Source organism: Calonectris borealis, chromosome Z (assembly GCF_964195595.1).
Source record: "Calonectris borealis chromosome Z, bCalBor7.hap1.2, whole genome shotgun sequence".
NCBI lineage: Eukaryota > Metazoa > Chordata > Aves > Procellariiformes > Procellariidae > Calonectris > Calonectris borealis.
The window spans coordinates 72230197-72506106 of NC_134352.1; the positions used below are offsets into that span (position 1 = coordinate 72230197).

General features: G+C 38.8%; 3 protein-coding genes across 7 annotated transcripts; 2 read left to right on the forward strand and 1 right to left on the reverse strand.

Annotated features, from left to right (window-relative positions):
- The first annotated feature begins 2792 nt into the window (after positions 1–2792).
- On the forward strand, positions 2793–71456 carry FYB1 (FYN binding protein 1). Of its 3 annotated transcripts, none has more exons than XM_075138093.1 (19): positions 2793–2874; positions 26336–27485; positions 43889–44069; positions 45852–45901; positions 46996–47015; positions 47807–47853; positions 49305–49422; positions 52819–52975; positions 55182–55326; positions 58199–58227; positions 59367–59436; positions 59993–60133; positions 60812–60843; positions 61931–62039; positions 63404–63509; positions 63835–63997; positions 67435–67468; positions 68607–68638; positions 68754–71456. In XM_075138093.1, exons 1-19 carry the CDS (start codon positions 2872–2874, stop codon positions 68774–68776), a joined length of 2610 nt encoding a protein of 869 aa, XP_074994194.1. In that variant the 5' UTR covers positions 2793–2871; the 3' UTR covers positions 68777–71456. The 3 variants fall into 3 exon arrangements, with proteins under 3 accessions (XP_074994194.1, XP_074994195.1, XP_074994196.1); XM_075138094.1 differs by having other exon boundaries at positions 61931–62000; XM_075138095.1 differs by lacking the exon at positions 59993–60133 and having other exon boundaries at positions 61931–62000.
- A 9593-nt stretch (positions 71457–81049) lies between these two features.
- Positions 81050–171027, forward strand: RICTOR (RPTOR independent companion of MTOR complex 2). 3 transcript variants are annotated; one of them, XM_075136798.1, is made up of 38 exons: positions 81053–81223; positions 81386–81433; positions 99092–99189; positions 107945–108009; positions 113648–113779; positions 114813–114876; positions 119637–119763; positions 120725–120894; positions 121145–121212; positions 122174–122241; positions 124699–124781; positions 125461–125548; positions 126521–126611; positions 126745–126811; positions 126920–127000; positions 128198–128298; positions 130707–130869; positions 131281–131382; positions 133861–133907; positions 136187–136322; positions 136892–137091; positions 138195–138321; positions 145166–145330; positions 145780–145856; positions 145974–146052; positions 146931–147040; positions 150013–150100; positions 150881–150973; positions 151871–151977; positions 152632–152861; positions 153664–154693; positions 158289–158466; positions 160783–160867; positions 162244–162477; positions 163940–164092; positions 164870–164993; positions 165882–166020; positions 166189–171027. In XM_075136798.1, the coding sequence occupies exons 1-38, from the start codon at positions 81175–81177 to the stop codon at positions 166261–166263; spliced, it is 5142 nt and encodes a 1713-aa protein (XP_074992899.1). In that variant the 5' UTR covers positions 81053–81174; the 3' UTR covers positions 166264–171027. The 3 variants fall into 3 exon arrangements, with proteins under 3 accessions (XP_074992901.1, XP_074992899.1, XP_074992900.1); XM_075136799.1 differs by lacking the exons at positions 81053–81223; positions 99092–99189 and having other exon boundaries at positions 81414–81433; XM_075136800.1 differs by lacking the exons at positions 160783–160867; positions 162244–162477; positions 163940–164092; ... (1 more) ...; positions 165882–166020; positions 166189–171027 and adding an exon at positions 158007–158193 and having other exon boundaries at positions 81050–81223; positions 158289–158369.
- Positions 171028–171208: 181 nt separating this feature from the next.
- Positions 171209–206119, reverse strand: LOC142075448 (oncostatin-M-specific receptor subunit beta-like). The gene is made up of 18 exons (XM_075136801.1): positions 206044–206119; positions 198861–198957; positions 194258–194421; positions 191706–191865; positions 189904–190185; positions 189125–189254; positions 187658–187815; positions 185323–185459; positions 183918–184077; positions 183319–183395; positions 182689–182905; positions 181886–182068; positions 180580–180681; positions 179927–180106; positions 178053–178217; positions 175863–175941; positions 175509–175581; positions 171209–174506 (listed from the first exon to the last, which is right to left on the reverse strand). The coding sequence occupies exons 2-18, from the start codon at positions 198931–198933 to the stop codon at positions 174057–174059; spliced, it is 2790 nt and encodes a 929-aa protein (XP_074992902.1). The 5' UTR covers positions 198934–198957; positions 206044–206119; the 3' UTR covers positions 171209–174056.
- Between the last annotated feature and the right edge of the window lie 69791 nt (positions 206120–275910).

Below are 275910 nucleotides of genomic sequence, written 5' to 3' on the forward strand. Positions count from 1 at the left end.
AAAGAAAGTGAATCACACCCTGTGCTACAAAGGCAGACCAAAAAAGAACTTTCACTCGTTCCTGCCACCATGAATAGTTCCCTTCACACCACAAAAGTGGAAATAGCCTTCCACTAATTAATAGGCTTCCACTAACTAATGTTCCCAAGTGCAAACACAGGATCTTCTCAATGGATGGAGCACACATGCACCTAGCATGCCTGCAGTCTTCCTGGAACATTTCAGAAAGCCTCACACCTAACACTTATGTATTTTGCTGCACTGTGCACCTGGAATAAAGCTGCTCTTGGTGGAAGAACTGATGTTACTGCCTCACTGTGGGAACAGCAGGAATCTTCAACAAGAGCAGAGCTATCAGATATCAGGAAATCCCTAGCAGACAGAGCAATTCCTCAAGAGCTGCACATGTAAACATTCTTGGTTAAAAACAATAAAAAGAGTATAGGCCCAGGGAAACCTACCATAGTCTGAGATTTAGCCCTCAGTGTGACCAGATTTGCTGACCAAGCATCTTTCCAGTACAGATAGTATTCTCCATCTGACAAACAGATTTTTTTCCTAATGTCAAAATCCTCCCTGTCCTGCCATTAAGTTTCTTTCATGAATTGCTTGGTAGCCTTACTGATCTCCTTCCTCCTCTGTCCTCTTTGGAAGATCATTATTGAATATGAATGAATATAAATGAATATAAAATTTTGCCTAATTTCCACTTTAAAAGTACTCAAACCTATTTATACCCCTTTGATTTCAATCCTTTATTTTTTAGTAAAAATAATCATTCTTCCTTGATACTTACAGACCTTGTCATTTCATCTCCACTTTCTTAAGTTAGACAAGGAAAGCTCTTTTAGTGTCCTTTCAGAAGCCAGGAAGTCCTTCTACTCATACTAGAAGACTTCACCTGTACCTGTGCCAGTTTAAATTCATGGTCACTCAACATAGTTGACTAGAACTGCACACAATACTCTAAATGACTTCTCATCAGTGCTCTGCACAAATTCTTTTCCTGCATCTCCCCAAAATCATATGCCAACTGTGCACTCGAATCACGTGCACTTTTCACAGATGCATGTCATGTTAGTGACTCATACTTACTGTCTCCCTGGCTCAAAGCAAAAATTCTTGTTCTTAGCCCTAAATATATGACTTTATTATTAAACTTTGGTTGACTTCTACCACTCCAATACACAAAGTCTTCTCATTCTTCCTGTGTAATGACCTGAATCTCCCCAGTATTAGTAGAACCATTCAGTTTAGTACATCATCAGATAACAGCGGTATAGGCCCAGCTCTTGAACTAGATTCCTGACCCAAGTAATGAGCAGGATCAGTCCCATGACGTATGCCTGCAGAACACTGCTAGTAATCCCAGTTAAACTCAGGAATTCCCCTTCCACTTCTAAACTGATGCTGCTTTAACCAGCTCGTTATCTACCTCGCAGTCTTTCTGACAGGTCACCTCCTCTCCCAATTCTCATCACTTAGAATTCAACAAAGGACATTATATGAAATACTCTGCTTAAATCTAGATAGCTCAAGTTAATTGTATTACCTTTGCCTAAAATGCCAGTTAAACTTTGTAAAACGGATTTTAAGTTATTCAGATGTAATCCATCTTTAATGCAACCTACCTTAAATGTAGCTACATATACCTAATATTTTCTCTTTCAATTTTTTTTTCAGATCTGTTCTTAGAGTTGCATAATGTTGTGCTCAAACAAATAAGCCTGTAGCTGCTCTAGTAATTTTCTGCTTTTTAGAAAATAGGTAATATGTTTGCTAATTGCCACTATAGGTATCTCTAGTAGTATTTGCTATTATCTATATTATAGACAACACTGATATATTGCATTGAAGGTTTAATTGAAAATTGTAAATTACAGCAATGCAGCAATCCTTTCAGTACTCTAGTACTATGATTATGAGAAAATCCTGATTTCACCACAAAATGCAGTTTAAATCTTGTTTGTGACACAGATACGGTATTTTCTGTTACTTTACTATCATTTTCATTTGTCCCCCACTACTTCATTCAGAGAAGGTTGCTTATTGAAAACTCAACTGATTTTTTATTTAGTAGTTGGACATCACCCAAAATATACCAGTGACTCCCCCTCCCCTGCATTTAGCATGTATTCACTCCTCTTCTTCCTTCCTTCACGTATTTTCATTAAGTCCTCTGTTTTAGTTTTTTTTTGCTAGATCCAGCTCAGTGAGGTTTATGGCCATATGCCCTTTCTTCCTTCAATTTTTGTGCATAGGAAGTCTGCAGCAGTGCAGCACTTTAATATCCTGTCGGACCAGGACAATCCTATTTTTCTGATAATATCAGCTATGAAAAGCTGAACACTCAAAGGTTAATTGACAGAAATATAGTTCAGAAGAAAATTACTTCAGATTTTAAACATCTATGAAAATCTGAGCCAGAAGGAGATGTGTATGGGGTTGGTAGTGAAGCCTGAATACAAGAAAATTCAGGAACCCAGAGTACGAAAGACAGAAAGAAAATATATTTGCCTTTTTAATTCAGTCAAAGATTGGTGGAAACATAACTATATAGTTTTCTCATCAGCATAGACCTGTTTTTTCATTATAATCTTGGAGGTCATAAAATGAATGAATGCTCATTCACTGTCATTCGTCCTTCACAGTGGTGCAGTGTATCCCAAACAAATGCTGTTAAAAATTCTGTTAGGTCTCTGATAATATGCAAAACAAGGATTTTGCTGATATCTTTTCCTGTGAAGGCTGGATAGACCACATACACTTTCAAAAAAGGAAGTGCAGTGTGAAAGACAAAGAACATTTTTGACTCACTCTAGTACAGTACATATTCTTTAGCAGACTTGTGGAGACAGAGAGCCCGAAACTATGGTAAGTACAGAGCTCTATTCATTTACTTTTTATTACATGGATGGATAAGATTTAGTACTAAAACTGCAGTGAATGTGACTGTAAAACTTTAAATGTATTTCTAGTAGTTTTCAATTCAGTTCCTTGCAGCTGACTTCCTGCTTTTGAGGGGATGAAGAAACTTTTTAGTTTTTTAGCTCCTTCATCATGTGAACTGGCCTTACTGATTCTGGCATTCAAAATTAAGGAAGAGAAAACAGCTTCTTTCAAAGCTAAGTTGACAAATTAGTTTGTGTATCTAGAGGAATTCCACAGTCAAGTGTCAATATGACACCAAGCAAGAAATGGGAATGGGTCAAGCCTTCTAATTAGATTTCCAGAAAGCAATTGCATTATATTATTTCGACTCAGAAGTACTTTGTAACTAAAAAAAAAAAGGAAAAATCTCCACTCAAGATTTATGCATTTATGTGTAAGTCTTCAATATAGTTGGGTTTGGTTTTTTTACTAATCTGTAGAATTTGTTTCCTTAAAAAGACAGTTTCTTTAAAATTCCAAACTCTATATAGTCTGTTTTTATAAGCATTTTATTAATAAACCAAATCAATAATTTCAAGAGAAGTGGTTCTACAGATAAATGTTGAAAAGTGGAAAACTGAATGGCTTTTCAGCCATCTTTGCTTTGGGAAATAGTTTAGAACTCCTGGAGTATCTTCTATACTTTTATCATGGTACATATGCCCAAATAAAACAATCTTTCCCTTGAGGTGGTATTATTAAAGAGGTATTCTTTATTTGAAGCTGTCAATCTTGTTTCAAGAGAAAAAAGGTATCTCATGAAACTTAGAGAGGAACCCAAGCTATAGAATTCAGTATCTTCATGGGGAAAAAGGTCTAACTTTGCCCATTGCAAGTAGCACTTGAAAAACGGCAATGTGAATAGGATTGAATGCAGAACACAGTTCACATTTAACAATACTTCACAAAGTTTGGAGGGTTTTGGTTGAGTTTGCCTCTATTTCACACAATGATCGAATTCTTCCTGAATCTGAAGCAATGGCCTCAAAGTGTTTACATAAATAATATTTTTTATGTTTAAAATATAAAACAGATACTTCTTATTCTATTTATTTCTGTTGTAAGGAACCCCACTGTGTAGAATCAAGTACTAAAGGGAAAAATACTATGTTTGTTTACACCAATAATTCAATTCAAGTCACTTGACTTACTCTGGGTTTACATATGGATAAATGGGATCTGAATACTGCCAATGGTTCTGCCAAACTAGCATCTCGTTGTGCTGTTGTCTGCTGATTTCTGGTTGCTGCAGAGATTCTTTAACTTGAGCTAGTCATTCAGGAGCCCAGATATACATGGAGCCTTTGTATTTGCAAAACCCTATGTTAAAATTTGCGAGGCAAACACACACACTCTTCTGGCATGATTCAAATGTCTAGCTGCTGTCACAAAATGGTTTGTTTAGAAACAGTAAGTAAGTATGCAAATATGTTGAACACAGAACTTCTGGTGTTGCCAAATGCATTTGGAAAATAAGCAACAATTTAACAGTTACACTTTTTTGTTTAAATCTTTTCAAAACTCCAGGTTGTTTTCTCTGAATCCAAATATGAATGACAATTCAAAGTAATGCAAACCATGAATTCATATGCTTACTGTATATCCTTGACAATGTTATATAGCACTATGGGAAAAGGAGTGCTTTCATCTTTGCATCACAGGCAACCCAGAAGCCTCACCAAGGAAGCAAATCACATTCTTTGGTCTTTTCTTTGATGCTGCATGGGTGGCAACTAATATTATAGCAACATGAGAAGATGGGAAAAAAAATTAGGAGGAGAGCAAAACAAGTAACTGAAGAAGGTGGAGGAATGTAGGAAAGTCTGTTTTCTAGCAGTTTTACAGTAGACAGAGGTCAGAGTGGGAAGACAAACTTATCCCTACAAAAAGAGCCAATGAACCTTTTGAACATGAGATTGGGCATAATCTGGCTGAGGCTGGCTCTGGTTTTAGTGCATACAGGAAGAGATGGAAGGAGCAGAGCAAGGTCTGCGGAATCCCGAGATCCAAATGAGGACCAAAACATAGAATTCACTATTTCATTTCTGACCATCATAACAGAGCCAAGTGTAAACCAAAACACTTAGACATAATATCAGATGAAAAAATAATAGAACTACAGTAATAGCTGCTGGCAGGTGTAGCTTCATGTGAGATTGAAGCTGATGAACACAAAGGAAAAAGGTTGCATTTTCCTTTGACTTCAAGCCAAGACAAGCTGTGTTGATTTCTGACCTAGAGAAATAACCCTTAACATGCCTGTCTTCTTGCAGTGATACTGATAATTCTCAGATATACTATGAGAAGCAAAAGAACTTCTGAGACATGAGAATTCAGATAAATCTTCTGATGCAGATATGGCCAACCAAGGAATTTGGTTGATCTATTTGGATCTATTTGGTTTAAAAAGAAAAAAAAAAAAGGAAAAAAAAAAAAAAGAAAATAAAAGAATTTAAAGAAAACCCCAGAAAAGCAGAGAGGACTGCTGGGATCTATTTAGTCAAAACATCCAGATGGAGCTAGAACAGCAGTTAAAAAGTGAGGTGCGGCACATTTTCTAGGTATCTCAGTTTGGAAGGCATTCACATTGCCTCATCAGTTGCCTCATACTAACTTTGCATTTAAATTGTTGCAGACTCTGTCATTCACCTTACATGACTATAGACAAAAAAGTCTCCACACAGGCAATCCCTGGAGAACAGCTATAGTACCATAATTTGCCCTGAAATAACTCAGTCAGGGCTCAGTGCTGTAGTTCTGTAGCATTCATCTTGGAAAGAGTTTTGTCTTCTTCCGGGATAGTCAAAATACATTAATCCTTTGGGACCAGATTTTTGTCTCACAAAAAATATGACCATGTAGTGAAGTGGTCTACTTTAATGGATAGTCAGAAAAAGCTTCTTCCTATTCACAAGTGGTTACATTGTACATTATATAGCAATTCTGGGAGCTGACACTGAAACCCATACTCCTCACGGCTAGAAAGGGACTCACACCCATCTCCATCTGTTCTTTAATGAAGGAAGTGCCTCCTTGGGTTATTCTTTTGAAAGAGAGGGCCTAAGTATGCACAGCCAAAAGTGGAATAAGGCACTTATCCTTAGACAGGATTCAGGCATATAAAGTGACAGGGAGGACTGAGAAATATATTAAGGGTTATCTCAGTGTTAGGGATGTTTGTTTCTTTATATGCTTGCTAAGATTGTCTACTGTGATATCTTTGTGTACAATTTAACTATTAGCATTTTGAATGTTTCCCTTGTCAACCAAGTCTGTTAATCTAATCCTGAAAGGTGCCTCCTTCAGCACCTATGCCCATCATTTAGGCACCTAGGTCCACTATTTAGGAAGAAACGTATGCCACGTAACTGCATGCTTTAAGGGAATGTCCACACTGCACAATGCAAAGCTATTCAGAAGTACCCAAGGAGTTATACCACATCAAAATCTCCATAAAATGGAAATATAACATTGACCAGGACTTGGACCAACATCTTCATGAAACATGAGGAATGGAGAAATTCTTCTAAAGAGGAGAGGTCTCCACATCTAGTAGAGCGTGGAAGAGCATATCAGCCTTCAGTCTGTTGAACTTGCTTTTTCTTATAAACTTTCCCATCGCTAACACACTTGCCGAAGTTAGGTGGCCCAGCTGAGATGCTGGTTTCTAAGAATCTCTCTTTGTCTTTCCCCTTGTATTGTAGGGAAAGCCTAGACTAAAAAAAAATCCATTATAAGATAGACAGCCAAGGGTCTGGATACCTCCATGAGGAGCAGCATAAAGCTTTGTGTGTTTAGGAATGCAGTGTCTAGTGCAGCCCATGTTCTGTAATGATTCTAATTAGATTTTAAAATTGTAGCGTTCCATCAGTATGCCATTTCCCATTTAAGAGGGCTTCTGCCTCATTCCATCAGGTTCACAAACGAAGTAATCTTCTCCGTCTCATCAGATTTAGCAGGCCCATTTGGAGAGGACTGCCGCATCATCTTCATACCAAGGGTTCAATGGTTCAGTGACCAAAGCAGACATGTTGGAAAGAGGTGCCTCTGGTCATGTCATAAAAAACCCTGAGCAGCATTTGGAGCAGTGCATTGAAACTAGGTCTACCCACTTCTAAATGAGTGCTGTAATTACTAGGCTAGAGAGATGCTTTACCCTTCTCTGAACTGAAGAATCCTCACATCTTTCAAGCAAAGAAAATCACCATCAAAACAGAGATGGAAAGTTCTACCATCAAACATTAATCACCTTTGGTCTGGTGTTTAGGCAACTATCAGGACAGCTGTGGGTTTCACACACCTTGGGCTGTGTTTTCTGAAAACTACATACAAGTAAATGAAAGTAAAGAGCAGCTCACCATTTTTAAAAAGAAAGGACTCCATTTCTCCAAGCATAGGGACGCCTCTAATTCTCCTCGACCATGGGCAAAACAGGGACATGAGGGATATAAGGCCATCACAGTACATTTTAAGATTATTAGTTTCACCAGACAAAAAAAAAAAAAAAAAGAAGACCTTGTCTTTCAGTGCAATATTTTACAACCAACTTTTATGTGTCAATGGAGTCCTACTGATTCTGCACAGGAACACATGATAGTTGATTATATGACAGGCTGAAAGTCTAACCACACTCGGACCAATCTCACATGTAACCCTGTGTGAACGACCTCTACCTTCCCGCAAAGATCACTGAGGTCACTGGACTTCAGATAGCCACAGAACACCAGCAGATCCAGGTGTCTTGCATAACTGGGAACACAGCAGATTTTGAAATTTATTTGTGCAAAACACAACTCGCAGGGCTAAGAATATAAAATGTTCAGGATACTATTGTCTTTGTGAGCCAGGCACAATTTTCTGTCTGTCAAGCCCAAGTGGAGCATAAGAAGTAGAGAAACACTGAGGGAGATAAAATTTTTTCCTGATCTTTACGCTACTTTCAAAAATGTTATAAATGAACACCTGTCCCAACGAAATCCAAAAATGCTTTTTTGGTCACGGTATAAGACACCAGGGAAAACATTGTAATGGTAAAGCTAGTCAAGCAGTGGAACAGTAGTAATTGTCTACAGTACCCAATGACAGCAATGCTCTGTGCATACATAATGCCCAATGATGCCTCTAGATTGGCACAGAGGGCCAAACTGCTCTCAGAACACTCCACACTAGCATCCCAGTTATCCTGCAGTGTCTTGCTGCCAACTTGAGAGCCCCATGATATTATTAAGGGAAACTATTGGCAAGCCAGGACTTGCGACATCCAGCCATATCTGTGCTCAGCCCGTTCACACTGAAATCAGGCAACATCCTGGCCTATTTAAGAGGAGTGGAATGAACTCCAACCTTCCCCACCCCTGTACTTTGCAACTTGGACAAAACACAGACTTGCAGAGACCCCTAAAATTCAGAACAACAATACCTTTGCTGAACTTTCACACGACCTTCATCCTTAAGAGTTTTTCCCATTCCTGAGGGGGACAAAAAGAAGGCTAAGATAGGAAAATGTGTTAGGTATGTAAATTAGACAAAGATAAATCACATTCATAAACAAATGTAAATGTGAAGCTGTTACAGAACATACCATGTTTATTTATTTCATTCTAAGATACAAAATTACCCCAATATTTCTTTCTGCCACCCAAACTGTAACATGAAAAATGTTGGATTTTATGTGTCAGCTTCTCCTATTCTAACAAAGACTAAGTTACACAAGTTAATGCAGGGCTCCCAGCTCCCTTTCTCTAGTGCTACCAAGCTATCTGCTTTTTTAAAAGTACCAACAGTGTTTGAAGGAATTGGAAAAAAACCCAAAACACTCTGCTTTCAAGAAAAAGCTTCTACATTTGATTCCTTTCCTTGAAAGTGTGTTTGGTCACCATTTACTAAAGGTACTGCCTTTCTCTACAGTCACACTCAAAGGTGGGAATTAGCAGCATTTGCCCTAATATCCTTTTTCGTTTGATAGCAGTCTTTCATTTGTATATTTATCATATGAGACCTTTTTGTAGTCATTTATTCCAGACCTGTCTCATGTAAGTATATTTTTAATGTCTCCTGATAGTTTAAGACAGGTAACACAAGGATATCTAAAGGTGCATTTTTTTATTTTTTGTTGTAAGTTGTAAGTAAAGTAAGTTGAATCAACAGGCTGGGATTAAGAACCTGATGGGATTTGCAGGCTCATTTCAATTAAAAAGTCGTCTTTTTTAGGTATTTTTTCTTACAAAGAGAACATTCATACTGTTCTGTATTCTAATTAAGAGAATCCAACAAACGAAAAAGGATAAAAGTAGTTCTCCATCAGAGTTCAGGACTCTTAACAGGAAAAATCTGAACTGAACAAAAATAGCAGCTGCCTTCAGCAGCGTCCCTCAATGAAAAAGTTGGAGTACATAGAAAATTAAGAATAGAAAAATTACACAGAAATGTACAGAAAGAAAGCCTCACCATGTTCTTGCACTGAAGTTGTGAACAATGGCCCCCAACTTGTAATGTCATCACTGAAAGGTGTGGAAAATTCATGAGAACAACTTATTACACATGCTTAAAAATGGGGCACATAAGGAATTTGCCAAATTCAATCCATAAATATTGGCAAAATATTTTTTAACCGTTTTGGGGGGGTTATGTTTTCACAGAATTAAATGGGGATCAGAGGATCTTGTGCAACTTGGATTTGCAGCTATGCATGGGTGTTCCTTTCACTTCTGCTGACACATCCCTAACAGCTTTTTTTCCCATTAGTCACTTGTGTAACAAAGTTTTGGAGAAGTGTCACAACCTCTACGATACCATGACCCTTCTCTAAACCTCTGAAGGCATCTGCATTTTGATTCTGAAGATGAGTCATAGGGAGATTCGTTGTCTTATTCTCCTTGGAGAAGAAAAACTTTTGGAAATCACGTCTCCAGGCTCTCACTTACTTCTCCTGTACAAAGCCCCTCAAAACAACAATTTTGCCATGACAATTGATCTACTCCATCTCTTAGTAATTCTTAAACTATTTTCCAGATCCTTTTGACAATCCCTTTTACGTCTTCAAGTGTTTATCCCCCAACGGTCCGGTCTCTACGACTAGTCCCACTTTATCCTTTTTTGGACCTCAGTCTCTAATTCATTATTCCACCACTAGGTTTCCATTGATCTGAATGATTTCCTTACACGACATGAGTTTTCAATCAGATCTCTTTTCCTCAGTCTCTGAGAGTAGTTGCTAGGGCTCAAATTTATGCACTAGCCCACAAGAATGAATAGTCAATATATAGACCTCCCTTAGGCGACCACCGGTGCCTTTCTGCTTCCTGCTGCTCTTCTCCCCACCACAGTCAGTAGCTGTTCTATCCTCCACAATAAGAGCATCCTATGCAATTGATGATCTACCCAATGGCCCATCTTTCAATGGATGCCCAGCAGACCGGCCTTACCTTTCAATCTAGCCAGTGCTCAGCAACAAATTTGGCAGTGTGATCCTGCACAACAACAAAATGAAAAATTTTCCCTATACGCTTTAGTCCTTGGAGCAGAAAGGCTAGTACGTGCTGCCTCCTTATTTGTCATGGCCTGTAGCCTCTGTGAGGAGACAGCGAAACTGAAAGAGACCCTGCTGAATTTCACCTTCTCATTTGCACATACCCTGTAAACAGCAGATTCAAGTGCCTGCAAATAATAGACTTGGTAAGCAACTAAATTTGCATGATTAAACTTAAGAAAGCAGTCATAACTTCTCTGCCTCTGAGGCAAGGCAGCAGGCAGGCATTGAGCAAACATAACAGCAAAAACCCAATTCATTGTGCTTGCAGTATGTGATCAGGGAACTAGGACACATGACAGCAAGAAGCTGAGAGAACTGGGCCTATTCAGCCTGGAGATAAGAAGGCAGCAGAGACTTTATTGCTGTCTTCAAATATCTAATGGGAGGGTGTCATGCTCATCTCAGAGACGCACAGTGATAGAATGAGAGGCAATGGAAACAAGAAGTATTGGAAACAAGATGCAACAAAGGAAAATCCCAATTAGTTTCCTTTTTTTTTTTTCTTTTTTTTTTCAACAGTGAGGGAAATCAAATACTGGGACAGCCTAGAGTTGCTGCAGATTCTCCATCCTTCCATATAGTCAAAATGCAACTGAAGAATGCCCTGAGCAATCTGGGGGCGTTGGCCCTCCTCTGAGCAAACAGTTGGACAAGATGACTTCCAGAGGTCCCTCCCTACCTAAATTACGCTGTGAGGCTATGATTTGTGACGGGAGTGGCTCCTCCATTAGACATCATTATTGCGCAAGCTCCAGGGAATGACACTACAGAAAAAATACACACACACTAATTGCACAGAGAAAGTGCCGCATGAATTAGGGTTCCCTTCTGCTCAATAGATGAAAGGTGAGATTAACCTGGCTGCAGGGCAGGTGTATGATGGAAGAGGGGACACATGGCCCACTTAACTCTCATTTCTCAGGTAGCACATTCCAAGTATAGGATAAAAAGGGGAAAAGTGAGGTTAACAGAAGAGAGGGGAGTCTCGGAAAAAGACAGGAGAGTAGGGCAGGAAGAAAGAAGTATTCTTTTTGAAAGAAGAAACTCTGAGTGTACCAGCAAGGCTTCAGAATACGGGGTTTGTGTACACTCTTTTCCTAAATTGACTTTACCAAGAGGACTCTCAGCAGATGGAAAACTGATGCTGGTTTTCTGCTGTGATTGTCAGAGGCACAGATGAATGCATTCTTATTTAACCTAACTTTCCATTTCTTTTGTTTATGGGTTTACATCACAGGTTAACCAGTCACTTTAAAGCCAGCAAGCTTTGTGACCAACCTGCTGTTACCTGCTAAAGATCAGGGATCAGAATTTATTGCTAGTCAGAATAAACTTTTTTAAAAGCCCAAAGGATCAGGCCATAGAAAGGATGTTAGGCATTACACAAATCCTAGGCAGAAGGGCTTAGGAAAATTTTTGTTGAAACATTCTTTTTTAAAATGTTTGGATTAAACTGGGTTTTCATTTTTAAACTTCATTGTCTTTGATTAAAACTAGGAAAATAGGAACATTTCTGAAGTTATTTTGTGTTTTGAAATGTTTATGCTGTGGGAGTATGCTTTTTGTTGTTATTATTTAGGTCACATCATTGTCTTTGTTACTGATGTCAGGAATTGTACTAAACTAAGAAATCATATAAAAGGTTGCTTTTATTTTTAATTAAACTTTACCATTCTGGATTGAACATTTTCCCAGATGCCTGATTTCATGTCTGACAATCCTTGAAAATGTGTTGCTCACACGAGAAAAATCACACTAGAGAATGTGAGATTGCTTACATGAAAGCAATTCTGAGGTTTGACCAGTTCTGTGACTGGTCAGGTGGTCCAGGAAGAAAAGTATAAAAAAGAACAAAAGGCTTATATGGGAGACCTTGCAGTACAGTACTGGCTGGGAGATGGGAACAAGAAGGATTCTGCCCATGTGTAGCACAGAAATTATGGTATGTTTGTATTTTGCTTGTTGCTGTCAAACCAACCAAGCTGTCCTGAAGCTATGTTTGAAGGGTGTGTTCCTACCTTCCTTCTCCTCCACTGCAACAGTTGTTTAAGGACTCCTTACCCAAGCACTGCTCTCATACAGTTACTCTAATCCTGTGTTTCTTTTTATTGCTGGTGCAAATGCTGTGTTGGTTACCTCAACCAGTGAAACAATCTGGATTGAAAAGCACCTCTCCCCCCATGCCCCAGTACCTTTCCTTTTCTCTCATTTTCTTTCCTTTTCTTGAATATTTTTAATCTATATTTTTTCAGTGACATCTGATATAGAACAGTCTTCAACTTCCCTAGCAGCAACCCTGAGGGGAGGCACCTTTATAAACTGCAGTGAAAAATAGTAGAGGTCATTACACAGGCTTCTAGCCTTTTGGGGAAACAGTAACTGTTAGGTGTCCCATGCCTCACATCAACACTGAGAATGTATTACTTCCTCAAGGTACAACTAGTCGAGGTGACTGAATATCATGACAGCATAGGCTCATTTTTTCTATTGTGAATTTTCCACTGATGTGGTTAAACTGTTGACTACAGGAGGAGTTGCAGAAACGGTGCATAGGATGTGTGGCAAACGGATGAATGATGATTTATAAACAAGTAGAATGGGTCTGCAGCAAGAAAGAATGCATGCCAGGCCTACACAGGTGATTCCTAATCTCTGTTTGCACAGTGGCAGTAGCTGAACATGAAATGTGTTCTTGTCTTCCTTTCCCCACTCTTCTACCATACATCTTCCCTTCCACAACCTGGGATCCCAATCTGTTCCCTACCTCCTTACAACACAGTTTTAGTTCTACAAAAAAGAACCTTAACTGCATCCTGTCACAGAGTTCTGTTTCACTCTGCTTTGGTCTTGATTCTGCACTCTCAAACACCACTCAGAGTCTCTGCACTGACTGAACTCACGGAACAGACTGGGAAACAGGGAGCTGGTGGTGGTCCAGCTGCAGAGTCCAGCAAGTTATGGCTAATCCGCTGGTGGGTAGTAGCTGCCTGTGTGAAGGCTCTCTTCAGCCATGTGATAAGCACACTAATTACTTGTGTGGAGGCACTTTATCCTGCAGTTCAGGTGAGAAGCAGGTAGCGTTTCAACAGAACCACCTGCAAGCAAAACTGAGAGTCACTGCTATCACAGAATCATAGAAAGCCCAGGTTAGAAGGGACCTCGAAAGATCATCTAGTCCAACTCTTAGTGCTACAGCTCATTTTGAAGTAGTTCACAAACTGCTAATAGTACACATCACTTTTCATCAACTGCTCTGTATGGGTTTGCACTGCTTATAAACTCTGAGAGCAGAGAATCTATAGAGAGGTCATTAAATGCTACTGAAGGACAAAATCTGTGAAAGTACTTAGCAGCTTTTCCTTTCTGGCCTTTGCAAATCAGCTGGTTCTACTAGAATCAGCAGTATTTTTCAATGCAAAGGACAAGAAACTGAAAAAACTTCATAAGATAGACAAAAATATCTGATGCTAGATTAACTGTACTTGAAATTGTGAAGCCTTGCTAAAATTAGTTCCTCTTGTGTGCATTTCTCATCTGTTGATTTGCTTGCCGTTAAAAGATTAAGGATGTAATAGAGATGTTTTGTAAATACTCCCCAGTGCAAGGTACTACATTAGTTACAAAAAAGAGACATTACAGAATGATATCAGAGATCAGCGTTATATAACGTCTCGCCCACCTGAACATGGCGTTTGGTGAGCTCTACAGTGTAGCTCCTTGTTGGATACTTCTTGTGTTATTCCTGGCACAAGAGCAGAAGAAAAGGAGCTCCAGCATGGAAAGAAGAGCGTTTTCCTTTCTTATCCGGCTCTTCAGTGAGTCAAGAGGACTTGCATGAGAAAGTAATCATCTATTTTCTGAAACCTGTTAATGATACACAGACAAAAATACACACTCTTTAGCTGTGTGACTGCCTGGGAAAACTGATTTGACAAAATAAGCCAAGAAGGTTTCATTACAACATAGATAAAAATTCTACCATATAAATCAGGTTAAACTGTAAAGCACTGATTTTTTTTTTTTTTTTAACTTGGCCTTTCCCACTTCATGTTTTAAAATATAAACATACTTGTAATACAGCATATATGGTAACTAACAAGTTAAAATTCAAGACCATGAGAAGAGACTCTAAAATTATTAGCTGCAGTTATACTAAATAATACTAATTATCACAGAAGCACCGTGAAAGGGCGCAGAGGCAGAATGGTGAAAGATTCATGGCAAATGAGAACTTAACTTGAGCCTTTATTTTCTCTGTTTCAGATGTTTTCAAATTTGGCCTTACTTGTTACAGGTACTTTCTTGAGAGCACATAAAGTACAGAAAGATGTCAACTGCATTTCATTAAAACTCATTTTTATCTTAACTTTATCACTAATTGCTTGACTTATCAAAATTGACCATGGAAATCTGTTTTTGAGGTTTTTATTTTTTTTAAGCAAACATCTTTTTAAAGCAAAATCAGCCTGACCAGCTCTGGTATGATTTGGGCAATAGCTACCAAATATAGTCTGATCTTCCACCTTTTAAAAGGAAAAAACTGAAGACCTGTTGGTAAAAAACCATTAAGAGAGGCTAAGTTGCTCTCATCTGAAACCTTTTCTTCAGAGGTTTGAGGAGAGTTTGAAGGGTAAAGACACTTCCCAGAGAAAGCTCATGATAACTGAGCTAGGTGATGCCTGAAGAGACACAGACATTAGCTGTGAGTCTTCTGTGCCCCCATAAGCTAGTGCAGAAAGGCAAACAGTGAGACCAGGACCTTGCCTGGAGCTGGGATGCTTTTTAGGAAACATGGGTTTCTGTTTTGCTTCTCTGCACCAAAAGCAGATGAGACTTTAAGAACTGATGGGGCTTTAACATACAAGAGGGCAGGAAAGGAGGTTGTTAAGTTTTGAGTGGGAAAGCATGGGATGTCCAGAGAGATCCCTCTCTCCCTCCCACAGGGTTTGCACAACTCGTGGTGAGGTATTTGCATGTTCTTGCACATTTTTTTTGCCTCCCATGCGGAGGCAGGGAAGGATATGTTGAGGAGAAAGGGAAGTCAGGGGTGTTTTGCTAAAGCTGTCTGTTCCTCTTGCTTTTCCACTTCCTCCTCCTTCTGGCATCAGCAGCTGGGGGAGATGCCAAGGGCAAAGCTGGGCCAGTGGATAATCCCCTGCCCAACCATTTACATGAGGGTATACGGGGAGGAAGCTGAAGCAACTTCTTCCTTGAGAAAGTCGTTTCCTCCCTCTCTTCCCACCCAATCTCCCCTTCCCCCAGTGCAGGCTCCCTCTCTTCTCCTCTCCCTGGGTGCCAGGATGCAGCTGATAGCAGCTGCTAAGATGGCCACCCCACGCTCTCAGGCTTGCGCTGGCTCCAGCCAGCCCTGGGTCCCTCCATGACAGGCTGAGCCCCAGCAGGGAGGCACAGAGCTAGTCAGGGCCCCATGAGCTGATGGTGGAGGAAGGCAGGGCACAGGCATGGCCACTGCTGAGGGGCACAGGAGAGGGGGGCTGAGGGAGCAAACATCATGAGGGCAGGCAAAAGGCTGCCCACCCTCCCCATGCAGAGCTGCCAGAGCTCCTTTCCCCATGCAAACTGCTTGTGCCCAGCTCCTGTTAGCCCTGCCATGCTCCTCCATACTCCCTCTCTCCCCAGTCTCTACTGATTTCCCTTCAGCTTCTACCAGCTTCCCAGCCAGACAGACCGCTTGCTTGCCAGCTTGCTTGCCAGCCTGCCTTACCAAGATGGCCACCAGGTCCTCTCCACAGCGTCCTTGCCTCAGGCCACGAGTTGGTTGCTGCAACCAACACAGCTACATGCACATCACCTGCAATTTAGCTTATTAAAATCATCTAATCAAGCTACTACTGGTGATCAGCTGAGGCCCTCAATGAGACACGACCTGTGGGATGTGAGGGGCAATAGTGCTGTGGCAAGCTCTGTGAGTCCTCCCAGCCTGTGCTTCACAGGGCTGTGTCTGTATGCATCAGGGCTCTTAATCACCATGGTGAACTGTGCACTTTCAAGAGGGTTTTCTGGTGCCTGTGGAGGGTTTAACGAAGGCCTGATGTTCCCGTTTGGTCTGTCCGGAGTGCTTTCTGCTGCCGTGCTGCTTTCCATTCCCCCTGAACTCCTGCTGCTGAACCCACGCAGACAGAACCCAGAAGCACTGACATCAGCAAAAACTACAGAGCTTGCAGGGAAAAAAAGCCTAGTTCAAAAGCCACTTAATCTGAGTCCCCTGCATGAGTGAGCTTTGCAGCAAAAGGGACAGGGAAGAGCCTGAGATATGGTGGGGTGGGTACTGAGGGGCACCCAAGGGGCGGAGCATAGAGAGGGGAGTGCAGGGCAATGAAGATGAGTAATTTGGTGGAATATGACAGTTAATACCTGAATACAAGCTTTGAATTCAAAGAAGAATTGCTTAAGATTTGAGCCAACAGAGCGCTTCTAAGGTCAAGTCACAAAAAAGAAAGACTTTTGGCTTTTTGCATGTAAGATTGTTTTGTACGGCAGGTACTTTGCATCAGCTTTAGATGTCCATGGGAAGGACTGTGCTCTGGAAGGAGTCATTTAATACAGTGCGTACACCCAAGCAGAAAACCAGGAGCTTAACATGCACCTGACTGTGATGCTCTGGATTACACTGGGCTTTCTTTCGTGACAGAAACACGTCCCTCACAAAGCATATTTGGGGTAAGGAGATTCTGCCAGTATCATTTTACTTCTTTCTTGAATTTGCCAATTCTACCTTTCTACCTATAAATAGTGGAAACAGATTTCTGCACTCCTTGTTCAGACAAATATAAATATGGTAATAACAGTCAACAGTTATAAGATTATAGGGATTGAATATGACAATTTAGAAGAGCCTCAGCATTGACTGGAGGAGCTTTCAGCTGTCCACAAACAGTAGCTGGAAAGCCCAGTTGTTCCGATAAGCATGACAGTGCATGTAGACACGAGAGAATGCTGCTAATTCACTCATGACCACATCAAACTTCTGTCAGAAATACTAAAACCTCCTTCAAATGGCAACTCGATGGACATGCAACAGCACATTTTTCAGGAAGTCTAGCCCTGTCTGCAGACACAAAGATAACTGACTGACTGACGCTACAAGAAACGTTCGTTCTCATAGCGTGCTGTAGCAATTGCAGGCAGAAGCTCCTGCCAGTGTTCAGGAATATCAAGTTTTTACTGAAAATCAGGTACTTTCCAAAGTGATGCTGTAACAGGATCGCCACCGCGGCGAGGTGGCACTTTTACTCAGAACTGCTGACTCTGGGGAGTGGCACAGCATTGCTAAGCAGGACTGCTAACTCTTGCCTTGCCCTCGGATGAGGTTCACATGCTTGAAATGTTATCCCCCAGGGAGCAGCATGAAACCAGGTAGACTGTGACTCCCTCGGTACAAGTATGTACAAAGAGGTTATCTGTGGAGAAATGTGTCATTTCTGCTGCTGCATTTCCTAGTCTGCCGCTAGGAGGCAAAAGCCCCTTGAGAGTGAGGAGGAGGCAGGAAGAGAAGTGAAAAACTGTGCTAACATTGACTTTCTCTTGCTAGGCGCTCCACATATTTGCATGTGTTGTGTATTATCTGTCCAAAGGTGCTCTCCCATGCACTTTTTTTTCCTATACATACATGGTTTAAGGATTACCTGCCCCAGCCAATCATTTCTGTCTTTTTCTTCTCCCACCCTCGCTCGCCCCTAATTCTGTTATGCTGACTCATCTGTTTTGGGATCATGTAATTGACTAAGCTCAGTGAAATGAAGCAGGTTAAAAACAACATGGAAAGAAAAAAAGGTAGTTTTATTTTGCATCATGTCACTTCAGTTTACACCACCTCCAACAATGGTACTGACATCTGTGGAGGTAAAAGATACTGACTATGATTTTCTTTGTGAGTGTAGGACTGGAAAGACAGAGGCGTTCAGATAGGAGTGCCTGACCTTTCAAACCATTTCAGAGCTCAGGACATCAGTAGATAAAAGATACCTTAAAAAGATGGACTAGCACTTACTGCAGAGAAACTCAGTGAGTTTCTTTTTTTCTCCCCTTTTTTCTTTCCTCTGTTTTTGACAAATTTGATTCCTAAGCAGCCACTTTTCCCAAAGGTACAGGGAAACAGAAAGTTGAATAAATGCTTTATAAAAAAAACTACTTAAGGCTGCAGTCATAAAAGTTGCAGATGAGAACAGTAACACACCATTGGTATGCTGGGATTTAGATGCTGGTTTTGATCTACACAGAGTCTGGAATAGCATGCTTATACATGAGAAGGCATTATCATTATTGATATTCTTGTCTTGTTTGAATATAATCTTGTGATTTTATTGCTGCTGCTGCTGTTGTTTTTGTGACAAATATAAAAGGCAAAATATCTATAAGCTGCTTTCAGGCTTGCGGGTCCTGTTCCTTAAAATATTAATTCCTTCAGATTCTTTCTTCACCTAAAAATAGCTAATTCCCCCAAATGACTCACAAATATCCTTCACGGAAATAAGTGGAAAAAACAGAGAGGATCTGGGAAGCTGTTGCACCTGCAAGTGTAAAATGAAGCATACATAGTAGACATACGGTAGACATTGCAGATGGGCAGCTTTCACAGCAATTTCACAGCATAAACGGTTATTTTCATTGTGTTCGTTGCAATTTATATTCTCAGCAGCATTCGATCAGTTAGGGATATATTTATTTCTGTGTATTGGATGAAAGAGAAGACAACAGGAGCTGTCTAGCATTCAGAGTTGCAAAGATCTTTGATCATTTCATGATTCGTCTAGCACTGATACTATGCGCAAACCTTTGCAGCAGTGTTTACCCATGAAAAATCACTATATTGCTACAGTTAGCACCTTAAAAGAGTCGTGAAGACCGCCATATAGAATAGCAACAGTCACAAAGTCTAATCTGCCTTAATAATAAATGCTTCATCATTGGTGATGAATGTTTATTTTCACAAATAAATATGATTTTATACATAAAATACAGTGTTTAGCAGAATGAATAGCATAAAGAACTGCATTTCTCCCACTAAGAAAAAAACATTGCATTATGTAACAAAAAAACAGTTATCATTGGCAAGTGGCAAATATAAAGCATGTGGCAATGTTTTTAACTCAAATAAGCTCCATCCAGCACTCTAATAAGCTTCTGAGCTAGCTAAGATAGAATTTTTTGTAGAATTATGTAGAAATATCAAACACTTCCAATGCTTTATTTTGACACTCAAAAATGTTTCAAAAAATACTAAGGAAGTTGTGCAGAAGAAGAAGTGATAGACAATGAGGAAGAGTCAAACAACCTTTTATGAAGCTTAAAGACACACAATTTTTCTTCTGCAATCTCATCCCTGGGCAGAACTCCAGAAGCTTCACTGAGCTTCACTGAGCTGAAGGGTTCTGCCTTCGTGGTTTGGGTTTACCTTCAGCACAAACACAGGTTTAGAATTTCTTGTGAAGCTTATTTTCTCACAATCGGTTTTCTTATCTATATCATTCTTCAAAGTCTTTGATTTGTGTAATGAACTCACAGGCAGAAGGGCAGAAGAAATGTTTGATCATAGTTTCTAAAAAAAAAATCTCCACATAACAAAAGCTTTAAAAAACTGGCCAGTGGAATCTCTTGAGATCCTACCGGCAAAGGTGGGAGCAAGCAAACACGTTAGCTGACACCTGATGAGTGGGAATGATGGTAGCATTGGACTAGACTTGATGACCCAAGAGTCTTTGTGCTTATAATTACCACACACATTTCATTAGCCATTATTCTGTAAAGACTCAAGCTTGTATGCACTAAGATAGCTTTACAGAACTCCGCAATATGGGGTAACTGCAGTACTTTTAGATCACTGGTGAACACTGCTGATGGCAGCAGCCAAACAATCTGAACAAATTTTAGTTCCTTTTTCCCCCACCACTTCTTGCCTAATATCCTGAGGAGAGCAGTTTTCTCTACTGATCATGATAATGAAACCCACAAGCAGCGTTCTTATGCAAACCCCCGCTGAGAAGCAGAACTCCTTTTAGACCAGACTGTTAAGGTAATACACCCGTGGATTGTCTCATTGGGGGAGCCAGTTTTTCTGCCTGTATCAAAATATTGGAGAGCTTTGGGGAATCCAGGTAAATCGTTGTACGTGATTGTCTTAGAAATAAACGTGCAAAATTTCAGGGGAAATAGAATCAGTACAAGGTATTACATATAACCTCATATAGCTGGAAATTTTAATTGAGATTCTACTTACAATTAGTTGTGGGGCTGAAAAGATGCCAAGCCAATGAAATGGACTTTTCTCTCTCAAAGTTTTCTGTTTGGTTCCCTGAAATTGTACTAAAAGCAGTCCTGATTTAAGTGACCTTTGCATTTTGAATAATAACAGAAATGGTATAACTTAAAGGCAATTATTTTCTAGTAATTCCTTTTGCATTATTGTGGCTGGTTGGTTTGTGGGTGGGGTATTTTTTAATATACCATACTCTGGATTGAGATATCACTATATGTATTTTGTTAGTAATGGGTCATGGAAAATTTGTTTCTTCCCAGCAGTGAGTCAGAATGGTACTCAATGTCTAAAAACTGCACATAATTTCCTTTAAAATCATACAGTATCTTGAAATTCTGGAAAGAAGGATAGGAACTTTTCAGTGGCACGAACTCAAGTTTTTCTTCCTTGAGACTTGGAGATGTTACATTAGCTTTAGTGGAATAACCAGAGTCAAATCAAAGATGTTCATAAGGCAGTCACTGTATACACGATATATAAATAGGGTTCTGAGTGAAGAGGGATCTGTCCGCTTCATTTCTGGGCACACTCACTAGAAAATTTACATTATTCTGAAAGTTGTTGATTAGCATATGAGAAAAATAATTTTAAAAGCCCAAATTATTAAGTATCATGAAACTCTGTGCTTAGGTAAAGTCATGTTAAAAAAAATCATAATCATTTTTCAGAAAGGGATATTAGTTATTTTTTTTTTAATTGGATAGAAGTTATTGGTGGAAAATTGAAGTTGCCAGGCTTCTGTTGTTGAAGATTGAGTTGCCAACTGTTGATAGTTTTTCTGATTTTGACGTAGACATGTACCAAAAGGAAGCAAGAAAATAAAAGTCTTTTTGTGAGACTTTGTGTTGAACATATCAGGACATAGGATGAAGAGATGACCGTGCATGGATAGATGCTTTGGCCTTGAGCATAGGCTGTGACAGCAATAGTTTGGGACGTCATCTGGCTGTTCTGGTCAAGCCCTATGCCTTCACTAGGCCTGGTCTCAAACTGACCTGGAGCGGATGAACTATATTGTCCTCTAATGTTCCTGCAATACGATCTAGTTGGTCTTACGATTAGGTGAAAGATGAGAAAAAGTGACAAGAGAGGAACCACAAAGGTGTAGAGGAATGCACAATGGAAAAGATACAGAATACAGTGTGATCAGGCTGGAACACTGTCTTGCTAAATTTTGACAGCCACATGTCCTCATGAGTGTGCTGGTTTTATCTTGCTGGTTTTAGGGGGATGTTTGAAACTATGCTCTCGGGATAACATAGAGGCTGTCAGCCTCTCACTGGGTAATCCCTTAGATTTCTGTCTATGCTCTCATCCTCCAGGTCTGCCTTTCAAAAAAAACCCAGACAGCAGAATAGCCTGCTTCTTCGTTATTTAGTATCTGATGAGGGCTCATTTCTCTTGTATACCAATTATTGTATTAGCAAGTCTTTTGTTAATACAAACATCTGTTTGGGCAGATGTTGTCTTTCTGCCTTCTTTTCATATTTCTGCTACCTACATTCATAGGTACAGAATATTGAGACATCTTAACTCCACTTTCCAAGTGCTGCACTCACTATTAGAGGGAGTCTTCTTTAACTAGTAATTATAACTAGACGCAAGGGGAAGAAAAGCAACTTGGAAATGATTTCTCTCTTCTGGAAACAACGAAGTTGCATAATGATAATTCTGAAGTCTCTCTCTGTCTGGAAAAGGAAATCGTCAAACAATAATTTATCATGAATTCAGAATGGCACTAGCATCTTGTGCAAGCAGCTAAACTCCCTCAAATCCATTAACTTCAGTTAAAGTTAAATCAGGCCTTTATAAATAATTTTCAGATCTGTATTTTTCTGTAACTTTCATATGTCATTTTCCTTGCCTTTTCTATCCAGTTCCTTATTCCTTATATCCTATCCATGGGTTAGAACTCAATTCCCTTAGTGGTTATCAGCTTCTCTGGTTATTTCACTGTCACAGAATTCATGAGTATACACACTCTTCTTCTTAAAGGGATAGCTTTATAATTTTTATTTCATTATTTTCTAGCAAACTCATCGGGATCTGATTCTGTTAAAAGATTATGAGCTTTTAAAAGGCCTCTTTAGACACTACCACTTGGGAATAGAAAGGAAAAAGTTACAGGTGAGAAGCGAAAAGATGGATTTTTTCCTTTATAAATCAGATCTGCATATATTTTGAAGAATTGCACAATTCCTTGACTGTTGTACAGGCAACAGTTACATATATTTCATTTGCTTAATTAAGGATTGTATGCACACACATCTGCTATTCCTTTCATTGATCCAGTGTTGCTGTTTGAAGAAAGAGCAACCACGAGGGGAAGTTGAAGTGAAATGATCTTTTGGCTTCACCAAGACTGGAAAGTAAATGATGAGAGCATATTTTGGTTTTTGATCAGGCTGTAGTTGAGAATGGAATATTCACAGTAAATTCAGGAAGAATGCAGTTGGAACTTTTATATTTCTTATGTTCTCATTACAATGTACTTCTGTACGGAAATGTGCAGTTATATGGTAAATAATGGAGAATTGCACTTGTTTACACTGAGGTGTAATTGAGATCTAGTTGTGGAAGAATTCTGTACAAGTGTATCTTGGTATCTGTGTGAGTCTCTGTTGAAGGCAGTGGGAGGCTGGGAAAGCACTGCATATACAAATCTCCTTGATAAATCTCTGGCAGGGGAACTAAAACCTGGATATTGTTCTAGATTTGAGCAAACACATTTGAATAATGCAACCACGTCGTATCAAAGCAAATGTTACTGTGCACCTCATGTGCTGCTTCCAGTTCAGATCAGAAGCTGAAAAGCCAAAATATTTTGCACTGAGTTTCTCAATAGAGCACAAAGAGAAAGTTCTTCTTGCATGAGACTCCTCTGTCCCACAGGCACTTTGCACTTCAGAGCGGAAGGGTAGGGTGAACTTAATCTCACTTCAGAATCTTTTGAAGTTCCCATTTCATGATTTATAACCTATTGTATATGCTAATGGAATAGGTAACTGCTGTTGCTTCTGGGAAGGGAAACACAGAAACTGTGGGGGTTACTCTGTAAGCCGGGCCACAAAGAAAAGATTCTCTCTTTTTCCCAGTTCCCCATCTGTCTACCTGGTCAGTCAGGTTGTGCATTAGAATCCACAATATGGCTTCTAGTATAACGTAGCTTATGAAAGCAGGAACTGGTGACGTACATTAAAGACAAGCAGAAAGATTTCACGGAGTTTCTTACTCTCTTCTGATTCTTAGTGTTACTTTTACCACTTACTATTCACTGTAAGTAAATGAGAGAGGCTACACTGCTGATTGTAAACCTTTCCATATGCCCAGGAGCTTCTTACTCTTGAAGAGCTTGTAAATCTGCATGACTAGGACAAGGTTTGTTCGCAGTACTGGGAAGAAATTTATTAAAAGAAATCCATTGACAGTCCTAATGTGGCAGTAGTGAATGGTTCAGTGCATTTGAAAGCATGTATGTATGTAATTGATCTTGCTATTGCAAAGATGTAGAAAACTTCTCAGAAACCATATATCATAACATGAAGTTTCTTCAAAGCCACATTTCCAGCTTCCAAAAGGTCTACATGCTGAATGTCTCTTGGCAGAACGTTCACATGACTGTAGTTTGACACAGTATGTTTTCTTAAATTTCAAATGGAAGAGGAGAAGAATCAATTTATTGCTATAACTTTCAAAAGAAATAAGCTGCTGAGTTGGCCAAGCAGCTGGTCAGATTGTAATTCATAAGTTCTGAAGACTTCAGACACTGAGGTAAAATTATAGTATCTCTGATGGTTTAGATTTTGTTACAGAAGTTAAAAAAACCCATTCATTAGTACAAAGTCAAAGGAGATCAGAGACAAAAGGCTTTGTTATTCTCTCTGGCATTGCAATTAGCTTAACTTTCTGTTTAAGTGGGCAAAATCAGTGCTTTGTGAGGTATTGTGGGAGAAATCTTGAATGATTAGTGATGTACGTATCTCTGCAGTGTAATTGTGTGTGTGTGAGTGCATATGCGTCAACCAGCAGTAGATGGCTTAAACCTGATAATCTCCATAGTAAACGTGTACTTCCTCCCTTCCCTATATGTGCAAAAGAGATAACAATATGGTGCTTTGGGGATAAGTTGCATATATGTCTATCTTGTTTTGACTGCATTTATTGTAAGTAACTTTGCAGTATAATACAAACAGTTTGGAAAGACTGAATTTCTTGGTGGTACTTAAAGACTGGGAAAGTTGCAGAAGTCACAGGTAAAACTATTCCAACATAACAGGTAATTCATCTAATGTGATACAATCAAACGGAAGGCAAAAGGAGCAAAACCCCAATTTAGAAGCTCTTGTTAATGAAATAAAAAAAATTACTGAACACCCGCTGAACTGTACTGAGTGAAGAAACAGTTCATTCTTCAACCTCTTTCCAAAATTTTTTCAGACCCCTATTTATTGTGCTTTGTAGTGATACTCCTTTGTTTCCAAACAAATTATTCAGAGCCCTTCCTAGTTATAACATCCCTGCTTTATACCATTAGTCTTACATTTTAACTTCCACGCACAAAACAGATCCCACTTAAACAAGCTGTGAATCAGATACACCAACCTATCTGGCGTAGCTGCACCCCTGCTGCCACTGTTGGCTGGGAAAGGACTCCCTGCTGCAGAGGGCTGCTGGAAACCAAAGGTGGCCCCAGCCCAGCACAGTGGGACCCGCTTACTCCCCTTTGCCCCCATCCTTCACTGTGCTGTCTTTTAATTGTACTGAATGCAAATGTATTAAGCTTTTGCTCTCAGTTCATATTAAAGACTGGTCCTGAAAACTATTGAATAGGGCTACCAGTTAAAACATTTTTGAACAAAGTTGGCTTTTATCCACTTGGAATTGTTCAAATTTTTTTTTCCCCCAAGAAGTTAAGTATCTTTGACAGTATCTGGGTGTATTGATTGTCATTTCTTCTTAGTTTACTCCACATATTCTCATTTTCCATCCACACATGCACAGGTTTTTTTCAGATACAAAATGGAGAAGAGAAACAAGGACAAAGTGAGGGCAAGGGGAGCAGTAGGGAAGAAAATTGCTGAGAAGGGAAAGAAAAACTGACACACACACCCCAAACCAGAAGAATTTCTGTTTTTACAAAGGAACTTGCAATTCTCCAAAGAGTTGGCAGGAATAACACTAGTCTGGTACATAATTCAGGTTCTAGTACAGTCTATGCTTCTCACTGCAGGACACTCACATTTTTAGGGATACACTAATTTTAAAGTAGTATGTATTTTCTTATATGTATTAGGTGTTCAGTTCCCCATTCCAGAAATAAACAGAAATTATAATATGCCCAAAAGGAGCTGAATGACTACTCTCTAAAGCCAGTACTGGCACTGAAAATTTTAAAAGATTGTGTAACAACAGCAAGGATATAACAAGATGCTCAGCTTCTCTAACCCTACAGGAAGATGTGCTACAATATCTCCGCAGCCAATCAGCAGTACTACAACCCTCAGACCAGGAAACTCTTTAAAGTACAGTATGTGTGAACATTGCAACGGGGACTTTCTCATTGCTGCTCTTTCTTTTTCTCTTCTTTATGCTTATAGGATGGCAAGGCAGATGTGAAATCACTCATGGCGAAATTTAATGTGGGTAACAGCCCCACAGAGGATGTTTCTGGTAACAGTCGACCCTTCAAAGTCCCAGGACAACCTATCCATACGGGATTACAGACAAGGAAAGCAGCACTTGAGAAATTTGCAAGTCAAGGAAACGCAACTTCTCCTTCAGGACCCAGTACCTTTCACAAAACTGTTCATCCTAAGCCTCCTCTGGGGGTCAAGCCTTCAATTGATGATAAAATAGAGAAGGATCCAAAGCCCCCATATTTGAAGCCAGTGGCACAAAGGTTTGGGGTTCAGCTTCAGGCAACTAGCAGAGAAAATGATGGAAAAGCTGGATGTACTAAACCCCCCACCAAAACCACTGACTTGGCAAAAGAAGAGCCAAAGCCTCTGTATCCAAAACCTGCAGGGAACAAGTTCCTTAACTCTGCTCCTCATGAGAAAGAAAAAGATCCTCTGGGAACAAAACCAAATTCAAATTTTGCACCACAGGAGAGTGAGGCAAAACCAGCATTTTCAAAAGTAACTGGAGTTAAGGAAAAGTTCATGTCTGCAACACAAGAAAATGAGCCCAAGCCTCCTTTCTCTAAACCACCTCTTGCACAGAAACCTTCTCTAAACCATGAGGTCTCCCGCAACGAAGACACTTCTAATAAAAATGTTTTTCTGCAAAAAGGACTATCAGGCCCTAGACCAAATATACACTCATTTAAAGCAGCAAAGGAAATGGATGAAAATAGTAACTGTGCTGCAGAATCTGCAGGCAGTCATTTTTCTAACATGGCTCTGAAGCCTACTGGCCGCTCGTCCAGCTCATCTCAAGGCACCCCCAAAAACGTGGAGGAAAAGACTGAAGAAAAGGGAATGAGTGCTGCCAAGAACATCTTTCTCAACAAAATCATCCAGGAAGAATCAGGTTCTTCTTCTCCTAAGTTCCATAAGACAAACACAGCGCTTCCTGCAGGAAGGCCGTCAGGTGGATCACAAGAAAAAGAGGATGGGGACAGGAGCTCAGGAACCCCCAAGCGGAAAGCCTTGCCCCCACTGTTCAAGCTGGGCCAGCCCCCGCAGAAACCCAGCAGACCCCCCAGCGTGGACCTGGAAAGGTTCCGGAAGAGCAGCCCAAAAGACAGTGAGTCTTCTCTGTTCTTGCTTTCTTGGGTATTGTGTTTTTTATGCATTTAATACTCCATTCATTTCAGGAGGAATTTTTTTCCCCCTCTTCTGTTCAGAACTAACACGAGACTTGTGCATCAGACAACCTCTTAAAGCTTTAACCTATGCTTGTGTCTCTTCCATACAGGACAGAAATTCAAATTATATTCTCCCTTCCGCAGCGATAACGTGTAGGATGAATGCTTTCTGTATTGGGTTTATTTGTTTTTCAAAAGTACTTAGATGTAGCTATAACTTGTGTCAGGGAGTTTAAGTATTTTTCTCAACAGACATTTAAGTCCTGATTTCCTATAAATGAGATGTTGATGATGTGTGTCCTGTTCTCGACAGTAACTTCCTGGGCTCAGCTTGATGGCCATCAAAACAATATACTACAACCTGTAGTAACCACACTTTTTTTTTTTTGTTTTTTGCCTTTCACAATAACTAGTCACAGCATGACCCTAGAAATTGCTGTATTTTAAAGTTTGTTTAGAAAGTTGAACACTATGCAAAGTTACAGAATCAATTGTTCCCACATGGAGCTCTGCTGATTTTATACCCAGATCTGAATCCAGACTTCAAAAGCACCTCCTGGACTTAGTGTTTTCTGTTAGGTGTGCATGACTGCAGTAGTGTGGTCGTTAGTAGCACCTGAGGCTCTGCCTCAATATTTTTGTGAAGAACCAAGCCTCTGATGGGCATAATCCAGGCATGAATATTAAGGCTTGTCACTAGGTTTCTGTAAAATTTGAGATGGTCTTGTGCATGATGACAGCTTCTGTAAATACATTTGAAATATCTGGGAGGACACAAATCCCTGTGAAAAAAAGAAATTGCTGTGAGTCCACTCTCGCAAAGAGTTCTGCTTCAACAGGTTCCTTTCACCACATAAGACAAGTTGCAACAATGATACAAGGTGTGGAGGCACTCACAATATGCCCTTGAAAATCTCATGCAAAAATGTTTCCTAAAGTTAGACCCACATATCCACTGTCACCTCCTTGAAAGAGAGATCAGTTTTGCAGGGTTCTGAATGTCCTTAATTCTCCCTTAAATCACCTGTATTTCAAACTTTTGGGTTAAGGTTTTCCTTCAAAGCTGTTAGACACTCTTTGACAATTCTAAAAAGTTAAAATCAACCACTCCAGTTGGAATGGGTGATGCCAATTGACACATTTGTATTACAAGTTTTATAGAAGTTGAAGGAGGCTTTCTCTTTTTTCTTATAGCACCAGGTGCTAGGAACTATGATTGCATAAGAAATTCTGATTACATTTTAAAATCAAAGTTTTAAGTTGTATGGGTCCAGAGGAAAGATGTTCTTGATCTCAGTGCATGAGAAAAACAAGGATAGAAATAAAAATTCATTATTGTGTTAAATTTTTATGTTTGGTTTTTTTTTCTTTTTTTTTTTTCCCCCTTTAATGTACTGCTGTCTGCATTAAGTTCGGGAAGCAAAGAATATATTCAATCCTCACATATATTTTTTTTAGCTCAAATTATTTTAACCAGTTATGTCCTGCAACTAATTAGCAGGTGTTAGCATACTAATAGCATAATAATTAGCATTAGTATTAGGTGATACACACAGCTAAGTAATTTCTGATAATGAAGGGCATTTCACCTGCGTTAATCTGCCTTAACTATCTCTCTTAGATTTAATTAATCAGATCAAACTCTTAAATTTTCAGTGTAGTCAGTGGGAAAGGAAGATGCCAAACGGTGTGATTCAGAGCATTAAAGTTAGATGCCAAATGTAGCTGACAATAGATGCTCTGAATAACTCCACACTATGCATGTGCAGTACATCAGGTACATGCATGTAATTTAATTGATACAAAATTTGTCCTTGTGCCTTCTGTATTTAGAATACAGTATGGCTTGTGCTTCAGCAGTTTTGAATGTACATAAGACTGGTCTTCCAGAGGCATTCAAAGGGTTATGACCTGATGAAAAAGCTCAAAGCTGACTTTCTCTGAAGACAAAAAGCCACACTAAAAACACAGAGTATGCATGCAACTATATAATCTGTTATTACTAAGAATCTGATAAGATGATGATGATGATGATGATGATTATTATTATTATTATTAATCAAGAAAGGCATAGACCTGTTGGAGGGGTTCAGAGGAGGGCCACAAAAATGATCAGGGGGATGGAACACCTCTCCCATGAGGACAGGCTGAGAGAGTTGGGGTTATTCAGCCTGGAGAAGAGAAGGCTTCGGTGAGACCTTATTGCAGCCTTTCAGTACTTAAAGGGGGCTTATAAAAAGTTGGGGACAGACATTTTAGCAGTGCCTGTGGCGACAGGAGAAGGGGGAATGGTTTTAAACTAAAAGAGGGTAGATTTGGACTAGATATAAGGAAGAAATTTTTTACAATGAGGGTGGGGAGACACTGGAACAGGTTGCCCAGAGAGGTGGTAGATGCCCCATCCCTGGAAACATTCAAGGTCAGGTTGGACGGGGCTCTGAGCAACCTGATCTAGTTGAAGATGTCCCTGTTCATGGCGGGGGGGGGTGACCTTTAAGGGTCCCTTCCAATCCAAACTATTCTATGATTCTATTCTGTGATTCTATGATTAATTCCACTCGAATATTAGGAGCATATCAGTAACATAAAATGTATTTTCTTGTCAGCTGCTACATTCTGATTTTTGTGTGTTACCCTACAGTTATGGAAGTGTTCTCACAAATCCATGATCAATGCCAGATCCTCAATTTGTGTATCTCTTTAAAAGAAATATGCCATTATACAACAGTCTGAGCAGCTGCCTCTTCTCCAAAGAGCGCTATTCAGCATGACTGGCTTTACTCGAATGCCTAGAGCCTAGTCTCAAAATGGAAAGGCAGGATTTTCAGCAAATGACACCAGCAAATGTTTTGATTAAACAAAAACAATAAGAGCTTTGCTAGCTAGAACTTTAAGAAGTCCTGGCGAAGGCTGGAAACACCCAAAACTGCAACTAATTTTTTAAAAATATGTTCTTTAGTTTATCTTTAAGTAATAAATGGAAGAATGATTTTATTTGTTTGTTTTTTGTTTATTCAAATTTTTTTTCTCGTTCCCATGCAGTTATAGACACAAAGCATTTTTTCATCCTCTTTTTAAAAGTGAGGGTTAGAAATATTTATCCCATGCATTTAAAATGAATACTGTGAACAGGGCTGTCAGGATAATACCAGAACTTTTGCTAGAAGGAGGATCTCCAGTTGTCACTAACCAGCACTGGTGCAACCACCAGCCTGGATGAGTTGCACTGGGAACATGAGCTAAGGATGGAGCTGCCCAGCGTGGTAGCATAGGTTGTTCTCCAAACATATTGCAAAATACACACCCAACTAAGTAGAACTGAAAAGTCAGACGTGGTCTTCTCTACTTCACAGTCTTTGGGTCAGGGCAAGACTGAAAGATTTAGAAACCATGTCAGTATGAAGCTGTTCATAGTGGCCCTGAATTTCAGCCTTCCCCTGTAGACCTGTCATGTAGACCTTGATGTTCTGTTTGGCTTTAATTAATGTAGCTCTTTTCTTTGTGGGCAGAACTCTCCTTAGAACAATCCTGGTGGAGAGACCAGGTGTTCTAGAGTCCTAAACAAACTTGTTTGCAGCTCAACAAAGTTATTCATCACTGCTGGGTTTCTTGGAACATTAAACTCGAATGACAAAACCTACCTGCTTTGGAAAGGCAGTTAAACTGAATCGTTTTCTTTTTTTTTTTTTTAACTGTCATTTCAAGAATCAAAGTCATGTCAGGAAGATACCACCCCCACAGCACAAATTCTTCCTGCGCTTTACTTTGTCCTGATAAACAGCAGCTTGCCATAGTTGTTTAATTTGCTGCTGTGATTCAGGTGCTGAGTAAAAAGAAGAACAAGCAAATGGAAATAGTTTTCCCATCCAACAAAACTTTCTGAGATCTAACCTTTGGGGGTTTTGATCTGTACTAGGGCAAAAGTTAGGCTTTGTGTTGTCCTTTGAGAAGGGAAAAGCTCCACACAGGTGGTTGCTATACTTGGGTTAGAAGCATGTGCCTGGGGTGCAGAAAACCTTGTATTGCCTGATTTAAACCAGAAGTTTGAACTCGGCTTTCTCAGAAGTATCAATTCACCCCTTTTGCTTTGGTTGTTATCTTTCCCATGAAAGCTGCTTTACTATTTTTTCATAATCAAGTATTCACTGGGCATGAAATAACTTTAAACGTTAGAGGCTGAAGGACTTGCCTTAGATGAAGCAGTCTTAGTCACCTGTGGAAGTATTTAAACTGTCCACTATGCCTGCATGAATACTAAGGGATGCTGGTTTAGCGTTGGCCTTGCTTTGGGTTAGAAATTTTCACCGAGTCCTGAAAAACTTCTCTTGTTAAAACTTCTGTGGATACAAGTGTCTTGCTGAGGAAAGTTTGACTACTGATATATTACTATTTTCCAGTGAAGGCAGGCTTTCAGAAATTCCTGTCTGGGCCTGTGAATACATGGCACTCTGGTAAATTCCTGTGTTACGTCCCATTACAGCAATTTTCCCTAAGAGTAGATCATATCTACGTCAGCTCAGAATCAATGAGATGCATGTGCTTTCTAGATTCACAAAGTAATACTAATAATACTGTTTCATAATAAACACCCAAAGTGCAAACTTCTCGTTAGAAAAAAGAAGAGAAGCAAAGTCTTTTTGCTGTCAGCTTTCCATGTGAGGCCACAACCGTACCGTTGCTTTCGGAGCAGAACTGCACCTGGGCTGACCTCAGTGGGATCATGCGTGTACAGATGGCCACCCACATAAAGTCAGTTGAAGGCTCAGAGTCCCTAGCACTCTAAACACCTCTGAATGCCTCATGAACAATCAACACTGGGGCTTCAGCTAGGGAGAATGTTTTGAGCTGTACTGGGAGAAACAAAAGCAAACTGTACTGAATCTAGGAGAAAAGAAGACATGTAGGAAAATTCTTACAATTTATTGTTTGGGTTATGGTTGTGTCTGCAGTCCTTGTTGAGGTTCTGTTCTGCGACAGATTGTGTACCCACACAGTGACACGACTATTTGAGTTGTGTAAGACATCCAGAGAAAAAGGAAGAATTAAAATTTGAGGTGTATTGTCAAAGTTATCACAACGCTCCCTTGGCAAAGTAATTAACAATCGAGCACCACTCCTGAGGACAGTAAATATCTTAACTGTCTTTGCAAAGCCCCTTAGAACCAGTCAGTTGTTGCTCTTACTTGGTGGCAAGATGAAACAGCAGCTTCCAAAGTTATAAAGAACAGGGGATTTTTTTATCACAGGATGTCACAGCTGTTTACTGCAGAATCTGGACTTAAAAGGTCAATGTAGCTTTTCTTTTTTTATCTCAGTGCTAGATTGGATAAAGTTATGCAACAACTCAGTATTAAGGTATAAGGGGATAAAAAGAATTGTAACTTGAGCCAAATCATCTGTTTCTAAGACAGATGAAACTAAAAGTAGGTGATGATATCAAACAACACTGTTCAGGGTGGGGTGGGGGTAGCTGTGTGCAATGATGTGATGCCTTTGTTTGCACAGGTGAACTATAGCATGCCATAAAACCTGTACAGCTCAAGAAAGTGTCACAATGATTATTTCAAAATAGTATGATAATTATGCGCAACATAATGCCTGGACTTTACTATACATAGTTAAAATGCTGAATTTTAAGCAATATCAAAAATGTACCGAAGTGAGACTACTTGTGGAAATTTGAAGAACTTCAAGTCTTTTTACCTAGTCTTTTATTAGTTTTTATTGTGTTGATGTCTATTATTATTGGTCCCCCATATATTTACCTCAAAACTATGGAAGTTAAGTTGAAATTATGATCACACAGATCTGCCAAGAACTTAATTTTGCTGGATCTGCTCAAAAGCAACTACAAAATCTGGACAAGCAGTTGTATGTAGTTTTTAGTGGAAACAGATGTAAAAGCTCTTCAGATTTCCTCTAAGGACATTCCTCTCTCTCCTTCTCTGAAAGTGAGAGAACCCAAACAATTCTTCTTTCAGCACCATTATACTGAAATATTTTACACCTCTGAGAAACAGGAGAATCAATTTTTGAAGTTCCTAGAACTGAAGAACGAAGCTTAGCTGAAATACAGTCAAAGTTGTGCATTTATCATGAAAATCAGACCACACATGTGTATGAAATCCCACACATGTACATAGTTTGGTACAAGTGCAATGACATGACCTGTGTGGGTCTGACCCCAAAGGAGTTGTCTCGCTCATGGGATTGGTATAAGGTCAGTTTAAAAAAAGAGGTTTGAATTGCTTTCTAATTTCAATATTACTTCTTTGGCTATCTTTCAATAGTTCAACTATTAGCATTTCCCTGCAGAAGATTGTTTTGGGTACAACTTGCTGCATCCAAAGAAGCAAAAGTACACAAAAACCATTGCAAATTAGTATTTAAACTCCTTGCCCTTGATTGTTTCTTTAGCTACAACAGTCTGCAATATCTTTCAAATAACTTAATGTATATTTTTAGTTAAAAATGAATAAAATGTATCCATAATAAACCACCAGAGGACAGTTCTCAGTTGTGAATTGTCATAGCTTTCGCAGTTGGCATATTCATAAATCTAAGTATCTCCATTTTTGTTTGTTACGTCTTATGTGACACACTTGTTCCCTTCCAGATTATCTGATTCTAGTAAAATTACCAGTAAGAAATGGGGTGTTTATATCAAAGTATGGAGAAACAGAAATATATTTTTCTCTTGTATACACTTGTTATAGGCCACATATGAATTCTACAGTCATTCCTACAGTTCACTATGCTAAATCCCATTGAGTCAGCTGACTTCAGAATCTAAGATGCAGAATTTAGGACTCTGAAGATAAACCATGCAAATGCATCTGTTAATTCTGTTGAGTAAGCCTAAATGATCACTTACTATCAATTCCAAATATACGACCACATGCAGTTTGAATTGTTTTGAGGCCACTTCTGTTTTGAATTAAAGTATATGCCTAACATATTCTCTCAATAGGTCTGGACTTCTGCAAAGGCCTGAATGAAACACATGACATGTTATGCTATGTATTAGAAACCAGTGTCCACCATCCAGCAGGGTCGGTGCTGGATGGGTTTAACACAATGTCTTCGGGATTACACCACATATAAAAGGAGTCTTTGTGAAGGAGTGTTGAGAACACTAGTTAGAAAGGAGAATTTATAAGAAGGGAAAAAAAGGACAGTTATGATTTATCATGGAGGGTGACAGAAAGGAAACTGATAGGGAGAAAAACAGTAAAACTGATGGAAGTAAGTAATTCTCTCTGCTTAATTATGTTTCCTTGTTTTAGTTTTTGAAATCTTCTTATTTCCTATGCCTGTTTTGATTCACGTGAAGAAACACTTTGATGAACATTCATTATTTGGTTGCATTACATGGGTCACATTAGACAAGTAGCTCTGCTGTACCAAAGCTGCAAATATTCTGAAACCTATCCTATCCCAGAAAATAACGTGAATGCAAATTATATTAATAATTTTAATTTAGAGCTCGATAAGAATAATATGAACTGGATGAAAGTTTCCCATTCTTTAAGTTGACACATATTTTGCTGAAAATCCACTTTGCAGCTAATGGTAGCAATGAAGTGTATCCGGCATATCACATTACTTCATAGACAGCTTTATGGTAAAGCTGGGAAAAAAACCCTTTTTCCCCAGATATGCAAAAATATTGTGGTGATGAAGTTCTGGACATATTACTGGTACAATTATTGGAGAATGCATCTTGAACCCTAAAGGTCTCGTGTTTAGCTAGCTCAAAAAAAAATGCTTTGTAGTCTGTTTACTCATAATTACAAGAATGTCTGGCATATACTTCTAATATATTTGAAGTTCGACACGTACTGAAATTTCTCTTTGAGCTGGGAAGTCTTAATTTCTCTCTACTGTTTAAATAATATTTCCTTAGTGGCTCACAGATGGAAAACATTATGCAGCATGCATAATGTTTGAATTTGAGACAATATATACAATACTGGAGCAAGTATTCCCATCTTTTTATTTCCTAGACCTATTTTGGTTCACGAGAAGAAACACTTCTGATGAATCCTCATCATTTGGTTGCATTACATGGGTAAAAGCACACAAGTTAATAAGTTGACTAATTAAGTTAGTCATCCAAATAGTTCATTATAGGAAACAGCCAGTGATTCCTGAAAGTTTTGCTCTTAATTATTAAATACTAAAGTAAATATTCAATACTAATAGAGACAAACAAAATATTACGCATTTCATAGTAAAGATGTTAGGAAGCTTTTGAAACAGTATACTAACAGTTAATTTTGTCCTAAAAGATTCATTTAATTGATGAACACTTCTGAGGTCATCGATTTCCACTTGAAACTGAACCCTCCTAAAATGTGTGCATTTGGAACAATGATGTTCCTTGTTTACAGATCCTAAAGAGAAAATGTGCAAAACCCCACAATTTGAATGCAAGACACTGTTGCATGGGAATTTTTTGTGCAACTGATGTTTTATATATCAGTGTTTATACTCGGACGATTAATTTTTAACTAAAATTGCATGCTATGTATGATGTAATTATTTTTCAGATTGAGCAATAGGTTTATGAAATTATCAACCTGGTCATCAATTTGTTGGTTTGGGAAATAAACAGTCACATTTTAAGTAAATTTCTTCAGGTACATTTTATTTTGCTTGCCTTTGTCTCATTTTACACATTTTCTTTTGCCTTCTCTTTCAAATATAAATGATTTACCAAAGATTTATTTTAAACTATTGCTATCTTACATGTCCTCCGTCCTTGAACACTTCCAATTGCTGTTCTTTTTTCTTGCATATGAAATCATACCATGCAATATAAAATTAACTGGCTCTGGTTTATAAATATTTCTTATTAAAAAAAGAAGTAATCATTATGGCTTTCTATCAGACAATGAAAAGTGTCACCTATACTTAATTGGGAATTAATTTTGTGTTCCGCTTTAGATAAGGATAGGCTTCTGCGTATGATTACACATCTGTAGTTTGAACTCACTTTCCTTATGCCAGTCAGCACTGCCCAGACAAAGCGTTCTGAATCTCTAACCTCATATTTAGTCACCATAAGGCTCAGTCCTGCAAGCTTTTACATATCGAAGTACTTTGGATGAAACCTGTGGGTTTTCTTTTCGGAGTAAGATTACATGCGTGCTGTAAACCTTAAATGTAAATTTAGATGCTCACTTTCGGGTGTTGTTTATCCTTCATCTGTTTTTCTCTACATTCTCACATAGAATGGGAAAAACCCTCTACCAGGTATGTCATCTGGGACTTAATATGTCACCTCTATGTCATTTTGAAAATATAAGGCATTGAATAGATGTTAAGCGTTATGTGAAATACCCTTAAGGTAGTCTGTGCATCTGCTGCGGAAACAAGATTTCCCAATTGAGATCAATGAGAAGTTCCGCTTAGAAAATTCTCCATCTGCTCTGCTCAAGTTTTTCATGATGTATGAGCAACGATTAGCAAAGTAGTCTTAAAAAGGATGGAGACCTGTACTAGGTCTCCATTCTCCCCTTTTCCCTTCCTCCAAAATTACCCCTTTTCTTGGAGGTGATTTTCTTTGTACAAAGCTGAAAAAGGAGCTTTACCATCTAACTGCATGTAGAATCAGGAGACATGAGGAGAATAAAAGAAAAGAAAACGAAGAAAAGATTGTACCTGGGCATTTCTTAAAGTAGGGTCTGGACTCAAGGAGGGCAATAATCAAAAACTTTCTGTGGTCTTTGTTTTCAAGGTGTGAGCAGTGTCTCCAATAATCTTTGTGTCTCTGTTGTAACAGTATGTCTAACAGCATAATTAAAAGCGCTTGAGCTTCAATAATGTTGTACGTTTACCTGCTTACTTTGAGCAGCTCCAAAGCAGCATAATTGTGAAACATGAAACGATGGCTTGTATCTAAATGAACATGCGTGTTAGGGAAGCGGAGCAGAGAACAGCTCTCTGCACATTATGAATAAAGTAGGAAGTGGGTGATCAGCTGCTGCAGATGTTGTTTGCAGATTCTTACCAAACCCTCTGTAAAACCGAGAAAGCTTCCCAGATCTTGCATGTAGAAATGGTGAAGTGTTTTGCAGTAAAACTGAGAACTGACGTTGCATTTGCAAAGTAGCTTAAAAGCATTTTGTTTTATAAAAGGATGCTTCTTTCAAAATGCAAAACTTTTGACCATGTAACTGCTTGAAAAATCCTGAAACCCTTTTTTATAAGAACTAAGGAAATTCATTAAGAAATTTAAAATTCCAGGCATTTTTTCCTGCAGAATGTTTAGAGTCTCCCTGCAGTAGCTGATCATTGTCAGGTTTTCTGACAATTTCAGGTTAATAAAAGCAGAAGGGGTCAACACCTCACCAGTCGCTCACTGTATCAGGGGTCAAAGGGAATAAGGTCTTGCCAAAGGCCATACTCTAGGCCAAACAAAGAGGGGGATGGTCTGCTTTTTAGGATATGAAGTGAAGAAACAGTTTTTCCCCTGTATGTGCAAGAGACTGCCTTGTTATGGAAGGGATTTTCTTACATATGTCTATTGCTATGTATTTATGGTGAAGTAGGTGCGATCAGAGTGAACTTGAAATGGAAGGTAGTGTGATATGCATTGCTGTTCAGTTCCAGTTTTGTTTAGTATGCAATCTTAGACTAGGAATTTCTGGGTCGAGGCAATGGATGGCTTAGATGCTACAGCCTGGTACTTTAAACATAATTAAGAGTTAAGTCTTTGCAGTTAAATCTGGACTGCGTAGATACTGGAGGCCAGGCTAATGCCTTTGCAAGAGAGTGTGTTGCTGATAAGATGATGCAATACAGCTGTTCTGAGCTAACTGGAATTTTTTAGGCACTATTGACTTTGAGAGCAGGTATATATTATTGCTGCAGTCCAGACAAGGTGTGAGAAAAATATGAACAGCTGAAGCCAGACCAACCTTTGCCAGGATGGGATAGTTTCCTACTTCAAGGGAGATTATAAAAATTATTAATTGTCATTGTTGTCAGCTAAAAACTTTGTGCCAAATAATTACGTTCTATTGCAATACAGGTTGAATTGATCGTCAGGGTCTGTATCTTCAGCCAATGGATGTTGAACTGCAGGTGTGAGTGCTAAAAGTTTTTTTTTAATTTGACTGCTGCTGTTCTGCTCAGGTTGATAATTACATACTGTTCTCCATCTATGTGCCAATCTCTCATCCAAGCAGTGAGATACCCTAGTATTTTAGGAGGGGATAAATAGGGATATGCCATTTCAGCTTTGTCAGTATAGTGCCTATATCATCCTTGCACATGAGTTCAGTATATTTTATGATTTTGAAAAGGACTGGGGAGAACTGGCCCTGGCCAAAGTATTGGTTCCCATAAGGTTCCTATCCCACCAAGTATGCTTGTTGCATGTGTTACTCCAATAAGGACTCCAGGCACTGCTGGGATTTCCCTTCAGTTTGCCACTTATTTCTGGTATTAGCATCTCAGCCCACGGCAGCACCAGCGCGTTAGCAGATAGAATCAACATAAAGAGACAGAGTAATACAGCATCTCAGGACAGCACTGAAGATTTTAACAAGGTGAGAATGGATATCTTTTTCTCATCCTGTCCTGAAACATGCTTTTGACTACATAGAGTACATGGGTTCCAAAAAGCTGGACTTATTTTGGGTTTTTTACAGTTTCTCTTTGAGTTCACACAGGAGAGGCAGAGAAATTATAGAATACTGTTATATGCAGGTTGATTTCTCCTGGGGTTGTTGAACACAGAATATCTGGACATGAAGGGAAGATGGGATCTTTCTCTAGATGTTATGTTAGCTACCAAAGATGTATTAGTATTTCCCTTTCACAAGCCAGGAATGGCAAGGGTCAAAATCACAAGTTTTACATCAAGACAACTTCAGTGTCCTGAACTTCCTGATAAATAAACATTTTTCAAGAACAGAGGTGACCTTTTGGTCACCGCACGTATGGAAGTTGTTTGAGAAGGTTCCCCAAGAACACAAGAGAAGTATTTGCAGTGTTCTGTGCACAGTTCTGCTGTAAGTGCTGAAGCTTTGGACATGATTAAAGAAGTTTAATGCCACAAACAGCAGTGTAATGGACTATTTGGTACTTTCTATTGCAAGTTTCTCTTAGTCGCTATACAGCTGCACAGGTTTTGAGGAACTCATTCCTTTTCATTTGTTCTTTCATTTCTTTGTGAAGAGCTTCTGTTTCTGCATCTGTTTCTTCAGTCTGGCACAGCATGTGAAAAAGCTGAGAGTCCCAAGAAGAGAGAAGAGGCTATTTGGAAACTGAGGTGTTAGTGGTCAAACTACCACACAGTGGTGGTCCTTAACACCGTTTCCTGTGATGAGAGTGCTTTGGGTGCATGTGAAGCCAGGATGTAGTTTCACTTTGATTTCTTGTTCTGAGTGTCCGGAGCTGACTTCAGTTCCACTACCAGCACAGAGCCTTTCCATGTCCTCAGAGTACCAAGTGTTTCAGAGATACAAAAAGATGGAACTGGAGTCGAAATTAAATGCTCCATTCAAATAGGAAACAAAACAATACTGAAACATTATGATAGCTTTTGCTTTGCAGGCCTGATTATAACAGCTTTTTTCATACAGAAAGTCACCTTCCTATCTAACTCATCCCATTATTTTCAGTATTAGAATTAAAGCAGTCTACACCGACATCAGTCTCAGTCAGTGTAAGTGTAGGTAATTACAACTTTAAAGGCAGGGAAGAGTCAGTTCTAATAGTTAGAAAATAAAAAAGCAGTGTTTCCATCAATGTGATGATCATTTAGTTATTGTTAGATTCCAGCAATGTACGTAAATTAAAACAGGTTGTTCAGGCCTTATACTTAAAAATAAGCAATTAATCTAAAATGCATCTGGTGTTCTTTCCTGGCTCAGTTTCCTACTGCCTGGATTTGGCTCTCAAAAGACATCAGATGAAAGAAGTATTATGCCCGCAGAGGCTTGGGCAGAATTTTTACCTTAGTCCTACAAACTAATCACAATGAAGTAAAGCTGTATGATAACATAATGCATGTATGCATGTTGTGCATACACACAACACCGTATTAGGGCAACATAAATATAACCACGGAAAAACTGATCTAGGATTCCCTGTTAAAACACAAAAAATTGATAATATAATTAATAGCAATTAACATGGCTCTTAGGGAAAAAAAAACTTTCTGGCTTATTTATTTGGTCAGAATCTGCTTAAAAGAATTCAAGAGCAGATGCATGCTTAGATTGTCAGTGCTATTCAACTTTATCAGCAATTTTAGAACAATAAGAGATTAGAGCTGACAAAGTCTGTGGATAATAAAGACTGTGAAGAGCTCAATGTGAACACAGTCCTCAGAGACTCAGATACAACAAAAGCATAATCATGTGTAATCTTGGCTCATTTAAACAAAGTTTGTTTTTACTCAAATGAAAATATACATGTAGAATGAAGAAATGTAAACCATACCTGTGAAAAGAGGTAGTGTAATGCCTCGGAAAAAAATTTAGATGTCATAAACAACTCTACAGTTGAGTAAGGACAATGATGTGACAGAAAAGTCTAATGCATAATGGTCATCAGCCTGTAACCCTAAATTCTTGGAGTTTTACTCTTAAGGAATCTTCACATAGTTACAAAGTTTTTGAATAAAAGCTTTTTGCTAACAGGCCTTAGTTTGATATTCAGGTGTCTGCACTTCCAAAACAGGAGGAAACAATCGGACAAAATACTGAAACCCCCTGGATGCAATCAGTAGAGATATGGCCAGATGAAGAACAATTTGCAATTTTCATCACTGCATGTGGCAGACAAGTGCATGCTGAGTAGAATTCCAGTGCCAGATTTTTTACAGTGCTGGAAAAGTTGGAGAGATTACAGAAATAGCTACAAATTAATTGCTAGATGGAAAAAAAAAATGCCTTGATATGAGATTAAAAACTTGGGTCTTTAAAGTTATCAAAAAGAAATCTGAGATATTGGTTAAGTTCAGTTGTATCAATACCTCATGGGTAGAAAAGAGTAGTTATAAAAAGGCTTTTGATCTATTAAGCAGGGGTAGAAATAAAAGTAATAAAACCTGAAGCCTGACGAACTTAGAAAACAGTAAGATGCAGATTTTAACAGTGAGTGAACTTAACCAAACAAACTTTGTAGTGGTATCTTCTTTCTCTTGTCTTCAAACAAGTGGGACATCTTTCTGGAAGACAAGTTTTAGCCAGAATGATATTTTAGTAGATCTCTAGCTGTTGGGCTTAATATAGGGGCAAGTATTTTAAATGTGATGTCTTGTAAAATATAGGACAACAGACAGAGGATGTCATCACTGAATTGCAAGGGGCGTAAAGAAGTTGTTTGGTCCATCCCTATGTGTAGAGTAAGAACAATTGTACTAGAACTCATTGTGCCATAAGTTTATCCTACTTCTTCAACATGGACCTCAAGCCATGGAAATTCCACCTTCACTATTAGAAAGTGCCTCCTAACAAATGTTGCTGGCCTTTAAACACATTACTTCTTGCCTTCTCCACCACGGAAATGAAGAAAAAAAAAAAAATCCCTAAATCCCTTTCTTCTTTGCCAGAGACTTAGGTATTCATTTTGCTCTCCCACAGTCTTATCATACTTCCCTAAACAACCACCATTTGTTCAATATCTCCAGGAATTCACGTTTTCTAAACCTCTAATCATTCTCACTCTTCTCCTTTGGACTCTCTCCAGCTGGCACACATTAACCCTGCTATAGCCTTCCTCAGTACTAAGTGAAAGGATTATTTCACTTGACTTTTGGGCTATACTTTTGAATAAAATGATAAAAAGATATGTGAATAAAAAGATATGTGATACTGTACAACTTTAATCTTAGCATATCTTAAATTGTAAGGGTCTGCTTTTGCAAGACGAATGTTCCTTAACAAAAACACCAAAGAATTCACCTGTGTAATCAGCAGTGGTGGGACTTTTAATGCTGTTTAAGTAATGGAAGAACTTAACACGTTTCAATTGCACTGTTGTTGACACATATGTTGACGAGTTGCTCCAAGCAGCCATGAAGCTCAATTTATCCAGAAATTTTTGAGTTCTTTGTTAGTAAGCAGAAAAACTGTCAAGGCTTGGTAATTCCACTTTGATTTCCACATGACACATGACAGTTTCTTCTAATAGTTATCAATTCCCCTTCTCCTGTCTATCCCAAGGGCAGAATCTCAGATTCCCAAGCAGCTAAAGAAAGCTCTTTCAGTAGTTTTTGTAACTTTCAGTCTTGATATTAAGCATTACTAAATATTTGTTGTTGTTCTGTGTTTCAGCCACTTTTTTCCAATGTGATGAAAGTTTCTTTTTCTTGACAAGATTTTAAACTCCACTATACAGTGTGAACTTGAAGAAAACTCCAGAAAACAAGCGGGTTCTTTTCAATCGGAATGGTTTAACTGAACTGTGAATTTTCTTTTTTCTTCTGCTCTCCTCTTCCTTAGATTTTGTTGGACTTCCCTCCACACAGCTGGGGACAATTCTTTCTGGGTAGCTTTTAATCCACTCATGATACTTCAAACAAAATTCTAGGTTTAACATCATGGCATCCAAACAGTGATTTCATTTGGTTGTGTTGAGTAACTTCTCTCAACGTGAACTCTCAAAGCAATGGTTACTACGGTTTGGTCATGGCTTGTACACGGAGCATGAATTCAGTGCGGCACACATGCACACCAGCCCACTCATGTAATTATGGCTTCTGTGCCTGGTGCACTGCATCATCTTGTTTTTAAGGCTGCACCTGTTTGTTGAGGGTGTAGCTTCTGTACAGCTTCTCAAACTGCCACTTTTCTAGTACAGGCTTGCTAGAAGATTAAGTCTAGCCTTTTACAATTTATGTTACAAATGTATTTGAAGATGTACAGAGACCTGTACACCTCTTAATCAATGCCAAAATATCTTTTTATCTCTCATCCCTTCCCTTGAAACTCTGTCTCTGAGCAAGGAAAACTCCAGCAAGCGCATCAGTGCTCATGTGAAATTCTGCAGCTGGTCTTTTCAAGCAAATCGTAGAATTAAATGATATTTAGTTTTAAAGCACAAGAGCTTATATACTGGATGAACTGATGTTTCTGTGTCTTGTTCATGTCTTGGCAAAGGCATTTTCAAGGCCTTCTGTAGGCAGTACATTCTTCTAGGCAGAGCCTCTCTACTCTGGTAAGATAAGGCACCAAATATATCTACAAAGCAGGTTCAACAAAATGTATTTGTTCCGGCGTGTGTGGAGTACTGATATTTTATCCTAAACCTTCATGTAAACAGTGAAGTGCCTTCCTCAGCTGTTTGCTTGATAAATTCAGTCTGTTCTGCTTTTTTTCAGGCCCTAAAAATGAAGGTTTGAAACAGATAGCACCTTCGTCAGCAGCACTCTCCCCACCTGTACCTCCACCACACTCTGCTATGCAATTACCTCCTCCTCCACCAGCCTCTCACCCATCCCTGCAGTCCCCAGCAGCTCCCAGCCTGCCCCCCAGAAACATCAAGCCCAGCTCTGAAACAACGTAAGTAACATGAACCCCACGGTCTTTGTCTTCTGACCTTTTTCTGCCTATTACTTTGCTCATGCAGCAGCAGATTAAGGCTGCAGGTGGCCCAAGTTTCTGGGGGAGTGAGGTCCCACACCACTTCCTTTGTCCGATGCTGTCTGTGGCCTGTTTGGAATTAGTGTTTATTAGCTTGAACTCTCCATCTATTCAGTTGTTTCCCTAAATTGTCTTATCTATAACAACACTTTTTTCTGCCATGTTGGTAAGGGTAGGTGGGGAGGGAACAGACACCCTGCTGGTTTTTTTAATCCAGAAGGATTCAAAGACTTCATACAGTGGTAGAAAATCAGTTGTATCAATAACTGAAGCTTTCCCCTGCATTTTTCTGGGGGAAGATGGCCGGGAAGGGAAGGTCTATCAGTCGATACCCCAGGAAGCAGCTTTGCAGGCCAAAGGTACCGACCTCAGTGCTGGTTGTGAAACTGCACCAGGAGCCACATTGTGACCTGTTATAACACTAGAAGCCTCTGTGGGATATGGGGCTCCTTCCTTCTTTGAAGAGCTGCGTTCAAAAGGGGAACCTCCCAGCGACGAGGAGTTAAAAGCACTTTGGTCTAGTGTCAAAACTGACCGGAAACAAGCTAAGCCTGAATAATGAGCTGCTCTCTGCCCAGCAGTTACTGCAAAGAACAGCAAACGGCAGACAGGGAGAATATATTAGGCATCAGGGAGGCGCGTGTCAGCACGCATACTGTATTTTGGTACGGGCGGTGTGACAACATCAGTCTAGCGCTGCTGCTGCGGTGCTGGGGGCTGGGGGAAACATGCCCTCGCCCCGCCGGGGCGGCCGCCGGGAGCTGAGCTGCCCTCACCGCCCCATCTAGTGGCCGCAGCGCCGAGCGCCGGCAGCCGCTCCGCGGCCCCGGCGGGAGCCCTCCTGTATACCCTGCTTGCCAAGTGCCTCTTTGCCTTCAGGGGCCTGCGAAATTTACCTCCAGATTTATCTCCTTCTGCTCTCCCGGTCCTGCGTGCCCTCTGGACTCCCCCATCTGCTGAAAATGTGTGGCTGGGTGCTGACACGTTTTCTTTCACCCTGTCTTAGTGCTTTCTCCACCAAGCCAATTTTAAAAGATCACTTTCTGCTTTCAAGTCCATCCTTGATTACACCTCTTTGATGATGACTGTCAGCCCTAGTTTTCTTTCAACTATTATAAGGTATTATAAAGTTAAAAATCCCTGATGTTATTATTAGTTACATTCTTTATATTCTCTATTTCTTGCTTCTCTCAGTTTGACAGCACTTTAAAATCTAACAACATCAGAGACTTTTTACCTGGCCTAAACTTATACCACTGTTTCTCTTGTTCCTTGTTTAGACTTTAAGCTCTACAAGTCAAGGAGCAAGTCTTAGAGGTATATTTAACATTGTGTGAAAGTCTGGCGTTCTGCTTGTGCATTACGGAAGAAGCCTGCACCTGCGAAGATGGTTAAAAAGCCCAACAGATTCTTTCCATTCAGTCAGCCCATCTGCCTATTATATTTTTCATACCACACTCATCTCCATGGTATCTGAGCGCCTTTGGCTCACTTTCTCCTTTTATACTCAGGAGCAAGGTGTCCCCATGTGAAAAACCGAGTCACAGTCAGGAAGAACAATTTAGGCAATCTTGTGGGTACTTAAGTAGCACATAGGGCTCACCAGACTGTCCAGTCATTGTATAAAATAGCTGAAAAAAGCACCAGAACAATGGTGAATGAAAATGCAATCATAACACGTCCATTTTTTCATATTTACAGAAGTCCAGACAATGAAGAAAATTACGATGATGTTGAATTTGTTTCACAGGGTAAGATGCATACATTTTAATTAATGGCAGCTATATGAAGCTCTAAGCACATTGTATTTATAAGATAAGCAAAAGCATATTGTATTCATGAGTGACTTGTGTAACAAACGATGCTGGTTCTGCAGTTTATGGGTGAAGACGGTTGTCTCATAACACTAACTGTTCTATAATTAATATGACAGACTCTCAGGAACTGCTTTAACTCTCTCCCCTCTCCTTCCCTTTTTTTGGTTAGAAATATGCTGGGACCGTAAATTACAAATCTGAACCAAAATGAATGCTGCTTTTTCAGAGTTGAAGTTGTGTGCTCTGATGAAGCAGGCATTGTTTTATACTTGATAAAAAAACCAGTTGACTGTGCTTTTAATGTCGCTTTGTGGTCTGCCTTCAACAAGAGGCAGTGAGTTGCTATGTTGTACCAGGAGCGGCCAGAGAAGCAGATTGTGACACAAAGAATTCAATCTGCCTTCTGATCTCTCCTCTAGAGGACTTGGTCTGTGCCAGGCACAGCATGCATCGTTTAGTGTGCTAGCCATCCACGCCGCACAGCAATGCGGGCTGTGGAGCTGAAACTGAGCCCAAGCTCTTTTCTGACCTACCTACCTGCAGAGTAAGGAGGAAGCAGGAGATTCACAGAGTTTCTTCTCCTGCAGCCCAGGGCAGAGGCAGGCTTAGCAAAAGAGACTTTGGCCTCCTTATTCAGTTGTTGGGCTGGTGCAAGCAAGTTCTTTGAGGTCTGTTTGGATTTATTAGGTTTTTAACAATTACTTTCTTGTATAAATAGGCATTTTTGTAAACAAATAGCATAGGTAAGTTCACCAATGTCACAAAAGAATCTTTAAAACAAATTTTTCACTTTTAAAAATACATGGTGAAATATGCTATTTTGTAGTTATTTCTAGTTTACAGCGTACTACAAAAGCAACCTGGAAAAACTCTTTTGCATTCATACCCTCATTAAAAGCCAGGAGCCTGCACATATTTCTAGTTAATATCACTGGTATTATTAGCAGTTTGTAAATAGTTAACACTAGAATGAATTGTTTTCTGGACAGCAAAAAATAAATACCCTGGTTTTATCTTTTGTCATATAGGTCACGGAAATACAGAGGGGGTAAGTGTTATCCTCCATGATAAACCTATCCTTTTTAGCACAAACTTACCAATTTAGTAAAATCCCTTAAATGCATTAGAAAATTAATTGCAGAATGAATCCAGTATATTGACAATAAATTATAGAAGCACTTACTTATTGTGAAGGACAGAAATAAAACTGGGTAAGCAGAGCAAACTGGAACTAATTATCAAAGCTGGCTAGGCACCAAAAATTGATTTAAAAAAAAGCAAAACCATCCCTTCTATTTCCACTGACATTTCATTTCACTTCACTGAAATTTTCCAGAAACAAGGGCCCTGTTCTATTCTAGTAATAAACCACTGTTTCAGTTAAGCACAAGTTTGTATTGTGTCTTTAAGTACCTGGTTCTATTAGGACTAAAACAATCTCTAGCACCCTAATCTGAGTCCCATTTAGATCCCTAGCCTTCCAGTTTAACTACTGCTAACCCTGGCACTTTCATCATGGCAGTGCAATCATCAGCACAGATAAAGTCTTTCCAGGACTACCATTGCAATTAAAACATCCACTTTGGATTAAGCAATGTGCCAGTGTGGTTGTAACAATCCAGGACTTTATAGTTGTGGTATCGTAAAAACATAGTCAGAAAAAAAGAATAGTGGATTTGAATAATGTAGTAACTTGGTTTGGGCAGATTAAATTAATTTGTATTTACATTTTGCTGTAAATGTTTTTATATAGTTTGTATGAAGCCTACATAGCAGGTCCATTTTCTTCATGTCTTTCTAAATGTATCTAGGCCATTGAAAACCAAATTCTTCTTATAGGGTGAAGAAAGTGATGGAGAGATGTATGAAGACATAAATGACATCAGGTAGTAATTTTAAACTCTATAACCTACTGTATCTTTACTACTAAAAGCTTGCTAACAAAGATACTTCATCTGGCACAGAAGCGTGATTCCACTGCAGTCCCTGCCCAGCATTACTGTATTCCTTCATTTTACCTAGAGAAAGTCAAGTTGTTCACAGGTTCTTTCCTACTTAGATCTGCTATGCCCTGGGCTGGAAAAACTCCTGCAATAAAACCATGTGCTTACTGTGATCTAGATAACAAAAGTCTGATGTCTGATCTAAGGAACATGTCTGAATCACTGTTTGGAGTTACAACCTAGGAGGAAAAATAAGCTCAGCCCCTAGGTACTATGGTCCCAGACAGACCTTTTGTTGTGGTTGTTTTTCCTGCTTTCTAGATAAATGTACCTGGAACTCCTATGAGAGGCTGAATTTACAGTTGTCATGGCCTGAGTCCTCTAGCATAGCTACAGAGCCAGAATATGAGCTCTGGTCATTCTTCTGCCATTTAGCCCTTTACTTTGAGGAGTCTCTTGCCCTGCCAATGTCTAAATGTATGGGATTCACTGTAAGACAACAGCCAAAGAAAAGTTTTAAATCCCCCTGGAATAAGTAACAGTCTAAGGTTCCTATAGAATAATACCTTGTTTCAGATGTAGAATGACTTTCAGCAAAAATTTATTGTTGAATTCCCTTTGAAAATAGATAATTTTAAAACTATATAACCGAAACAAGTGATCCTCAATAGTCTTTTTTTAAATATAATTTTAGCATATTAGCAAAAGTACCAACAAAGGAAGAGGAGAGACCCTCACTCAATCAGTTCCACAGGGTTTGTAAAAGCATAGCTCTTCCAGCCAAACCTTTGGCAGCAAATGGAAGAGCTGTAGCTCTGTAATTAGTGGCCTGATTACATCCCAGGGCCCAGACCTCAGTACCATCCAGTACATAAGGCACAGCGGGCAACGTACCCTGGCGTGATAGGCACATTTATGATGCAGTGTCATTTGTGTAGACTGCTGGAATAGGTTGCAGTTAGGTTTAAAACTGCAGCCCAGTGGTAGCTCAGGCTTCAGTTCACGCTGCATCAACTACTGATGGCCTGGGTAAATATTTAAGAGCCGCAGCCAGTGCCACAACGCCTAGACTCCTACCAGTTTCCAAGCTTGCTTGCCAAAATTAGCTCAGAGATATTTGGACATGCACGTGTAGAGCCAGTCTCTTACCTCTGGATAACCTTTTCTGGCATACTGTCCTCTTGAGGACAGCCACTTTAAATTACGTACATAATATAAGACAAAGGGCTGCTTGCTCTATCTGTTGCAGCCACACTAGGGTTTAGAATCTGTAGCTTTGATTTCACTGGGAGAAGTCTTCTTCCATCACATGTAGTTCTTTGTTAATCTTGGGTAAGAAAGCTTTAGTGAGATTTGCTTCACTGCTACATTCAGTCCTGGCAATGCACTTTCAGATCATCAAGGGGAAAAGAGAAGAAGCGGGACAAGGAAGAAAAGAGAAGAATGGACCAAGAGAAAAAAGAACAAAAGGAGAAAGAAAAGAAAGAGCAGGAAATAAGGAAGAAGTTCAAAGTAAGCTTTTTGTTTTGTAATCTGGCCAAAGACATATAAGAAGCGTTATTTAGCATTGTTGAGTTCAAAACACATTTTTCAGCTAGCTACAAAACTATTTGTTATGGTACGTAGTTCAAGCACCTGGATAAATTCTGAATAAAGGTTTAAGCTACCCTTTTATGTTTGGCATATGCTTGACTTCAGGCTCCGTACTGAGGGCAAAGACATTTTTTCAGTGCTTATATAGTGTTTGTTAAATTCCCTTCTCACGTTCTTTCTATGTAAAAAAGCCTTAAAAACATTTCCTTTCACTTTTCTGTTTAAAAAGCATTTACATCACTAGAATAGCATTAAATGTCCTTAATAAAATTGGGAATTGGATCCCATATACTTAGTGGGTTTTGCCTTACTGGAGTCAGATACAACAGTATCCAGCCTTTAAGAGATTTCAACAGAATGTTGCAACACGTTGCCCTTACCTTGGTCTAAAGAGACCTAAAGGGACTTCCAACCTAAATGGGGAGGAAGGGAATAGGGCACATGTAGGGGAGCTACAGTCACTGTCAAAGCCTAGGGGCTAAATGATGAGACAGTTCTTTCTGGTTTATATCATTTTTAGATAGCCGATCATCAGCGTGCTACCACAGTTTACAAATCTGCCAGTTATTTTCTGTTAACTAATGCTTGTTCACAATGCTCCACTATGCTTCTTTCAGTGTCATTGTACATAGTGGGCAGCTTTGTTTTTCTTCCTATTATGCTCTGTACACAGCAAAGCCATGGTGATTCTCTCACATTATGGCATTGGTCTGCTGTGGAGAGACTGACATGAGTTGAGGAGCAAATATAGAATCACAGAATCATAGAATCATACAGGTTGGAAAAGACCTCTAAGATCATCGTGTCCAACCGTCAACCCCACACCACCATACCCACTACACCATGTCCCTAAGCACCTCATCTACACGTCTTTTAAATACCTCCAGGGATGGTGACTCCACCACTTCCCTGGGCAGCCTGTTCCAAGGCCTGACCACTCTTTCCGTAAAGAAATTTCTCCTAATGTCCAATCTAAACTTCCCTTGGTGCAACTTGAGGCCATTTCCTCTCGTCCTATTGCTAGTTACTTGGGAGAAGAGACCAACACCCACCTCGCTACAACCTCCTTTCAGGTAGCTGTAGAGCGCGATGAGGTCTCCCCTCAGCCTCCTCTTCTCCAGGCTAAACAGTCCCAGTTCCCTCAGCCGCTCCTCATAAGACTTGTGCTCCAGGCCCTTCACCAGCTTCGTTGCCCTCCTCTGGACACGCTCCAGCACCTCCATATCTTTCTTGTAGTGAGAGGCCCAAAACTGAACACAGGATTCGAGGTGCGGCCTCACCAGTGCCGAGTACGGGGGCACAATCACCTCCCTGCTCCTGCTGGCCACACTATTTCTGATACAGGCCAGGATGCCATCGGCCTTCTTGGCCACCTGGGCACACTGCCGGCTCATGTTCAGCCGGCTGTCAACCAGCACGCCCAGGTCCTTTTCCTCTGGGCAGCTTTCCAGCCACTCTTCCCCAAGCCTGTAGCGTTGCCTGGGGTTGTTGTGGCCAAAGTGCAGGACCCCGGCACTTGGCCTTGTTGAACCTCATACAGTTGGCCTCAGCCCATCGATCCAGCCTGTCCAGGTCCCTCTGCAGAGCCTTCCCACCCTCCAGCAGATCAACACTCCCGGCCAACCTGGTGTCATCTGCAAACTGACTGAGGGAGCACTCGATCCCCTCATCCAGACCATTGATAAAGATATTGAACAGGACCGGCCCCAGTACTGAGCCCTGGGGAACACCGCTCGTGACCGGCCACCAACTGGATTTAACCCCGTTGACCACAACTCTCTGGGCTCGGCCCTCCAGCCAGTTTTTTACCCAGAGAAGAGTGTACCTGTCTAAGCCGTGAGCCGCCAAGGAAAATACTAATAGTTAATATTAAAGGAAAATACTAATAGTTAATAATAGTGGGTTAGCTGGCATTTGTCAGGCCACAAGTCTACTTTTTAGACCACTTCTGTGAAGTGTAGGCATCTACTGAATGCTTTCATGTTGCAGACTGCTCTCTTGCAGGTGTTAAAGTATGTTGTTATTCTTAAATGCAAACAAATATATTTTAGTGCATATTTTCTTTTCCATTTCTTCGCGACCTATACAGGGTAGATATTCCTGAACTAGTCTATAATTGTCAACAGCCACACGCTCGGCAAGATCACATATATCTTAAAGCCACAGATACTAAAATCCGAAGTGGTTTCTCCATAACATATACTAAAGATCTCACAAAGAGAATTCTAAATTCCAGTAAACCATGTGATCATCTCTTGTGAGTACTTGTAGGATCATTCATAGAGTAGAATTGTAAACAGAACATTATGTGGTAGACTTATTTGTGTTAATGAACATTTACTCATATGAGTAGTTCTGCTGCCCACTCCAGTGGAGCTGCTCACTGTAATTAAATACGTCTGTTTTGTGAACCTGTGAAAGGCTCCATAGGTGAGCCTGTTGGTTTTAGTCTGTATCAGAAATAGTGTGGCCAGCAGGAGTAGGGAGGTGATCGTGCCCCTGTACTCGGCACTGGTGAGGCCGCACCTTGAATACTGTGTTCAGTTTTGGGCCCCTCACTACAAGAAGGACATGGAGGTGCTGGAGCGTGTCCAGAGGAGGGCAACGAAGCTGGTGAAGGGCCTGGAGCACAAGCCTTATGAGGAGCGGCTGAGGGAACTGGGGTTGTTTAGCCTGGAGAAGAGGAGGCTGAGGGGAGACCTCATCGCGCTCTACAACTACCTGAAAGGAGGTTGTAGCGAGGTGGGTGTTGGTCTCTTCTGCCAAGTAACTAGCGATAGGACAAGAGGAAATGGCCTCAAGTTGCGCCAAGGGAGGTTTAGATTGAACATTAGAAAAAATTTCTTTACGGAAAGAGTGGTCAGGCCTTGGAACAGGCTGCCCAGGGAAGTGGTGGAGTCACCATCCCTGGAGGTATTTAAAAGACGTGTAGATGAGGCCCTTAGGGACATGGTGTAGTGGGTATGGTGGTGTGGGGTTGACGGTTGGACACGATGATCTTAGAGGTCTTTTCCAACCTGTATGATTCTATGATTCTATGATTCTATGATTCTAGTCTTCGTATTTCTGTGATTTTGCCAGTCACTTCTTCAGCTGCTCCACTGCTATGCTGTTGCCCTCTCTTTTCATTCCTGATTATTAATTTAAACTGGCTAGTTGGGTACAGGAGTGATGCCTTTCTGTTTATTTGCCTAGACTATTTTAAATATCAATGAACGAATAATCATCATTACATTTATTTTCTCTTTTGTCTGAATGTTTGTGAAAGAACTCCATTTTTCCACATCTGTGATTTTTGTTGCTTCTTCTCTGCAGTTAACGGGACCCATCCAAGTCCTTCATCAGGCACGAGCTTGTGTTGACCACAAGGGAGGGAAGAATGAACTGACTGTCAAACAGGGGGATGAGATTGAAATCATTCGCCTCACAGACAACCCAGAAGGAAAGTGGCTGGGCAGGATAAAAGGATGTTGTAAGTTCTGTTTCTTCACTGTGCTCCTGAACGTTTTCACTGTATGACAGCAAACGTGAGCATTATACCAAGAAGTAGCCTTACCAAGGCAGAGTCACTGGTCACCAAAATAAATAATTACCACAACTCACCCTCCTGTCCTTAGCTGGCATGTGAGGCTTAGTTCATAGTAGGAAGTTATTGTACAACATAATGTAACATCTACAGGTACTAGAATAAGTTAGGAATGATATGTTGGGATCTTCATGGACATATTGAGGGGTAATTCCATGTCAGCCTTCAAATAGCATCAGAACTTGACTTCGTGCAAGTAACAAGGATCGCATTTTTTCATGTCTTTGAATTAAAAATAACATGGGTGTTCCTAAAATAGAAGCAGAGAATATAAGGTCCTATTTTAAGTGTTTCTCTTGTTCCTATTCCTACGGAAAGTGTCTAACTGATTTCTAGATTTTATTTTGTCTGAAATCCAAGATGTATAAATATTCATCAGTGGACCTGTAAGTATGATAAGGGGTCGATGATCTGGTTCCTGGGCTATAGCAAAGACATTGAAAGACTGATCCATAAAATCAATGAAAATTATTAAAAGCACTTGCTTAATTTTTAAGGAGACTGAAATGACAGTAAGTTCAGTAAGACAATTCACACGTAGAACTGGACAATACCAGCTGAGCACTTTGTAGTACTGGATGTAAAAAGCCATTAGGGAACAGGAGTGTGTCTCCTACAAAGAGATGCTGAGAGAGCTGGGACTGTTCAGCCTGGTGAAGGAAGGCTCAGGGGGGATCTTATAATTGTTCATAAATATTTGATGGGAGAGTGTAAAGAAGATGGAGCCAGACTCCTTCCAGTGGTGCCCAGTGACAGTGTAAGAGGCAACGGGCACAGACTGAAACACATGAAATTCTGTCTGAACATCAGGAAACACTTTTTTACTGTGAGGGTGATCAAGCAAGGGAACAGGTTGTCCAATGAGGTGGTGGAGTCTTCATCCACGGAGATCTTCAAAACCTGATGGGACACAGTCCTGGGCAACCTGTTCTAGAGGATCCTGCTTGGGCAGGGGGATTGGCCAAGATAATCTCAAGAAGTTAAAATATCAGCTTTTCTGTGGTACTTTGAAGTTTTGTAAGTAAGTCTTTTGCATGGATCATTTTGTACATAGGAAAAAAAATCTTGGTGAGGGCTGGGAGAAGGGTATTTTCTTGAGTATGTGCGGTCAATTAGTTAATTTACCTTTAATTAATTTACTTAAATTGATAAAGTAATAAACTGATTCATAAACCGATTCTTGCTTCAGCAAAACTGCAAGCTGTACAAGGTTTCTCACTGACAAGTGTTAATGGTACAATTTGTTCAACCAATGCTTCAGCCTTCAATGTTCACAGGCCAGTAATGGTCTGTGAAGAAGACCAAACAACAGAGGAAAATCAGTTCTGATCATTTAAATAAAAGAAAAAAATCAATATGTTACAGATTTGAGGGGAAGCACACTAAAAACTCACAAGCAGTGGAGTGGGGGATTTTCTATTTTCAAGAAATGCATGAGCATTTTTCACCTTCGAGAAAATCCATTCATTCTTTCTTCTGTACAGGGAGTATGCCTGTCTAAAATTCCCCACAGCAGAGACAGAGTTCCCATTCTCAGGCCAACTGCTCTGCTACAAGTTTCTCCTGAGCCATTGCACCCAGGGGTATAACCAGATCTTTTTAGCAAAGATCCAGGGACAAGAGGATAGAAATGCAGCTGCAGCGTGTTTACCAACCTGAGGCAAAATTAATGCAAACAAAGTGTCTCTTCCTCCTAATGACCTGTCAGAATCTTTATGTCATAGACTGTCCTAAAATATGCCACGAGACTGCAGTAGTCCCAAGGTTAGCTGAGAAAGGGAGCTTGCCTCATGATTCCTGGAGTCTGCGTGGAAAATTCTTCTGCTGTAGCTGAGAAGCAAATAAAGGTGAAGTTAACTTGACACCAGCTGAGGAGGTTTTGGGGGGAGATCTGAGACAGATCTGAGATTTGTATTTGCGTAGACAGATGGAGACTCAAGCTGAAGCTGCTTGGAATGAGACGTTTCTTTGAAAGTTTTCAAAGACCTTACAAAACAATTCAATCACTGATTCTGAAACTTCTGTTAAACTCACCCCTTTACCATAAGCTTTAAAACTATCTCTGCCTAATTACATGGTTTCATTCATTTAGATGGCTACATTAAAACAACCATGGTGGAGATTGATTATGATTCTTTAAGAAGAAAGCAACAACCATCGACAAGAACTACTGTGAAACATCCAGAGAGTGACCAAGAAGTGTATGATGATGTTGGAGAGCAGGACAGCGTTAGCAGGTATGCATAAGGAACACATGAAAAGGTATCAATGATTCAACCCAGTCAGCTTAGAGAGGAGAAGTTTTAAAACAACAAAGCAGACTCTTGTCACAAAAGAACAGCCATTTATATCAGGAACATGTATCTGAGCTATTTAAACTGAAGTAGTCAGAAGAACAAGAATGGATTCTGGAATCCAACATCTATAAGCACTCATACTCAGGAGGAATCCATACTATTGGAAGAGGACCTACAGCATTGCAGTCCAAAAGAGAACAAAATGAAAAACATGCAGGATTACAAATCACCTGCAGGAAGTGTAATTCTCTTCCCTCCCTCTCTTTTATTATTCTGTCTTTTGAAGTGATATACTGCCTTTTCTAACGTGCAAGAATAAAAGACTCTAAAGGCAAGGAAACACTCACTGCACTGGGAAACTCCTGATCACCTTCATTGCTTTCAAACTATGAGTCTTACTACCTCTTCCCTTTTGAAGAGAAGGGACTTCTGGGAGCATGACTAGGATGGCCCTTCAGAAGAGAGTGTGGCTAATGAGTTTAGTCCTGAAAATAAGGCCTAGAAAATACCATGAGATGGGTATGAGCTATATTTTTTTGACTTCATCAGAAGCTTCTCTTCTATGGCAGAGTCTCGCATGTATTTGCAATGCAGTGCTACATTGCAGACTCCCTACTTCAATGTGCCATATTTTTTGCATCAAACAGATCTGCAGCTAGAGAAGTGCCACCTCCAGCAGCATATCAAACTTGCTGGCAGGGAAATAGCCTAGTGATCTTGTGACAAAAGCCAAAGCTATCACATGACCCAACATAACAGTGGTACCTTTGTTACCCGACCTCACATAAAAGTCTGCTTCTGTCATGTGATGCAACAAACCAGTGCTCATTCTCCATTACATGTCCTGATGTACAGAAACACATACCCCAGGATTCAGATAAGAGATCTGCATGTGGGTGTAGAGGATTTCAATGTGTAGGACAACCATCTTGAAACACTCAGCCATTACACCTGCTTTTACTGCTTCCCAGCACCTTAACTTAGAGGCCTGACTGGAATAAAGGGAACGCAGCTGCCTGGCTGCTGGGTGCAGTTGATCCTCAGCTGCTAGAACATCCCCATGAGCTCCAGAAACAGTGCTTGGAAAGATCTGCCTTCAGGGTGGCATTCTTTAAGCAGCCAATATAGTTTTGCATCTGATATTTTTTCAGTTTTCCTCCCTGCACATTGGTCTCATAGCATCGTAACCTAGCCAGAAGAGTTGCTTTAGTTGTTCTAGGTTTTAATCTGAGCGTTAGGTACTTCACTGCAGAAGTATCTTTGGCTAACCTTTTCACTATGGCAAGCATTACAATTAACCACCTCAATGCAAGGGATTTAGAAAATTGACTGAATTCAAAAGGAAATAAGAATACTTACACTGTTGCTTATTAAAATAACAGTGTAAGAAACTTGGAAGGATGAATGAATGGCTCAGATTCGTTAAATCCTTTAAGCTGTATTTTGACATTTTTATCTTCTCTAGTGATTAATAGCATTCTGTTCAGTTCATGAGCATGAATTGTTGGAAGGTCTGACATACATCAACATGTTTTGAAACCACTGTAAGAATGCAATACTAAAAAAAACCTCTTGACAAATAGTATTCTCTCATTATCGGTAGTATTGTTAATATTCCAAAATTAATAAGTGACTAGGGCTGTTGTATTTCAGGATTTCTTGGCACAAGAGTTTAACAAATATCTTGCTTTGATGTATAAGTTTAAGTAAGGCTCTGACCTGGAAATAATCTCAGCTATTGTGAACCTATCAGGTTTGTTTCAATGACTGTTAGAACACTGGGCTAATATGGAATCCTTGAAATGTTAGAAACATGCAGTTAGAGGTTTAAAGCATCACCTAATGAAAGCTAGTTGAGCAATAAATTCATTTGTTTAACATTTCATCTAAAGAAAATCCCCTCATAAGGGATGAATCTAAAGGGTGTGGATGCACTCTTTAGTGTTCAGTCAGATTATATTTTTATTCCCATCAAGTTTGACTACATGACCTCCTGAGATCCCTTCCAACATGAATTATCCTATGATCCAAAATCATATTTTGTACTTTAGTTTAAAGATATCAACAGGAATATGAAATATATTCTAAATATAGTAAATTGTTATATTTGTATACATTAATTTGCATTACTTTGAAAATTACACTTTATTGGAAATGGCTAACAGTTGCTAACAATTACTAACAATTAGGACTAAATGTTCTGCTGTATGAAAATGTGCACCTTCATTGGCTTGAAATATCTGCATTGATTTATACAAATAGAGAATTTGCTTCACAGCTTTACTTATAAAATACTGTCCTTTTTTTTTTACATTAACTAAAGATGTAAACTCTCTCTCTTATAACTCTTTGAATTACTGTGAATGATATTTTAAAATACTCTTTTCTGATTTGTAATGAATTATTTCCAAGGAAAAAAAAAACAGAGTATTTTTTCCTGCTTTACCTGAATCTACTAAAAGTTAATCTCTCCTCAACTAAGAGCTAGTTCATTTATTAGAATTAGATGACACATTTTCTTTAGCATTAATAAGAATGCAACTACTATTTGACTGTAAGAAATCAGTGTGAGTGTGGTGGAAACAGGGAGAAAAAAAGAATTGGCACATTTAGTTGTTGCCCATATAGAACACACAAGCATGTGCCTGAGCTTCCAGTGCAGAATTTGTAGTGCTTAGCTGGCAATGGAGATGAATGCCAAAGACAAAAAAGTTTAGAACTAATAACTACAAAAGTGATGGGTCATCATGGTGTTTTCTTTTTCAAAAGGATGACTGTTTTTCTCTAAAATGTCTCTCATTTGCTTTTCCAGTCAGAGTGGTGGTCAAAGTGGAGCTGGAAGTAAGTTCTACATATACTTTTGGGGGAGAGTTGTTTCTGAGTACTGCTTACCTTCAAATCCAGACCTCTGCAGCTTCCAAATAATGCAGTAATTTTCCATAAGCATGTTAAATGTTAGCTAACAGGCAACAAACAAGGAGGTATAGTGGCCAAATTAACTTTCTTTCCACCTATGGGAACTTGGGCAAGAACGAAGTTTTATCTTCAGAATCTGTGAATCAGAAGCATGCCAGAAGATGACAAAACTTTCATTTTTGTTGTGTGAAGGTAAATTATCCCACAAAACAGCACAGATATAATTGACAAAATATTAACATGACCAAGAGGTTTTGTGCAGGAGAAGCCCAGTTCTGAAATAGCCAGTAATAGCCAGTCAGTTTCAAGGGATACTCTGGAGTCCTAACCAGTATGACTGCAGCAGTTCCACACTGTCAAGAACACACATTCAAACCCAGTTTCCCCTTTGGTAGCACACATATTTATATAGCATTCTCTGTTGATCACAAGAGCACAGCTCATCTTCTCAGCTTAGAGTTTAGCTACGAGTCATGGCAGAAGCATCCCCTGGCAGTGTTGAATGAAGCAGCTGCCAGCTAAGTACAGATTTCAGTGATTACTCTGACCGGTGGCTACAACTGGACATGGAAACTGAGCTAACCCTGCGCTGAAGGAGGTGGGGCTCAAAGGTCAGAACTGAGACCAAAATGGGGAGCTTACACTGCACTTGCCTCTGGGTTCTGTGGATGAACACAAGATGTCACCTACTGAGAGTTGGTCTGACATCTTAAATCATCACTCGAGTCACACACAAAAATTTAAAAGTCATCAGTCATCATATTGACTGGGCCAAAATCAGCCATTTAGAATTTCATTGAATACACTGTAAATGCATTTGATTTCACTGTTCATGCTTGTGATTGGCAGTGCCTCATTTAAATGTTGTGGATGGCATTCCCAACTGGGATAAGTCTAAATCACTGTTTTAATAAATAGGCTATGCTGGTTTACAGAAAGATTCCATTTGCAAAGATATTGCACAAACTGCACACACATCTGACATACTTAAGAGGCCAGTAATGAATACCCTATTCAGCAGCATTAAATATAAATGCATTAATTCACTGTTTGATCTGTTAAAGAGATGTTCCCACCTCCTCCTTCTGATCAAGAAATTTATGATGGGATTGATGATGAAGATGCTGTAACTAGGTAAGTTTTTATATCGTTTAAATAATTTGCTTCTTTAACAGAGTGTTTTCATTTCAGTTTTTAGTATTTTTGAATTAGGCATAATAATTAGCAAGTATCAGGATGATCAGCAAGTAGGTATACATCAGGATGGATTCGTGAAGCTAAAACAAAGTGTTCTTTGGTTTTTTGGAGAAGTTTTGTTCTGTGATTAATTTTGGCATGTCAGCAAACGCAGCTGCAATCATGAAAATCCCCAAATCCACAACTAGCCAGAATAGCTCTGAAATGAAAATAACAAGTTAAAATGTTAGCTCACTGAGTAACAACATGAAAACAGTAAGCCACTAGATGAACACCTATACCTACAAATCTATCTCAATATCTACAAACGACCTAACATACATATTTCTAGTTTAAAATTTTAGTGTTTAGCATTTAGGTAAGTGTCCTCACCTTGCGCTATATACATTGTTGGCATTAATGAGAATTATGTGCATCAATGGAGAATTTAAACTGGACCTTTTAAAAAGAATGTTACATTTTACATTGTGATAATTGCATGCATACTCCAAAGGTCTGTATCACAGGATGAAGATAAGAATGGTATCTGGTCCTGGGGAATCTTGAAGAGGCTAAAGGTCAAAGATGACAAAAAGAAAAGTGTACGAGAAAAAACAACCAAAGTGAATGGGGCAGAAGATAATGGAGATTTGTTGTAAGAGTCTGCCAGGATATCACAGTGCACATTAACTAATTCTAATAAAGCATTGATCACATGCTACTAACATGTTCTCACAGCAGCCTAATGAATCATGCATCAAATTGCAGCTCAGGATGATACTTTTCTGCAAAAACACTGACCTCCTTTCTTTTCACCTGCGCAATATAATTACTGTCTTAACAAGCTGTATTTGTTGCATAAGTCTGGTAATTGAAACATATCAAAAAATTTTTTTGGTGAAGAGCACCAAAATAATCCATCATCTTAGTGCCACTCTGGTGATGTAAGTTTGCTGTATCCTCAGTTAAAATGTACTCTCTCATCAGTACAATGTAGCTGAGATAAACTGGTAAATCTAGGCCCATTAATCCAAATTTTAGGAATAATATGCCAAACAGAAACATGTAAAGATTGTCTTCTACCCATCTTGCCCGGAGGTTAGATCAGCAACTGGTGTTTTTACCACCATCTTCTCTCATTCAGTTCTGAACCAGTTTACTTTGATTCAGCGGTAAAAATACATTTAGTCCATGAGTACTGCTGGTGTCAGCGGAGCTTCAAAATGTCTGGAGATTACTTGGAGCCCTTGTGTTGCAAGTTTTTAAAATGTTTTAAATGATGCAAAAGCTATTAATGTGATATAAATACTTAATGAGCATCTTCTTTTTCCAGCATGTCTCCTTCAACAAAGCAGTTTGGAAAAGGTAATTAATAGGCTATTGTTCAGTCTCCATATTGATTCTTGATCTTTTTTTTCTGTATACATTGCTCTGTATCATGCTAGTCACAAAAATACATCCAAGGAAGGAAACAGGATTTCCCATTGCTTACCCAGTTCCAGCAAACAAATTTCAAATATTGTGACTGATTTGGCTATAGACAAGGAGATACAAATACATTGCAAGCTCTCTAGAAAACAATTTAATGTATTTTTTAAGAAGTTATTATTTTTCTATGTGAGATTTCCACTAGTTCAGTTTCTAGTTCATTTTATTTGACATTAAGTATGAACAGATACACTTGGAAAGAAACACTTAATGCAAGACTTCAAAAGTGAAAAAAGCTGCTTGTTGTTATTTTTATCACTTGCAGTGTCTTCGTAAGAGAACATATACTCATAAATATCAGCTCAGCCATTGAATAAAAAGCGTGTTCTTACAATTTTTGAGGCTGTTCCTGAACTGAGTTCTAAACCTTTTATCTCCTACTGTGATTTTTCTAGCCGTTGTTTTGATGAGTTGAACAATTGCTTCCTCTCTACAAACTTGCTGAATGTGATTCAAAGTATATTCTTGGGGTAAGAATTCTTTTCACTGCTTTGGCATTGCGAGATGGCCTAAAAACTAACACACATGCGATTCATATCCACTTCTAAGCAACGTTGCATTGACCAGAGTGCTATAGAAGTGCCTGAGTGCACATTAACATCAAACCCCAAAAATACACTTTGATGCAACACAGTGGGAAATGGACTAATTAAAAGGAAGATTAAAGGCTATTGCATTAGCCAACATGTGCTAAAACTTGTTTCAGCTTAAGAAGATTAAAATATCAGTGAATACCTATTATTATTAATAAAGAGTCTTATTCTGAAAAGGTTGGCTGGTGTTTGTTTTGCACAGTACATTGTGCAAAACAGAGAACCCACAGTTACTATAGACAATAAATGGCTACAGTACTTGCCACAATTTCTTGTCAACTTAGCTACACTAGCATAGATTGTAACACAATGTATTCACTACTCAAGGATCGCATAATAATTTTCCATTCTTTTAAACACTATTGTTTCAGATTGTGGAGACAATGATGTTTATGATGACGTAGATTCTTCAGACTTCCCTCCTCCACCGCCTGAACTCAAGCAAGTGAAAATGGGAATTACTCCCCTGATTAGAAATCTGTAATACACTATGAAACATTTTCAAAGTATTTACTAGAGGCAGATTGCTACTAATGTATTCTTTATTTGGTGTTGTCAGGTTTTGTAGTTATCCTCACTCTACTGTTGACAATGGCAGTTGAATGCTCCCTGCCTCCATTTCAGATTGAAATAATAATTAGACTATAGAATAAATAAGCATGCTTTGAATGTCAACAAATTCAGTCCCTGATGGACAAGAGGTAGAAATGAATGCATGGGCTAAAGGTACTTCATTGCAGATTCTCTGCATGCAGTCCTCTTCCTCATTTGGGGACTGTTAGGATAAGTACTTGATCCCAGCTGCTGTAGTATTTTAAGAGAAAAGGAGATAGTGCCCTGTGTTGTAAGTATGAAACACATCTGAAGGTGTAAAGTTCAACTTGGAAAACTTCTATCCCTGGACCTGGAAGTTATGGCCATCTCTGGAGCACAGATGTGTTATGAGCACAGATGCGTCTGTGAAGATGACTGCAACGTGTCACATTCTGTCGTCACCAACTCCACTCAGGTGGAGCTACAGAGTGCATTTCAATAATCTAGTCTGGAGGTATTAAAACAGAGAGAGTTTTTTGAACTGTATATCCAAAGGAAAAGATGTGGCCCTCCTAACCTAATCTAGGTTAGTTCACACACACACACATACATTCATCGTCAGTGAAACTGTCATCCACTCCTACAGAGATCAGGAAGGATGAAAAAGTAGAGTCAGACTTTAAATTCTCAGGTACACCATCAGGAAGGGCAGTTAGGGCATAAAACTCTTCAGTGCTCACTGGCACAAGTCAACAGCATCAGGGATGTGGAAAAAACAACAGAACTTGAAGTGAGTCATGTAATGCAGATTCCCTGGTCTAGCAAGGTCTTCTACATGAACATGGGACTAGCACAACTGCTGTATGAAAGGCTAAGATGTTCCAGCTGTCTCCACAGTGGGACATTTGTTATTCAGCCTATTGCCCGAAGATACATAGACTTCACAAAAATTGCTCCTTGCCTAGAGATTCTAAAGCGATGGGTACCATTTACCTAAATTATTTTTGGTAGCTGTAAAGTTCTCATTGCTGTAGCAGGTAGATACTTAGAATAATTTTCCACATACACTAATGTGATAGATATATTAACATCAGAACTCATTAAAAGAGAAAAGTAGGAAAGACAACCCCAACTTTTTATTTCTTTTGAAATCAAATCTGTATTGTACTATCCATATAGTTTTGTAGCGAAAAAAAAAACACACTAAAGACACATGAAGGCAAATGCATTTTCATTAAAATTACCAGAAAGGTTGTCAATACTTCAAATGTGTTGCCAATTTTGTTTTTAGCTGTAATCTCTTGTTTTAGTTCATCAAAATCAGCAAGCCTTGGAAAACGTAAATCAGATGAAAAAGATGCACAAAAGCTTAAAAAGATGGAAAGAGAAGAGAAAGAGTTCAGAAAAAAGTTCAAAGTAAGTTTCATTCAAAGTAAGTTTTGTTCACATAAAATATAAAGATTAAAATATCTGTATGGTATCCTCTAATTTGTATCCTCTAATTTGTAAATAATCCATCATTTTGCCTTTGAAAGTTAAAGTATTACTACTTGTAAAAATATGATCTGAGCATTTTTAAGTCCAAATGGCAAGCATGGGCACATACTACATAGCATAAACAATTACTTGCCTAATTTTCAAAATTTAGTAATAAATGGGAATATATTGGTCTAAAAAATGCATGATCATAAGCTTTACATTGATGGTTTTTAACCAGCATCTCTTTATTTTATTTTTGCAGTTTGAAGGTGAAATTAAAGTTCTTTACTCTACCACCACAGTCCAGGATTTGCCCCAGAGAAGATGGGGACCTAAAGACTTACAAGTTAAACCAGGGGAGTCTCTTGAAATTATAGAAAGTACAGATGATACCAAGGTCCTATGCAGGAATGAAGAAGGAAAATGTAAGTTTTATTAAAAAGCTGTAGTACAAATCAAATCGTCAGAGAATGATTGAGTCAGGACATGTAAAAAACCCTCTTTCCTGTCATATTAAAGCAGAGTCTAATATTTGTCTTTTTCCTTGCCTGGTGGTTGACAAGAGGTAGATTGTTGTTATTTTATTGTTGTGTTTTAAGAGTAATTTGCCTTAAAAAAATTAAACTCTAATAGACAAGAGATACCAAATGTAAGGAAAAGGACAACTTAGTTATATAAATCTTGCTTTGCATCAGCTAAGATTAGCAGATGGTTTTGTTGCTTCTGTCTCCCTCTATTTGCCAAAAAGAGTATAGCTATGATACCCCACAGGATCTAGTAAAAGTAAAATCCTTGCTGCACCTCTGGGAAGCACTTGCCCATTGATTGCAGCCAAAGGAAAATCAGTATCAATATTCTTACTTTGGATTGCCAGAGATGGAGTTTAATCTTTTCAACAGGCTGGGGGGGAAAACTGCTTAGGAGTCCCCCCCACCCCCCCCAGCCCCAGCCCCCAGCTGATCCAAGGCATATGTCTTCATGGGCATGCCTGCTTGTTTTGGGAGCTGCACGAGGCCTTTCAGTGTTTCTTTGAAACCCTTGGCCAGGGTGTCCAACTGGCAGAAGTTTCTGCATTTTTTGAGAAGTCTCGACCATCTACTGTTGGTTTCTATTTCTTAATGTGCTTCTGTTACAATGCTTTTCAAATCTCCTACTGAAAATTCACTTTGTGTAGGAACAGACTACATTCAAAGCAGCAGCATCCTTCCACTCCACATCCATCCTTTACTTTTTACCTCTGACCTATGTAGAAGACAGTCCAATGCCATAAACCTCCGAAGGGGATTCAGTCACTCTCCTTCTATTTTTTTCCCCTCTGTACTCAACAGTTACAGTCTGGAGTATAGCTTTCTTCCTGGCAGGCCTGCAGGGTGAGGAAGAATTTCTTGCATAACAACACATATGTTTCCAAAATATGGATTGCACTAGTGTAGCCACTTCCCAAAGAGCAGCTTTCAATGCTGCATTTTTTTGAATCAAACTAATAACAAAGTAGAAAGTAGTTCATGCTGGCTGTTTTCCTCACAGAGTCTTCAAAGCCTTTCAAATAGCGACAGGAGCTACTGCTTTGCTATGCATAAAAGAGCAGAACAAATAAAAATATCCTCCCTGAAAACCTCTGCATAGATTCTGTCAATTTTCACATTAATTAGTGAAGTTTGAATCCTACTTTGGTTAAGTGCATGACAGTTTTGATTTTTGCTCTAGTTGCTCTAGTTCCTCATATCTTGAAGCTAAGATTTTACCTTTTGAAGGCCAGATAGACTGAAAGTCAACACTTAAAGATGTTTTTGCTACCTTCTTGCACATGAATTCTTCCAGTTGGTCATTAACTTATGAAGCACTTGCATAGCTTCATGCCTCTAGAGGCAGTTAAGCAAAATTACAAATTATATTGTAATGTCCTCCTACCTTTTTAAGCAAGGGCTGATGATCTTAGGAACGTATATTCTGCTATCACTTACTTTAATTGTTATGAAATGATTTGAAATTTCAGAAGTGAAACAAGGAACTGATTCTCATTTACCTTCTCAAATTCCTTCTTACTGTTGCCTTGGTCTGACCCACCTACCTTTTGAAATACACAAAAACCTTCAATTCACTTTCATAGATTTTACTTAAACATTAGGCTATAAATGGACTTAATGCCTGAAAATGTAAGTTGTGTCCTCTCCAAGTTTCCTTTACACCGTCAGAGAGCAGCTGGCCTGATGTGTCATAGCTTTCAGTGGTGCTAAGTAGTCAAGACGGAGTGTGCTGACCTGCTGCCTTGTTCCCTACTATGGAAGCCACATAAATACAAATAAATTAGTTAGAAACTGAAATTTTGAACGTGTAATTTTGGATTAGTAAGTTTGAAAGAGTGTGAGATCAGCAGGGGCTGTATCTCCCGCATATTTAGGGGCTAGGGACCGTCAGAAGAACCTAGATTATGCTTTGCAGCAGTAGAAGGACTGGCACATGCAGGTCTGGCTTGCAAGCAAACTGTGTTTTTACACCATGACTGTAAGCGAAGAAATTTTGCTTTTATGTATTTCACATGAGAAAATTAAAAGAAGAAACAGAGAAGATTAGATTAGCCAAATGATTTTAAATGATGCCCAGTGAGACTTCAGGAGTCCTGGAAATTACTGGACTCTGCTTAAAGAGAATTTTAAAAAGACGACATCTTTAAAAACACTAGCAGAAAACTGATACTTTCTGTACTATATAATGGTTCCTCTAAACACACGGAGCAGTAGCAGCTCCAAGAATTCAAGGAACTTTACAAGGCAAGCTAATAAATTTATTCTAAAGCCTATGAATTTGGTATGAATTACTAAAAAACTGTCATCTTAGTGTGACCATTTAAGCCTCCTAATGAATAAAAGAGGAAAACTTATACAGTAATTTCAAATATAACACAAGATAACATTTCTCCTTTAGAACTGTCCTAATTTTGTACCAACATACTAATGTTTACCTACAAATATGTAATTATTGTCATGGCTTTCTCTTTGTTTGTATATGTTATACCAATTGGTAAGTATTTCAGTAGATATCTTTTACCAAAGACAGCAAGTAATTTTTTCAAGAGATTAAATACATTGAAGAAGAATACGTGTAGTTTTATCTGATTTCTACTGATTAGTAATGCAACAGAGTAATGGAATAATTCACTAGTGAATAGCTTTTCTAAGGTATTTCCATTATTTATATAAACAGTTCTTATCAATATGATACAGTTAAAAATCTTTAAACAATTACATTTAATGATAATGAATTGATGTATACATCTTGAAAGACATTTTTATCCCTGTAGGAAACTATACATATTTCTGTTATTTATTATAAATATTATTAAGTGGTTATTATTATACCACATTTTTGTGCTATAGTTTGTGAACTGTACTATATTTTTTGTTAATAACTATCGTTTCACACCCCTCTTATGCAACCAGGAAACTAAAATATAAGATGAAAACCTAATCTTGCATAACCTGTATTACTGTTTTCTCCTTTCAGCAGTAGTTTTGTACACAATGCAAACTATTGCAACGGAACAAGACAAATTACATTTTATGAATATGTAAAGTACCTGGCACAGTAGACATCTAACTGTTCTTGGAGCTACTCTAGTATTCTGATTCCCTATCTAAGGCACTACGTTATAATAAACAAGTAGATAAGAATAATTAAAACTAAAATTGGACATAGCAAAATTTTCCTCAAGTACATATCCATTGTATATTGTTATCCATCTATTATGTCTTTCCATCTGAAATATCTAAGAGAAAAACTGCATCTCACTAGTACTAGCAACAGAAGAAATAACATGAATATTTAAATTTAACTTAAATACGTATATATTTCAATTTTACAGATGGCTATGTTCTGAGAAGCAATTTAGTTGAGAAGTAAGTACAAAGTGATCTTTTTGAAAAATTTGTTATAACACTCAATTTTGTTCTAAACTGTTTATTAAACAAAAGTGAAATGTAATTATTTTAGTATGTCATTCTAGTCCTGCAAATGAAGTTATTTTTATGGAGTTTAGATTTCTCAAAAATTAGTCACATACATCCATGCTGGAAATTTTCCAGGGTCCCATTTCTCATTGCTTAACCATAAACTCTGGTTTAAACCATGAAAAATTACATAAATTAAACATTATTAGTACTAGAATCTATTACTGAACTGCACATTAATGTGATGAAGTGTATTGACACCATTTTCAAATGCTTAACTAAAATGGACCAATTTTGCTTTAAGTTTATTTTTATTTCAGTCTTACTGGGATTGAGCAGATTTGGCTCAGTGTTGCTCCAAATAATTGTGTGGAATTCAGCATTTAGGTTCTAATCCAAAACTGTCGTCAGACAAAGCCTTTCCATTTCCTTCAATGGGCTTTATGTTAGACTCTTAAATATTGAATCAGATGTCTCTTTTAGAACTGAGGCCTGCAAACACTTATACACACATTTAACTTGTATCTATAAATAGCCTTACTGGCTTCCACGGGCCTGTTCATGTATCTAAGTGACATATTTTGAAAATTCCTATGGAGCATGTATCATTTGTAGGCATTACCTAAATTCATTATCTAAAAAGCTGCTCTGCAAAACCATTATGGCCTTGCCAAGTACAGAAACAAATAAGAATTTCAAGGGCATACTGATTTTTTTTACTCATCTTTTCTGGTTTTCATTTTAAAAAATCAGTAAGTATTTTATTTTTTATGGAAATCTCTCTATGAGTTTGTTAGAATAGCTGCTTAAAAACTTAATTAAAAAAACTAACCTTTTAATAAAGCAAGTCTTTCACGTTAGAAGGAAATGTATCCAGCTCTACCCCTCACTGAAAATTCTTTGACCTGATGATCTTGCTCAACACTGTTCTGTTACCACAAAGGTTGCACTTTCCTAATTAGCAAATTAATTACTTGATAGCATGTCTGCACCATACTGCTACACTATTTTGTATCTGCATGCAAATAGTAATATGTATCTGATGTCTGAATTTTTAATACCTTATTTTTCTTTTTTTAATTTACAGTGATGGAGAAATTTACGATGATATTGGTGATGGTATGTTGAACATTTCAAACAATACAATAACTATACTCAATTACACCAAATAACTTTATCCTTGAGTCGAAGTACTACACAATACTAATATTTTTGCATTTTATTTCCATTTCAGATTGCATCTACGATAATGATTGATGCAGAATTCTATGCAAGTAAGAGCGTCATTGAAGATCAAAATCTATTTCGAACTTCCTAATTGTGAAAGCAAGAGAAGTCATTAAAGCTGATTACAAGTTAATCTTCTAAATGTACAATTAACCTTTTTTAGCATTTCAGGGTTTTGTCATCCCTTGCTTTGTATGACATTCGTATTGCCATTTATCTGAGCAATTAAAATTCAGGGAATATGAGCTAAAGTTAAGGTTATAATTTTCCACTTCCTTTCCACATTTGTGACAGTCCATGTAAAAACAGTTCTTCAATTAACTATACCCAATGAGGCCAGTTCAGGTCTATGAAGGATACAAAGGACAACAAACCCTGGGAACAGGTTTTACTCTGGGTCTGGTCTGTTAAACGCCAGAGACTGCCACTCTGGGGAGGACAGTATCCTGAAAAGAAATGCTTCCTCTGGTGATAACATCCTGTTGTGAAAACAGGAAATCAAAAGTGGGCATCACGAAAGACAACACGTTGCTGACCTGCCAGTCCAGCTGCAATAGTGTTAGCTACACTGACATGTACAGCCGTGTACCATTATTGCTGAACTCCCTTTTTCTACATTGTACTAATGATAGAATACTGTTTTCTGAAATTTATTTGACCATTTCGTAAGTACTTTTTGACTAACATTATTAGTAAAATAGTAATAATGTTATATGTGTTACATACAGCACTCTGAGATATAAACCATAGGCGAGTCTACTTTATAGTACAGTGTGGCTCAAAATATATTCAGAACATTTAGGTTAAGACAATTTCTGTTTAGTTTGGAGATACATTGTTGTCACTATAGTAACTTAGGCATTAAAATGGACCTATAAACTTATGATAAACTGGTTGGAAATAACTTCTAGATTAAATATGTATGTATATGTATCACACCATTTTGATAATATCTTTTTCTTCTAAATACTATATTTTACACTAGACTTGGCTAAATGAGAGTATAGAAATTAAACATTTCCATGCTTATCCATTGTAGAAACAGCATTTATTTCTAAAGATCATTGATGATGCTGTTATGTGAATGAGAAAGTAGCAAATCCAAAGTAAAATGAACGGATGAATCATAATAACGAATACCATTTTGCACATATATCAGAACTCACTGGAAATCAAAAGATGTTTCCAGTGAACTCCCAATAAAGAGGGTGAGCATGTGCAGAAAATGGAACATGTATTTGTAAAGTGTGATGCTTTTGCTGTAGCGCAAGATAATCAAAAACCTGTAACAACCAACGTGGCTGGATCAGTGCAAGCAACTCTCCTTGATCATCAAGTCTCCTGTAATCCTCAAGGGAAGTAAGGTACACTGTGCAAACCAGTGCATTGTAGCAAGCTAGCATATAAACTATTTAGCTTATAAACATAAAGAAATTTTGGCTCTGTTGAAGTCAGTGAGTTTTGGTCTTAACCTTCAGTGGAGCTGAGATTTCAACTTACACAAGTGCCTTTTATTGATGGTTCAAAATACAGTAAATCTCTAAGGAGGTAAAATGCTATGGGGATATCAAACATAAAATTAACTGTAGAGATAATAGCCTATAAGCTAATTTATACTGTATTTAAAAATCACTGATAATACACTGAAAAGCTATACGCAGACTTGAGTTTCCTGTTCTATATTTGCTATTCAACCAGCATCCAGGCATACAAATACAAATTTTATGTGTAAACATCAGCACCAGCACCCAAATTTAAAACATGACCTTGTAGATTAAGTACAATGAATGTGTCTGGCTATTTGGCTCTGTCATAGCTGGTGGTTTATTTATTTTTCAGGGGCATTCAAGAGGGTATTTGCATGAAATTAGTGATATGCCAAAGAATTGAGAGGGAACACAGATATTTAGAAATATACAACCACTTGTCAATTAACAATAGGATAAATAGTTTCATGCATTACACAGTTAATTATCTCAAAAAGAGTTTATGTTAAATTCTAGCACATATGCCCAGTCTTGTTTTAGTTTTAGCTGGTAGTAGAACTTCTTGGGTTGCAGTAAGACCAACAAAGGAACTTTCCTTTTGAACATAGTTTATCTTGTGTTAAAGGATTTCAATAGAATACAAACATCCTTTGTCCCTCTGAAAAACAAGTGAATTTTGTTCTTTTGATATTTTTCGGTCGTATATTTTGAATACCTTTTCCATGTTCTTAGCCTTGATGTGTTGTAGGTACCGTGTTTCCTTACTGATTATACTGACTGAATTGGTCTTATGATATATTAAATCACCAAAAGAAATAATCATAAGATAATTTAAGCTAAAAATCTGTGCATTGTTTGCACAGATCAAATATAATGTGATTCTTACAGGGTGTTGAAATGTATTTATAAGGTACTACACACTGAAAAATTACTGGTATTGTATATTTTTTCTTTTCATTATTTTACCTATGTCATTGACTGGATGCATTTTTTTCTTTCTTCTGAATAAAAGTGTGCTTTCTGACTAGAAATGTGAGTACACCATCTTCTGCCAAAGTAGAACAATAGTAGCTGAAAAATAACTTCTGAAAAATATCGCTGAGCAGCTGACAGATTGAAAATCAACTTTATTATTGCTGCAAAGGCAGCACAACTACAATGTGGCATTTGTTTGTCAGTAATTACTATCCAGAAAGTGAAACGTAGGCAGAAAATCTTCTAGACAGGAAAATCTATACTTAGGCAGTTTAATAAAGACTGCATTTTAAGGGTTTCTCACCTGTAATTTATTCTATTATATTTTAAAAGTCATAAAGAAAGAAAAGGAAAGCTGCTCTCTCTCTTGATATTTTTCTTCTCCAAACTTAGTCTATAATCCTGGAGTATTTGGCTGTGCCTACTAAAACATTCAGCAGGGAAAACATCAAAATATTGACATAAAAATTAGACTTCAGCGTGAACACCCCCGTTAAGGTAAATAGAGCTGGTTTCCATCTGTGTTGTACCTCTATGCTGCCCCAGTAAACAGGCTAAGCAAAACAAAAACCGGGAGGGCAAAAAAGACTTCTCTAATTCAGGAGATTTAGAACATTTCCCTGCTGTTACCTCAGGCTCTGGACTGCAGGAATGCAGCTGATCTCTTGTGCATTCCTGTGTAAGAGGTTTATATTCTCGATCCACATAATTGCAGATCCCTTGGCTGCTCCTCCCACGGTGGTAACAAAACCCTCCTCTGTGAGCGATCTTGTTGCATAATCCACCTCAACTGTGAAGATCAGTGCTTTAGGAATGGGAAGGAAATTCAGTGGAGGAACCTAGATTCACTGAGTGAATTAGATTACCCCTTACCACTACGTTACTTCATGACAGATACAGGTGTAAGCATGTGTGTGTGTACGCACGTGCGCGTCTGTGTGTGTGTATATTTTATATCAAATAAGGCAACTTCTGAGGAAACTAATGGGCCCATAAAAGGATACCCTTATGGCTTCTGCACAGCAGTCCCAGACATCCTACATGGAAAGGCTTTTGCATGTAGCTTCACGATGGAGTGAAGCACTCAAATGCTAGGAGGTGCAAGAAATTAGTTTGTATTTGCACAGCCTCAGTTCTGCCTCCTTGCGTGGATGCATCTTTAACTGTGTGTGCAGTCTATAATTACATGATGGCCCAGTATTTTTTTCCACAGGATCCCCGCCTCATTTAGTGCATGGGCTGGATGAGAGTTAACAGAAAAGGCAGTTGTTCAGCCCTGCTCATTCAGTTTCTGGCCACTCCTTTATTTAGTGCAAATCTTCCCAAGCCTATGCTGCACACAAAATTATTAGTTTCTCATGGCATTCATCAGAATGATATCTCAGATTCCCATGAATAGTAATGGATTTATCTTCTGACACAGGAAAATATTTTATCCCGATCTTTAATGTATGAAAGGAAGGCACGAACAGAGGACAATTTCTGGCATGTATCCACCAATCTTGGATATAAAACCAAACTGCTAATGCTAAATTAATTATATTTTTGGTACTTTCCTACACTCACTATTTTCTCTTCCTCTTCTTTGCCTCTACTTGTGGTTAAACACAAAGAGAAGAGAGAAACCACTTTGTGTTTAAAAAGTATTAGCATCCAAAATGTATATTTTAAATACACCATTTTTTCAGTAATAAAAAGGGGGCAGATAGGGAATACTGATTAAAATTTAATTTAAATAATAGTTTAGATTATGTTCTGAAACTTAATAAAAACTGGGGACAAATTCTAGAATTGCATGGTCTACATTATTATCTCCACTTACATCCTTTGCTGTCTCCCAACTCCCATGTCGACAGAAAGTTTGCTGGCATGGTTTTGAGTCAGGTCTAACGGCTTTTGCCAGAATTAAACCCTTACATGTATATGTTCTGTGGATATGCCAGGCTGAGACACCCAAACCAGTTCTGAAAGAATTAACTTGCTTATCAGAAGCTATTCACCCAGATAGTAGCCTTGCCCTCCAAATCCTTCACCTCGACTACTTAGCCTGGCTAAGAAACAAGGTAGTAGTGCAGCTGAAGGGTCATCCTAAGCAGTTTCCAGCATCCTAGCCAGCTGGAAGATATCTCTGTGCCACTCAGGTTAGCCATGGTACTGCAGAATGCCACCACAACATGTCCTAGCCTTGTGCAGAGCAGCAGTGTGGTAGCCCCAGGTCCCCTTGTTTGCCTGGGTGGAGCAAAATTACAATGATCTCACAAAGCCTTTCTTCTCTGTTTCATTCTAGCTAGCCGGCTCCTGAACATATGTAGAATTTATTAAATTATCTCTATTTGGCTCTTTCTAAAGCCCTTTGAGAGAGAGGATTAAATTGTTACTAAATGTATAGTTTCTTGCTCGAGGCTTTTTATATTGTGGGCCTTGTTGAAAAGAATATGGGAAACTGTATGTTTATTTTCTTTTTTAACACACAGACACATAAATACTGCTTAAACTTAAAATGGTCACTGTTAGGCAGAAAGGAAGTATGCAAAATGTCAACACGAACATGAATGAAATGTGAATTAGATGGATACCAAGGGTTTTAAGAAACATTATACGATTTGCATTACTTCAGTAATATCGCCAAATCCTATAGCTCAAGCATCATGAGACAGACAAAAAAAAAAAGAAAAATAAGCACTGGCTTTTTTTCCTGCCTTTTAATTCTTTTTTTGGCCTGATTCCTGATTTTCAAGTTCTTAGCAGGAAAAGCTGCCTGCTCCTTCATTTGTGTGTGGGTGCGCTTCAGGTGGAAAATGTACACAAATCACAGACACAGAATCCGGGGCTCCTGTCCCCTTTTTTTGCTGACAGAAGGGACACCCTGTCAAACTCCCTTCCCTTCATCTCAGCTTCTTTCATGTTCTCCTGCCCTGGATGATGCCATCACACACCTTCCAGCTCACACAGGTAAGCCCACTTTCTTCTTCTGTATTGATCGAAAGACATCCTTATTTTTTTGTTGTCATTGCTTCCTTTCACCACCTGAGACGTTCTCTGTACTCTTCTACTTGCTTTCTCGATTACTTCCTGTTCCCTATAATTATTCCTCTTTTCCTTGATCCTCTGACCATGGCATTCTGTCCTTCGCTTTTCCGCTTCCTTGTTCCTTTCTTTTTTCATTCTTTTAAACTGTTCCCCTACTTCTGTGTTCCTGCCCCCAGCACTTTCATTTTTATCCCATTTTTTATCCCATCCCATGAGTTTAAATGCTCATTTTTTGTGCAAGATTCCTAACTCTGTGGGTGACACCAGCAGAGGTTTTATGACTCACCAACCACTGAGAAGACTTAGAATTCTTGTATTTTGCTTTCTACACTGTTTACCCCATAGCATTTAAAATCAGGCCAAACATACCTTCCTTCCACCCTCAGTATTTGGGGGAGTTTTTTCCAGTACTTGAGTTGGGATGCTATATATAAGTAAATCTCACTATTGCCAGTTTAAATTAAAAAAAAAAAAAAAAAATCTTTTCTATCCCATCCCTTTTTCTGCTCCTATATTCATAGCAAGCTACTTGCTACCGGCCATGTAAGAGACTGAAGCCTGTTCTAATGATATCCACTGACTGCTGAGCATCCCAGATATCCAAATATTTCAGTATGGATACCATGATGTATAACAGCATTGCTATTAAAAATGTTATCCCGCCTTTGTCAGTGCTCAAAGAAAACGTTAATGGGCTTCTTAAGTTTTAAAAAAAAAGACCATGAAGACTTACAAAAAAATAGCTTCTGCCACCATATGGATTTTGAATTGGATGATGATAAATTACACACAGCTTCAGCCCTATTACTGGAGTTTATTTGGACTGAAACACTTAACAGCTGTAGCTTTTTAAAGTTTTTTTCCTCAGGTCTGATTAATATGCCAACCATACCCAAACTCAACACCTGTTGCTTTTCACAGCTTCAATAGGATTATGCATTGCAGAATGCTGTGAAAAATCTTACGTGAATGGGTGCCTAAATGTGAGGTTACACTAATTAACAATCTAGTTAGCAACCTGCCCAGTTAATCAGGAAGACTTGTTGCATCACTTGACATTCTGTTATTTTGCAGCTGGTTGTTGTTGCTTTAGTATGCTACTTATTGCTACTCTTGCATAATTTTCTGCTATGCGCTGTATGTTCATTTTTTAATTTCTTCCATTACTCGATAGTGAAGAAATACTAACGTTTTACCCAGTTGCAATCAATTCAGATTTTTATTAATAGTTTTTATTTCTAGCTGGATTTCAGGGTACTACATTCATGGATTAACTTTGATTATGCTGTTTTCCAAAATCAGAGCAATTCCAGAAAAAAAATATTTACTGAGCTGAAAATTTTGTTAGGAATTGTTTTTTCTTTAGCCAAATCATGTTGCTTTTGCAAACTATATTATTGATGCTTAAAATATTATCCATAAAACTCCTTTTCATAACAATATATGTAGAAATACACCTATTGGATTATATTTGAAAAAACTAGCATAGGAATATATCAGCAATATACCACATCAGCCAGGAGAGCAATCACACCCCAAAACGCAGATCCAGTGGAAACAGCCTCCCTGGGGAGCAAACTGCAAATTGCCCCTTGCTTTTTCTCCAAGCTGCTTGGTGAACATATGACCAAAAGGAACAAATCAAAAAACTAACACATGGCTCAAAAGTTCAACAAAAAATATTCATCATCCACCCAAATCTAGTGGTTACACCCTAGGGTCCTCCGCTTGACTTATTCTCTGCACTGTCCCCGCCTGAGCAGTCCAGCACCCCACCCCTTGCCTATAACGCAGCCTAAGCACTGTAGCTGCATCCATACTAGTCACTTAGAACAGTACCAGGGAATGAACATCCCTGGGCACCAGACCTTGATGGTCTTTGCTGTCACATTGTCCGAACCGGACAGTTTTGGCTCAGGACCAGCGCAAGGCTCGCCAGAGATGGCCCAGCACGTATTTACAGGATCTCCATGTCACCAGTGCCCTCCCCAAGTGACCCCAGGAGCCAGCTGGATTCCCACATTGGTATTTTCACAGAGGTCTTGTGTTTCAAGACCTCTGTCCTTCCCAATATCCCAAATTCTGCTAGGTTTTCAACCCAGCTCTGGCCACATTCACATTTTCTCAGATCCTCTGGCAGGGTCCAGGGCAAAGGGACACTGTTCCCAGGAGGCAGCTGATTTTATATGCAGGAGGAAGGACCTTTACTATTTCTGCTCGTTGCTGTATTATAGAGACACAGAACACAAATCTCAAGAACTGCTCATTAAAGGACTTTGATTTATGCAGATTAAGCTGCAGCTAGTAGGGTCACCTTTTTCCCCTTGTTTCCTTTCCCGCACCCTCTGAAGACTCAGCCTTTTTAATCTTGCAGCACAACCCTCTCCCTAGCAGATCCTAGCGCCTTCCGTTGCACAAAGGCACACAAGCCCTGAGCTGCAGCTGCATCCTCCTACAGATTGTTCTGTATCACTGGACGGAGACGCAGCGTGCAGGCTCTTACCGCTTCACACCCACTGTGCAGCGCTCGGAGGTCTGAGAATATCAGTGCGTGGCTGCCCGCAGGCCAGGCATTGTGCAGGTCTGCTCTAGGACCTGTGTGTTACTTCAGAGTGACCACTGGTAGTGCAGAGCTGCCAGTAACTTAATCTGATACTATGCATTTGTCCAGCTGCTAAAAATGTGCTGATGAGGTGGATTTGATTGTCTTAAACTGTAGAACTTCTAAACCAAACACCCACCAGCACCTGATCTTGACCTGATCTGAGCTGCTGCTGAGCCAGACATTTTCACAGTCTGAGATTTTTTTACATAAGAAAAAACAGGTCAGGTGATTCTTGCAGTATCAAATGGACAAACCAATATCTGGTCATCTTTGGTGCAGACCTGTTCGTTTATCATATTTGGCCACTGGTCAACTTCTGAGAGACTTCATTCAATCAGTGATGGTTTCTTTATACCCTCCTTTTTTATACCTCTGTTGCCAGTATTTCCTGGCTGCAGAAAATGGAGCTCGTGTCTTATCCTTTCCTAAGCAGTTTGATGGGCTTCATGTGAAGAAAAAGATTAAACAGGGTGATTACAAAAATTCTTGCCAGCAATATAGAGATAGCAAAAGAAGCAATGATTTTTTTTTAACCTCTTGATCTCATTTACTAGATTTTCTCCTCTTCCTGATTGTCCCACCATCATTCAGGATTTATCATCTATTTAAAGCCAATTTTATGATATTGCAAATTAAGGGACAGTGTTACAAATACTTTTGGATAAGATAAAATGCTCAACAACTACAAATCACTGCAGCTGAGTTGAATTCAATAGGTTAACTTCTTATCTGCATAGTTTGATTCAAGTTTAAGTTTTTCCTCCTTCTCCATGTATATAAAGGGCAGGCTGCAGCTGGTGTAAATTGCACATCCTTACACATTTCCACAGAGTTTAAACAATTTAAGCCATTTAAAGCTCTGCCCCTAGCTTGTCCCTATTGTACCCATATTTCTTCATTTGAGCCTAAACAAGTAGAAAGCTCTTCTCTAGATTTTAAATCTTGAAGATTTCTAATTCACATAGTAGTATCCTCTATAGCATGTCGCAAAACCCTATTCCGCATAAAAAAAAGGCTGTGATTGGCAAAATCCCACATGTGAGGGGGCGAAAGGGACAATCTTCTGATTGGAAAAGGATGGAACAAAGCAGTGTCTCCATGAGTCCTTTGCACGTACACACAAAAACGTAGCTGTAGCTTTAGAATCCCCTATCCACCACTGAACATGTAGAAACATTTTAACATGGTTTGAAGATTAACCTGCCTCTGCAAATCTCCAAATGACACTGGAGGTTTGTTGTTATGTTCTCGTATGTCGTGCTTTGCAGGTGGGAAAGGAAGTGTGCAAGCAGCTCACAGGAAACCCTGCTTTGACACTGTGTCCCCAGCTTTAGGAGATTTACTTATCTACATAGAGAAGCTGTATTCACATAAAATTACAAACTAAGAAGTAAAATTGAACTAATCTGATTCCCCATGTGGTCATTAAAACATCTTTTCTTTAATTTGATTTATAGTGATTTGATTTATAGTGATTTAGACACTGAAAGACAAAAATAATAAATCGAAGTGGCTACCTTACACTGGATCAACTGTAATTTGTGACACAGTCAAGCCATCAGGCCAGTGAAGAAGTTCATTTCGTCTTTGCTATTAATTCCCCCCCTCCAAATGGACAAAATAGCTTTTTTTTTCCCCCTCCATGTTTCTCCCCTTCTGCATACTCAGGATCAACAGTGGCCAATGAAAAAGTATAGAAAATTTGATAGGTAAGGAACCTTTATTATTTTTTAATTAAACTTTTGTGATTCTTTCCCTACATTAATGGGAGAACAGAACATGGGAAAAGCTCCAGAAATAGATCCCAAAATATCCTCTACTCTCACAGGGTGAGGACTCTTCATACCAGCGATGACCATGACATTTTAAGGGCCAGACTCGCTTTGCAGCATGGTTGTTTTTTTTTTTTTTTTTTTTGTGCAGAGCTCCCGTGTATCTAAGTGGTAGTTAAGGCTAATGCATACTTGCTATTTTCCATTTCACCATAACAAAAACTTAAAAATCTAATGTTCTTCTTTTTTTCCCCAGTTGTGGCAAATATTAATTATACCTCAGACTACCTTCAATGTAGCTTTGTGGGTTACCACTTACAACTGACATTATGGCATTATTTTGTGTGTCATTGTCAGAGACAACTTCAATTTTCTCTGCATAATTCAAATATAACTAGGTGGAAAAAAAAAAAAAAAAAAAAGAGAAAACTAGAGCCTAGCTAGTTAAGTGAAATATTTTGATTATTAAAGGGTGTCCGCCGGAACAGAGCTGCAAAAGAGTAGTCTGGAGGTTAAACATTACTCATTTCTTACCCTCCCTTGTTGGAAGATGTTCTGGTTCTTTTAAAATATATCATGTGCCTCTAACTTTGTATCTATAAGAGAAGAAATAAGTTCTGCATACCACTAACATTTAGCAGGAGGGTCCAAAGCATTTTACATGCAGATTACAAGTTCAAATCCAATACAGAAGTTTAACAGTGGGCCAAGACTTAGTGGTTCTTCAAAGCTTATGTGAAATTAATTAGTCCCAGCAGAATTTATAGTAAACAGAATACAACATTACCACCACAAGCAGCAGTTCATTTGGCATTTTCAGGAAGTCAAGGGTTCCCTGGACATGAAATTTTAAAGGGCAGCCCTGCGGCATATTGATGAACCTATTTAAGAAAGTTTGATATGCTTTCGTCCTGTATATAGATGGATGATATTTTATTGTTCAGACTTTTTAATTTTGAGAACCTGCGCTTCTTCAAGAACATTAGCTTCATATTTAATAAGGAAATATCAAAATAGGAAAGTTGTTCAAAATGGTATTTTAAATTAAATATACTTGACATAATCCTGTTAAAACAAGATTCTTATATGTGTGTCATGAACTGATATGCCAGAAAGTTTTTCTAGTCTGGCTTTACAAATAATTAATTTTAATCTCCTAAATCATTATTAATGTTTTAGAAGTGCACCAATCAGCGTAAAAACTAATTTACAATTTTTGAGATGAAACTTAATGTTCATGAATACTTAATAAAACCAGATTTTTACGAGTAATGCAGGATCTGAATTGAAAGCCCTCAAGAGAGAGGAGAGAAAACTCCAGGTGGAAAATGATTGACTACAAAACAGGAGAACAATTACCTGAGCTTGTGAAACTATGTTTATATGGCTGGTGACTTCCACACTTCAATTTGATTATTTGCTGGCTTTGTTCCTGAGAACCTAGAAAGTCTGGGTGCAAGAACTTGCCTTGGCTAAGGCTGTCCAAAGTGTCAGGACACGATGTAAGGTGTTATGTACTTATTTAAACTTTTGCCTAAAAAGGACAAGAGCAAGTATATATAAGTATACAGTTTCTTGTAGTGGGACTTCTTTTCAAGTGTTTTTTTATATATATATACACTTACTTTAAGTGTGTAAGGTAAGTTTAACAAATATCAAGGTAAGAAATAGATCAACGCTTGAGACTGCAGAGAGACCCATTGTGAGTAAATCAAGAAAGCAATGAAAAGATATTTTTTCCTGTTTTTAATTACCTCACATATTAAAAAGCAGAGTGCCGAAAACATCCGGTGTACAAAACCAATGGTCATGCCGTATCCACGTGAATTACCACCTCATCACAAGGCAAGTGCAACTTAAGAAAGCAAAACTAAGCGGGAAAACCTCATAAAAACAAAACCAAAAGAAAAAAAGTAATTTCACTTGACAGACCAAAACCTTCAGATGTGGTGACAGAGCAGTTATGTAGGAAGCCACTTCCCAGCGGGGCAAGCTCTTCAGGAAAAGGAGGCATTTCGCCATGTTTTCTGGGGCTGCGGCAAAGCCTCCTCAGACGCCCCTTCGTTCCCGCCACCCTCCTTTCCCCTCAGCTTTGGCCTCTCGGGGCTGAGCTGTCCGAGAAGCCCCGCAGCGAACCCCGGCGGCGGACGCGGCCCTTGGGACTGCGCGGCTCTAGGGCAACCGGTGCTTCCCCCTCAGCCACGCTTCCAGCGGCTCGGCACGGCGGGGTGGGCGCCCGGGTGTCAAGCCCTAGGGAGGCTGAGAAACGGCAGCCCTCACCCGCCCCCTACTTAAGCCCCCGCCTCGGAGCCGCTTCCACCGCTTCCACACTGCAAAGAAACCGCGGCCAGGCAACGGCCTCCTCCTCCTCCCGCCCCGCCCCGCTCCGCCCCGCCCCGCTTCAGCCGCCCCCGCGCTCCTCCCGCCGGCAGCGCGGCGACGGGGCGGAGGGAGGGAAGGGGAGGGGAGGGGGTGCTGGCCGCGGCGGCGGCGGCTCCGCGGGCTTCTCCTCGCGAGAGCGGGCGAGGTTTCCGGTGTTGTGACTGCGGGGCCGTAAACATGGCGGTGAGTCTCCGCGCCCGCTCGTTGAGGCACCTCCGCATCCGAGGTAAGGGGCCTCGGGCAGGCCGCGGCGCCAGCTGTTCCCCCGCCGGCTCTCCCTCCACACCGGTGCCTGGCCGCCTCCTCCGTTCCCTTCCTCCCTTTCTCCTCCTCCGGCTCTTTCCTCCCCCCCAGCCTAACGCGCTTCTCTTCCCCCATCTCCTCGCAGGTCGGAACGACAGTGGCGAGGAGAACGTCCCTCTCGATCTCAGCCGAGGTACGGGCCGGGGGCCGGCGGGGCGGGGTCGCTGCCTGCCTCTCGCTGCGCGCCCGCGACGGCGGCGAGCGGGAAGCCGGCGGCGGCGAGCGGCCTGGTGCTCCGGGGCGGCCGCGGGGGCTCGGTGGGCGGTGGCGGGGGGAGGCGAAAAGGGAGCGGGGTGCCGGTGCCCGCCGCCGGTGGGCTGCCCGGCGTCCTGTAGTGAGCGGAGCTGCCCGTAGGTGGAAGCCTCTCCTCAGCCCCCGCCGACTGCGGGGCAGCACGGGCACCTGGGGCACCGCGGTTCCGTGCCAGGGCCACAGGCGAGGGGAGCCCCTGCCTGTGGGCAGAGGCTCCTCGGCCGCTTCTGGGGTTGTTTTCGGAGGAGGTCGTTGCTTGTAGACGGGCTGTTTACAGCGTCCGTCCCGCGGTGGGGCTGCCCGCGCCGCGCCCGTCGGCCTCGCCGCCGGGGCTCCCTCCGGCCGCCGCTCTGTTCGGCGGGTCGGGCCGTGCGCCTCTGCGGAACATCTCGGCACTGGCGGCTGGTCCTGCCTCCATCCCTTGTCGTATATCCCTGCCTGTCCTAGGCAGGCTGGCCACGGTGGTTGCCATGAGCTTCTTGCTGTAAGACCAGAAAGCACTCATCTCCAGTTTACTTGTTAAATTGCTCCAAATATCCTCCACTGCTCTCAGATTGATGGGGGGGATAAGAGGAAGGAAGCAACAATAACTAATTTTGTCTCAGACAAATAGGAACTTGTTCCCTACCCAAATGTGTAGTTCATCTTGCCTTGCTGAGGGCTAAGGTAAGGGTTAGGCTCTCCCAAAGAGCTGAATAAAATGCAGAAAACAAAATGGCCCACGAGAAGCAATGACCTTCCCTGGGGCAGATCTGGGAGAGAGAATGAAGTTGGTGCTTGTAGTATAACTGTTCTACTTCAGGAGATTGAGGACTGCTACTATCCTGAATAGATCCTTTTTATGAGGAAGTAGGCAGGGAAATGAAAGAATCAATGAGATGAAAGTGGACTGTGAAATGTAAAGAAAGCACAAATATTAGCATCATCAATAAAGTTTTCAGCTTCGTAAGAGGCTGTATCAAGAATTCCACTTCTAATTCTTTCCCCCCCCCCAGTATGATCTGTGTTTAGAATTTTTTTATTAAGCAGTTTTACCATGGGCTGAACATTATCTCTGTGTGTACATATCATATTTACAAGTGTATTTTAGTTCCTGGGAAAAGCGCTGAGTTTTTTCCAGTTTAAAGAAACAGGCTCTTATGTCTCCTCCCATCCTATCTCCAAATGGACCTGATTGCTTTAGTGAGACACTGTCTTTAAAATTAAAAGTGAAACTTTTCGTCAACAAAATGTGGGACAAAGGCCTTAACAGTTCAAACACGTGACACAATTATTACTGCAAGCAGTGTTATGTGTTTATGATATTTACAGAATCAGGATTTTCATGAATGGGTTTAGTAACTTTTTTACGTTGTGTAGCATATTGAAGTGTTTTGGTGTGAAAGAACAATACACAAAATTTAAATGCTGGAGTGGTAATTTTTAGATGTGGTCTGTTTGAAATCTTTTACTCAGAATTCAACAGGCGACTATCATTATGATTTTTGCCACGAGGTGTTTTCAGCCACCTACTGATTGCATGAGACCTGTAGTAGTAGCAGTATTACCACTTCGTATGTATCATATTCTAAAAGAGGCTTTTGGGTAAGATGCAAAATAAATTTGTAATACAATGAAAAAAAGATGTTTTGCACTGTGACTGTATATAGCCCCTGTTGTTATGGTGGTTGCAGTTGAATAAGAAGCTGCTTTAAATTTAGTTGTGAACCCCTTATCAAAAAGTGGGGGTTTTGTTTTTATCGTCAGAGAAACTACAGCTGACTGATGAGTAATCGTGTAGCTATCCATGGTAGGTATTAACTTCGTTTTAAAGAGAAAACAAAAGTAAAAAGCTAAAAAGGCTCAGCAAGACATTAACTAAGCTAGATGGTAACTTGATTTCCACAGTGAACACAATGAATATTTGTTTTTCCAGCTGTTACAATAGTTGTATAAGCAATTAGTTTAAATATTTTAAATTGTTACTCTAATTCTGTACTAATAATACATTGTTTTGATTCACTGTGTTGAGTGGATTGCATAGTTTTCCACAGGGCTCACATTTTCAGTAACTTAAAAGAATATTCTAATGTTTTTTGTTTCCCCAGACAACTGAACTTTGCGTTGATTAATGTGCAATACCTGATTTGGGCAAAATAGCGAATAAGCATAAACAGTGCCTCAGCCATATGCTTCTAGTTACAGTGGCCTCTTTATTACAAACATGTGAAATTATATTGGTATTGCCTTGTTTTAAACAGGTTTCTATTAGTGATGGCTTGATGAACATGACTTAGCATACAAAGCAAACCTTCACTAGTCCATACCTGTGGACTGTATACTAACTGTGCTCATTCCATGCAAGAGGCCGGTGCTGTTATTAAGTATTTCAGAACTAATAATAGATGTGGGGAGGGTGCAAGCCTTGTTTGTGCTGCTTTGGGTCCTACTTCTTCCTTTTTGTGTAGTAAGGCTCAGGGAGTGCTTTGCTGCTTGTAGAGCTGATCTGCCTTTCTCTGTGTGCTTTTTGTTTGCTCTTTTCTCTGCTGTGGTAGTTTGAGTGTTGCTCATGTTTTCCCAGAACACACCATGTTGTTCTGTTACGTATTTTTATCATTGCTGGTATACTAGGGTTTTACTCTTTAGAGCCTCTTGGTGCTCTGGCTTTTTAAAAATGATACATAATAGTGTTCACGAAAGGCATTTTATATGATGGTGCATTGTGTGCGTTTGTGTATGTGTCTGTGAACTCTGTATGTATAAGATTAGCATGTACAAGACTCATGTAGAGTCTCTGGTTTGCTGTTTCTGTTTTTTTTTCGGTTGGTTGTGGTGTTTTTTGGTTTTTGTTTTTTTTTTTTTTAACTTCTGGGCTGCCCAGCCCTGGCTGTACCCCATCTTTTAAGAGGATTCTGATACATATTCCTTTGGGACAGTAATTTTCTTAGAAAATCAGTTTGCTGAAAGGATGATTGACTTTGGAAAAATTGTCCCCAGAACAGATATTGTTGGGCATAATGTTGTACAGTAAGAAGAAACTGTGCAGATACAGCTTAGATTCATTGCTTTTGTCTACTTAAGGTTATATGTCATGACTTCTGTTGACTGCAAAATTGCAATTAATAATTGGGATTCAGAGTACTCAGATTTGGCCTTGTGTTATATTACCTGCTCAGAATAGAACAGAAAAGGGAAAGGAGGACAGATTCGCCACCAGTGCAACTCCCATTGCAGTCATCTGGAAGGAATTAGCAATGGGATGAGGCAGATGCATTTAATTAGACTACTGAAATCAAGCTTGTAACTTCTGAAGTCCAGAAAGTACAATTGGAGTTATCAACCAGGTTAGTGCATTTGGTAGGAATTCTTGCATTGAGTCTGGTTATGGTTGTGTATGTAACCATGATACAAGTATTATATGCTTTTAGCAAAATTCATCTTTGTTTCTGTTTTACAGGTATTCCAAACTGAGTTACAGAAGCTTATATACCTCCCAAAGCTCTGGGCACTGTAAAAGGCTTGTGTAATCCACGCTTCGTTTGCTGCTAAGTTCTTTGCTCACCTCTCTAACTGAATCGCCTTACCCTGTTGGGTGACCAACACCTCTTCCTTTGTTGCAGTTTCAGCTGTTGCCTTTGGGTTGTGAAGGCCTAAGTAGTTTAGAACTTGCATAGTTGAGCACCATGTGTCACAGTACCTTATCTGTAGTCAGGCTCCTTTAAATGTCCCTCCTTCAAGGGATGCCCATTTTCTTGGATTCCTGTAGCTCTGAGCCTGCAGCAGCTATTAGGAACTTCAGAGCTTGTTCGCTTGCTGAAGCTTTGGAGAGATACAAGGGTACCAACTGCTGATGGTCAAGTGCTGTTCATGTCTGTATGTCTTCATTTCCTCCTTTTTGAGGGTGACAGTCTTCACTGATACTGTACTCTTTAATTAACTGAAATGTACTGATCTCCAACATCGGTACTTTCATTTATTATTAATAAACGTGCATTACGAGATACTACTTTGATTTAGCAGCTTTTCTTGTACAGCTAATTCTCTCTATTTTGTAAATGTTGAGTCTTTTAGCTACAACGCGAGACAGATGTGAATAAAGTAGCTCAGAAAACTGGCTTTTTTTTTCTCCTTGAGAGTGAGTTCCACAAAGTTGGTTAGTGCTATCTGAAAAACACCTTTTTCCTTTTTTGCCTCCATTCTCCATCATTTCCTTCTATCATGTAGGTAAAAATAAAAGATACAGAAGTTCCATTTAACTTCACACGATCTGAACTGTATTACTTTTCTTACTGTGCTTGCATCACTTTAAACCATGTTGGTTTTGATTCCATGTGCCCACATGGCAAATCGTAATGCATTGCATGCAGGGCAAACATCTCAGGATGCTATTTGCAGTTTACAGCCCACAAAAATGTCGGGCATTTTTAAGGGTTATTTGCAGGATAGTCAAAGAAGGCTGGATGAATTTTGTTTCCAAATTCAGCTTGAGATTTGATGACTATGCTGTTTCCAGCTTCGTCAGTATGGAAGAAGCAGGGAGGGATGCTGCGCACCTGTCTGATACTGAGAGCTCAAGCAGTGTCGGACGGAAAAAAAAAACCTTTTGGAGTGCTTGTAGCAAGGCGGTAGGGAGCCAATGTGGAGACGGTAGCTGGTCTATACTTTTTTAGTGGCTCAAAGGCAGTTCTTCCACACTAATGGCAAGACTGTTACGGAAGGCCTTTAAGTTCTTCTTTGCGTACTCTTGCAATACATGGTCTGGCTTGAAAATATGGAGAAGTGGGGCTCCACCGCACCATAGAAACAGTATTTTGAAAATACCCAAATAAACAAAATGTGTGGGCACCTTTCACCCTTGCTTTGCAGTATGCCATCATTGTGATGGGTAACTATAGCAGGATGCTTGTGTTGGAGCAGATCACACAGAACAATACCTGGTTTTTTGCTCCCTTGTTTGTGAGTCTGTAACAGAAGCCGTAATAGGAGCAAGAAGGTAATTGGTTACATTTTTTTCATTTTTTCTGAGATATAAAGGGGCAACTTGAAAAACAGCTGGAGAGCGATCTTCCTTGTCTTGCTGTCTGAGAAACTTTCTACTGTGTTATTCTTGTATATTGGGGGATTTTTATATAGGGAGACCAAAAGGGAAGTGATCAGTGATGATGGCCTGCTAACTTTTTGGGCAACATGTAACCTTTTGGTAGGTTTTAAAAGTTACAGAGTTAGAGGTGCTGAGTGTATGCACTCCAGAATTAGGGCATGCGCTTAGCTTTCCTGGCTGCACTTGTGCTTTAGTTGACCGTTGTTTTGGAATTGTATAGTGCACTGGCCTAGTTAGATTAATAACACTTGTGTACCTTTGACTTGACTTCCTAAGGTATTACTGCTTTTACAATCTTAAGACTTCTCAGAACTACTAAAATGTTGTGTGCTTACAATATTTTCACTTTTCATTTCTTGAAAACAAGAGCAACATTTTTAATGAAGGAAAAATCTTAGCAAAAGGCAACTTTAAGACCTTATGACTTGCTTACTGAGCGTTAAGGTATCTGTAGGAGCTGGGCACTACCATGTCTTTCAAGATCTGAGTTCATATCTGTCTTTCAAGTTTTTGTGTACAGCATCTCTAAATTTGTTTTTTGGGTGGGTTCTTTGTTTTTGCTACTGTGGTTCAGACCGGTCAACAAATGTCAGCACTTTTCTTCTGAAGGGCAGAGAATAAAATGACTGTTCTAATATTTTGTGGTTTCTACTCATATTTCACAAAAGAGATTCTTCTGCGATTTGGATCGGTATAAATAGCTTCTTAGGTGTTTAAGCAACGCTGTGTTTCCACAATATTATAGTATTCTGCTTCCCCCCTTCCCCTGTCATTTGAATCTTAGAAACTGTACCAACATCTCTTCTTGATATGAATGTTTTAGTCTTTGTCATAAATGTTCTTCAGGTTTTTCTCCTTCCCTTTACTCCCCTCCACCCCACCCTCCTTTGAGATTAATGTAATGCTTAGTTTCAGGATTTTTTTTTTTGTCAGAGCCTATGCAGTGTAGATGCTGTGTAAAGAAACACACCCCTCGTCATAATTACGGTAAATAAGGAAGCTATGTCAATGATAGCCTTCCCAGAAAGAAATATATCACTTATTTGCCCAATCTCATGATCTTCATGCATATTTTACCAATTGCCTAGCAATCTTGGAAGTTCTCCCCTAATAACATAGAAGAGGTGCTCAACATCAGGTAGAGTTTTTCTCCTTAAAGTGGGAAGAAGTGAAATAGTCAGCTATAGCAAAAAACTGCTGTTTTCCAAGTGTTTATATCCATACAAACCCGAACACTGGAGAAAAGAACTATGTTCAAGAGGGTTACAGGGTGGCTTTAGAACTGATGTTGACTAGTTTGGGGCAATGTACTGAAAAATCAAATAGGCTCTTTATCTTTCATACTAACTGAGACTCCTGCCTGAGACTTTTTTTTTAAAAATAATAAATGACACAAGTCATCCACCTGAAAACCAACTAGCTTCTTACAACTAAGACATAAGCATGTGACTTGAGGCTTTGATAACTACACGAAAGATTAGATAAATAAGAGGTTTGCTTTTCATTAGAAGTGTTTTTTAACTGTGTGCAGGTAGGCAGGTGCTTATACCATAGTGCAGTTGAATTTGCACATTGAGCAGCACTCCTGTGATGAGTTCTGATACAGAAGGGAATGTACCATAACACTGCTACGCAACTGCTAGCTGATATTTGACAAATTGTTTTAACTGGAGCACCCGTAAGCTTCACTCTTACAATAAAATGTATTTTGCTTTATTCTAATATAAAAATCTGTAGTATATTATGTATATCACGGAAATATTTTTTTTTCATTTGCCAACCATCTGTTGTGGTGATGGAAAATTTGGGTAGAATGCATCAGGAAAAAAGTAGGAGTTAGCAAAACCTCAGAGCGTGATTAGTGAAGAGTGTAGTCACCAAATCCTTACATCTGGTAAAGAGGAGGAACGCTGGTAAAGATGCGTAAGTGAAAAAGTGGAGTAAAAAAACGAACAGAAAACCCGATAAAAAAAGCCCAATCCCAAAGAACAAAAAAACCCACTTACAGTTGTATTTTCTTAGTTATGACTGATATGTTAGCACATATCTGAAAGCTCTGTAGGACTCATATTCTTACGCCTCTGTGATATTCATCAGTGTAGCAAGCTACATCTCAACAGTGGCCTGAATAGGTTTGGGTAACTAAATGTTATGAGGAAGTCTCTTCTCCCAAATTCTGCCTGAACAGCAATATCCTTGGAATCAACATTGGTCATTAATAAATTAGTCTGAGTGATAGTGAACTTTACGAAAGTTTTCCTAAAAGGAGAGATTCTGTTTCTAACTTTACTGGTTTTGTTCTTCACTATCTAGACTTCTCTAAGCTCATTTTAGTCCAAGTGCTACTTACTGTTACAGTTTTGGCTACATCTGACCATTTATTCAGGTAGCTGCTCCTGGAACATTTCAGAAAGCTATTTTTTAAATTGTTTATTTATTTATTTATTTTGTAGAAATTAAATATGCTTAATTGTCTGAGAGGTAAAATGAAAAGCACAAAGATTTTTAATTCCCTTTCAGTTGGGGAAATGGGTGGTTAACAAAATTTCATGCTGTTTGTCAGTGGTTCTTTGAGTAACCTTCTCAGTCTAATGCCAAAAGGATGGCAAAACGGTAAAGATGAGCTAGGATAGTTACTCGCCCATATTTGAAATGGCTACTGTCAGTTAGCACTTGTTTGGTTAAAATGAAAGAGGTACATCTCTGTACCCCATTTGCATAAATTTTATTAATTGTGAAATGAACTACAGCTGTTGATTTAAGACTACAGAATGATTAGTAGGAGATACTTGTGCATAGAGATAAGGTTTTTAAAGCAAAACAATATGGCCTTGATTTATAGAAAAATATATAGTAATTATAAAAGTAACAAGGAATAATTTCATTAATCTCTTCATGTAAAGATGTAAAGGGATTTTGTTTGTTTTTTTCAGCTGCATAAAAGATTAGTTTCCTGCCTGAAGTGTACACAGACTATAAATAATATATATATTTTTAAAAATAATTACTTCACAAAAATAGAGGACTATCAAGAACAGCTGTTGCCTGAAAATTACTGTTTTAAAAAAAAAACTGATTAAATCTGTAAGTAATCTTTTTCCTTTGTTACCTTCTGAGCATGAGTGAAGTCAGAATTCAGCTTTAGCAACCTCATATCTAGAGAATTCAGAACGTGTTCATCTCCTTTATGCAAACCATATGTAATTCTCATAGACTTGCTGTTTTGGGTTGGTTTTTTTTTTTTCATGAAATACAAAAAAAGAAACCAAAAAAATTTTGCTGTTTCCATAAATGTGGTGTTTGCAGCTCAGGTTTTTAGGTCAACCTGTTACTTCAATGGGATAGATTTAGAATTGTACTTAGATCTCGTTGTGAAATTTATAAATACAACTCTTCCTGTCTCTTCTCCGAAAATGACCTTTTCAGGAGAAAAAGTAAAAGTCTTGAACAGTCACAGCTATGGACGGATGAGACCTGTCTTGTCCCTGGTACGAGGGACTGGAGTTCCCAAGCATCATCAGTGCACTATTTTGAAATCTTCTGGCTGTAGCATTTTAAGGGGGGTAGTTATCACATCACACATTTGCCACAGTTTAAAGGTTTCCTGCTGCAGTTAGTGCTGTTTGTGAATTACTTGTAGTTTCTGGTTGTGTACCTTTATTAATGTTTGAATTTGAGGATGTTATTACTTTGCTCTTGCCATGTCTTGCCAAATTGCCCTTCATGTCTTCATCAGCAAACAGGCTGATCCTACATCTGCTAATGTTGCCAGGCTTTTTCTTCTTACATGACACCCTATGTAACATGTTCTGGGGACAGTGGCTACCTCCTGACAGCTTAGAGTTTATCAGTAAGGGCCATTTAACTGGACAACATTTACCTCTTTGGGTTCTTGAACAAATCAAAATGATGCAGAGAAGAATCAGAATGTTAATTGGGAAAATATTCTTAGATATGATCATATTTCTCCCTTTCACAAATTTTCTTCTAGTGTCAGTGATATTATTAACTTGCTTGTCAGTTTGATAATATTCAGAAAAATACATGATTGGAATTCTTTTGACTAGTTTTGAAAGGAGCTTACCAAATGCTAGTTTCATGATGTGAAGCAGTTACAGTGTATCTTTCATTAAAGCAACTAAAAATTGTGACTGTCCTGAATTTTCTGTTTCTCGAATTGGTGGTAGAAAAGAAGAAAATGGGTTGGGGGAATTGATGATAATTTTCTAAGCCATTACAATAAACTCATATTCACCATTCAAACTCATAGTTGATGTTCTGGAAAGTATTGGTTAGATTTGTATACCAACATAATCAATTTTGTGAATCCGGGAACGGCTTATTCTCCAGCCTTTTATTGGCTTTTGAGCGTAAGAACAACTGTACTGGGTCACTCCAGCCTTGTGTCCTGTCTCTGACACTAGCTGATAATTGATGCAGAGGAGAGAGTAGAACAATAGGGCAAACAAACGCGTAGTCGCACTGCTATGGAGTATTCCCCAGCTTCCAGGATTTTGTGCCTCCGTTTGTGTTCTTTTTGTCTTCTTTTTTCTTTCCCTTTTTCTTTTAAACTTCTAAACTTTTGAAAGTTTTAGAGCAGGTTCTTCTGGAGTTTAACTGTGTATTCTGGAATAATTTACATTTCTATTTTACTATTAAGTGGTAATGAGAGAAATTTTGCTAGGGGACTATAATGTCAGCTTGGTTTTAGTCATCATAGTGTGCAGTAGTTGTGTATCTAATATTGTAGAAAGATGGCATTATGGGTTTTTTTTTTTGGCGGGGGGGGGGGGGGGGGGGCGTGTAATAAGTATGTAATACACAAAGACTGTACATACCAAGAATGATTCTTGGCATTAACATTACGTCTTCTTGAGAGTTGAGAGCCTAACTGTAAATTTAAATGGAGGACTAAATCAAACGTTTGTTCTCTATGAATAGACAAGTTAAAGAACAACAGGCTTTTAAACCTACCTTGGTACCTTATGTAGTCCTAACTTTAATATTATTTTCATAATTGGTCTTTGAGGAACTCATGCAGGACACTAGTTTGTGTATTGCTATAAAGCATTTAAATAATAGTTTGTTTATCAAAAGCTATATGTAATTAATTTTCAAATCAGCATTGTAGCTGTCCTTCAGCTTTTTCTTTCTGTGTTCAAAGTTTAAAGGTGTTTAAGTTTGTCTCTAGCAATCCAAAATAATTTGTGTGGCCAATCTTCAGCTTTGTTCTGTGATTCTGTTTACGTAGTAATACTATAGCTTTAGATGCTAAAAAGCTGTTAACATTTCAACTATAAAACCTGCTTTTCAGAAGTTTTAGCAGTAAAGCAACACTGTTTACAAATTTGGCATACAGGATCACACAGTGGGAATAATTAACATAATTCTAAGGGTGAGGATGTAAGGATGGCTTTTCTACACATATAATCTTAGTGTCTTGGTTAGAAATAATATTATAAGACAGTAATTTGGAAAGTGGTCCATTTTTGAACTGCTAGCACTGCTTCAAGCTGACTGCAACTCCAGAATGTGTATTTCCTGCCACCTTTATCCATACTTAGGAATATTAAAAAAATTATCCTTTAATTTACAATATTTTATGCACATCTGCAAAAGAGAAATCTATACAGTCACAGTAGGCATTTCAACTTTACTTTTCTGTTTACTTACAGAAGGACGTATGTGGAAGTCTAGATGTACAGACCTAAATATGAAGGATTAGACTCCTAAGTGTAATTTTGATGCAAAACGCGCTTCTTATCTGAGGTTCTAGTGATTCTTGGATCCTACCTTGGATATGCTATCTTTTGCACTGCTTTCTAGTTAATAGACGTTTTTGTAAATGTGAAGCTTAATTTCTACCTGATTGATGTAGAAAGAACAGTTCTTTTACTTTCTTTGCTGACTGCCATGAAAGAGAGGAGGTGTGCTTGTTTCCATATTACTGAGCCACTTCCATCTATTCATAACCTTCTTAAACAGCAAGAGTGAAAATAATTTGAGTTCTTAGCTTTTATTTTCCTTCTGTTTTCATGAACATGAGTTACTGGAACTTCTCTGGTTTTGTATTCAAAATCAAGTGCTTTATATATGGTTCACCTATGGAAGCTATAGGAATCAAACTAAATAAATCTCTAGGTATTTCTGCAGAAATCACTGGTTTTGGTCACCTGTACTTTTCAAGGGGATGCTCTCAATTGTTAAGATTTGTTATACATTGTGGTTTGTTTAAATCTAAAATTTATAAGAATTATTTGGCAAAACTTACACATCACACTATACGAGTGCAAAGTTTTTTGCACTTTAGTGGTTCAAGTGTGACAATAGAATTTTAACAGTGATCACAGAGGATGTCTATCTGGCTTAGTATTCAGTACATTTTTCAACATAATAGTAACTACCTAAACTTGATACTACAAACAAACAGTTATTTCTATGTTTTTATCTTAAAAATTGAGACATACCTTCAGTCTAAACATACTTTACTGTGTTTTTGAAAATTATAGGCTGAATGTAAACTGTTCATGCGCTAATTTTTTTTAATCTGGCAAAGTGGAGTTGATGTGTCGATATAAATAATTCAGGAGTGTTCTCTGTTTCATGCAGTTTGGTTTTTTTATGTAGCTTTCTCTTCTTCCATTGTTCTCAGAACCTGGTTGTTTTTCTTCTGTGCAGTTTCCACATTTTGAATTAGATGTAAATTAAGAATACTTGTATTATGAAAGCTTTCATAATTGTCCTGATTTTTTTTTTCCCGAGCAAGTTCATAATGGCAGGATATGCCTTCTCATTGGTGTTTCATTTCATTATTAAAAGTGTTGATAAAAAGTGTTTTAGCAGGCTGATTACCTGTCATCTAGGCTTACATAGACACCTTTAAGTAACTATGTTTCATTGCTTTTAATAACTGGTAACTCATGTCTATTTCCGTGGAAATGGAGAACAGTGCATTAATGTTTCTAGTTGGTGTGTGTTTCACTCAACTTTCTTAGTTTTGGCAGCATGTAGTTTAACAAGCCACTAAGACCAGCTTTGCAATATACAGTTGCATAGCACTTAGACTTCAAAAATCTCTAATAAATGTAGAGGTGTATAGTAAGTTCACCAGGATCATCCATTTATATTGTGATTCTTTCCTTCAGTAAGAGGAAGATCTCTCTTGTGTTCTTAGTCAACGATGAAATACTTAACTGTAGTGAAGTACAACTTCCTTCTTCAAGAGAAGTCTTTAGGCATATTTAGTCTCTTATTTCACTTTTTGGCACTATGATTCTAGTAGGTGTGATAGCAGCTGCTAGTGCAGTCTCTCACTTGAGTTTGCTTTATACATTGGTTACTGTATACAGCTACTGTCCTAGCATCTACCAAATGATGCATATAAAATATACGCTCCTCAGTTTAACTCATTATGCCTGACTTCAGAGTTACTGAATTACTTGTGTGCTAAAGCCTACCGTTCTTTTTGTTTGCTTTTTATTCACGTGTGCATAACAGAATAGTGAACTGGCATGCTGCTAGCTTACTGAATGTGGTCAAACAATGCTGCTAAATCTGCAGGGGAAAGGAGTCGTCACTTGAGCTAATATAGTTATTGCTTTTTCATCCCTGCATTAGATGGAGCGCTAGCTGTTTTATGTAGCTGTACCTCTGCGGTGTTTTTTTCCTCTGGAGAACGGGATCTGTCAGAATGCATCATGATTCTCACTGGGGAAAAACAATGTCACAGTCCTGAAGGGGTGAAAAAATGCGTCAAGCCCTAAAAGGTCATGAGAGTTTAAAAACAAACAACAACACAATTTTGAAGATTTTTAATATACATGCATCTATGAATACTTTAAGGCATAGAGAATCATGGAATTCTTGAGGCTAGGGTTTTAAAAACACCAGTTTCACTCTGTGCTGAAGACTATCATTGTGTACTGCGTGTTATTCAGTGCAAACAGTTCCGGGTGCGAAACTGTGTTTGGTGTAACAGAAGTACACAGAACAAAGATATCCGCTACTTCAAAGCGCTTGCTGTCCAAAAAAAGAAGACACATACACAGAAAACGAGACAGGAATGATCAGCAAGCTAAGCTGCTGTTGCAGAATACAAGTGTGCTGGCTTGAAAATTTTTTATATATCAACAAATTTTTAGATGAGATTTGAGGCAGAGTGGCTTTGTGTACATTAATCGGGACATTTTGCCAAGTATAACAGCGCAGGTTTAAAAAAAAAAAAAGGTAGTCTGACTTTTTTCTAATGAGCCCCTTCTGGAAGGGGTACATCCTGCTTCCACTACTCTACCTGTGAATAGCCCAGTGGCATAGCCACTTCTGCGTGGATTTTTGTAAGACTTTAGTATTTGGTTTGACTTGGTAACCCAGCAGACAGCTAACATAGCCAAAAGAATGAAAAATATTCTGCTGAGTTAATTAGCAGAATTATTTTAATGTGAAGTTGATGGGTGCCAGAGTAGTGTAAAGGATAGGGTGTATCATGTAGTGGGACAGGGTAGAGGGAAGGGGCTGTGCATCTTGCAGCTTTCTTCTGCCAAAAGATCAGCTCAGTCATTTTGCACAACTCCACCCTCAGAAGCATCATGGGAAAGAATGTGAAGATATTTGGTTGTCGCTATGGGCCAGCTTGAGATGAGTCAGCATCTCAGTAATAAATGAGGTAAGTCAGGAAAGAATAGATTTTTGAGGAGTCTTAAAATTATAACAAGTAGCTTCTCTTCTTTGTCTTTTTTCAGATAGAAAAGCAAGAACTTCTGAAGACCTAAAGAATAAGGGTTAATCAGAGCTAAGAAATCTCTGCAGCAGTGGGATCCTTAAAAACCAAACCAAAACAAAAAACCAAACCAAAACAACAAAACAAAACAAAACAAAAAAAAAAAACCACCACAAACAACAAACAAAAGTCCTTGTCAATACCAACATGAGCTGTTAAGTCTGACAGTGAAGTGTTAAGGCCATGATATTTCTTCTTTTGGGAAATTGGTCTCTGATTTTGTGCCATGTTTTTTCCATTTCTGCATTAATCCATGTTCTTCAGTGCTGTTGCATGAGATTTTGTGACAGGAAGTGTCACGCAGTGCTGGATCTGATCTTTTGTTACGGGAAAGCCACATCGCTCAGTTGGTATAATCCAGCATGTATTTAGTCTATTTTCAAGCCCATTTTAATGTAAGGGACAGACTAGCAAGAGCCTGTATCTCCATTTGTGAAGTCATGTTATTTTGTTTAAATTCTTTTACATCTGCTACATGTGAAGTTCTGTTAGGCCTGCCTGCCTTCCCTGTTAGCTTTATTTTTAATAAAAATGAGTCACATTTGAGTAACTAAGTAAATTTTCTACTCCTTTCTAATATATGATGCATTTCCAGAAGAAGAAAAACAGGATAGCCAGACTTTCCTTGAAGTTAATATGTCTCAATTCTTTTGTTAACTTTTTTGGAAGAGATTTTTTGCAAGAAGGTTCTTCTGAAGTTTAAAACAAGACTTGAACTGACAAGGCTTGACTGAAAAGGCTTCTGTAATCTTCATTCTTTCTTAGGTAGTATGCTATTAGAGGGTATTTATTTCTTTACTATCTTGTTTTTTCTACAGCAGTAGTGTTGATATAATCAAAGTGTGAGCCAGCTAACTTGCTGTATTCATGTTATCAATTCAATAGTGGAAATGCCTGTCATGTTCTCAGTTTTCTCACAGTGTTGTAGATCTTACACTGGAGTCCCCACTTTGCGTCAAATTACTTATCTGCTAGTGAAGCTTCTGGGAAATACCTGGCTGCTCGGCTAAGCAGTACAAGATGGTTTTCCTCAAACTTTTGTGTTTCTCTAGAAATGAGAGTTTTTCTCAGCAGAAGGAGGACAATGCGAGGAAGAGTTGCTGTAACTGCAGTTTTTCATACACATGTAGAGTAAAATGGTTTTAGTGCACGTTTTAATTAGGCAGCCTTGTTATAAAGGTCTGCCATTGCTACAGAATTGTTAACATGGGAGGTGGTTGCATCATTTTGTCCTGGTTTCTTCACATCCAAAGTGGCTGCCTTTCTGCACAGCCACCTCACTCACTTCTGGGTTAGTGCCCACTCTGTCAGGTAGCTGAACAGAAATGTTCGTTGCCCATGAGGTTTCCTGGGCTAGTCTCGTGGTCTTTCTGTCCGTATAGGGAGCTTAGTTTGGTACATTACCCAAGGCAGGCCAAAGTGTGGAAATCAGCCAAACTGTATTTTCAGAGAAACCAAATTATGAGGAAGTTATTTTCCTCTCCTATTATGTTCCCTTGAAATGAGGGGCTATGATGTAAACTATTGGTAGTGCCATAACTATCCCAACCTCCTTGTCTTCAGTGTTTCTCTTGTTCTCTTGTTTCTATGGCATGTGCTATTGCAAACCTCTCAAACTGAGTTAAGCCCCTGAAAATTAAACGATGTAGGGAATCCTAAACTTGGGATGGATCTAGTAAGATTTTTTCATTGTCTCTCACTTCTGTGATAATGATTTGGGTTTTTTTTTTGGCTGGGTTGGGGGGCAGGTTCAAAGAAATGCATGCACATGTTCCAATTTAAATTCAAAGTTATTGAATGTTTGGTTTCGCTATGCATACTATTCTGCAATGCAGGGTAGCTCTGTCTGTGCTTGTGGCTGTGTATCTGACAGTTGTCTTTTCTACAACCTAAGTCACAGCACTAAGCAAAGGATATTTTGCATCAAGCTGGTGATGATTGAGATTGCCCACATTTAGGAGCCTGTCTTGTCTTCCGAAAATCTCACTGATCCTTTGTCTGAAAAAAAATCACAATTATGTGGTGTGGCAGTAGCATGTCTGTACATGTGCTAAAGTTTCATTATAAGCAGTGTAGTCAATACAATTGATTCACCTTACCCTTGAGTAGGCATCTTGCAGCTAGTCAGGTTAATTGTTTTCGACTTCATTGGCTGATAGATGAGATCTCTATTGACTACGGTGGGTTTACAGGTTTACACACCTTAATTCAGGTGCCTACCTGTAGGTGTCTTAATCTTTAACTGCTGACTTATTCCTGATGATAGTGCAAGTACAGGGTCTTGTCTTTCCAAATACGTTCTGGATATATCCTGATGAGGTTGCTACTTATGTCTGGTTTTTCAAATTTGTTGCTTTTTTAAGTTTTTAAACTACAGAAGTTGATTAAAAAACTCTGCTTGGTTTGTAGAGGAGTGGTGAAGAAGGTGTTTTCTTTACATCTCTGACATTTTTGATTTCCTTTGTATAATGAAAAATATACAAATATCCTTTCAGGAGTAACAGGGAAGAAAAAGACTTTATGTATATGCCACAAATTCAGCTGTAGCTGTTCATATTGCAGTAGGAAGCAAGTTAGTGTGGGGCACACACACAAAACTTTTTTCTTTGCTGCTTTCCAGATGTCTGGTGTTTGGCTTTTTCTAAAGACTTAATTTTATGTAATGCAATTTTTTCTTTTTCGGTGATGTAATACTTTCTAACAGTTCACATCTCCAGCATAACCTTGGTATTTCATTTATTTCACACTAGAGTGCTGTGGATAGTGTTATTGTAGTGCCTATCACACAGTGTCTAATCGAAGACTGCATGAGAATTGTGCAGTCAGGCATCTCCCTTTGAAAACTGTCCTGCTGCAGTACCGCGGTTTCTGCCACAGTAGCTCTGCGTGCAGCTCTCTGCCCAGCCCCACTCTGTGCTGCTTGTCCCACTCTGCCTCAACTCCCAACCTTATTCCCAAAGGCAGGGCAATATGGTCTTTTCTCCCCGTGTTTGGTAGTCCTTTTCCGTTTCCCATCAGAATGCAGAGTCATCATTTGGTGTCTGAATCCTGGTTTGTGGATTTTGTTGGGTTGGTGGACTCTTAGGAAGAGATGAGAAGACATTCCTAGTCCCCCTGTTTACCTTGTAGTTCACTTCCCATGTCACTGGAGAGTCCTAGCCCTCTAGTAAGTTTAGGGTAATTATGGACAGACGTTAATATGGAGAGCAGAAAAGAGTCCCAGCTTCCCAAAATCCCACCAACCCTTTGTCTGGAGGGAAAAAAGATAGCATGTTACTGCAACACCACATGACATCTTTTTACTTATGTCTTTAAGTTTATTTGCTGTCTTTAAATTACAAGGGGATTAAGGATAAAACTTCAGTTACGAGATGTTAGGATTGGAATTTCAGACACTAAATTTCTTTGTCAATTGTAAATCTAAGATATTGATTAAAATCTGCTTTAAAGTAGGAGTCTCTCTCCTCCATGGGCTTTAGCATTTATTCTAGAGAACTTGTGTATGCCTGGTTTTAGTTCTAAGCATAAATCAAATTGATGCTTCTTGAGGCGAAAATCATCTGCATCCTTAATTTAGACTAGGAGAGTACCTGGTATATTTAGGAAACTGCATGTTGAATGCATGTTTAGATTTCTGACTTTTTTTTCAACTGTGTCTGCTAATAACCTGTTCTCTTTTGCAGAACCCTGTGACAATATGAGAGAGATTCTCCAAAATGTGGCCAAATTACAAGGCGTTTCAAATATGAGAAAACTAGGTCACTTGAATAATTTTACTAAGGTAAGAGCTCAAATGGTGTCGTAGAACAAGTGATCTCTATCAATCATTGGCTGGGAGATTAAGGAAACAGCTTAATATACTTGACATCTACATACTATGGGAGAGAAAAGGAGCAAATAAGGACAAGGAAATATGTGAATGCAAGGTTATACTGAAATTTGTCTGTATGTCCTACTGGCTGAATTTTTGTAGTATTTTAGTGCTTAGAAGCCTGAAGTATCTCCCAATTAATGGATTAAGTTGCACAAATAGAGTTAAAGATTGGTTCCTGCTGCGCAGAATTGAATCAAAAATGTGAAATGCAAGACTCTCTGGATGTAAACTGACAAAGTATGGTGAGGTGGAGGACTGTATCAATGAGCATGATATGCAGTGGTTTGGATGCTAATAGAATAGCAACCGTCAACTTTCACTGCAGTTTTCGTAGTGAAAAAGATTTAAAGGGGCGTTTTCTAGAAATGGTCTGTATTGCTGGTTTTTGAGGTGCTTTTTCCAAATACATGGCTCCAAATCATGGGAATGTGACAGGTACTTGCCTGAAAGTATGACGGATATGTTGGAAGCTGTCATTGTGAGCTGACAGGAGGCAAGAATTAAAAACTTACTGCAGGATGAGAGTGTAGGCTGAAGAAAGAGGCCATGAAATGCCTTCAGAAGGAGAGCAAGTACCATTTTTTGGATAGATGAGGAACCTGTGGTGAGGAGCAGAGAGGACTGATGAGAGGTGGGCAGGGGGCTAGGAAACGGGGGGTTTGTTTTAGCATACTGAATGGTTGTGGTTGGACCAGCGTTCTGTTTGTCAAGGCAAGGGAAAAGTGCATCGCAGTCAGTGAGCTAGGAGACATTGGAGCTTCAGTGTGAGTGTTACCCGAATGGATGAATTGATACTCAGAAGGAGCTGGTAAGTTGCACACCTTTCTGATAGAGTGCCACAGGTAGGACAATGTGCCTGAAGATCAAACCCAAGTTTCTGTGACAGAGGATGGATCCTGCAATCAGCTGTAGCCAAGAAACAAGGTGTAGTGGAGAATTTTATGGGTAAAGTAAGGTTTAAAATGTTGTTGTTGTAGATGAGCTGATAAAAAAAAATCATTAAGTAAGATAACCAGGAGGCTACTTGACAGTTTTGAAACAGTCTCAAGTGAAAGAACGAGTGCTCAAGGGCAGGTTTGGGGGACCAATTGATATGAGAAAGACAAACATAGATGATAATCTTCAAAGTAGGTACGCTTCTTGTCTGTTAAAAGCACTCCTTTTAAGATTGAACAACACTTCAATGGTAGAGTATGGGATTCAGTTAGCAGGAGGATGAGTACTGAGAACAAAATTGCAATAGCAAATAAATTTATCTTCAAGTGCATTAATTACAAATCTGTAAATGCTCCATTTTCTGAGTTAGTTCAGAGTACATGTAGGTGCATAGCGTTCACTGAGGAACTGAACTTACTTACACTGAAATCTTTTCTTTGGGTCATTGCCTTATTGTGTCTGTTATTCTGTCAGACATCCACCATTGACAAAATGCTGCTGTTTTCACTGAGATTCCAAACTGGGTTGCAAGAAAGCCCTTTATTCTACTAGAAAAGGCTGATGCGTAGCTGTGTTCTCTTTTTCTGCTAATCTGGAAACTTTTAAATGTGAGTGCTTCCAAATTCTCTGGTTGCCTTAAAATTAAAGAGCTGGATTAGATTTGCAGATGCATGATTCCTAGTGAAAAGTCAATATTTTAAACTATGGATTTTAAAACAGTGTTTATTTTCCTCTTGAAAATGAGATGTTAAGCACCTATAAATGTGGTAAATTAGTAAATATGCATACTGTAATTAAAGGATGAACAAAAAATTTTTTTTGAAACATAGTTTTGAAAAAATGAATAATTTCATAAGAGAATATTTGAAGAATTTGTTCTTTATACTTACTTGGTGTTAAATTGGAAAATACTTACAAAATCACAAGGCAGGTTTTCATAAATTAGACCTAAGACTGGCAAGAAATAATGCATTTGTGAAAAGCAACTTGCTAAAATTAAACGTGACTTTTGAAGACACTGTAGTTCATAACCTGGTTTTCATCGTGAATCAGAGTGACCTTGTATAAGGGAATCATCCTACTCTATTTAATATTTAGCACTTGTTCTTATATTCATCTCACTGGAATATCTGCTTTATAAATTTATAACTTGTACATTTGATTTTGAAAACTCTTCCTATTTTTGTTTGAACTGTAAATGCAGTTATGAAAGTAGAATAAAAGTCGCAAATTGTATTGTATTGTCTGCCTTGTGGTTGAAACAGTTCTGTGTTTTTCATTCCAGTGGTTAAGAGTGAAAGCCTGGAGCTTGGGGGAGATGGTTTTATTTCCTTTTTGCACTCTGGTCTTCTTCCATGAATTGATGTAGTCCCAGTTCCCACTTTGTGAGACAGGAGTGTGGGGAAGATAGATGTGCCAAGAGCTGAGGATGTTTGTATCCTGTCTTGGAATTATATTGAAGATGAACTTGATCTGCCTGTAAATTCTTGCATTTTATGGTCCATTTTTGAAAGTACTAGTTACCTAGGATATTTGTCCTACGGACAGGGAAAGGACCTTTGAAATATTTTATAGCATATTTCTGATAAAATAATATGGAAAATCTATAAAATTTAACTCTCCTGCTGTGAATATTATTATACTAAAAAGAAAATGTCAGCACTAGTCTAAGCAGTTGCTCCCCAACTGCCCCAGATTTTTCCTTCAAAGACTGGGCGAATCTTGCATTTGAAAGAAATACTGTTCTACTTTTTTGGCCAGAGGAAACAAAATGTTTGTATGCATGTGGAAACAAGTAATGTAAGTTAACGTGGACTTTCTTGACAGAGATCATGGTAGACATTAAGTTTTGTATTAATTTCAAAATATCTGAGGTATGTTAGGTTCAGGTTTCTTTCCTTGAAAGGGGAGTAGGTTTTTAAGGTGAAGTTTGTTCCCCCCACCCCCCTTTATTTAATGAGGAAAAAAGTAATTGCCCTTTAAAAATTACTGAACTAGTACTGAACTAGACTCCAGAATTTTATGCAGAAGTTAAATACTTTAAATAAAATTTCTTAAAATAATGGTGGTCAGCAGTCAGCAGGATTTGTTACTTTATCTGCAAGAATGATACCGTAAGGCAGATACTTTGTATGAAACTTGCATGCCTAAGAGATGGAACTCCCTTTTCATGTCTCTTTCCCTTCAAGAGGGGTGTTAATTAGTGACGTTCAAGTCCCCACAGCACCCATACTTACTGTGCAAAGTATGCTGTATACGTGATATTTTACAAAAACTTGCATTTCATTCATCGAGTTTTAGCTAGTACTATTTCTTAGTAAAAACCTTAATTTTAATACTCTTGGCTCTTTGGCTGCAGAACATGGGTTGTTCTTGCCCAAACTTACAGGCACTGTAAGTTTTCTGCTCCAAGAAATTAGCATTCCCAGCCTGGTGATACTCAGGCTATGGAAAGGTATGTTTGGTTCTGAATTGAATCAGTGGCAGACTTAGAAATTTTTCTCCTCATCTGCTGCTCATCACCTAATAAGTGAAGCTGCAGTTTTGTGGGCAAAAACGTTTATGAAGTACTGCCTAATCTGTATTAGACAAAAATAATCTTGTTCCTTTCAAACCACCTTCATCAGCATTGAAGCTAACCTGAATTTTGACCTGAAAACTGTTTGAGGATTTGACATCATTTGTCAGTGACACTTCCAGTCGTCACAACAGTTCGCAAGCTTAGTATGTGCCTTTGGCTTCAGTAAACTGAGTAGGATTACCCATCTTTCATTTACATGGCTAGCTACGTAAGGCAAGCACCTTAGAGTTTCCCAGCTTCTGCTGATTAATACCAAAACATCATGGTTATTTCTTTGGGGTTTTCCCCACCCCCATGAGAAGTAGTAAGTGATAAATTACTGAAAACCAGAAGGAACTGTACAATTGCATTTACTTAGTGGAAAATACCTTTTGGATTTGAATTATTAATTCAGAATCCTTTATTATAGAAGGTTTATCCCACTGTTAGCTTCTGAGAGATCCTTTATACCTTTTTAAATTTAAAAGTGTGTTTAAATAATGGACAGAAAAAAAGATCCACAGATGTTGTTATCGGGATTTCTATTTTTCATCTAAAAAGAAAGGTGCTTCTTTAAGGACAAAATGAAACTTAATTCATTTCAGCTTAAATTTAGCAATTGAATAGCATCAGTGATATGGAAAATTATATTTTCAATCTGCTCAGAACTAATTCTGTCATTATTTAATGAGTCTCTATTCTTCTGCTGTATATATCTGTTAGCTTTTGACCATGCTGCTAAATTTCACTAGGATGTGGATTGAGTTTGGGGCTATAGAGACTTTTGTCTCTGTCTGATTCATAGTCTGTCATTTTAAGAGTCTCAGCTGTCTTTGCAAAACCCAAGTATCTTAGAATCTGAATGCTGTATTAACTGACTGTAACATTCATCCAAGTAGCTAAACCATGATGGGCAAAACTTGAAATCTCATGATGAAGTATGTAGCAGATAGGAACAGAACATCTACTTAGAGGCATTCAGCTGTGGCACAAACGTGGAGACCTAATGGGTCTAAATCCAGAGTCTGCAGTTTCAGTAGGGGCTTCTTTTAAGACTAGGATCTACTGAGTAGTCTCCTCATAAATATTACCAGTGATGGTTCAAACGGTATTTTCAAAATTACAGTATAATAATTACATTTTTGATGCATAGAATAATATTATACTTTTAACTAGTAATTGCTGACTATTCTGTTAAATATAAATTTGAATGGTCTCAGTATGCACTCAACTTGTGTATGCTGTTGACCTCCTGTGGTTTTGTTGTTTTGAGCTACTGTTTCCAAGACATGTTGATGTGTTACTCATATTGCTGTGACTCATCCAAGTAGCATGAAAAACTCATAGCTGACAGTAAACGTGACAAAAACCTTCACTGTAAGTTAGTCACTGTCTGGCCTACCATTTTGTCCTAATATTAACTCATACCCTCAAAGAGTCTGTGCTATTCCCATTCATTGACTATTATATCAAAAATTTTGAATTTTAGAGTTGACTTATTGGAGTTTTAACAAGCAAAGTATACTCTGTGTGTTTGTGTGTGTATATATAAATGTATAAAATTTATTGTGTATATATAAATACATACATTTGATATGTAAGAGAGAGAGATGTATATCAAAAATATAAAGGGCATTTGCATAATTCCAGGCATTTACATGATATAAGAATCCATTGCCATTTTAGTGAAACGTAGCAACGTGTAGCCAAAAGCAGATTTTAGTATTCTGGTACTGCTTGCCTACAAACTTACACTACAATGACATGCATATTAATTGTTAAATGTTACAGTCAATCATATGACAGTTACTTGGCTTTGTCAGGAGTTCAGCCATCTACAAAAATCACTGCATTTGGGCCAGAATCATTGACCTGTTTAATGTTTGAAGGTGAAATGAGAAGAAGGTGGCAAAGTTTTCCCTTTAATATATTTAGGACCAGACATTTATAACTGAGCATTGAGACCAGCTGAACAGTATCTTCTTTATAGCAGCTTCCATGACTTCTTTTTCCCCTTTTAAACATATATCAATCCAACCTTACTTTTGCCAGTTTTTTTTTTTCCTAGACTAAATAAACCCGGTGGCTCAGCCTTCATGGGTGTATTTTCTAGCTTCCTTGTACATTTTTCTGCTACGCTTTTTCCAGTTTGTTTGCTCTTAAAATGTGGCACCCAAAATTTTGTTCTTCATGCAGTTTTGAGAGCATCGTGTGAAGTGGAAAAAAAGGTCTCCTAATCTCAAACATAATGAAGTCCTATTAGTATTTCCAATGGTAAAATTTCCTTCTTTCCTCCCCCCTTATTTAATTTATAGTTGTAACTTACAGATCTTGCTTTCCTTTTGAAATTTGTTTTTGTATTTAACATTCTGAATGTTTTCTGATCATCTTGTATTTCTCTGCTGGACTCCTTTCAGTTTTATGCGTCTATTAATGTGTGGTACCCTGAAGGATATAATTCACTGTTCCTTCTATTTAATTGAATTTTCATATTGAGTTTGGGCACTCCTTTCAAATCACTGAAACATTTTGAATTCTGATCTTGCTGTCCTTCTTTTAAATTCTTTTCTAGCTGGAAATTCTGTAAGCGTAGTATCATGTGTAAATTGCAAAGAAAACCAATACATGAGTAATGGTGGCCCACTGGAATGAGAGTAAACTAAGAACTAAAGTAGCTAATCTTGTACTTACTTTTTTTAGGCAGTTTTTTCTGTTCATTCTCTGAGAGATATTTCACATGTACGCATAGGCACCATCAACACTTTGATAATAATTATCATCACATTCAGACATTTGTATCCACACAGCGGTTAAACTTGATGAAAGTTATAACTGTCGTCAGGTTACAAGACTATGTTTGAGTTTCAAGATAAGGTCAAGTTTCTTTCTACATGAGTGAGGGTGTGTGCAGCGGGAGCACATAAATAAGGGAAAACAGTTGGTATTGAGGAGCTAATAACCACACTATATGTATTTGGTAAGAGTGGTTACTGACAACTAGACTAGAGCTGGTCCAGTGAACTGGACCAGCTTTCCTTTTAGCAATTGCAGCAAGTTAGGTGGGTTCCTGAAACATGTCATCTGCTTTAGTTTCATCTCCGGACCGCTCAAGATGCAAACCAATGGTAAGCGCGATGATAGGAGACTCGCTTCAGAAATGCACTAGTGCACACAATAGCAAATTTCTCAAAAATGTTTTTTCCTACATCAGAATTATAATTCTGTGGGCTTTTTAATGTAGGAAAAAAGACTGTTGAAGATAATCTGGTGTGTTAAATTATGTTTTCTCATTTGTGTCTGGGGTGGAATGATGGGTAGAGGCTTAGATGTATAAATGATGAGCCTAAACAACTATTGATGTACTTGTCTGAAACTGAACAATGAACTGTTTTTACTCACTATCTTCTCACACTGTTTTGCTTACACTCTGCCAGCCATTTTTTACAGTTCATAAGATGTCAATAGAAATGCTAAAGCAGCAGCGGTGGCCTTAGGCAGTCCAATAACATGGCATAAAAATAGATTGATGCTAGGAAGTGACATACTGTCATAACCAGTTAATGCACCAATTGTCTAGTTTTATTATGACTTTATTATGAAAGGTGGGGGAAAAGAGGTTATATAATAACTTTCCTTATGTTTTATAATGATCTTTGGTTGCAGCCACTGTTGAGAAAAATGCAAAATCCAAAATATTTCAATTAACTTAGATTATTTGAACCCAAATGTGGAGCTGATCCAGGGCAATTTAATAATCTATCTCATTAGCAACTTTGGATTTCAGCATTGTCACCATGCATTTTTCTCACAACGTGAAAAATAATTTCTTAAAGTGTAATGCGATCCTTGGAAGAATTTGTACTTGTTGAGCATAAACCTAAGTATTGTTTGAATTTAAACCATTACGCTAATAAAATGGGTTTACTTTAAAAGCAGTGCAATATACTGGTTTTTCAGGTGGAGGTGAGCAGTAGAACGGGAGCATGGAACATGTTAAATATTTCAACTTACAGTAGCCTTAATTTAACTGCTTGTTTAGTTTATTATAAATTTCTTATTGTTAGCAGTAAATACATACGAAGAACGTGGCACAGGGTTTTATGTATTTCAATACTTTCAGAGCAGGGATGTTCACTAGTTAGCACAAACACATTCTGAATTCCTCACTGAGGAGAAACTGTTAATACCATGCTGGCTCAGAACTGAACATGTCTGTTTCGAAAAGAGAGGACAAAGTGCAAAGCTATTGCAATCAGTATTAGTCACTTGAGTTTTTGGAAGTGCTTGGGAAACTACTTTGAGATTTGGATGTGATAATAAAGTATTTTACAATTTTAGCTAGGGGTAGGAAATGAGATTACTAGGAATTTCTTTACCACTCTTGCAAAGGAGAACAGCATCAGTTCTTCTTACAGAAGAGACTGTTTTCGTTTCCTCAAGAGGCTAAAACATTGGCACATGCTAGATTGCTCCTTTTGAGATTGGTTTTGGACGTAAAAACTACAGTTGTGAATCTTCAGTCTTGTGTTCAAAATGGACAGGTATGGTTGAAATATTCAGAATTTGCGACAGTTTATAGGTGTCTTTTTGTGTGCATAAATTCAACCTTTGCACTGATTTTTCAGAAGTACAAGTTCTATGGAATTGATGGCAGGCCAGGCCAAATGGCGGTTGCAGGACACATACCATTGGCAATGCCTTCTGATTTTTTTTCTACACCTGTGCTGTTCTGGCAAAACATGACAGTAGACCATCAGTGTCAATCTTTCCTTCTAAGTGCTTACCTGAGCCCTCTTTTTGAATGCAGATGTGCTTGACTTCAGTCTTTTTCATCTCTGCACAGGCTACCAATTGCCAAACTAGAGGCTCTTCCGAAAAGAGCTTAAAGGCAGCAAGAGGAGCAATCTGAAGTTGAAAAATTGATCAGTAGGCAGCTTACACAATTGTGCAAGCTTTTCTCTAGTACGAGAGACTACAGATTTCTGTGTGTCTGGTGTATATAGAATACTGGCAGGAGACATTCTCAGGGAAGTTGGAAGCTGGTACGCTTCCCCCTGCCATGAATGAAATTCCTCAGGTTTCTTTGAAAGCATTGCCAGAAATCTACAGTTTCACATTGTCATTTTTAAGGAGTTATAGATAATAGATGTTTTCTTTTATTTTCAGCTTCTCTGTAATACTGGCCATGCTGAAGAAAACCTAGGTTTTACGTATGACAGCATCATAATATGGTAAGTAGTAAGAAGCGCTAGAGCAATACTAGGGTACTTTAATTGTTGTAGGTGCAATTAAATAAACTTTATTTGTACTTTTGAACTACTATTTTTTATTTTCTAATGTGTTTGAAATTTCATATGCAAACATATACCTTACAAATATTTTAATGAGTCAAATCAAGAATATATTATTTGCTTTCGGATAAAGAGAGGGGAAAAAACTTCCAAGTTAAAAGTGTGGATTTCTTTATTATATTCCTCATAGAAGTAAAAATATCTCTAAATATCTCAGTACTTGCAGAAAGCACTTTTAGTAAAAACGTGCACCTACAGAATTTAGAGCATACTCTTGATGTAGAATCAGGATTTAAAGATAAACATTTTATGTTAATTTGGTGTGTATATATGGCTTCGAGGCATTGCTTTCCCTGCTACTAAAACACCCTCTGTATGTACTTTCAAGTGGAATTTTCCTGTATTTTGTTGTCATTTCTGACAGTCAAAAGTAACTACATGCTTATTTCCAGAACTTCTGTGTTTTTACACAGACATTGGTAAATTTGTCCTGAGGCTCACCATTGGTGGCAGAAACAACTAAGATCTAGTATTTAATATGATTTTGTGTTCTTTCAATTTCGTTATCTGACTTAGGAAAGCAAGCTTAGAAAAGCTAGTCATTCTTCAAGTAAAATGTTGGGAAAACTTGTGTAATTTCTTGTGGAAATATTGTATGTTGTTTTCTTAAATAGAGCTGATTTTCCTTGCTAGAATTAAAAAATTTAAAAATGTTAGTATATTTTTGTGAATGCATATTTTGCTGTAAGCTTTAATAGGTTATCATCTTCTGATCTTATTTATGTAATCTATTATAGTGCTGTATGGTAGGACTAAACATCATTTAAGAGTATAACTTCAAAATTCAGAGTTCTTTACCAAATATTTTTAAATGCAAGTCTTAAAAGGTTATGCAAATGCTAGTGTTTCTTTTTATAGGAAGAAGTTTGCAGAAAGATCTTCTAATCCAGACACATGAAGAAAAATAGCCCCTACTTAGAAAAATGCCAAAAATGGCTTCTCAAAAAAAAAGACATGTAGCAAGACAATTATTTTGGTTAACGTTGTTACTTCGGTCAGTCCAATGGTTTCTCTGTGTGAGAAGCAAATTTTTTATGCATATATGTAGGTTATTCTGCTAAACTGATAATTTCAAACTCAAGGATACCACTCAAATACTCCCATGTTAACAACCTTAATTGTGCTGATTGGTATTATAGGATGTATTTATAGGATGGATTGTTTTCATGAAATACAGACTTTTTAGGCAAATTTTAAAATTTTGCTCTACAGAGTTATAGCCACTGTGCAGTAGTATTCTGTTTGCAGATTATTTTGCTATACAACCATTATGAGTAACTTGCAAATACTGAACTTTAAGTTCATTTTGGAAATGACCTCTAGGCAGGCTAAATACCTATGTTCCTTTGGCAATAACATGCAAGTTCTGTAATTTGCTGTGCTGATGTTCCCAACGGTACCTTAGATTTCCATAGGGAAACCTTTCTGTTCTACAGAACAAACTTGTTTTTCTTCGAAAACATGAAAAGTTATTTGGATGCAAGAAATACTTTGTGAGTTTTCTGCATTTTTGAAGTATGAATGGCTAACCTTAAAGCATTAAACTATAAGGGAATCAATGATTTCAAGAAACAATTACAGATTTCCTATAAAGTTCTAAGTTTTGGGGTCAGTAACCTTGATAGAATATTTACCCAAACCAAAGACAGTTGCACTCTGCAATAACTGCAGTTATTCTCACGTTAGAGATCTGGTTTTTTACAACTCATTCTCTTTTTGGAATTTTCTTAGTCCAGGTACCTGATTATAGTTTCTTCCTGCCAGCAGATGGAGGTAATAATAACAGATTTTGTTATCATTGCCAGGGTAGATAGGTCTTCCCGGTTCCCTGAGTACCATATCATTGACAGATGAGAGGAAGCCTTTAGCCATGAAGAAAATGCAGTGTTGGTAGGCCTCAGAAACTTTTGAGGTCTTTTAGTAATGTGCTGAGAGGCTTTGGCCATAAAAGCAAAATTCAGAATATTCACAATTACCTGGCTGGATCAAACAGATTTTGTCAAAACCATCGTTGTCTTTCTGTAGTGAATGGATGAGATGCTTTAGAAAAAGGTGCGAGAATGATCCTGTGAATATCCTTTTTTATTCCATCCTTTGTTAGTTCTTCCAGGCTTTTTAGCACTCTTAATGTTTATCAGCCTTAATGCTGTCTTAGGAAGTTATTTTCATTTCTGCAGTGACACTTAAAATACTGGGGCAAGTAGTATCGCGCTTACTTTCTCTCTTACACAAGGATGATGTCTTTTTGGCACTTCCAGCCACAGACACACGTGGAGTGTATGTATGAAAATGATTTTCTTGATCTGATGGCTATTTTAGAATCACGTAGTATGGGTTTATAACTCTGTTTTTGTCTTGATGTGCGTTAAGCCACATCTAACAGTCTTGAATTTTCTTCACCATCTTGTTAACTATGCATACAGATAATTTTTAAGTTCCCTTGAATTTTCGTATAACCCCATCCTACTCTCATTAATATAAACTACGTTGCCCTCTGTATTTCCGCCATCGCCATTTCCTCCAAATCAAGAATTGTATACAAAATACTGCCTACAAAAAGAGATTGCAAACCTGGATAAAAATCAGGACAAAAAAATTGTAAGGATAAAAATCTTCCATTCACCTCTGCTTTTTGAATTCATCTTTTCAGATTTTGATTTGTGAAACTGCTTTTCATCACTCTATAATCTCTTTATATCCCTTAATACAATTTCCAGCAGCAGCTTATGCCTTTTTATACACTATTGTAATAACTCCTTTCAAGTCTTTCAAAAGATTAGTAGAATATAGTTTGTATAAACTCTACTGGGTGCTTCACATGGCTAACCAGTTTTATTTTAAGATGATGTTATTTTAAGATCATAAACAGTCCTCTGGATGTCCTTGGAATCCTTTTTGTATGGATCTATTTATCACCTTTTCTCCATCTTGGCTATTGCTGTTTATAATGTGGTGCTAGCAAATATATGCAGGTAGTTCATGTTCATGTTCTTTCCAGACACTTAGATGTGAAGCTTTGTGGGCCACTGACAATACTTACTAATAGATTCCCTCCATCATTTTCACTTCTTAATCTAACTCATATTTTGTATGATTTTTTTTTTTATCATACATTTATCCTCATCCATTCCTGCATGAGGATAGGAATCTTCATGCAGATCTTTGAAGCAATGACTTAGTATGAAGAAAATGCTTGTTTCTGTCATACCTCTGTCAGGCTCTTACTTGCTTCATTCCTTCTCCTTTTCCTTTTGGGTTATCCAGTGGGTCCGATTTTAATTTTTCAAGTTTTCTCCTTGTGGTACAGCTGAGAAATAGGAACACATAGACATGTACAGACACATGCACATAGGTTTTCCTATGTAATTTTTTTTCTGCCTGCTGTAGCATATCTTCCTTGTCTTTATAAGGTCAGGTTTCTCTCAGGTTTTTGCAGTTCAGTTATTGACTGGTTAGTTTTTGTTCTTAATGGGGAGATTTTTGTTCAGCCTTGTACACTTCTATATGTCATTGCTTTCTTTGGATCTTTATGGATTTTTATGGCCTTTATTTTAGGTCTCTATCTTTCTGGCTAGCTGTATATTTTCATTGCATTCTCACTATTTAAAGATAGTGACACATCCCTTCTTGGTACCTTCCACTTTTGGATGTTGAATCTCATGATAGTGTTATCCTTTGTAGTGGTTTCACTGTTGCCAATTCTTGAATTAACTTCTGTCTACAAATTAAGAATATCCTCTTCTTGTGAGTTGTAGAACAAGCTTTCAAAGCATTGATTGCTTTTGAGAAATCATTTGTCTAAAGATTGTTTTGGTCTGCCATTCAATAAATGTTTTCCTCTCAAATATAAAACTAATGTACTGTACTTGATGAGGGGAAAAAAATGCACATTCTGTGTTTGGCTGTCCTAATAAGAAACGTCACGGATAGCAACAACACTGTTTGCATAAGTAATGGGTAACTTCTGCCCTAAAAGGAAACTCTGCTGCAAAGTATCTTAAACTGGCATATCCAAACCAGTTGTAAACTGTGAGGTAAAAATCCGAATACAAAAATTCCACTGAGTAGAACTGAGTCTTATGTGCTCATCCCTCTGACTTCCATCTCTGCAAAGCTGCAAAACTAGAAACAAAGCATGATTCATGATCTAAAGAATACCTATTATCTCCTCAGCAAAATTGAAGAGTTATTTGTCTGCTTTCCTTGAATGACTTTGGAAATAAATCTCTCTTCTAGTTCAACCTCTTTTAAAGAAATATTTTTTCTTAACCTCACAGTATTGAGAATCTGTTTCTTATTTGCTTCTAGGTCAGCTTAAAGTAAATAAAGACCATTAGTAGCACTCTTTTTATGTGAAGAATCACGTTTGATATTACAGCAAAGATGGTCGTCCTGAAGTAATTCCCTACTTGGTGCTGAAAGTAATAATCAGTTCATCTTTATTTGCAAATAGTATTGCAGCCTTTCTGCTTTGTCTAGATATCACCTGGAAGTAGATTCCTGTTATAGTGACTTTTACACAGGCCAATTAGTTTCCAGAAAGATTCAGAAGATTTTTGGCCTTGGAGTAGCTGATTATCATGCATGATGATCCTAGAATAAGAAAAGAAAAAAAAAAACCGTTTTTATAGGTAGCAATTCAGTCTCACTGACTGAAGTATTTACATTCTTAGATGTCCGCTGAAAAAGTCCTACTAAAATATGTCACTGGGAGGTTAGGGTTTTTTCCTCTGCTGCGTAGTCAGGGAAAAGGCCCTTCTGAGGGCCTTCAAAAGGACAGTGTGTCACTTAATACATTCAAACTCCATCTCTGGAGGCCTTCAGTATCTTGTTTCTTTTTACCTATATAGTGAATTTGGGAAATTACATTATGATGACAGTTTTCCTAAAAGGCAAGCTCACCTCGGTGCAAGCAAAATGCTTTCAAAATCTGTCTAAAGAGAAATACGTTTTGGTGATATGTTAAAATGAAATCTGTAGAAGTCTGTGCGGTGTGCGGCTGCTGAAGTTATGACTGTCATATTTCATGTAAACATAACGTAGTGCCATAACATCTTTAGGGAGTGGTGTATATAATTAACCTAAGGTGCAAATTTGTCTGTATTAGGTGTCAAGACATTGTTTTGAGGACTCATGCTTATGGGTTGGCAGTCTAGCAGAGGATGAAATGTTCTCAGTTAATTTTCTTGGACTAATATTGTGCTCAGCTGTTTTATCAAATAACAAGTCATATACAGGTCTTGGTCATGTATCATTTCATGGATGTACAAGTTGTTCTTTGGGGGGGGGAAATTGATTTGTGGCTTTTTTAATATATTGTCTACATCTGCTAGCAGGTTGAAGGTTTGTCTTCTAGGCTGTACAGGTGAATATCTCAAAGACAGAAAATTAAGGCAGAACATTTCTTTTTAAAAATCAGACTTTCTATTTTAAATGAGTAGGGCATAGCTGCATGTCGGATGGTGAAGTCTACTTGCTGCTAAATAATTGTTTGTCCCCCTTGTTTTCTTCATTGTAGCCTGAGGTTAGCTTTACTAAATGAAGCAAAAGAGGTGCGAGCAGCAGGATTGCGAGCCCTCCGCTATCTCATTCGAGACTCCAGTATTCTCCAGAAGGTGCTAAAGTTGAAAGTGGATTACTTGATAGCCAGGTAATTTTTCTCTTCCTTCTTGTTGTAAACTGTACAATTGCAAATCACTTGCTTTTTCGTGGATGAGACAGGTGAGAAAAGGTGTTTTCATATCCTCTTACATTCTTGAGATGTAGTTTTATAAAAGCCATTTTTCATAAATATGAATAATGTCCTTTTAAAAAAGAAGAAGAATACATCACACCAGATAATCCAAATAAATGCTGTCCTAATATATGATATATTACGAGTAATGTAAAAAATTTCTGTGTTTTTCAATCATAAATGCCATTAATCATAAATTAATCTGTGGTGTTATTAGGAGGTTGAAACATCAGTAATTGTCATGTCTTAAGTTGTTTTATGGGAGGAGTTCTGATTTTTTGTATTATCATAGTGCTTCAGAGCATCTAGTACAAAGTCAGGGCTAAAAAGTAGTTCATGCCCAAGAATTTGTAATCTAAGTATAACCCATGACACAACAGAAGAATACCAAAGGGCAAACTAATAATGACATAGTAAGATCAACATGATGAGTAGATGTAAATATTAGCATTTGTAGTGCTTCCTTTGTTAAAATCTTGTTGGATTTAATATACTGATATAGATGTGTGTGTTTCTGTTTATAAATATACACACATAGGCAGTTTTAGTGTGCTGTTTAATTTTGTTGGAGCAAAAGGACTTCTGTGATCTGAGAACACAACAAAACATGTTGATGTGAAACTTTACAAATACTTTGTTTAATCTCATTTGAAATGACAGATGCAACTAGCTCAGAAAATACGTTGAAGATGTTATGCCTTGCTTCTGTATATTTAAGAACATTCTAGTGATTTAATTATAACGAAGATAACTGAAAAAAAATATAAACCAAAGCTAATTGACAAATCATAATGAGTATGCTTGCTGAAAGGCAGAATTTTTAAACAATCAGTCATAAGATTCTTTTTCTTCTGTTTATTCAATTGCATAAATACTAATGCGAGATGTTAACCATTAAGGTGAAAGTTAATGTTGTTATAAAAAAAATGTGTTTTTTAACTTATTTTAGGTGCATTGACATACAGCAGAGTAATGAAGTAGAAAGAACACAAGCACTTCGATTAGTCAGAAAGGTAAATTCTAACTATATATGGTCTTAGCAGCTGTGCCAGTCAGTTGTGCTGACTCCTGGTTTTCTCCATCAGCAGTGGTTTTTTTTTTCCACATAGTCTCTAATACCTTACCTTACTTTATTATGTGAGAAGAAATTATAGCTGATAATTCAAAAGGGAGGAGGAAGGATAGTGATAAGACTTGTTTTGATTTTAATCTCTTACCACTGAACTAGAAAAATCATGCTAATTTTCCTTTCATAGAGATCATACTGGACAAGATTTGGGAAAAACTTATCAAATTATAAATGCAAGAGTAAAGAGCCATATTATTAAGTTTCATCTAATGATTTGACTTTATTGTATAGTGTGTTTAAGTATCTGTGAATCAAGGGTGGGAGATTTTCTGCCATTTGAGAAATTAGGCAAATTGCCATCACTGGAATAGTCAGTTGAAGGAATGCTTCTAGCCTTGTTCCTTTATCCATAGAGGTTGATGCTATCCGTAGTTCTTTGCTCGGATACACGATAAGACATAGTTAGTCTGTGGTGGTTACTGTACCGTGTACACATGGATATGAGATGTTTGAAGCTGTGGTAGCTGCATTTTCAAGTTCACCCTAGAGAAATTGGCATATACAGCTACTGAAGGTTTTTTTTTCAGGCAACATAGTATTCTGCCTTTGTACTGGACTTTACTATTCTTTATTGTGTTCATATTCTTCTACTAAGCATCCTAGGAAATAGTACGAAAGACTTAAGTAGATTTTGAAGTAGTTGGAAGAACGGTTCCCCAGGAGCACTGTGTGTGTTTGATCTGTTTTGTATGTATATGTATTTTTTTATATATATTTAGGTTGAGTATATGAAAGTTTAATATGCAATTTCTTTTCTTACAACAAGCTCACTTGATTTCTGTCTTACAGAAGAGGTAATATGCTTGATTCATAATTGTGCCAAAAAGAGAGTTTTAAAGCTTAAACACCAATACCACCCCTAAACCCAAACAAACAAAAAACACAATCATAAAGGAATGGATCCTTGAGGAAGTCGCAATTTATAAAAGTTCTTCACTAATCTGCTTTAAAAAAAGAGCTTCAATATAGAGCCAGAATAACTTAAATCAGAAGGTGGAATGGAAACACATTTATAATGAATCGGTTTTATTTGGGTCAGAAATTTGTCCTCATTATTCCTGGGCTTTTTTGAGCATTTCCTAGTTGAGCAAAGACTTCTGTCTTGCTTGAAAGAAACAAGAGGAAGCAAGAGAAATAAATCCATTAGTTTGATTTGAAAAAATGATCCTGAAAGATAAGTATTAAAAAAAAATCATACAGCTGACCACCAGTGCTTTATTTTCCTCTATCATTGTATAAGGATGCTGTGCATGGCACGTACATGCATGGAACGTACATGCTGTACAGGGATGCTGATGGTTCTTCGATGCTGAGAACTACGTTGATGAAAGATGTTTCCTAACATCTTTTGCTACCTAGAACATCCTTGTTTCTCAAAACACTGTCAGACAAACAAAAAACCATCCAACCTGGCTACCAGTAAAGTTAAGACCTTTTTCATGTCCTGTCTGGGCTACCGTGGTTAAGCATGCACTGGCATAGAGCAGTCAGTACTTGAGAAACTCTCTCTCACAAGGAATACTGTGACACATGTCCTGAATGGAGCACAAGTAGTGGAGCACAACTCTTGTGAGGAGCAGCTGAGGGAACTGGGGTTGTTTAGTCTGGAGAAGAGGAGGTTGAGGGGAGACCTCATCGCGCTCTACAACTACCTGAAAGGAGGTTGTAGCGAGGTGGGTGCTGGTCTCTTCTGCCAAGTAACTAGTGATAGGACGAGAGGAAATGGCCTCAAGTTGCGCCAAAGGAGGTTTAGACTGGACATTAGGAGAAATTTCTTTACTGAAAGAGTGGTCAGGCCTTGGAACAGGCTGCCCAGGGAAGTGGTTGAGTCACCATCCCTGGAAGTATTTAAAAGACGTGTAGATGTAGTGCTTAGGGACATGGTGTAGTGGGCATGGTGTGTTGGGTTAACGGTTGGACACGATGATCTTAGAGGTCTTTTCCAACCTTAATGATTCTATGATTCTATGATTCTCTATTTTCACACTGTCTCTTTATTACCCTACTCTTGCCCTTTTCCCATCTCTCTTCATCTCCCTCAATATCTCGGACTCAGTGGTTTGATGCCAGGATTCCTAAAAGGTTATATAAAGGTTTAGAAGAGGAGAATGAATGGCAAATAGAACAACTGGAGTTAATTCATTTGTGCAGGAGATAATTTACTGTGAGCCATGGAAGAGCTGAACTGGGTTCCACCAGCATCACAGAACTGTTGTTTTCCATTTCAAAGTCTGGATGCAATTCTTTAACCTCATCTTTGATAAGAAAAATGCCTATGTAAGAATACCATTGATATAAAACTTTAAAACATTCTCTTGCTTTCTTCTCTTCCTTTTCATGGAGTAGAAGAACAAAATACAAATTATTAATCCTTTTTAAGAATTTATAAAAGGCACTTAATGATAAACTTGTTTAAAAAAATGTGCAGGTTAAAGTAGTAGAGGAAGAGGGGGAAAAAAAACAACTTTAAACTTTTAAAAAAATTGGTTTCTGATTCTTTTGAAGGCTTTGAGTGCTCACTGTCTCTTTTGACTGTAATCACCTCTACATTTCCTAGTAAGAGCTTTGTAATTTAACAGTGTCTTCAGCCATGAAAAGGGTGGCATAAAGTTGCTTCATAAAGTGTTTTTCCATCTAATAGAAGTCAGTAAGACCATTTTTTTTATAATTTAATAGGCAGGATGTTTTATTCAAAGCAGAAGTCAGGGTTAGATACAATATGAACCCTCTTTCTTCCTCTTTTTCAATGGAATCTTTGAAGACCAAATTCATAGTCTTTGTTACTTATTTCATCATAGCTGCTTGCAAGTAGCCTTGCATCACCTGTTCTTGGTCTTTAGAACTGCATTTCAATACCTAGAGAAGAATGAAAGCAAATGGGGAAAGTTTGCATTTATTCTACTAAGGTACTTGGAATTGAATATTAAAAGAAATAAATCTTTCCTCCTCATGTCTTAAAACAAAAGAAAACAATGAAGCAGAACAGCCTTGAGAGTCTGCTTGTGTCCTCACACTAAGTACATGCTAATATCAGTAGAAAAAAAGGTTTCAATTTTGTAGAGTGGATTGGTACACCCATTCTATTGCTAATTCTTGTTACTTCATGCCATTGTAAAAGTGAAAGACCGCGTAGGTGGGGAAGAGTTTGTTTTTTCTTTAGACTCCTATCTTAAAGCTTCCTGTTTTGTGGGTGACAACATTAGGTATGACAAGAAGTTTCTCAAAAACACATCTTAAAAATAAACTTGTTAAAGTGTTCCAATATATTTATCATAATGGTTGATCTCTTCTCATTTTAACATCCTCTGCAAAGGGGGCAAAACAATTAATACCCTTTGTCTGAATAAATACCTACAAGACATCTAAGGGAGTTGTAAAATGAATATAGGACAAAACAATTTTGGAAAAATAATGAAGATAAGCCTGCTTTGGTTGGAAACAAAAGGGATATTAAACAAAACTGTGGAAAACTAGTCTTAAGTTTTTAGGTGTTTGATGGATATTGGGTATTTTTTTTTTTTTTTACGTCTCACTTTTATTTATTAGTAGAAAAAAATGTGACATGGTTGAGTGGGCTATAACACATTATGTTGTTCCCTTTTTAAGCAGTCAGACAGCCAAAAAACCTGCTTCCTCCTTAGTAATACATCTGTTTAGTGATGTTCATGTTCCATAGTATAGAGAATATGTATATTTAATTTTCGCAAACTATGAAAAAATGTGAACAAACAGCTACTCAGCCTTTGTAGTCAAAGCGTCATTTGGGGGAGGGTGAGGAATGGTGGTATTGGTTGCTTGTTTTGGAGTAGGGTTTTTTGCCTTTAATGTGTGCCCAGTGTCTTGCTTCTTAATCTGGTGTAAATTCTGCTTGTCCTAAACTATCAGCTAAGGATTTCCATGGTGCAGAACTTTTTCAGTAGTGTAAATGAGCATTAGCTATTAAAATCTGTTCTTCTATTCTGTCTCAAGTTATTTTTTTTAATTAAAGAATGATTTGATCAATGGACGCAGGTCTTGTTTTCATACGTGCTTTTCAGTTTAACATGTTTAAAGTGTGTGTGTGGTTTTTGTGCCATAGCTACATAACTTATGATGAAATCTAATTACGCTCCAGTTCTAGGAAGATCAGGTTCTACGCAGGAGGATATAGGGGTGTTACTGAAGTTGCCTTCCAAATACTACAGCAGCTTCTGTTGACTGTCCTTTTTTGTAGTCTGGAGGAATCTAAGGATCTCTCTTGGCTAATTAAACAGTTGAATAGATACTGTAGAATCTGCTGCAGTATGAATGAATCTTCTAAAATAGTTTGTAATCTACTCTGTGTCATTGGATAGCATTCTTTGTCAATAAAGAAATTCTTGCAATAAAATATGAAAAAGGCAGCAGTCATCTTTTTAACCCTTTCTTATTATGGTAAAATAATATAAAAATAAAAAACTGAAGCAGGAGGAGATGTAAATTAAATTGACAAACGAAGAATTTCAAGAACAAAAGGAATAGTTTTGAGGATTCAACAGATACAACCAAGTAATATATGGAGGGGTCTGTCTGGTTGTATCTAGGAAATAGAATGCTGGTGAATCTGTGAGTATTTAGAGAAATATTATGAAGAAACCAGAGGGCTTTTTCTTTCATTTTTGGCAGATGATCACTGTGAATGCTTCATTGTTCCCCAGTTCTATTACTAATTCTTTGATAGCAGTTGGAAACGATGGTCTTCAGGAAAGAGACAGAATGGTTCGAGCGTGTATAGCCATTATCTGTGAACTAGGTAAGATAACTGAAAGCTAATTAAGAAAAATTTTGACATGGTTGTCATGAGTTTTCTAACAGATTCTCCTCTGTGAGTTCCTATTAAATAGATTGTATTCAAATAATTAAGGATATTTGTTTAATAATGAATTAGATGTTAAATGTTCTTGTCAGTGTCATGGATTTTACTCATTAGTTTGATATAAAACAAAATAACTTTAACTTAAAATCAAAATCTCTTAAGTGAAGTACCTGAAGATTTCAGGTGCTGTTCTTTCCTTTAAGACTTGCCAATTTTTGATTTACCTTAAAAACGTTTCCCTGCTACAGTTGATGTTTCTAAAACTAACGGATTGGAATTAAGGAAAATTCCATACATGAGATGCTGAGAAATGTACAAGAGTTCAGAGAACTACAAAACATCTTCCTTTAAAAATTTTTACAGTGGGTACTGTGGTTAGCTGGCTTCTGGAAGTCAGTATTTGTGTCCACATAAAGGCTATCTGGACAGTGGTTTATACTTGTATGTGGGTGCTGATTTTTAAAGTTTTTTCAAAATCGATCAATGAGAAATAACTTCAGCAATGTTCTCAAGTTACAAACTTCTGTTTTAGAGAAATAAACAATCTGTTACTCTTTTATATTCTAGTATAAATATTTCATCCTTGTCAGGCCAGTGAAGCACAAAACCTTTTTGCAGGGAAATCCAGAAACTACTGTATGCAAACTTGGTTGGAAATAAGTTGGGAAATTGCTGCACAATTGTGACTGACCAGTATTTTTGTTCATGATAAATTAATTCAAAACCTCAATTCATTGCTAATGTCAGTTAGTTCCATTAAAAGCTTTACATGTGCCTCAGCAATGTTCAGGAAGAAAAAGATATATGTACTAAAGAGATGAAAAGTTTGTCATATTGGAAGCCGTGAAATGTTTTCTTTCCTATCACTGGCCAAAGTGACGTGTTTTTCTTTATTTAGCACTTCAGAATCCCGAGGTGGTGGCTCTTCGGGGTGGTTTAAGTACCATCTTGAAAAACGTGATTGATTGTCAGCTAAGCCGAATAAATGAAGCTCTGATAACTACAGTTTTGCACCTCATTAATCATCCAAAGACCCGACAGTATGTGCGAGCAGATGTAGAATTAGAGGTGGGTTCAGTGTCAGTTGTTTAGTGACAGAAATTAAACATTGTATTACTAATGAAAATGTTTAATTTTAATCTCAGATTTCACCCTCTGTGTTAGTGCAAAATGTTTAAAATACAACATTATAGGCTAAAAGCATAATGATTTATAAAGCAGGAATAACATGACAGATTGGAGTGGAACTGAGGAAAGGGCAAGACCCATTTAACTGTATTTTCATGTGGAAGTAATGCATGTCTTTTCTTTTGTTTAGCGAATTTTAGCTCCTTACACAGATTTTCACTACAGGCATAATCCAGACACAGCAGAAGGACAACTCAAGTAAGTGTTAGTGCTGCTATTTGTGCTACCAGTTGTGTTCATGGTATTGGAATTAAACTATTTTTTTTCCAAAGTGAAAATAAAAGCAATGACCTAATACTAAACTACTTGAAGTTGAATACAGTAGGTTAGAATGCAACTTCCTAAAATACTGTTAAGCACTTAAGATTTAAAAGGGCTTATTTAGCCTGGAGAAGAGAAGGTTGGAGGACACCCGCCCCAGAATAGCAGCCTTTCTAATACCTGTGAAGATGTTACCAGGAAGATGTAGCCAGGGCCCTTCATGGCGGGGAAAGGTGGGAGAACAAGAAGCAACAGAGAGAAATTGAAACAAGAGAGGTTCTAACTTGATGTAAGGGCAAGGGGGGAATTTTAAGTGAGGCCAGTCAAGTGTTGGAACAGGCTGTCCAGAGAAGGTCCTGCAGCCTTCATCCTTGAGATTTTCTAAGACCCAACTGGATAAAGCCTTGAGCATAACCTGGTCTGGTCTCATAGCTGACAACTTCTTTGTGCAGGAGTTTGGACTAGAGACCTCCTGAGATTGCTTCCAACTTGAATTATTCAGGTTTTTTTAATTATAAAATGGCATTAGATGCTTAGGTCTGGATAACTGAGTAAGGTCCAAATCTTTAGGTCCTTGCTGTAGACTCACTCTCAGTGGAGGCACAGAGTGATTCATCTAACCACATATAGGTGTTTACTTTGTGATGTTCTCCTCTTACCATGGAAACTCCCCTGAAAAAGGAAAAGTAATAATACTTAAAAATTCTTATCTTTGTGAGTGTATACCTATTGCATAAATACATATACACACATATATGCATATGTAAAAGATTTCTGTTACTCTGGATTTTGTCCCCCACCTAAAATCTCAGTTAACTACATTTTGCTTGCTATGTTAGTAACACTGTTTGTTTTACAGTAATTAACTGTATTGTGACATTTGTTGTTTTAATGACAGGGAGGACAGAGAAGCACGGTTCCTAGCTAGTAAAATGGGAATAGTGGCAGCATTTCGATCATGGGCAGGTAAGACTTTTTTTTTGTTTGAAGCTGGGTGATTGGAAGAGGAATTTTACTTTCTAGTATAGAACATTGAGTATAAAAGCGTGATTTGTTTAAACACAGAATCTGTCTCGTTTGACATGTCTAATTTACATCAATACCTTCCTACAATGCTGCTAAGATGTGTTTTGGTATTGTAAAATTGGAGGACGCATACTGACAAGACACAGCTTTTTCCACCCCACCCCACCCCCCCCGTATAGAATACCTTGTAAGTTGTACCTTGATGGAACTTCTTGATGTTTGATGGGTGAGAGAATGTTAAAAATAACATCATATCATAAGATATGCTTTTGAGGTGGTTCTGCCACTGTAAATAAGTCTTTTTGTCTATGTGAAGAGATACCAATCGAATAGTTTAATTAGCACCTGCTTTTACTAGGTATCATAGCTGAAGAGAAATTGCAGATGGACATAGTCTGGGACATTTCTAAATCGAAAAAGCAGGTTTTTGCGTTTTTCTAAATACTTTCTCTGCAATATTAAATATCTAATATGAAGATACAGCCTCAGGGATTGCTCATTCTTTTAGTCAAGACAGTGTCTTGCAAATAAACTAAATCAGTCGATATGACCATTTACCAAAATTTTGGGTAGGATTTTTACAGGTTATGCTTAGGAAAGATTCAGACTGTGTAGAAAGCCTTTTTCATTGTAAGACTACTTTGCTTTATTTTTTAATGTTCTGAAAATGATCAGGAAGCTTCATCTAATATGCAGTTATCCTTCAAAAGTTTCTCACATGTGTTCTTACTTGTTTGGGGAGGAAGTTTGGGAAGTTTGTCACAAATTTGAAACTTATAGGAAGCAGTTTCTGATAGAATGTTGCTGCATCTTCCCTTACTCAGACACTTAGAACTAACAGCATATGCCTGAAAGTTCAAGTGGCTGAAGAAACAATTGTCTTGGAATATGTTACTTGTCATGGCACTTTCACTGTTACATGTTCATTCTTTTTTATATTACTTGTTATGTTGGAGACTAACATCTTAAATGTTTTTAGTACAAAAATGTCCTTACACTGTCAGTCTTCCCAAAGAACATGTAGCTAAACCAGGCTTGAGGGTGTTCTTGGTTTTTGTTTCAGCTGCATGGGTGGTTTTTTTGCCTGTCTGTATTATCTGCTGTGTTCTACTGTTCTGCTCTCCTTATTTTCCAGACTGAGTAACCATCAGCTCTGAAGAATAACCATGTCCTTTATCCTCATGTGCGATCATGTCCTTAGAGATAAAACTGGGGCATGCACCCAAATCTATTCCTTCATTGCAGTTGGGACGTGGCCACTATATGCTCTGAGGTGCACTGTGGAACATATTTAAATGACCTTAGTGTGTCTGTGGCCACATGTTGCATGTCTGAAGTTTTTGTGACATGGAAGTTTTGAAGTTGGGGACTTCCTTCAAGTTCATATAAAGCACATGTTATTAAAGTTAAATTTGTATTAGTGAAAATGAATAGATGAGTAGGTGATACTTTTCATCTTCTAGTAATTTTTAAAGAATGATGGTTTGGGTTTATTTAGGATACGTAAGACAAAACCTGGATTCTTTTTGTTCATTTAAAGTTGCATTTTGGAGAAACTTGTTTGTTTTCTGGGTAGCATGTTTCTGTAAGTTTTAATTTATTCTATGAAGTATGAAGAGAAATGGTCAGGGAAATGAACAAGGTTATTGTCTTTGCAGCCACATTTGTAATGAAGAGACTGTACATAAATTAAGGCTGAAAATCAATGTAAGCTTTAGGTGGTGTTCTGTAACATTTAGAAACAATTTGAAGGTCTTCCCTATTAATATTGAAATATTAAACTAATTGAGTAAAAATACAGTGTAAAAGGACCAAATTACAAGAGAGGCTCTGAGATTTTATGCAAAGTTAGATCTACTGTGTTGAAACTTCTGGAGGTGAGAACTGGTCATTTGGGAGAAGATGGTTTAAAACAGTGCACAGAGAATGTTATTCCAAATATGTTTAAACTTGCTGTCTAGAATTCACCTGAGATTAAAAAGAACTGAATAATTTGTTAGGTTAAGATACAGCTTTTGATAGAGAAACTTCTCACAGTCTGCCAAGATGATGTAAATCTTTCAGGTTTAAAATTCATTCTTCATTGGCAATTTTGTCTTTTCTTTCTGCCATTTCTTCCATGTAAATGTTATTTTTGCAGATAATTGAAAATACTGTTCACAGTAGAAAGGGCAAAAGAACCTGTAGTTTTCAATGAGGAAACAAAGTTTTGTGATTAGAAAGTTGTGTTAAATATTATTGATTGTAAACAAGATGACATTATAAAGGTGAAAATGTTTATGATTAGTAATTTTTGTCTACTCTGCTTGTACTTAAACTGGAAATCAAATTTAACAATGTGTCTAATGCCTTTTTTGTTTGGTGAGGGAATATTATTATGTATTTAATGTTTTCTAGGTATTATCAGCCTGTGCAAACCTGGAAATTCTGGGATTCAGTCTCTTATTGGCGTACTCTGTATACCAAATATGGAAATACGGGTAGGTGGTAAATATTTAGTACTGATGTAGGAATAATATTGGGTGTTTTAATTAACATATTCTTAACGTTTTAAGAATTTAGTGGTTTAAACACAGACTGCAGTTATGAGACCGCTACCCTCGAGTTTATTTGAACCCCAAGTTCAAGGCTATAATTCCATTATGAAATCCCTGTGAGAATGGAAGCACACCCTGTATGTCTGAGAGGAGGTAATGGAGGAGAGTAAAATACATAAGTTAATTTTTACTCTGGTCACAAGTCAAAGCAAGTCCACAGTAGCTGCAGTTACAAGTTTAAAATATAATAATCAGAATTGAATCTGAGATAAATAAAAATGTTTGTCCCAATTACCTGTTAAACCAAGAAGTTGATGGTGGCAGCAGTAACTATTCTAAAAATCTGTAATCTGAATAGCCTGGGCTTCTGTAGAATTCATAGTGATGATAAGGCACAGTTCTAAAGTAAACAAGCCCTTTCCCTTCTTCTCTTCTCCAGATTATTTCAGTTTATGAAAATAAGCACGTTATCAAAAAAAGAAACACTAAAACAAATACACCAATTTTAGCACTCTATAGAAATCTCAACTTCAATATTAATAGTGAACAAAAGGACAATTTTTTGTAAAATATAAAATTTCTTTTGTGTTTTTTTTTGGTTTTGGTTTCTTTTTTTGGGTAGCGAGGTCTGCTTGAAGTTCTCTATGATATATTTCGCCTTCCTCTCCCTGTTATCGCAGAAGAGTTTATTGAGGCACTTCTCAGTGTAGGTAAGTATTTAGAACCAGTTCACATAAGAATTCTGTCTATCTTCTACAAATTCGAACCCTTCATTGTCGTCTCTATATTGTAAATTATGTTAATATTAACTGTTTCATCACTGTTCATTGCGTGCTCTGAAGTCTTATTTAAAATTCTTTATCAACTGTTAAGTGTTGTAAGTTTGATAAAAGATCAGCAGTGGAGCATAATGGAGTATTTACACAAAAGACTGTAAACACATTACTACAGATTAGACGACTTTGAAGTGTTACAAGCATTAGTAATGTAGAAGTGTTAGTGAATGTTACAGAAAAGTTGTTAAACAGAGTCTTTGCTATATATTGTGTATCTGCTCGCTATCTCCACTGCACTTTATCAGACTTTTACTTTTCCTAGGACAAGCGTATGCTTTTTCAAATCTTTATATTTAGCAGAGTTAGTCTTTTATCTTTAGAATTACTCCTTTGTGAACCCAAGAGTATCCTCTGCTTTGTCTCACAGTGCGAAAATATGAGCCCAAAAGGAGCAAGTTTCAGCCTTTAATGTTTGCAATTCTCTTCTCCGAACTCTGGTTATAAATGTTTTGTCATGCAGTTGATTATAAAAGCTTAATCCTTGTTCCACATTTTGAAGTAAATAAATCATACTTTGTCGTAAACTTGCTACTTTGCGACATATGGATGTACATTTTAAAGTTTTAGGTGTGATTTTTCTGTCAAACAAGTTTAATGTGTTTAGAAATTGGAAATATTATTTTGGTTGATACTTAGATACAATCTTTGTCCTTTGAAGTTAGCCTTGCTTTGTTCATGAGTGTAGATTAGGTGACTTGTTAGAGATCCATTCTGACAAAATTTTCTGTGATTTTAAACCTGGAATAACATTTATTGGCAAGAACTATTATTTACCTATTGACAGCGATTAAAGTAACACTGAAATCCAATGTTATAGTTACCATTGTCCATTTTTTCCTGTTTTAGACCCAAGCAGGTTTCAGGACTGCTGGAGACTTTCTGATGGCTTTGTAGCTGCTGAAGCTAAAACTATATTACCCCATCGAGCCAGGTCAAGGTGAGCATTTAATGAACTTAATCTAAACCCTTGTTTTTGTTTTGTGGTGTTGTTGACAAAATATTTGTTGTTTTCTTGCAGACACAATAAGAGATGAACCTTCTAATCTGTTTCCATACTTTTTTCTCCTTAGGCCTGATCTCATGGATAATTATTTGGCTTTAGTGCTTTCAGCTTTTATTACCAATGGACTTCTAGAGGTAACTAATGACTTCAAGTTTGAATAGATGCTTGCTACTTTTTTCCTATAAACATTAAAATAAGATGTTATACATTAAATGTTACAATAATTTTTTAACTTTTTGAAGGGTCTAGTTGAAGTGATCACAAGTAGTGATGACCATGTATCTGTTAGAGCAACTATCCTTTTAGGAGAACTTTTGCACATGGTAAGTAAAACTTTTTGCTGAGAATAAGTAGTATTAGTAGCTAGTTGTAAATAGATATTTCCTATTATAGCTTTGAATTTGTATTACGAACTTGGAACATCTACTTTTCATCAGAATAATGGGTTAATTTACATTTCATCTTTTGGCCCTTCATATATTAAAAACAGTATGAATCAGTAGGAAGGCTGTTTGAAAAGTATTGGAAGTGCTAGGGGTTGTGCTCCAAGGGCAATCCTCAGGTCGCAAACTCTCACAAGTACACTTCCTTGCCTCAGTAGCCACTTGTATTTTTAAGCTGGAGTCCTGCAAACTCACACATTGGTTACTGTGTTTGGGAAAAGGACCGTTGCTGATTTTTGCTCTTCTTAGAATGATGGTAGCCCTCTGGCAGTGTGTTTAGCTTTCTGCCTCACAGGCTAGGCAGATGAAACTTTTTTCATGTTCAGCTTGATGTGGTTGGGGCACTTGATTTTTTTCATTCAGGCAACTCCAACTTGGTGGAGTGTTCTTTCAGCCCCTGCTACAGAGAACCTGAAGGGAACTTGCTTCGTTCTGCTTCCCTCTACCTAACATACCTTTTACAGTAGCTTCTTTCTCTTAACCTAAACTATTTTGGTATAGAGATGACAATATTGTTTTCATCTACACTCCAGTGCTACCTTTCAGCAGTTAGTTGTATGTGAAGTGATATGATTTACCTTTCTTGCAAAATAGTTCTTTTATTTTTCACATCCTCTCTTGATGACAAGAATAGCATATGCAGCAGAGCACTTCTTGATCAGTTTCCTTGTGTGTTTTTTTAATCTTTTTAATCTCTTGTAAGCTACGTTATAAGAGATGGTATTTCTGATTTTAGATTTTTTTGATACTTTTATACACGACATAAGGATATCTGATGCCTTGCATGGTTTTGCATCTTACCACTTAAACACCAATGCAAACAATACAGATTAGAAGGCTCTGAAATCTAGAATTGTCTGAAGTTACTTTCAATTGTATTTCAAATTGATTAGTTAGATCAAATAATTCAAAATGGTATGTGTAATTATTGCTCTGACGTTACGCAAAAGGTAATTTTGTTGTCATGCATTTGTGAAAGTCTTGTGAGAAGTGGTAGATTCTTCAAATGTTGATCCTAAAGAGATGGCTGAAAATGTTGTAATAAGTTATTCTAACTGGTGTTCTGTTGTTTTTTAGGCAAACACAATTCTTCCTCATTCTCACAGTCATCACCTGCACTGCTTACCAACGCTAATGAATATGGCAGCATCTTTTGACATAATGAAAGAGAAAAGACTGTAAGAATTCTAAGTTACACTTAAAAGCAAAAATGTTTACATCTCCTTTTCCCCCATAGTTGAGTGAAAACCTACATTACAAGTTTTCTGGTGGCTGAAACCAATACTGTCTTTGTTTAAAAGCAAACAAACACATGCATATAGAAATGCTCTATCACACTTACTAGGGAGAAAGTTTCCAGTGCATCATTCCAAAAGTGTTTACAGTAACAATTTAGAAATTTGGGAAGAAAGTTTTGATAGTAGATTTCAGAACACTTTTGCATAGATTGCAAGATTTTTACACAGAAATGAATGCTAAGGCACTGTTTGACCAAGCAACATCCAAGACATGTTCTGTGTGTTTGACCTCTCCATTGTTTCACACTTCTTCTTTGGCATTTTTATACAATTAAGCTTTCAAAACTAAAAAAGCCTGTACCAATTCTTTTCTTCTGTTGTTGTTTTTCTATAGCTAATTAAATAGTAATAGACCAAATCAGTGAGTTGTTAGTGTGAGCAAGAGCAAAAAATGTAATATTGGCATGGAGCATTTTTTTTTAACCTTTTTATTTCTTTGGAAGGGTGACTGTAACAATATTAATGATGTTAAAACTTTCTGGTGCTTTTGTTCGAAATTTGCACTGATAACTTTTTCAGTTCCTTTCAGTTCTGTTTAAATATAAGAATGCATGAACAGAAATTCTAAATTTAGTGCAGCATTATGCAGTGGCATGTAGTTAAGCAGTATTGGGGAACTGTTTGGCAGTCAAGGTGCCAATCAAACGAGGTATATTTAGGCATCTGACTTGAAAAAAATGTTTATAGAAGCTTTTTATTCCTCTTTGAACTAGAAATACCTGAATTTTCAGGTTTTAAAAAATCTATGGGCTTTTTTTGTTTTATTTTACTTATTTTTTAGAATTTCTCTGTACATCTATTAATCTTGCAATTTAACTTCTGAAGTGTTCTGTTATAAAATACTATCTCCTGTGTACTTCACACAATTTAAACCTCCTGAGGAAAGAAGTCAAATAATTTATAGATTCATGTGTCTTTAAAATGTGTTTCTGCAACTCAGTGTCCTTACTTGCATTTCTTTGTAGAACACCATTTAAATTGAGTGTGTTGGGTTTTTTCTAATAGTAAATTATAGGAAATGTTTTTATTAATTACTCTTGCCATTCCTGATCTGCCTTGTAAGATCAGTATTCTGATAAATATATCATAACTTTCTATTTTGTCTTTTATTTTGTTGTCAGTGATAAATTACAAAATCTTTCAGAACTATGAAATGATACATGCTGCTTGTAGAGTGCTTCCAAGAAACGTAGTTTCCTCTTTTTAGTTTTGAAGATTTTTTATATGTCAGTAGAAGATTTTGACAGGTGAAAACACAGTTACTTTTCAAAAAAGCACATCTGAAACTCCGCCACAGTATATTTCACTCCATCAAAGCTGTGGGATGAGAGGGAGGATGAAGAGCAGAAGGGATACATTTGTGGATTACCTGCAGTTTTTCTGCTTTTTGGCATTTGTGGACATACCTGATAGAGTAGTAAGAATTCCCGGTTTTGTTGGAAGAAAGTGATTTTGTAGAAGTAGTATTTTTTTATTTGGGGATCTTGGTTTTGGTCAACACCCTGCGTTGTTTCATACTCTGAAAAACTGTAAGCCCTGTTACGGATTAAATTTATGTAATTTTGATAAGTGACCAAATTCAAAGTTATTTGTTTGAAGATAATATAAAATAAAAACACTCCTACCCTATGAGAATTTTTGTTTATGGGGAAGAAAGGTGGACTTACCTCCTCATTTTTAGACTTCCTTATTTTATTTGCTCAGCTACCACTATTTTGTTATTAGTAATTAACTGCCTTTCTCCACTGTCATTGCTATTACTTCCTGTTTTTTCCTGGAAGACTTCTTACATGCTGTTGCTGAACTGTTTAGATACAAAGAGCAGGAAACATGCTACTGATACTCCTGCCAACCTCTGGGGAAAAAAAAAAGAGAATTTGCAAGAAATACTCTGTTAGTCAAAGTTGAAGCTAGCCCTATCAACTTTGCTGTAGAACGTTGATCTACTGTGACATCTCACAATACTTTATCAACTTTAAACTTCACAATATCTTCTGTGAACTGTGATAGACACCACTAATTGCAGAGTAGAAGAAAAGGTATTAATAAGGCTTATTCTTCAGTGCTAGAAATTCTGAAAGATAACTTTCTGTATAATTTCAGGACAAGACTGAGGCCTATGGATGTATGAACACTTGTATCAAGAAAATTATTTTCTTTTCATTTGCTTCAGAATTGTTAGTCAGCTCTTTCTTGAGCTATGTTTATTTACTCAAGATATAGCAGTGGTGCTCTTTAGTTGGATAACAGTTGCCAAATACCGATTATAGGTTTTTTTTTTCTATTAGACGAGCAAGTGCCGCACTAAACTGCTTAAAACGTTTTCACGAGATGAAGAAAAGAGGACCTAAACCGTACAGCCTCCATTTAGATCATATTATTCAGAAAGCAATTTCAACACACCAAAAAAGGGATCAGTACCGTGTGCAGAAAGACATCTTTATTTTGAAGGTATTACCATTATTGATTTTTCGAAACTAAATTTGGCTTTGTAGTTTGGAAACTTAGATACTACCTCCCAAACTTCACTCTGTCATCTAATTCAGAGCCATTTATGTGATTTCTTTACCGTTTTTTTTTCCATCTAATTTGTCTTGTAGGTACTTGTGGATACTGTATTGCATTTCTAGAAATTGAGGAGGGAAATTATAATAATTTTTAATGCTTTTTAGAACCAATTGTGATCTCTTACTATTAGGTTCTTAATGCAGTACTATCACCATGCAATTTACTTTCAAATGCAAATTACTGTAGAGCATAGCCTTTTTAATGATTGTTAATGAACATGAAGTATATCATGTGACAAGACTGAAAAAAATGATGCAAGGAAACCTACTGTAGTTTTTCATGTCTGTATTCCAGGATACAGAAGAAGCACTTGTAATGAATCTTCGAGACAGCCAAGTTCTCAATCATAAAGAGAACCTTGACTGGAATTGGAATCTAATAGGGACCATACTGAAGGTGAGCTTAAAAAGGGTTTGATATTGTCTGGAAAAAAGTCTCCATTTCACATGTGAGTTTTGACTTTCTAATACTAATTCCGTACTACATCGCATAAGCTTTTATTTCAGAAAATTAGGATCTCATGGGTTTAATCAGTGCTGATATAGTCTCTTTGTATACAACCCTTAACTGTAGTGTATTTTTGCATGTAAGTTCACAAGTTTCTTAAGTTTCCCAAGTTTAAGTTCACAAATTTCCTAATAAGCACGTCTTAAATTTTCTATAACTTTATTTGTATAGAAATAGACTTTACAGGATTAGCTATAATGACTTTAAAGCTGCTAATACTTTAGATTTCAGTCCAAACTACGGTGGGGATACTGCCTCGTTCGGTTTCATAGCAGGTTTTTTTAATATAACATGAGCTGAAGGTTGAGGCTGGAGATCGGTTATAGATCAAAATTCAGATGCTTAGACTGAGCCACATATGAAAACTTCAGTAGTATGTATGTTTTGAACTCATTGTGTGTTTTGAACTAATACATATACTCCCGTAGCATCAAGTTCATTACAAAATTAATTTGTTTTTACAAAATAAAGGAAATATCTCTGACAGGGAGGGCATTATCTTAAATATATTTGATGCACAACTTTTAAGAGACTGCCTCTTTTTTAAGCAGAAAACTTACTTGAGTAAGAAAACTTTCTCAGTACTCAGTATAGTAGTAGACTAAGTATAGTCTTCAAACCAGATCCTGTCATTCTGTGCATCAAAACCATCCTTCTGTGGTACTCCCAAGTAACATTTGCTTACTGTCTTCTTTACTGTGTTGTTATAAAGATGGTGAAAGGACAAAAAAGGATTAATGGTGACAATCGTAATCAAGATTATATTTAAAAAAAAAAAGAAATTAAATACTTCTGTGCATTTTTTCAGGGACTGATAAACTTGAGAGAGCAAGAATCTGTCTGGTATAAAGACCTGAATAAGTATATGACAGTAGCATTGCTCTACCAAATTTCACTGTTTTACAGGCTTTTTACTGTAATTACTAGATTTACTGGATTACTAGCTATGATTATTAATCATAGATATTTTTACGTTTGATTCAGTATTAAAGATATTATCAAGAAACTGTTTTTCAGAATCTCACTGTTAATTAGTCTTTGACAATGGAAGTTTTATATAGTTGACCACTAAGGGGTTGGGTTTTTTTACCTGAAATTTAGGTCAAACTGTCAGTTTTCCTGCTATCTCAGACCTCCCCAGCAGTGTATTTTCTAGTGTCCTGTAAAACAGTTGCTAATGTCTCAATCAGGGAGTTCTGTCTTTCAGAATGAGAAGTTTGTGTGTTTTCTGGTTTAATTCTAACCACTTCCATTCCTGTTAAACTGCACAACACCAGCATAAACTAAGATAATGTTATCAGAGTGGTCCATCTTTAGTCCACGAATGAGCAGGATCCAGATTCCAGTGTTTGGACTTTGCTATCTCATGTGGCTACTCACCTCCCTCTTGTCGCTGTCACAGCCTTACGGCTGTGGAGCATCAGCTTTCTAATCATCTCACTACTTGCATCTGATGTGGTCCCTTACTGCCTCTTTTACTTGCTCAGCTTGCTGTCTAAGCTGCTAAAAGAGCAGCATAAGGGGAAAAGTGGCAGTGGTGAGGATGGAGGAATTGCGACTTTGTCGTTGGCAACAGAGCTTCATACTGTATCTGGCACTGTTACTAGTATGGTCAGTTTTACTAATCATTAACCAGTGCACTATATGTCTTAATACTAGTATACCAATTGGAAACTTAGAACTGTATCGCTTAGGTAGGAAAGAAGAATGTTTGATGCACTTTTTTCCATCCCTTCCAAGAAAATACTTACTAGTAGCAACAACAAAAAATCTGAAGCCATAGAGAAAACAGATGGTTGTAAAAACAGAGGAAAATGTAATGGGAAGAAAGGACAGATCCAGAAGAGAGTATTATGACTTCATCTGATCCTTCATAAAACATCTTATGAAATATCAACAGAGGAGTTTAAATACCATTTTAATAAGCAGGATTTAAGTGAGCTATTACAGAATAGTGATTGTTTTTAAAACAAATCTGATTAATAGTGAAAACAACAACCACAAAAATTATTTCCGTATTATGCATATGAAACTTTTGTTATTTGCAGAGAAGAAACTGAGCAAAATTCTTTATTTTTCATTAGCTTTTCATAGTTTGCTGTTTTCTTTAGAATTGTGGCCTTGTACACACAGCATGTGACCAACATTCACTGTCCTTCTCTAGAAAAAAATCAAACAGTTCTTGGAGCAAGAAGTGTGGGCTTTTCAATAAAATAAGGGTTTTTTTATAGGTAACATTAGATGCAAGAAAACTTACACTTCTAATTATTAGGTAAATATAACTATAATAAGAATGAGTAAATTTTAGTGACTAATTAAGGACTGATGTACAAGTTTCATATAATGCTATATTTGCTGTTTTTCTAGTGGCCAAATGTAAATCTAAGGAACTATAAAGATGAACAATTGCACAGGTATGTAAAAATTATGTAGACTTCTTTTGAAGAAAGAAATTTGGAAAAACTGTTTTTTAATATTGCAATAAACTATTCCTTGTATTGTTCTAAAACTTAATCTACAGATAAGCAGCAAAAATGAAAATTTAAATAATTAGGTTGCGATATTTGCTTTAAATAAACAGATCCTTAAACTTTAGTGGTTTCTTTTCTATGCACAGATACTTTATATATATATTCCCTTAACAAGAATCATACCAGCTTTGCAAACACCCTGTTTCATTTTAAACCTTAAAGTATTACCTCTTTGATATTTCATACATTAGTGTTTGATTTTAGCGCTTGACAAATTTTGACAGAATAGGTCTACAATTGTACAGTTATGTAGTTGTAGTTTTCATCAAAAACCAAGAGGAAGTTATTTCTAGTTGCTATTAATGGCAAGGGAAGTATGTGTTTTTTGGGAAGGAAAAAAAAAAAACACCAAAAAACACACAGTACAGCAGTCAGCTCTGATTCCCTTCATGTCTGTTGGCATTAAGACATTTTTATTACTTTTGTGCATGTGTGGTAATAGTTACTAATTAGTTCCTGGATGTCCCTTTTAACTTCCATTTCAGAAATTGATTTGATTAAATTATTTTTGAAGAATAGTTCTGTATTTGTAGGCATGGAAAGCTACTTCTACATGAATTTGAGGGAAAACCTGAAGCTAAAACATATGCTGAAAGGCTCACGCTGCTCCATTTTAAATTTTTACTAAAACGTAATCAGGCTACTTTTATATAGTGTTCCCTACCACTTAAGTGGTAGTCCCATTGTAATCATAGCCATAATTTAATTTTGCATTTGTATTGTTTCTGTTTTTTTCTTCCCTAATACAGTCAATCTGTACTTTGTGGTAAAGGATTATTTTCCTAATCTGGTGGTTTATAACATTCCTTCTCTAAAGCAATGTCTGCAGTCCCACCCAAACCCACCCCTCTACCCACCTATGTGGGACAGCGTTCCTGTTCTCTGGTTTTTTGCTGCACTCAAGCATTATTCAATGCCTAAATAATTTAATCCCAAATAAATTGAGAAAATCTATGATTGAATTAGCGTAAAACTTCTACTATTCGTTGATCCTTTCTGCAGGACTGTGGATTAGATGCTTTAATGGCTTTAAAATGCTGTTGCTTTTTTTTAATTACAAGTGATTAAGCCCCAAATCTCTCTATAGCTTCACTGCTGATAATAAAAAAATTTCAGCCACTTTGGTTTTGAAGTGTAAAGTACATTTATTTGTCCTTCCATAAGTTTTTTTTTTTTACTGTTAGTGTTCTTGTGATGATCTTATGGCTAAGTGAAATGCCAGATATTTTTGATATAGATTCCTTCATTTCATAGAGATACAGTTAATGCAATGCGTGTGTGTGTATATATTATAATACATATATTTATTGTTAATAACCCAGAATAAAATACATTTAATTTGATAAAATTTAAAGAAGCCCTCAGATTTCCTTTATAACTGGTCCTGTGTTTGGAGTTGGGGATAGTGGCTTACTCTCACCTTTTTAACTAGAGGTGTAGTGCTGTAGTTAAGTTTTCTTAATGCTTGCCATATCTACCTTCAGACAGAACAATTTGTGTTATTTTAAAGCACAAATGTGTGTTTATTTTTTTAGTAAGAATTGGCGAGGGGAAGCTCTTTGCTGAAGATTTATTCCTGCAGTGCAAAACTCAAGCTGTATTGCTCACCATGATTTCAAAAAGTCTGAGTGAGAGTCTGCATTTGCAATAACTGTGTTACGCTTCAGAAATGCTTGAGTGAGGTGAACGAAAATACTGTTGCTGAATAAATATGGCCTTTTCCTGGCACAACACAAAAATGTATTTTTCACAGTACCGTTAACTATTATAGCTGAAGAAAACTCATGTCACAAGTTCTTTTTTAGCTCTTTGTAAGTCTAGATAGTATAGTCTTTGAAACTCACCACAGGATAGATTACAGCAGAATAAATTACAAGCATGAGAACGAGGAGGAAGCTATAGCTTCTAAGAGCGTAGAGATTTTGAGTTCCTTTGCTTATTTGAAGTCATGACATAGAAAACTCTTTATAACACACAGTACAGCTGCATCTCTGAAATTGTGTCTGTTTAGACTCATTACTGGTACCTGCTCTCTTTCAAAAACTTTTGAAAATTTATAAACTAATTTAGTGATAACATATCTTATCTACCAGCATCAGTTTGTACTGTGAGACTGTCCTTGTCATACTGAAAAACAGCAAATTCTTTTTTACTTTCCATAGGTTTGTAAGGAGATTGCTATATTTTTACAAGCCTAGCAGTAAGCTGTATGCCAGCCTGGATCTGGACTATGCCAAGGCTAAGCAGCTCACTGTGGTGGGTTGTCAGTTTACTGAATTTCTTCTTGAATCAGAAGAGGTAAGAAATTTTCAGCTACAAGACTGGAGGTAGCATGAGTAGTGCTGCTGTATGCCACTTAGAGCAAAAACCTTAATTTTAGTAAAGTTTTCTGTAGACTTTGGGTGTTAAATGTAAAATGATTAAGAAATATGACTTAAAAACTTGAATTATCCAGATGAGACACTGAGGAAAATGACTGTGTTAAGTAGAAGTTTTATTAAATACAGCTTTATTAAATGCAGGATAAGGTTTGGAGTTTTTTAATTTTTGCTATGTATATCCTTCCTTTCTCTACCTCCTTTCTTCTTGTGTGCTAAAGACTTTTATGCCTCAGGCCAGAGGAAAATGTCATTGAACAATCCTTTTCCTGGAAAGAATAGAATTGGTCCTAAGATGTCTCCAAGCTAAACTCCTTTTATTTGCCTTGAACCTTTTTCTTTAGTCTGAATTGTGTTTGCCAGCCATCGTTTCTATTTTGTATCTGTATTGAGTTTGTACATTTTAAGAAATTTAAAATGGTGGATTTCAGTAAAGAAGAAAGACCCTGTTCTGTTACTAGTAAATGCTATTACTCTTTGTTTTGTTAGGATGGACAAGGTTACCTGGAGGAATTAGTTAAAGATATTGTACATTGGCTCAACTCTTCATCAGGAATGAAACCTGAACGTAGTCTTCAAAATAATGGGTTACTAAATACCCTTAGCCAGCACTACTTCCTGTTTTTTGGTACTCTCTCTTGTCACCCTCATGGAGTGAAAATGCTTGAAAAATGTAATGTGTTTCAGTGGTGAGTGTTTTTATTCTGTTTGAATTGTGCTTACGGGTATAATAGTTATGAAAACTGTAAACTGTGCATGAGGCCCACCGACGGTAAAGCTGAAAACTTTGAAGTTCTTTTGGTTTACTTACAGGTAAAGATCCCCGGTTGTGGGGGTTTTCGGTGTTTTTTTTAAGAAGGGGTCTCTTAGTCTGAACAGATATGGGTGATTGTGTCACAGAATAGCTTACTTTTTCCTGTCCACACCTACCTGACAGAAATCAGTATCAGGAAGGCTGATATTGTACTGAAAAGACAGAAGAAAAAAACAACCAAACAAAAAAAAACACCAAAACAAAAACAAAACAAACAAACAAACAAAAAACACACACAAAAAAACACAAAACAAAAAAACCCCACTACATAAACCACCAAAAACTGACAAGTATCATGCTGTTTGTGAAATGTGATGATGCATGTTGTACCTAAACTTCAGTCCAATATATTGGAGTGAAGCTGTGAAGTTCAAAATTTTGTTCAGGTACGAATAAACTTACCTTCCTTTGGGAGTAAATTGGCTAGTGGCTAATACCAGTTCATTTTAAATATAGTAAACTTTAAGCAAAAATTCAGGTGTTTTGATGTACTCTGTTTTTTTAAATTAAGTTGTTAAGTTGATTATTAGAATGCAAGTTTTTATTGGCTTCAGTAACTTGGTTTACAATAAAATCTAGACAGTTAATAGGACTAACCTTATGGCAAGCTTTATAGAATGTGTTACAATGAGGAGTTGTTCACAGAGCTTCATGAACATTAATTTTTGTACTTATAATCACTAATTAAACTATGCTGACAAAGTTATTACAGAGAAATTATAAAAAATGTTGGTTTGGGGTTTTTTCACTTGCAGTTTAGTGCATTATTTGGTCCCCATGTGACTCTAACAACTGTAACAGTTTAAAGTTACTCCATTTCATATGAGAACTTACTTTGTATTCTGCGTTTATAGAAATGAAAGTCTAATTCAAAGTACTTAAGTTTAAATTATTGATTGAATAAATAAATGGGTTTGAGTGGGTTCAAATACTAATTTTTATTTTCTTCTCTCTCCCCTTCCCCCTGCCCCCCACCAGTCTTCTTAATCTTTGTTCTTTGAAGAACCAGGATCACTTGTTAAAATTGACTGTTTCTAGTTTGGATTACAGCAGAGATGGGTTAGCAAGAGTCATCCTTTCTAAAATCTTGACAGCAGCTACTGATGTAAGTTCAATTCGACTTAGTTCCGTTGTTATTTGCCACTAGACATTTATTTTGTTATTCAAGGTGTATGACTTTATTTTTAAGCTATTATATATCCAGAAAGTTTTTTATTTTTGTATTCAGATATGAAACTCCTACTCATGTAGTTTTAAATTTGCTGTGAACTTCACACCGTATATTGTGCTCAAGAAATTAAGGCATTCAAATAGAGGTTTCTCTCATGTATGAAGGGAGTTAAAGTCTTTAAATGCATAAACCAACTGTAATGTTATCGTCTAGGTGAATAAAGGTGAAGGCATTGTTTTCATAAACAGAAATGTGTATTTCTAGCAGTAATAAAGAGGTTAACCTTCCAGTGGTGGGTACTGTTTTGATAATGATTGAGGTTACTGTGGTGGAACTGAGTAGAAGCTATAGCCCCTGGAACGAGGGGGAGGTTAAAAAATAGGCATTGGGATTTGTACTTCTGCATCAAAGAAGGTGAGTGGACATAAAACACAGACTTATGTAGACTTGGGAAAGGAAACTTGAACTTTTAAGAAAAGAGAAGTCAATCAGGTGTAACACAGTAGACAAGAAAGCATTGATATCAGGGAAATGAAAATTAGTAAGTTGAAATCCAACTAGGAACAAACTCTCATTACTTCAGGAAGAGCTATTCCTCTGTCACCGGGACAAAGCAGAATATATTCTAGAGTGGATACAAGAGGGAATAAGGTAGATGCTAGCTTTAAATGTCTCATTGTATTTGGAGAGGAAATAAAGACATTGAGGATATTTCTCTGAGACTGTCAAAGATATGATGATTCTTGTGGGTAAAGACTGGAGTCTGAAAGTAGTAAAGATAGTTGGGGTTGAAGGAATGATTCATTGAAAGAAGAGGGTGAAGCTCCCTACTGAATAATTTTGAACTAATCTTTCAATGAAGTGATGACTTTGACATCCTTTCTCCAAAGTTGTTTTATGCCTACTCTGGGGAAGAAAACAGAAGTTAATATGTTGTGAGGACACATGCCTGTGTCTTTATTAGACTTCTAAGCTCCTGTTAGATGACTGTCAGTTAAGAGCAGTTTAGACAGTGGAACTTCATTTAGCTGTTTCTATTGAGATTGCACATCAATGGGTACTGCCCCCTTCCCCTCCACCACTTCCCAGCTATTTTTACCTCATAAAAAACGGCCATACATGGGGGAAGAGCTGTCCAGCATTTCAATTTCTTCCAAATGCAGCTAGTTAACAATTAGAAAAAAGTCCAGGCATGCTGTCACAATCTCCTCAACAAGTATACAGTTACAGTAATAATTTGAGGCATTTTAATATTAATTAGTGTTTGTGGTTTAGATCTTGGGAAAGATTACTTGATTCTGATATCTAAGGTATGAAGGCTTAAATTCTATTTTGAGAGAGATACTTCCAAATGTTTTCAAGCATCCAGTATTTACACCAAAAGCGTTAATGTCGTTAGGAATGGGTTGATTTCCTTCCAGATGTTCTATAAAGACCTACTTGTCTACTTTTTTTAATCTTAGCGGGGAGAAAAGAAAAAAACAAAAGAAAAAAATCAAAACAACAACAACAACAAAGAAAAAACACAAACCAGAATGTATTCAACCCTGATACAGGTATCACTAGCTGTAAGCAGACTGGCTTGAAGTGGGGTGCAGATACTGTCTGAACATGCTGTCCCAAGCATACACAAAGCCAGAAAGCAGTTGAGAGCTACTGCTGCTCTTAGTGGTGGTAACTTAAAAAACAATTTCCATCTATTTGTAATTCAGCTTAATGAACACTAGGTAGTAAGCACTTCTTGTACTTCAGATGTGAATAGTATAGACATCACTCTCCAGCACCTTAGAAATTAAGAAAGCTTGTAGAGCCCCCAGGTTTACCCATTTCAGTTCTGTCTGTTTGGGATTGTGAAAAGGATTAGAGATCATGATCACATCGCTGGCATTACCTTGATTATTTAATGCCAGACTTTAACAGATATCAAAGTAGAACTCTTTGGAGAAAGAGACATTCTACAGGCTCAGAAACTTAAGTACGCAAATTTTGGAACTCAAACCTAAATAATTAGTTTCAAAGTTAGAGATCTTTCTTGCCAGAAACACTGATACCTTCTCACATCTGTGATTTTTTTAAGGTTTCAGCCTACGTTAGTAGCCTATGGTTACTGGGTTCTAATGCTTCCATTTCGTAGTCTCGCATTGATGTGTGGATCTAGCGACATTGTCTAGGGAAACAGCAGAGATTAAGTACCTGTGTGTTTTTAGCAGACTCCTGAAATGTAGAACAATAGAGATTATTAGGATATATCTTCTCAACTGCCAAGCACTGACTTGTAACCTTTCTCGTATGTGCACAATATAGGTCAATGGTCCTTAATATCAGAGTTAGGTGCGCATTCAGGTATAGCAGGTCTCTAACCATAGCGATCTCCAGGCAAGTTCATAGCTGAGATGTGTTGTGACTTAAATTCTACTATTTAGAGTTCAATGTTGCACTAGATGAGACTGTACCCTGCTTTTTGTATGTTGCAATACCATAAGAATCCCTTCAATATTTTCGTTTTTTTTAAAAAAAAGAATTTATGTTAACATATTCAAGAAATGTAAAAAAAAATTAAATCTTGTTTGTTCATTGCAAATGTAAATGAATCTTTTATTATCAGGATACTAAAAAAGAAGAAAAATTTACTGTTTGAGCCTTTCTTCCTTTGTGAAACATACTGAACTCAGAGGGATGGATGAAACTATTTCAGGGTGTTTTGTTTTCTGAAGTAGTTGACCTGCTTGGAATTCTTGGAATTCATGGGGAATAATTTTGTATATTTCATCTAAAAGAGGAAAATCTCAAATAGAATGGACCAGCCAGCCGAAATGGGTCTATGTTTGCATCAACCACAAATGATTTAATACTTGGATAAAATTTGTTTCCTTCCTTCAGAAATTCTTTCCCTGTTTTACCATGTGCCCAACCGCATATGTTCTTACAGTGGAAACTGAACTGATGGGATTTTGAAGAGAAAATTTCACTGAGTACTACTTGACAAAAAGGCAAAATGTTGACCTGTCAAAGAACCCTTTGGCAGTGCTTGGTGTACACAATATTGCCAGTGTTACCTCTTGGACAAAATGCTTGTCTTCAGTGTTTCTGGTGTTTATGTTCCCAACAGAAGATCAAAGCATAAAAAGCTAATCCAAAGGATAAAACTTCTTGATTATTCTGGTATTAACTGTATCCTTAGTGGTATAAGTGGTATTTCTGACCAATTGCAATTGGCAAAACTACAAGTCTCTTCCAGAAATTAAAATATTCATGTGAGGTGGAAATAGTTGTCAGTTCCAAGAGGATGAGATACCTGAAATAATACGGAAATATTGACAGGTATTTGCATGGGCAGTTCACTGACTGGGGAGTAATTTGTAAGTACCGCTGTTCTAGAGGTTAGGGGAAGGTATCTGCCATTTTGGGGATTTTACGGTCTGGAATTCTGAAACCGCAGCATTGTCAACAGCAAAAGAAAATTTACTCCTTCATATTTAGCAAGCATGATAGGAAAAAATTGAAACTTGGCATAGTTTATACCACTCACTGCTCTGTCCCATAAGGAAATATATTTTTAAATATTACCAGAACTGACATTCTATCACCTTGGACAAGCGAATCCCAAGATTAAAAAGAACATGCAGTTCCCTTCAAATAAGGCACTTAAAAGCCCTTCCACCTTCCCTTTTCAAGGACTTCCGATGAGGACCTATATAGTAAGCCTCTGAGAGGGTTTGTGTTAATTCATAATCCAGAAGACAAATTGTGATTTTGATTCTATGTGCTACCTCTTTTAAATTCTGTTTAAAAGCAGTAAAAATGTATGGAACTGGACATAATTTCTGAAAAGCTGTGTTTGTGAGGGAGAAAAACCATCTCCAGTAAGGCTTCTTCCCTTCAGAAATTTTAATTCCCTGAGATGTTTGTTAATGAAATACTTTATCTGTTTATTTCAAAAGCTGAAGATGCTCTTTTTTTTGGGATAACTGAGGTTATAGCCTCATACACCTTTTAAAGCTACCCAGAGCTATGAAGCAGGTTTGTTAGCCATTTGCTAATGAGTGTCTCTGAACAAGGAAAAGTAATTTCTGTAGCCAGCTTAGCGTTAGAAGGGGAGAGTAGCATTTTAGGGTGACTGTATACAATGAAAACATTTCCAGAGAAATATTCTTGCAGATCAGTGAAGAAGCACATCTTAACCTACTTCCAGATGTGCTTTGGTCATTCATGCTAAAGCAAATTAATACTGCCTCAGCTGCCTTTCTGCCAGTTTGTGGTAGAAACAGCAGAGTAGCCAGTGTGTCCTCAAGTGCCGCAGTTCACAGCCTAAAATTTTATCTTTATAGGTGGCCAAGGGATAAACTTATGCTACCTTTATTGGCATCTATGCTGAGCTGTATGTAATTAGCTGAGCATAGTGACCTCTGACTTGCTTCTTCATTTCTGAGGGTCTCAAAGCCGTTTAATAGTAAAAGTAAGAATCTTCTGACAGATTTAGTACAGGGTTTTATCTATGTTCTTCATCTAGTTCATGCATGAGCAAAAGAGGGGAATGTCTGTTTCCTCAGATATCCTCTACACTAGTTTTCCTCTCAGTTCATCAAAAGTAAAAACATTCCAGGATTTTGCTTCATCTGGAGAAACAACGCTGGGCTTTGCCCCTCTGATCTGGGAAATGCGTACAGGTGATCTCGCTGCACAAAGGTTGTGGCCCTGCTTGAAGACTTTAGAACTGTTGGAAATGCATGCAGTGGTTTTGCAGCCGCGGGTCTGAGGTTTGAACGTCTTAGTCTGTTGTGTCATTCCTTGTTATAAAGACCCTTTTCCATACCTTCAATTACTTAAAACCCTGTTCTGTTGTTCCTTACACCTTTATAATTGTTCTTCTTTCTCTTTCTGATGATGGTAGGAAAACCAGAACAGTACAGTGTCCAAGATGTCACAGCCAGTGGATTTACCTAGTGACAATGCTGATGCATTTTGTTCTGTTTACTAAACTTTCATTGGTTTTGGTTGCCATTGAACTTATATCTAACACTTCCACAGAACTAGCTAATATTAGCCCCAAGATCTTTTCCCTGGGTGGAAAGAGCTAGCTCAGAGCCTGTTGTGTGTGTATGTAAAGCAGGGATTATTTTTTCACTTTAGCTCATTGTTTCAAATTTATCTGCAGTGAATTTTATTTGCCATTTTATTGTTCCATCAGAGTAATGAAATCCTTCTTATCTTTTCCTTCTCCAAACAGAAAATAAAAATTGTTCTAATTCTGTACTAGCTATCTGGATAGATTAATTCATGTTCAGGAAGTATTTCAGGAAGTGAACGTTATTATCTTTTGTTCTCTCTATCACACTCAGTGTAGTTGTAGCAGTAACAACAATTCTTTATAGACAAGATTTTGACAGTTGAACGACATGACACTGAATTCTGGTTTCATATTATTGTGTTATTCTGTAGGCTTAACATCTAGATCAAGTGATCATTTTGGCATAATAGCTTCTGTTCTCATCTTTAATAAACATAGTCATCTATTCCACATACAAGGCATACCACTAACGAGATGCAAGCCATTTCAAAATGGTTGTTCAGTCTAGGTCAGAGTTGCAAATCACTGTTCCATAGTCTGTCTTGGTATGTGTGTTACTTTGTTCCTGCCTCCCCTCCAAAAAATAAGCCTCTGTATATTGAGTAAGTAGAAACGTGCACATGATATTTGAAGTTGAAATAATGGGACAAGGTTTTTGAAGTGAACTATGCACGTTCACATTTCCTACTATCATTTTCTTTCAAGTCCTGCTTGCCAAGTATTTCTGGAGGAAAAAAAACAATCCAGAAGATATTGTTAACCTAGGTAGTGCTGTCCAACCTCGACCAATTCACCTATCTCTTGGAATACAGATACTCACATGCATCCCAACATAGATCATTTATATTTTAACATATAGGAAACTTAGTTGGTTATAGCTATAGTAGCCTTAAAGGTGTAGGGACTGAAGACCTGAAGAAAGATTTGGGCACCTGATTTTGTCTTTTCCAGCTATGCTTGTCTAAGTATAGATAACACCTTTCCTAGTAAGGAAAAAGTCAGGGTTATTCCGTGCTTACTCCAGCACACTGCAAATTCTTGTAGATTAAACCTGTTTACTTCTAATTTTTGTGTATTTTTTCTGATAGAAAATGGTTTTAATCAGTTTATGCTGTTTATTCAGCAAGTTTTGAACAGGAACTGGCAAGGTACTTACTTCATTCTGCTGTCACTTGGAGAAATTCATAGTGGTAAACTAAGTGTTGGGAAACTGTCTTATTACAGAAAATAACATTTTTCTATTGAGAAGGTTTTCTGAGAAGTTTTGAAGATCAGATACTTCTGGGAAACAGAAATAAATGTAAAATTTATTAAAATAAATTCCCCAGAGGCTCTAATATTTACAAAGTTAAAGTTTTTTGCAAAATATTGCATATGTGAAAGTATATACAATTGCACTGGACATTTACAAGGTATTTTTTCTGCTAATCCTGATGACTTTGTATGGTGCTGTCACAGTGAATGACTAATTGATAAGAGCTTTCCAAGGAGACTTGCAGTGACCAGATTACTTGTGATCTCAGACTCAAATTTCCCATTTGGTAAGATAGAAGCAGCTCTCTAATAGACTGTAGTTCTAATATATAAGGTGTGCATCACAGCTACGTGCTGTAAAATACGGTCCTTAAATGTGTTTTTAAAAGTGATAAATCATTAACTGCGTTAGCTTTTTTCCTTCCATTCAAAAAAGCATTTTCTGTACTTTTGCAGAGCTGCAGGTTGTATGCAACAAAACACTTACGAGTATTACTGAGAGCAAATGTAGAGTTCTTCAGCAACTGGGGGATTGAATTACTGGTGACCCAGTTACATGATAAAAATAAAACTATTTCTTCCGAGGCACTTGATATTCTAGACGAGGCATGTGAAGACAAGGTGAGCATCCTTTCTCTTTTCAACCTCTTTTTGGTATGCTACTCTGTAAGCTGTTCCCCATCCCCTCCCCCAGTAGCAAAGTAAAAGTATGCAAGAAGCTGAAGGTTTCCTTTCTTGATTGTCATTGATGGACTTCATAATAGTTTATACACACCCTTGCTGAAAATACTGCAGTATTAATGACAAGAAAATGTAGACTTCTGGATTATGCCTACTTTTAAATATGAATTCAGACTAATTCAGCTGTTTTGATCATTATACTTTTTGTGAAGTAATATATATTTAATGACAGAAGATACCTAAAGTAGATAATGTTAGGATGAGGTTAGTGCTGTTTGATACTTCATTTTGTGAAAAACTGCTTCATTGCTGGCAGATTGTTGTAATTGTTGTAGTGTTCAGAGTTATATAGTGGTCAGATACTCCTTACACATTTTTAATTATTTTAGGCCAATCTTCATGCCCTTATCCAAATGAAACCAGCTCTTTCTCATCTTGGAGACAAGGGTTTGCTTCTACTCCTAAGGTAAATGTTGAATATGCTGTTGGACCTTACACTGTGGAAACAAATGAATGTTTGTTTTTATTCAAATTACGTCATTTGTTTTAAGTGGAGTTCTAACTGTCTGATGTTACTTTACAGATTTCTGTCCATCCCAAAGGGATTTTCATATCTAAATGAAAGAGGTTATGTAACAAAACAAATGGAAAAATGGCAAAAGGTAATGCTAAGAATAAAAGATGTGCTTGATATTAGGAGGAGGAAGGGAGTGAATATGCAGGTTTAGCAGGTCAAAGATTCTTAAAAATATTGCATATTCCTATACATGTATTGCTACTGCCAGTGCATTTATTAGCTCAGTGACTTATGATTTTGCTGAAAAAGGTTGACAGGGACTTAGAGTTCCATAGCTCCTCTGTACATGCGTGCTTTTTATTTACCCAGGCCTTCTATATAATTCTGATATTTCAGCAAATGTTTCAGGAGTGTAGTGACTTTCTAAATAGGTTGTTGTGTAAGGTCTTACCTAGAGAAGTGTGTAAAGGAATACTACTTTTCAAGATACCTGTTACCTCTTGTTGTTGCTAATTAAAGTTAAATCTAGAGCTCGTGAAGATACAATTAGCTTATGCTGTTAGGAAGTAAATAGGAACACAAGACCACTAAGAAAAATGCATCATTGTCATGACTAGAATAAAACTGTTGATACATTATTTTGTTTTTGTAATTGATTATAAGTGCTTGGTCTCATTCCTGTTGACAATTTTTTGACTAACTTATAAGCTGTCACTTCTCTAGGAATACTGAAATGTGTAGTGGTCTGTTGAGATTACTCAGGTTAAAGTCAGATGTGAAGTATTTCCTTCTTTCCTTCCTTTTTTAACAAATTCACTGAAATAACTATGGAATCAATTGTTGACTCTGCAAACTCATTTTATGTATGAAGTGCAGTAATTTTGGTGAGCCCCACCTTCAGATCATAAAGAAATTCAGCCTTCCTTAAGGAGCACTTCAATTACTCCTTCTTTATAAAGTACCGTACTATAAAAATGTAAACCACTAAATGTATTGTGTCAACCTTTGTCTGTCGTCTTTTAGGAATATAACTTGAAGTATGTTGAATTGATTGAAGAACAACTTAATGAAGCACTTACAACATACCGCAAACCTGTTGATGGTGATAACTATGTTCGTCGGAGCAACCAAAGGTAAATTTGGAAAATGCGTCTTTGGATGTAAGCTGGCAGGACTGATCGAGAGAGCTTTAAACTAGAATCGATGGGGGAAGGGGATACCAAGAGGATTGCAGTAGATAAGCTAAGGGTTCGCATGGCATCGCCTGAGGCTGGCAGTGCAAGTGGGAACATTTACACTGCTCTTGGGAGCATGGAGGGGTCAGGAGTGTATCTGAAATACTTATACACCAACACATGCAATATGAGAAACAAACAGGATGAACTGGAAGCGTTCGTCAGTTCCCAGAACTATGATATCATTGGTATTAGTGAGACTTGGTGGAATGAGTGCCACGATTGGAGTGCTGGGATGGAGGACTACAGGCTGTTCAGGAGGGATAGGCAGGGAAGGCAAGGTGGAGGTGTTGCTCTATATGTAATGGAGAGGTTTGATTGTACAGCTCTTACAGTTAGTGATGGTGTGGTTGAGAGTATTAGGGGAATGGGAAACAAAGGAGATGTTGTAGTGGGTGTATACTACTGATTGCTCAGCCAGGATGTTAGGATTGATGAATCATTCTACAGACAGTTAGGAGAAATTTCTGGATGGGTAGCCTTTGTCCTTATGGGAGATTTCAACTTCCCAGACATCAACTGGGAATACCATACTGCTGTGACAAGCATGTCTTGGAAATTCTTGAAGTTTGTACGAGATAACTTCTTGTCACAAGTACTCAGTGAGCCAGCTAGGAAAGATGCCCTCCTATACTTGCTGTTTGTGAATAGGGAAGCACTCCTGGGGGATGTGATGGTAGGTCGTTGTCTCAGCCACAGTGATCATGAAATGGCTGAGTTTAGAATTTTTCAGTGTAAAGAGAAAAAAGGACAGCAGAGTTGCTACCCGAGACTTCAGGAGAGCAAACTCAGCGAGCTGTTTAGCAAAGTACCCTGGGAATCTGCTTTTGAGGGCTTAGGGGTCCATGAGTGCTGGGTCAGTTTTTAAGAACCACCTTTTAAAAGCACAGGAGCAGGCAATCCCCTTGTGTCATAAGTTAAGCAAGCGAGGCAGAAGACCAGCTTGGCTGAACAAGGAACTCCTCGTGCAGCTCAAGAGGAAAAAGAAATTGTATAGTCTCTGGAAGTGAGGTCAGGCTTCGCAGGAAGATTACAGAGCTGTGGTTTGTATATACAGGGAGAAGACAGGAAAGGCCAAAGCTCAATTAGAATTGAAACTGGCCAGTGTTGTTTCAGATAACAAGAAAGGCTTTTTCAAGTACATTAATAGTAAGAGGAGGTCTAAATAAAACATTGGACCGATAGTTGTTGAAGATAGTCACCTGAGTAATAGGGATGAAGAGAAAGTGGAGGCTTTTTTCTGCCTCAGTCTTTAATTATTCTGATAGACCTTGGGCTGCCTGGTTCCCTGAGTCAGAGGAACAGTGACTTTCCATTGGTGGACACTGAAATTGTAAGGGACTAGCTATATCAGCTGAATGTTCACAAATCCATGGAGCCTGATGGGATTCATTCCGGAGTACGGAAGGAGCTAGTGGATGTTATGGCACGACCCCTCTCGATCATCTACCAAAGGTCTTGGGAGTCTGGGGAGGTCCCTGCTGGCTGGAAGCTAGCCAATGTTATTCCAGTTTACAAGAAGGGCATAAGGTAAGACCCAGGAAACTACAAACCTCTTAGTCTAATCTCAGTTACTGGAAAAATTATGGAGATGATCATACCGGGTACTACTGAACGGCATTTAAAGAACAATGCAATCATCAGGCACAGTCAACGTGGGTTCACAAAGGGAAAGTCCTGTTTAACTAATTCTATAGGCTTCTATGATAAGGTCACCTGCCTATTGGATGAAGGGAAGGCAGGGGATGTAGATTTTCTGGATTTTAGTAAGGCTTTTGCTACTGTCTCTCACAGCATCCTTCTGGACAAGTTGTCCAGCTGTGGGATGAGCAGGTTTATGGTGCGCTGGGTGAAGAACTGGCCGAAGGGCAGAGCTCAAAGGGTTGTAGTGAATGGGGCTACACCTGGCTGGTGACCCATCACCAGCGGTGTTCGTCAGGGCTCGATTCTAGGGCCAGTTCTGTTCAATATATTTATCAATGATCCAGATGCAGGAGTTGAATGCAAATTAGCAAATTTGCTGATGATACCAAACTGGGAGGTGCTGTTGACTCTCTTGAGGGACAAGATGCCTTGCAGAGGGATCTAGATAGATTGGAGCATTAGGCAGTCATTAATGGGATAAAATTTAACAAGACCAAATGCTGGATTCTGCACCTAGGACGGAGTAATGCTGGGCACAAGAATAAATGGGGAGAGGAGTGGCTGGAGAGCAGCCCTGCAGAAAAAGGGATCTGGGGGTGCTGGTCGACAGCAGGCTGAATACAAGTCAGCAGTGTGCCCTGGCAGCCAGTGTGCGGCAAGCCGCATCCCAGGGTGCATCAAACATAGTATAACCACTTGATCAAAAGAGGTGATTATCCTGCTGTATTCAGCATTGGTGCAGCCTCACCTTGAGCACTGTGTGCAGTTCTGCGCCCCACAATTTAAGAAGGATGTGAAGGTCCTTGAATGCATCCAGAGGAGAGTAATAAAGCTGGTGAAAGGGCTGCACCAGCAGAGGTTTAGACTGGACATTAGGAAGCATTTCTTTACCGAGAGGGTGGTCAAACACTGTAACAGGCTTCCTAGAGAGGTGGTCGATGCCCAATGCCTGTCAGTGTTCGAGGCATTTGGATGATGCCCTTAATAACATGCTTTAACTTTTGGTCAGCCCTGAATTGGTCAAGCAGTTGGTCTAGGTGATCATTGTAGGTCCCTTCCAACTGAAATAGTCTAGTGTAGTCCATTCTACTGTATTCTGAATTCTCCAAAAGAATCCCCTTCGTCTGAAAAAACTTGAGTAACTCATTCATTACACTGCCATGTAATTTATTTTAGAAGAAAATGTCAGAATTGCTGGGAAAGCATATGATTTCTCTTTCTGCCAGATTACAGCGACCACACGTCTACCTGCCAGTTCACCTTTATGGCCAACTGGTGCACCATAAAACGGGCTGCCATTTATTGGAGTCTCAGGTGAGGATAATAACTATTTATAACTTGAAAGATTTTAAAGAGTACTGTAAACCTCTTAAAAGAGATGGCATTTAAACAGTCATTGCAAAATAAGTTGATTATGAAAGTCTTAAGTTATATGGGGCCAAAAAGTTACGAAGACAGTCTTTGCCATCTAGTCTCATGTAAAATTTCTTCCTGACACTGAAATATTGGAGAAATACCTTGCAATTTTTCTTAAAATGGCTAGCAACATCTTAGAATGGAAAGCAACTGCCCAATAGAAATAATTTTTCAGTCTCTGTGTGAGTAAATTGTATATTGACAAGTAAAACTGTGCCTATCCTTTTATGCATACAAAAATGTGGAGATGAGGGAATAAAATCTACTTTCTAATATCCTGAAAAGCTAAGAAAACAAACTCTAAGCCGGTTCATAGTTGCTTAAATGAATTCACTTTTAATGTGGGTTTGTAAGATGATGTAATGAACTGAATATGATAGTTGAAGAGTTCAAGAGAAAGCTTGTATATTGCAGTGTGTTAGTCTGATTAATCTGTTATCTTTATAAAATCTGAATTAACTTGATGCAGTCAGTGGTTACATTAAAATTTTCTACTTGCATTACCACTGCTGTTAATTTAGGCTTATTATTCCAGAACTACCACTGTTCATTTTGTATATGTGTATATTTTAAATTAGTGCTTTACCTTTTATTAAAAATGCAAGAGAACTTGTTTGTCTGAGGTCTCCTTGTTGTTTTCCACTGAAGTTTTTTTTTCTTCTGTTTTTCTCCCTTCAGAGTATTGTTACAGATCTAAGTTACACTGTTCGTTCCCCAATGCTGGATAAGTGGGAAGGAATTAAGCAGCTGAAAGCAGCCCTTTGGGCCTTGGTTAGTAATAGATTTACAAACTTTCTACAGTTGTTTGAGTTCTGTAATGACTCTTGATTCTAAAATAACTAAGCAAAATCCCATAAAATCATCAGTTAGGGTTTTTGTCATAAAATGTGTGTGATTTTTCCAAGTTGGCATTTTACCCTAATTGGACTTTCAGTTAAAAATGGTTCACTGCAACTTTTTTGTTCTGAGTTTTTTAGTAAGTCACTCTGTCTCTTCTTCTTCTTTTTTTAACAAATAAAAATAACAGATTGCCACATGTAGCAAAAGTATTAGAATGCAACCAGTAGTTACCAGTTGCTATGGTCTGATTTTAATGTGTTTATTGCTGTGGCCCAAAGTTCAGTGTTTCTGGAAGAAAGTTGGTTGCCACTGTTGTTGTGTGTGAATATATATGGTCATGACACCGTTGGTACTTGGGATAGGCGAAAACCTAGTGTCTGTTTCCCTTGATGCCACACTTCTAAATTTGCTTTGCCACCTCAACTGTTTGTCTGCTTCTGTCTTGTCTTGCCCAAAGTTTATTTTGGAACATTTGTCCAAGGTGACTATTACTGGAAGATAACTGTAGGTATGTAATAAAATGCCTGTGTAAAAGGAATATAAAATGACTAAACCAAGATCATACTGCTGGCTGTAGTAGAATTGGTAAAATGAGGAATACATAATAGTTAACTGTGAGCAGTTTTAGGTATTATACATAGTGTGCCGAGCCCTTTTTTGCATTTGGACAACTAGGAAATGCCAAAAAGGGTGCTCAAATCTCTAATTGCTTTAAGAACATGTGGCTTGAAACTGTACTACCAACAAACAAAAATGTCAAAATCTTTACACTGATAGTGCTGCAGATCACATCAAAATCAAAACTTACTTGACAAACTTGTATTCTAGGGCAATATTGGATCATCAAATTGGGGTCTTAACTTGCTTCAAGAGGAGAATGTAATTCCTGATATAATGGCACTGGCCCAACATTGTGAGGTTCTCTCTGTTAGAGGGTATGTGTGTTTTATTTATACATAAAATATACAGATGTAGTTGCCATAGGTTTTCAAATAGCCTTACCTAATTTACATGAATATAGTTTTGCACTTACTTGGAAATCAGTTATTAAAGATCGTTGATGACTGAATATCAATCTCAGTCCTATACAATCGCAGAATTGTACAGGAAGTCTGAAAGAACATGCAGTAAGCAAATGAAACCTATGAAAAAAGATACATACTACTTTTCTCCTTTTTGTAAAAAACAATTAAAATATTTGCTAGATATAACTCTGTTGGAATCAATTTATTATTCCATCATTTTTATTCAATATCTTTTTTTGATTCTTTAAAAACATAAATAGATGGCTACTGCATTAATGTTTGTCTTTTTTTTTTTTTAAAGAAGAGGTACTTTTCTACTTTGTGTAATCAGGCTTTTGTAATAATTAGTTTTTATTTTTGAATAGTGTATTGTTCTCAGATATTTTAGTGCATTTCTTAAGCTTCTATTGATCTACAAAAAAAGATGAACAAAAAGCTACTTGACAGTTTTGTGAAGTTTCTGCTGAATTGTTTTGAAACTGTTTCCTTTCAAAAGAGAAATAAGTTTAGTTAAATTAGATGCTATTATTGTTGCTCTTTTTTCTATATATACATTAAATACAGAACCTGTGTCTACGTGCTTGGTCTAATAGCCAAAACTAAACAAGGATGTGACATTTTGAAGCATCACAACTGGGATGCAGTGAGACACAGTCGTAGACAGCCTTGGCCAGTGGTCCCTGATGACATGGAGCAACTCTGCAATGAACTTTCTTCTATACCCAGCACTCTTAGCTTGAACTCTGAGTCCACTAGTTCTAGGCATAACAGTGAAAGCGAATCTGCTCCTTCAAGTAAGTAACAATGCAACAAAACAAACAAACAAAAAAACCCAAACCCACCACAAAACAGCATTTTGGTGTTCTTACCAACCTTTTGGCAGGATGAGGTTCAAGCAAATGGTGTAAAAGTGCTATTGCAAGAAAGAAGAGTGCAAGTGAGGGAACAGAGTTACATGCATTCAGAGAGATGTAGACAAGTGAGAAGGAGGAGAACAGTGTCTTAGGTTTACATTTGATGTAGAAGTAAGAAATTTTAACATCACGGTAAGTTACTAGTTTTTATCTCAAGTCATGTTAGCTTGCTGTAATACCCTGCAGAAATCTCCATTCTTAGGTATAAAGATATATTTATTTGAGTGTCCTCAAAGGAATATTCTAGAATACAAATACATATATTCTGTGTGTATATACATGCACACAGAGTATTGCTGTATTTAAATTCTTGTATATTTTGAGTGTCTAATACATTTTAACTTTGCTATGGATATTTGGAATGTAAATCCAGAAGTATACTGTATTTAGATACTATTAAAGGAGCACATCAGTTGTAATCCTAGTAGCTGAATTTTTGCACTGAGATAAGATAGTATGGCTTTTCTTTTGAAGCAATGAGACCTTCAGCTCAGGTACTCAAGATACTTAATTTACACTACTAAGTTCTGCAGAAAAAATGTTGAATTAAAATTGCAGTAATTCGCATAGTCTCCCACTTTGGCTTCCATAAAATTACTTACTTTTTCGCAACATAGTTTATACACTTTGAAGAAATGCCCGTTTTCAGTGATGAAGTCTCATATATCTCGTATAATTTCAGGCATGTTCATCATGGAGGATGACCGTTTTGGTAGTACTTCCACTAGTACGTTCTTCCTAGATATTACTGAAGATGCAGAACAAATATTTTATGACAGACCTGGACCTTCAAAGGACAAAGACCGTAGTCCCTTTCCTTTTTTCTCTTCTAGTAGACTTGTGAAAAATCGCATTCTGAATTCTCTTACTCTACCTAATAAAAAACACAGAAGTAGCAGTGATCCAAAAGGAGGAAAGCTGACATCATCTGACAGTAAATCAGGCCTGAGGCGAAATCGTACAGTAACAGAACCTTCTGGTAGCATAGACTTTACTGCTGGGGAAGAATTCAACCCTGTTTTTAGAGTTCCTAAAATTCAGACTTTACGATTAGAAACTTCTTTTGTTGGAAGTAAGCACATGGAAGATACTGATAGTACCCCAAGTATTGGAGAAAATGATCTGAAGCTGCCAAAAGGTCTTGGAAATGAAATTCACCGGGAAAACACAAGCAGAGAAAGGCTAATAGGAGATGGTACTACACAAACACATTTCAAGAGTCGTAGCCTAAGTTTTAATACAGATACCACAACAAGTGGCATAAGCTCAATGAGCTCTAGCCCTTCAAGAGAGACTGTAGGTGTGGACACTACAAATGTAGATACTGACTGCGGAAGTTTGAGTACTGTGGTGAGCACAAAAACAGTTAAACCAAGTCACTGTTCAACACCACAATCTAACCACCTGCCTCTCTCAAAATCCAACTCTGTATCCCTGGTACTGCCAGGGTCTTCTCATACACTTCCCCGAAGAGCCCAGTCTCTTAAAGCTCCTTCTCTTGCTACGATAAAAAGTCTTGCTGACTATAACTTCAGCTACACAAGTTCTCGAGATGCCTTTGGCTATGCTACACTAAAACGCTTACAACAGCAGAGAATGCATCCTTCACTGTCTCACTCAGAAGCCCTAGCATCTCCAGCAAAGGACGTGCTGTTTACTGACACTATTACCATGAAGTCTGGCAGCCTGGATTCTCGACTGACCCCAAGCCGGTAAGAGATTGTTATGTACTCCTTTCTTACTTCAAAGCTGTAAGACCAATTAAATAAGAAAAGTATCTTCGTAATATTTTTTTTCCAACTTCACCTAAAAGTGGCAGTTGTTGCAGAATGATTCATATCTTCACTGAAAGCAGTATTGATATTAGGAGAATAATATAATAGAATGAGAATTCTCAACTTTGCAAGTGCTGTCAGAGAAGCCCAGCTTTCATAGCTGTGCTCAGCTCCTTTAATGCTGTTAGTGACACAGGAAAATGTTTACTTTTTTCACATTTGCTTCCTGTTTAACTTTTTTAATGTTTAAATGCAATTGCACTGCTAACATTACTAAAGTTGCAATCACAGAAGATTGCCCATGTAGTCAGAGCTATATTTCAGAAGAGAATTTTCTTGATGTCACTTGGTGAGGTTTTAGGACAGGGACTCCTGCCAATATGTTACATTCATGTTCACTGTGGCATTGAGGCCAGTGGTGAGACACTGATACCACTAATATGAATGTGAATTTGGCTTCTTAGCTACAACAGAGCAAAGATTTTACTCATAGCGTTTATTTTTAGATGGCAGTGTCACCTCTTTATTTTTGAGTAATATTAGATGTTCTGAAGACTAATTGGATAGTTACATAAGATATCTAGCTCATGACATTGACACTGTTCGCAGCAGCTACAGTCAGTGCTTAACAACTTTCTCTTAAAAGCTCTCCTACCAAATTTTTCCTCTCAAATCATCTTTTAGCTAGTGCGTTGGGTTTTCACATTACTATTGAAAGGGAAAAGACACTTTCTATCTCTGTTCTTACCGAAACACCCTTTCTCAGACAAGAGAAAGTACATTAGTCATCTGCTTACTGCACAGAACAGCAATTACCCAGTCCCTGAACTGCACGCCACATAACCAGTTGAGTGTATATAGTGCCTACTTATTACTATGCATTTTTGTCCTGAATAAGAGCAACGTTCATTTGTTGATATTTTCACATGATTCTGCAAAGATGCCATAAAAGATAAGTGTGGTTCCCTTTGTTCCATTAAGTTAGAACTAGACTGAGTGTGCTGATTAAATTAAGGATGATTCAGTAGTTAAGATGCAGTATCCTGGAAACCAGAAGTGCTGTTCCTTCCTCTGTCACTGGCTTCCTGTGCTAATGCAGGAACAAATCAGTGTCATTTCAGTGGCAGTACAAGTTCTGTTGTGGCTGTAGTAATGTTGTACCATTCCTTGCAGTCATGCTCTTGAGGCAAAACAGCCTTGTTGCAGTGGACTTTCATCCTGAGGCTCTGCATGCAGTGTAATACTAACAGTATTCCTGATGCTTAGCTGTTCATGATCTCTTGTATCAGTAGTTAGGCTCAAGGATTTGAGCTGACCTGTTTAACATTGAACTGAAATGGCTGGAGGGCTCGTATCTGAGAAGGTTAGAATATTGCAGATGTGCATATTACAAGAGATTGTCAGATTGTGTTGGTTACTAATATAATTGAGTGGAAAGACTATGATGTAACTAGTGTGTGTTTCTCTTACTGGTTACTAGCTGAGTGCATGCAGTGAATAATTGTGGTCCTTTTAATTTCAGAGTATGTTACTACTTCCAGCTAAATATTGTCCTTAACTGCTGTTTAAGTAATAAATTGGAAAGAAACATTCTGTCTTTTTTGTCTGCCAAGGCTATTTTTCTGTCAGTCTTCAGAAAAATTTCTTTGATTCATGCTCATTGACAAATTCATGTGTTCATAGCAACTAGCAGCTGTAAATTGATTTTTGTGATGTTTCTAGTTGTTCTTTTCATTGAAAAGATTGAAAAGCTTATTTCTTTGCATAAATTATTTTGTGAGGCTAAGTTTTCTATCTCTGTCTTTAAAGACCAACCAAAAATGTTAATGTGCATGTCTCAAATCCTGATTGTGGCTCTCACCCTGTCACCTGCAGACATGCTTTCATGAAAACTTACTGGTGTTTATCACTACTAATGATATATCTGTTAGCTCTTCCAGGAAAAGCAGGGACAAATGATTAGGATTAATACTTCTATCTTTAATTTTATTTTGAGAGTAATTGTAGAATGCTTTATTATTAAATAACTAATGCAATTGGTAACTTCTTGGATTTTAGAATCATAGAATCATTTAGGTTGGAAAAGACCTTTAAGATCATTGAGTCCAACCATTAACATAACACTACCGAGTACACCACACATGTCCCTAAGCACCACATCTACACGTCTTTTAAATGCCTCCAGGGATGGTGACTCAACCACTTCCCTGGGCAGCCTGTTCCAATGCCTGACAATCCTTTCGGTGAAGAAATTTTTCCTAATATCCAATCTAAACCTCCTCTGGCGCAACTTGAGGCCATTTTCTCTCGTCCTTTTGAAGTATAGCTTGACTTTTATTGTAAGTCCACTGCTGCTGTCATTAGCATTGGTCAGAATTAGTTAGTAGCAAGAAAACTATTGATACCCTATAATTTGTGTTCTGTGCATTCCCATTGCATGATAATGTCTTGAACCTTACATGGTTAAACCTTCATAATTTAATTTTATCTCAGTATAAATCTGTTAACCTGATAGAATAAGAAGACATTTTAATTGCCCATCTAAAACAAAAAATGATAGAAAATTATTTCTATGGCAGAAAGTGAAGAAATCAAATGTTTACTGTACTTTACCTCCCAACGTATAATAATTTGCAGTAATATCATAAAAATTTACTGTTCCTGAGGTGTGTCTCTTTTTACTAGGAAGTTTTAATCCACTGCATATAGACCATCTATATAGGTTGATTAGCAGAAAACATTTATAGGTTTTTAATCTTCAATGAGAAGTAAAATAACAAATGGCTAAATGTGAAATTTCCATCATCAGGACTCTGATCAGCACTGAGGACTTGTTCTCCAGCGTTCTCTCTCCTGTCTCAATTTCCCAACCTAGTTCTTTGTTTGTTCCTCAGGCTGCTTCTCATAGTCAGCTCTGCTCACTGCACAGGTTCAAGTTTGTTCTTTGTGCTTTCACGTTGAGCAAATTCTTCCTCCGTGCTTGAGTGGCTAATGAGTGACTCCTGTAGAGCACAGGAAAAAAATATTCCTTGCTTGCATCGCTGGTACCTTAGCAAGCTCAAGCTTTGCGTTTGCAGGGATGTGCCTGCCTAGCTTGGAGTTTGTGAATATCCAGGGAAGGTACATTCAATGTATAGGTACATGTCAAAATGAGGCAGTTAGCAGTTTAAAAGCTTAAATCTTTACTGACCGTATCTGGGCTGTAAATCTTCAAAGCCTGGTAAGTTGGAGAAAATGTGTGGTTTTGCAGGGTTGGCAGCCCCTCAAGCAGAAGTTCCATCCTGCTACCTTTCAAGTCCCTGTCCCAGGACTTTCAAAGACAAAACTTTTACCTGAGGAACTGTCAAACCATGCAATACAATATGATACAGAAAAAAGCAATGATTCTGTAGCTGTAATTTGACAGAGTAACAAGCTCTGGGTTCTGCAATGGGAAGGTGAGGATAGTCTTTGTGTCAGCAGTCCTTCTTACTTTTAATGTGCCAGAATGAGAGATTTACCAAGATTGTGACTTATTATTTCAATGTTACAGGTTCATGAAAGCTTTAAGTTATGCTTCGTTAGATAAAGAAGATTTATTAAGTCCTATTAACCAAAACACACTTCAGCGTTCCTCTTCTGTTCGCTCCATGGTTTCTAATGCTACGTATGGTAGCTCTGATGATTACATTGGCCTTGCTCTCCCAGTGGATATCAATGAAATATTTCAGGTATGTATGTGATACCTTATTGGGTTCATTTGCGTTTTCATATTGAAAGGTACTGTCCTGGTTTTGGCTGGGATAGGGTTAAATTTCTTCCTAGTGCTGTGTTTTGGATTTAGTATGAGGAGAATGTTGATAACACACTGATGTTTTCAGTTGTTGCTAAGTGCCCTCCTAGTCCAAGGACAGCTCCTATGCCTACTGACTGAGCTAGGTACACGAGATGGGAGGGAACATAATCAGGACAGCCAGCCCAGCTGGCTAATGGGGTATTCCATACCATGTGACGTCACGCTCAGTGTATGAATGGTAGGCGTGATCCAGGAAGTACCGATCGCTACTTGGTTATTGGTCAGCGCGGGTGGTGAGCAATTGCATTGTGCATCACTCATTTTGTATATTCTATCATTATCATTATTATTTTCCCTTTTCTGTTCTATTAAACTGTCTTTATCTCAACCGACGAGTTTTTCTCACTCTTACCCTTCCGATTCTCTCCCCGTCCCGCTGGGGGTGGGGGGAGTGAGTGGCTGCCTGCGTGGTATTTGGCTGCCTGCCAGGTTAAACCACGACAGGTAGTCAACTGTTGCATTTTCATCAGAATAGATTAGATCTAGAGAAATGAGGAAAAATGCATGTGGTACTTTAAAGGAATGTATTTTGGAGAACAAGAGTTTCTTTTCTGACCCTGTTTACAGAAAATCACTAGTCTGTTTTGTATTATCAGGCACATAATGACAGAGACTAGGTTAGAATAGTGTTAAAACAATGGTAGCATAAATATGCTGTCATAAGGTTTTTAGTTGACAGCTAACTTTTATACTAAAATTAGCATAGTCTATGGACATTTGTTAATACCTCTTTACAGCCATGTAATTGATGTGTTCATTGGTCAACCATAAATGATGTGCATAATCACACAGTTAACTTCCTGCTACCATGATCTTGATTGAATATTAGTTTATTTGTATATATATCATCATAGCATTAAATTATATTGTCTTTACTTAACCTCACAGATATATATATTTAAGTTAAAACAGATTATTTTAAATATCTTATCAATTGCCTTCCTCTTTCTACTTGGTTAAAACACATTCCCATCTAATTGATGCATCACAGGGTTTAATATTCTGTTACTTAATTATCGAAAACAGAACATGTTCTATGCCAAAGGTAAATCAGTGGGCTTCCTTATTTTTAGTTTACTTAGCCTTTGCCTTTCAAACCTAAATTACTTCTAATCTCAAAAAATTACTAAAGCTAGAGCAAAGGCAAGATTTTCCATCATACCTGCTTCTATTCCCCCTTTCTGAAATGACTGCTTTTTCTTTCTCCTGTCCTGGTTTCAGCTGGTATAGAGTTAATTTTCTTCCTAGTAGCTGTTATAGTGCTGTGTTTTGGATTTAGAATGAGAAGAATGTTGACAACACACTGATGTTTTAATTGTTGCGAAGTAATGTTTACGCTAGTCAAGGACTTTTCAGCTTCCCACGCTCTGCCAGGTGCACAAGAATCAGGAGGGGGCACAGCCAGGACAGCTGACCCAACTGGCCAACAGGGTATTCCATACCATATGACGTCATGCTCAGTATATAAACTGGGGGTTGGTCAGGGAGGGACGATCACTGCTTGGGGACAGGCTTGGCAGGTGGTGAGCAATTGCATTGTGCATTACTCATTTTGTATATTCTACCATTATTATTATTATCATCATCATTATTATTATTTTCCCTTCCTTTTCTGTTCTATTAAACTGTTTTTATCTCAATCCATGAATTTTACTTTTTTCCCGATTCTCTCTCCCATCCCACTGGGGTGGGGGAGCAATGAGCGAGCAGTTGTGTGGTGTTTGGCTGTTAAACCACAACACCTCTACAGTCTTTGTGACATATTTATGTTGCCTCATTTTTTCTCTCTCAATTCTTTTGGGAGAGTTGAGACATGTCTTGACTCTACAACATCTTGCAGGAAACATGTTAGATGTCCTGGGTGTTTTTGCACTGCTCTCCCGAAATCTCCAGTGGTATAGAGTGATCATGAATAGCCACTTCTAGGTCACTCGTTTCCTGACAGCATGACACCACTGTTTTAACATCTACTGACTTCATAAGCCTTGCTCAATAAATGTTCATTCACAAATGTATGTTTTTTTCATTTGCTTTTCTTAGTATTCAGGGGCCCATTCTTAATTTCCTCCTCTAATTAGATCTTTTTCCTGAAGTAAAGAACAGACAACATCTGATTTCTTCATAAAATCTATTTTTCCTTTGTATATGGTTACCACCTGTGCTAATTTTCATTTTCACTTGAATATTCCAGGTAAAGGAAACTCCATATTTCCAGAAGAAAACCACACCTCCATTTGATGACCGTGGAGCTAGAGTCTTTGCACCTGATACAGGAGGTACTGGTTTTGTTCCTCTCCTGTACTTTTCTGTTGTTTATTTGTACATTGGGTGGGGTGGGGTGTTGGTTTATTTGTTGATTTTTTTCCTTACAGAAAAGGAAATTTATTTTTAGCTGTTAAGTTTTGAGAGCTGTGTTCTGGATTCAGGATAGCAGGCCATTAATTCCCTGTTTTATTTAGTTTGAGATAATGTGGTGATGCTTCAAAGCAACATAAGCTTGGTCCTGCTCTAATAAAAGAAGGAGGAAAATCTACATATCTCTGATTATAATATGAGCTAATGCGAATCGCAGACTGATAGTGATACTGCACTAAAGAAAGTAACAAAATTTAAGCTAAGATAAAATATGTATGCCACATATTGAGCATAATGTTACATTTTGACCTCGTACACGTGAATTTATAGGAACCAGTAAAGGTGTTAGGTTTCTATTTCAGAAAGTAAACGTTGTCTTTCTGTGATGTTTCCATAACAGTTGATCAGCAGAGGTGATAGAACATGGTACAAGAGAATTGCAAGTGCTCTGCAATGCCTGGCTTGTTCTGGAATGCACTTCCTTTTTACTCCAGAGTAGTCAGAAATCTGTAGGGCATCGATATGTGTCTTTTCAGTAGGACAACTGAAAAAGAAGCATTGAAATTGGTCCTAAAGTAGTATAGGATAGCTGTTTTCTTGCCTCCTAGTTAACTTGAACTTTATTACAAGCACTTTGAACATCCAAATAGACATACCTTACTGATTTTTTTTTTTCCTAATGTAATATATAAAGCTGATTTTCCTGAAAGTGTGTTTCTGTAGTTTGCCAAGTTTCGGTATAAAGTAACTCTTGTACAAAATTGTATTTGTTGGTATTTTCCACCGAGGGAAGAGCATGTCACTAAAGTGTCTTTGGCTTGTTGAGTCTAGTTTCATCCTATTACAGGCACTAAGTTATAGTTTTTTAAATTGTGTTTCTGTGTTCATTGGTGCACGTGTCATTTAAACCTCTGGTATATTGTTGTACTAATCTTGTTTGACACTATGAAAAGTGTAACATATTAGTGTTACATGGGTATTACTGTTACTAATGTTGATATAATGTCAGGATCTACCACATATCTTCTTACAGTATGTGTCTACAGTATGTGTGTTTAGAGGTTGAATTCTGTCCTTTGCAATGTTTTGTTATATATGATAAGCCAGGACTAAAACGTGATGTCTGTTTCCCAAATGCGAACAATCTTGGGAGCTCAACCACTTAAAAAAAGTTTCTAGCTCTTCACACACACACCCACCCTCCCCAGCCTTAAAAGGCTTAAAAGGGGAAATTTAATTGAAATAATGTTGGTTGCTTGGATGTGGTTTTTTGTGATGTCTAATTGCTTATCTACAGGTCTTCCGTCAGGTACAAGTGATGTTGTCAAAAGCCCTTTTCAGATGCTCCGACAGCAGATCAGTCTCACAGAAATAATGAATACCAGCCGTTCAGATGCCTCTCAGTTTTTAGAAAATACAGAGGATACAGGGCTACAGGAGCACACAGATGAAAACTGCCTTTACTGTGTCTGCATTCAAATACTGGGTTATCAGCCTAACAACAAAATGAACTCTTCATACAGTCGTGCAGGTTAGTGTTCCTTGTGGGGAAGTGTGATAATGCTAAATAAAAATATTGAATTTTGTTCATCTTTAAAATTGATCAATCTATAAGGGTTTTCTTCTTACTGACTATTGACCTTGAAACGAATTCTCTGTAATAAATTCACTGTGCAACCAATGGTATTTCTGTAGTCATTTCCAGCTTTTCGATTTCTAGTGTTGTTAGTATGTCTGGGTGCCTGCATGTTTTTTAAATATTTGTAAGAGCTTATCAAATTACAAAATTTGAAACCTTATCCATGTCCTGAAAACTGACGCTTGCTGTCAAACTAATGAGAAGTCTGACTTCAAAGCAAGTCTCTACCATAAAACAAAACAAAGGAAATCTGAGGAGTTTGTGAAGTTGAGCTGTAATTTCTGGGGTTTAGTCACGTTCCTTCATATTTTGAGATTCAGATCAGATTCAGAATCATTTTTTCCTAACCTCCTCTGCAGAGCTTGCAATTACACACCTTTTTGCAATGTCTGTAATAAAAAGATAATCCAGTAATGGATGTTTAGTAGGAATCCTCACCGTTTTACAACAGTGTTACACATTCAGGTAGTAACACATAAAGAGTACTGTTGGCAAGGGGAATGATGTACAAAGTGTGAGGGGTGGCCCAAAGAGCTGAGTTTGAGCTCAATGAGTTCGGTATTGAGAAGGGATGGCCAATAAAATCCCAACTGTAGTCTTCAAATAGTGTAAGGGGATTACAGGTGCAGCAGAGCCAGGCTCTTGTCAGAGGCACGCAGCCAAGGGACGGGAGGCCACGAACATGTGCTGTAGGAATAGAAATTCCAGTTGAACGTAAGTGGAAGCTCTTCACAGTGTAATCTAATCTCATTTGGAGGTGAACCCTTCTTTGAGCTAGGGGTTGAACTCTGTGATCTCCAGGAGTCCCTTCAGACCTATGTTTTTCTGTGGTTCTATTAACTGCGCCACAATTAAAAGCTTGGATTTTATATTTATCTCTTTAAATCCAAAATGTCAAAGGCTGTGGATAGTGAAACCTCCCAGAATAATCTTACTTGTCACATCTTTCTATTGATGAAGTCAGAGCCCTTTCTGCAACACCTGTAATAATTGTATGAACAAGAAAAAATTACGCATATGCAAGAGCATTTTTATTATGTTCCATAAAATAGAGCATGGATATATCAATACGTGTGATGCTATGTGTGCTCTATGTATGATGACAGTTTTTAGGTTTCTGCCAGTGTCTAGAGTTGATTATTTTCACTAGAGTATTTTAAGATTCAAAAAAAGTGATTTTTAGACATTTTGAGTATGATTTGTCCAAAATCCAACGTCTAGTTTCCAGCTGGTTTATTTGCACAGTACTTAGCATGCAAGACACTGGTGCACTTACCATTGCTGAAAAATAAGAGAAGCATTTGAAGTGAGGAGAAGTGTGAATAACAAAGATGCAACATGTTGTTTATGTCAGATTTTTCAGACATTCCATATACTGACTGGTGTGGGCAGACCATACACAATCACTTAGATGTGCATTCCTCCAAATTTTCTGGAATTTCAGGCTGCAGTGATGCAGTATCCCATGGTTCAGCTAGCAGCACCAAGAGTACAGAGCTTGTACTAGGTAAGTTTGAAAGCCTTATGATTATTAGGGACTATAACTCTTAAAGTATTTTTTAGGTATTGTGAAAAAATAGTATTTCATTTATACATACTGCAACAAAGTAATGCTCATTATTTAAAACAACCAAACAAAAAAAAAACCAACAAAAGAACCAGAATAAAAACAACCACCATCTCCAGATGGGAGAACATACTTTTAAGCTCTTCTCTTTTTGCTATGCAGCATTTCTGCAGGTTATTAAATAGCTCTGTACCTGACATTAGAAGCAAATGGATTGCCTTTTTTCCCACACTGGTGTTAGTTTTTAAAAAAAAAAAAAATTTTTTTTAATTACTGAATTTCTGTAAAAAAGAAAGACATTGTTTTAGGCTTGTGTTTTACATTTTGAATTATCATAATTTCTTACGAAGTAGCTGGTTGCTAATTTCTCCAGCATCTGATAGAATCAGAGCAGGTTATCACTCGCCCAGTTTACAACATGATTTAGTGATAGAGACAGCACTGTAATTGAATCTTACAGGATTTTCCATTTATGAAATGGTAGTTTACCTTTCTGAAATATTTATATGTTAAAATTCCTGAATATTGTATTTTTTTTTAAGTTTTAGTTTCAGTGGATATATTTGTTGCTAGTTCAGAATACATAGATAAATACACGTAAATGCCTGTGTGTGTATGCGTGTTTATGGAATGCTAAAACAGACTTACATAGCATAAGTTTAACACAATCAAAGACTATTCTGTTCAAACTCCATCCTGTTTAATTTGTTTTTCCAGGAGTAAAATCAATCCCAGATGATACACCAGTGTGCAGAATACTTCTGCGGAAAGAAGTCTTACGTTTAGTAATCAATTTGAGTAGTTCAGTAGGAACTAAGGGCCATGAAACTGGACTCCTGACGTAAGTTCAGTACATTTCAGATGTTTTAGCAACATTTAGTTGTATGTATTCTCTAAGATCTCTGGGATAGTGATTGACCTTATTTCTGACTTCTCAAAAAATTGTCAAGCAGATATGATTGAATGATTGAATGTAACGTAAAAGCTAAGCAAATAATTTTCCTTTTAATATTTTTGCTCTGTCTTTGATTTCTTACTCTTCCGCAGTCTTTTTAAAATCAGTAATTCAACTGTAGTGATATTTCATTACATACCCAGTATATCATGCATTTTTAAAAAAGAAACGATAATTCTTTTCTGTTATTTGTGCCAAATAATATATATCAGATAAGCAGAAACAAACTGAAAGTAACTTCTGAGAAACACAAATCTGCTTTGAGCAAGAGTACAACTACTGGAATTAATTTATAGAAAAAATCATGTTAAAATATAGAAATATAAATGCAGGGACCAAATGTTATAATAAAACCTGTAGGTTTCTGTGCTAGTGACATTGGAAACTGACATACAATTGCTAAAAGAAAATGCAGAAATGCTTACAGGTAATTAAGTTAGCTTTTCCATATTTTTTATTACTGCTGTACATGTGGATGCCAATTCTTTGATACACTGTTCTCTTTCTACATGTTATTTTAAGACTAGGTGATCTCAGCAATTCTGTACAACTTTCAAATTATATATTCTGTTTCATCTCATTAATACAGATTTCTTCCACTTTGGTACAAAATAATGCTGTCTGTTCTGGTTTTCTTGCTTCGTCAGATCCAGAATTTATAATGCCTATTACTGAAGAGTTCTACTTTGTTAATGATGACAATCAAAATCTAATTGAATAGTTTTTTTTTAAATATAGTCTGTTCAAGACTTGCAAAATTTTTCTGTTTTTCAGAATTAAGGAGAAGTATCCCCAAGCATTTGATGACATATGCCTTTACTCTGAGGTGTCCTACTTGTTAGCACATTGTACGTTTCGACTTCCATCGCGAAGGTTCATTCAGGAGCTATTTCAAGATGTACAGTTCTTACAAGTAAGTGGAGGGTTCAAATGTGTTGGATGCACCAAAATGTGCCAGCTGCGTGCAGGCTTCATATTCTGAATAAAGATGCTTTCAGATATGTCTTAAAGGAAACCATTTTATGGTGTCTCTCTAGTAAAATCTCTAATAACGTTAATACTTCATCTGTCTTGTTCTTAGATGCATGAAGAAGCAGAGGCTATTTTAGCAACACCAACAAAACAGCCAGTAATCAATACATCATCTGAATCCTGACCTCTGTCTCACGCATAGTGCATAGCATATAGACTTTCTGAAATCCTCAGACAGCCTCTGACTGACTGGATAAAAAGCTTGGAGCATCATCTTCTAGACCGTTCCAGAAGCTACTGGTACCTGAAGACTGAACTGAAAACTTTTTCTTCCTCAACCAATTACTGCCCCAGTCTTTTGAGCCCTTTGGGGAGTTATTAAACATTACCATAGTTTTAATAATAGTAATTACCAGTATATGCAAGAGCCGAGCACTGAACACCTCCACAAGTTTTCATTTCATTTTCTACCATAAATTAAAAAAAAAAACAGGACAACATGCAGAGACATCTTTTTTAATTGACTTCCAATTCTGTTCCAGAGAAGCAGAACGATGCCTTGCTTTTTAAACCCTGGATACCAGGAATCAGAGAGATGAGGGTGCACTCCATTGCCAGCAATGGGGAGCCGTGCTGTAATCGTGGACACCAGGGGATTAATGTTAGCCCTTCTCTGTTGGTTTTTGTACTGTTTATAACACTACTTGGGGGTTTGTAACTTCAGACAGAAAGAAAAGCCTCTGTGAATCTGAGGTTTCCTTTAAGTTATTTTATTATTGCTATAGTTGTAAGTCATTTTATTAGCAGTCTCTCCAATTTCATTACATTTATGTACATTTATCTTATCTAAACCGGTTAAGGATTTTCACTACAGTTTGATTTTAAAAATAACAAATCATTTAAACTTAAAATGGTGAAATCAGATTGTTTTCCCTGAATGATACGCATGTGTTTGCAGTTTCTACACTCATATAGTATGAATGTTGGTCTTACTCTTAACTAAAATCCTTTAAAAAGCATGATTTGTATCAGATAAATGAATATTGTATAAACTAAACTTGAAGACACTTAATCATTGCTGCTTTTGTGAGAAGACATAATATGAGTGTTTTCAAAGTTCCTTTTATAAAAACAAAGGTTTATTGGAATTTTCAGTGGATGAGTGATCAAGCATCAGATAGTGCTAATAATTGTAGTGAAAAGCCTTAAGTACCAAATTTTGGAGCAAAAGTACTTATAATTTTATACTGGTATTTAAGACTTGTTGCAAAAGTTGAATGATACAGTGACTGTTAATGACTGAAATAGTTGCTTCTATCACATTACTAGTGAGGTTTCTAAATTAATGAGTGCAAGCTTAAAAAAAAAGTAAGAATCCCGTCACTTCTATCATGGATCTAAAGATTCAGAAGCCTTTATACAAAGGTAATATAAATATATGCAAATGTGTATATACAGTAGCATGGCCACCTTTGTTAGAATGCCTGTAATAGAAGGGATTACCCTTTGATTTTGATATAGGTGAATAATTCAGCTGGACTGTACTAAGTAGAACATATTTTTATCCATTCACTTTTACCATTTTTTATAATTGTCTGATTAATACTTAAGTGAAGATAAGTGAAATTTATCCTGATGCTCATAACTCTGTTCTTACTAGCTATGCTACTGGAGATTTCAATAAGTAGTCCTGTGAAAAGTAAAACATGATTCCTAGTGAAATGTAGAATTTATTTGTTCTTATTGGAAATTTCATCTTGCCACATAAGCACTGCTTTGCAGCTATCACTTCACTGAGTTCTTATGTGCACTGCATACCATCAGATTCTGGTAAAGCAGATTGTAAGTTGCTGCTCATAGTCAAATTTAGTTCCTAAGATTATCTTTTCATGAGTTCCCACTGAAAGAAGGAGCAAAAAGAAACTGATTCAACTCTTCTGTGGTCAGTGACACAAATAATGTATCTATGTGTCAAGGCATTTTTGAAATGCTCTGCAAACATACCACACCAGTAACTATTGGACATCTCTGGTCCTAAGAAGTAAACGCTTCTGTAAAACCAAAATGTCAATCACAGTAGACCAAATAGTGGTATAAACTCCAAAGGAAATAATGTAGTTTTCCCAAAAATGGGGCTAGCATATCTTATACAGTAGTTTCAAACACTACCTCAGTTAGGCTAGAGTATAAGAGATTTGTTTTAATAACTAGATGGGGTTACATCAAACAACTTCATGTTATTTTTCTGCAGTTAAAGCAAAATAAACAAGTTTTATCACCTGTATTTAAAAAAACACCTTTGTTCATTTGTTACCAGTTTAACCCGTAGCAGTTAATGTAGAAAGCGCCATAGGAAGGCCTCTGAAAGGTAAGCAAAAGTGATGTCAATATACTTTTGAAAGAATCTCCATCCTGAAATGCTTATGTGTTCTGAAGTACTCGCTTGTGTGGGGATCCATGACAACAGAAACTTGACATACAAATTACGGCTGCAAATTCACTTATAAAACGTGATTTTTTTCTGAAAGTGTATGAGTGTCAGTAGATTTCAATAAGTATGCATCAAGGATGTAAACTCTGTACTGTACATAACATACAACATTTCTAGAATTAATTTACATATTTACATTAAGCTCACATTAATGTTTCATTTTAATTGGCAAATGAAGGGATACTGTTACTGAAGGAGTTTGATATTGGCCTAGTTATAAACTGTGAATTTCTAATTCTGTAGACTTCTTTTTTAAAAATATCCCTTTCAAAGTTCTTATTTTGGGGTTTTATTTGCTTCATGATAAAACTTTAAAAGAAAACAGTAGAAAATAAAAGTTGTGCTTATATTAACCCGAATAAAGAATCCTTCCACTTCTCCTAGAAAAAAGGTTTGCAAGGGAAGCTGACAGACCACCTGCTTTGTATTTTTCCAATCCGAATGATTGGCGATACTGTCGAATAAATGGTAAAGCATTATAGTGTTCACTTACACTATACACAAATACAGTTTGGTTGCTGTGGCAAGGAAAACTGAATGATTCAACATGCTAACACAAAATACTAAGCTCTGAGGCGAAAGCCTGTGTGGGAAGGAGAGGCTGGCTGTGAAAACAGTTGCATTTAGTCTACTACATTAGCTGGCTAATTTTCTTAGTCTCCTTTCACAGTCAGTGGAAAGGGGTAGTCCTTTCCAAAGGGCAGAGAGTTAACTAAAGGGCTCGCAGTTACTTCCCCGAGGGCCTGTGTCTCTCCACTGAGTGGGGAGGAGACAAAGCTGGGTGCTGTGAGTGTCCTTTTGGAGGGAGAGACCTCTTCAGCGGTCCGAGATTCGGAGATGCTGAATGCTCCCAGCTGTTGTGGACACCACTTGGAGCTGGAGATGGTCAGGCTTTGAGGTGCCTAACTGGCATGTTGGGCCCTTGGCATGTTGTATTTGAAACAGTTGCTTTTCCTCATCTGACAGTTCTTATTTGACCTGACATACGTACCCTAAATGTGCTCTCATTGGGCTTTATCGTCGTCTTTTCCCAAGACACAATGAAGTGTTAAAGTATTCGGTAGTTTAGGGTGCAGTGGCTTGGCACACTGAGGTAAGCTGCCCTTACAAACATGTGAAAAGGCAGCAGTGAGAATCCTGCTTGTCTTTTTGTTACTCCATTTTGAAACATATGTAGTGGTCTTGAATGAGACTTGTAATTTGCGGTGGGAGATTGAAAAAACCTATAGCACCTTTACTAAGTGCCTGAAGAGAAAGGTAGCTTATTTGAGAAATAGGTAATAATCAAAAGGCTAGTGAGAGATGGGAGAGTTGCTTCTTCTTAGCCTGTGTCCTGGACTTGGTACTTGGCTTTTTGGACTGCAGGAAGCTGGTGTTACCTCGTAAGTGAACATGAGCTCAAGCTGAGCCATTGCAGTGGAAGAATTTGTGCCAGGCTTTGGAGCATCTCTCAGGTTTCTGCTCGCCTCCTGGCAGGGCTGCGCAGCACTCCTGTTACTCAGAGCTTCACTGGAGCCAGCTGGAAGCAGGTCCTGTAACTTTTTTTTCAGTTACACTTCTATTACCATGTGCTTATTAAAGGTATGCTAGGTGAGAGTATAATCTGAGAACTGTAAAAGACTTGGGAACATGCTAGAAACCATGTTTGTATTTCGCTAGAAGCCCCCCATCTCCGTAGTTTTTGTTAACTCCCGATTCTGGTTCCCTAGATGGTTTTGTTTTCAACAGATTTGTATGTTCAGCAAAGAATGTGGGTTTCTTTGGACTATTTTTGTAACATAGATGGATAGCAATGCCACAGCATGCAGAAATTGCACATTTTGCTTGAGTTGCTTTGTAAAATACACTATTTTATTTGAGAAATGTAATTTATGCCAAAAAGTATAACGTGCCATTTTGCCACTGAAGAGGGTATTTTAGCACAAGATGCAATGTCTTGGGGGGGGGAAAGGCAGACATTTTATAGATTTAATTGAAAAATTGTTCCAATACTGGGCTGTCAGCATCCTTAAAACTGCATTACAAGAGATCTAAATTATTCATTCTGAGGAGGGAAGGGGTCAAGGAAAATCTCAAGACTTATTCTCCCTGTCCCGCGTGGTCTTTTTTTATTTAGTAATACGCTGCTACATATTTGGAGGTTCTAGTGTTTGTAGGTCACTGAACAGACATTGAAATCTGATTTATATTGTATACCTGTAACATAGAAAGAAAAAGTATTTATATATTTTCCGTAAGAATATTGCATTGAGCTGTGTATAATTTAAAGAGAGGCTTGTCCCAAAATGGTATTGCCCACCTTGATTTTTTTTTTTTGTGTTCTTTTTTTCTGGTGTTTTTTTTTTGTGGGTTTTTTTTTTGTATAGTGTGTACAGTACATGTCAATGGGCATTAAAAGCCTCCTGAAGCGTAATCTTATCAAAGGGATGCATTGTTAATAAAACGTACTTAAACTTCTTACAGTTGTTCTGGTGTCATATGTACCTCTCAGCACTAGAAATGGGTTGGAATTTTATTTGTATTTGTAAGTTACTAATTAACGAGAACAATCTGAAGCTTTCCAAATAAACATTTTTTTGTTGAAAATATATTTTATATTAATGCTTTGTAAGATGTCTTATAGAAGGGGACTCTTCAATAGTTTGCACACCATTTTTATTTTAAAATTAACATACTGATACTGAGAATTAATTTTCCATTAGGTGATGGTTTAAGTATTAGCATTTCAACAACAGTTGTGAAAGTTGAATTATAAACAAAAAAAAATGACAGAAGTTTACAGTTTTGAACTCATTCAACCATTAATGCAAGACAGATGTCTTAAAAAATATAAAAATTATACATGCCTCCCCACCCATGCAAAAATACTTTTCTAATGTCTATTTCTAGTTCTAGTGTCCAGACACTACCCTTTGACTGGCAGGAAGGCATTACCCTCCTTGAAATCCTCTGTTCGTGTGCTTTTAAGCACAGGTGGTTTCATGACCACCACCCATCAGGGCCAGCAAGCAGGAAGACTTCTAGAGAGGAGCTAACCTCTCACCACCTCGCCAGGCCACCCGGTACCTGCTGAAGTGTTCCCTCGCGTCCAGATCAGTGCAGGATCTTCCCAGGAAAGACCAAGGGAAGGTGAGGTGGGAACTCACCAGGCCCCACCCTCGGGAAGGCACAACTGGCTACATCGCCCCCCCACACCCCCCTCCGCTCGCTCCCGGGCCGAATTAACGCAGCCGAGCCCCCGTGACAGCAGCTTCTGCCAAAGTAGGAATTTGCGCTTTGTGACAGCTGTCCTCTGGCATGAGGAGCTGCAGCATGAGGAAATTTAAAATGTTTAAAGGCTTTTTTGACTGACTGCTGTATCAGAATTCCTTAGATGTCTAACTCTTGATTTAGGATACCTTTCAAACCTTTTTAAATAAACAGGCCTTTTTTTGCAATGCACAGCTAGGAAGTTTTATTTCGGTAGTGGCAAAACAGCTCCCTTCTGTTTATTGGCCTTTTTTCCATCAGTAAAGCTTTTAAACTACGCAAGTACATATGATGTACTTTGGAGAAGGAAACGTGCTAAGTCGTAAAGATACTGTGGTATCAAACTTACTTTCAAATTCCCTGTAACTCAAAGGAGAGTAACGTAAAGGGAGGAAAAGCTTCTCTGGGCTGTCTCCATCAAATAGCACCAGCCTCCCCTCTTATTTCCCTATCCTCTGTCAGACTGCAGTTCAGCTAAATGTTCCCAGCCGTGTTTCCTTACTGCACTGTCTGAAGGCTGAAAGGAAGGGGCATACTGCATTTTTTTTTTCTACTTCTCACGCGTGGACAGAGCACAGTGTGCGTTGACTGGATACCTCTAACCACAACTAGCCATCTGTGTGTTTGTACCTCACCTTGGCCTGCCTGAAGACAATCGTCCCTCTTCCCTTCATTGCAGTCAATGTTTATCTCAGGCAAAGTCTGTGTAAGGTCTTGTTGGTTTTCCTGTTGCAACACAGCTCATGGACGTTGCAACAGTATGAAACCTACATGTGGTTCTGTCTGCAGCTGCTTCATTTTTAGGAAGTGTGATTAGCTAGTTAAACATAGCGAAGACGAGTAACTGCATTTTAACAAATTAGCTGAAGATCAAATTGTAAAAAACACTTTTTTTTCCCATTTGAGAACTGCTTATTCTGTGCTCTTAAGCTGAATTCTTTTATATGTGAAAGATTCCAGACAGCAGCATAATTAGGCGAAACCAAAGGGTTCCTTGTGCACTGAGGTTAATTTGATGAGACTTTCAGATACAATTCCAACTATTCTGCTTCATTACAAATGTACAATTTTTTAAAATCAAAATGGAAGACCAAATTCATCACTGCCCGCTGTTGGGATTCTGAGCGTTACAATAAAATCTTTTTTTAATACATGCAAAAGTAGTGTTAGAAGAGCTAGCCGATACGCAGCCTGCATATGATGTTCTTCACAAATGGGGTTCGTACTCCTGTGCATCTGACTGCTGTGGCTGCTTACCTGCTTGTTTGGGGCTTGCTGTGTAAGTGCAGGGGTTAACGCCAAAAGACGTTCAGTTCATCTGCACAAGCACAGTGCCATAGTAACACCTCTGCAAACAGCTGTCCTGCTGGAAAAACAGTTCCTTTCCACTTAACTCCCCACATCTCTTTGTTTAGTTAAGAGGATTTTGCTTAGGATTTTAAAGGGTCGTTCTTCCAGGCAGAGAAGGCAGAAGTGTGAGGAGCCCCGGTTACCAGAAATGGGAGTGGCAGCCCACTAATAGGACTGTACTATAAAAATCTGTTTTCTGTGCTCTTTCAGCCACCAAAGGTAGTTAGAAGACAGGTGAAGTAAAAGCTGGACAATCATTGGATTTTGGTGCATCAGGTAGCACTCCTAGAGTTCCTTCTAATCTTTCAGTAATGCCCCAAACTGAAGGCAGGTAACCCTTCCATGTTGATTCCTTACACCATTTGAGAGAAAGAAAATGCAACCCACCCCCGCGATGTTACTGGGCTGAGGCAGCCTGTGAAGCTGGGTAATGCTCCACGCACAGCTGCACAATAACTCTAGCTAGGGTGGCCGAGCACATAGTAAGCGCACACAGAATGCTGCAAGTGAAATACACTCCTTGAGCACAACCTACCTGCTTGTTTATCTTGCTCCTCTACTTTCTGAATAAATTTTTAATCTATCTCTGCAAAATACAGTAGTTCTTTGCATCAGGCTATGAGAAACTGCTGTGAGCTAACCTCCTAGATAATACAGGCCACACAACGATCTGTAAATCTTATATAATGCCTGTAACTTGTGATGAAACCATAGCACGCGTCAGTATTTTTAAACTAATCCTGAAGAAAGAGCTTTGTAGCATTAACAGAAGCAGGGCTGTTGAAGACTTTCACAAGCCCATCAAAATGAGAAGTTGTGGTGGTTTTAGAAATTCTTATTTATATTGTGTAACCAAACACTGGATGGATGCAACGGAGGAGGGTACATCAAAGCCTCCTCCCTAGGCAGTGCACATCTGTTTGGGAAATGTATCTCAGACCGGTCTTTCTGCCAGCCGTTTCTCTGGGTGTTGAGGCAGCATCGTCATTAAAAATACCGAAGTAGTAGTGTGGCTGGTACAGCACTACTGACAGATCTGGCTTGCCTGCTTTTAGTGGCTCCGGTATTTGACAGGGATCAGATTCAACTGCAGGATGAGAAGAATAAGCAAAATTTTCAAACCAAGTATGAGTATGAGGTGTAGATGTGGGTGTAAACTCTCTCTCTTCATTTTCATTAGGGTAAATCCAGGAAGAATTGTGGCCATCAATTTTATCTTCTGTTGGTGTTGAAGACAACTGGCTCCATGGATGTAATTTCTGGACTTCAGCCTTATTGTCCACTGCTAGCATGTCAGGAATGCAGTCACTTATTTTCAATACTTTCTCAGAACCAATCTACAAGAGAATCATAAAACAAAAAAATTACTGAATGAAAGAAGCCCAGAGTAAAGGAAAAGGAGTGATTACTTCAAGCACTTCTAATAGTATCTTATAAATTTTTTTAGTTTGGATTTTTCAAGTAAATGAACAGAATTTGACGGAAAACATATGTACGACATGTTCAATGGAAGCCGTATTTTATGTGGAATTTTTCAGAGTGTTTATTTAGAGATTTCTTTTTTAAGTAAGTTCAATATGGCTACATTTGAGGAAGGAACCATGTCCCTCAAAAGACTTTCCCAGGTTTTTGATGTGTGCAGTTTTTAGTCTGAACCACTAGCAACAGGAAGGCGGCAGCATGGGCTGTTAGGTTGCACAGACTCCTCCCTCTGGTGCCAGTGTTCACTGAACACCACCAGCAGAAAGGGCAGCAGCCCCACGGGTAAAGACATGCTGCTAGTTCTGCACAGCATGGAAGCAGCAGCTCCCGGTTCGAAGGGCCTACAGAAGAAGCTGAAGGCCTTTTGCCAATCCTTTTCTCCCAGCCAGAGCTGGCAGTGCCTGGCAGAACCCCCTGCATCCTCCCAAGGGCCAGCAAGTGCATCACTCTGCTGTGCCCTACGGCAGAGGGACGTGTGGGGCAGAAGGAGCGGGCGGACGCAGTTCACAGGCTGCAGCGCAGAGCAGTATCGTCTGGTCTGTTCTCTTCAGGCAGTGCTGGGTTTTGAACAGCTATACTGGAAGAATCACTTACTGTATCAAAAGATTTCATTTATTCTCCAATTATGCTTTCACTGTTTGCAGCAACAGACTACAGAATATAAACTGATCGCTGCAGAGTCACATGAATATCAAAAGGAGAATTTTCCACTAAATGATGATATTAAATTATGTTAATTGCTATATAATGAGCATCACTCATTTTTAAATGTAGTCAACACAAGAAAAATATTTTTCTGAAACTTTCCACTCTTTGATTAGTAAAAATTAAAAATACTAGATTTTCAGTGATCTTACCTTAAACTCTTTGAATGACAGCACTTTGCTCTTGTTAGGACTAGGTATTACAGGACAGCAGCACTCTTTAACCCTGGAAATAAAAGAGTAAAACAAATGACATTTTTGTTCTCTCATCAAAGCATATTCTACCAGCAGAAGCCACATGTAGATGAGTACAGAAACAGCAGCAGATGATGAGTGTCTCAGAAATGCCGCAAGCCAAATTCTTACAACATCCACACAGTTAGACAGCCAAAGGAAAAAATGAATGAGGCCCTACAACAGGCTGGAAGCAACAAGCTGCAGCTGTGCTTTGTGAATTACGCTAGTTAATATTCTCTATCTACAACAGAAAAATGCATTATAACTTACCACTTCATCTTCCAGCGGCATATAGCTGCTACTAGTGATGGAACTATCACTAGCAGGACTAGAAGGTACAGCATGTTTGCTATGAAAGAAAAATACTTTAAAAATTTGTTTCCGACTTCTCACCTGTTAAAGTCAATATAGCCTGAGTTTCCAGGACAAAAATAACATTAAGTCCACGTGGGATACCTGCCACTAACTCTGCAGAAAAACTGTGTGGTCCATGGTTGCAAGATAGCTTGTCTGGAAGTTCTGGGATACAGCTGTAAGTCTTTGGACCCTGATTTCCTTTACCAAAATTGAATTATTACTAGATTGCTTTTAATTTGCCCTCATGTTGGCATCTTAACCATAAGGGTAAATTTCCAAAAATTAAGACAATGATAACCTCACTTAACTATTTGTTTTACATTTTCTCTCACATCTCCAAAAAAGAGATTTCTACTGTGAGACGTTGACAGAACCTCTGTACCTCCAGTATGGATGGACTGCAGCAAGACAGACAGACACTACACAAGTGTTCATGCTCTTCTAGGATTTATGCTGACACAAGAATCTCAGTATTTCCTTCTAGTTCGAAGACACAGCTTTGGGCTATGTTTTTGACAAAGAGTGGAGGCTATCATAAGCAGGCCGAGGGGGAGCACTAGTTAGTGCTCGCTCTCCCTCTACCCCAGCCACTGCCCTCTTGCCCTGTGCCAGAGAGTTTGTGTGTCCCTACCACACACCACAGCACGGAATGGACACGTATTACATTCTCCTTTTACCTTTTCTGGGTTAATTAAGCATCCATTTTGATTCCCTGCATGGCTGTACAAATGTCTGTGCCTGCACAAGAGAAGGCTGGCTAGTGGGAGCTGGAACAGGGGTGTTAAGAGGCAGAACTGCCTCTGTGAGCGTACCATGAGGGTTTAAACACTGTTCTGCTAGTTAGCCTAAAATACGAAGTCTTCTCGCATGAGCCAATGCTTCACCCTTTCCTCACCCTCCCTCTTCACCCCCACCCCGCAAAGTTTTTCAAAACCAGGCATCTCCAATTTGGATCATAAGTTTCACAACCACGACTGCTGAGTGGTATTTTCAAGGGAACAGAACTACAGGCAAGTGATTTCCTGTTCTGCTTTGATGATCAAATCTGCCCAGTTAGCAAAGTACAATGCTCAAGCCAACAACCCTTCTTACGAAGGAGTTAACTTGGCAATGGATTTAAAGACTGATGAGAATAAGAATCAACATTAGAAGTTCAGGATCCGTACAGAAATTACCTGTTTGCACACAGATCTGTAGTTTTTCCCGTATTAGAAAACTAGTTAAATCCAAATGCAGTTCTTCAACGCATTCTAGCAAACAGGACTCATCAGTCATGCAAATGTGCATATATTAAGCTATTTCCCTGGTTTCAGCTGGGATAGAGTTAATTTTCTTCCTAGTAGCTAGTATAGTGCTGTGTTTTGGATTTAATATGAGAATAATGTTGATAACACATCAATGTTTTATTTGCTGCTAAGTAGTGCTTACACTAAGTCAAGGACTTTTCAGCTTCTCATGCTCTACCGACTGAGAAGGCTGGGGATGCACAAGAAGCTGGGAGGGGGCACAGCCAGGACAGCTGACCCAACCTGCCCAATGGGATATTCCATACCATATGACATCATGCTCAGTATATAAACTAGGGGAAAGCTGGCCAGGGGGCTACTGCTCAGGGACTGGCCTGACATCGGTCAGCAAGTGGTGAGCAATTGCATCACACATTACTTGCTTTGTATCATTTTTTATTATTATTATTATTACCACTACTATTTTATTTTATTTTATTTCAATTATTAAACTGTTCTTATCTCAACCCCCGAGTTTTCTCAGTTTTACTCTTCCAATTCTCTCCCCCATCCCACTGAGAGGGGAATGAGTGAGCGTCTCTGTGGTGCTCAGTCGCCGGCTGGGGTTAAACCACAACACCAGAAAGATACAAGACTTAAATAAGGATGTAAAATTATTTTCATTCTAAAGTAAAAGAACATAGCTACTTAAAAATATCAAAATACCCTGATAGTATGCACATTTCATTTCTCAGCTGGATCTTTTCTCAAGTGCAAGTTACATGGAATTAAATGTTTTCCCTTGAGAAAGGAAGATTATTCTAACATTTTAAATCATCCCATCCTAGGAGACAAATTTTCCACAGCCAATACTTACAGTTAAATGGTGTATCTATGTATATAAAGTTAACAATGGGAGTCTCTCCTCCACCTGTATATGCTTTAACCACTAGTTTGTATTTTGTGTTTGACAATAGGTTTTTCACGGTGTATCTCTTTTCTTCTGGGTTTTCAATTGTGTATTTACATAGCACTGAATCATCTAAAATGAAACAGATAAGACAGAATCACAGAATGGTTTGGGTTGGAAGGGACTTTTAAAGATCATCTAGTCCACGCCCCCTGCCATGGGCAGGGACATCTTTCACTAGATCACGTTGCTCCAAGCCCCATCCAACCTGGCCTTCAACACTTCCAGGGATGGGGCATCCACAGCTTCTCTGGGCAAGCTATTGCAGTGTCTCACCACTCTCAAAGTAAAAATTTCTTCCTTATATCTAATCTAAATCTACCCTCTTTTAGTTTAAAACCGTTACCCCTTGTCCTATCACTACAGACCCCGGTAAAAAGTCTCTCTCCATCTTTCTTATAAGCCCTCTTTAAGTATTGAAAGGTTGCAATAAGGTCTCCCCAAAATGTTACAAATCAGCTTTACTGAGACCGCTAGACCACTGAAATAACAGAACATTTTCAACCCGCCTTCTTTGTAATTTGCACACTTTATTCTGAGAAGGATGATGCATCCTGACTCATTGCCAGTGGACTGAACTCAGATCCCTTCTAACTGGGCTGTCCACAGCATTGCCCATCCTCTGGCAGACCACCTAATAACTTGCTGTCAAAAACTGCAACTGTTTATTTTAATTTCCTTTTACTAGAGCTTTTTAACAGAATGATTTGGGTTTTGCCATTTCCTTTTCGCCAGAATCTTGAAGCCCTTAAGCTTAGGTCAAGTTCTTTGAAGATAACCAAAAGCAAGAAATCTCTGCCTGAAAAAAAACTCTTTTGCCTCTCTGTTGTGCAACTCCCAGACCCCAGGGAGAAAAGGGTTAGCTTATTCCTCCTGTTCCAGTCACACCCCTTATCTGCTAGCTCAGACAAACTGGGAAGCAGGAAATCTTCAATTTAAACATTTTAAGGTCTAACTGAGGTTACTTGCAGAATTATGGTACTTCTATGGTTAGTTTAGTTCTGACAGAAACTCCTACATAGCCTCCTTCAGTTCAAACTAAGCTTTTCAGCCTGGTACTAGTCTAACCAGCAGAAGGATCTGATACAGGACATGATCCAACTGGAAGAAGAGGCAAGTAAAAAAAATACATCCTTGAACATGTTGGAAACAGCTGAAAATTATAATGCAGCAAAGTCATCTGGAGGAGTTTTGAGTGTGGAGCAGGATGATCAGATACAAAAGTTTAAATGTGGCTTTGTGCCACCCCACAGCTCAGTTCTGCTGAAGGAACTCCAGAGCACAGCCACAAATACTTTCACTATACAAGAATTTAAATGGGGAATTTACACAGTGCTCCAATTCTGAAGGAAATAAATTGTATCCCAGCTGTTTCTAAAATACCCCAAATCCTAGTAAAACTAACGTGCTTCCTGTGACTCTCATCCAAGTAGACCACTCACAGATGTTTTCGAAATTCATCCAGAACTCAGAGGCAGAAACTTGACTCCTCCTACAGTACTGCAAGGATCTTTTCTGGAGCTCACACTGGAGTTAAAGGAGCTATGGACAACAGGACAGGGGCTATAAATCTGTATAAAACCAGGACCCACTTCCGCCCATTAGCACCTCATGCATTAGAGAGGAATCAAAAGCAGCCGGTGTTGAAATCTATATATTGCCTAATGAGCTAATTTGCCTGCCTAATGTGAACTTTCTAAGAGGCTGCAGTATCAGCAACAGCCACAAAGTCTTTCACCTGTATCAGTGACACAACTTCCTAAATCCCAGAGCTCAGTTACCTGGAAGAACATGTTTTTTGGATCCTTTCAAACTGCAGTCCTTATGTATAGGCGACACATAAACATGGTAGCCTCTTACAAAACCAGACTGTGACTCATTTGTGCGATAAGAATCCCAAGATAGTGTTACTGCATTCGAAGTCAGTTCAACTTTATCCATACTAGGGTCAAACAGAGGAGCTGGAAGAAACGAAATTCAAGTTAAACATGCCATTATTCTTCAAGAATGTTTATCTTCTCACTTGAAAAACATCTGGTGTTTCTGTTTATATCTTACTTGTATTTAAAAGCTGAACAAAGCCAAAGGGCTCCACAGAAACTGTCAACTTCACAGAGCCTTCACGCAGTCCACATTATACACAAAGCAGTGATTGCTAATCACAGCTTTGTTTAGCTATTCTAACTAACATGGACTCTACCTGGTCACTGCACTAATCAAATGTCCGTGATGTAGGGCCGTGTATGTTGTTGTACAACTTTTAAATGCTTTTAAATGTTTGTTGTACAACTTTTAAATGCTTCACTGATGATATAGAAACAACACAGCAAATAATACATTTTTAGCTAGTTGCAGAAGGAAGGCTGTGGCATTCTTCTGTTTGTTACAGATGAATTTAGCAAACACACAAACTCTAAATATGTTGCCAACTTACGTAGCTCCCTGAGATAACCAGTCTTCTTCTCCAGTAAGGAGACTCTATTAGCAACAGATCCATAGATGTGGAAGTTGTATCTCACCCCCGGAACAAAAGCAGCTAGAAAATAGTGGAACTGATTACAAAAATAGGTTATGGTTTGTCTTTTGGTTTTGCTTTTACTTAACTGCTTTCTACAGAGGTCTATAATCCGTTAGAAATCTTCTTTGTGTGCTATTGTGCTATTAAAGCAACTGAAGGAGACACAGGGTAAACCAATTCTTTGTGTGCATAATGTGAATTGAACACATTTATTTCATCTGAAAGAGAGAATTGTGGGGGGGTCTAACATATTTTGTTTCCCTAGAGTATTCAAGATGAGTGCACAATAAACTCCAAATACATCAAAGAGCAAGATAATTTTATTTGTTTTTGGCATAGGCAAAGGTTGTGTTTTGGATTGTGTCTACATAACTACTGTAATGTAGACACATACCCATGCATCAGGATTCCGTGTTATCCTCACTGACATCCACTCCCATTTGGGTTAACCAAGTGCAACCCACTGAAGACCTGGACAACATTTTTTCCATGTGTTACCACACTCTCCTTCAGTAAGAACGCAGGGTCCCATGTGTTTGTATGAATTGAAGTGCAGTTCCTTTATTGCAAATTGAAATGCATTCAGTCAAATTTTGTTCGAATTGTTTCATTCCAAAGTGAACTCTCAGCTCAAAAGACTCCAGAAAGGATATATTCTTGCAGCTGTGGAAGTATATCAGAGCAACTTTCACACGGCCAGAAAGGATTTAGGTCTAATGGCCACCGCTGGGATAAAAAACAGACAACTGATCCTAAGCAAGAACTGGTTCTGAGACACATTATTTGTGGCACACTGACAGTACTAAACCCCTCACTACACAGTGGGTGTTAAATTGCCTGAGTCTAAACTTCTGACCCATGTTACAGATAAGGCAGAGCTCCATTTTGCATGTCTCCTGCTAAAAGATTTTTAACTCCTTCATTAACCTCACCATCCTCTTTCAAGATGTTACTACAAGCTACTCACAAGAGTTTTTCTCTAAAATACTATGCTGACTTTTCTAAAATACTATGCTAACTTCCAAGGCTTAATAGTGCTGGCACATTTGTGATGTCTAATTCATTTGCTAGGCAAAACATGATGCCACATGCCTTTGAACAATTACACCTGCACTGCACAGACGTCAATATTCCACAAGATTTGTTTCCTAAATTCAGTTAATGCCCACAGCATGAAAGATTGCTGCACAGACATCAGAAAGAAAAATTGTTCGGCTTTCACCTGAGTTGATCAGAGTACTGGAAGTGTTGGGCCCAAACCTCTTCCACTGCAAATCACAAGGCTGCAACATGGGAAAGTTACACCAATCAATAATGTAACTGTCATATATATGTCTGGGCTCCCAGGAAATAAAAATGCCATCGTCTGTACCATTAACCTGTTCTTCTTTAAGCTCTTTGGTGCCTAGGAATGAAAAAAAGTCTCTATTATTTTCCTGCATGAGACCTCAGATTCACAAATGAAGATCAATATAGTTTCTAAGTTAAACTGATAAAACAATAATAAAATAGTTCCGTTCCTTCACTATCAGACATATGGGATCTTTCACATGCTGAAAGCTGATCTCTTTGTATGCTGAAAGCTGACAGCTCAAAAAACATCCAGTAATTATTACTATATATTAATAAAAAGAACTCAGCTGCAGAAACCTGGAGTCATAAACCGAAAGTCACAAGAGGCTAATCACACGTAAGAATTCCCTGCGAGGCACTGGCTACACCTTCATGGCACCTGCCGCAGGTCTGAGGCCCTAGTTTAAGGCTAAATAGTTTTGCTCTGCAGAGACTCTCAGTGCAAAACAGACTTCCTGTCATAAGGGATGGATCAAGGCACTTAAGCTTAATATACATACATTTACCACCCTGCAGGCAAAAATACAGTAATAATTTCCAGAGAGCAGTGATGTGAGTTAACAGGCCAGGTTAATTTGTTCCCCCCAAGATGATATATTATCACTTCACTTAAAATAGGTAGAAACAAAACTCTCATAATGGAAATCTAGCTGAAAATATTCCTATTGTTACCTGTAGCTCTAGGGATGATCAATATTGAAGGAAGTGAATAATTAACATTGTTCTTTGCCATAATACTCATTCTGTAGGAATGGTTATCAATGGAAATCCTTGTGCTATTGTAGACTGATGAAAGGGAGATGCTTTCAGGCTTAGAGCCATCGTCTACTTTTTCCCAGGTTACTTCATAAGAAATACTTCTTCCATTTGCTCGAAAACTTGGTGCTTGCTGGGGAAAAATTTATGGGGGTAGACACCAATTACTTAGTAAATTTTGCCGAAAAAATATGAGAGGAGCATTTAGAACTTTAAATAACTACTTCAATATATTATTTCTGTAATAATAGAAACACTTGTTTCCATACATGCATACGTATATTAGTTGAAATGGAAATGCGGGATTTGTCATGTTATAATACTTAGAAATACAGGAGTATATGTCTGAAATGCCAGGACAGCACACCATCATACAGCTATGACTGTTCTGAAACACGTTATATGTAATATTTTTCTTAGATTCTTAAAAGACATTTTCATACCGAGTTGCTATTAAATGCACACAAACTTGTTAAAGTTCACGGGAGAAGTTTCTAACCCCTTTATGGAGGGTTTTGTTTCCATTTCTGTTTACCGATGTCTCACCTTCCAGAACAAGGTCACATTCCGCCCCCCCAGAACTGGTGTAATTTCTCTCCAGATGTCCAGTTTCCCTGATGGAGCTGCAATAAATACAGCAAAACAAAGATGCTCTAGGTGCAGAAAGGGTAAAATGTTTAATTGCTTCCTCCCATTTGAAGAAATTCCACCCCCAAAACTCTTTTTCCCCATCACTTCTAGGTCTTGCCAAATCCTTTAACTTCTTTCTCCCTTCATTCTTTTTTCTGAATGAATGTCTGGTTCATTTCCCTAGAAAATCTTTCTTTGCTTGCAGTTCCCAGGTGCTTGTTCCCACCTTTGCACCTTCCTCCAGCCTTCACAGAACACTGTAACTCAGTCTGTCCATCCTCCCAGTCATCCGGATTTCCCACTGCCTGCACTGGATGAAATGGCAGATACTGGCAGGTAGGGTGAGAGTTGTTTAAGAAGCCACCTTCTTCAAGCTTGCTTAGTGTGCTTCTACTTTTATGCATGCAACAGGCCTCCGCTTTAGCTACACAGCAGAAGAGTAGCAACAAATAGCAAACAGAGGTGGCAAGTGAAGAATCTCCTTCAAGCTTCCCTTCTCAATAGGCTGGACATACTTGCTTCCTTTGTTCTGATGGTTCGGGCTTCGCTCCATTCACTCCACCTCCAGAAATGCTTAGCTGCTCCACAGTGTACTCTAGCTGTGTATTCAGTGTATGGCTGCAGTCCACCCAGGGTGATGCTGGCATAATGGAGATGTGTGTCTGAACTATTATGCTGCAAGACAGAAAAACAGAACAGTCAGAGCTCAGTTCAGCTTCATTAGCAAGAGGTTTTTGTCTGAAAAAATAATTCTTCATCTAGATCCTACGATGGCCAGTTAAGCTTGACTCAGAAAAGATAACCATGGAACAACAGTCAATTAAAAAAAAAAAAAAAGGAAAAAAAAAAAATATGCACGAGATCAAAAGACTGGGACATCCAAAAAGAGGTCTGCAAGCTGTCTCTGTGTAACTGTCTGAGGAGGAGTCACTCACAACCTGTCAAATGACTACTCTTTACATCAGGGAGGGAATTTACTGAGATCTTATCCTCACAGAGTCTGTGCCTCAGTTCCTGTAAGCAGGATGCTGTTCCAGATCTATGCACAGCACCTACAGCTACCTTTTCTTTCCATTTTTTCCCCAACCTTTTCCCCCACTCCCTCCTAAGAGGCAGGGTGAGTTCTGGCAAGAGTCAAAAAGTGAGCATGCTTTTAAGCCTCTCCTCTAAACTGTCTCCTGCAATGGTCAACTGCAGCAGCCATTTGATCTAACAGCTCTTGAGCAATACTCAAGACAGAACGCAGCTTGATCCTTCATAATGCCTTTTTAAAATGCTAGAGGCGAGATCTTTCATAAGAAAAGGGCTACAGAGAAACCACAGTACGCATGCAAAGCGTCAGTCAGCCTCACCATTTGGAAAGAGGTGGAACAAGACAAGGACTCTACTCAAATAATCTTCAAGGAGATGGAATAGGATGGGGTTCCCTCACTGGAAACCAGACACACTACCATCAAGTACAGTCAATAGTACACAGAAAGCTCCTGGACTAATACAAAAAAAGCCTTCAACACACCTCTCCACCATTTGTGTGTAAGATGATATGAGTAATAAAAACATGACAAATCAAGATTAGCAATAGCTAATAGCAATTGTAAGGCCCATGAGTATTTTCATTTACTTCAACAAATCTCAGAACCCATCCAGCAGAGGACAGAGCCACGTATGCAGACCAGTCACACCAGACACTTTGGCCAGTAGTATAGGAAGTGTTGAGAGTATGAGCTAGTGCCAGCAATGGCCGCCTACATGGACCACATCACCAGTGTAGAGCTTGGGAGCAAACAAATCCAGGAAACAGACACATCAACATGCTTACAAGATTTAGACTATATTCACATTGCTGGGGAATTATTTTTTAACCTCATGTCAAAAAAAGATACTCCCTGTGTTTTTGTGTATGAAATTCAGGTTTCATACCAGTTCTACCTTCCCATCGGGTTGGAGCACTTCAGTTTGACAAAAGAGTTCAATTCCTTTGTCTCGATGTTTCCAATATAATGTGATTTCTGTATCTGTGCATTCTTCCCACAGCTGGAAAGGTGCAACAGGATAAACTGTCAATGGAAAATCTGAGTTAGCTCTTGTAAAACACAAAATATATGCAAAAGTATTTTAAGGTATTTTAGCTGAGTAGTAAAAGCAAATAAGGAATACAGTTTTTCCTGCCAGTCTAGGAGCATCATAGAATGGTTTGGGTTGGAAGGGACCTTAAAGACCATCCAGTTCCAACCTCCCTGCCATGGGCAGGAACACCTTCCACTGAATCAGGTTGCTCAAAGCCCCATCCAAGCTGGCCTTGAAGCAGATATAAATTAGTGAAAATTAATTTCAGAATGTAAATGTAAGGAAATGTTATACAAGATTAAAAAAAAACCTTGTGCTGACTTGGAAATATTTTAGAACATTGTGAACAAAAGAAAGAATCAGAGACTTTTCTTGCAAATCCAGTAAAATTCTCTAAGCCAGGGCCTGGCGGAGGCTCCTGATGTAGCGTGGCGAGTAACATTTGCCACTTTCTACACCCCAGAATCCAGCCTCTTCACCAGAAATTTTATTCACAACTCTTACATTGACTTCTGCCAGTAGTTACCCTCTGGTAAACAGTGCCAATGTTACTTCTTCCAAAAGATTTCTGAGATCATTTACTGCTATGTATGCTATTCAGCGAGAGCAGTAGATCTCAAACTCTCCCATATTATCAGTCCAATTGTAAAGAATAAGACATGGCAATGCAAGTGAGTGGTATGTTTACAGCTTTGGCCATTATCCTAGAACTTCATGGACCATGAATTACAGTTTGAGGAATTCCAGACTCAAAAGAGCTTGTGTTTGACACAGAAGGTGCCAGCTACCACATGCAGAATTGGAAATGATGGACTTCAGTTTTCCTTTACTTGCTGACATTCTTTAAGTAAGGAAAATTCTACTGTAAATATGTCCACGATCAGAGAAAACATAAAGGACTTTACAGCAATCACTATTTAAAAGGTTAACTCATCATAAATCTTATATATAATTTCTTTAACTTGTAACAATCACTAGAACTGGAAAAAGAAAATTGTAGTAAAACTTCAATGTACTCAGCACATTGAATGTAACCTATTCTAGCCTGATTTCCCATGAAAACTTAGTTTATAACATTGTGTTGTCTCACTACAACCTGTCAATTTACTCCCCCACTTTCTTCCTGCTCTACTTCTTCTACTCCCAAACAATCAAGTAATCAACTTTTAGAACTCTCATGCCTCTCTGAGGCAAATTTAACAGAGACAGGCATTTAACATATGTTCCTACAAGTCATACGAAAAAGCATGTCTAGCAAAACTGTAATCAGTGCCTCTGAGGAAGGAAGCGCTGCCAGAACACAGCAGTTACACCAGCAGCGTCCCCGTCCATCAGCCTGTCAGCTTCAGAACTAAGCAAAGCACATGTTGCCTCCTGCTTCTTCAAACAGGTAAGGCGGCCACAGGACCTTGGAAACACTGCGGTGGATGTGGTGGGGCTACAGGACACAGGAGAACTGGAAATACTGCTGGAGAACAGGAAATACCCAGGTGTTTTGAGGCAGGAGTAGGTAGGAACTTATGGGACCTGGGGCACAGTGTAATAAGGACAAAACTAATAAGGAAGAAGGAAACACAGCCATCAGTTCTAGAATAATCTGTTTTATTTCACTGATGATGAACTACTCTTCCTCCCTTACAGTAGCACAGCAAATGTTACTGTCCCATATTAGCACTGAGACAGGTTAGCACTATCACCTCTTTCCTGGCAATAGCTGCTTACTCCTGTATCACATCTCATTTGGAGACATGTTACTAATTTTATTTATCCACTTTTCAAAATGTGCATCTCCATTTTATTTTGGAAAGACAGTAACATCAGCAATAATATTTTGGAGAAAGGACTGAATTCCCAAGTAGCCTACACAGATATTTTTCTTGAACTCCCCATTTTATATCCTTGTATCATGTTGCTTCCTATACTATGAACTGCTTCAGCAAAGCAGCAGATTTTGAAGCATTAAGGGGTCATTTCAATAACGAAATCCAACCTTTAAGAGATTAACACAACTTTGCAAAGCTGAAACTGAAGAGACAGCAGATAATTATAGCACAGGGACTGATAACTAATGAAAACAGTGAAGATAAAAATCAAGGACTTCCATACTTTAAACTGGGGCACTCAAGATCAGAAGGAGGACAATGCCTGCAACAAAAAACCCTCAACAAAGACAGAGAAAACATCTTACTTCGGTGAGTTACATCAAAAACATCCATGGCAGTTTTCTTTCCCAGTGGGTTTTCCACAGTCACTGTGATATTACACATCCTCTGCTGGCCTATATCCCAAGAACACGAGCACTGCTCAGCACAACTTACTGTGCACAGATCCATTTTTTGGGAAAACCTACCAAAGAAGGGGTGGGGAAGAGGGGGAGGAAAAGAGAGAAAGACATTTTTCCATAATGTAAGATCGACATAGATGTTGAAATTTTTGATGCCTAACTAGAATACAGCATCATAAAAAAAATAAGGCTGAGGGGGACTGTAAGAAACCACACAGTTTTCTCCCCTAGCCTGAAGTAGGATGAATACAGGTATTCTTACAATTAGAAGAAAGTTTTCTTCAAAGTCGAAGTTTACTTTATCCTTTTAAGATACAGCTAAATTGCTTTTAGTGATTTCCTCATGGAAATTCTAAACTAGGGACTTATTTGCTAAGAATTAAACCATTCATGTGTCTACCATTATGCTTTTAAATGAAGCAGTAATTTAAAGTGCATCTTCTAACCTTCCATTTTAAATCACCATCATAATATCTTAATGGAAGTGAATGATGCAGAGACCATGAAGGTACATGCAATGATGACCTGCCTTCTGCTGAGACCTTTTGATGAAAGTTTGTAGTGATGATGAAGCATCTGTCCTGTTTTATGAGTTCCCCCTTCTCTGCAGACCCTGCTGTAAAGCCCCTCTCCTCTCCATTTAGATGCCTCTGTAGTAAGGAGCCATGGGCCAGGTCTGATATGCCACAGCTGTGTAACCTTGACTTAGATTGCTAAGAAAGAGCTGTGAGAAAGTCTGCAGAGAGATTTTAAAAAAAAAAAAAAAAAAAAGCTGAAATTATGGAAATTATAGACAGAAATAGGATTTTTGAGATAGGATTGTCAGTAGCTCAAGGACTCAAGAAGGAAAACACCAGCATGTGAAGTTATGAAATCCTAAAGAAAAAGAACTAGGGAGGCTATTCAGGCTAACTGAGGGTTAGCTGGGAATCGTCAGTTTGAGTCAGCATTAGTGTCAATGGATTGTGAACACACTAATACTCAGCCTACCAGCTGATTAAATCTTAGTTATCTGTTGTGTGTGTTACCCAATAATTACATTTCACTTTTAAGTTATCTATATCCTGATTGCAGGCTGTCTTCATACCTACTGAACGATATTCAAACAAATTAACCCAAAAGAATGGTTAGAACAAGCTTTATCAAGCAGAACCTGGTCTGATGGACCCGCAACTTTGTTATAGGTAGTCTAATTCAGAGCAGTTCTGCACTGCTCAAACTTTGTTAAATAAGCAGATCAGTGAGCTGGAAAGAGGTAGGCAGCTAATTGCAACAAGAACAAAAAAAAACATCTCCACAGATTTTGAAGGAAAGAATGTGACTGTTCTGTTCAGCACAAGCCAGAGTTAATATAACAATGAGGAGACTTACCCTTCAGACAAGGTGTATTTTGGTGAATGACGTCCATAAAGATAGGTGTCTCCTCCTTGGCTCCAAGTACATGTTACTATTCTCAGGTCTTGAGTTTGGCAGGAAAAATTTTTAGGTGTATCAGGTGGTTCTTGTCAGAGTGAATAACCAAAAAAACACCAACAGAATGGCAGTCAAGGCAAAAGTCATCAACCTTTTTACTGTATTAACAAACTAGAAACAATGGATATGTACGAGGTCTGGTTTACTACAGATGTTATTATTTCAATTATACTTATTCAATGACCACTCTGCAGAAAAAAACATAAGGTTTCTCTGCAGACGAAACCTCTGCAGGGTAACACCATAAGTTAGTTGCAATCCAAACACTTCTGTATGTTATTATTTTTTGTTATATTCATACATTCATTAATTTAACCTGTATTGTCTTCTATCTGTAAAAATTGCTACTAGCCTTCGAAAGGGGGACTGTGCTGAGTTTTTACCACAGGCACACAGACAATGAAGCTGAACTCCTAAATGGGTAGGTGTATTTAAAAATCAGTCACCTGTCCTGGGATCAATTAATGAGGTTAATCTGAACATGTTTAATGCTGTTCTTTAATGCTTTCTATATGCAAGTGTACAGATCTGAAGTCAGACATTAAACAGAGTTCAGCTGGACATGACAGAACAAAGACAACCCGCAAGCTTCTTTTCTTTTCTCCCCCCATTCCCCATAGTCATTCTTGACTTAATAACAACAGGAAAATAGAACTGTAATAAAAGCGTTCACTTACTACCCACAATGAAAACTACTTGATCATAGCATTGGTCTTCACTGCAAGACTCTTGACAGTAGGCAGTGATGTGAGTCACTTCTTGATGTGCCACATTTTTCACAGTGAGAAGTCTGACTTGACTGTTTGTGTGATTGAAAACATGAACAGCTGGGACTAGAAAGAATTCCTTAATGATTTGACCTTTACTTCCAATGCAACAAAGAGTGATGTCAGAGCCTTCCTCTAAAATTTTTTCATTTGGAAAGATTTGTGGTCCACTGTTATTTGAAGTGTCCAGGCCTGGAAATTAATACATAATAAACCATTTCAAAATCTGCTCGTGGCAGCAGCCTTCAACCAGAACACATAAATGAGCATTTACACAAGAATCTGCTAATGTTATATTTTTCATTCATGGACTTTTACTTGTATTCTTCCCCATAGAGAGATCAACTTCACATGTAATCATACCTATATTTCTCTTAAACCCATAAACATATAATGCAGTCCAACAAACTACCTAAGAGACTAAATCCATCCCACTGCCTTTCCCTTAGAACACTATCTCCTGCACCTATGAACAGGTTGATGCTTTCAGCCAAAATGCCTGCTCTTGAAGATTATGAGCGGGGGGCTAGAAAAACGTCATGTTCTGAAGCTCATGCAGAGCTCAGCTAACAAAAGTCAACATTGAATGAATCAGATCAGTAAGGGAATACTTGGCTTGGAATGAGACTCCTGTGGCTTTCAATGTTGGACTCCTTGCTGGATGCAAAAATTAGTGGGATTTAAGTGACTCGCAGGCTTTTAAACAGATTGGAGATAAAATCTACTCTCCAGAATCTGATCCAAAAATCTGATGAAGTCTAGAGTCACTATCTTTCAGAGAGCTCTAAATCAGGTCTGTGACAAAGAAATAGTATATTTGATCCCTATCTAATTTCAATGCAAAAAATAAAATCTCCAAGATTGAGGTTAATGAGAAAGAAAGGAAGTCTTGCATCCTATTTCCCACTATATAAGGTGAGGGAGAAGGGCAATTTATGTGCCACAATCTGAGTATACAGACCTGTGATGCTTGTACTACCCATGATGCCTCCTATTAAAAAAAGCCCTTGCTGCTCCAAACAAAAATAGTGTTTATTTACAAAATCACCCTAGTCATTTTTTCTAAAGCAGTAACATATTTTGTTTAAACCAAATTCTCCAGAAACCAAACTGTTCTAGTAAGACATTGCAATCTGAAAAAAAAAAGGGTTTTGTGATATCAGTAGTTTCACTATTGGTCTCACTCCCTGTTTACTTCCATATAATTCACAGAAGTTCATTCCCAGTGACATAATGAGCTGACTTGCTCCTCTCTCTCTGCTTCTTTAATACTAATCAAAGCTATGAACCCCAGACAAAAGCAACACATGCATCAGATGATGTAGCCATAGCTATGCACTTCCTCTCCTCTCCCCCAGCCTGGGCCAGGCTGCATCTGACCTGGTGATAGGCTACACTAGAGCCTATCCAAGATCCCATGCCATTCTATATACTGCATTGTTTTAACGTATGAGCAAGAAAAACTCTAAAACTTTTGGTCTACTAGCTTAGGAAGATAGTCTGCAGATTAAAATAATGGCTGAAGCATTGCTGTTATTGCCAGCAGAAAAAAGAGTTGGTTAGTGCTTAGAGATGAAAGAGTTCAAAATGGATTCTTGATTTGATGCCATCTCTCATTAATTGGACTTCACTGTTACAGTCACCGGTGAATTACAATCTAGCTTTGTACTGGGAAAAATAAAACCAATATTGCAAAGTCATGTTTTGCTTACCCAGGACAGTCTCCCACAGACTCCACTGACTCCAGATTTCTGATGCTTCTGCTTTGCTCCTGATTCTCACCGAGTGTGCCATACACTCTAAAGGTAAGTCTGAATCCCATAGCCAATGAAGAGGCTTTCCTGATTTATCAAGTGTGACGTTATGAAACTCCTACAAACAAAGGCCAGTAAAGCAAAGTATTGAAAACACAGTGATGTGCAGACACTTTGGAAGTACAATCAAAAGCAATGAGAGAGAGAAAGCTCAAAGGAGGAAAATGCTTTTGAAAAATGAATCTCTGAAATCCCATTTGCTACACGTGATCTCATGTAACTAGTAAGCTAAGGAACTGCTTACAAATCTGTACTAGCAGCGGTGGAGTGACTAATGTGCTGGCAAGACTACTTGATTCTGACAACATAGTTGTGAGTCAGGCCCTGCTTCTCATGAAATGGATTTGCTCTCAGAGACTTTCAGTGGATTATTTGTGCCTGCTATTCCATGAGTAATAGCATGCACAGATGCTGCTGCCTGTAAGTGCACCTTGTCTAATGCTCTGGGTTACATACCCCAGGCTCTGAATTACAGCAGGAATCTGCACTGGCCAGTAAGGATTTATGCAGATGATATCTCATTGTAGTTCTGAGGCATAGCATCTGAGGACAGTACTACCATCAGTGACACGCAGAATAGGAAAATATCTGCTGATTTTCCCAAAATGCTTGACTGCTGTAATATGCACATGCAAGAAACACGAAAAAATACATCCAAAACCGTTAGAGCTCCATGAAGGTAGCAGAAGGACAGCCTAATGAATCTGCCCTGGCATGAAAGGCCATAAGAAGCAGGAAAAAATGGCTAAAAAGATTCTATTAATCACCTGTAATTATGAATACATTTTAGAACATATATTGCAGTACTTCTTAAAGCAACCATACCAGATTCTCAGCATATAGGTCCATGCTGCTCATACGAGCTGTACCAGAGCCCTGGCTCACACTGACAGCTAAAGAACTGCTCTCCATTACTGGTTTCCATCAGCAACACCTGCACTTTCATAATATCACCACTCTGAGAAAAACTCTGCAATCAGTTTACAATTTAATTTCTCAGTTACAGCACTGAGGAATCTAGTCACTGCTTTGGAAGTTATATAGACTGTCTGTTCTTTGGTATGAGTAGACTCACAGAGTTTCTTTATTGGTACACATTCTTCAGAAAACCATAGAGGCAAATACATTCCTGTGTGGTAGTGACATCCAAAATACCCTGTTTATTTTCCTTGTCATGTTTATTATGATTAACAGAACCGACTACGTCCTTGGATTCGAAAAACTCTTTCCAGCAAGTTAATAAGAGTTTGTTGAAAGGATATTCCAAGAAAACACTTAATTGTTTGTAGCTATATGGTCCCAGCTTCTGACTTCAGGGTTAGATCTACTCATGGGGTGTTAAAAATCCTACCCCATGTATCAAAGTGGACAAAATCTTCTGAACTGCATAGAGCTCATCTGCAGTGAAGATGTGGTTCTTCAAACTCATAGACAAAATACTACCAACTTGGCTGATCAGAGTAAGTTGTGATTTTATTGACTATCTGATTTTATTGACTTCTGCTTTCAGAAAAATAAGTCCCTCTCTGCTTTATGTGCTTTCTCACAAATAGCAGCTTTAAATGAGCTAGAGCAGTTTTCCAGTTTTACAAAGTTTTACAAGTGCATTTCATATTTTTCCACAGTTCAATCAGCAGATGACTCATAATAGGTTATAATATCCCTAAAACATGCATTTAGTTCCCAAAAGATTTCGTCAGATCCAAAGGAGAGGAAATTTTCTTTGGAGACAAAAGTTCTCACACTGTAGTCATGAACTGGGGAAAACATCGGGAGCAGGCCTAAGCCTATGATTTCGGTGATCTCAACCTGTTCAGAAAATTTGGCTGGTTTAGGTGTTAAGAAAAACTAGCAGGATAGGGACTTTGCATAAGAGACATCACTATTCTTCCTTAACTGGAAGAGGTGGGTATAAGGTAACTAACAGGGCCAAGCACAGGGCTTAAAAGGCTTCCCTCACACTGAGACTATCGTTTGGTTCATAAGGTGAGTGGAGTTGCAGCAACATGACTCATTCTCCGTTAGCCCCCAGTGAAGGGTAGTAATCATGCTACAAAAAAGACTGCCTTTAGGAGCAATGGAAGGGATGTTTCCAGGAGGCCACTTAGGGGACCTGCACCATGAAAGGGAAACAGAGGCCTTCAAAATCAGATCTCCTAAGTCTGCCCACCACAGTCCCTCAATAAGGGTATGCAAGGTATATCTACATTCTGCACAGGTGGAAATTACTTCTTCATCTGAGCCAATTTTTTTTTTGCACAATAACATTAGACCAAGTCTGGCACCTAGTGAAATACAGAAGTATTTCTAGTACAGTTTTGTAAATACTATGTTGTAAATCGTAAACCTATACAGTAAAGCTATCTGCATATGCATCTGAACATTTGATTTTCCTTTAGCTTCCTTTATATTTTAAATAACTAATATACCTTTTTTAAAAATACACTTACTGTCCACACAGTAGAAGTTTCATCTGTTCGACGGACTTGTATTTCAAAAGACATTGCCAGCTCAGCATCGTGCGCTGACTTACTAACATCCCATTCCACCAGCAGCCGCTGAAGAGCCAAATCCTTGGAAATGTTAAGGTACGTTACTGGAAACACGCTGGATTCTATGAGCACAAAAAGGACATAAAAATATTAATGTTCAGCTAAGTTACAAAGCTGAAACAACAGTGGTTAGAGGTAAGATAGGTTCCACACCAGACAGTTCTGAAGGGAAAAAAAAAAAGTGATCAAGACCCATGTTGTTGATATCAAAAGCAAAGACAATCTTTCATCTTAAGGCATCAGCAGGCTAGAATGAGGTTCCTGAATCTACTCAATAGCATCCCCACCATGACAATGGGTATGCTATTTAATTTCTTTATGCCCTCAATTTACTAGCTGCTTTATGGGAATATTGATCCATCCCTTTATAGTCTTAAGAAGAGGAACATCATCATGTATTAACAGGGACTGAATTCCAAGAAGTCCCAACCCCCAGCAAGCCTTCTCATTAGGGCAGAGAATCTAGGCTCAATTTTGCTCTCTGACCTAATTAAGACTACATTAGTTAATGCAAATCAAGTATTTGAACAGGACAGGTTAAGAGCTTCCCTCCACTAGCTAGCTCAGATGATAGGCTAGTATTAGGCACATTCCTGGTTGCTCTTAGGTACTTTAGTCAGGGCTATGGATTCTTCTACTGGAATTAGATACCTAGTTATAATGGGACCTCCATCCTTTTGTGGGTCTGGAGTTAATTCCCAGAATAAAATGAAGTTTAAAAGTCAGACTGAAGTTCCTTTTGGTGTCAGGAAAGGAAAGGCCCCTTAAGAAGACTAACCTGCTGAAAACTACAGATCACCTTATGAGTGGTCCCTCTTTTTAGATGTTTTCTTTTTTGGGAAGGGGTGTACCCCGCCCAAAAAAACCTAACTCTTAGAAGAGATGAAATATGGCACTCACTGATCTGTATCTTCTCTCCTTCTTGAAAAATAAAAAAACAAACAAACAAAAAAGAAACCTAAACTTGAACTGGTTTTAATGAAGTCAGGGAACTGAAATGGCCAAGTAAATAGGCTTTTTCTTTTGCCACAGTTGCTTTCTGAGATGCTTCTGCTTGTTACAGGGTCAGAACGCTGATACTGATCAGGATACAGAAAAGAAATCACAGAAATAACTGCATGTTTTAATAAAACAGAACTCATTCTGGGTATTCCTGCCCCACTACAGTCACAGTCCTCAGGGACACGCTGGATTGAGAAACCTCAGCAGCTCCTTCTCACAAAACTGCGACCTCCAGTCATTTCTCCCAGATGTGCTCCACCCACTAACCCAATGATTATCTGAGACTTTTACAGAATATTACTGGCAGAAACGCAAGCATTCAGGAAATTTAGTTTGAGAATCTACATTTTGATAGATGCTTCTGGCAGCAATCAGATATCCAAACCATTTTGCAATTTATCCTGTGGTGCCGGCTCTGCATTAACTTCTGTGCAGCACTTTCCCTACGTACAGATCTTTACATTAACTGTAGGAAATTAAAGGCTCAAGAGAAGCAGCAGTTATAACAATCCCTGATCAATCAAAGGAAGCAAATAATACTTTATAAGCGTATTTATTAATTATGAGAATAATGGCACTGACACAGCTTAGTTTTTTATACAAGTCCAGCCTATAATTAAAGAATAAATGGAGGAAAGTATATATTGTACCATTAGTAACAACTTATAGAAAACTGCTGAAAGAAAGGATTGTTTCTCTTTTAGCAAATCATCTACAAACTCTGTTGGTCTATTTTTAATCCATTCCATTCTGAAAGGTATTGGAAGTCAAAGCAAAATGAAAACCATAGAGGAAACTACTGGCACACGCTTCTTCAGATATGCTTGGAGGGAGAAATCAAGGTTTCATTGTTCAAACACTTGGTGTCAGAAACAGGATTGTGGAAGAAGTATACACGCACATATATGCACACGTACCTTCTATCAATTCTCACTGCAGCCTTAATGTATTTATACATTAATTGTATGAAAAAAAAAAGATGAACACGTGTAAATTACATGAAAGCAGAATTTGACAGCATTCGTGTCTTCTGTGAGGTAAACGCAAAAATGTTTCAAGTGCAGAAGTAAAATTTCCTTTTTGGCTATGGTTATGACATGGTCCTTAAGAAAAACAGATCTGCTGCTTGACAATTGCTTTTGAAAAATAATGGCCATCAGTTTTATACTACCATAAGGAAAGCCAGCACCTATGATAACTAGTAGATGTCTGGAACTGAATAAACTAAGTGGAAAGCCTGGGGATAAATTTCACTTGCCCAAATGATGAGGGAGCAGCAATTTTAGGTTTTACTGGAAAACAGAAATACTAGTTGGCTTCACTGCCAAGGACTGACCAGGCAAGGAGCCAGAACAACCAAAGCAACAAAGTGAGCCATAAAACTAACTGTGGAAGCAGAGTATCTTATGTTATTTTGGGAAGGTAAGACAAGACACACTTCATCTCCCCACATGCTACAGACTTTCACCATCAAAACAAGATAAATGTTGTTAAAATCCCACTCATACTAAGGAATTGACTGTAATGTTGTTCCTCTCCAGTATGAAATCTTAGCTGCTCATTTTCTGGTCAACCTTACCTGTACGTTCATAATCCTTTTACCTGAAGCACCATATACCAAGCCTCTGAGGGGATCTCATTTCACATATGCAAATAGGTGGCTGATCGAAAGCTCTGGCCCTTGCCATTCTTGTGTTTTCCTTCTACAGTGCTGAAGCAACTGGGGGAGACAGATGGGCCCAGCACAAATAAACAAACCTAAAGGAAGGGACCCTGCTAGTCTCTCAATGAAACTCACAGGCACGAAGTAAGACTCCCAGGGAAAGGAAACAAATAGGCCTGAAAGAAAAGCCAGCCAATTGGCAGAAACCACTTCCTTTTTCAGGGTACACCATTAATAGAAACCTATGCATATCTTCTGAATTTCCCTACCCTCTTTTCTGCTCCTTCTCTAGCCAATTCTGCAAGTGTCACTACTATGCCTATTGCATTGCCTCTCTTCTCTACATCTGTCTCTTTTTGTCCAAGCTAAAATCTAATCCCTTTTCTCACCATAGAGAATATTTTCATCTGCCACATTTAATTAACTTGACAAAAAAACAAAGGTCTCATTAGTTTCTGGTTTTTCTCCATCTGTACGAGTGTCCCTCCACTATCTTCTTTTAATTAAATGACATATTACTTCAGACCTCACACAATTTTGTTTTCCTCAGAGCCTGGCATAAGACAGTCTAGATTACCAGTCAGGGCTTATACACAGTACCAACAAACAGAAGAAACAATATAATTAAGGATATATCCAAGATCTTGAAGACCATTGAGTTACAATGTGGGAGTTAGAGACTTTTGTAGTATAATTTACATATGTAGAAATATTTGTAGCATTCATGGTTATAATCTTCCCCTCTTAGCAAAGTTAAATAATCAAGGCATCTTAAGTCTTGTTTTAACTTGAAAGCTAATTCAAGAATATATAAATATCTTGATGATTAACAACAGAGACTAATTTTATTCCTGAACAACCACATGTGAAAACAAGTGACCAAATTACTGTAATGCAGTAACTGTTTGGACTTGCCTGCATTACAAAGTTTTGCCACTCTAGGGGCATTGGTAATAGTGTCTCAAAACTGAGGAACTGGCGCCTTGGGTGAATGGAGTGTGAACACATGAATTTCAAGGTTGAAGAGAGGCAAAAAAGTCTGAAACAGATATATTACCCCCTTCAGTACAGTAACAAGTACATTAATATAAAAAAACCCACGCTCTCCCTCCTTCACTAACTTAATGAAGGCAATAAAACTTCTATAATGCATACTATAGTCTGGTAAGTTCTGCCTTCTTAATGGTGGTCACAGAAAAATCAATTAAAAATATTCATTCCTTTTTTTTTTCTTTTACTGGCGTCATGCCCACTGCTATTGCCAGCAGCAAATGTGCAAGCAGTACTTTTACCTTAAAATACACAGCCTTCTGGAAAGTTATCCTTATATTCAACTTTGTTCCATCTGAATATGCATATTTGCTTTATTCTTTGTATGGGATACCTATGTGAAGTGTAAGAAATAAAAATCTCATCCTGGAATCTTGTGGCACAATCAGAAAAGAGCCAACAGAAGTGCTAAAGTTTTCATAGATGAGACAAACAAAAAAGGGAAAGTGAAGGGAAGAGGTAGAAAAGCAGAAAAGTTGTCAAAGAAGAAATAAATTATTTAGACAAGACAAAGTACAGATCAAAAACATATGAGACAGAGGGGGAGCAGATAAATAAATACACTCTGGCTTCACATCCTTGCAAATTATGATTCAACAGGCAATTTTGCATGATGGGGTTACAAAAGGTAATTATACAAGTTGCTTCATCACCTTACCAAAGAGAATCATTTGATTAAGCATGTAACATGTTGCTTAATCACAGGAGACTTACTAATGAGCAAGTCGAAAGCTTCAGCTGTTGTAGATTGCTTCCAAATAAAAAAGCAAATGTTCAGATATTTACCTTGCTCTGAGTAGGTAGTGTAGCAAGTCCTCAGGGGGAGCAGTACTGCCAGAACCACGAAGTGATTCATCATTCATCCGCCTTTTCCTGCACAAGACTTATCAGGAAAAAAGACATTTCTATTTATTTGTTTCTTTTACGAGAAATGCATGCCAGACAATAGCCCAGATAATATTACCGTATTTAAGAATGAATGAATAAAAACTCAACCACACAGACTCCAGGCAGTTTACGAGAAATTCAGGAAGAATGGACAAAAAAAGATAAGGAATGAAAAAACCCTCTTGTTTTCAGGACCTGGTTACAGCATAGGGAAAAATACGCCACACTCAAAAAGTTCAATTTAGTCTAAACAAACAAAACATACAGTATCTTTAAAATTTTCTCTTCACTTTCTCTTCCACTAAGGAATATTAAAACAAAAGTTTGTCCTGATATATTTTGGCTTTTCTCCTGCACATGATACCCAACCTAACACGGAAAAAAAAAAGCATGAAAGGTGCAAAAGACCTTGTCGTTTCTACTCCACCTAGAGCCCGACAGATGAATCCAGCAGACTTCGGCAAGCATGGTCTTGCCCTTTACCAGCACCCAGAACACTATATGGAGGGCTTTAGTTAGACTGGAGTCGAAATACACGTATTAAAGTCTTAGCAAGTTCCATTCCTAGAAGGACTGTCATCTCAAGCACCACATAGCTCTACCTAGCATTCCTTTTACAGATTGTACACTCACATCGTGACAGGATGACATTCCATTTGACTTGCACAGCCCAGTCCTGAGGGACTGATCATATGTCAGATCTCGTAAGATCAATCACCTCCAAACTCCCCCTTGTAGAAGGGGGAAGTAAACATTCAGCAGCAGTATGGTTAAAAGCACTCAGGTACAGAGGGTACAGAGTCCAGACAACAGGACTATGGATACAGCTATCTTCAACTTTTAATTTCCTTTTTACATTTCTGGAGCTGTGTAGAATACTGATAAAGACAATCTTCTACCACTGCTTCCATAACAGAAGTTGAATCTGCTTAGCAGGACAGATAACCAGGATGACCTTCTGTCCCCGCTAAAGCCAAGGACAGAACATTTACTGATTTCAGAAGGGCCAGGAATTCACTCCAGTATTTCTTCCTAGCCGAAAACCTCCAATTTAATAACTCAGAGCTGCAGACACTTAAGTTTAATGAGACCCTGCCTTAGATTCATGGGTTTTGAGAAGCTCTGAATTTCTCAAAGGATCAAAAGAAAAGATTTCAACCTTTTTTTTTTTTTGCATATTTCTAAAGGTCATATGGAAAATGTAGAAGAGTCCTGTGTGCAGCTCAATGCTCACATCAAGCACCCTTGCTGCAGTGTGCCCCTATCTATTCTTTGTAAGCACAAATGCTTCACGTTAAGGGCCCCATGTTTAAAAGGTGAGTGGTGTCTTGCGTAATGTATAGGCTTCTGCAGTCTTTCTTGCCATTATACCAATACCCTCAAAAGTATTTGGACAACACTAAAATCAATATGAATGTAAATATTTTTGAGAACCTAGGCCTAACCCACATGCAACTAACCGACTGTTCCAAGAACAGGGAAATCTGCTTCTTTATAGAATTTTCTAAGTTTAGACTTTTTTATCACTGGATCAAATTTAGTATCTAAAAGGAAAAATAATTTGATATGTTTTGTCTGGAATAAACACGATAGAATGCCTCTTCATTATGGAGCAGTGAGGGGCAAGTAAGTGACACAAAAAGAAGTCTTTCCAAGGTAGATTGTGTAACTTCTGGTAACTCTTCAGTAGATTGTTATTCTTTTGAATTATACGTTATGAATATTGAGACACAAAGCCAAACCTTGCATGCCCTTTTTCAGAAAAAAAGTGAAAATAAAACTGCCTTTAAAGTCAAGAGAGTTGACTCTCCTCTAAGACCAATTTAATACAAGGGTGGTCAGTTAGGTTCAGTGGCAGAACTCCTGACTTATTTATATAGGCATGATGAAAACCTGCCCCCACAGGACTCCTGATTTTGTAAACATCTTTGGGGTTGGACATAAAGCTATTTGCCCTATTCGTCCTGTATCACTTAAATCCAACATTAAATACAGTGGGAAAGTATTGTGGAAGTCATGACATATTAGACTATTTGTTTAAATTACTTCCTATTCGGTAAACAAATCCAAACTCTTTTCTGCTCTTAAGAGGCATTCTCAACTATTGTACTGAAATAGATGTCTAATTTAACTCTCTCTCTCCAGTCATTTACTGTCAGTTTACTAATGACACAGCCTAGATCACTTTTATTAATGCATAGTACAAATGCCGTATGCTCCTAAAGGGCAGTGTAATATAATAAATGACCATCAGAATATAAACATATTTTGGACAGCTACAATGCTTTTCACTATTCAGTATGTTAATAATCTAGTTTAATACCATATAATAAATTGTGATAATATGTATCACAACCGTATCAAACCAGTTTTCATGGGAGAAGTTCTGGAATTCTCTAACAAAGGAGAATATAAAGTAAATTTAAATAAATTAAACACTATTCAAGAAAAAAGAAATACAGTCCTTAATATACGAGTAATATTTTGACTTAAATCATCTTTATGCAGAAACTTCTGCCTATGACTAACAAATTAATCACATACAGTAATTATTACCAACTAATGTCAAGCCCTTATTCTGTATTATCAATAATTAAGTACTTTTATAAAATCATCATTTAAAAATCTGTGTCTTGGTTACAAAGATTAAAAGAGAATCAAAACAGTTGTACAAAATACATTATCAATTTCTTTAAAAAAAAAAAACACATGATGATAATAGATTAACTACATCCTTGCCAAAGGTGAAAATAATTGAGCAACAAAGGGAATGAAGACAGCAAGCCAGGGAAGGTTTTTAGGTATCTAAATAATTCATCACCCTGAAAGAGGCAAAGTACTACTCTGAGAAATAGTGAGCAACTATCAAATGCCACAAGAAAAGTGACAATCACAACTATTGTTCTGGTGAATAGCTTGGTTCAGATCTGCCAATCTGAAAAGATATAAATACCACACTAGTATGCCACAGTTCATCTGAGAATGAATCACTGCTGACTTTTTTTTTTAAAGCCTAAGAGAAGTCATGTTTTGTCACAATGCTCCAACCTGGAATGCCTGTGTACTTCGTTTCCATGAATTGCAGGCAAGAACAAGAAGCTCTCGTGCCAGTGGTTTTGAATATGGACAGCAGACATGTAATCTGAATATTTTTTTCCTTTCTAGTTACTTTTGTCATTAAGATAATTTTGCAATGGCATTTCTCTAGTCTATCACAGAGCACTCTGTCCAACTGAGTTTTGAAGAACTCCAAGGATGGAGATTCCACAACTTTTCTGGGCAACTTGTTCCAATGCTTAACCACCTTCACTGTGAAGGTTTTTTCTCCTTGTATTCTCCTTATCTTCATATATTCATTTTTCTCCTTATATTCATATATTCATTTTTCTCCTTATATTCATACGAGGAGAATATCTTCTTTTATTCTCCTTATACTCATACATTCATTTTTCTCCTTGTATTTTTTGCCTTGTATTTTCCTTGCTACAATTTGCGCCTGCTTCCTCTTGCCCTTTTGCTGTACACCTCTGCAAAAAGCTTAACTCTCTCTTCTCAGTAACTTCCCATTAATTAGGCAAGGACTGCAGTTAGAGCTGCCCTTACCTTTCTCTACCCAAGACTAAGCAAACTCAGCTCCTTCAGTGACTTCTACATCTGCTCTATTCTCCAAAGCCTCCTGGTGTCTCTTTGCTGGACTCAGTCCAGTCTGTCAGTCTCCTTTGTACTGTGAGCGCAAAACTGGACTTAGTAATTTAGACACGGCCTCCTAAGTGCCAAACAGAAGAAAATAACCACTCCCCTAAGCTCTAATTCTTTGCCATCATTCACAGCAGTGGTTACAGTTCTAATTTCTGTGATGAATCTGGTTATTGGGACACCCTGTGAAATGACCAATAAAATGGGGGATAATACTAAGCCATACGTTAAGGATGAGTGGGCACAAGTTAGCGAAGAAAAAAATTTTTCAGTTTACCCTATATTCTTCCCCCTTCTAAAAATTCAACATCTCTGGGGGAAATAAAGCAGACTTGCTTAGTCTTGTCAATCTGTAGCCTGAATCACTGATAGATTTTTTGAACTCATGAATATATAATCTACTTGTAAGTCTTCCCGTTGGAAAAATGTAACCTGGGGTGTGACAAAACAGATACAAACGGATTCAGGACTCCCCAGCCTAACTTGAAATTAATCAGTACTGATAGATACATCAATAGAACAAAACCATTTTGGAGACCTGGCAGCAATTGCAATAATACTCAACAGCAACAGGACTTGTTCAGAGACCTGACAATTGAAGGACAATCACTCAAGAAGTGGAGACAGCACAGGAGCGAATTACCCTGGGAAGAGACGAAATCTTCGTCAGGAGGTAGTTTGCGAATAATGTAAATAAATATCTCCAGATAAACTATTTCTCCTTCAGAAAAAAGGGCTGACTTAGATGATCCCTGAAGTCCCACCCAGGCCAATGCTTCTGTGATGCCAAGGATGAGAGGAAAAAGAAATTCCCATTATTCATCTGCTAAACATGCCTAAGATAAACATTTCATCAAACCTCTCTTCAAAGGCATTAAAGCACCAAAATCCAACTGAAACCTCTTTCAAGATCAGGCTCATCGTGTTCAGGAGTCATTGGCTGGGAGTTGGAGCTATACAGTGCACATACTGCTGCAGTATCTGGAATACCCACGTGTGTAAGAAAAGGAAGCCCCTGCTATGAACATCTAGTATTAGTTGACTGCAGAGTCAGTCTGTTTTGTATCAATCTTTCTAATGCTGCATATTTCAAATCATACTTCATACAACTTTCCTTTCTCCATGCCCTTTGCTTATTTAAAACAGCTGCCAGTCACAACCCACATCCTCAAATGAACCGGAGCCTGTACACAGGCTGGGAAAAGAAATGTTTTCAGCTGCTAGGATCCAGAGAACTTTATCCATTTAAAGGAGAGTATTACACAGGGACATGAAATCATAAACACTATTGGTCGAACAAGTTTTCCTAAACCAGCTGTGGAAGAGGACTCTTAGCAAGGCCAATGCAGTAATAATACTACTTTGGATTTATATCACATTTTTGATCCTATGTTCTCATTCCTTCTACTTCATAGACAGACAGACTGAGTATAGGAATCACAATTCAAGTTCATACCACATAGTACAAGGTCGCTAACATAACTGATGTGTTTACTGCCAAAACCTAATAAACTCCTTCCATAGCCACCAAAGAGAAAGAGGCACCCCTAGAAAGTAAGCCAGACCATAGGTAGACTAACTTGTCCTCCAGAGGTGTTTTTTTTTCGTTTTGAACAAACAGATAACTAGGTAAGTGCCAAAATGAGCTAGAATGCCCTAAGTCAATGATTTATACAAAGACTCTCCATTGAAGTGTGCCTCCGCTCTCTTGATTCCTGCAATTCCCATTATCATATCCCTTGCAAAATGAACAGTGCAGAGCTGACATCCAACTGAGGCAGCTTTACTTGAAACAGGGAGCAGTGTCAAGCCATTGGAAACCTATTGAGTGTTGGTAAAGTAGCATCTGCCAAAGCATCTTACAACTAAATAGATCCCTCTTCAAAATAAACATCACATTGCTACAGAAAATTTAATTTGCAACAGTTCTGAATTCTGAAAAAAACAAATAGTTGAGACACCAAATTCTAAAGCAGATGAACCCTTCCTTTAGTCCTTGTGCTCAGGCTTTCTTCTCCCAAGCAATTCTAAAGATGGTTTCAATTACACTTAGCCCAAAAAATACATCAGTGTATGAGACATTGAAAGCTCGTAATAAGCCTTTGCGATCTAATGGGTGAGCAACAGATTTTAAAAGCTGCACATGGACGCATGGAATTTCTATAATTAAGGTCTAATAGGCATGTAATTATTTGATCACTTAGGGATAGCTTTATTTCCTGTTTTTTGATAAATAGAAAGCTCTTTGATGCATGCTGTTGGTTTTCTAAAGAGCTTTGCCAAAACAGGAAAACATTATGTATTTCATGATCCCATGAAGGCTGGAATCCAAACAAAAAAGCAATTAAATAGCAAAAAAATGGGGTATAAAAATGTAAAGTACTCAATAAACTGTGTAAGACTACTCCTGCCCCATTAGAAAGCAAATGCTAACAATTGTAGGGAAGGAACCACATAACATGGTGATAAGACTCACACCAACAGGAAGAATAATTCTACCATGTTTTCAGGCATGATCTACTTGTAATGCTGTTAGGATCTGGTTTACTCTGCTGGAGTATGGACTGGTCCAGGCACGCAATATTTAGATAAAAAGAGAGGTAAAAACGTTATGCCAGAAAAATAGTCAAACTCCAAAGAATGCTGGAACCACACTGGAGTGATGTTTTCTCCTTTATTCTGATGGTTTTGAGATAAAACAAGATTTCAGCTGCTTAAAAGAAAGCAGGAGCAACACTTGTTCTCTATATGATGCTGGATTTAAAGGTCTCGGCTTGCATTTCTGAGCAAGTCAACACCTTCTCGAAGTTGCAGGAACAGGAGATGTTAAAACCAAACCTAATCACCTGGCAGGAGCAGCATCCTCATCCCACGATGTACCTCACTTCACTAATTTTTGCCCAGGTCAAACCAGCAGCTTTTATGCTATAGTTAAGCAGTGACATCTTGAAAGCAGAGAAGGCTGGGGGGTCATAAACCGCGTTAAATTCAACGGTAAGTGATGGTGCCGCCGCGGCACTCTCCTTCTGGAGGTTGAAGGAGCAGAACGAGGACGGCGGTGCCGAGGCGCCGGCTTCCCTCCCTCCTGCAGCCCTCCCGCACCCGCCGTGCCGAGGGACGCATGGAAAAACGGGGGTTAAAGGGCAGGCCTTTGCCTGGGTGAAGAAGACTTAACGGGCACCACAAGGACTAGAATTCAAAGTAAAAACTCCACAGAGCGTTTCAAAAAAGGCGCCGGGACGGAGGAGGTGGATTTTCCTCCGCGGAGCAGGCTGAGCTCCTCTAAGCGAGGGCGGCCGAGGTCCCCCCGCGGGAGGAGAGGGGAAGGGGGGATTACTGAGGGAATGAGGGGCTGCCGCGACAGAGAGAGACCGGCATAACTCACCTGCGGCCGCCGAGCAGCTCCCTCAGGAAGCGGGGGGAGACAGGTCCCCGCCTGGCGGCCAGCTGGACGCGCCGGTCAGTGCCGGGAAGAGCTACGGCGCGGCCGTGCTCGGCCGTCCCTCCCGCGGGCAGGGAGGAGCCTCCTCCCACCTCGCGGAGGCTGGGTGAGCGGCGTCTCGGGAATTTACCCCGGCTCCGGGAAGCGCGGCGGGTTCCTTTGGCTGCCCTCCCAAAGGGCGGGCGCAGGCCAGCCCGCCTCCCTCCCGCAGCGCCTGCCGCCATCTGCCCCCTCCTCGAGGGAGCCGGCGCCCGCGGGGGCCGAGCCGCTCCGGCACCCCCAGGGCGAGGAGGGACTGCAGGGCCTGGGGTCGGCCAGGGACAGCGGGCGACCAGGGGGTGGCCAAGCAGGGAGAGGAGAACAGGCAGGGCTAGTCTGAGAGGACTGTGAGGAGCAGAGAACCGACACTTCCCTCAAGTGGACACTTTTCCGATCCTCCCAGTCCCAAGCTGGTCAGAAACCGCACGTAGGGGTGACTTCTCCAAGACGTGCCATGGCCCCAGGGTTCCTGTCTCCTTGGTCTCCAAGACAGGACATCTCCAAGGCGTCTCCAAGACATGCCATGGCCCTAGGTCTCCTTGGTCTGGCTCCAGGAGACAGAGACAGGTCGCTCTGGCCACCAAGGCAAACGGGGTGAGGAGGTGGCCTGGTGCTTGGAGCAGGGCTCGGCGTCAAGGCCGTAACCAGTCTGGTGCTGCGCCACCACCTCGCATGCAGCTGTCCGATGAAATCCCACTCAGAAACCATGTTAAGGAAGGTTGTGGGTCATAAAGTCAAACTCTCCACTCCCAAAATCGTAGGACCATAAGGCAGGAAGCGAGATGGGGAGTTCACTGCATCTGTTGCCCTGCCCTTTGGCTGTGGGTCCCCATCTGACAGGCCTCGGTAAGACATTCAGAGAGGCACAGTGTGCCACTGGGTCACTGCTTCCATCAGATGATGTAGCCATGAGAAACCTGTTTAAACCTGTTTAAACGCCTTAAACACCTTGTTTAAACAACTTAGCCTTTTCAGGGTGTTCATGGTGAAGGTTTCTCCAGTTTGTAGCACTTTTACATAAAAGACGTCTTCTGTCTCTTACTTTCTTTTTCCTAAGCTACGTTTGTAGGTTAAACATAATGTACCTATCAAGACACTGTTGTCCTTGCTCTCCTTTGGATTGCTCAAATTCTCGAAGCTTGGTTGCTTTCCTTCAGAAGGATGTGGACTGGGAAGTGTTCTGCCTTACAGGCTATATTACTTTTTATACCTCCTGATATATAGTTTGCCTTTTTTTGTAACAGCATAGCGTTGCCGACTTACACTTTGCTTGTGATCTACTTCAGCACCTTGATTCTTTTTCTTCTGAATTGCTGTGTAGCCTGTTTTTCCCTGCCTCTTTGTACTGCAGTGGTATCTCATGCTTCCCTCTGTTGAGTAACACCCTGCTGCTTTAGTCAGGTTTTCCATTTTCTCATGATGCTTTTGCCTTCTAGTCAAGCAAATGATTTCTAGTCAAAGGATAGTTTTATTCTTCAGAACCTTATTCTGGAGAATTACATCTGTTTCTTCCACAAAGTTCCTGTGCATGTTGTGTGAGTCATGTAAACTGAACTTTTCACAGTGTCACTAGTTACTAATTTTTCATTGCCCAAGGGCCGGTCTGGCGACACTAGAACAGGACATTTACTGTTGTGTCAGATATCAGAGGAGTATATACATGAAAGGTCAACTAACTGCTTAGTTTTTCTGAAAATGCAAATCACAGATGTGTAAAAGTGCATGCCAAAATCTTGGCATGTTTTTTTTCTTTTTTTTTTTCCCTTATGCTTATTAACAACTCTCTGTAATATGCGAATAAGTTCTTTCCTCTAATGTTTTTAGACAGTATAATTTGAAAAGCTTACTGGAAGTTTATCAATTCTATATTTGAATGTAGGATTTGAATGATATGCAATAAATAAAGCATGGGGGTTTTGTACATTAAGGGATCTGATGGGAAAAATGGTGTATCATCATGTAATGAAAACTAAAGGGAATAAATTAAGACAGCTTAGTTCTAGCACTTTTAAAATTTTGTATGGGTGTCATTGCACTCCTTTTTGTCTTTTAATGTAGGGGTGGAAAATTTTTGCATATACTATTTTAAAGATAGTATGTTAAGTCATTTTTCTGCTTTGAGCCCCCTCATCTATGTTTGAAAATGTTTCTTCTTTTAGGCCTCTACTGGAGATACCTATTAAAATCTGTTGATATATTTAACATTTTCCGAATCATTTCAACTCTGCTGTGGATTATAGATGTTCAGCCCTCTCTTGCCTCTCCATTTGGGTAGCAGTAATAATCTCTGATGCTGCTTTTGCATACTGATCCACATCATCCTGAAGTTCCAGAATGAAAAATGTAATGGCTTATCCTTTGAATGCTCCAGACTTATGAACTCACTGCTACCTAGAAATAATGTTCAAGGTACTAATTAGTACCCAGAAACCTAACAGTTATTGAATAATGTCTATAAGGAATTTTCATGCCTAGTCAGAAAGTGTTTCAAAAAGCAAGTTATCAAATTTCTCATATTTGAGAGGGGAAAACTGAAATGGAAAGAAAAGAACAAAAGTAAATCCACAAAAGAACTTGTCACTGCAATGTGTCAAGTGTCTACAGAATTTAAAGTCCCAAGTTAGGTGCCAAAGTTCATTATACACCAAATCATAGCAATGTAGTTTGGAACGGCCTAGAAGAAGACATCCAATCCAACCTGAGACCCTCTTTCTCTGCAACCACAGCTCTGAATTTCGCCCCACCTCTCCTAAGTGCTTAGTTGCCTGTGTACATATATCCAAAGCCCAGCTCTGATATGGCACAGCTGCATAACCTTGATCCAGACTGCTATGAGACAGCTGTGAGAACATCTGTAGAGAGATAAGAAAGTTGAAAGTACAGAGAGAAGTAGGGCTGAGATCGCTGGTAGTTCAACGATTTCAGAGGGAAAGTACCAGCATGAAAAGGTTTAAACTCCTAAAGGGAAAAATCACCTGGGGAAGCCTGTCAAGCTAGCCAGTCTAGTTGGGGACTAGCTGGGAATCATTGTGTCGTGTTATCAGTGTTGACGGAGCTGGTGGAAGATGGCAGCTTGGTGATGCTGGGAATCCTTTCCAGAGAGCCATGGGAAGTGACCCTTCCCCTTTTGATTCATGCGTGCCTGCACAGCAAAGCCTTCTTGGGTAGCTTAACATGAGTGGCAAGTATACTAATGCTTAGTCTAATAGCTCATTAAACCCTAGCTTGCTCTTCTGTGTGTTAACTAACTAACTGCTTTAACCAATCACTAACTGCTTTATTTTGAATTATATATATTCTTCCTGCAGAGTCTCTGCGCCTGGCTAAAAGTACTTGAACTAACTGACCAAGTGTGACGGATGCATTCAACTCCTTAATCAAACTAGTGGTAGTTGGGTACAGGCTCCAAAGGAGGTAAAGGCCTAAGCCGTGACCAGGCCAAGAACTTCTCTAGTTCCAAACTGTTCTCTGAAAACCCACAAAGGAACAGAGTGACACAGTGAGCATCAATGCGTATGAGCTTGGAACACTGATCATGCGATTAACACATGAACAGCAGGTAGGTTTTCCAAGACTCATTTATCAACAATAAATGAACAAAGAAAGTTGTGGGTACAAGGAGTGTCATGCATACCTTTCCCATCGCATGTAATTTGACTACAAGCCAACCACTTTATTCCGTAAATATGACAGCCTAAGTGAGTTTTCTTTGAGGTCTCCCTGCTAAGCAGCTGGCCGCATGGGGATCTCCCCTTGAGCTGGGACACCTCTCAAGGTTGCTCCTCGAGGCAGAGAGACCTCCCACCAACTGCAGATCTTTGGTAATACCGCGCATAACCTGGTATTGCAGTGCATTAGGATTTTTTGTATTGGCAACTTGATTTTTGTATTGGTAACTTTGATTCTGTCTTGGTAACTTTGAATCATTGTTATAACCTTTGTGCAGTAAGTAATGGAATTAACCTTGCCATCGAATTTTGTTAAGACACACTTTTACAACATCCTATTTCAATAAAAACACTTTTGCTGATACTTTTAGTGGTGGTTTTTAAGTGGTCTAAATTGCCCATCCACAACACCAAGAGGGGTCATAACAGACCTCTCATTCAAAGGAGGACTTCACCTGTCTGGTAAGTCTTGAAAGCCTCGAAGAAAGGCAATTTCAGAACCTTCCTAGGTGACCAGTTGTAGTGCTGCACTTCCTTCCTAGGGGCAAAGTTTTCCTAATATCCAACATGAGCATCCCAAACCACAATTTGTGACTGTTGCTTCGTGTTATCTTGTGCCACCTGCCACCACCAAGAAGAGTTGCCTCTCTGCTTTGCAACTGTCGTTCAGGTAGTTGCAGGTTGCCTTTAGGTGGTCCCTTAGCCTCCTTTTTGGGAAACTAACCAGGCTTCTAGTTCATGTTCTCTAGGCCACTGACAGTCTTGGTACCCCTCTGCTGTATCTTCTGTTTCTCAACATCTCTCTTGAACTGGAGTGCCCAAAACTGGACACAGTATTACAGTCTCCTTGCTGCTAAAGGCAGTATCATAGCCCCGCATCAGCACACAGAGCTCTCAAATGCCTCCTGTTTGTTCATTAGCGTACCATCACTTCAGGTGGGCACTCAGGTATGATAATTCCCCCTCAAAGTATGAGAGCTTTCCCCATAATGCTGTCCTTTCAGCGTCCTTATTTGTGTGCATAAGCTTGGGGTGGACACACTTCGATGGCCAACCCAGTCCACTTTCCCTCACCGCATTGTCAGACATCATCTCTCTCATCATTCCTAGTTTAAAGCTCTTGTCAAGATGGTCAACCTGTTGGCAAAGATTTTTTTGCCCCATTTAGTCAGGTTGCTCTCATCTCCTCCTAGCAGTCCTCAATGCTCAGTAAACATCCCTTGGTCATAAAAGCTGATTCCTTACTGTTGACACCAGCTGTGCAAACATGTATTGACCCACAGAATTCTCCACTTACTGAGGGCACCTTTCCCCTTCACTGGCAGGATTGAGGAGATACCACCTGAGCTCCCTTGCCCCTGGGTCTAGCCTCCAGAGCCAGGTGGTCACGCTTGATACTCTCAGGGTCTCCCCTCACAGTATCATTGGTGCCCACATGGAAGATCAGCACAGGATACTAGTCTTGGTGCCTGGAAGATCAGCATGGGATACTAGTCTCAGTGCCAGGCAACCCTAAGCAGTCTCTCCACAACCTCCTTGATGCAAGCCCCCAGGCAGAAGACCTGCCTAGACAGTAGGTTATGTCGGCGGGTAAGAGCCTCTGTCCCCCATAGCGGGGACCCTCTCACTATGACTCACCCTGTGCATGCTTGGGCTCAGCTGGCTCTTCTGATGCTTTGTTAAACAGTTCCCAGGCCCTCATCTGCTTCCAGGACACAGAGCCTGTTCTGTAGTTGCAGATCTGCAGGCAGAGGAGGAGACATCCTCCTGGTGCCAGAAGTCACAGACCTCCAGCCTTCACTGTCATGGGAGTCTCCATTTCCCAACACAATGCACACAGATGCTGCCTGTCCCTGCTTCAGCACAGTTGGATAATTAAGCTTTTGTATCTGTAGAATCTTGGAATTTTGGTGAGCTGCACTAAACTAGGCCTCTCCGTGGCCAGACTCAGCTGGAGACAAGAGCTCAAAGAACCCTTTTATCATGAATAGCTGACAGAACTCATTAGGAGTTGCTAGACCTTGTTAGAAGTCAAGGCCTCCTGAAGCTATCTTTTCCTGGTAGCAGTAGACGCCCTGAAGTTCCTGAAAGAGTTCCCAGGAGTTCTCCAGTGACCCAGAAGAAGTTTCCCTAAGATCTAAAAAATCTACAGGCAGAGCCTGGAGACTGCTGTGCAGGCTGCTGTGTCTGTTGGCTACCTCCATTAGCTGTCATAATTTAATCATGTCTTTTTTTTCTTTGCATTCTCCAGATACAAACATTGGCGAGTTTCATTAGTAACAACACTCGGGTGAAGAGTTTTGAGCTTCTGCTTTAGGGAAGGCAAGTGCTGAAATGATTACCTTTGGACGTGTGTAAGAAATCTTAACTGGCAACACAGCAAAACTTGGGATTTTAAACAGCAAGTCCACAGAATATATAACACTAGCAAAACCACAGCAATGCTGTTTGGAAGATTAAATGCCTCAGATAAATAAGCAGGGAACGTGAAGAGAGGTGTGGGGGGAGGTGTGCACACGTGTATCTTTGTGTCTTTCTTCAGACAGGGATTGTTGATATAAATGTTTGTGCTAGTAATACTCCACACTGTGCGCCTACAATTCAGGCAATGTAGGGTTGTACTCACTGAGAATTCACCTGTGCAGTATTCTGGGGTAAAAAAATTAAAGAAGTCAGGGGAAAATATTCAGATTTTTTGCATATTTTGCAAATGCTATTTGCTGATATTTGGCTAGACAGAGAAAATAATCCAGCCTTAGAGGGAAGAACAGCTTGGTTAGGGTTCTGAATAGAAAAATAGTCATGCCACTTAATCTCCATGAGTCAGTTTTCCTTCATTAATTGGAAATAATAATATTTGCTTCTTGCTTTTTTTTTTATTTCTCTTGTCAGTTTTCAGACCAAAGACTGCCTCTAGCTTTTGCTGCTGTGCTATATAATATAACTGGACATGAATTCCAGGAGGATATTTTTGTCCCAGCTTTAAAATAAACACATAAATAAATTCATTAATAAATAAATAAGGGATAAATGAATGAAAAAATAAGTGTATTCATTAGCGCAGAAGAGAGAGGTGGTGTGCTGCTGGTGGTGTTAAGCTTGACTTTCCATTTTAATTTTCTCAATTTTAGCCATACTAATTTATAAGTCTTTTATTTAAATCATGTCTTTTCAATATTTTAGTGTAAGCTGTACCTAAAATAGAATATTTCACACATCAAGTTTTTGTAGCCTCTCAGCATCTAAAACTGATTTTTCTCTATTGAGATCTCAGTTCAACAATGTGCTTGTAATGTTCCATAATCTACTTCCAGCATTTACAAAATCTACCACTGATGTTGGTATACTAATAGTTTTTACCCATACTGACCTATACGGTGCAGTAAATGTGCCCCTTATGAGTAATAAAAAGGTAATTTTCTGATTTCTCTGTCCTTCAGGAAGAAAGTAAGCCATTGTAACAATGCTATCTACATTAACAGGACCATTTCAAAGGAAAACAATATCTGCGAACAGAATGTACAAAAGAGAATTCCCTTTGTCAGGCACTGAATCAAAGACTTGAAACAAGAGAAATGGGGTAGTTAAAAGTTCCTTATTAACCAATGCAGTGAAAGACTTCCCTTTACTATGTTATTTAAAGTAAAAACAGAAATATTAGTCTGTATTTCAAGAGGTTTGGATTCCAGTTAGTTAATGATATACGCATGAGTTTATGGACTCTCTTATTAAAAGCCATTAATTTGTATGTAAAAGCCTGAAGTTCTTTCAGTTGTAAATTTATATTTAACATAGTGTGAAAGAGGCCATCTTTAGCCCCAAAGCAGAATGAATCACACCCACATCCTGATTCTCAGAATTTTTTCTTAAAAACTTTCACTGCCAGAAACTCCACTGCCTTCCAAGGCAGTCTCTAACTATCCTTAGCAGTAGAAAGTTCTCTCATATGTAAACCAAAAATACTTACCAGCTCTTTATACCCACCACTCTCTGCCTACAAACTAATAGAGACCAAGTTATTCTTCTCTGTTTTGCAGCAGCCTTTGAAATATTGAAGATTAATAACAAGACCGCTTCAGCCCTCTCTAGGCTAAACAAGCTCGATTTTTTCAGTGATTTAAAGAACACTGATCGTGATCACTGCTATTCACATCTCTCCTGAACTCCAGTTCGGAAAGAAGAAATGGAGGACACAGCACTCACAACAAGAGCCTTGTCAACATTATATTTACTTACAGATGACACTTCTGTTCCTGTGTATTTGCTGTTTCCTCAGAAGCAGAACATTGTTTATTTAAGATCCACCTGTGATGTTCTGTAAGCCACAGACCATTTTATCTTGCCAACTCTTCTCTTTCCTGCTTGTTCAATTATTTCTGCTTAAGACTACAACCTTGCATTTTCCCTATTGAGATACCATTTCTCTAATTGGTCAAGATTTTGAATCTTGAATCTTAATCCTGTTTTCTGATGTGCTTGTGATCCCTCATAGCTCCATGCCATTTGGAAATCCTAGGCATCTTCCATTTTATCAGATGTTGACTGCTAACAGCCAGGACAGATCTTTCCAACTCCACTCAAGACATTGTTCCTTCTTAACAGTGAGCCACTGCTAACTGCTTTCTGACTGCAGAGTGGCAACTTCCAAAGTAATGCAAACCATTGTTTTCCATAAACAGTGTTCCTCATGCAAGATTTAATTTCCAGGCAGGAACAATTTCTATTTAGAGTCAGTAGTTGCAGAAATACACTTCCAGAGCAAAGGACAGTGAAGTGTTCTTGAGCTGAACTGCACTGGACTGAACAATTTCAGGTGTACTTTTTAGTGCAGCCAGAACGACAAGAGGTTTTCAGCAGTATCCATGGAGTTCCTCTGGGAGTAATTTTGGTCATCTCACAGCTGCAGAGGAAAATCATTGAAACGGTATAGCCATGTTAATGTTGGACTGAGCTAATATTCTTTGCTTCTCAGTAGGCTTCCCAGCTTGGAGTCAAGCTAGGATTCCTCGCTGCCAACCTGAACTGTCTCATGAAATGTAGGAGGGAGGAATGGCGTAATTGTCTGACTTGTTTTGCAGGTGCATCCTGAGTTCCTACACAAATAAGCTTTGAGCTTTCTGTAGACATTTCCACTGTGCCTGTGGTAGGTTGCTGTAAAGGGCAAGGCCTGAGCTTGTATTGAATTGCAGTGTATTGTACACAAACTTGTGTAGTTCCAGCAACAGTCTCTCCTCCAGGCATATGTCTTTGATCAAGTAATAATTGTGGTTCATAACAAGAGAGGGTGCAGGTGTTATATATGTTTAATCTGATATGATCTCAGCTAATATGTAACAAGTGTAGGTTTTTGTTCTAAAAAATGAAAAGCACAGTAGCATGAATAAATTATGGGATTACTGAAGAAAAAATGATCGGTTATTTGCCATTAACTAGTAATTGCACAAAAATCCCTATGTTAAACAATTGTTATTAAGATGAAAAAGCAGTGAAATGTAAGGAAATACCAACATTAGAATTAATATGTAACTTCAAGTCACTTTTTTATGTATATACATGGTTATATAGTGCTTGATAATTTCAGTTCTGGTTTTATTCACATAGTCCATTTCCCCAGTGAGATACATGAAGTTCATTTATTCTGTAGTTCTTCCATATTTACTTTCTCCCACTTGTCAAATGGAAAAGCTGCAGCTTAGTTATTCTGCAGTATTCAAACCCAGCTCACAAGCTAAAAAATTTATTCTCTATAATCTTTTTGTTTATGGTCCTTATCTGTGGTATCATATAATCCAAATTTATGTACACCAATTTAATCTAGGAACAACCTCCCGTCTTTTGCCCACCTAACTTACTTGGAGACTAAAGATGCCAAAGCTGCCAAAATTTTCTAGGGGTATTAGAAATGCAGTTGGGTTCAGCTGAGCGCAGTAATAAATTCATCACTAACTAATGAGTACTTACACTATTTAGGCACTTTTTTTATCCCTGAGGCTGTTTGGGGTCTAGAGACCAGCATCTTCCAAGTACCTGTAAAAGTCCTAGTTTCTCCTCTGAGTAGATAAATTCCGACCTGCTCATCTCCCAGCACTATTCTTTCCCATGGGATTGCACGAGGCAAAAGTAGGCTGCCTCTCCAACTCCCCTGAGCTCCTGTGTCCTTCTGTACAATGACACAGCCTTAACTGGAGGGCAGTGGCTGTCCCCATTTACACCATCCTTAACTCTGTGCCTTTAGTCATTCTTTGGGGTTGTTCCAAGCATGTATTAGAACTTGGTTCAACTGAAGAGAGAACTGAATCCTTCTCTTTATTTTCAGGTTGAGCCCTCTGATCAGTAGGCTATTATAAAAGGACTGTGTGCTTCACATTTCAAAATAGGGTGTCCTCGACATCTTCCTGTGAGGGACAAGTATGTGCAACATGCAATAGTCATACCCTGAGAAATGAACTTCCTGGGAATTCCCCCACCCAGTTTTTGACCTCAGAAGCATTTGTGCAGGCTGTATGCTCCTCACACTGAAATTCTGTGCATATGAAGTCCAGGGGCTTGGGGAATTTGAATGAAGAGATGCCAAGTGTATTCAGACTTCCAGGTTAGTGGATAGCTAGATGGAATTCCAGAGAGGAAATTATAGCTTCTGCCTAAGAGCCTGTTTAGGTGACTGTGTGGTTTACTGGCTCATTCCAAAGAGATTAAGCTCAAAAACATCCACTCGCCGGGTCTCAAGTTTGAGACGCTTCCGGTATTATTTTTAGATTAGTTTTTCTTAGGAGAAACTCTCTGCTACCATCTTGTGGTAAACTACAGGAAGACACATCAAGCGCAAACCTTTTTACTCAAGTGGGAGTCACGGGTTAAAATTCATTCCCTATTTGGAGCGTTGGACTAATAAAATATTGAGAGTGTGATGGGACATCACGTAGGAGAGTAAACAGCACAGTGTGCTGGAAGAAAGTAGTTGTTCCACTGTCATATATTGAGATTGTGTGCTCAAATATTCTGGATACATGCTTTTTTTATGTGAGAAAGTTTGCTAGGATGAAAAAGAGGCCCAGGATTTCTGTCTGTGTCATCAGAACATTAGTTAGAGTGGTAGCAAGGCTACTTGATAACCTTTATGGTTACATTAGACTGCATTTATTTAGATCATATATACAGCGCTGTCTCTCATGTCTAGATACAACAGCCCGTTTTGAGTGATTGTATAATGGAGTTGGGCATATCCAGAAGGAGGAGAAGAAAGTTCCCTGTGGATTCTTGCTGTGCTGTGGACCTTCACTCTGATGTAACAACAGATACAAAGTCTTCTTCCCAGTATCTGATGGAGAAATCATGGGTATTTCCCACTGAAGCCAATAACAGTGGATCAACAAAGGAGCTCTAGTGGATACCCATTATTGTTCAACGCAGATGAAACTGGAGCAACCAGAGGAGAACCAGACAAGGCATTGGGGCAAGAAGGCAGTAATGGAGTAGGGTGAGGTCCCTTTTCGGCCACCATTTGTAGAGCAAAAATCAAGGATGTAAGAATGAACTCTGGGGCCATATCAGTGTATGGACAGTAATGCTTCCAGATGCAAAATCCAGCATTCCAGCTGGAGGTAGCAGCTAGCAAGAGATGACACATAGGTTACTTGTGTGCAAAAGTCCCTCTGGTGGCATGAGACTAGCCTAAGGCCATTCCTGAGTTCTGGGACACAAGAAGCCACTGACAGGACATGATGGAGTATGGCATGATTCTCTGCCAGATAGTTACACAAATGAGACTGAGGCAAAGGACTGTTTCCCACAGGGTGAGTGTTGGCTTGCTACAAAAAAATAGTTATTTCCATAGGTGTTCCACTTTACCAAATTAATGCTATGCTATTCTAACCCATACGAGAATTATTTGGTTTACACACAGTTTCAGGGTACGTCTACTGTAGACCGAATTGAGAAATCTGAACTAGCAGACTAAACGGGCTTGCTGCAGCCAGATGCTTTCAGGCCTCTCTGCTAGTTATTTAGAATGAGTGTGGGGATTTCCACTGTATCCAGCACTGGGGTAGTGGAACAACTCTAAACAGTCTCCAGATTTCCTTTAAATATCATTCTCATAAACTGTTAAGTCATTTGGACTGAAGTTTAAAAAAACATACAGCAGCCTACAACAGACAACTGGCATAGAAAATTCCAGCCCAACTGAGTTTTTCAGATGAATAAACAACTGAAAGTAGCATCTTCAAACGGTAATTCTGCCTTTACATAACCTGCTTATATATCAGTTCACAATAGTCAATAAAATGAATTGGAAATGGACTTTGTAAGCCCTTTGGTGATATAAATGAAAAAAAAGAAGTTTGTTTTGTTCCATGTCTTGGCTTTGGATTGCTGTATTTAGCAGCCTTGTTCCTGGAAAGTCTTGTTTAGTAGAAAGTTCATGGAAAGCAGAATCAAGCTCTAGAAGAGTAGGTAAGCTTTCTCAGATGCTGTATAAATCAAAATACCTCATAAACAATCAAAGTCCTTTCTTCATAAGGTGTTGAGACATCCTGGATGACAAACCTAATGCATTTCATGGAAAAATGACAAATGCTGGGTGTTATGTGGATGTGCCAGAAGGAGAAACCCAGACTCCCACCGCTGAGAATTAAGGAGTTATCTCTTTCCTCTTCCCCCAAAATTCAGAGTCTGGCTTAGGATTTAAAGAAAGAACAAATCGGAGTGCAGAAGGTCTTGAAATTTTACGTACATTATTGTCATGTTCTGTTTCTTCAGAAAGCTGAGATTCTCAGATATTTACATTATTCACCATGAATAATGCTATTACTGGTTGAAACTTAAATGTGTATTTAGTGACTGAATAACATAATTAATGAATTAGAAATTCATCATAAATTCATGACATAAGATGATATAATGTGAATGCATGATGTAATGTATAAAAGATTGGCTATATTATTTAAAGAAAATTGCAGCTTGGATTCTTTGGGTGGTTAGGCTCAGTGGTTTGATGGCTGACATTTAGTGCAGTGTTTCCTATCTGCCATGCTGAATAAAAGAATTTCTGTGGCAAAGCCAGTGTTGCGTTGAGTGGTGCGTCTAGGCACTGCTGAGGAAGTCTAGCCTGTGGAAGAGCAGGCATTAGAAGCACATCGTGGAGTAGTCAACTGACAGCACCAAGCAATCAGACACTCCGTGGAGTGCCAGGAGTTGGGATGTCTGTGGCTGATAGTGCCAGTTAATGACTGTTAACTAGGGAGGAAGCAGACTTTAGAAGGAACAGCCCAAAGAATGTTATTAGAGCTGTTTGTCAGCGTACTAACAAGTATTGCCCATGCTTCAGGGGATTATGGGCATTCCTACACCAACTATTCCAGCCCTAGTGTTGTATCAGCAAGCCTCTGATGGTGATACAACTTACACAGGAGAAAAGTTCTTCCGTCTTCACTGTCCATACTGCTTCCCTGGGAAAAATAAGTGCTGCCAACTGGTGGCTTTTCTGCTGATGTAGGGTGTGTTTGCACTGGGCTGTAGGCCACACACAAGGTTGGACTTTTATCACTTAGCAGTATGATGTTTTTTTCTCTGCTGACATATGTGTAGCGGCTTACAGTTCAGGTCTTTTTCTACAAGGGTAACTTTTCTGATTTAGCTAGACAAGAAACACAAGCTAGAAAAATACCACCCTCATACTAGAGTGTTTTACCCAGGGAAGTATTTCAGTGTGTACTCAATATTTAAATACACTTGATACACTATTCCATGACAACAGATTCCAGAGGAAAATGTCCTCCAGACAAGGCTAGGTGGCGCAGTAGGTTAATGCATTAAAGTTTTTCAGACGTTTTAACGTCTGCAAATTCCTGTAAATTTCCACAGCCTCATATGTTTATTGACACATCGATGCATTGATTAATGTGGGAGAACCTCATTGCTTTTTGTGGCTTTTCTGATTCATGATTTTGCATACTCATCCAAGTAAAAGTCCACACAGAAAAGCTTCCAAGGTACTTTTTGGACAAAACACCATAAATACTTTTCTCATTTTTTGTATATTGCCTTCCAAGCAGAAGTGTAGCTGAGGGTAAACAGAGTTTGGCTGTTTCTAATTTGGGAAAATTAGAGTTTATTTCATTCTTACTGCCCTCTTGAATACCGCAGGGGTGTGTTTATAGATGTTTTGTATACCAATAAACCACTGTCTCCAAATACTTACCAAACATAAAAGAAATCCTCAATGTCAGCTTTTTCATCTACGGAAAAGGAAAAATTTCTGAAAATACACTATTAGTGTGCCCTCAATACTTCTTCCATCTACCACAAAAAAGAAAGCTGAGTCTAATAGTGAAAAGTTGCTCTTTTGCTTGGAAAAACTCAGAAGAACTACCTGGACAGCTTTGTGAAGCTACTTAGTAAGTGTTAAATGGAATAATTTTTTGTTTCCAAATTAGGTTGTAGCAGACTGCTAGTTTCTCAGAGTGAGAATATTGTTTACATAGAAAGTTCAAGATAAGTGTCCATCTCATATATTATTATTTGCAGAAGATAACTAAGTAATGATTAATGAGTTATTTATATTCTTTAGAAGAGGTCAGGAGAGGAGTTATCAATATTTGTGCAGCAGTATGTGGCATTTTAAATAACCCCAATTATGAAAAAGGTTGAGGGTAACAGTCAGATGGTTAATGTACTGAGCATTTAGCATCTGCTCCTGTGAGGTGTCAAGTGCCTTTGCGAGGCATTGAGTGCACTCAAATTACATTAAAATAATGAGGGAACTCACTTCCTTCCAGGAGATTCTCAGCCACTGGCAGGATAAAGCTATTAGCATCCAGGCAGTAATGGATAGTAGGAAAAATCCATTTCCTTCTTTCAATTATTTAATTTTTTTTTTTTTGTAGATTTCTACTCCTAAAATGGCTTGCAGAATTTACCAATGCTCTGTAAACACCAGGCTGAGAGCTGAGTGCCTGCGAGCAAAACATCTGCTCTGAGACACAGGGTAAGCACAAAAGCTGAAGACAACAGAGGGAAATTTAAGAGAGCGAGAGGCCATGAAAACCTCTATGTGGTAGATTTAAGCCTTTCACTACAATCTATTTCTATAGCATAGGGCAGCTTCAGGCATCTCGGTGGGATGTGGCCTACTCCTTTGTGTGCAGACACATTGGTGGTAGCTCTCTGCTGCCAGGCTCTATCCTGAGCTAGAAGTGCAATTCCTTAACAAGCTAATTCTGCACAAACCCCAGGAATCCCAGCACACAGCTCATATCAGCATTTGCAGCTCATATTTGTAACTTGTTCCAGGATAATCTGCTTGTCCCATCATGGGGTTAAGGAAGGAGCTGGTTTAGATCCACTTTAGTAGTGTTCTGTTAGGGTTCCTACTCTTAAAATTGCCAGAGCTATGCCAGCTTTTTGTGGTGTTTTCAACCACTACAGAACTGTTTCTAGCAGGATTAGACCAGAAGGAAAGTAACGGTAGTATTCCGCAGGAGAGCAACAACAACTGAAAGAAACCGGGTGGATATAGAAGTGTGAACCAAGGTGATGCTGCTTTAGAACAGCAAATACCTCCTACTTAGGCATTTTTATTGGGCCAGTTTTACTGAGCCAGTGTCCACACACTTTGTGCAGTCTAGTCGTAAGAGATACATGCAGAAAGCTGCATGAGGAAATATTCCAGAGTTTGAGTGGTAAGGCAGCCTGATGAAAAAGCCAGCAATAGGTAAGTCTTCAAATTATTGAGTAAGTTCTCTCCTGGAACCTCAATCTCCTCTATGACAGGTCCTGCACAAATATTGAACGCAATAAATGTAAACTCCAAGAGAGCTGTGGAAATTTAAAGTAAAAGACAGCTGATGATTATATGCAGAAAGGGAAGCACAAGGAAACAGTATTTGTTATGTGGTAAGTAGCGGTAGCAGGATTATATGACAGGCTAGCTATGGTTAAAATTTCACAACCTTATGATACTGTGTATGAAGGTGCTCTGGGGAAGCAAACACACTACATGCATACCTCAAGCTGTTCAAGCGTGACTTCCATTCTAGGTCTATGTCATGTCACCAGGGCTGGGCTGGAACAGGCTGCTGAGTATTCTCAGCTCCTCTTTGTGGGAGAAAGTAAGCCAGCAAGGGTTTCTGAAGCTGGCACTGTGAGATAATGCTAGGACCCAGCTTAACCCCAAACCACAGACAGAATTGTGGGTCTCCTGGGGAGCCACTGTCATCTTTGTAGAATTATACTCTTTCTCCACTCAGGTCTCTGAGGGATATGGTGAGTGTCTTGTGGTTCCTAGCCCTCTAGTTTAAGGGTCAGCAAGGTTGTCTATGCTTGGGTTAGTCCATGAAAGGCCTTGAAAGAAAAGATATTTGATAACACAAAGAAGGGAAGTCAGTGGTATGGTACAGAAAGAAAGGTAGACAGTCAAAATGAAAGACACAGACAAAATGCTGGCAATAGTGTACCGGATAGTTATGAGCAGGCAAGGCTGGAGAGGGCAATTTCTTGGTGGCTGACATGGGAGACAGCAGTCTTCAGAAGACTTTTAGCTAGCTATATAGGTAGAAGAGGCTAGGTTGTAGAAATGTTGTGTGAAAAGGATGCTTAAAATTTAGACCTAACCTGCAGGTAAAGACATGGGAGAGTGTAGTCAATGATAATTCCTAGGTTATTGACTTGAAAGACTAGGTGGTGTTATCTCAGAAAAGGAGAGTGTGGGAAGTGTAGTGGATTTCTGAGAAGGTTGAGAGTGCCATTAAATTTACCAGTTTAAGGTTGGAAAAATCTATGAGTAACATGGTGAATTAAATATCAGTTAAAAGAACTGGACAAATTATTAGTATATCTGGGTTTATTCTACTGAATGGGTCACACAGTGAGCTTGTTTTTACTGATTGGATAGTGGGTCTTGGCTCATTCTCTATCTCCGCTAGGAATTGTTCTTCATATTCAATGGTACATGGTAGCATCAAGAGTATGCCAGGGAACTCATGATTACTGGAGGTTTGCTGTGATGGTTTATGACTCAAAACTTACCTGTTAAACACCTTGACATCATTGAAACACCAAGTCTTACTCCCTGATGACACAATCCTGTGGAAGATGCTCTTCTTTCACCTCCCCTCAACATCTTTCTCCTCTTTTCTTTGATACTCAGTGTGATTTTCTGATCAGCCAGGACAATCCTTTGTGTATTGTTACTGATCCACTGCTTCACTGTCAACTTCTGTGTCCTGTCCCAGACACTGAATGACCTTCCAATTACCAGCTCATACCTTTACATGTATAATAGTTTGTTCTTATTCCTAGCAGACATAGAGAAGAAATCAAGAAGTTCTCTCAAATTCATGTAAATTCCCTTTTACACTATTGCAAGTGATAGCTTTTGTATAAAAAATACATTTCTTTTGCTTACTCATGCTTGTGAGGCATTATCCCAGAAGAAGAAATAAGAACTTCTTCATTTGATCAGTCCACATAAAAGGAAAGTACCGCTTAGCAAACCTGTGTTATCTACTGTTTCTGACCATGATGCCACCTCATTTGCTTTCTCACCAATGCTATTCACCCAAAAAGTTTTCTGAAGGATGCATAAAGCCTACATGAGAATGTATGAATGACAACTTGATTATATCAGTTTTTCTGTTGTGGCCTCAGTGAATGTTATCCTGTAGCTATCCCAAACATCCTATCCGGGAGGAGAAAAGGAATGGTGAAAGACAAGTTATTTCTTTCTTGTGTAGTTGATGTTGTTAATCCTTTGAGTGTCTAGTGGATGCTTAGATGTACTTTGAAGAGTTTGTGGTTGCACTGGGTTTGGCTCATTTTGACTCACAGGAAGGGATCAGAGGATCATCATAACTCTGTTGTGGTTGTCCATAGCTGCACATTTTCTTTGTGGTAACGTGCAGTAATAAAATGCCTTGAAAGCTACTATGAAATTTGCCCAATGGCTTACCTAATGGTGGATGTCTCACAAGGTAGCAGTGAAAATGGAGTGTAGTTGTGTGAATGTTGGGCATGGAAGAAACCATGGATAAGAGACAGGAGAAAATAAAGATGTTTTATGATAACCAGCAAACACTAAGAACAACATCTCAGGTATTTGAACTAACAATTGTAAAGAGATTCATTATATCCGGAAAGTTTTTGATCTGCAGGATTATATTCAAACTTCAAAATCTGTATGACCTAATGGGTTAAAAACTCTTAAATTTCTTAACTTTGTGTGATCCAAGTTTCACAGATGCATGATTTGTATTTTGGCTAAACTATGGCTTCATCTGTCACAATCACCAGTCACAATCTAAGGATATCAAAAGATCTTGTCTGTGTTGCTTTTCCTGTCTCATTTGAATCCCCTTCAGGTTAGCATAGTGTGAATAAACCATTAGGTTGTTATTACCATGGGTACTCAGGCCATCTGTAAATGGCTTGCAGGTTACATTCAAATCCTTTGGGAGTAAGAGGTGAGTGGATCCATGCTCTGGGCTGCTTTGAATGGCCCTATGATGGTGTAATAACTCCCTCAGTATGAGGTGTTTCCATCACCAGTCAAAGACTTTTTGAGGTACCTTTCTATAGCCTGTCAGTTCCTCAAAATCTCTTGAAAATGTGGTCTGTAGAACTGTATTATTTTGACATCAATCTCAGCAGTTTACATCTAGAGGCAATACTACTACTTTCCTCTGTTTGAATTCTTCCTCCCTGTCACATCAGCTTTACTGTTCTGTCACTATATCACTCTGACATTTCTATGGAGTTTCTTGTTCACTTGGCCCCATGTTCATTTCAAACTTGATGTTTCTAGGAAACTCTTCCTCCTTTTGTTCATCTAAACCCACTTAAATTTCTAGTTTAAAGGAATCCAGCTCACCTAAGTGATTTGTGGCTGTTCTCTGCTTACCTTCATTTTTACTTGCCACACCACTAATTTTGTGTTGTCCACAAAGGTGATTTTATATTTATTTTCAAATGAAAATTCTTTCTGAAAATGTCAGATAGCATCCAGTCCTGGAAAACTGATGACTGACGATTTTCCCTCGAAAAGCCCTCAACCAGTTATGATTCCTATTGACTGCAGCTTTTAGAAATCTAGGAAGCGGCTAGTTCTTATCCCTGGTAAGTATGTACTTTATCAGTGGTTTTTGGCTCAACATTCTCTCTCTTCCAGCTTCTCAAATTTCCCTATTCTTCCAAGCTTTATTAGAAACAAGTATCAGCAAGCAGAATTTCTCCTCAACCAGTCTTTGAGAAGGATTAAACCCATCCAGAAGTAGAACTATTACACTGAGAGGGTTTCTTCTCTTTCAAATATAATTATGAAATCTTTTCCATGTTCTTCATCTTGATAGTGATAAATTTCTCTATAATATTCTGCTGTCCTTATCAGTTGTATGTATTTGCTAACTTCTAATTTATATTGATTAGTCCCCTTTTAATGCTTATTTTCATTCTTCATTTATTTTTTAAGCTAAACCAGACTTTTAGCAAAGTAGTTCATCTTTCTCGATTATGGGAGCATGCTTTTTTTTTTTTTGCTATATAATAAAAACCTCCTGGAAACTTTATAATTTGCATTTTTATTCTTTAGTCTTCTATTTTTCTTCTAATAATAATTTCTTTAAGTTTGGTAAAATAGTACTTGTCATGTATGGCTCTATGTATGTCTGTAGGTATAAAACTCACCTTGACAGCAAATGCTTGTCATACTGGAACATAAGCAGGTCCAATAAAAGCTTCTAGTCTCAGCTTCTAATTCAGTGATTAATCATCTCTATTGTTTAAAAAAAAACTTGATGAAACAAAAACATGATGAAAGCAGTTTGCTGTAAGCTTTGGAAATTCTAACAATGTTTTCTCTGCATCTGCAGAAGGCATCCAGCATACATCATCTAACACAGCATTCATCTAACGATTAAAACAGTTTCTTACTAAGTTGAATGTTTACAAAGTGTTTCATTATAATTTTCCAGGATGAACACTCCTTACGGACCTTCACTAGTACCTTCTATGGGGTTAAATTAGTGAACTGATTCATATGTGTATTCCTGGGTGTGTGAGGTTTCAGTAATTCCAGAGTGGTTGATCTCTTCTGCACAGGCCTTCTTCTTTTTAGTACACAGATGCAGTGACAAGGCAAGCAGAGTTTTCCAATGCTCATGTTGTGCTTTGACACATAGGCAGCTTGGAAATAGTGAAGGAAAGTGGTATTAGAGCTGATTAGCTTTCTTCAAGAGCTGAAAATCCAAACCTACACGGAGAGCATCTTGATTGTGCTTCTCAAATAATATATTAATTTGAACTTTAATAACCACAGCTCTGTTTCCACAACTCAGCACTGCAAGCATCTAATAATCCCAGACTAAAGCAGGAAGTATTGCATCAGTTCATTTGCTAGAGTAGGGTTGAAGGAAGTGTAACGGGTCACCTGCAAATCTTCTGAGAAGTTAGGAATGGTAAGGTCTGCCAGAAATGATTGAATTTTTCATTTGCAGTAAAACTCCCCTGCACAAATGTCAAGTCTCATCTTTATCTGTGTGTGCATGTGTGAGTAGGAGAGATAAAAATGAACCTAAAGATGCTACAGGATATGTCTGGCTGTTCCTAGATTGAAAACATTAAGAGGGAAGAGCAGTGCTGACAAAAGTCATGGATCTTGCATGATATTTGTGTACTCAGCAGACTTGTCACAAGTTGTCCAGTCTCAGCAGGATTCCTATGCATTTGACATTTCCTCCAAGCTTCTGGAGACTTCTGACAATTCTGTCCAGGTCTTTATCTCAGTCCGATAGGAACAGTGCAGCCTTTCTCTCCATTTAGCTAAGACAAATGCAACTCAATGCAGTCACACAAGAATCAAGAACAGGCAGGAATGGATCCCTTGCCCTCTGCAATAAGATTTCCTCAGTAACTCTCATACTTTGCACCTTCACAGCAGCTCTTTGGCTACCTACATCAGCACCTACCCAAATTTAGAATTTCAGCTTTATGAGAGAATGCATTTGTACACATGAAATCACAGTTTCATATGTAGGGCAGCACAAAACTCTCCAGCAATAGGCGGAAGCCTCCACAATTTTTCTCTACAAGGTTCATTCACAGGCAGACAGGAAAGCCAGAGGTAGAAGGCCAACGTGCAGACGTGAAAGGCGTATCTGCTGTCATCTATCTTCAGCGCAAGAAGAAATGATTGCAGCCTCTTTCTGCATACTCAGATCTTGCCAGCTCAGGGGATGGTTAGGGTGGAACAGGGAGCTCAAGTTCTCAAAGTTGCATGTGGTATAGACACAGTTTTGTCTTGTGCTTAATTGGTCCAATCTTTATGCTTGGAAAATGGCTTTGAAAATTATGATTTTTCTAAAGACTGTTTTTCTTCACTGTAGTACCTGGAGCTCTCTTTTAGGACACCTGGAGAAGAAGTGCTTGTAATGGTTGGGACTTGTGTGTCAGACCTGAGGTTGCAGTGGAGCAAAGTCTTCTCACAGCCCTGTTCTGATGGCAGCATTATAGTTACTGAACTTGCTTTTCCTTCTAAGCACGCTGTGCACTAAGATGCAGGATTTCTTGCCATAAACAATTATGAGATCACACCATTGCTGTCTCTTCGGAGGCTGAGCTAAGAATGGAGATTTTTTTCAGTGTGAGTCAATGCCACTATTTGAGAAATGCAGCCCGCCTTTTGAAGTGCCCTTAGTTGTAACCACAGGCAGTCTTTAAAACAGCAGATCTAAAGACCATAACCCTTAGCTGACGTGCTCATGATCTGCTTTTGTTTAATTAGTCACAAAATCTTTCTACTAGCCACTCTCCCTGCTTGCCATACAGTGGAAGATATTTATGGTGCTATGAATTTCTTAAAACCTGCTAAAAGAGTAGGGCTGAGATATTTAAAGAAAAAAGGAATGTCTTTTGGGCCTCAGATCGTACTAGAATGAGTGAATTTCCTGTTTTCGTACTAGTACTTTTAAGCCAGTCATAAGTAGCCACTCCTGAAGGGCAGCATGAGGGCACTCAGCTAGGAGACTCAGGACTAGTATATGGGACTTGGATGAGAAAAGTGGAAACATGCTGGCGACAAAAGTTTGGTTTTCTTTTCATTTTTTTCTGGCAAACCTGGAAAATGCATATAGGAAATATTTTCATTTATAGGAGAAGGCAAAAGGTAGGCTAATTTTTAAATTATACTGCCAGCATTGGCTTTTTAAAATGGTTCCTGTAAGAAATGGATTTGAAGTTTATTTCTAATTTTACAGTATTAGGCAGTAAGGCTTACATATTATGTAGAGCCATATAAGTTCCTCGTCCCATTATAAAAATACACATATGGCTGTCATGTTAATTTTCCTTTTTCTTTCCTCAGAAACATGAGTTTCTTTTGCGTCTTCATAGTAAAAGCACTTCTTTCATATTTTATTTTTGACCATACAAATATAATCTTTCTTTGGTAGTCAGCATTACTAAAACTTTCTCTTTTCCTAGGTCTTAATTTTCTTGCTTATATCAACATGAAAATAATACACCTGAGTTTGCAGCACAAATCTATCTGCGGTGGAGTTGTGGTCTTTATTCACCAAATAATTCTATCTATTCCTTTAATGTATCTGTTAACACTTTTTGAGTGCTGACTACTAAGCACAATACCTTTCTGATACTTGCATAAGCAAATATGGTCTAATTTCGGTTATCCTTTTGCAGATATTTTGATTATTTCCTCCCCACTGCCTGTGTTTTCTTATGGTTAGAGGGAGAAATCACGGTTATATCTAAAGATTGATCATTTTTAGATTTACTTCAACTCTAGGAGACATGGGTCGTCTTTCTTACATGACCCTGAGCAAGTTGCTTTCCCTCTCGATTTTAAACTTTGTAGGTAAGAAGTTTTTTGTAACGTAGTCCTTACCCACAAAATCTCTATAAAGTACTTAGGTCTGTGGGACCTGAAGGTTCTTGGAAAATAACATTGATAGCAGATTTGACAAGCATGGAGTGTAGGTTTTATGGCAAGACCTGACATTTGGCTTCCAGCTCATGAATGTCTCTGGAAGCTCTGCTTTTTTCAGCTTTCCTTCACTGGCGTCTGTGTTATGAACATGAAGACTCAGTCATGTTCTTCTCAGCATGAGAAATGTTTATTTTGCCCTGATAAATAGTCTCTAGCTTCTGATTCTTAGGAATTTACAAATTATTTTTCTATTTATACATAAGAAACTTTGCTACACTGGAGCAGCCAGGATGTAGAAATGTTCTAAATGTCAGACTTAAGCCATTTGGTTTTTGCAGCCAAATTCATGGGAAAAGAGATCAAATGACTTAGTACAGGTTGCAAAGAAAGTCATTGATTGATCTGGAGTGAAGTCCTCACACTTTACCTTTTTCTGGGCCTTTTCTCTGACCAAAAATCAAGTTGTCTCTCTCTTGTAGTAAGACAGGTTTATCTGAAAAGGACTATGATCATTAAGCTCTGAAGTGTTTAAAATCTTTTGCAGTACCAGAAAAAACAATAGTGACTTTTATACCAGAGTGTAATTTGTCTTGGCAATATAGGTCAAATGCACGTTCCAGCAGCTTAACTGTATCACAAGGATAAACTCATTAATGGAACTACTTTGCTGTAGTCTTGGCAATTTACTCTTGATACAATGAGCACCATTCAGTTTACTGTTAACTGGAGCTGGGTAGATTTGTTCAGACTGTGTCATAGTTCTGTTTTGCTCAAATTGTTAGGTGAAGGAGGTGGCCTTCCTTACTCATCAGTGTAAATGCAAAAAAGATATGTGGGAACACCTTTAAATGGCAATAAACTTTCTATGGAACAGCAAAATCACTCCCATTGTCCGAAGAGACAATCAGGAGAAACCCTATTGAAATAAATCAGGTTCTTGAGTTTCTTAGGTTTTTGAAAGATCTTCTGTAATACTCAGAACACCTAAATAATTTCATGAAAATAAAGTTTATACAAAGATCCTGATGAAATAGCTTTTCACAGCCACTCTGATAGTGTTCTTGTATCTCTGAGTTTGGACTGATTTCAAGGAACCAGCACTCTCTTGAAGAGTAACACACAAGGCTCAAGCAAAGGACAAAGAGTTAATGAAACTCAAGGGCAGCAGCATAAATCCTAATACTTCCTAATCCTAATACTATCTTCAGCTTTTTTGTAAGAGAGTCTTTGGGGAAAGTCTGGATTGAAGTAAAAGAAATATGAGGAAATGGCTCAAAGAAAAGACAATTTGTAGCTTAATTGAAATTGCAGTTGACAGCAAGTGAGACTTATGCATTTCATTCTGATGAGAAAGCATAGAGAGGAGAGGAGGCCCTAAAAATGTATTAGAAGGACTGAAAGCAGGAGGGCACTCAGTGGTAGGGAAGAGGAGAGAAAATAGCTCCAAAGAAGGAGCCATTCAAGTTTGAAGAAATTAAGAATGCTGTGATTCCAAAACAAAAAATAAATTTAGAAGTTGCCTGTACCAAACCCAAGCCTTGTTCGTTGCATCTGAAGGCAGCAGGGAAGGTGCCTGCGTGGGATTAGCCAAGTGTCTATAAATAAATACTGAAAAAAGAGATTTTAAACAAAATCTCATCTTCCTTTATAACATTCCTTTACAAAAAAATCTTCTTTATAGAATAGACTCTTGTGTTTACATCCTAAGCACATCCCCTTTTCCCTGCATTATTTCCTTCTAATACAGCTTTACTTTTTCTAATATGTTTTTTCTTTTGCTGCTGAAGTGAAGCACAGACACTGGTCTCAAAAAGGAGTAATAACTACCTAACAGTCTTTTTTTTTTTTTAATGCTGAATCTGAATTTAATAGCATTTGTTCCTCAGATCGTCATCTGAGCAGATATAGGTACTTGCTAAGTGTTGCTGCTGTCAACATTCAGAAACAGGGACAATGGCTTGGTTAAAATCCAGCTGTTATTAGAAAAATCTTTCTAAAAAGAGCTCTCTGGGATTTTCTTTTCATTCCATCTGCCCTTCTTCATGACTTCAAACATACCAGTATTTCTAAAAGCCAAGCTAAGTTCTTTCTAGGTCAGTCATGATCTCCAGGGACAAAAGTTAAAAAGAGAAGCTTTACATGACAGCTTTATCGATGATATATGAGGCAGAACAGAATCCAGTGTTGTTTTCCATAGCTGTGTTAGTTATGTATTGCTGGCAATTAAACATAATTTTCAGCAGTAAAGTAAGCTAACATGATAGTTATAGGTGATTTCTTATCCCTTGAAAAGCTCTCCGATACTGATAAACAGTAATCACAGCACATCAGCAGCAGATGACCTTGAAAAAAGGATTTGCAAGGAGGTTAAAGGAATAGATTGCATGGTTGCATACGTAAGCTCAGAACACTCATCTGAAAATTGAACAAGAGGTATGGAGACTGGTATTTCAAACTAGTCAGCCTTTGGTTTCTGAAGAAAAGCTGATAAATAAGGAGGGAACAGCCTTTGAAGTGACGAGAAACAGTTTATTGTCACATAAGAGAAATGAAGGGAACTGGTGGAAGAAATGCATGGGATGGGATGGGATGGGATGGCATGGCATGGCATGGCATGGCATGGCATGGCATGGGATGCGATGGGATGGGATGCGATGGGATGGGATGGGATGGGATGGGATGGGATGGGATGGGATGGGATGGGATGGGATGGTCAGAATCCTGGCTGGATCTAAACAGAGCTAAAAACACTGCCTCGTACTGGGGACAGATCTCTCTACAGGTAGTTAGAAAGTGGTGACCTAGGGAAAGATGGTAAAAACTCCAGTGGATTCCCTGGGAAAGGAGCAAAGAGGTTCCTCTGAGCCAGGGCTGTATGTGGGGTGTTGTCCTGGTTCTGGCTGGGATAGGGTTAGATTTCTTCCTAGTGCTGTGTTTTGGATTTAGTATGAGGAGAATGTTGATAACACACTGATGTTTTCAGTTGTTGCTAAGTACCCTCCTAGTCCAAGGACAGCTCCCGTGCCTACTGACTGAGCTAGGTACACGAGATGGGAGGGAACATAATCAGGACAGCCAGCCCAGCTGGCTAATGGGGTATTCCACACCATGTGACGTCATGCTCAGTATATGAAGGGTAGGCGTGATCCAGGAACTACCGATCGCTACTTGGTTATCGCTCAGCGCGGGTGGTGAGCAATTGCATTGTGCATCACTCATTTTGTATATTCTATCATTATCATTATTATTTTCCCTTTTTCTGTTCTATTAAACTGTCTTTATCTCAACCCACGAGTTTTTCTCACTCTTACCCTTCCGATTCTCTCCCCGTCCCGCTGGGGGTGGGGGGAGTGAGCGAGCGGCTGCGTGGTATTTGGCTGCCTGTCAGGTTAAACCACGACAGGTATGTAGCTCCTCTAGGGCCTGGAAGCAATTTGCTTGTTCCGTACATGTACAACAAACAGCTGGGGTAGAACGGAGCGTTCTCTAAGTGCCTTTTCTGCCTGAGGTTGGTGGGATCCCTGACATTGGCTAGTTATTAGCTAGTCAGAAATAGGACATACATCACTTTCATAGGGCCTTAGCTGAATGGCACTAAACACACCACACTTCAGATCTTCAGAAGCTCAGCCTGTGTGCAGTGAAGCAATGCCACTTAAAACAGCCAGTCCTACTCATTCTCTGAAGATGGTATATTTTGAATTGGAGAATATTGAATGGGACATGATATGCAAAGGGGAACAAGGGAACATGATCTAGAAGATACAACAGCTTAGTTTGATACCAAAGCTAGGCTGCAAGTGATAGTGAGTGGAGTTTTACTTTTGCAGTGGAGTTTTACTTTTTACTAAGATGCCTCATCATTTGGCCTTGGCATCCAGAAGCAAAAAATTTCTTGTCCATAAAGACAAGAATTCTGTTTAATTGTGTCAAATTTATTTACTGTTGAAGAAAATGATCCTTTTCTTGGTCTTTTGTTGGAGGCTGTGGCTGCCCTATTTGGGGATTGAGGTTAGCGTCATCAGCCTCAAAGTTGTGAATAAGAACAGATGTGATATAGCCTTTTGGGCACAGTCCACCCGGGGTTCGTGCTTCAGACTGGGCCGTCGCAAGGGGATAATATTTCAATTTAAGCTTTCAATGTAAAATTACACTACTGTTTTATTTCAGGATTGATTGAGCATTTGAGGATAAGTATTATGCGCTAGCCTGCAAAAAAAACCCCAAAGAACAATCTGGTAAATGTGGGGGAGCTTAACTAGATTTTCCCAAGAAGACTAGAGAGAGAAGTGAAGGGAGGGTTATGGCTATGGGACCTGCTGAAATCCCTCAGCTGTTTTTGGACTAATCATGACTGGCTTTGAAGGGACTGATTCAGTGCAAGAATGTAATTTATTTCTCCAACTGGTTAGAGAAGGTGGAGTTCAGGCTTTTAACATAGGATCAAATGTCTTCTTGAAATCCCTAGACCTCATTTAGAGCTTTGAGGAGCTTTGAAGATACTTGCAATTCTATTACCTCCAAGTTTATACAATCCATGTCCATTGATGCCCATCTAAAATACAGAAGCTCTCTCATATAAACAGGGAATTAATGCCATCAGAGAGGATGCTATAGAACCATAGAAGCCATTTTGTCCCATTGGCTTCAGTGGGACATTTTATGGACTGGGCTGCTACTTGACACACACATGGGATTTCTGTGGGCTTTCAGTGGCTCCACAGTTCTGTGGAGCACACTGAAGAAATATCCATGTGAATTACTTCTGAAATCTGATTTTTCCTGCACAGAGCTGCAAAGAGTGCTGTAGCAGCCTGGGTATATCAACACCTGAAGCTGTATTGAGAAGCCATATCTAGAGACTTTGCTAAAACAAACCTCAAGGTCTATATTTCATTTTGTTCTAGAGCCGAACTGAGTCTTTTCTTTTGGGCTGGTGGCTTAGAAATGCTTTCTGTCTTCCCACATAATGTTTCTAGGGATGGAGTCCTTACTTGTGATATTCTGCCAGGAAGGAAACTGCGTATTCGAGATCATGACTGCCATCTGAGTGTTCAGAGTTGATTGGACACCAATACTTTGCCATGCAGCTTACCTTCCAAAACTTCTAAAAGCTCAGCTCGTTACTTTTTAGTTGCTGGGCTAAGCACCAATTCTGGGTCTCTGTTTTCCAGGCCTGCTAAGTTATGGCTAACCAGCACTATCTAGGTAAGAAATTGCACAGAATATTCCATTTCTGAGAGACTGTTAAGCACTTTTAGGAGTCTTAGGAGACTTTCAAGAATCTGTTTTTCACTGCCATGACTAACAGTAATGCTACTGTTTACATAGTGAAATAACAGTGCCTTAATCTCTCTCTAAATGTTTGATGCGAGAAGGGGGACTTTTAATTTGCCAAATGGTAGTTTCATAATGCAAAGTTTAGGGATAACTACCACTTCCATCTTTCAAACATCTGAAGTATAATTAGACAAATCTTAAGTACTTCTGAGCACTCTGTTCCAGGATGACAGCCCTGATCCCATGTTAGAGCACAACTAATGCAAGCCTCTACATATTGCCTTTGAGAAGTGAAAGAGTTTGGCAGAAACATCAAATAATGATACTTATCTCTTGGAGCGCTTTTTGGCTGTAGATAATCAGAGTCTCTCCAAGTACAGTTGCAGCATATTAAACTACAGCTGGTAAGTGCAGGTACCCTCCTTTTTCTTTTTCTTACTGCTCTGGCACTAACATTAACTGACTCATGCCAGGAAATTGGTCACAGCGAGAAATTGAAGCCACTTGTTGTTGGTGGGAGATGGCTTTGTTTAAAGGACTTTTTTAGTTTTAGAAAAGTTTGGAGCTCATGATGCTTCACTCCAGGAAGACACACGGAACAGAGCCTGTTTTGTCTCCTATTGGATTCCACTTTCTACCCTAATGCAGGATAGGAGGGAAACCACAGACCAGCTAATACTAGTGATGCTAACCTGCATACAAATTCAGGGAAGAGGTATAATTAGGACCATGTCCTCCCATTGCATGTAGGCACCTGCATAGCTTTTATACATACAGGCTTCTCTCCATGCCAGAAAACACCTGGGAGCAGCTGAATGTTTCTTAGAAACTCCTACAGAAAGGTAGTATTTCATGGTTCCTCCAAGGCATATCAAAGCCCTCCATGGGATCATAGAATCGTAGAATAGTTTGGATTGGAAGAGACCTTTAAAGGTCATCTAGTCCAACCCCTCTGCAGTGAGCAGGGACATCTTCAACTAGATCAGGTTGCTCAGAGCCCCGTCCAACCTGACTTTGAATGTTTCCAGGGATGGGGCATCTACCACCTCTCTGGGCAACCTGTTCCAGTGTTTAACCACTCTCATTGTAAAAAATGTCTTCCTTATATCTAGTCTGACTCTACCCTCTTTTAGTTTAAAACCATTCCCCCTTGTCCTGTCGCAATAGGCTCTGCTAAGCCATCAGCTACTAATACAGGTTTCACTTCCTTGTCCTGGTGTTTTCCGTAAGCCATTTTTCTTGCTTCTTTCCACTCAGCAGGTAAAGACAAAGGAGTTGATTTTCAGACACTCTTAGATTCTGAGGAGTAAGAGAGTAGGAAGCTACATGGTGAAAATAAAAGTTAACCCTGAAATGTTTCCATTTTTATTTTAGAAGTAAAAATGTGCATTAGATTCCAACAGTTTCCAGTACTAATTCTCAGCTCTACTTGATTCCTGATCTATTTCTGACTTCTGCTTTGTTTCCCAAATGGAATGTCCTTCGGCATCACTGCCTTGTCCCCACTTGAACATTAAATTTAGCACTTCTGACCATAACCAAGAGAGTCAGAGCATGTTTAGAAGACCAGTAACTCCCAGCAAAAGCCTGTCTTGCCCTTAATCAGCTTCAGAAAGCTTCAAAAGTTTCAGAGAAGAATTTCTTCAAAATTGCTTCAATTCCATGAGCATGTTCCTCCCTCCAAAAGCACAAAGCTTCAGGTATTTTCCCAAACATACAGAACAGTTCTCAAGCAAGGTTGTCAGAGCTGTCACACAGTAAAGCTAGGACGAGCTTTGCCTGCAAGATATCTAGAGTTTTCAATACCCTTTCCTTTCAATACCCTGACCTTTCTGGAAAGGTCAGACATGCAAGTTATTGTTTTTCTAGGAGAAATTCAGTGCCCATAAAACAGTGGGTATTTTCTGCTGTACAGAAACCATACAATATATGATTAAGTATCTTTATTATGGTGTAGCCATCGTATGGGAACATCTTCATTTGCCTTTAGGATAACTAGAGTTTTATCCAAGTTTGTTCTGCATCTGGACTAGCAGAGAACTGAGTCTCAGGTTTCAAGTAGTAATACCTTTAGAAACAATTTTTCTTTTCTGAAAACCTGAAAGTAATAATTTGCTTAGAAATTCCAAGACAAAGCAAGTGAAAGTCATGAGTGTATGAGTGTTGTAAGAGAGAAGAGAGTTTGTGGGAAGGTCTCCTGGGAAAGACTTGTTCCAGCCACTGAAAGCAAACACTGTTTTAATGTATAATAACACATTTCCTTTCCTTTGGTTTGGCTTCCCTCTAGAAAATGTTACAGTGCAGCTGAGTGGTAAGAAAAAGAAGCTGTCTCAGAGCAGTTTTACTTGGCTTTGTATTGCAGTTATGTACTGGACCACAGAAGTGCACAAGTAAGATCTCACCTGTGCAATAGAGGTGAAAATATCTTCTATCCACCTACTCTCAAAGTGGGAGTCCACTTTGATCTCAAAGTCATCCGCCACTGAAGTCAGGAGAAGCTTTCCCATTTTCTGAATGCACAGACAGCCTAAAATACATGAGTCAGAAGGTGATGTTTGAAACAACAGAAAGCCCCCACGTCTTGATCCTGATTCTACTTTGTGCACATAGTTTCTACTATTTGTTCTGTTAGAGCAGCCAAAGGGCTAAATCCATATCCTCCACAAATCCATTACTTTCATTATCATGCAGCACTACCTATGCTTCATCCTCATAACTCTGTGTGGTTTTTTTTTCCCCTCTTAACCCCCTTTGAACTCATTGCATGCACGACTAGAACTACCTAACACTGATAGTAGTGATCAACTCTGATCTCTATCCATAATGAGAAATGTCAGTGTGCTAATATGGAAAAGGACAAGGATTGCATGAAAAGCCGTGGAACTTGACAAACCACAACAGTGAGGTTCAACTCTTCTCTTGGAGAGCTGGGAAGACACCAGGGAGAAATTATAAAAAAAACCCAACAGACATCAGGTTTTCCACCTGACTGCTGCTGAGCACTTTTACACAAACAGTAAATGAATCCAGGACCATTGGAGGTCAGGACATACTTGGCACCTGTCAAGCCTGCAAAGTGCTTCAGCTGTAACTCTGAGTGCTATCAGATGTCTACACATAGGACTCATGGGAAGTCCCAGTAGGACGTGTGTGGCCTCACTGTACTACGTACTACTCAGATGTATTGAGAAGAGGATTAAGAAGTTTATGATGAGATGCAACAGATGATTAAAACAAACAAACTGACAGGCTGGGGATGAGGAATCAGCAGCACATGAACATGGTTTTAACCTAATGACTAGCTACCTCCACTGGGCAACCTGACTAACCATGGTATATCTGAGTTGCATCATTTCAGGGAATATTATCCTGGAGTGATTAGAACTGCAACAAAGTTACAGGTCAAAAGGTCTGAAACATGACCTATTAGGAAAGATGGAAAGAAAGGTTATTTAGTTTGGAGAGAAAAGACTGCGGGGAGGCATGGTACAGCTTCAAATTTTTCAGAAAAAAGGAAAGGAATAAAATGTTGCAGAGAGGACAAAGTAGTGGGTATGAATTGCAACAACGGAGATATGTGCTAGAAGCACTAGGTAAAATTTGGTTAGTCTGTCTCTGGATTAAGTAGTTTAGGATACAGTTGAATGCCCATCAATGAAACTAAGAATGAATTAGACAAGTATCACTGAGTGACACGGATTCTGTAGATGGGCAGGGAGATGATCTAGATGACCTCAGGCTTTCTTCTGGCAGTAGTTTCAGTAATTTTTGTGGTATCTCTGTGTACTTAAAATACACAGAAGACTGTGTGTTTTAGAAGCTGTTTATGAAGGGCCTCTCCTAATCTTTAGGGCTGCTTGATTTTAGAGAGCTGCACTGAACATTTTGCACAGAAACCCCTTTTTTTCCACTCTCAACCTTTTTTTCAACATCCCATATTTGAGGGGAATATGGGCAGCTCTTCGGAATTTTAGTGCTTATGTGATAAAAGAGGTTTATTGTTTTATTTCCCTCCTTGTGTTTGCAGTCTCTTGAGTTTGTTTTGCTAACTTGCATTGTCACCAGGTTCAAAGCAGAGAAGCTAGGGTCAGAAGAAACTTTGTAAAACATTGACAACTGTTCATCACACCATATCACTGACTACAGTTTGTAAGGACTTTTTTTTGATTCTCAGGACTGGATGTGATAAACAAACTATTACTATAGTCAAGACTCATCTAAGCCCAACCAAAAGCAGATAGTCCAAATGTGTAGACAGCCAAGGAGCTGTCTAATTCTGTAGGAAAGTAACATACCAAGATTACAGAACTGACAGCTTAGTTATCACTCCTTGTTAGTATTTTAGTAGAGAGAAATAGCTCTCAACTGTTCACTGCAGTCTTTTCCTGCTCCAGTACTGAGCTGGTCTTTCAACTGGCATTTACCTTCTGACCTTATGATGCATGATTATGAAACTTTTTAAATCAACGGTGTGACTTTTTGCTTAAGTATAAGGCTTTCTGCCAGCTCTGATTAGGGGAAATGCTTGAAGGCGTACAATGGGATGGTGCTTGCTTGCTTTACTTAGTTTGTGCAGAAATGTAGGCAGCAATAACCAAAGAATGCAAATACAATGCAGTGCCACTCAGAGACACTGGACTGGGAGCCAAATAACCATGTTTATGTAGCACTGCATTGTGTTCAGACCCAGCTCAGGTGTTCCTAAACTTTCCTATAAATGATATTTCTGTTAGTTTGTGATTTGGCCAAATCTGGACAGATTTTCATGCAAGCAATACAAGGTCTCATATTTTCAGATTGTCCCATTATCATATTGCAAGATTTAGTCCAAATCTTGATGTTTTTTAAATGAATTATTAAATGTAATACAATCTGTTTTCTCCTTATTTTACTCTCAGGAATGGAGGTGGTGTTTTGCCAAAACTAGGAACAAACCAGAACAGTGTAGCAACACTCCTTGAATGGTTAACATTCGACAAAAGAAAATGAATGTATGTAACAGTATAATTGAAACAACAACTTAATATTGCTAGCTGTATTGTTTATGGTCAGTATCATTTAAGGTCTTTATAGAGAAAAGACAGTGATGAATCAATTGATTTCTGGTTCTTGGAAAAGTTGATAACTTTTAACTTGAAGTTTATATCTTGCTCCATTGAAAACTAAGCTTTGAATGTGGTATGACCTTTGCATTTCACTTATAACAGCCAGGTAACCTGAAGTTATTAATAACGAAGTATTTGGAAGTGTTGTTCTAGTTCTAGACAAGTGGCATGCACTGTGTTATCAGTTGGCTCTCTCCTGCATACCTTCTTAAGAAAGTAAATAGCTGGCACACTTGGAGACCTCTGGTTAAAATAATCTGGGGACAAGAGCAGGGGAGCTGAGGGTGTTGGAGATAGACAGGCATGATATCTGGCAAATACCTGCCTACATTATTTGTGGTTCTAACCTTTGCTTTTTATTCCTCCCTAATCATTAGCCCTGTTAAGAATTTTGGATGAAAAGTTTAGATTAAAAGGTTAAGGGCAATTCCTTTTACCTTTTTTGCAGCTGGTAATTCTAAAACCTAAAGCAATTCCTATTGTGTAACTTCCAGTGTGACTCAGAGAGAGGAGAGAAGGAGAGAAAGTAAACCAAAGGGATAGTGGCAGTTGCTGCTAGACTTTTAGAATGCATAAGAATTGGAGCATGGTAGATGCTTTCAGTGCATGGCTGCCTTCTGAAAAATACAGAAGACCAGGAAAGTGAGTCACCAAAATGTTTCTAAAAATCTAGCGCCAGTTTCTTCCACTTTTGGTGTACTCTGCAGGATCAAGGCTATCCAGCCCCATCAAGGACACAGTTAGCTGTCCCCAACTACAGAAATACACATGGGTTTTATACAACAGATTCTCATAGAACTGAACTTAGCACTATGGCCTCTCTCCTGCTCCACACACCAGATGCAGCTGGTTGGCCTCGTTTGTGCTCCCTTAATCAATGGCATCTGCACATGTGGCCCTGAGCAGGATAGTGATCATTCTACAGTGTTGCAGCCAGAACAAGAAGGGAGAATTTGTCTGTACGCATAGCATTGCCATTGAAATAAAAGAGCCCTGCCAGAGGCATACTCCAGAACTGCACCCAGTCCCTGCCCCACTGTGCCACATGTTGACCCTTGTTTTTAAAGGAAATACTCCCCATCATGTGTCCTAGCAAGCCTCCATCTGTCAATGTCAAAGAGAAAGTCACCTGCAAGGTCTGCATATGTCCTATGGTGAACAGCTGATTTTCTTAAACATTGAGTCCTTCCTTTCTTCTCTCAGACAGTTTACAGTAAGACCACTCTCTGACTTTGCAAAGTGAATTCTATATTGGGCTAAGTTCCCATATTAAATATGAGCTTCATGGGTCATGTCAGCCACAGGTTTTACTTGCGACTCTTGCAGCCTTATGTTATGCAGCTAAAGAAATACAACTACCTAGTGAAGAATAAATAAACCTCAGCTTGCTCTGGTGTAGGTTTTCTTAAGCCTGTATTAGCAAAATTATTATAAATTGATAGTAATATGTTACTTTGGATGGATCTCATGTCTTTTTTTTTAAGTGACAATTTTAAAAAATATCTCAGGTGAAAAAAGGTGGATTATCTCTGCATAAAAATAAATGCATGCATTATTAAATGCTGAAAGATGATTTTATGCACACTTTTCTGCTGTGCCCCAGTACCAAGCAAATATCATAGAATCATTGCATGAGTTCATGCAAGTGAAAAATTATGACAAGTAATTTCTTTGATGTATTTTGCCTTTGGGCAGGGATTGTCTGTTAAAAGGTTGTGTTTTTCTAGAACTGAGCCATCCTTTGTATGCAAAACAGCTAGAAATAATAAGATTATAACAGAGAATTTAAGATTAGAGCTTTCATGTATTTAAAATCCTTCTTCTTCCTAAGAAGCCAGTGTTTATAAACACATGAAAATCCCCAGAATGTGCCTGATAATAAGACTACACCTAAATTTGGTATCCATTAGGTGAAATTGGGAGCCAAGTTTTCTCAAGACAGAGCATCTCTTTGGCATTCTGCTACCCAAAAACAACGTGGTAGGCAAGATGAAGAATATATTTTCCCCTTCTTCCTCCTTCCTTGAAGGTCAAATCATTATTCTGACTGCTTAATAAGAACTGTCATGCTGACAAGCCTGTTAAGCAGACAAGACCTCTTGCCCTGTATCCTGTCTCTGACAGGGACCGGTAACAGATGCCTAGCAAAAGCTAGCACAATGTGACCTGCTGCCTGGTGTACTGTCCTAGTTGTTGGTCTTTGGCAGCTTAATGTCTTCGTGAGCCTGTGGTTGCATCTGGACAGTGCCTAACAGCCACTGACAGATTCAGTGTTATATTCTTCAATCCTTTCTTGAGCCTGCAAGGGTTGCAGTTTACTATGCCTTGTCCATGCATTCTCCTCGGAGAAGCAGGTCAGGTAACAGAGAGGATGTTTGGTTTTGATGCCCCCTCTCCTCCTGGAAGAGCACCTGAATGTGCTTAACAGGAGCAGGACAGAAAAGTGAGGAAACAGCACTTTCAACAGTATGGGGTGGAGCAGGCAGAAAAGAGGCACTAAGGCTGTATTTCTGTTTCTAAATGAGACCGGCTTAGGAGAGGAGCTGAAACACTGGGCTGCTGCTTAGTTGCTAGCACACTCTGGTACAGTTTTGGCCTGTGCCAGCTAGCATCCTCAGAAATATGGCCTGAGTATGGTTCAGGCAATAGCGTGTGCCAGGCTATTCCCAACAGGCATTCATATGCTGAAGCCCTACCCCTGAACACAGCCCTTTTTCTATTCTTAGAAATCTTAAATTGAAAGAAAAAACATGAAAAAAATATTTTAGAGCCACATAATCAGCACGTGGAACACAAAGGAGACCCAGAGCCAGCTCTGTACAGTGTGGACACTACCATTTGGCCCAGGGCATGGGAACAGTCCCTGCCCTTGTGTCACTTGACAGAATGAATGGATCCAGAGAGACTGGGAAGCTGGTGAGAAAAGCAGGAAGCACACCCCCAGCCAGACCTCAGAGGTAGTAGAGAGAGCACTTTTTTAATGAACCTGAGGAGTGGTGTGGAACCGGTTGCATGTCAGAAATCCACTACACTGCTGGAGTAAGAGTAAGCCTGAATCCAACAGCAAGATAATTAGGAGGCTTATAAGCCTTCTTAACATCTATTCTGTCTCAATGTGACATTCTGTACTTTAAAACAAGTTTGTTCTCCTAGTTTATGCCCTTTCATCTCAAAAATGTTAAAGCTTAGCCAAACTCAAACTACTGAAGCTTTCACAGAGGCATCCTGAAGTCTTCATTAGACCCATGCTCTGACACACTCATAAAACACTGACTTGAGCTGTACTTTCAACTATCCTGAACAGGACATTTGCCTTGTTCCACAGAAAAAAATATCAGTAAAATTTTACAGTCACTCCTCCGTGTAAGTTGTCATCTATACTACTTCTTTTTAGTTATCATTAAACTTATATAGCATGATACTCAGGAATAGGGTCTGTGCCACACAGCCTTAGTAATGCAGTCTTGAAAGGCTGATGGACAAGAGATGTAAGTAACACTTTTCTTTAATCACAGGTATAGTGGCCATAAAGGGGCTCACATAAATTTTTCCTCAAAAGGGCATTGGTCTTCCAAATTATCTCTCATCATAATCCTGATTCAACCAAGTTGTGCCGAGCACCATTTTGAGACAACCCAATCTGACACACTGAATTTAACTACATCTCTTCCAGACTGTTCCCACTGGCTAGAACTAGCTGCATGCGGTTAAAATTATGTTGGTTCTTTCAGTTTCTTGTTTTCAGAAATCTGAATATGTTTTTTCTGGAAGTGGAAAAGTTATCTCTCAGCAGACATAAATTCCTGTAACGATATCATCTTCTGTCATTGAATTCACACATTTTGCATCATAATTGATCTCATAAAAGTTGATTTCTCAGTTTTTTAAAAAGAAATATTCAGATCAGAAAGAAAACAAAAGAAACATAAAAGCATTTAAAAGGAGAAGAAACATTTGCTGAAAACACTGCATATTTGGCATATGTATAACAAGCATTCACACTTTCTCGTTCATCTTCTCAGTGGCTACTTCATTCCTGCAAAGAACAGAAGATGACAGCCAGGATAAAGACAGGTATGTAACCTGAGAAAAACAAGAAATCTTTATAGTTGTAAATATATTCACCCTATAAATCACTTCAGATGTCTCCTTCTCTGAATCCACAACTCTATCAGAGTGCTTTCCAACACTTCATCAATTTTTTGTAGAGAATGAAATGGAATGCTAACTTGGGAGGGTTCCTTTTTTCCATTGGCATCCTCTGGTGCCAGTAAATCACTAGCCCCCTAGGTTGTCATAGCAGAGGAGTCAACATATTGAACTTAGCTAGACAAACTGGGGCCTAATTTGAAGTGTTCAGCTAAGCTCTTATTCCACATGGGGAATATTCATAGACAGAACATTAATAAAATTCATGAGCATGATGAGAAAAGGCAAAAACAATCCCTTGAGTAAAAAATGAAAAGGACAAAAGTAGAAGTATTTTCTTCTTGACTCATTTCCTGGTTCAGAATGGTTAACAACATACAGATTATTTTTCTCTGCTGCAAACGACATTTGCTAACATGCAGGTCGAAGTTGACTGACAGTAATAATATATACTTCAAGAAAAAAGATTTTAGATGTTCAGAGCCTATAATATAGTGAATTCACTGTTTTCACTCTCTTCCGGAAGGCACCTTCAGAAGCATAAATCCACTCTTCACAGAGTACATTAGCAACTTGACGCACAGAGACTTTACACCATGATACCAATTAAACTTAATGAAAGTTTCACAGCTGAATTCCCTCATGCCCTCAGCTGAAAATGTACTTCTAATGGTGTTTGAACTCGTTTTTCTCTACGAGTTTTTCTCTATAAGTTTTTTATCTTTTATGTTGTTAAGAATTGCACCACAATTTGCACGTTTTGCAGTCACTATGTCCATGTGTTCTAATCATGTGTTTTTCCTCATCAGTTGAATTTCAGCAGAATTATGGTGCATGCTTTAATGGACAGGGCAGAAAGTGTTGACGTACTGCATTGATCTCCACTACCGTCTCCAGCTGCCAAATTGGATCCTGACTTTGTTCATTTGTGGCAGGTTCTATTAATTTACTTACTGCCTTCACTTTTTCTGATCATGTTTTGCATCTTGTTTTTCTGTAAGTGCTTTTCTTTTCCCTCCTTTCTACCTACTATCTTGATTTTCTTCTCAACTGTGTAATCAACAGAGAGTATTTTCTCATTATATATTAATGGCCTGCATGTTCCCAAAGCTTTTATCAGATCTTTTTACCTGAAAAAAACATGCAGGGAAGCCATATCACAAGTCTTCAAAACAGAGCTGTTACTTTTTATTTTACCAGTGACATATTCTTTCTTCATTTAATCATTTACATAAGATTATATACTGTTTGGGACAAATTCTGACTTCATGTAGGTATCATTATGTACAGGAGAACTTCAGGAAATTTCTCTGTTTTTACAATGCAGATGCATTGTAAAAATGCATCTGTGCATCTGTGTGGGCCAGTGCATTGAACAGAAATGTGCAAGCATTTATAAAAAAAGACGACTAGTTTTGGTTTTGATCTTACATGCACTTGTTCTAGTAGGGTAAGGATCCTTAAAATCTGGCTCTGTCTTGTGTGTCAAGGAGCAGCAAGAGCAGGCCACTCTACAAAGTAGGACAAACTAAGAGCAACCACAACACAGACTGTGCTCTCACTAGAGCACAAGCCCATCACAGCTGACAGGCTGGACAGAATAAGGCTGCTGATAACTTGTTCCATCAACAACTCCACATGTGAGGAGGTGGTGAATGAGGTCCAGGGTCCATCCAGGGAGTCTAGTCAGGAGCAGCAGGAGATAGGACCAGATGTAAATCAGGCTACAGCGCATGTCCAAGAGTCACCTAGGAGGCAGGGCTGAAGGTAGGTATACTAACAACGTAGCTCAGGCAAGGAGTGAAAAGCCCAGGTCTGAGCTTGCATGGAGCTCCTGGGCTTTGGGCAAAGGGTGGAGGTCCCAGGTGAGGCTGGTCAGAGCAATTAAGACCTACTGGTAGTGTGGTCTTGGATGAATTTCTTAGTGCCACGTTTTTCAGCTGTTTCATGTAATTCCTACCTACTTCAAAATTAGAATCGAATGAGCTGTTTAAATGTCTTTAGAAACCTGGCTGTAAGTGCAAATGATACTTAACTGTTAGACCTAAGAAGCTTTCAAGCACATCACTGAGGTCAGTAAGGCCATTTATTTAGTCCACAAATGTTTGTATTGTATTTCAGCTTTGATCCCTCTATCTCTTAGAGGGATTAATCCGCTCTGAGGATTAATTACTTCACATCTGTATTGCATGCAAATAGCAAAAAATTTCTACAAACTGCAAACCATTATGCTAATGCTAACATTAGAATAGATATTCACACCATATAAGCTGAATGATAGAAGGCATCCAGATGAACCCATTCAGACTTCTCCACCTCCATGTGCTTGTGCTTTGATAAGTTTGTTCTGCACTAACAAGCATGCGGAAAGTCGAAAATAGTGCTTCAGTAGGTGAGACCAAGGAACAATGGCAAGGAAGCATGAACCTCAGACATGTGAAGCTTGACAGATCTCTAGTTTTTTGTAATAAATAGCCTGAACCCCCCATGGTGCCTCATGAACCATCCAAGAGAGCCATAACAGAGCACATGAGACCACAACTATGAGATGAGGCTGAGTTCAGATTGAATGTACTTTGTAACAGGTAGGGACTGGTCCACAACGTCCAGGGGACAGAACCGGTTGCACTATTGATCTTGCAAATTTCAAATGCCATCATCCCCTTCGACTTGAGAATTGCAGCTGAGACATTTGGCAGGGCATCGAGGGCATCTGTGGGAGAAGAGGAGACTGTCATACTTTGAAAGTAAAAAGGGTAGGGAACACAGATCAACCTCTAATGCATTCCTTGATGTCTATGTCTAGTGAATATTATGCACCTATTTGTCATTTTCAAGGCTTGTTTTGGATTTTTAACAGTTCAGCTGTGTCGCTGTATAGCTGAGTTGCTAATTTGGTAGTAGTGCTATCTTTGGAAGGTGAGCCATTACTAGCTGATTGCTGTAGCAGTATGTTGAGCCAAATTTACCCTGACATGACTGCTTCGCTTAGGGCAGCCACACAGTCTGTTTATGGGATTTCCAGACAGCAATTCACATCCTCCCAATGCTGAACACTTTCTATTTCAGGTCCATGTATCCAGGCTTGGCTCAACACTGCATTACTCCAAATTTACACTGGTAGAACTCCTTTGGATAAGTTGGTATAAAACTAGAAGAACACAATGGTAAAATAGGCTTCCTATTGTCATTTTCGGGACAGTAAGCCTATCTCCCTAAGATAAGAATGAACAGACATATCCTGTTCCAAACTGCTGCCTCAGCGTGTATTTTTCACTTGTTTTGGATCCTTGAAGCTTTTAAGTATTTGCTGTATGTCTCTGAGCACCCCTATTGGGTTACTCTGATTTGGTTTTTCCCACAAAAACTGGCATTAAGTGGTCCTTTTCCCAGCAATAATAATCTCGTTTACTATAAATTATTTTATTTGTGGTACCTTGGAGACACCCTGATGCTTTTACATAATAAAAGAACCATTTATTTCCAAATATTTTAAAGCTTGTTTTCAATGTTTTTTTCTCATTTTTAAAGTGGAAATCATTTAATTTGATGGGAAAAGAATTGCTATTACAAAAAAAATCATGTATACAAGAATATGTATAACTTTACGTGAAGGGAAAGAAACAAGGAAACGCCTATTTCTTAAACATATAAAGGAAAATATGAACTTTGTATAGATAAATAAAATGAAAAGTATGTGAAACAAGTAACCTATGCACTGGAGTGAGCTTTCCATTGACATTTACCCTAAAGTTTAAAGCTGTCTGCATGGAAGAGATGTCTGATAATAAGGGAGGTTTTGAAATCAAACTTGCACCAGCATGACTTTGATTTTTAGGCAAGTCTGGCTAAAAGGAGGAAATGTTAAAACCCAATTCTAGAGGGAAGGTGAGGTAATGGTACAGGGTGAAAATTTGCATAACCCTTCTTACATAATCCGACAATAGAGCAGGCAGGTAGGGCTGTTCAGTGTACACTGGCAAGAGGATGCACAAGGTACCACAGCAGCCTAAAAAAAAAAAGGAAAAACAATTTTGTTTTCCTAGTACTTATGGAATATATTCCAGATGTGGAATAATTCTATGACCCTCTAAAAGGCCCCAATGTACCTTCTGGAGACCTGGACCAGCTGTCCCAGTCCAGCCCCAGGGGCTGGTTCGCACTGAAGGCCTGGGACCTGCTTTGACAGCTTGTGCCAGGGTGGGATTTCCAGGGTGTACCTCTAAATAAGCCGTCCTCTCAAGGTACATAGATGACAGCCAGGCGGTTGAAAGGATTTAACACTGTCCCATTAGTACTTCTTAAATCCAGGTCAAGTGTAGAGCAGATGCGAATGTTGCTTCTCCAGAAAGACCCTGTGACCAGTGGCTGTGTGGCAGGAAACCGCGTGCCTAGCTAATGGACCAGGCAGCAGGGGGGCTGTGGGACATGATATGGAAAGGGTGGATTGTGTAGCATGGAGAGGCTGAGTGCGGTCTAGGCCAGAGGTTAATGCTTTTACATAAATGCCACAAATTTTATTTCTGATTATTTATTTTGGTTCCTTGTAGCTGCCTTCAGTTCAAGGCTTAGATTTGATACCTAGGAGAAAGCATGATAAATGTGTATAAGCGCATGCAGGTGTGAGTGTGTGAAAGATTATTGGTCCTGTTCAGCAAATGCATTTTATTCCCATCTGGCAGGAATGAAAAGCTACCACAGACACAGATCAGTGGATTCGATGCTCTGGGTGTACAGACCTTTTTTGGTCCGTTCCTAATTCAAGGACCAAGTGGTGGCAGTCAGACCTCTTCCTATGTGAAGGGCTAGCAAAACTGGAGCCAGAGTTACAAATCAATGTTAACCCTGTGGGTCATGGCACATATTACGAATCAGTATCGAATCATGCTGTCAAAAAATCTGCCTTTTCTGAACAGTAGGCTTAAAGAATAATTAACAAAAAGTCAAGATTTTCCAGGCTGTAATGATTTTGCTTTGGTCAGGCTACCTTCCCATGACTTTGATGCTTGTTTCCTATGAACATCTGATCACTTGTTTTTTATGGAAGTAGTTGTCAGCATTTATATTTATTATTGTTCTCATATATCACTATCATCATCCTTTGATCTGACTATTTTTTAAGCAATTATGTGTGTATTTACAGTGCTGTGTTACATTTGTAAAGTGTAACATGTACCATATGAATTATAAATAATTACTGGTATAGTTTGTCTTCCTACATAATTAGAGCATATGTGCATTTTTCAGGTTAACCGACGTAATTTTGTGTTAGAGAAAGTACATACAAAAGTAATAAGGAACACTTTTAGCAGTGGGACTGAAAGATTTTCATCTGTCACTGGACCAGTTACACAAATGCTCAGTGTGAATGACTAATGTTCAACAACTGGACAGGCACATGAAATAGCTGTGGAGACACTCTTCTCGAGGAACATGCAATACACAAAAATAGAATCCCTTCTACTTATCCAGCAGTGGATACTGCAGATGCCTATAGTGGGCTTTTTACTTTATGGAGTGCTGTCAAAATAGAATGCAAATCTTTACATTCAATATACGCATTGCACAGAAGCTACAATTAAGAGGAAGGGCCACATTGATTTTTCCGGTAAGAATTCTATTTTTTTTATTCTTAGCTCTCTGAGAGCCAAGTTATTTGCTATCAGTAGAGGTTGCAGAATGTTTGAACTCTGCTTTTTAGTGGCAAGAAAGTGAGATTAATGGGAGTTCTAGTGTCTCTTTGCTGACAAGAAGCCCATTTCCATTTTTGCTTTTAAAGGAAAGCACCGCATTTCTCGTAATTTGCAGGAAAGCCATCAGCTAGATATAAAGAAAAGTATATATTCAGCCTCCCTTCTGAGACATGGCATCCTGATCATCACACTTACTGGCAAATGAGCATGCAAAAGCACTGCACTGCTGTGTTTGTTGAGCAGTTAAGTGCAGACTTTAGTATATTGGGACTTCATAAACCACCCACTCCACTCCCCAGTCAATTAACCCACATGTTGACTTTGCGTTCTCCTCCTGGACTTCTGTCTTGCATGTTTTTCCTCTGTCTGCTGCAGATAGTTTCACAGAAATCTGTGCTGAAACAGGGTCAACCCCTGTGTCCTTTGTCAAACAGCTTTTCCCCAGTGAAGCTTGCCTTTGGGAGCTGTGGGCTGTGGGGAGTGAAACCCTGCACAAACCATTCTCTGTCTCCACTGGTTTGTGTGCACAGAGCTGTAACACAGACTTGTACTTGCCCTGAAAGCTTGTCTGGCACCTTTTGATTGATTGTGCAATCATTAATTTCCTCCTTTTCTTTTCCCAATCCACACGTAGCCGCACTGATAAGAGGCTGCACAAAGCCTTTTAGACTATGTGGTTTCTGTAATGTAGTGTTTAACTCCTACGCTCCTGTATTTCATAGAATAATAGATCATAGAAGATCTCAAGTTGGAAGAGACCCATAAGGATCATCGAGTCCAACTCCCTCTTCCTCACAGGACTACCTAAAACTAAATCATGTCACCAAGAGCATTGTCCAGAAACTTTCTTGTGAACTGTAGAGGAGTTCCCAAGAGCTAGTATATTGTAAGCCATTCTTGGACTGCCATATCTAGGTTGTCCAAGAACGGCTTGCAATATATTACTTAGACTCTTCAGCTGTAGTTTTTATGCCAGTCCTGATCAGAGAGCATCAAATAAATTCCATTGTTTTTCACTGTGGAGAGCAAGAAGGAACTGACAGAGGAGGAGGATGGTGAAACTAACAATGTAAGGATTTTCCTTTCTTTTGCTAACGCCAGAGGGCATTTCGGTAACAGTATCTCCTCCTCTAACCCTCCCGCTTTTTGGGTAATAATCAGTTTGGCAAATTTAAAAAATGAAAATGTTTTTGAAAAGATGCTTCTCAGTTTTTGTTTGTTTGGTTTTGATCAGAAAATTATGTTCTGCTCTGTTCTATTGGAAGGCAGGGTAGAGCACACTGTATATAGTCTAGGCACTTCTAGAAGGCAAGATTCCTGTTCTCTGAATAAAAGCACTGTGATGGCTGTCCCCTCATAACTGTTTCTCACCTGTTTCTAGCTGCACGGGTGTCTTCAATGACAAACACTCTGTCATAGATTGATGTTGTGTTTAAAGCCAGAGGCAGCTGAAAGGAAACAGGCCCACTCTATTATCATCCCGATGTACATGAGAAAAAATAAGTAGGAAGATCTAAGTTTTTCCTGTCTGCAGGTTTTATGAGATCTGCTAAGAGAGAAAGAAAGAGAAGCAAGTAGTAGCACAGCTGTTACTGTGGGGGTAGGCAATAGCAAGCATCTGCCAAGCAGTGCTTCTGAGGTCCACAAAAGAGTCTAAATGTTAGCCCAAGGATGGCCGGGCAATCTAAGCTGCCTGCATTTGTGGGGAAAACATGGCTTTTCTGCTTTTGGCTGCTCTGGGATTGGGAAGAAGAAGGAAACATTGAATTCAAGGATACTGGGATAGATGAAAAAAGAAGGTATCTGACGATGAAGACACTTTTATAGGAACTGAAAAGGTGGAGTGGAAGGGAAGAACATTTGTTAGGAAGTGGATAAAGTCTTGATCAGGCTAATTAAGGCCTATTGGTGCACTCGTGGCCCTGACAGCTCTCTAGGAATATTACGGTAGTAGTGGTGAGTTGAGTGAGCTGCCGAGGAGAAAGGAGCCATGTGAGACTGTTGCAGCAGTGAAGGCAAAGAGTGAGTTGGGAAGAAGGAAAGTGATGTGTTTGGGAAGTGCTGCGGAAGGCAGGCAGTAGGAGGACAAGGGGAGGTCTGGACAGAAGACAACCTCATGCTGTGAGCTTGCAATCTTCTGTTGCTCAACTTCTTGTTATAAAAAAGCATCAGTGAAACATTAAGTGAAACACCACCATAAAGTTTATGGCTATTCCAGACTGGACATCTTATTTGCCTGACTTTGGTCTGGAAAGTTTATCCTTCCTCTGTGTCAGGAGATACTGCAGAAATACAGAGTGCCTAGTAGGATGATCAAGGTCTGAAGTAAAGTTAACAGTTTCTGATTTTGTTTCATTGAGAACGCAACACACAAGTTGAAAAACAAAGCCATGTTCAGCCAAGTTTCCTTATTTCCATACATGTTTTCCACAGTCAGTCTCTGCACTAATTTTAGCCCTATAAAACAATGGGAGGAAAAATGTACATGACGGAGCATTGTACATGAGGCAGTAGGGAGGCTTTTGCAGCCTCCCCAGCTTCTGAGTCACAAATGGGATGTCCAAATTTGCCGTTCTTCAGAATCCCCTTCCTTGTTCAAGTACAGCTTCCCTGACATTGCCTGAGCCTGCAGTTTTACTCTCTCCTACAATAGTGTTATTGCTATCACCTAATAAATCCCCATGGCTTAATATATCTATGTGATCTGCTTAACAACTGTTTTGATACATTGTCCTAAAGCACCTCTTACTGCCGTCACCTTTACTCAGAGAGTAAAGTGGTCTCAGACTACCCCAGCTTCCGGACTATTTTAATTTTGCTGTTGTAATTGAAGAGGTATAACCCAGGTTCTTCAGGCCTTATTTATAGTAGTTATAGTGGTGCACTTCCTTCCTTGGGGAAAAGATATGTACACTGGCAAAAGAGTTGTTTTGCTGTTACTGCCATTACCAGTTCCTGGAATTCAATAGTTTTACTGACTTTTAGGCTGGTACAACGATGGCTTTAGAGCTTGGCTCAACCTCAGTGAAAGGGAGCTAAACTAATTCAAACTACCTTGCTTCTCATGTGGGCAGAGCATACACAGACAGCTACAGTTATCCTGCAGAAACTTGTTTTGTCTATCTAGGGACACCTCTGGGGTGTCTGCCAGCACAGTTGTCGGAGAGGTGTGTGATGTTTTTTCCCCACATTCTTAACCAGCGTGTCTCTGCCAGTAAAACTTCCAAGTTTAGACTGGCTGTAGTGTGAATGCAGCTGTATCATTAAGGCTTGTTTCTGTATTAAAGAGGACAATGTACCATTGTAAGTAGCTTTATCATCACACTTATATTAGGGGCTATATCAGCATAAGCACTTTGGCACAAGTGAGAATTAGGCCATTTTTCTATCACACACCCGCTGCTGACGAAAGGGCCCAGTTACAATCAGCTCTGAACCTCTGAGGAAAAACTGCAGGGTTTGTTGACTGAGACAAGTTTATAGATCACTGGGGAGATTCACAGTATCGTGCAGTTGCAGTGGTGGTTTTGAAAAACGTATGGGAGCCAAGTGCTAAAAATCCAACAGTTACTGTAGCAACCTGATGGGCCACTACACTTTCCTGGCTGGTGGCATCACCCTTGTTTGCGGGGTTTGTTGGGCTGGCAAAGATTTTTTGGTCTTGATACTTCATGCAGTTCTTAATGAGATATGATTCTGTGACCTCTTCAAAGGCTTCTTAAGCTGCAGACAAGGCTACACCTAGATTTCATGCATTTTATTTTCAATAAGATTATTCAAGAGAAAAAAAGGCTGAATTGACAAAACACTGGAGTGTAGGAACAGCATGACAGGATGAAAAGACATGCATTGACCTTACAATTTTACTAGCTTGCTTATGAAACTATGGCCCTGTCATGTCCAGCTGTGTAGTCATAATACCTTTTCATGTTATGTCCCTTACCAGTTGTTGAGGGACACATCATGTATGTGCTTTTTGTGCAGACTGTGAGGGATTGCAAAGTATTTACTTTCACTTTTTTACACATTCAGTGTACCCTGCTGTTGAGTGGGGACTGTTTTCTACATTTTCTGGGTAATGCCAGACGTACAATTTCAGAATTGTTTCCATCACAAAATGGAGTTGAAAGAAACCTGCAAATATCTCCCAAGGACCAAAATTGTCTGAGATTTGTCCTTTACCTGAGAACCTCAAGCCCTTGAGCTTGGAGAGTTTTCTGGCAAGGCCATGACTTTGTACTTAGGCTGGTTTCAGTAAGACGTGGAGAAGTTGAGGGAGGCAACGTGTCTGTATGTGTCAGTGCTCACGAGAAGGTGTATAGGAAGAAGGTAATTGCAGTAGCAGTACCTGACTGCCCTCAGAGCAAGATTTCTAAGCCTCTCGTAGTACCTAATATATAGACTCTAGAGGTGGTGTTTCTGCTACTACCTGAGACACCCCACCCTTCCCTATCTGTACACAAAAGATTGCAATGCTTTTCTACCTTTTAATAGTATCGTGAGGAATCACCCATTCCTTTTATGTAAATGCTTTGCAACATGCCAATGCAGGGTCCTGGGAAAATGTTAAAAAAGGATTGACTCTTGTCTCTCTCAAGCAGTAGTAAACTGTTTTGGATGGGCAATAGCAGGGTTGAAAGGCAAAGATTGCCATTTGTCTGAACTGGCAAAACTTCTGCCATAGTCTAGGATGAAGCCAAACACAATCCTAACCTGAAACAGGGAAAAGCCTGAGAGAGCATTTGCTTGTCTTGCCTGACTCTGACTATGGGAGTGCACTGCAGGCTCCCACATCAGCAACCCACCCCGGGCTGTGAGGTGGCGAGGCATGTTCTTGTTTTGCTCACAGAACTAACATAAAGCAACTCTATAAGGACAGTAAAAGCAAAGTGAGAAGCTGAAACAGATTTGCTAGTGTTTCAGTTGGGCTGTTTGCTGGTTTTGATTATTTTTGTAAGAAAAATATGACAGTCTAGTTCTCCTTCTTAGATGGACCAAAAACAAATGATGAAGCCTCCAGGATTTTTTTCTCAGAACAGAAACTATGTCCAGCACGTACAACAGACTAGGCAAGTTGTCTCTGGATGGCTCTTTTCATGAATTCAAGAGCAAACGTCCGCCCTGTCTTACATAGGCTTGCTTCAGAGCAGAGGCAGAGACCTTCCAGCTCTCCTAGCTTTGGTAAATGCATGCAGGAGCAGGACTCCCTGTATTTCTGGGAGTCCTTGACACTGAGGTGGGACTCAGCTCAAGGACATGCTTATAGTCCATCACTAAGAAAAGGCAGTTAACAAGACACTGAGAGCAAGCTTCCATGTCTCCCTTTTCCTCCTCCAGGCCTTTGCTCTTTTCGGTAGGAACGGCGTTTTAGAGGTCATGCTGTTCCAGCCCTTTGAACCTCAATGTTCTGTACGTCCTGTGAAACGTTCTGTTCTTCGTTACTCACAGCTTCCAACCTGTTTCCATCAGCACATTTGGTGTAGAAATCTGCTCTCTGAGTCTCAGTAAATATGACCTATCTGAACTTTTAAGATGAGTATATGTTTAATCTCAAGTTCTCCAGTCAGCTTTTCTACTATAACCCAATTCCTCAGGGGATGAAGTGCAAAAAGCAGCAGCTAGTTTCTGTAAACGTCTGGAATTGGTCCGAGGAATTTGGTAAAATTTGGGGGATTTGAATATAAAGGGTACAGTGTGTTTTCTGCTTTTGATTTTTCTGCCTCTGCATTCATCTATAATTTGTGGAATCACAGTTAAGTCATGTTATGCCACTGACATTTTTGTATGGTGTAATCATTCCTGATTGCCGTCTCTGCCCTTTGCTAGCTGGTTTCTGTTTGCAGTACAGCTCTCTTGAGAGACCACAATTAAAAAAAAAAAGAAAAAAAAAAAAAAGTACCAGCAAGGCACTTTATTTTCATCTCTGAATGTTTGAGTAAAACAGGTCTCCCATGGGAAATGAAGCCAAATGAAATGCTGAGATAAGTTAATATGCCACCTTGTCATCTTTCTTACCAATTTCTTCCAAAGCAACAGAAACTCACTCTCATCAGCAAGTCTTAAGAAACATTGGTTGCTGGAAGGGAAGCAGTCCACATTCTAGTAAGGCATGTGCCTCACCATGAAGGGAAATAAAGGCATGATTCACATGGAATCTGTCCTGTTTCTACATTGCACTATGTGAACCTCTCTTGACCTCCTGGCCGGCCCTAGCCCGTGTGCCTTGCTGTTTCTAGTTATTCTCAGTGTGCCTGGGTGGACAGGTTGCGAAGGAGACCTGTGCACCCATACAGACAGTGCATTCTGCCAATTCTGTCCTATGCTGGCCTCAAACAGTGCAACAAGGAAACTGTTCTCTGAACAAACTGTTGCTCATAGGGTGAATGAAAGGCAGTGTTGTGGCCTGGCACTGGAAATGTCAACTGAGGCTAGCTGGATGGGAAATGCTGGGAAGCTTCCTCCACTCTGGCCATATGCCCACAGTTTCCACTGTGTTGTACTCCCTATCCAGATACCTGCAGCTTCAGGGTCAGGAAATCTGTAGACAATACCACCCTAGAGCCAAAAGTGTTTGTTACTTCGGAGGCATTACTTAGAACATATAAGCAGTGTTGCTCTAGCGTTTTTACAAAGGCATCCACTTCTGTGTCACTGGCATATTGCCTCAGGTAGCATTTAACTCCAGATGGGTTTTAATCATTACTACAGAGCACATCTGGCTCTGAAAGGACAAAACATAGTGTATGAAGTCTTTTTCATTCAGATTCTACAAAATGGTGAGCTGTATATGAGGTCTTTTCAAATATACTTTTAAACAAACACACTCTGGCCGGTCAATTCGATGATACTAATTTCAGATGAATACCTGCTAGCTTCTTCCTGAGGGTAACCATCTCTTCAGTCTCAGCTGATTTAATCTGATAAGTCATTAGCTGGTGCATTTGTGAGACAGGACTGTGAGCAATGATGAGACAGGATTCACGGATACCTTACTGACGGTGGCTTACAGGCACTGGCTATACTTACGCTCTTACGTAACTTATTAATACAGAAAGAGGGAACCAAAGGTGCTGGAGTTCACTATCACAGAGCATTTCTCAGCAGCTTTCTGCGTGGGATTCATATCACTTTAATTCTTCCTATCCTCCTTCCAGTGCTATGATTGTGGTCCATAAAACGAATGACAAAAGTGTATTTTAAAAGCATTTGTTTCCAAGCATACATATCGATACCCACAAGCAAAGGAACAAGCAATATGGAAGAAACTGAAGTAATAAATGAACATGCAAAGTTTATATGTGTTTATAAGTCAGAACCATTATGGCAGCTCTTCCCTATATGCCTTTTGGATCATTTGTTTAATGAAAAAAGCTGAGATGTCTCCTCATGAGCTTATTTCAAGATTTATTTTTTTTTTAATATGAATGCTCTATATTCTTTAAATTCAGCTTTTGGACATTTTTAGCCACTTTAAGTTCTTTTTGTAAACTATAATATCTCTCATCCCTGCTCAGCACTATTATCTGTACAAGAAGGCAGTATGAATAACTAGTCTTTCAAAGAACATGTTATCTAAATCAACCCCATGAAATTTGAATATACAGTCAATCTTTTGTGTATATTAGTGCCTATCACCACACACAAATTCTAGGGTTATGCAAAAAATTGTACTGGCAATGTGGGCCCTTACAGTTGAAAATCTGATTTTTAATATCTCTGTGCATTAGTTCCCATTTGTAGAAACTATGAGATCCAATTGGCATTTGCAAATTTTATTGATTAATAGAATTCAAGTCTGGATGGGACCATGGTAATTATTTAATCTGATGTTTTGCAGAAGACTGCAAAGCTCCATATATATGGAGCTCTCCAAGACCAGGGGGAATTTATTTTGATTCATACAGTTAAAGAAGAAGGACAAACACTTTTCCTTGCAGTTGAACTATATCCTATTTTTCAGAAAACACATCAATGTAAAGACTTCAGGGGTGGAATTTGCCTTACATCATTTCAGCTTTAGTCTTTGGTGTTTGTGTCAGTTCCCTCTCCAGACCACACAGAAATAGTCATTGCAGGCTGACATGTCTAAGAGTGATGGGCTCTATCACCTCCCAGAGCCATCTGTCTCTCCCCACTGACTATAGAGAGGACCTAGACAATTAGTTGAGGACAGATTTTCATAAGCAATAATAGTAAAGTAAATGCTACCCCAAGTGCTAGTGTGCAGATATGCCATCAGCTCTCTAATGACTAATGCTTACATATCACTTTTTTTTTTTATTTTTTCCAAGTATAGCTTCCCACCACAAACACTTGCCTGGACCCTTGATAGATTAAATTGCCAGTTAGGTAAATGAGAACGCTCCTCCTTGTGGTATATCCTAAAAGACAGTGACCCTGTGGGGTTTCTAATCTCTTTCACAAACTTAGTAGATCAATTTCTTTTTAATCTTGATTAATAAGACAGATTTTCCAGGCCATGAATCATCTCTGCTGAAATACAAAGAATCAGAAAATAATCCTGCAAAAAGACCCTTAGAGGTTATTTGATCCCTCTCCTTTTCCCAAGATAAGATCATGTCCTTCCTCAAGACAGAAGATTTGTCATTCCTAACAGATATTTATATAGCCTGTTCTTAAAAGCCTCCAAAGGTGGAGATTCCACCTTTGGAGATTCTGTAACCATGCTAGAGCTTCACAGTTTTTCTTAGAAGAAAGTTTTCCTGAAGATTTAAGCTTCATCATTGCGGCTGCAATTTAAAAGTCCATTATTACTGCGTTTGTAGTCTTCCACTTTTTGGGTATGGAACAGTAGTGGATTTCTCAACAGCATATACAGGAAAAACTTCACTTTTCCGCCCTCCCCTTGTTTGAGAGAAATGCAAAGAAGCATGAGTATTTGATCTCTTTTTTGAGTTCTTTTTTAACCTCTATGTGGAGTATATGTGTTACCTGACAATCTGTCTGTGTCTGCCTATGCACCACTAGCATAATTCCTTGTTAATGTTATACTGACGAAAACCTGAGGTATATATGTAGGTAAAACTGTTCTAACTTTGGAGATACTAAGCATAGACAAAGCATGGCTAATGGTTCTTAATAAGAAAGGGCATGCTCAAAATGTAATCACCAGACTAAGTAAGTACAGAAATAAAAGGCATGGCTGTGGGAAAAGCATTCTGCTGGTGGGTTCAAGTATAATTTCTCCAGATTAGAAAAGAGCGTCAGACTGTGGCAGCTGACAGGCTATTGTTCTTTCCAGATACAAAATCTGCTGAGACAGGAAGGTGAGGAGATGGGTAGCTAAGTTTTAACTTGCATGCAAAGCACTGCCAGAACAAACAAGCTTTCTGGATCATTTCCTAACAAGGAATCAGGGATATCATTTTACTTCAGGGATGTATTAACAACAGAAGGCTGCTGAACTAATGATCTACGTGTCATACAAAATGCCACAAGTTTCCAGAGTTGAAACCGTCCAGTGAAAATAATGGTCCTGTTCAGCAGGGAAAATGCTTGACTATAGCCAACTAAGGTGCACTTACACTATTTGGCTTATCTTTTTGCAGCTGTGTGTGGTATAAATGGAAATCAACACTGTTTTGTAGGGATTTAGGTCAGTATCCTTTCCACTGTGCCCCTTCTGAGTGGTTTAGCAGCTGCAAGTGCATACAGAAGAATATAGTAGCTCCTCAAGTCCACCATTTATCTTGTGAAAAGAATCTTCTTATAGTTATAAACCTGCAAGTTCTCTCCCTCCTTTAACCTTCAGGCTACATGCATACTGGCATGGCACAGAGTTTCTAGACCAATGCCCGACACCCTGTGTGTGTATCATAGAAACACGCGACCTGAAGAGGGATGGTGCTTGGTATAATTGGAAGCATCTTGGACTGTACCTGTGCGTCAATGAATATGGGATCTTTGTAGCAAATCCAAAGTAGGACTCTACATTCTTGATACTTAGTTTAAATCTGAATGAGAGTCTGAAATGAGAGTGCTGACTGTAAATGCTACTGTGAAGTATCACCTTGTTTAATTATTTGGAGCACGTCAAACCAGACATGCTAGAAAGAACACAGGACCAAGGGTCACAAAGTTGTACACACACAAAATCTATTCTCAAATTATTTGAACTTTAGGGAAAGATAAAATATTCTTTCATTGCATTTTTTTCCTTCTGAGCCCTCATTTTATTCTCTGTCCATGCTGCAGTGTTACTTGTGGTGCTTCTGTCATGGAGAGTCTGTTTCATTGTCAGGGTCACGGCTGAATACCTTCATAACCCCCTTATTTAAAGCATGTAGCAAAAGCAGAGCATGCAATAGCTGTGACCAGTCGTAGCATCTCTATTTCTGAAACAGTTTTTGGCTGGAGCCTCCATCCAAATATTCGCTGGTTGAAGAGCCTTCTTGTGTGACGCATGGCTGATCGACCATGAACAGTAATACATCAGATAGATAAGCTCAATGCACTGAAAACAATGGTATGGTCTAAGAACACTGTTATAAGGGCATGGAGAAAAAAATGTTTTCTTTTGCTACCGAAAATGAATTGTCTTCCAATAATGTCAGTATGAGAGTGAATGAAGGCTGAGGAGAAGGCAGAGAGAGCAGCAGTGAGTAAAGCTGCAGTACAAAAATAGTTAAGGAAAAATTAAATCATACCTTTCTTATATAAAAATTACATTATAATTTCATTATGTAAGTACTTAAAATACATAGATTTAAAATATTATACATATCATATATAAAATATCATACTAGCAGATGATGGATTTAGGAGGAACTCTCTCCTCATACATGCAGATTTAGGAGTAACAGACTGAATTACTCAGTTAATCTTCAAGACTGGCTACTGAGACTGGATCCTGTAGTCCCCTGGGTGTACCTATAGGCCTTGACCAGCCTCACCTGGGGCCTCCACCCACACCCTTGGTGCTAGGTGCCTCTTCTAAGCTCATGTCAAGGATTTAGTCCCTGCTGGTGGTATATGCAGGAATACTGATCTCTCACTCAGCCACAGCCCAGCCTAGCAGTGGATCCCCTTGATCCTGATCTGCAGATTGACTTCATTGCTTGTTCTCAGACCTGTCTCATCACTGAGCTTGGATTGCCCTCATCACATCTGATCCTGGTCCTGACCTGTGGATTTACTTCCTGGCTTGACCTCAGACCTGCCATATTACCATGAACTCACCTAATAATCTGGACCCTTTGTAGAACTTGGCTACCATCTCTGAGTCTGTCCTGATCACCTTGCTTGGGCAGTGTGAGGTGTGGGCTCTGGCTGATGAGGCCCCTGCCCTGCCATCCCTTTATTGTGCTGAGCTCCTGGCTCCCCTTCCATTAGGGCGCAGCCAGCCCTCACTGTATCCTGAAAAATCTATCCAAAGCACTGTTACCACTGTGGCTTCTCCAAATGACTCTGTTCAGATTACAGGAAAGTTCAAAATATCTATGCTACACTTCAAAGACCCTCTAAAAGGACGTGATTTCAATCTCTTTTCTGCATAAAGTACTGTACAGACTTTATTGTGGAATACTTTAATGCTTGGCAACGCATTAAAATACTCCGATACAGAATACTTCTGTATTCTTATTAGCTCATATGGACTAAAACCAGTGCATCCTAACTCTTGGGCTGAGTACCCTGCTAGGAGATATGAAAATGGCAAATCTGTTTCCCAAAATGGTTTTACATAGACTTGATGTATCAGCTCAATGGAACTAGCTTTGGTCTTTAGCAGTATGTTGTGTTATGCAAACTTGACATCCCAGGTCTTCCATATTATCAATGGATGTAGGTGTCAGATCAGTATTTTAGTGTGAAGATCTCTCTACACGGTGATATTAACGCGTGTGTTTACCAAAGGCAGTCACAGAGAGGACTTGCTTGCTGAGATGTATGTTCTTTGCTAACAGATCTGATGTAGAGAGTTGTACATGAATGAGAGCTTCCTGCAGTGAAGAGTAACCTGCATAGATCCTCACGACGTGTGGATCATGACTGAATGATCCTCAATCACTCCTCATGAGTGAAGGAAATTTTCATTTCCCAAAAAAATGTAAATCTAGAGACAACTTTGCCTCTCTTCAGGTTAAAAGTTATATCTATTAACAGTAAAAGATTTCCAAAACTTCCTGCAAGAAAGGAAAGCTAAATAGTTGAACCAGAGGCATGAAACAAAACAAAATCCAGTTTAACATTGTTTTAAGGAATGAATGAAAGAATAAAGACCTTCTTAAGTTTCATTAGATCTCAGACAAACTCTGGGACTGCAGACAGTTTGTAGTGGGTTTTTTTTTTTCAAAAATAAAATTGGTTCCATTATAATCTTTGCCATTCCTCTAGTCTATGCTTCAAGTTTCATGGAGCTGTAATTTGACTATGGAAGTACCCAAATAAATGTGTCCAATTTTAATATATATACATCCTTTGCTCATATTTGGCATTATTAGGGAAATAACTGGTGCCTAAATACCTGAATATATTAAGAAGTTGGGGCTTGGCTGTAAATTTTGCACAGATGAATAGCCTTATCTTTATTTTTTTTTCCAAATATGTAACTCTGTGTGTGCCTGTATATACAGTAATGCAGCCCCATTCTTATAGTCAGACTTCTACAGCTGTAGTCTTTCCTACATCTGTGATACCAAGAATTATGCTGGCGGGATGGCACAAGTTGCTCAAATGAGAAGGGGGAGATTAAACTGGTGGCTGTCTACTGGCAAGTGGTACACAACTACTGTGTGTACTTGAAAAAGAAATTATGATACAGAAACATGACAATATAGCTAATCTCTCTGAACAGGGAGAGCAAAAGCTTGCCTGTTCCCTGAATAGTGTCTGACTATACTGCGAATACTCAGGCTTGACTCTGAAAGCTGTGGCCTCAGGGAGCACAAAGTGATCACAAAATAAATAAAGAAATGAAGATACACACATTCCCACACACGCAAGCAGAACAGGGAAAAATAGAAAGGGATAAACACTGAGTTCATTTACTTGACTGTGAATGAAAGTCAGTGTCACAGCGAAGAACAACATGGGCCTTGGATTGTTTTTCAAATAGGTGAGGTAGTCTTTTGGTTGGAGCTAGAAGAGAAGTAGTGGTTTGAGACAATGTGCCTCAAGAAATGAGCCAGACTTTCAGAGTGCCTGTGCCTCACTTAAGTCTTACTTAAGCCTGAAGCCTTAATTAAGTCCTTATTTTATACTGGAGACTTCTAAATTTAAGTATTTGGGTCTAGTAATTATCCAAAGTCATTTAGTTCAATAGCAGTTTCATGGACTTCAGCAAACTTGAGGTCATGTCCTTAATGCGAGTATTTAGTTGCTAAGTACATATACACAATAAATACACAATATATACATGATGCATGTATTTCTGCAAAATAAAGCTATATATTACATGTAGCTTTTCCCTGTCTACTAAACATTAGTTAGGAGGGTTAAGTATGCCACGTCTCTTTTTTTTTTTTTCCTAAGGCAACCTGTTTCAGATATGAACAATCACGTTTTTGCAAGTTAACTATTACACAGTGAGTCATTAACTTTAAACACCCTTCATTCCTGAAAGCTATGTAGTAGAGACATTTTAGGCTGGGGCAACTACTCTTACATAAGAGAATCTTTCTGCCAAGTTATTACCTCAGATGGTCTTTATGTTGTAGGTGAATGTTTATACAGAGATTTCTCCTCCTCACACAACAAAGGACTACTGGAGAGCTCAGATGCCCAGCATATGGCAAAAGCAGGAAGAAGGCAGTCTTGCGCTTGATAAAACCAAAGGAAAACCTCTCCAAAAAAGAATAGACAAAAGGAAACTAAATGCTGAATTGTAATCTTGTCTCTTGTGGAGTCCTCCTCACTCCAGCAGTTTCCAGCAAAAGCAGAGATCTCTTGACACCTTGCAAAAGCTCAGGAACACCTGGCCGGCTCTCAAGGGTAAGTCTAAACTTGTCAATGAGTTCACTAGAAAAGCACTAGCATGTTTGTCTTTTTCCACTTGATTTTTCTTTTCAGTTTGCCTAGAGAGGCTCTGGTCAGTGCAGTTTCTGCATCTCAGAAATTCCACCAAACAAAGGCTGATATGCTTGGCTTGCAACTTAAAGTGCCAAGTTAAGCAGCTGTCCTGAAGGTCTTGGGCTCCCTTGGGTGCCTGAGGTTTCTATGTCCTTGCAAAAAAAGAATAGAGAAGACGACATAAATACACACTCCTTTATTTTTCTCTTTTCACTGATTTGCTGGTCTGGGGACAGCATGTACTAGCTAACAAGTTCTGCCCTGTGCTATTGTTATCATAAATTGGTACTCTTTGGTCCGACAATTAGATCAGGCAATTAGAGGGCTCTGTTGTTAGGCTCCCTTTTAACATGTATTTAGATTATGGGCAGCCTAAAAAGACTACTGTGGGTGTCTGGCTAGATCCATACAATGGATCAGAGCTACTCAGCCAAATTCACTTTTTTTCCCCAGCCAGGAAAAATGTTAGGGTGTCTAAGAGAGAGGAAATGAGGGGTTTCTCACTAAGCTGTAGTGAGACTATTAAGGAGTGGTGTCTATGAATGAACTTAGGGAAGGATGAGAATTCTTACAGAAGAAAACTGCTTTGGCCCTTAAAAAAGAGGTGTGACCAAAAACCTTTCAGATGTTGGCTTGCTTCCCACTCCCACTGGAGTAAGTGAGAATGACTGTAATTGATTTCAAAGGGAGAAAATCATGCCAGCATTTGCACAGAAATGCTGTTTTTCATGTACTTCAATATGTGGGCCCAAAGTTCTGGCTCTTCTGTAGCTTATGTAATGGAGTAACCTCCAAGGAAAGGGAAAATTGGCTGCTATATAGATGTGGAAACATTCATTAATCACTGGATCAGCACTCTAAACATTTCCTGTTTATATCCAGAGTGACACTTCTTTAAATCATATTGCCAGTTCCAATTTGGCATCAATGTCTTATTTTGTAAAAACAAGCTGTTATCAAATTTAACAAAAATAGAATGGTTTCCATGAAGAAAAGGATTCTGAATGGCCTTTGGTTCAGATCTTGTTTCAGAAAACAAACTTTCTTCAAAAGTTGTGATCCAGTCACCTCAGACTGAAAAACTGAAGGGAATGTGGTTGAAAAAAAAAAGTTTGGAGTTGTCCTGTATTGTCCACTTCATGAGAAAAACAAAAATGAATTATTATAGAGATTTCCAATTGACTGGCTCGGCTCATGGTAAATGAGCCTCTGATGGATGTGTTTCTAAAGAGAACTGCAGTTGTACTGCTCATACACCCAGAAACATCTATTCTGATTCTTGCTGTTTGTCACTCATGCTCTTTCAGAATTGCCATGATCAACAGTTCTCTCTCTCTGCCCCCCTCCTTCAGACCTAAATCTACCTTCTTTTTCTCATCAGGACCCAAATAACACACAGATTTTAGCATATTTGTGACCACTGCATGAGCATATAGACAGATTTTGCAGGGAGAGAGAAGGACAGAAGGAATTGGGGGAAGGAAAAAAGCGGCTGAAAGCCAAACTTTTTAACATTCCATTTCTATCAGTTGTCTTCAGCATGGCAAGGCCAGGCTTCTCAGGCTAAATGTATACTGGGGAACTCCTCTACTGGGAAACAAAAAGCATTCTTTGGCACTGAGTTTAACTAGCGCAGAATAGCTGTGTCCATGCTGTTAAGCTCTTTTGCCCTCCAAAACAGGTTGGCTGTATCCAGACTACCAGTTGGGACTGATTCCTGGAAGCATGCCTGGGAATTGTTTGGGAGAGCCCTACTTAGCCTCAGCTAAAGCCATACCCCACCATTCAACTGCTTTAACAGTTGAACGGTGAAGGCAGTTGATTGTCAATGGGCATACATGTTTCCTGGCACTATGTAGTTTACTAGTATAAACAATAACCTAATTGTCCCCTGGACTGTAAACACTATGGACACTATACCAAAAGCAAAAGTGCAATAGAAGTTTAAATTATAAAATATTCTGGGTTCCAGGGTCTCTGTGTGATAATCAGAAAGTTTCACCTTGATACTCTGATATATCTCCTCTTCCCCCTACACGTACCTAGCCAGGGAAGGACCTATGCAGTGGGATGTTGGGGGGGTAGTGGCAAGCTCTGTATTCCCTAGCACACACGTGGCTTATAAAAGAAGAGGGAAAGGCTTTTTTCAGAGAAGATAGTGAAGCAATGCATCCAGACTCCAAATTTCTCCCTTGCCTGTGTGTCTGAGCTGTCACATCAATGCATGAAAAGACTGTTCCCAAATGTCAAACTCCCATATCTCTCACCCCTTGGAAAACAAGTGGGTGAGTAATTCACCTAAGACATGGTTGGTTAAAATATAGTAAATACCAGAACGCTATGTCTGTTCCTGCTTCTTATCTGTTCTGCTGTTTCAGCACATGAAAGAAACAGGCTTTAATGGCTTTAATGGCATATAAACTGCCGATGGAAGTGTGAGTCTCTTGTCATATTTTGTGTGAAGCAATTGTGATTCTCAGAGTTTGGTTTGCAAGGTAAAATCTCTTTAGCAGTCTCAGCAGAAAATTATTCTTGATGCTTTGGTATCTTGGCATTTCTAAATCAAGTCAGAAACATTTCAAGAAGGAAAGCTGTAGTTTAATCCAAGCAAATTCAGTTCAGTGTAAGAGAAACTGTTTAAAATTCAGTGGGTTGTATCAAAAGAGACTACAGAACAACTTAATCTAGTAATCATCTTTTAAGTGTTTTAAGTTCAGGTCCCAGGATATGGCCAGCAGAGGAACTGTAAAACTTTGGCTTTCTGTTCAAGCTGTCCTGACATACATTACCCACAACAAAGCATTCGGCCTTTGCCTCTACAACACTGCCTTGTTCCGTGGCAGGGCCAGGAATGTAGGAATGTGGATCCCAGCCAAGCTGGTGGGGAGAGAATTCCCTCGACCTGGAGGATTCTAGCTCTCTCCACGTCTGCATCGTTGTTCGGCACTTTATGCCATTTGTATTGCGTGCTTCTCCATGCTGCCCACAGCTGCTCTTCTCCTTCTGCATCTGCCGTTCTCACACTCCCAGCCTGGGTGGCCATGCTGGGTTTGTGCATTGCGGGCTAGCCAGGATGTGGCTACTGAAAGGGCAAACGTGGGGAAGGCCAGAGCTTGGCTATATGTGCATAATATCAAGTCAGTCAGTGTTCACAGGCTAAGAATACCACAGTGTTTGAGCTGAGGGAAGCTCTTTGTTTGCTTTTCCTTGCACTAGTGACAGGGTTACTTCAGCCTAATAGAAGGCTCTTTATTTTACACTCTGTGAACCTGACCCATCACAAATCAGTTACAGAAAGCCTATAGGTTCTTCCCTCCTGCTCCTCCCAGGAAGGGCAGCTGAGAATAATTCCTGATGAATAAACTTGATAGTTCCCAGAGGACTGTATTCAGTGAGCTCAAAGTTTTTCCTTCTCCTTCAAACTCTCACTAAAAGAGAGATGAGTTTCAGGTGAGGCAGTGGTAGTAGGCGAACAGGCATTTTACACTTCATTTTCACCAGCGGGCAATTCCTGTCTGCCCCTCTGATATGCTCTGTAACTTTGGGAAGCAACATCACCCAGGGTCCTCTCAGGAGGTAAAGTCTTCTGCCGAGCATCGTATGACTGCAAAGGGCTCCAGACTCTTGCTTGATACAGAGATAGAGTTTTACTTCACAATTCTGCCTGGCGTCTGAATGTACCAATTTCTGCGAAGTTTAGGGTTAAAGAAGTGAGTGGTTTATTCTGTTGTAAAGACAGGAACTATTGTGAATTTATCCTGTGGCTCTGGGTCCAGATGTTAAAGTTGACTGAGGCCCACCTCTCATTCTAAACTCAGTGGTAGTCTACAGAGGAATTAAATTAATCAGCAAGGATTTAAATTACATCTTTTTCCAAAGCTTGTTTATATTCTTTGCTTTAATCATACTTTCATTGGGCCAGCAAATAATAACATTGTAATAACATTGTGCCAGATAAGCCACTTCAAAAACAGGAAGAAATAGAAATTACAAACACTGAACTGGCAGAGAAGACGACCACTAGAGATTGCCCAAATGGTGCCGCAGTGTCTGCAGACATTGCAGGGAGACAATAGGAGACAATACAAGGGGATAGAAACCGGTTCTGGAGGCAGGGTGTTTGTTCAGGGGATGGAGGATCACAGCCTCTGAGATTTGTATTTCATGTGCCTTTTTTAAGGCCATGTTTTAAAAAGTATTTAAGTATCAAAATCTGTGGGATTTCAGATAGGAGCTGGGGATGTAGGTGCCTTTGAGATCTTGTTAGTCACCATTCTGCTGCTTTAAATACTGTAAGAGTCTGGCTTTTTGAGACTGATTTCTCAAAAGCACTTGGCTTCACTGAAGGATGAAACAATCAAACTTGAGGGATGCCCAGGATTGTGTAAGCACTGAGTAGCCTCCATTCCCATTCACACTGGTGGAGATATGGAGATCCTGTCCTCTGCCTCAGTGTTCCCACGGCCCGTTACTTAAAATCTCCAGGCCCAAAGGTAAGCTTTGACCTACATGAGATTGCTCCAACAAGTGATGGTTTGTTGCCAGCTTTTTAATTTCCTTTCCACCTTGCAAGAGTGTTGTGATGCATAATTTGATTTTGCCAATTGCTCTGGCAGGAAAGCACTCTGACAAGCAATATGTTGTGTGCTGCAGTTTGGTTTTAGTCCAAAGAGACAGAAAAGCAGCAGGAAGGAGGCTACTTAAATTTTATTTAATCCTCTGTATTTCTGAATCCATGTAGAATGCAGCTAGATGGGCCCAGAAATCTCCATACGTTGCAAAACTTGTGAATTTGCTTAGTTGCTGGTTTTTAAACTGTATTGGAATTTTTCTCATGCCATTGGCTCTTGCAGGTGCAACACATTCAGTGTCTGCAGGCTGAGAGAGGAACAACAGTGAAGTTCAGGCTGAATAATGCAGATTGAAGAGATGCCTCTAGGTATCAAGGGTGGCTATGTCCTAGCAGCTTCACCTCTTTAGATGTATGTGACTGCAACGAGTGGATTAATTCACAAGGCATAAGAAAGGATACTTAGTTCACTGTAGTGTGTATAGCAGAGGAGATACAAGTGTTTGTGCAAGGAGAATGAATACACAGCAAACAACCTCTGACTCACTATATGGTTATTAACTAACTTCTTTAACTTATAATTTCCTTTTAGTTAAAGGGAGAACATTGAAAGTTTGGAGTTTGTACGTTCTTACATCATTTAACGGGGCTTACATGGAGCTGTTGCTTAAACTGCCTATAGAGCATAAACATCCAAGGACTGGCTGCTTTTTATACTAATTCAAACACTTGATGCTGCTTTGATTTTGTGCTTAGCCAGTCCCAACTATTAAGTGCAAGGAGGGAGCTGCTGCTAGCAGTTGAATCTTCTGCTACTTGCAAGCTGGCAAGATGATGGAAGGCTTGGGCAAGAGAAGGAAGCCTGATTTGTTGCCTTTCTTCTCAGCATTGAAGAGCCCACATGATCTGTAGCACATATCATGGTCACTTTATAAAAAGAAGTCTTCTTTGGCAGGAAGATCAAAAGGGAATGGGCCTATACATGGAGACTTACACATACAGATATGTACATTATCTTGGAATTAAATTGTGTGTGTGCGTATATATACACATGTACATGTGTGTGCATATGCACACACATAAAAGCAAGAGTGTGACAACGTCTCTGCAAGGAAAAGCAGGGAGGAATTCATAGCTGTCTGCAATACAGATGTCCACAGTTGAGCCAGTCACTCCACACTTCCTTACAGTCAGTGGTGAGGTGCTTAGCAGAGCACAATTCATCTTATCATCTGAAATTAATCACATTTTTAAAAGTCTATTTCTTTCCATTATCTGAAAAGGAGCATAGGGCAACATCTTCAGCTGCAGAGATCCATGTTGCAGAGGTGTGACATGAAGTGAGATGAATCACGCCTTTCCTGTCTGAGCTCTTCAGGGTATTCCACATACAGTTTACCCTATTAAATGTTGCTTACCATGCTTTTTGTGTGACCTGAGTGTTCACTTGCCAAAAGCCACTTGAGTAAACTTGATGTGAATCCAGCTGAGAATTATAACAGATTTATCCACACAACAGCCCCAGTATTTATTGCAGTGGGTAGTGCTTTCTCAAATGCAGTCTTCAGTCTAAAAGATCATCAGTTTTTGGAGGCTTCTTTTGCGAATTAAGTTTGTTTATTGATCTGGATTATAATATGATCGCACAGACAGTAGTGTTAGCACAACAGAGCTCTGCGTCATGCCATGGGGCAAGGGACAGGAATCGCTTAAGCCAATATTTCTGCTAAAATTTGTTTTAGGAGAGAAAGTGTGAGGGACTGGTTTGGCACACAGTTGTTACAAGCTGAATGAGTTTACTTCATCAGTAAAATAAGCAGAGTAGATACCTGTCTCCTGCATACACACCTGGCTAGAATGTTAAAGAGCATTCCCTAGGAGGAGCTAAATAAACTGTGTAATGTAAATGCTCACATTTCAGTAGCATCTACACTGACCACAGTTTTGCATAATATAAGGCGCATCCCTGAGATGCTTAGGACAGTTCAGGTTCAAATTATGCAGAGAAAATGTCAGATGACACCAGCCTGGTTATACATCTTTTGCTTATTCATACATAGAGATAATGGCATAGGTGAAACACAGGGATTTCCTGAGGTATACCCAGATTCACCCTTACCTAGCTTCAGATGCTGAGATGCCCAAGTCAGAAGTCTAGCTGTCTTAACTCACTGTGGAGTTAGTGGAGAGAGAGAAAGGGGCACCCCCAGAGAGAGATTCAGATTTGATTGAAATTGCTCTCCATGGGTTCCTCACTCCACTGACTACAGAAGGATCCTAGAGTAACTAAGCACCAAATGTAGGTGCTCTGGTTAAATGGATGAATGTGACGAATGGATTTCTGTCAGCTCCTTAGCAGTCACTGTATGGCATTCATAGGGTCCACAGCGAGTCCAGATTCAGATCTGCATTCCGTATGTCAAGGGAAGAGCATATTTTTCCCTCGTTACTCAAGCACAGGTTTATCAGTCAACAGCATGTTGCTGTGTTTGCTGATAATCTCAAGATCTCTTTCCTGAGAGTGCTGACAGAGGGGTATGTGGTGTAGATCTTCAGGCCATACTAGCTAGAGAGAATAGTACTTAAAAACAGTTCATTAACTCCACTTGTATTTGGTACTTACACAGCGGATGTTTACTGGCTGTCTTGGCTGGAGTTGTAATGGCAAGTAGTTGCTAGGAGGCAGGAATGGATTAATCCTAAACAGAAAGGAAGGAGAAAGAATCAGCTTTTGAAAGGGAGAAGTTTTTGTCCCTTTAAAAAGAGAAGCGTGACATGCAAGTATTCTGTCCCGTGAAAAAAAGCCCATGACATCCAGCTCACCAGGCCAAACCTGGTGCAGGTGCTAGGGAAAATTTGAAGGTGTAGCACTGGGAATGAGTAGATCAAACGTGCAGTAGATCCTACTTTCATGCCTGTAGTTTTGATAGTGCGGTGTAAAAAATAAAGATAATGCTGCCCTGGGTAACATTGCAAAGAACAAATAGAGATTCTGTCACATCTACTAGACTGACTTATGAAACATGATATGTTGGCAGGACTTAATGCATTGGACCTAGGAACACATTTTTCCCTTTTGATAAATCCTATAACCAGTTTCAATCAAAAGGGTATGCTATCCTACTTGGAAACGCACCATGATTTCTCTGTTATTCTTGGAGATTTTGTAAGGAACATTTAGAATGAAGAAGTAGGTGAACTTTCTGCAAAACAGTCTTTGCAAAGCAAGAATATTCTCAGACGTTTTTTTGTGGGGTTGTTTGGGGGGGGCTCGGGACTTGTTGGTTGGTTAGTTTTTTTAAAGGGGTTCTGCAGTGCTGGAGAGTGCACCACTCCATCAGGGATTGGAAGGCACTTTAACTCTCCCTTCCACTGTTGAGATGAATTAAGAGAGAATTCTAGAAACCCTACCCCTTTCAGCATGTTTGTGATGGGAAATAGGATTTCACTGACCCCATAGGGTGCTCTTTGTTATTGGTGAAAATAAAACGCCTTGTGCAATAGCTGGTAGAACCTACACGGAGCTACTGCAGAGAGTCCAGAGAAGCACCACGAAGGTGATTAAGGTATTAGAGCATCTCTCCTATGAGGAAAGGCTGAGAGAGCGGGGGCTGTTCAGCCTGGAGAAGCCTCGGGGGTTGGGTGGGAGGATCTCATCAATGTGTGTAAATATCTGAAGGTAGGCTGTAAAGAAAATGCAGCCAGGCTCTTTCCAGAGGTGCCCAGTGACAAGACCAGAGGCAATGGGCACAAACTGAAACACAGGAGGTTCCATCTGGACATCGGGAAACACTTTACTGTTTTACTGGGAAGATGACTGAGCACAGGAACAGGTTCCCCAGAGAGCTGGTGGAGTCTCCAACCCTGGAGTCTGTAACAGCCATCTGGACATGGTCCTGGGCAACTGGTGACCTGCCTGAGCAAGGGGATTGGATAGATAACTTCCAGAGGTCCCTTCCAACCTCAGCCATTCTGAGATTCTGTGTAAGTGGCCTGGAGGGCATCTATGGATTTGTGGTTGTCAAAGCTCAAGGGAAGGAAGCTGCCCTTGCACATGTGGGAGGATGTTAGTGGGGAAGAGATCACTTCCAGCTTATCTTTGGATGTCCCTGTCCTTGCAAATTGTTGAAGAATTAACACACATGGTTGCACTAACACTTGCAGGACGTGGGGTCTGTGGACCAAGCTGAGCCACATGCCTCCTAGGCAAGAGGAATAGCCGAGAAAAATTGTTTCATTGTTACCAATGCTTGTTTGCACACCCCTGAATCAGCTTCCTTTGCCTCTTTCCAACTTTGGGACCCAGCTGCCAGCAACCAGGTTTCGGTTCAGCTGATCTGTTGTTTACTTTTTATTTTAAATGTCATAGACCGAGAAGGTTAAAAAAGCAAAGGAGAAAAAAAATCTAGTAACAAGGATGAATAAGAGTTAAGCAGATTTTCTTTCATATGTGGGATGTGCATAACCAAGTGTGTTTTCACAAAACTTTCAAATAAGTTGACATTCTATTTGTTTAGACTCAACAGGAGAAAAGGGATCATATGAAAATGACCTAGGGCTAAATAATTTTTGAGGCTGTGGTATGAAGGTGTACCAGTCTTCTTACCGTGCAAAAGCAGAATAACTGTTGTGGAAGATCTCAGGTGTATACGGGCGAAATAACTCTGCAAGTGTTGGACCCAAACGGTCCTGGCACAACACAACTCTGCTTTCACAGTCAGCTGCTCTCAGAAGTTACAGTTTTCAGGCTCCCTGATCATATCTACATCCTTTGCTACAACAGGATCTTTTCGGCATGATCCACGTGCCACATCCCAAGCTGTATTCAAAGTCCTTCCCAAGCAGCTGTGGTAGGGTTCCCTAATATGGAAAGTGTGTTTGAAGAGTGGGCAGAAAATGAAAATGTTATGTGGTCCAGAGTCCTCTGTTTTCAAACCTAATCTTGTTTTTATGTATATAACGTGCCAAATCTGGTCTCTTTGTATGAACTGAGAACTGTAAAGCTACTATGATTTGTGTAGGGTAAATGCTTCCTGTTGTTTTAAAGAATACAGAGGCAGGCTTAAAATAATGTACCAGCCTGAGAAGTTCTTTAAATAGCACAGGAAATATAAGGAACTCTGAGTCCACCAGTGACAACACAGGAAAAGGAAAGCCAGAGACCAGATAAGGCTTTGGTAGGAGGAATGATGGTGAGATAATTATTCCTCCAGAGGTTATCACATGCTTGACCTACAGGCAGATCCTCACTAATAAGGAAGAGATTCTACCCTGATGGGTTATACTCTCCTAATTATGGAACTGTTTCTGTGGTATCAGATAGAAACCACATTTACCTTGGTTTTGTGGCTTACTGCATGCATATCTTTAATAGTATGCGTCCAGAGAAAAAAGCAGAAAGCAATCAGTGATTTGTAGAAAAGGGACAACATAGGAACATTGTTTGTCCTGCCGTCTTGCTTGAACACATTGACAAAATAAAAGTTGGTAAAAAGATAATTCTGGCTACTTTTTAAAGAAATGTCGCTTATAAACTCAGTTCTTTGAGCTCCAATGTCCTGCTGGACATAAAACCTCTTGCTATCAGACACCATATTTAATTATAGTTTTAATTATAGTCCTACAACTAGAACAGAATTGCACATTATGGGGGGAAAAAGCCTTATTCTTATTACTGATATGTTGCTGCTATTAACAATTACTGCAGAGTCCAGCTCCCTTCCCTTTGTCTGTTGATTTATGTGGGTGTTGCCTGACAGAATTAGTTGATAATCCCATTATAGCTAATCCTGTTTGCTCCTTCTACAGAACAATCTTGTCACGACTGGCAGAGCTCCCTTTTCTTCCTATTTCTCTTTTCCCTTAGTTACTTCAGAGGTATTCTCTAGAAAGCACTGACTTTTGGAGTGAATGCTTACCCTATTTACTGGCCATAATTCCAGCCTCATCAAATTCAGCACCCTGCCCTATCCCTTTCAATACATATTTTCTTTGAGCCAAACAGCATACAAATATTAGCTGTTGCTTTTTTATGTTCAGTTCACATAATTGCACTGTTCTGAAGCAATTAAAGCTTCCCAAATGTTGTTTTTGTTTTACATTATCTTTTATGCCTTTAAAAAGTGGTCTTCCTTACAAGGTTTCTTTATGGACAACAAAGTAAAGATGACTCAATGCTGCAATTGCCTACATGTATTTTTGGTACTTGGATACTAAGGTGCTTAATAAGGTAGATTCACTTAATCCAGGATATTTCTAAAGCATAACTAATCACGAGTATATTTTTGGTGACTAACAGCTCTTAATGACGTTACTAAAAGCATGTAGAGGTTGTTGAGGTGAATACAAGCATTAGGACATGCACACAGTAAACGTAACTCTAAACACCAGTTGTAAAGCAAGGTGAGAACCATAACCACAACTACCTATTTACCTTGTTGAGTGCTAGTTGTATTCAACAATAGCATACCTGACTTCATGAGGATTTGCACAGATTTCCTGCATATTTTTTTGTTTTCCTTATTTAGTGCTTGTGAAAAGTACCAAGGAAAATGAAGACTTTATGCTTATTTGTATGACCTAGACAGTAATAAACCCATTTCTCAAGTTTGTTTTAATCAGAGAATCCTATTCTGAAGTGATGACTTTCAACAGTACTTCAGTGCACCCTATTTAGCACAATAGGTCTTGGAAGCAAAGAACACTCACAAATTTCCTAATGATCCCTTTTATACACTTCCAAAAGCAATACTATAGTTAGTTATACTGTAACTCTTCATCATTAGTTGTCATAGAATTTCTACACTAAATGGGGCAAGAACTGTAGGGGAAAGTAATGTCTCATTTTGATTCAGCCCAGAAAAGGCAGATAAGCTTTTTGGGCATGTAACAAGAATAGTTCCACTCAAAAATCTTACCTTCAAACTTTTGGACCAAGAAGTATGTAATAAGATTATTTACAGCCTTAACACTACATATGTCTTAGTCATATTGTCCATGAGAAAACAGTTTCAGCACAGTTACACAAGCTGCACTTCCATTATCTTCTAGTATCCACTATCTCAAGACTGCCTGCCCAGAACTGCCACACACGGCCATAAGCATTGTTCATTTCCTATGATTATTTTTAATTCAGCAACACCTTGAGGCTGTGATCAGGATCCACTAAAAAGACAATCCCCACCAGGAAAATTTTCAGTCTAAATAGGAAAGGTCATCCAATTGTGACAACGCAGAATCTCACTGGGGGAGAAGGGAAAGGTCTCAGCACAGCCTCTAAAGTCACAGCAACTACATTTATGAGGGCAATTATGTTAGCGCCCATATTTCAGTACCATGTTACCAATAAGAACTTCTACAGCAGAGTCAGTTGCCATGTAGCTGTCTAGCTGCATAAAATCTCTGTGTTTGACCTCCTGCCTTTAACGTTTCTGAAGTTTCTACCATTAGGCATTAGGCCTCTGCATTGGGTTTCACTCAAAAGTCAGACAGGAAGAGGAGGTCCCTGTAAATGGAAGAATTGCTTTTACATCCTTACTCCAAATTATTTAAAGAAGAATTTCAATCTAGTCCTGCCATCCCCCAGCTGAGCACTCTAGACACTGCCCTCTAAACTAGATATTTTAGATGGGTAGATATTTTAGACTGTTCAAGTATTTCTACTTCTCATATAATGCTGAAGTATTTTATTATATTTCAGGGATCTCAGTGCTGCAGAATTGTGTCCGAAGCATCAAGAGACAGAAACAGTTCTCTTTTTCTTGCCCAAAGACTATTTCAATAATTTGTATGGAGAGGGATAACTTCTACAGGAGAAATGGAAGAAAATTGCTCCATTTGACATAGAAAAGATCTGCTCTCAAATTTGAACCAGAGGAGATCCCAGGTCACTGTCTGGGTGCTTTAATTAACAGGCTATTAAGTTATTAATGGAGACCATTTTTTCATGAGAAGAGCTGATCTGGGCACAAATGGATCCAGCTGAGATGCTGATGAGCAGAAATAGGAGGTACACATACACAGACTCCCCCGTCATGTGATAGGAAATACGTCCCACTACATGGTACCAGTGTGGGGGAGGGGAGGCTGTGACCAACCCGGTAAATACACATCCTCTTATTGTTTCCTCTTGGGCAGCTCTAAGCAGCTCCAGTCCTCCTGGCTCTGTGTGTTGGCTTCTGGACCTCCAGTTCTTAGGTATGTCACAGAGAAAAGATGTTGGGTGTTCAACCAAAGCCTGTTATTTCTATCTAGGTGAAGAAGGAGTTACACATTCTCAATGACAAGTGTTGTAGTGTTCACCATCACTGATGTTCTCAAAGATTTACAGCTGTGGAAGTATGTAAAA

What these genes read in the sequence shown, in the direction of transcription:
- FYB1 (XM_075138093.1), top strand. An exon ending in AGTTCAGAAAAAAGTTCAAA is followed by an intron (nt 63,510 to 63,834) that starts GTAAGTTTCATT and finishes TTATTTTTGCAG; the next exon opens with TTTGAAGGTGAAATTAAAGT. An exon ending in AGAAGCAATTTAGTTGAGAA is followed by an intron (nt 67,469 to 68,606) that starts GTAAGTACAAAG and finishes TTTAATTTACAG; the next exon opens with TGATGGAGAAATTTACGATG.
- RICTOR (XM_075136798.1), top strand. Translation starts at nt 81,175, where the DNA reads ATGGCGGTGAGTCTCCGCGCCCGCTCGTTGAGGCACCTCCGCATCCGA. An exon ending in ACGAGGCATGTGAAGACAAG is followed by an intron (nt 145,331 to 145,779) that starts GTGAGCATCCTT and finishes TAATTATTTTAG; the next exon opens with GCCAATCTTCATGCCCTTAT. An exon ending in ATATCAATGAAATATTTCAG is followed by an intron (nt 158,467 to 160,782) that starts GTATGTATGTGA and finishes TGAATATTCCAG; the next exon opens with GTAAAGGAAACTCCATATTT.
- LOC142075448 (XM_075136801.1), bottom strand. Translation starts at nt 198,933, where the DNA reads ATGATGAATCACTTCGTGGTTCTGGCAGTACTGCTCCCCCTGAGGACT. An exon ending in TTTTGATGTAACTCACCGAA is followed by an intron (nt 185,460 to 187,657) that starts GTAAGATGTTTT and finishes TTCCATTGACAG; the next exon opens with TTTATCCTGTTGCACCTTTC. An exon ending in CATCAGAACAAAGGAAGCAA is followed by an intron (nt 183,396 to 183,917) that starts GTATGTCCAGCC and finishes TATTTATTGCAG; the next exon opens with CTCCATCAGGGAAACTGGAC.